The following is a 275,732-nucleotide window of genomic DNA, read 5'->3' as shown; positions in this document are numbered from 1 at the left end:
GGGACCCGAGGGCGCTGCTGGTCCCCGGCAGAGCCGTGTCAGTTTAACGAACTGAACAAACCCTCCTTTCAGCAGCCGGCCGGCCGGCTTTGGTGGCTCTTCTGCATCCCTCGGGGGGAGCAGCGCCGGGAAAGATGGGCGTTCCGCGGGATCGGAGCCTGAAGGGCAGCCGGCAGGGAGGTCTCCTTGCCCCCGCTCCCCGCAGAGGGCTTGCAGGTAGGCCTGGCTGCAGCTGCACGTGCGGCTGCTCTGTAATTAAAGAGCTGGGCACCATTAAAGAGCTTCAGGAAGATTATATGGTTTCAGATAAATAGGATTATGGATCCCTGTCCTCTCTGATCATTACTCTAACCAACACTCAAGAAAACCACTTATAATAATCCCGTTGAAGAAGCCCTGATGTTTTCTTAATCTGTCCCTATTTCCATGGCTCCACAGAGAACAGACTGGAGTCCCAGCTCCAAGGAGGGGCTTTCTTGGTCACAGGCATCTGGAGAAAAAAAACCAAAGATAGCAGAGCATCTCTCCTGGAGTAAACCTGGCCAGAAGTTGCCAGTGGTGATGGTCCTGGCAAAGAAGTGCTGATTTGAAGCTGGCTGGAGCCTGTGCTTGAACTGGACACAGGATTTTCATCCATCCAGGCTCTTGCTCCACATTCTCCATGGCTGTCAGAACTAACAGCACAACCCAAGGTGCTCCTTGGCTACTGGTTGCACAAGCAGCCACATCCTGCACACAAAAGCCTTTATACTTACACACACAATGAGCTCTTTCAGTTACATTTACTTTTACCTTATGTTTCAGTCAAGTGTAAAGAGCCTTTGGGTAAAAGGTCAGAGACATAAATTCAGCCAGGATGGAGTTGTGCTGAGAAAATAATGCTGTTCCTACTTCCTAAATTGTAAAGAAACCTCTTTGTTAATGTGGATGCCAGTGGGTTTAAAGGGGGAAACACAAAAACCTTTGCCACTCTAAGATGGGAAAAAGAAATCCGTCCAGACCCGTCAGCAAGAAGTAAACATGTCTCCAAGTAAGAGGGAAGATGCCTTTCCTTTAACATCCCAGTCAGCAGGGTTCTCAGCTGCAAGGAGTAGACAGACTGAATCCTGCCATAGCAATGGAGTGACAGTAAGGGCCACAGCAGGGGCAGCTTCCCCTCCTGCCACTAACCAAACATGGATATCACTACCTTAACTATAAAGACTCACTGGTGAAACCAAGAGCTTTGGGTTCAGTGCCTTGCCCAAGCTAACACAAGGAAGCCTCTTCTCAGGACACACACTGTATTTATCCTCAGGCCGAGAAAGCTCAGATGGTGTCAGCTACAGTTTGCACATCCTGGGTGGCAGTGTCATCAGAAAAGGTCAAGCAAAGTAAACCTCACTTGTTTGTCTGTGCTCTGAAGGGAAAATGCTTTGGCACAGTTAGATAGGAGCTTTGAAATCCATTCTGGAAATTAAAATAGCTCAGAAAAAAAGAAAAAATGAAATTGGCTGGTCTGAAACTCTGCTTCTACTCAGTGCTTTTAGTATTGAGTGTAACTGCCCAGATGCAGCTTCTCTGCCTATGACTTTGCAGGCAAGGAAGAACCATAACAAATATCCCCTTTTGATGTTGAACAGGAAATCTGCTCTGTCCCATCTTGGAGAGCTCTGATGGGAGCCCCCATCCCTAGCATTTGTGTAGAGCTTTGAAATGGACGCTTTGCTTATGTCAGGCATGAGTGCAGTTCACTAAAGGCAATGGAAATGTCATCTAGGTGGTCAGAGGGTGTTGCTACTGACCCTCTGGAGCCAAAAACGAGAGTTATTTCTGCAGGCAAGCAGTTTTGTGCTCCAGAAGAGACTTGGAGACAGGTAAATTGTTGATGGGTGAGGGAGGTGCCTGAGAAAAACTCAGATGTGCTGCTGCAACTGGCCATGGGTGCCTGCAGCAAAGAGGGAAAAGGACAGGCTGAGTGGCACTGCTGAAGCAGAGGCCTGGCGACTGCAGCGCTTGCAACACTTGAATGGTACATCATCCTTACTAGAGGATCTTTAAAACCAAGTTCTGCAGCCACCTCTTGGGACATAGATATAGCAGAGCAGGAAGCAACCTTGGGGCAGGGGCTAAATTACATGATCATTCAAATTCCTTCTCAGCCCAGTTTTCTCTGATTTTATACTTAGATTTATTTGCAATCTGATTACAGCAGGAGATTGAAATAGCAATCAAGTATGTTCAGGCTGAACAAGTCAAAATGACAACAGGTAAGTCTTCCTGGCCTCACAATATTTGGTACTGCAAATACACATGTGTGACCAAAAAAGCTAATTTTATCACTGCTGAGAAGTGAATCATCAGTCCATTTCTCATAAGAAAGGGATCCTGCTCTCCTGTGCTCCATCCTGCCTAGTCCTGCTTCCACGGCTTGCCTTTATGTCCATGGAGTGAGAACTGCAAGTCTCTCATCGTATCACTTTGCATTTGCTTTGCCTTCACCCTGCATTGTTGTGAGCAGGACACACAAGACAAGGTAAGCAGGCCCCGGGCTTGAACACGTGGACAGCAATCCAGGCCATTCGGCTACAAGCCAAGCTGAAGCTTTTGGTTCCCCCACCCAGGACTGTGCCAAGAGGTTTCACAGTCTCTTCAAGGATGAGTGTTTCTTGAGGAATGTAGGGTGAAATGACAGTGATTTTTGGTCTGCTGCATGCAGGCTGTGTTGTTACAGGAGGGGTCATCTGCGTAGTGTTTGCAGCCTGGACAGCTGGTATGGGAATGATTCATGCTGCTAGAACTGCTTTGCTTTGCAGGTCAGGCTGGCTCTTTAGGACCGCCACCAAAGACAAGCTTTTACTTCAAGTCTGTGAAAGATACCATTTGTCCTGTTTATTTTTCCAGTGTTGGTGTTCATATGGATAGAATATACAGTTTCTGCCACAGCCTGCCTTCCTAGTCATGAAGGTTTTCTGGAGTCATGCAGACTCCATACTTTGGCTCTTTGCAACAGTCTTGCCTCCATTTTGCTTTGTCTTTTCTATGGATTTGATTACTTCTCCATATATTGCTTTGATGTGGTTTTGCTCACTGTTTTGTGCACCACAGACAGAGGGAGCTGCATTATAGGCCCCCTCTGCTCCTGAAGGCCCACTGAGAACAAGGTGAGGATGGAAATGGAACTTTCAGCCTAGTTCAAAGAAGAGATACTACAGTCCTGAGACGGGCTCTTAGGAGTCAGGTTGTGTGTGATAGCACAAGTAGTTACATATCCAAGCCTCTGGCTGTGATTTCTTCATTTAGGTTTTTATGGGGACAGTTAAAAACTCAGGAAAAAGTCAAGATAGAAGGTGATACAGCAAAACAGTCTCTAGCAAAAGTAACTTTTGAGGAAGGACTTGCAACCACTGGAGCCTTTCTTTGCCTTCTGATCCACAGCCCTGCCTCATCCAGGAAATGTGTCTCCCTTTTGATTTCCTTCCAGCAGCTGGTTTAAACTCTCTCTTTCTTGCACACACACCTCTCTATCTAGCCAGCATCAGCTGCTTTCCATTTCCTTCTTCCTGCTGTGTGCACTCCCAGCCAGGTACCCAGCACACCTGTTCCCATCAGCAGCAAGCAGCAGTGGAACAGGAAGGGGAGCCAGTGCAGAGATCACACCCATTGCAGCTCCCTGCTAAAAACAGAGAAGGGGGTAATACCTATGAAAAAAGTGTTCATAGATCTGCTGCCACAACTGAAAGAGGGAATGAATTGTGTTCTGCATATTGCTTTGTGTGCAGCTGCACAGGACATCAAATTAAATGTCTGCCTGCAAGCAGACACACTTCTTTAATGACCACCAAATCCAGGTAGGTGTGAGCCATGCTGGAGCACTGCAGAGAAGTGCAGACACGTGTGTGTCATAAGGAAAAGTGCACTACAACTTGTGCTTTTTTTTCCCCATATTGCTTAGGAAGTAGAGGGGAAAGTGAAGAGCATATTAATTGCATGTTTGCATATGGCAAGGGTCCATGAATGCTGTGGTTTCAATGAGCACCCTAATGCTATGTGGGGAATGAAAGGGAAGCCACAGAGCTCAGCACTGCAATTATTATTCTTTCTGGGGTAAACTTGGGGCCCTTGTATAGATTTAAATCAGCCTTGCAAACAAGGAGCAAGTGACAGACAAGGAAGGAGGAAAGACCTAGGAAAAGGAAAGCCGTGAGTACAAGACACTGGACCCTAGGAACATCCCTTTATGGAACCCCTTTAGTCTCCTGGGAATGTGGCTGAGCTGCCTGTGGCTTTGTCTTTCTGCCAATATGACAGAAAGCAAAGCCCCCAAATAGTAAATGGGTACTGTAACAAAATATGAGAAATGAAAACTCACCAATTTGGAAGTAACTGATATAGGAGGAAAAATCTCTTTGTAATTCCTTCATTTCTTCGTGGCAAGCTAAGACTTCTTTTGCCTTGTCACACACAATCTCCCCTGCCTGCTCTATACATCAGAAAGAGCACAGGCTGGCATAGGCATGACAATAGGGGAATCAAACAACTTTCAGGCTGACTGGGTGCAGAGTAACTTCAATATCAGGGCATCTCCTTCCAGCAGTTTTTTAGCATTTGAAGACACTATGTGAATGGGAAGCTGCAGGACTGCAGAAAAGGGTGGCCACCTCTGCTTCCTATGCACTACTTTTTATTTATTAGGCTTTTAGCCTTCATGGTTGAAAGACGTGCTTGCAGAAGGGATCCAGGCAGACTTCACAGGGTTGGAGACAACCTGAAGAGTCATTTTTAGGGGAACGTATTGCCTCTTTTCTCCTAACCATTTCCTACAACTCAAATCTTTCCCTAGGGAGGATGACAAGCTGCACACTCTGAATTTTACCCCAAGAAGATACCCTGCATCAAGGAGTGGGAAGCAAGTGGCTTTTGTACAGGAGGCAGCTGAAGAGCTGCTGGAACAGGACTGGATGAGTCAGGGCAAGGGATGGCAACAACTCTGCTGTGACACACTGTATGTGCCATATAGAGTCAACTCCAAACTCCCAGTTACCCACATGAATGACTAGAGAGCAATCCATGCAGATTTGTGCCACTTGACCCTTCAAGCATGGTAGAGAAGTTGGACACTTGGATCTTGGCTACATCCAACAGAATCTGCCCTGGTTAGAACCAACTAGATACAGCACACGCAGGCTGGTCAGGAAAGTGGAAGGATGATGTTCCCTGTACTGCCAAGGGTTAAAAGCAAGGCCCAGATCCACAAGAAATCCTGTGAGGAGAAAAGCACAACCCAGCAATTCAGGCATGTCTCACCCCCGTTCAAATGACATTGTTTCAGTGCTGTCTGCCTCACCCCTCAGTGGTAATTACAGACTTTCACTACAGGGGAAAGAGAACACGGTGGAAGAAACCTTCATTACAGACATCTCCTAGAGAAAAGCAACCCCAGTGTAAAGTCTCAGGCACATAACCAGGATCAGCCACCAAAGCAAAACACATTTAGGACAAAAATAAAAGGGGGAGAAGTGTTAAGTGCTTTGGGAAGATCAGAAGCCCACCAGGTTGGCTGCTGTACAGTGCTGGGTGTAGGGAACACTTTGGAGGAACTGGAATGCTGCCCTGCTTTTAAGTGGTGTGGTTTGCATTTACATTCTTCCTTCCTTCCTCCTTCTCCGGGTGCTTGTTATCCCTGATGTCTGCATGTGTCCCTTTGTCACCCCTGGCAAACACCAGTGGGTTGGGAATGGATGGTTTTCCTAGGCTTCCTAGCTTGATGTTTGTCAAAGGGGCAGCATAAAGCTGTAGGTGTACTTGCCTGACCCCTCTCCCTTTTGTACACCTAGCTTAAGATATACACTCAAGAACAGGCTTTTTGTACTCAAAGCTGGGGGTTCTTCTTCTTCTTCTTCTTCTTACCTTGTGTATATTACAGGGGCCCAAGGTTTGAGTTTTGTTACAAAGGATGCAAGAGAGTTTTTCTTCCCAGTAGGTCATGCATCTGTTACAGCCCATGATCATTTCCTATTGCTGTGGTGCATCTGTCAGGCTTGGTGTTGACCTTCCCTCAGGTGGCTGACGCCTCTGGCAAAAAAAAATGGTCTCATTACTGCTGCTTTTCTTCCTCATTCCAACTTTCTGATGACAAGTGGCATAGGTCCAAGCTAAGTTGCTCTTTTTACCCCTGTGCATTCACATGTGTGAAACTGAGAACCACCGTCATGGCATGGTAAACTCAGTTTGTGGTAGAGGTCACTTCAGTGACAAAATTTTCCTGCAGAGCCCTTTTTTGTTGCTGGTGGTAACACCTTGTTCTTGAAGGATCTGGGGTTTGATGCTACATTAGAAAGATCCTTCAAACCAATAGGCCTTGTCCCCAGGCAGCTAACAGCAGGGATGGGAGAGGACCAGGACGAGAAAAACGTTCAATCAGAGTGCTATTAAGATGTGTCTAGGGAACTGGCTGAATTTTAATTGTTCTTTCCTACTCAGTGAGTGAGCACAGGAAAAGATTTACCTTCTGGCCTTTCCATTTGGGCATGTTGACATTTCCAGGCGGCACTTTCCTCTGATGGAGAGGTTTGACGTCAGGTGGGCTGATTAAAGCCTGCAGTGCCTCTGACTCATTTGGCTACGTCCTGTGCAAGGGGATTTGTAATGTGTCTCTTGTCTTTCTTTCACTCATTATGATTGGTTTTAAATAAATAAAGCTAAGCTCAATTCACAACTTCAGGGAAGATGCAACTCGGCTCAGGCTCAAATATGCATTGCCATGGCAACAGATGCTGTCAGGCACACACAGACGTGTCACTCTTGCCAGCAAACTCCCATGCCCTTCTTCCCTGCCCAAGCAGTGCATGGGGCTGGGGCGGGATGCTGGGGCAGGAAAGCCAGGTGAGGCTGGCACTGTCCATACCACTTGGGCATGCAGCTGTTCCTGGGAACTGGCCTCGCTGCTCTCCCAGCCTCAGGAGAGCTCACCTGGGCCAACCAACTGCCCTCCTGCAGAGCAAGAACTACTTTGGGGGAAGCCCTGGTGAATGAAGTTGCCCCTAGTGTGACTTTCTCAACTAACAAAAAGAAAGGGAGGGACTACCTACATCAAGAAGTCTCATACAGCTGCTGCCAAGTGTGGCATGCTGTTTATGCATGGATTGAGATCTGAAATAAAGAAATAAAAATTATCAGCTGCCTTCCATTAAGATCCACTGAGGAAATCCCTCATGATTGCTAGAGGGATGCCCAGCAAGGAAACAGAATTGGGGAGAGATGTGGTTTCTGCAGCTGACTGTGGGGTAGATAGCTTAGCCAAGGCAAGGCAAGGCAAGGCCAGGCAGTAGAGTCCCTGGGTCCTCTGTCCCAGAGTACCCGTGTCTCCTTGGCGTACTGAGCAGGTCCCTTTGGTATTGCCATTTCCTGTACAGCTTTTGATTCATCAAGAACTTTAGTATAGCAGCAGCCTAAAACATGAAACATGGCCAAAGGCAGTGTCACTAAGAAAGAGACTCTTTGAAGTGCTCAAGAACTCCCTGCCTGTGGCTCTGCACCTGTGCATCTCTAACATCCACTGATTACACAACCATCAAAGTTGGAAGAGACCTTTAAGATAACCAAGTCCTAATATCCACCCAGCAGTATCACGGTAACCCTTAAACCACTAAACCGCATCACCCAGCACAGATCCAGATGCCTCTTAAACACCTTCAGGGATGGTGATTTCACCACCTCACTGGGCAATCTGTTCCAACGTCTGACCCAGCTAACAATGAAAAATCTTTTTCTAATACTTAATCTGAATCTCCACTATCTCAGCTTAAGGCCATTTCCCCATGTTCTTTCATTGCAGGCATGGTAGAAGAAATCAGTCTCTCTACCTCGAAAGCACCTCAATGTCCTTTTTAAAGTGAGGGGCCCAAAACTGGATGCAGCACTTGAGGTGTGGCTTCACCAATACTGAGTACAGAGGGGAGATCACTGCCCTGGTCCTGCTGGCTACACTGTTCTTGATACAGGTCAGGATGTCATTGGTATTCTTGGCCACCTGGACACACACACACGGGATCATGTTCAGCCACTGCTGACCAGCACTCCCAGGTCCTTTTCTGCTGGGCAGTTTTCCAGCCACTCTTCTCCAAGCCTGTAGTGCTGCTTGGGGTTGTTGTGACCCAAGTGCAGGACCCAGCACTTTGCCTTATTGAACCTCATGCAGTTGTCCTCAGTCCATTGATTGAGCCTGTCCAGATCCCTCTGCAGAGACTTCCTACCCTCAAATCAGATCAGCACTCCTGCATAACTTAGTGTCATCTGCAAATTTACTGAGGGTGTCATCAATCCCAATGTCCAAGTCATCAATAAAGATATTAAACAGGACCAGTCCCAAAACTGAGCCCTGGGGAGCACTGCTAGCAACCAGCTGCCAAATGGATTTGGCATTCACCACAATTCTCTGTGTCTGGCCATGCAGCCAGTTTTTTACCCATTGAAGAGATCACCCATCCAAATCACAAGCAGCCAGTTTTTCTAGGAAAAGATGTACTAGAGAAATGAGACTTTCTGGTTTGTGTGGCAAACAGGGCTAACAGTGTTGCCAGATCTTCCTTTCTCTGAGTATCTCAGAACATTTCGCAGCTTTATCAAAGCCTGGGCACCTGAAGTCCTGGAAACATGGAAACTTCTTGCCTTCCTTGCTCTTAGGTGACTTCTGACAGTTGCAGGGAACTGGCTGAAAATGCGCCCTGCTGGCTCTGACATAGGCAGGTGAACCTATGAAACCATCATTTACTGGTTTTAATCCTATTATTTTTAGATCACCCCATTGAGTGAGTTCTGAATTACAGTTTTTGGTTTAGCTTGTGGGCAAGCACAATGCACACAGGAAAGTGGCCTGAGCTGCACCAAGAGGCAGCATATACCGTGTTGGACTTGTACAGGGGCAGGAAGCGGCACAAAACAATTGAGCCGAGAATCCAGTCTTCCCAAATAGATCTCTGCGGTGGGGGAATGCTTTCTAGCTTAATACTCATTTTGTAGGTTTTATGCTTTCCCATGTGAGGTGCCATGGTTTTTTTCTACCACAGATTATTTGAAATTAACCTTACCTCCTACAGTCACTGAGCCCTGCCACACTGGGGAAGTTAATATTATCAGAAGAGTTTGAACTTGTGAAATGTTTCTATGACTGCATAGATTGAGCCACATTACCATAACAAATCACTGAAATCTGAGAAATCTAATTTACAACACAAATTTCTTTTTTGTATGTGTGTCTTTCCCAACTCAAATTCAAGTCAGAGAGTGTCTGGAATGTGCAGTAACTCTGATCTAGCAGAACTGTGGGTGTCAGAAGGGTGAAAAACAATTGCATGAGGTCTCCAGGGCTGGTCTACAATAACTCCAAACCCTAAATTGCTTATCCCTTGAACGTGGTTTACAGCAGCAATGGATCCTGGCGGAGCTGTGTAACCAGAACTTTAAATAAAGGGGAGGCAGTAAGACCTCCTGAATCAGTGGCATCTGTTCTGGGAAGGGCTTGCCCAGAAACAGCCACAGCAAGAAGGTACTGAAACCCACTGTCTCCTCCTAGAAACAGAATTGAAGGTCACAAAGTAAAGACCCCTGCAACCAACACTGGCCTCTGATTAAAAATAAATCCTTTCATGCACAGACAGTGGTTTGAGAAAGGAAAATATTGAACTGCAGTGAAATCTTGGAGAGTTCATGGCCGGACACCTTGGAGCAGAAACACAAGTAGCATCAATTCAGGTAAAGCTCTATACCCCCAGCCACTGGCATCAATGTACAAGAGTACTCCTCTCAAATTTAACTTCTTTCACAATAAAACTGATTTTTATGGTGCTTTTATCTGGGATAGTGTGAAAGTAACTCAGGAACGACAGAGATGAAAGTATGCTTCGTGTCACCAAGCCACCTCTGAAGCCAGGAAAATAATGATTGGGAATTAGCATCATTATTTCCAAGTGTCTCTGCCAGAACAATAAACAAAACAAAGCACTGTGGTGTGGGCCTCCTACCCCCTTTATTGTACTCTCAGGACTAGCAGGCAGCAGAGATATTTGGGCACTTAGCGGGCTCACTTCTTCCTTTAAAATGCACTAAAGGAAGTACTGGTAAAATACATTATATGAATGGCCCATATAACTTGCTGATGTCACTTATAACTGAGAAGGAACTGCGAAGAAAGGAACTGATATTTATAGGGGTGAAAACATCCTTCTTTATTCTGAGGGCATGGCTTACAGTCCTATGAACCCTTTGCAGAATTCAGGTTTTCATAAAGCACCTGAAACAGGGGTTTTAAAATGGAGAACTGTTAAGAAACCTCAGCACCCTAAACTCCACATCAAACCAGAAATCTTCCTCATGAGCAAGTTAATATATAAATACACTTCACATCATATCTTTATTTCTGTGGAAGACCTATAAATTTCCAGGAAGTACCCAGTGCTTCCTGGCACGTACCAAGGGAGGCCGTGACCTGAGCAACAGCTGTAATAATCCCATCACAGACAGAATAATTTGCAGTATTCTACATAAGTTAATTCTGGTGCCAGCAAGTAGTTTTGCCTGGTCTTTTGCTGCCTGGTCAATCCCATGTAAGTCACTCTTCCCTCACTGCAGGCTGCCATCCTCTCCTTCTTGACCAGATACTCAGTGGATTATTTTTGTCTCAGATCACATAGTCCCAATGGTACAATTACACACTGACCTCAAAGACTTGCTTTTAAAATTACCCTTCTTTAGCAAACCCTCTGTCTAGTGGGTTGGGTGGTTTTCTTATTTTTTATTTTTATATCTAAATGGTTAAATAGTGGGTGTGGTTGGGGAGAGAGGAAAAGAAGAAAGAGAAGGAAGCAGACAGAGCAAACAGTAGGGGAGACAGTTGTGAGGGTCACAAGTGCACCCAGGAGGGGGACGTCCATGTACTCCAAAGAGAAGACACTTGGCTTCCTTTCTTTCCTCAGTAACATCTTCTCCTGGAAGGTCAGTTCTTCCTGTCAACAAACGTCATTTCACTACAGAGACAGTAACAGTCTCTCTTCCTCATAGCTACAGCTAAAGATTTATTCTTGGGAACCACTACCTAAACCAGAGACCAAACAAACCAGCAACTTTCAAATATGCCGTGAAACTTGGAACTTTCCTGTAAGTGCTCACAGATGTTAAACATTTTAAAAAGAGAAGAGACAGAAAAGCAACTCAGAAGGGCTCTGAAGGGCCTAGAGGAAAACAAGCCTAGGACAGGGGTAGACAATCTTAACTGTAGAGATGTGTTCACAGTGAAACCCATGTAGGACAGGTGTCATTTGTCCATGTTGCTATTCAGCTTACAGTTCCATCAAATTTTTGAAAGTCTTCATAGAATGCAAGAAATTTCTTCAGGAGAGATGAGTGTCTTCTTTGAGGATGACGAGCTGGAGGGAATAGGACAACAGTCTGTCCTTGCAAGAAAAAAAAAAGGGAAGCACCTCACAGGCTGACAGGAGAAACTTCAAATATGCTGCAACTTCTCACATCGAGGTTGCGCACACTACTTTTTGAGTTTGCTACACGACAGGACTTTCCCCTCCATACTATAAATAGCTTTAAAATTCATCTGAAATGGTTTTAAGGCTGATGGGAGCTGCAGTGAATTCACTCCAAGTGATAAAAGGAACTTTTGCTGGGCTGGTTGTGAAAGTTGGCCTTCTAATAGCCACCTGTCAGCTGGGCAGCAGCTGCTCTTCCATTGTGCTCATAATGGTCTCCTTCATCCTTCACATCTTCAGGCATGCATATCTATTCCACACAGTTCTGCATACCTTTTTTTCTGTAGCCTTTTCCTCACACTGGCTATGTCTCAGTCCTGACAGAATGAGCTCCCTTTGTGTCAAACCTCACCAACAAAAGGTCAAGAGTAGTACTTGAAGAAGAGGCCTGCAAACAATGTCCTGATGTATTTGAGAAGAAGGCAACTGTCACTCGGGTAACTCCTGCTCTGCATGGGAGTTTGACTGTGTAGGACAGATGTGAGCACCATCAGACTGGAAACAATCTTTGAACGTTTTGTATAGTCCATGTTACAGCTGTTTGGGAAAAGACAATCCTCTTCCTTTTGTTCTTCCCGCAGTTCCCCTTGTCCACAGCATCTTTTCCCCTTCTCCACTTATTACAACATTACAATGGGGTGTTGTCCCTGTGCTGTTGCACAGCTGGCTTCACCTACACCTGCAGTTACTGCATTTTATGGTGGGTGAACTGAACTTTGGTGTGGGGAGGGGTTTTCTGTCAATTTTGTGAAAAGCTTTTGAAGCCTGTGAAATTGAAATGTTCTTGATACCTTGCTGGAAGAGACAAGAAGCAGGTTAGCACAGCCTTGGCTGGGGCAGAAAGCAGTATCAGAGCTCCAGTTAAGTGATACCTATAAATACTGGCAAGGGACACAGTGAGGATGAACAGGCATCTGTGTACTCACCACTTCTCTCATTTGGGTTTGAAAAGCCAAATCCACCTACCAACATTTGCTGAATGGAGTTTGTTTCACGAATATCAGTCAGCAAGACATCAGTCAAAGGTATTCATCTATAAAATAAAGAAATTCAAATTCCAAACTCTGCCCTTTTAATGAGCTCTGGTAAATTTGCTCCCTTTTACAGTCCTGGGGTCAATCAATTAGCAACTGTCTAGGGGTGAAACTTAATTAAGCTCAGATAACACAACAGAGATTTCACCTCGTTGCCCTCCCTCTATACACATCCTCATTTACACATCTGGGTAAAAGCTTCACTGCAAAGCCTGGAGAGAGCAATTGCTTCAAGCAGAGTCTCTAAGAGCACATCTGAGCTCCCAAAAAGCATTGCAAACTCTTGCATCATGCAGAGGCAGGAGAAGGCAAAGCAGCTAGGAAACGAGAAGATCCACTCTGGCAAGCTGCTGCCACGGGGATAAGGTGTCACTGGGAACAACAGAAGGTGGTTTTACTGAGGAAACGTGGTGCCACGACTTATTAGTCTTTCAGCAGAAGCAAGAATCCTAGCACTGCTCTGATGGTGCTGCTCTTGCAGCAGGAGCGAGCCAGCCATTCAGGACTAGTCTGACAAATCTGGCTCCAGCTGCTCGACTTTATTAACGACAGAAGCCCTGGAGGGGTGGGATCCAGAGGCATCATAGCGATTTTTTTCCCCTTTCCTAAGCACAAAAGACAGAAGTGGAATGTAGCTGAGGAATGCTTTGCCCTTGGAAGGGATGTAATAAATCTCCTTGGATGTGATATTTGGTTTATTTTGTGAGAGTCATTCAAAAGGAAAATGCAGATTGTGGGGCTTAGCGCTCAGCCTATGCTGGCAAAGGATCCCCGACAAAGAATGTCCATTGGCAGGGAATTTCCTGACTTTGCAAGTGAGCAAACGCCTCTTTCTCAGTTACTCTAAAAGCTGTTTTGTTATTATAGAAAAGGTTCTATAAAGCAGACAATGATCAGTTCTACTCCAGATCCACCAGAAGAAGGACAAGTAATCATCAGCCTTATTTGCAGGGGGAAGGATTTGTGCTATGCTTGAGAAAGTGCTTTTTCTCCAGGACAGTCTCCTGGGCCGCAGGGGGCTGCTGGGGAGGCTGCGGCATCGCAATTGCTGGAAGCATTTAACGCCCACGTCATGCTCTGCTCCTGGGTGACTCCACCTTGGAGAGGGAGCGATAGCTACAGATATCTCTCAAAGTCCCTGCCAGCCCTCTGGTGATTATTACTGTATGATTCTTATTTAATAGCAGGAGTTGCCATCTTTGGGATAGGGGCTTAAGGAAGATTCTTCCTGTGCCTAAGGTCACTGGACCTAGGGATGCGTTAGCAGGCAGAGGTCAGGGAAGAAGAAAACAGAAGGGTACTGATGTGCAGATGGATTGGATTTACTGCAGCAGTATGGTAAAGAAAAAGCCCAAAGGTCACTAAGGACCCACCACAGAGCAGAATGACAGCAGGTTCACTGACAGTGGTGGGCAGGGAGGAGGGAATGGATTTATCCTGGGTTCTCAGGTCTACAAGAGAACTCCATGGGGAAGTCATGACAGAGGCCAGATAAATGGCTGTGAGCCACCTGGGAACCCTAAACCATGTTTAAAGGGGACCTGGAAGGGAAGGGAAGCAGACTGCATGGAGCCAACCAAAGCTTTCTGCAGCAGTTCTACCACTGAGAGAATCACCACAGTAGAAGGTAGAGGGGACAATCAGACATTAGGGGCATACAAGCTATTTTTCCATAGTAAATACTTAATTACTGCCACTGGTGGTAAAGTTGCAGTTGTGAAAAGCCCAAAGCCCTTCCACCTGCCTATTTGGATGGAAGTGGAGTAGCCTGAACAGGCAGAGCTACCATTAGAGCACCAGGACACCTGGAGAAAGGTGGGGGTGTGGTCCCTACACACACTAAGAGAACCCCAGAAACTGCCCAGGCTATGAGTGGTGGCATCACTGATGGAGACCACAGTTCAGAGGGGTAAGCCACACAAGCCTTTATCTATGGTGCTCTGCTCATCTTCCAGAATATAATCTTGCTCACTCCATCAGGTTACTAGAGATTCCCCTATCTCATCTCCTTGTGAGAAGAGATTAAGGATACCAGATGTTTGCTAATATTTTGATTTCCTAGAAGAGAACATGTTTGCAGTGCTCGGTGGAGGGATGAAGGCCTCTACAATAGATTGTAAGAGTCCTTCAGGTTGTTGCCCGCCATTGTCACCTGCTGGAAATTACATGTTTTCAGTGTCTCCTGTCTTGTCAGGGAACACAAATATCTTCTGTGCTACACCCTGTGTTTTCACATGGAGAGGAGGTGCCTGTGTGAAGCAAGTGACCTTATCAAGGAATTAGCACTCTTGAGTTACTACCAGGGCTGGACTGAGCACTTTGCTGCTGTTATCACTCCTATTGATTTTACATTTATAGAGAGCTGCAAATTTACACAGTGTTTAATAAACACAAAGTTTCCTGGACTGCAACTAGTACAGGAGAACTGGGAGGCATTAAAAAAAAAAAAAAAAAGGAAAACACAGCACAATTTTTAAAAAAACAGTTACATGACATTTCTATGTTATTTTTTCCACTACAGTCACAGGCTGAAGATTAAGGGAGCTGTTGCTATACTCCCATACAGCCACACACATATCAAGACATTGCAAGAGCAAACAGATCCAACATCTTGCCAGACAAAATGGCAATTTTGTACCTTTTATCCCACTGACATCATCCAAAGTTTTGGACAGAGAGGTCTAAATTGTGTTGGGTAAGAGTAAACCAGCAGAAGATCTTGGGTTCTACTCCTGCTGTGCCACTTAAAATTTCACCCAAGTTTTCCAAAGATGCAAGCATTTTCCTCCTGGAGGAGTGGGGCCATGAGTCTCAGACTGAGATAAAACATGGGTTGAAGAAGATCTTGGGTTCTACTCCTGCTGTGCCACTTAAAATTTCACCCAAGTTTTCCAAAGATGGAAGCATTTTCCTCCTGGAGGAGTGGAGCCATGAGTCTCAGACTGAGATACAACATGGGACATCACTGGACTGAGGTATTTGTAAGCAGGAAAGTGATAGTTGAATTAATTCCCTCAGGGCACAGCACCATTATCATCACAAACATTTTGACTGTGGACAAATTGTTTGTCAGCTTAAAAACTAAACAGTTTTGTCTTGTGGGTGTTTAAAAAATAGGTTTTTTTCTAAAGGAACCTCTGAGAGCAGAATTAACATCCCCATCACCTCCACTATATCTGAAAATATCACTTGGTGTGACACTTTCTGGCAGAGAGACTCAAAAAAAGGAAAAGGAATAGCAAACAACCACGGGGACAGAGAAACTGGAAGATGCAAGGGAAAAGTGGAAGTAATGCAGCTTTGACAAAAGGGAAAGGAGCACATACTGAATCCAGATAATCTCAGAGGAATTAGACAGGTAGGTTGAACAATTTCTAAGTGAAAGCAGTGGTTTAGGCTCCAGATCTGAGTCATCACATATTGGTGATCAAAGAGGACTAGACAACAGTCAGTTTAAGCCCAGTGTTTGGGAAGCACTCAGGTAAGTGGAAACAAATGCCTGAAGGTGATGTTTGAGGGGAAAAAAACCCCAAACTCAACAAAAAAACTCCCAGAACAAAAAAGGCTTTAAGTGCAGATATGACATGTGGTACAGCAGAAACTCTGGCAGGAAACCCTGCGAGATACACGCTCCCGCCAAGAATCTGGGTTGTCTGCTGCGAATTCTGTCTTCAGCCCCTCGCAAGGAGTTAAAGTTCTCTCTCCACTCTTCACTCACTGCTTTTGCTGCAGACCTGGCTGTGAATCAGGCACACCGTTCACACAGTTTACCTTGGCAGGATGTGAATGTCTACTGCGGGCTACAGGGTGTGGACAAGTGCGCCCAGGGCCTTTTCTGCACAGCTTCTCCATATTCTCTAGAGGCTGGCATGCATGAATGGCCCAGCCTTGGAAAATATTATCGTCTCCCAGAGAACGCTGGTTCTGAGCTGTACCCAAAGGAAGCCAGGCAGCACTCAGGGGAAAACTTAATAGGCAGCTGGGTGAAACTCCCTGGGTTTTACAGATGGAGGGAAGCAAAAACCTTTGCTTTTGAGAAGTTCACCTGAGAACATTCCCCTACATCTTAGTCTTGACACTGGGTTTTCAGCCAGGAAGCAGAAACCTCTGCTTTTGAGAAGTTCACCTGAGAACATTCCCCTACATCTTAGTCTTGACACTGGGCTTTCAGCCCAGGATGTGCCTGTGTGCCATACACAGTGCCACCTAACAGATTTTTGGAGTGCTGGACATGTGTGGATGTAACATTTATTTGTCTCCCTCTTCCACCAGGCTATCCCAAAATACTTGACCAGGTGTTAACACTGACACTCCAAGGTCCCAGCAGAATTTCCCCAAGTACTGCTTCTAGTGAGAAGGACCCACACGTCCAAACGAAGTTCTGCACCCACCTTTCCAGGTATCTTCTGAACCTCTCACACAGAGGCCAAAGGCAGTCTGTCCAGTTCTATGATCCCACAGGGAATTGCATATTGTTCTAAATATGAATTTTTCCTCTGTACATGACTACCTGTCTTAGGAAAACAATCACGAGGGCTAACCCGTGGTGGTTCTCCTGTGCACAATGTTACTGCAGAGGCCTTGCCAGTGCTCTTCACTGAACATTTCAACTTCAGTTTAACCCACCATTGCTCCATCAGTACGTCTTAATGCATCTGCCAGGCAGATGATCATGTGATTCAATTTGGAGTTTTTCTACTTGGGCCAATAGATATCAGAGTCTGTATATGAGCATATACAAGCTATTTTCAGATCATCTGTGACATGCAATTCCACCCACCAGGCTTGCAGAGATATATAAATCATGGAAGTGTCTAAAATAACAGGCACTGAGGAAACATCTGTCACCTTTTCAAGCTTGGGAGGGAGGAGGATGAAGCATTCAACTTCACAACTTACTGAATTTTCTTTTAGCTCTTAAGAAAGCAGAGAGCAGCATGTATTTCTGACACAGCCCAGATGCCCTGGCATCATTGACTTCACGCTGCGTGTGACCTGTGAGCGTAACAGAGGCAATACTGATACGCTCAGCAATTTGGGTGGCATTTGTGCCATCTCACCCTTATCCCTTATCATCAAAAGATATGGATTGCTTCAATTCTCTTTTGTTTCTGTGGGTTTTCCCCCCCCAAACTGACTGGTGGTTGGCCCTTTGCACTCGATCTCTTAATCAAAGGGAAACAGAACTTGCTGTGTTGGAATCTACTGACAGCTGTTCTAGAACTGAAACCCGCCACCGCCTGCGCTGGTGAAGCATGTGGGCCAGAGCCTCGCCTATCCCACAGATACTCCCCTTTCCACTCGAAAAATCAGGAAAAGCTGTGAAGTTGTTTATTTGACCTCTCTCTCGCTCCTCCTTTCTTTTGAAATGATCTGATCTTCTCTCTTGGACCTCAATCCCACTCACTCTTTGCTGCTCGTCTTAGTGGAGAAAACCGCAATGGAGCAGGGCAAGCAGACGGGAGCCATTCCCCGCGGCCCGGCGGGCGCCCCAGCCGCGGGGCCGCCCTCAGCCCCGCCCCGCCCCACGCTCGCTGACGAGGCGCCGTGAGGGCAGCGCGCGGCCGGCCCGCGGCGGCGCTGCCCCCTGGCGGCGGGCGGGCGGCACTGCCGTGTCCTGCTGTGTCCCTGTCCCGGTCCGTGTCCTCGTCCTCATCCTTATCCTTGACCGTGCCGTGTGCCTGTCCGTGCCCGTGTTTGTGTTAGTTCTTGCCTGTGCCAGTGCCCGCGCCTTTTCCAGGGCCGTGCCCTTGTCCGTGTCTGTGCGTGTGGCCTTGTTGGTGGCATGGCGCTGGCCGTGCTGTGCCCGCGGCTGCGCCCATGGCATTTTGGCCGTGGCCATGGCTACGTCCATGTCCCTGCCTGCGCCTGTGCTGTGCCCACGGCCAAGTGCCTTTTTGTCCACGGCCGTGCTCATTGCCATGGCCTTTTACTCTGTGATATGTCCTTCTCTTATGCTGTGGCTGTGGCTATGACCATGGCGATGACAAGTGTCCTTGTCCATAGCCTTGCTGCAGCCATGATTATGCCGTGGCTGTGGCTGTAGCTTTGTCCATGCCCTGCCCATGTCCTTGTCTGCGCCTGTAATGTGGCTGTGGCCGTGGCCTTGTCCGTGCCTTGTGGCCATGCTGTGTCCATGCCCGTGCCTACGCTGTAGCCATGGCCGTGCCGGTGTCCGCACCATGTGCACCATGAGTGCTGAGCCAAGCCTCGAAGCCGAGGTTGTTTTTGTAGATAAACCTACACAGCGGACCCACTGCCCAGGCCGTAAAAGGAGAGCTGAGTATTCCCTCCTCCGATGTATTTCCCCCAAGCCCCCCGCAGTTACCGGTGATTTTCCGGAAACTTTGCGCAATCTTTCCTGTAAAACCCGCTGGTCTTTAATGTCATTTTAGTCAGAAAAGAAACCCAAACAGCAAAGAACCCAAAGCGAAGCCCCGGAACGCTGGAGTGCCGCGGGTGCCCGACCCCGGGCGGTGACGCCGCGCTGGAGCAGGGGCACCGGGCGGGCCCGGGCAGCCGCGGCACGCGGAGCCGCGCGCACCCGGCACGGCCGCCAGAGGGCGCCGCCGCCGCGGCCACGGCGAGCCAGGGCGGGTCCGCGTGCGCCGCCGTGCGCGCTCCCGCGGGCCGCCGCGCGCGCTCCCGCGGGCCGCCGCGGCCGCCGGTGGAAAGCGCCGGGAAGAGCGGCTCTCCCGGATCGCTGCTTCGGGTGAGCTTCGCGCGGCGGAGCTGCAGAGCCGGCGTCAGGCCTGCCCAGCCCTTATCTCGAGCTGTCCATTCAGCAGAGAGGAGCTGCCTCCCCTCCATCCTTAAGCAAGGCCGTGGGAGAGAAGTCCTTGAATGGCTGCTCTGGCTAAGCCGCTTCTTCTTCAGCTCCAGCTCAAAACGTACTGGTTTCACTAAGCTGTCCAAGACGGAAGCTTTCCTTGAGGGATGCAGGACAGAGGCGTCACTAAAGCTGCCTCTTATAGGAGAGGTCATTGTGTAGGGGTTCCTGTACATCTTTGGATCATTGCACTGATAGAGGAGCAACAGCCTTGTCCAAATGCCAAAACAGGTCCAAGATAAACACGGAGGAAGATTTTCAAGGGGAGATGACAGAGAATGTAATTACCTGTCCAAGCCGACTATTTCCCTACTAAATAAAGCTGACTCTGTAACTTAGAAGAGCGGTTCAAACGGTAGAGTTGGTTTTCATTGGCAGCTTGGTCTCTAAGTGGAATGTTGTGAGCAGCATGACATTTCATGCCAACTGCAAACTTGCTGAGAGGCTGGGGAAATACCCAATACCTGAACCCCCAACAGCCACGGCTGTACTGTTGGGAGTTGCTAGCTGGCAGCTGGCTCCAGTCTGTCTCCATGGCCCTGGCAGCAAGGTGACCGTGCAGTGAGAAGTGCTACTGCTCACTGTACATCGGTATGTTGATGGTGTCATGTCATCTGTTCCCTGCAGGAGCCTGGATTTGCAGTGCAGAAGGATGGGATAAATAAGGAATTAATTCTTTCCACTTTTGCAGTCTTTTGACTTATGTTCTGAATTGCAGCAAACACTTACCTTTTGCCAAACCACCCAGTATTTAAAACAAAATTTTAAAAAAGCTAGAAAACTAAAGTTCAGAGTTGACCCAGGTTAGCTCCCCACCCTCATAAAAACTAGGATTTATAAAGCATTCTTAGTGCTTGGCTAAAGAGAAAATCCCATATTCAAGAAGTGATCAAAGTTGTATCAGAGGATAATTAGCAGAACATGGGAAGCTGCGCAGACATTAACGTTCATGGTGACAGCAGACGGCACTGACAAACATACATTTGACAAAGTGATGTAAAATGGTGGCAGATCACCTTAATCAGATGGATAGAAGAAGGAGCTGCATAAGGGCATCCTTACAGATTCTTCACACGTGCAAGAGCTGATTGCCAGTGCCATTGCTGTGTCAGTATCTTTAATGTTTTATCTTTGATGTTGGCTCAGCACACTCTAGGACCTGCAGTTTCTGCATAGAAGTAGCTCTTTAGGCTGCCTTGGGTTGCCAAGCTGTCTCCAGGTCATGCAGAGGAAAGAACATCCATAGAAAAAGAAGTGGAAATCAGTGGAAGATCTATAAAGTGATGCCAACTTATGAAAAATCTGCAAGAAACATGGTGAAACTGAACACACTGTGTATTGCATTTGGTAAGAAACTACACAGAAAATTGTCTGTATATAAGCTGGGAAATATAAAGAATTATAAAATGCATGTAAGGGCTGAGCTGTCTGCTCCAGAGAGAGCATGGGCTGATCTTTCCCAGCCACAAAGCACTGCAGAGACTGCATCAAAGTGCAGCAAGTGGAGCATCAGACATGGAAGACTTCAGTCTGAAGTCCAAATCATGAACACTAGAGCTGACAGTGATAGAAACAGGAAGCTGCTCAGGAACAGCTTATCCTGGAACAGTTCACCAAACATCCTATTCCTTTTAACAGATACTCCATGGGCAGTTTCTCAGTTGCAGTGCATTACTTATTTAGAGGGGGGAATATCTGGATAATTGGTAAGTTCTTCGGGAGATGGCAACTAAGTTCAAAAGATTATATCCTGAACAAAGACATAGATTCCAGTGAGCTTTTGGTGACTGCAGATTTTGATTTGGTTAAAAAGTAGAAAAGTAGTCAGAACCAGAGTCTGGAGAAATTTATCCCTGGAAGGCTGGTTGGGTGTGGTTTTTTTGTTGTTATTGGGTTTTTGTTTGTTTGGTTGGTTTTTTGTTTCTTTTTTTTTTTTTTTCCCACAACAGTACCCCATTACTATTTCTGATACTACAATCTACTTTTATAAGAAAATTCCCTCGAACAGCAGTCAGCCCTAATATATCCCTCTTCTTTTCCCATGTTCTTGGCCACATATTGCTTGCTGTGCTAAGTGCTAAATGGCTCTTGGAAAGTGCTAAGAGGGTGTTGTGAAAGGGCTAAGCCGAGTTTCACAAACAACTGCCTGTACAGAGAAATAGTCCTGTTGATAGGTGGTACCAGGAGCACCACCTGGTTGAAGACCCTTGTTTTGACAAGACTGGAGAACTGAACTTCGTGGTTGCCTTAAGATAATTTAAATAAGACTTTTTTATCTTGTGGAAGTGAAGGTTTCTTTGACCCTAACTGAAATGAAACCACTGAATGCTTTGTCAGAAATATTTGACAAGATCAGTATGTTCCTGCTAACTAGGTCAAGTTCATCCTCTCTGTCTGCTCCACCAGCAACCACCTCAGCCATCAGTCTTAGCACCTAGTAATTCTCAGAAGTGAAAAGCGGTTCCTGGAAGATGATGGAAAGGAAGGCCCTGATGTGAACTTGTCTTCTGAAGCCCCAGACAAAGTCAGGAAGAATCCCAAAGTATCCACACTGCAAAGAGGCACTGACTTGCCAATGCTTGTTCAAACATTTTCCAGCTAATCATCATTGTCTGGCCATTGGCAGAAAGAAAAAAAAAATGGACCGATGTGTTTTATTTTCTCCAACAAATGGCATCATGTTGGTCTCACCAATAAGCATTGCCCAGCGTATAATCTACAATCTACATATAGCATACAATTGTACAATCTACTTATGCAATCTACAAGCAGAGGAGGAGATCCACCATGCAAGAATCCCCTTAATGGCAAGAATGTTTCAAGAAAGGGGAGCAGATGGGGTCTGTTAAATGAAGCAGTTTCCCTGGTGAAGCATCTCAGTCTGAGGTTACAGCTTGTCTTCGTAAGTGTTGGAAGATGTGGGTCTTGCCCTGTGCACATGAACTGGGATCACAAGACACCCCTTTGCACTGTTAGTCACTGTCACTTGGGGCATCTCTGTGACACTGGGCTGTTGCACATGGATTTACTCCAGGGAGTGCTGACATGGACTGGCTTCCAGCCCGAGTAAGCAAACACTCTGTGACTAATCGGTAAAGTTACTTATTTTAACTCTAACCCAAAAGATTTACAAAAAACAACTCTTTCTTTACTTAGCGATTATATTGTTTATTTTATGGGATGCTTCAGATACTATAAATTTCTGTATAAAATAGATGTAGTGCCATGAACATTGAGGGGTGCCTTGATAATCATTCTAATTTTGTAATTAGGTTTTTGCTATTACTGCAGGTTAGCTGCTTGCTAGTACATTTAAATCAGTCCAATGAATTGGGTTTTTATCCTAACAACACATTTTGAAGGCACATGCTTCCCTTAAGTAGCATAGCATCTGTAACTGTTTTACTGAGCTATTTGGGTTTAGAAATGTGTTTATTATGAAAAATGCCACAGAGCCTGTTATGTCCTATGTAGTGTTTGCCATGTAAGCTATTTATAAGGCAAGCTATTTATAAGGAAAGTCATTCATAAAGAAAGTTAGTTAGATTTATTTATAAGGAAAAGCTAGGCTCATCTCATTTTATAGTTGGAGATGTTGTGGCACAGGGACAGGTGAAAAGTTTCCTCAGTGTCTTGCAGCAACTCCGATTAGTCTCAACTCCCCACTACCTGCCCATCTATCCCTCTACCTGCTCAGCCACAGTGCTCTTGTTCCTCTCCACCCCACTCCACAGCAAGCAGGATAGTTCGGTTTTCTCACATCCTTCCAGCTATGGTCTACTGCAGGAGACACAGCTTCCTCAGTAATGATGGATCTCCATGGATCTTCTTAACTTCCCAACTTTTATGAGAATCCTATGTCTCTTGATCGATTTTTAAGACCACTATATATCTGCTAATCCCATTTAATCCAAAAGAAAGGAGATATTAGTCACTAGATCTGGGCAGTGGGGGTTGGCAAACCCATATTTGTCACTTAGCATTTGCTAGGTAGGCTTTTCTTCTCCTGGTTGAGAAACAGGGTGAAAACTCAGTGGGTTTCAGAATTTTTCTGCTTTTTTTTTTTTTATTTTTTCCTCAATGAAATTCAAAGCTCTCGTATTTGAAGAAAGTGCAGCCAGCTCTAGAGGAAACTGAAAACATGGAGGAAAATATTGTCAATTTTTTCCCAATTTAATCACAACAGAGACTAGTAGATACTGAAACAAAAACTGTCCACATGGATACAGGCAGACAAGCAGGGACTGCTTCCACTGACAAGGACATAGGCACTTGATATTGCCTCCTGGAAGCCTCCCAGGATCTCCTCACCAGGATGTTTAGAAATGGCTCAATGGTAAAGGCCAGGGACATAATTCACGGCCTTTTACTGCCAGCTGCCACAGGTTTTCTCCGTAACTTGGTATGTAGGAGGAATTTGCTCTGTTTTCACTGTCAAATTAAATGTTGGCATCTGAGGGCTTTACAGCAAAATAAGTAATTTTGTCTTCATTTCTGGGATGGCATGATTCATCTGTGGCCTGAGCAGGTGCCTTGAGCTTGTTTCCATCTGCATCCTTCATTTGCTGCCCACTGTCAGGCCTGATCTTACCTACAGCATCCCTGGATGAAGTTGGCCACAGCATGGTGAAGGACACTGCACAGCCACCTCTGTAGCTCTATGACTTCATGCCCTTATGCCTAAATGGCAGGGGTTTTCAGAACTTCCTAGGGTCTCTGTTTTGAAGCAGAAACCTCTATTTGTTTTACTCCCAGCAGTCAGACAGAAGCCAGTGGTTATTGTATCGTTCTCTAGGCCTGCCCATATTAAACAAACCTCCTCAATCTTCCAAAGCCTCTTCTCAGGTTTGCTGCTGGGCTGTGAAACCTCCATTTGTGTCTGTCATTCTCCAGGACAGGAAGAGCAAAATGGTCACCTGCTGCAGTGTGCATCCAGCACCCTGCATTAGCTCAGCCGTTTTTTGGAACAGCATGATACTGTTGACTTCAGTTCATGGCTGACACCCCAAGCTGCTTTTCTGCAGTACTGCTGCCTGGCCACTTAGTCCCCATTTTCTCTTTGTGCTTTTGATTTCTTCTTCTTAAGTGTAGCACTTTGCACTTTTCTTTACTGTGTCGTTGATTTTCTCCAATTTAGCAACATCATTTTGAATTCTCAGTCCATCCGCCAAACTGTTTGCATCCTCTCCCAGCTAGATGATGTCTGCAGATTTTATGAGTACTCTTTATTCCCTCGTCACAGGTTGTTAATGAAAATACTGCATAAAATGGATTCCACACAGATGTTGGAAAGATCCCATTTGAAAATTCCTCTAAGTCTGACAGAGGACAATAGATAACTAGATTTTAAATCGATTTTTTTAACCAGTCAGGTGCCTCCCTTATGAAAATTTTCATCTAAACTGTATTTTCTTTGTTTCCTTCTGAGAATGTTGTGTGGAATGGTGTTCAAACTTTGTAAGAATCAAGATGAATGATAACTGTTACTTCCTCCTTACCTGCAAAGAAAGGTGTGTGGGGCCCATGCTGACCTAAGCAGAGAAAGGTATTTTTCTACAGGCTTGAACTGCTTTATCAGTTTCCAATCTTCAGTTCAATTGCTGCAATTTTGTGTGTAGCCACAGCCTGAGTAATTGTCTCCAGTATCTCTGTGATTAAAGCTCATTCAAAATTCCAGCAAGCTTCAATAAAACATTTTCCTCCCTTGCTACAACAATCATATAGTCAAAAATCAGTTTTGTTTTTTTTTTTTTATAATTCCAAATTCAGCAAGGGAGAAGTTGGCACTAACACACATGTAGCAGCAAAAAACGTCTTTGCAAAACCACAAAGAGGTAGGTAGATCCTTGAAGACATTTCCTACTTTGTAAAATCCACATTCAAGAAAGCATGCTGATGTGTGCTAATAGCTATGTATCCCCTCAGTCTAATGATTTTAATTTATGTACTGTTCTATACTACTATGAAGTTCCTGATGTAATCAGTATCATTGCAAGAAAGTAAAGCTGTTCTTGCAGATGAGTTACAAATACTCATTAGCCATCAGATGTTACATGAGACAAGCATTTGCTATATCCTCATTATATTATGCACTTTTTTGTACTGTTTTTTGGTCACTTCTGTGCTTAATAGCCTCCATCACTCCAGTATCTAGGCAACTTGATCCCACATACACGTGGGTTAAATAGTGGCCCACCTCTCAGAGATCAGAGACCCTTTTTTTTTAGTACTTTATCTGAAGGCATAAATGGTTATGATCTGAAGGAATGAATGGTTCTGATTCTGTAATATTGGAAGTGACTAATCCTGTGTTGTAAATGGGATAAAGGGAAATGGCATGTATTTTGAGAACAAACACTAATCATTGACACAGTAATTTGCATCCCTGGATGTTCTAATAATGACTAAGTATCACTTCCCCTTGTTTGCATAAGGAAGAGGAGGCAGAGAAATCCAGTGATTTGGCTAGTGCACCACCAGCAAGCCATTGGAAAGGAGAAGATCTGAACGCAGATCACTTCTCTTGCACTTTGTTTTTCTGTTTTCTGCTATGTGTTTGAAATACAGCATTGCAACTGGTGTGATCCCTTCAAGTGTTAAAATCTATGTAAGGGCTTCCCTAGTTCATGCCAGAAATAGTCAACAAGAGTTGGTCATGACTATGCTGGATTTGAGAGACATGAGGCACTTTGCTTTGCCTTCAGAAGAGCTGGTGTGGATGGGTGGCTTAGAATTCCTGACAATTTACATATATTAAGTGCCAGCAGCCTCAATCTGTGCTGTCTTGCTGATGGAATTAACAGATTTCTGCTGCCAAAGGAAACTTTCTGCTCTTCAGAGACTGATTGTAAAGGACCAAAGTATATTGAGCGACCCTTCTCCTTCATAACCAACTTACATGGATTTAAAAGGAGAGTACTCACTATGTGTGGATCCTAAGGGCATATTTGTACAGTGAGCAGCTGGGCACAAACATTTCTAGAAAGGCATCCCCCTGGAAGTCAGAACCACTGCATCAGAGGGATGGAGCATTGCAAGCTGAAAAGCAAATATGTTTAATGTCTTAATTTTTAGAAAAAAATTAAACATGTGAAGTACGATTTGCTTTGTACTAAGTAAAGGGAGTGCAAAATACCATCAGTAGGACTGGTGACAGCATTCTAAATTGTCTTTGAATTTCACACTGCCTGCACACCACAGGGCAAGGGTAAATAGCAGTTAATACACCCTTTACTTAGCTTCTTCTGACAAATACAAAGGGTAAAGCAGTTTCACACTGACATATGGTCAGATATAGGCAAGATGTACCTAGCAAAGGTAATCCCTCTTTATCATAACTATTTATTTTCATGTGGTTTGGGTCCAAAGATATGAGCAAAATCTGTAGAACTTACAGACTTCACCGTCCAAGAATACATCATCTTTAACAAGCACTTTTCCAGCACTTTTCTCCAGCTAAACATGGGGATTAGACTTTACTGAATACATGAGGGAAGAGTTATTTGGAACTGTGTAGGATTTAGTTACAAGAAGCAAAAGGCAGAAGAGCAGAATATCTAGCTACTTGATGTATCTCAGGCCAAAGAGAAGGACCAGAGCTGGTGAGGGCTAGGCTCTCCTGTCAGAGCGGCTGCACTGGCTCGCCTGTGGGCAATCATCTTCACAGAATCAGGAAGGTTGGAAGGGACCTCTGGAGGTGATCTAGTCCAACCTCCCTGCTCAAGCAGGGTACCCAAGAGTACTTTACTTAGAATGGTGTCTAGATGGCTTTTGAGTATCTCCAGGAAAGGAGACTCCACAACCTCTCTGGGCAACCTGTTACAATGCTTGGTCACACACATGGTAAAATTATTTCTCATGTTCATGGAACTTCTGTTTCAGTCTCTGCCCATTGTCTCTTGTTCTATTGCTCGGCAACACTGAGCAGAGCTTGGCTTCATCTTCTTGACACCCTCCCTTCAGATACTGATAGGCATTGATGAGGTCCCTTTCAGTTGTCTCTTCTTGAAGCTGAACAGGCCCAACTCTCTCAGTCTTTCCTTGTAAGAGAGAAACTCCAGTCCCTTAATCATCTTTGTTTCCCTCCTCTGGACCCACTCTAGGAGTTCCATGCTTCACTTGTACTGAGGAGCCCAGAACTGGACCCAGTGCTCCAGAGGAAGCCTCATCAGGGCTGGGTAGAGTAGGATCACCTCTCAGCCTGCTGGCAGTGCTCTTCCTGATGTGCCCCCAGATACCATTGGTCTTCTTGGTCACAAAGGCACTACTGGCTTATAGACAGATTGTTGTTCACCAGGACCCACAGTTCCTTCTCCACAGAGCAGTGTTCCAACAGGTCAGACCATGTCATCTTTCCAGCAGGTAATCTTCATGTGTTTCAGATTTGGTGGGAAAAAACCTTGGAAAAGCTCAACCAGTTATTAACCCTCAGCCTGATACCCACCTTACAGCTTTGCAGTACTTTCCTCCTTCTTTTTGACTTTGCCTTACAGCAGAAGTGCTGCTGGGGGTTGTGAGGTCTCTTGTGTGCAAATAAACCTGCTGTGCTGTGTGATTGGCATCCTTTGGGTGCCACTACAATAAAGATGAAGGAATATTTGTTTATATTTGAGTAGGAGATCAGAAACTTGCTGATTCTAGTGCCACAGCACTAGATAACGGGGAAGAGCTTTATCTTTTCTGCTGCTTTTTCCAGCTGTTTTATTTGTTTTTTTTTTTTTCCTCTCCTTCTACCATGTCTGGGAGATTTGCGACTCTTAGTTCTTCTTTCTGGTTTTGCCTTCCTGGTCTAATTTACCTTCTTTTACTCTCTTCCTATACACTTCACTTCTTCAGCTTTCCCTGTGGCTTGTTCTTCTTGATTTCTCATTTAAAGTCCTTCTTTTCAGGTTTGTCACCCTCACAGGCTATCTCAAGCCAGTCTTCCCAGAAACAGAGTGAGTTGGAGACTTTTGGGCTGGAGAGGGGCAATAGCAGGAAGAGAAATCTGGGAGCCAGGGAAGTTGCAAGAGAGCAAGGAAGAGCATAGAGGAAAAGGAAGAGAGGAAGGGGCACTCACTGGGATACAGGCAGCAAAAAGGAGAGGAAGGAAAAATGTCAAGAAAGGAGGAGGAGAAAGAGATGGGAAGTGCGTACACAAGAGCAAGGGGAAACAGAAGGATGTGAGAGAGGATGTGCATTAGGAGACAGGAGAGAAGGGAGGTTTCATGGAGGAGAGTAATTAAGTGTAGAAGTATTCTTGCACTTAGGGCTGAAAGGAAAGAGAGGGGGAAAAAAAGAAAGACCTTTAATATTATGAGGTCCAACCATCAATGTAGAATCACAACCATGTTCACCATTAGACCATGTCCTCAAGTGTTACATCCACATGTTTTTAGAACACTTCCAGAGATGGTGACTTCACCACTTGCCTGGGCAGTCTGTTCCAATGTTTTATAAGTCTTTTTGTCTTATATCCAATCCAAAACTTTTTGTCTCATATCCAATCTAAACCTTCCCTGGTGCAATTTGAGGCTATTTTCTCTTGTCCTATCACTTGTTACCTGGGAGAAAAGGCTGACCCTCGCCTCACTGTAACCTCCTTTTGGGTAGTTGTAGAGAGTGATAAAGCTACTCCTGAGCCTTGTCTTCTCCAGGCTAAAAACCCCCATCTCCCTTAGCTGTTCCTCATCAACTTGTGCTCCAGACACTTCACCAGCTCTGTTGTCCTTCTCTGGACTTGTTCCAGTGCCACAATGTCTTTCTTGTAGTGAGGGGCCCAGAACTGAACATAATATCAGACCCCTGAAGGAAGAAGCCTGTCAGGAATGACAGTGCCTCACCATGACATTTTCTGAGCCTCACTGTAGCTTGCAACCCTCACCTTGCTCTTCAGCACAGGAACTAACGCAACACCAACCACTCTCTTGGCTTTGGCCACTAGCTTGCCATACCCAAGAATTCTGCTCAGGCCTGTTTACCACCCCTTGGCCAAGCCCCACGAAGCCTAGACACAGAAAGCCCATACAAATTTGGACTTCAATATTTTCCTATACTCCTCCCACCAATTGCATAGAGGTTGCCAGAAGCACTGTTTGGACCAGGGGTTTCCCAGAGGATGAAGGCATAATGGATCTTCCCAAATTAAGAAGCCAGAGACACGGGGAGATGGTGCTCAGCACCATATGTGTCTTGTATCAAAGCTGCAAGGTACCCTCCCAGATCCAGATACCCAGAGACCTCCAAGCTCTGCCCTTGTGATACCCACCATACCCAAGAATCCTGGCAGCACCATGGAGGTGCCCTTGGGCAACTTCCCCTCCAGAAACTGAAGTTCTCTGGTCCCTTCTATATCATACAGTCCTGCATTCCAAACACTGATATTCCTTAAGCTAACTCCCCATCCAAATGGTTGTATCCTTAATATCAATACTGGCATATTGAGGCCAATGGACTCGGATCTGAAAGTCCCTGAATGTTGAGTGCCCCCTATGTGCCTCTCACTGAATAAATGCTCTGCAGTGAATCTGAGGCATTCTCTCATTGCCAAACTGAGATGTCTCACATCGTCCCAAATGGAGGCTTAAGGGACACTTCTGAATTGTGGCAGCCATTGAGATGTTTTTCTTGAAGCATCATCCATCTCCCTGGGACTGAGTAACCTCAGCTGGTCCCAAAAGAAGCATCTCAGTCCCCTTTTAATTGAGATGATCTGTCCCCACCTTAAAATGCAAAGGAATCTCAGCCTTCAAATTACTGTGGAGCACTCCAAAAGCAGGAGTACCATCCAGGCATCACCTCACTCCAGCCCACACACTGATGAGTTATCCTAGATCCTCATAGATTAAAGCATCACAGGACCTTTCTCACCCCACACCACTCCCTCAAAGTGATCCAACAGCATGCACTAAACTGTGGCAATGCAGAAAGAAGCTTTGGCAATGTGGAAAGTTTGCGTTGTGGAGGACTCCTTATTACTGTTCCGTTTCCTCTCCCAGGTGAAGATAAAGCCCATATCTGAATAATCCTAATGCTGCACACTCTCTGCTAAGCACAGGCATATCCCCCCTGCAGATGTTAATCCCAGGTTTGCGGGTGGCAGTAGCAGAAAGCCAGGTGCATGTTTTCTCTCTGCACACAGATTCAGACTGAGCTAAGGGTGGGAGTTTGTTAATGCTGATGCTGTGTATTAAGTTTCTAGGGGTGGAAATAGTCAATCTTTTCCTTAACTGTGCCAAAAAATGTGTACAGTGCCAAATCATTCTCATCTGAATCAGGTGTCGATGCTGCTGTACTGTGGTCAACATTGCACATCTGGGACAATCCTAGCTTGCAGTGGAAAATCCCCCCACTTCCCAGCATAAGGTGCCATACCTGTATCATTTCAAAGCATATCTATGGGGCAGCTGTATCTTGAGCCAGAGGGTGCAAAATTATGTTATTGTTTATCTGATTATGCCATTTTAGTCTCACCATTGAAACAAAGAAGAAGCCTCTAAATTTGTCAGTTGCATAGCAGAGAAGCAGGACAGACTGGCCTCAGGGGCAGATTCTGCACCAAGCAGTTTGCTCCCTCAACCAAAAGTGAGAGACACAATTAACTAACAAGCCAAAAATCAGGGGGAAAAAAATCTCTGCTTCTCCTGCAGCTGACTGATCGTGAAAGGAATCCATATCGATGACAGAAGGAGATAATCCACTGACAGCTGGTTATGCTAGTAAAGATAAATAAACACAAGCTATCTGATCCCCTCTAAGGACTCCATGGTAGAAGGGGACTAAGTTCCTATCACTTGGCATTTTACAAATAGCAGGAAAACATTTTTTTCTGGGGGATAATTAATTTCTTTCAGTTCTAGGTGAAAGTATAATTGCTGAAGGGTGTGGTGGATGGGGAATTGTTTTATGTATTTTGACATTTTCCTTGAATATTTCTCTAAATCTCTAGTAGAGGCATTTCTCCATGAGAGCATGTAGAGTTTGAGGTCTCTCATTTTATCCATCAAGGTTAATATCCAGACTTCTCATCTTTGCCAGGAGGCATTCCTGAAAGGATTTTAAACTTTTGAGTGAATTCCCCAGAAGTATCCATTGACATAATTACTCTCTGGCCCTCTAAATTCAGTTTTACTCATACTGAAGCTCTAGAAAGCTGCAAGTATCCCATGCAAGCAAGGGGAGACATGGTTCATGTGAAACTAGGGAGTTAAAAATATATTTTGCCAAGTCTCAATATTATATTTAGTAGTGCTGTCCTTGCCATGGTCTAAGGATAAAGAAGGGCAAGTTGTGAAGGTAATATATATATTATGAAATCTACCAGTGTTGCTGAAAAACACCAACAAGCTTCTAGGCACACAAGCCTTTCCTCAGGTCCAAACTGGAAGCTTCAAATTTCAGACAGATACTTGTAAATAGAGCTTCATTGTTGTGTAACATGCATTGCTTTGTCTCTGAAGTGCTGTGCATAGGACATTTCACCTTTAGATGTTCCCTCACAAATGAGGGATTTGCTGCTCTTCTAAGTTTATATGGTTCAGGGAGAAGGGTTTGGAAAGAGTGGTGACTTTTCAGCAAACCAGCCCCCTGCAGCTCCCCATAGCCATCCTTTTTCTCATGTGCACCTCAGCAGAGCCAGTGGTACTTCATACACATTCACCAGGTTGTTTACAGACAGATGTGCTCATGCCTGGAAATAAACCCTCAAGACTCTGATGCTTTCTGAATTCTTCCCTCTTCTTTCTCTTCCTCCTCCTCCTCTTCCTCCTCTATGTAGCAGTGGCCTCTAAGTGGAAGCTGCTATGTGGGTTGGCCCTCATCTCCACTTCTCCAGGGAAGAGGCTACCTGGGATGGAAGTGTCCTGGTGGATGGCTGCAAACCCACCACAGAGGCCCAGCAGAGCCACACCAGGCACCAGCACCACTGGGCAGTCCCCAGGCTGGCTCCTGCCTAGTGCTGGCTGCCTGGGAACAGTGGTGGAGATCAAGGATCAAGCTGTTTAAGTTTAGCAGGGACATGCAGTACATTTCCTCCACAGCTTTTAAACAGACCCCTTATGTGATTCCTCTCAGAGCAGTGTTTTTATTAAAAGATAAACTGTGTCTCGTTCAACAAATGTGGTATGAATGACAATGTAAGGCCTGTTTTCATTCTCAGGAGAAGAAAACCCGACCCACAGTACAAGTAGTTTCATTTATTCAAGAGCAAAGCCTATATACCATTGGCACTCATGAATACAGAAGCCTCTTGCACTGAATTTTTTTCTCCTTTACTGAAATATTACTGCTTCCTTTATTCCTGAACTCATAAAAGTGACAATACTGAAGGAGACCAAAGGTGGGTCATCTAGAGCAGGCTTTCTCTGAAAATGTCCCAGCCAAGATGTTTAAGGGTTGTAAGAAATGGGATGTATCCAGAAGGATCTTCCCCTGTGACCCTCTGGCAATCATTGGTAAAACTGCTTGCTGAGTCAGATGTTGCATCCTTCAGTAGATTTGTTTCATGCCTTTCTGAACACATTTATACTATCAGGGTCCATGAAATCTTGCACCAATGAGTTCCAAATGTGATTATGCATTGAGCAAAAAAGTATTGCTTTTTGTTTGTTTCAGACATTGTCTATTCATTTCACTCAGTAGTACTTACTCTTGCAACTTGATTGTGAATGATCCCGATTTTCCTTCTCCATGCTGCTCTCCCTTTAGCAGGCCTCTTATGTTCCCTCTTCAATTTCTGTTATTTCATCTGAAACGTCCTAGACCCCAGGTTGGTTTCTTTCCTCTTGGTGAAAGTTATTCCCTATCCCTTCTGTTGCCTTTTTAATTCTAGTGTATATTTTTGGAAACAATATGCTTCAGCTTGCACTAAGGGGGTGTGTGCATAATGGCTTCATAAATAGACAAAGTACAAACTCCTATTGAAATTTGTATACTTCAGATAACTTTCAACTCCTTGTTTAACTACCTAACTGATGGCAAGCACTGAGTGAATGTTTTCAGGAGCCCCACTGATATTACCAGTGACACTAAGGTGATCTGGAACTTTGCAATGTTTTCAAACTATCATAGGCTTTTATTCAAATTCCATATGGTGTTTTCAGGTCCACTGCAAGACAAACGAATTAAATTGTGTCATGTCATGATTGTCATGACCTGAAAATGTCATAATCATATGAACAAGATTATTCTGGGAGTTACTGAAAAACATCTGAAGGACAACATGGTTATCAGCCACAGCCAGCACAGGTTCATAAGGTGAAAGTTCTGCTTGTCAAATTTATCTTTCTTATAAAACAGGGAGACCCACCTTGTTGATCAGAGGAAGCCAATTGAAATAATCTTTTTGGATCTCAGTAAAATTTTTGATACTGTCTTTCATAGCATCCTTCAAATCCTTCAAATGTCCAGCCCACAGCTGGATAAACACATAATATGATGGGTAAGCAACTGGCTTGCAGGTTGGGCATGAAGGGTTATAGTGAATGGGACGACATCAGACTGGCAGCTGGTCACTAGTGGGGCTCTGCAGCGCTCCATCTTGGGGCCAGTGCTTATCAATCTTCATTAATCTTCTTTAATCTTCATTAAAGAATTGGATGCAGGACTCAAAGGCATACTAAGTTTGCCAGTGATACTAAAAATTGGGAGGAGCTGCTGACTCCCTGAAAGGCAGAGAGGGCCTGCAGAGAGACCTTGAGAAATCAGAGGGCTGGGCATTCACCAACCATATGAAGTTTAACAAGGGCAGGTGCCTGATTCTGCACCTGGGATGGGGCAACCCTGGATGTGTGGACAGACTGGGGAACAAGAGGCTGTACAGCAGTGCCACAGGAAAGGGACATGGGGGTCCTGGTTGACAGTGGATTATGAGTCAGCAGTGCCCTGGCAGCCAGGAAGGCCAAGCATGTCCTGGGGTGCATCAGGCCCAGCAGCACCAGCTGGGCAAGGGAAGGGATTGTCCCGCTCTGCTCTGCACTGGGGCAGCCTCAGTTTGAGTGCTGGGGGCAGTTTTGGGTGCCACAATATAAGAAAGGCATGAAACTATTATAGATTGTCCAAAAGAGGTCAATGAAGATGGTGAAGAGCCTGGAGAGGAAGCTGTATGAGAAACTGCTTAGGTCAGTTGTCTGTTCAGCCGGAAGAAGAGAAGCCAGGAGAAGAGAAGACTGAGGGGAGACCTTGTTGCAGTCTACAAATTCCTCATGAGGGTAAGAGGAGGGACAGACGTTGATCTCTTCCCTCTGGTGACCACTGACAGGACCCAAGGGAATGGCCTGAAGTTGTGTCAGGGGAAGGTTTAGATTGGATATTAGGAAAAGGTTCTTCACCCAGAGGGTGGTTGGGCATTGGAACAGGCTCCCCAGGGAAAAGGTGTCAGCACCAAGCCTGATAGAGTTCAAGAAGTGTTTGGACAATGTCCTCAGGCACATGGTGCGATTACAGGGGCTCTTCTGTGTAGGGCCAGGAATTGGACTCATTGATCCTTGTGGTCCCCTTCTAACCCAGGATGTTCTATGATTCTATGATTTCTACTTGATAGTCTAATAAGAGTTTTGAAAGAAACAGACTTTTCATTCTGTTCCTCCTAGTGAGAAAAAAACACATGTATGCTTATGTGTGCTCTTCAAATACAGAAGCAATGCCAAAGAGATTTGTGAATTTATTGACATTCTCTAACTGTCTTTTAGCTGAAAAGCACAATGTTGGTGTATCTTACCGTTATTAATCAATTTTGAACACAAAGAACACACAAACATGTTTAATTGCCCAATTCCCTAAGTCTTGAGTGATATATTTTGCAACTTGCCTATCACTCAAACAACAGAAGACTTGAGTGGAAGATATTAAAATCAATTACAAATAAAATATCTGTGAGGACCTCTCTCTACAAACATGTTTCTCTGAATTTATGATGTGGTAGTTGTATTGTAAGAGATGACTAGATAAAAAGGGCATTGTCTCACTGTGCAGATGCCTCCCCTGTCCATCAGGTTTATTGACTTTTTTTTGATCTTTACTTTTCCCCTTCTCACTGTGTTGAAAACCCAGCCACATTAAACTCCGGATTATCCCAGAAAGCAGCAAGATGAGATAACACAGTCAAAGCAGGAGCCCAGAAATAGCCAAGTAAGCTTGGAGAAGGAGGTATCATGCCATCAGGAAGGACTGGTGACTCCAGAGGCTGTGATGGCAGGGGCACCACAGCTCCTCAGAAGATGCAATGCTGTGTGGCACAGTGCTGTGTGAACAAGACCATGCTAATTCGGCATCAGTCATCTCAGGGGTATCTTTATCTATGATACACTTAATCCCAGATAATCTAGAGGTGACTAACACTATTTATTGTTAGGCCATGAAAACTCACTCTGAATACCTGTACTAGCACTGACCTTTCTGTCCACTGAGTCACTGTTAACTCTTATTCTTGCATGCAAAGCTAGGCACAGCTCTGCTCCTAGATCCCCCTTCCCCATCCCTTCATAACACTTGTTTCACAACTCATCTTCCCTTCCTTGTCCCTGTACCTATGCTGGGCTACTTTCCAGCAGGGTAAAGTCAAGGCAACCTGTACTAAATACACAAGATTCCAGTAGTTTAATACTTCTCAAAGCTTACGACTTTTTTATTGCTTTCAAACATTGATGCTCTTGCTACATTACTCTATAGGACAAGATGCTGCTCAGCTGGTAGTCCCAAACTGGTGGCTCAAATATATGTTTAATTAAATACTCAAGATAACTGAATTGCTTTTCAGATGTTCCATCCACTCAAACTCCAGGGTGTTTATGTATCTAGTGATATTGAAGGGTTTAGGGGACAAATTTACAGAAGTATTTTTGAAAACCACAATCAGTATTTATATTTGAAGTACTTAACATCCTGGAATTATCATCATCCTGTAGTTTTCCTTAGGTCCTCTGATTCCCTGCCTTTCCTCTTAGTGACCTTTTACATTATATGTTCCTTGGATTTTGGAGCAGACTTTGCTTTATGATGTCTCTCCTCAAGGTGCCAAAATGACCATTGACACCTAAAAGGACTAAAAAGACATTCTGTCCCGTCTACTGGTATTTTATTGTTTAAAGAAATTGACTTTTAATTTTTTTTTTTTTTTTTTTTTTTGTTGCTGTTTGTCACAATATCTGATTTCTGTGCATGTGGGAGGCTGTTGAGATGTCTATATGCCTGCAATACATCGGTAGCTGCTGTCTTGGTCTGTGGCTCATGCCCTTGGTTTACCACTCTGCATTTCTATTTGCTTATCAGGTTAGTGACACACTGAAATGCTTCATTACAAAAGTTGTCATTTCATTTCAGCAGTCCTTGAAAATATACTCGGTGGTTTCATTTCCATCCACAGTTTTCCAATTCTATATTTTTTCCCAAGTTCCTCAAAAATAGAAGTGGAAGAATTCTTGTGAAAGTATCTGGAAAAGAGCATTTTGATTGAGACTAGATATCCCTAATCACTAATGGTCCAAAAATTGCCAGCTGAAAAATTTAGTAGGGTGACCAACATTACAACAAATCAGCTTGAATTAGGGGGCATTATATTGTTTAACAAAAAGGACAATGAGTCAAAACCAGTTTCTTGTATCTGATAATGGAACTGCAGTTGCTCCTAGGATACTTCATACTGCTGGCTTAAAAATGAGGATCCTTTCCCTGGACCATTTGCATCTTGGCACACAATCTCTAGCTCATTGTGATTCTAAACAGTGTACAAGATCCAAAACCGTGCTTAGTCAGCCTGGCCAGCCACCTGAGAGCCATGAGCAATGTCCCCTTTATGACTGCTCACTTCTGCTTAAGGAGAAAGGAAAAAAAAAAAAAAAGGCAAGGAAACCCATTCCTCTTGACTCCCAGAGACAGTATCACTCCTCAGATCTTCCTTTAGTATGGAAGCAGCATCATCACCAGCCTCTCTGAAAGCAGATGCACATTCAGAAGAAGAAAGCAAGCATGGCTTGTGAAAGGTAAAATGCTCTCTGGTCTCCCCTAATTGCAGATCTGATACAGAAGTACTGGTTGAAATAGTGTTTTGCTGGAGGTCAGATTACATAAGGAGCTGACAACCTTCCTGACTTTACATATCAAAACCTTAACAAGACTGAAAGCCTGAGAGGGAAGCCAAGGAAGAAGAGCTCTGGGAGCTGCTTGCAGGTAAGAGACAGTGGTGAGTCCTTACAGGTCCCCCAGGCCAGGCTACCCCCTCTGAGCTATGGTCGTCTACTTTCTGTATTAAATAACCGATGCCTCTGGTAAGCAAAGCAGTAAGTGATCAGGGGAAGAGAATGCAGGACACAGTCTCCTTTCAAGGCTACTCTCAGAAGAGCTTGCATCTCCAGTGAAATCCCACTGCAGACACAATGGTGTGCTGTGCTGACAGGCCTTCCCTGGCTCAGCTGCTGAGGGCAGCCCAGAGAATATGAATTTTACAAAAGCAACAGGGCAGCCTGAATGTTGAATTACTTTTACCTGAATATAGATCCTGGACAATGCACTCCTATGGCTGTTTTTAGCTCACCCTAGCTGCCTCCCAGGCGGAGCATTCAGGTGAGTGAGATTTGCAGCTGCACCACTCCTGGCTGGACCAACTGACAGCTGACCAGTCAGAAAGTCACTTTGGGATGAGACAAGGTAAGCAGGGGTCTGCTTCATTGGCTGCTGTAAGCAATAACTCCTGTGTAAGGCAATAATCCACAGTCAAAGTCAGAGGCTGTTGTGTTAAGCAATGCAGTTTCCACTTAGGCTGATGTCCTTAATGGTGAGTGCCTCATGCTCATCATATTTTCAGGCTCTGGTCCCAACTGGTGGTCTAAACAGCCTGGTTAATTTTCCTTATTGTCTGGAAGTGAGCGATGCCCTATCCTTCCCTGACCTGGGAAGGGGAAGATATTTTCTTGCAGGAGGCACTCTTTGCCTGGATCGTGCTGGTGAGATAACCCTGTGCTCAAACACTGATGAGAAAGACAGATTCCCGACTGTTTCTTAGGCTGGGGTATGTCTTGCCTGAAATGGTCTTATAGCTTTCATTTTTAAGCTGCACAGGCTATCTTCCCTCTTAGTTGCAGCCATCTAGCATTCCTGCCAAAAGCACAGTGAAACACAGCAATAGGCAAGTAACTAACTCTTGGTTTAATTTTTAAGGTAGTTTTGTCTCTAAAAACCAGAGGAACAGAAAGTGCTACGTAACTACTCCACTGTCAACCTAATCTGTGACCTGTCATTGCACTTGCTGCTAATTCTTTTAACACAAATTGCTAGAAGACTGTTTATGCATGCTAACTAATATTTTCTCAGATTATGTTCTAAATATTCTCAACAAACAGCACTGCAAGATGGGCTGATTGTAGCAAAGTTAGCATGTTATGATGTAACTTTTTATTTTGAACACTTGGTACAACTGTTAGGAATTACTATTAATCTTGAGATGCCGTGCATTAATACTTTACATGGACTGTGCTTCTTTCTCTGAAATCCTCCCAAACTGGTGAAATAATATTCAATGAGAAATAAAATCTAGCAGCTGCTTACAAGTTCTCATCAAATCCTGTTGAGTTTTGTGCCTTTTCCACTAACTTTGATAAGGCTTTGTATTTGGCTTGTACTTCTAAGTGCTCTTAGGATAAAAACTAGGCAAAGGGGATTGGACGAGCATTCAGAGTGATGTGATCAAGCAGAAAGTGGAAAACCCAGACAAACTGAACTATGACTTGTGATAAGCAGCACAAACATCACATTCAGAGGCAGAGGTGTGTGGGTCAACTTTGTGCACAAAGACTCAACAAGCAAAGGAGGATTTTTTTCCCTTAAGCTTCTAGCAAGATTTCCTTTCACTGAAAGGAAATAATGGTAGATATCTCTGTATAGACCCAATGTACAAAACCAGTCAGTTTATTCAAACATTTAGCTGTGCATCTGATGATACCATTGCTTTCCATTTCGTACATGAAACCACTTCTCATGCTACTAGAAGGTGAATTCTTCATATACACAAATGGGGGCCCTTTCTGTTGACGTGGAAGTGAAGTTAAGTAGCACAGATGCAGGAACCACTTCTCTTCAGCATTGCAAGTCTGAACAAAGTGCACATGCCCGGTTTTCAAATGAAAGACTTTTTGCATGTCTGTGATAATCAAGGTCTGTGGCTTAAACTGCTGAATTCAGACTGATTGATGTGAAGTCCAACACGACCCAGCAATGTGTGCTCGCAGCACAGAAAGCCAACAGCATCCTAGGCTGCATCAAAAGCAGCATGGCAGCAAGGCGAGGGAGGGGATTCAGCCCTTCTGCTCTCATGGCACGTTATGAGAAACTGGAGTGATTTGTCCAGCTCTGTGGTCCCCAACAAAAGAGTGATGTGGATCTGCTGGAGAGAGACTGGAGGAGTGCAATGAAGATGATCAGAAGGCTGAAGTATTTTTCATGTGAAGACAGGCTGAGACGGTTGGGGCTGTTCAGCCTGAAGGACACCTTATAGCAGCCTTCCAATACCTAAAAGGAGTCTACAAGAAAGCTGGAGAAGCACTTCTGACGAGGGCATGTAGTGATAGAACAAGGGATAATGGATTTATTCTGAAAGAGGGTAGATTTTGATTAGATGTTAGAAAGAGATTCTTCACTGTGAGGATGGTGAGGCACTGAAACAGGTTGCTCAGAGAGGCTGCGGACAATCCCTGGAAGTGTTCAAGGCCAGGCTGGATGGGGCCCTGAGCAATCTGGTCTAGTGGAAGGTGTCCCTACCCATGGCAGGCAGGGTGGAACCAGACAACCTTTAAGATCCCTTTCAACCTGAATGATTCTATGATTCTATGAAAATGGTCTGAGCCACCTTGCCATGACCCAGAGATCACTGTGGGCAGTGTGTGAGATACTCATCATGGTCTGAGCTCTAATTCAAACCATGAAAAATTTCTGCGTGCATCTACAGTAAGAGCTGATGATTATTTTTCCTTTGAACTTTGTCCAAAGTTCATATTTAAAAAACAAACTTTAGGCTGTGTGTATTGACTTCTCAGCAAAATAAACATGCCGAATCTCTAATAACACTTAAATCACTCATTCTAGATTCTTTCAACTTGCTTGTTAACCAGAAAGATAAAAAACAGTAAAACAAACAGGCTTTACTCAGTTATTTATTTTTCTGGTGCCTCTATCAAAAAAATCTGAAGGACAAAAGCAACTCTGGTCTGATTGTTTTCAGAGTAAGCTGACTCCTTGCTTCAAACTAACTGAAGGTAAAATCAAAATCCAGGCTGTCTTGGCCTCTACAGCTTAAAGTGCTGGTAGTAAAAGTTTACATGGAGGAGGGAAAATCTGAGTATTAGAGCTGAGATTTTCAGGGGGGGTTTAAAAATTGGTTACGGATTTGAGATTGGAGGGCTAAGGAGGGAGGGGGCTGGGTAGCGCCCCAGCCACAGGAGAAATCACAGCAAACTACAAGCTGATCTGACAGTAACAGAGCTTAGCCCAAGCTCACTTGATCTATTCAAAGGCTGTAGAAATAAAGTAGAAAGAAGTATAAAAAGCAAATATATACTTATTAGAAATGTTGTAATATCTAATATCTCAGTTATACTAACCATAACACTTCTTGTTACAGTTGGAGATGTTGAAAGTTCTACTGTGATGGCTGCTAGATTTTTGGTAGTCTTGTGCACGTGACCTTACCTGATATCCCATGAACGGTGCACCTATCAGTAACAATTTGATGAGCACCCAGATCTAATTTCTGTGTTTTCCTTTTCTTAGTATTCTGTCAGCCCTACTGTTTAGCATCATACCTGGCTTGAAAAGAAAAGAAAAGAAAAGAAAAGAAAAGAAAAGAAAAGAAAAGAAAAGAAAAGAAAAGAAAAGAAAAGAAAAGAAAAGAGAAAAAAAAAGAAAAGGAAAAAATAAAAAGACAGGGTAGGAGAGATTGCCTCAAAAAGAAAAACCAAAACAATATGACATTAAAAAAAAATAAAGGCATTTTTAGATTACTCTATTTGCTTCATATATTTTCCTTTGTGTGCATTTAAGGTTTGTGTCTTTAAGGTCACATCCACAAACCCACAAGCTAGAAACTTCATTAAAAAAAAATAAGCCTGAATTTCTTGCATAATTGTATGAGTCCAGGAGCTACAGCTTTAAGAAGGGCACTAAATGCTGTAAAATTCACAATTAAATCACACAGAACTTCGCAGCCAATTGATGGAAAAGAAGTGGAAAATTAACAGTAATTAAATAAACAATGGCTTATAGATCTCTTTTTTACAGTTGAGAGAAAACCTCGCTGTAAGTTCTCATTCACGCTGAGCCCTCTAGAATCCTCCAGATGATAAAACTGTGCATTTCTGGCCAATTACGACTTGTCCCCGAGTTACTCATCATGACTGCTTTATGGATTTAGTTTCACAATATAATAAAGAGTTCATCGTGGCTTCCTGAAGCATTTGCAGAGATAACGCAAACACTTTTCTTCACAACTTGTGAGAATTTCGAAGGAATAAAGCGATATAAGAGGCTATTAAAAAAAAAAAAATCCGTTTTGCATTACATTAAATCCCGGTTTTTCGTGAGAGCTCATGGAAATCCCGTGGCGTCCAGAACATGTCCCACTGCTTTTAGCAATGGTACTGAAACAGATGCGAGGTTTTAAGTATTCCTGAGACTCTGGAGACTTTCGGAAGCCAGAGACGCACAGGGGCATGCCTGTAACTTAAACTAGTGTACTGCAGATAAGGAGTGACCCTGCAAGGGCTGGCTGCTGGCGTTCGGGCAGCCCCCAGCAGCTCATTGTGCGGTGGCAGGGAGGCGGCGGGACCGTGCTCCCCGAGCCGCCGGCACAGGCGGGCCCAGAACCGCCCGAGGTACGAGGGAGGGAGCGAGGAGCCCCCGAAGCCCAAGTCACGTATATTTGATTTCCACGCCAACGAGTGCCGCAGAAACGTTCTAATCCATGGCGTGTTAACTTCCCTGCTTTGAACCTGCCCATTAAAGTTTCTGACTCGCCACGGTTGCTTTTTGTTGGTTTCTTCTTCCTTTTTATTTTATTTTATTTTTCTTTCCCCTTTCTGGAGGGGAATTAGAAGAGGAATGGGGAGGGGAAAAAAAAAAAAAAAAAAAAAAAAGCAGAGAAGGCTGATGCGCCGCCGCTCGCACGAAAGCAAATGGCAGCATCGCCCGGCATTGGAGTAGTAAGTTAATAAATAAATAAGCCAAGCCCGCTGCGTGAACAGCGAGGTGGAGGAGGGAACACCCTCCCTTCCTACCCGGCCGCGCGGCGAGCGTGTGCGCTATTCCTTCGAATAACATGGCAGGGCCGGCGATGCGGAGAGGGAGGGAGCGAGAGAGGGCGGCCCTTGGCCCGGGAGAACGGGCCGTGGCGCATCCGCGCCTCATCCACGGGGATGAGGCCGCCGCGCTCCCGCGCTCCCTCCCGCCACCGCCGCCGCTTCCTGCGCGCGCCCCCCGCCCCCCTCCCGCGGCCCTGTTGCATCAACTTCCTGTGCGGAGCCCCTCGCGGCAGGGCCCCGCGCGCCGGCTCCTCCCGCCCGCGCGCGCCCCCCCCTCGCTCTCCGCTTCCTGCGCGCGGCCCCGCGCGCGCACCCGTGCGCCGCCCCCGCCGAGCCCCGCGCAGCCGGGCCGGCCGGGCGGGCGCGGGGAGGGAGGGAGGGAGGGAGGGGTGTGTGTCTGTGTGTCTGTGTGTGCGTGCGTGTGTGTGTCTGTTTGGGGGGGGTCCTCGGCTGACGCGCGGCCGCCCCCGCACTGTTCTCCCCAGACCCCGCGTCCTCACGGCCGCCCGGTGCTGGCAGTGTGGGGCGGTGCGGCCGCTCAGTGCCCCCCGCGGCCGCGGCCGGCGGCGCCGCTGCTCCGGCAGAGTTTGGTGCCCTACTTCACTCTACTTTAGTTTCACTCACTTTACATCCGGGCTTTTTCCCTAGGCAATGGGTGCCGCAGCACAGCCCGTTCCTTAGGCAAAGGGAAATAAATTCGCCGCACCGACACGTCAAGTAGTCCCCCCTCAGGAGAAGCCGCCGAGCCCGCCCTCCTGGTTCCCCCCCTTGCCCTGACCCGGGCCCGGCCGGCGGCGTCCCACCGTTGCAACAGGGAGTGGGGAGCGTGGGCGTGGGCCCGCCGGTCCCCGGTTCCCCGGTGGGTCTCCAGCGGCGGGCCGGGCCGGGCCGGGGCGGACGGGGGCGCGCGCGGCGGCGTGTCGGGAGCGCGCCGCAGGCAGGCAGGCAGGGAGGCCGGCGGCGGAGGGATCCCGGCGAGCGGTGTGCTGCGGCCGGGCCGGGTGAATGGGATTGAAGAAGAGTTCAGCTTCTCGGCTTGTTTTTGTGTTACAGTTTCTCTCCTCCTGCGCCTCTTCGGCTTCGTGCCGCCCTCCCCGCCCGCTCCCTCCTCCCCGCCGCAGGAGGAGCCCCCCGCGGAGAGGGGGAAGGAAAAGGACCCCACAGAGGCGAGAGCGAGCGAAGAGGAGGAGGAGAAGGGAGCAACCTACCATCTTCCACTCCCCGCTTAGCTTAAAGAAAGTGAGAGGAGAGAGAGAGAGGCGCCCAGAAGAGGGGGACAGGGAGGCCCAGAGGAGCGGCGGCGCCGGCACCCTCCCCCTATGAAGAAGAGTCCTCCCCCTCAGAGAGAGGTCCTGCCAGGGGGACCCCGGCCGGCCCGCAGCAGCACCGCCGCCGCCAGCAGGGTGTAGTATCCCACCTTTCGGATTCGCCTCCTCCTCCTCTTCCTCCCTGCCCCCCCCCCCCCCCGCCCCCCGGGCGCCGTCCCCCCCTCTCCCCCCCGCGCCCCCCGGGATGGCGCCGACGCTCCCCGCACTCTCCGGCCAACTTGGCGATGAGGAGCAGCAACTTCGCCGCGGCCCCCGGCCCCTCCCTCGGGGGGGTGGCGGGGAATAGCGGAGCGTCCCGGGGCGGCCCCCCGGCCTCCCCGGCAGAAGTTTGCGAGCGGGAGCGGGAGAGGTGGAGGAGGGTGACACTTGGGGTAAAAGGAGGAGGTGACACATTGGGGTTGGGGGGAGGAGCAGGGGAAGGAGATGACACATTGCACTGGGGATGGGGTGGGGGAGGGAGGCTTATCCCCTCCCCTCCGGTTTCCTTCAGGATGATTATTTCCAGGCCCTTTTCTCTCGGTCGGGTCCTTCGCCGCGATGCTGTCGGGGAAGTTTTATTATTATCTGGGAAATGATGCCGCTCACGGTGATGGATAATTCGTAGTAAATCCGCTGCTGCGGCTTTTCTTTTTTTTTTTTTTTTTTTTTTTTTTTTTTTTCCCTTTCTTTTTTTTTTTTTTTTTTTTTTTTTTTTTTTTTCGCTTCCCTCCTTCCTTTCATTCGTCTTTGTGGCCCGAGCAGCGCCGGGAAAATTCCGTTTCTTCAGCAACTTGTTATTCCGGAGCCGGGCCTGCTCCCCTCGCCCTGGGGCTGCCCTTCCCGCACAGGTACGGGGCCGGGGGTGCCCACGCCTGCCCCAGCACTGGGCACGGACACTTCTTTATTTTGGTTTCTTTCCCTCCCTCCTGCGCCCGTGTAGGTGGAGTGGGGCTCTATGTGGGACTCTGCCATTTGGTGTAGTCCTCTTATGCATGTTCCTTTCCTTTCTTCACTTGCCTTCCTGCAGGATTTTTTCTTTTTTTCTTTTTGTGGTGGTGTGTGTTTTGTTTTTTCCTATTCTTTATTATTCCATGCTTCACTGTCGGTAGAGCTTTCTTCTCAACCACCTCTGCAGTTTGGTGGGTGCTGATGGTTTAGTATGCTGAGGTTTTTTTGGTGAATCAGTATTTTATTAATGCATGGAGCGCTTCATTCAACTTCTTCTCAAGTGTCAAAAAATAAGGCTATGAACAGATGTGTTTCAATATGGAGAAATTTCCAAGTTCCTAATTCTTGGGGGTGGAGGAAAGAGTGCCATTGGAGAGTGGCTTTTGTTTTCGATTGGTGAACAAATGTCATCACATTTCAGTCACGTGCTGTAATATTCTTTGTTCAGCTATCAAACTATGATATCTGCTACACCTGTTCCCACTTTTTAATTGTAAGTAACGGTGATTGCCTGCAAATATTTTAATTGCAGATAGGAGCACTTTTTCCCTTTCTCTCCCCCTTCTATCCTCTTGGATATTTGGGCCCAAGCACTGAGCTTGACAATGAACTTTTGTTCACTGTGGAGACTGCATGTAAAAAGGTCCCACTGGGGGTAATAACGTGCGTGTCACGAGAAAGTTCTGTCCTATGATGTACGGTGGGTCTGAGCATGGAGAAATCAGGTGGGGATGTGCACTCTGTAATGGCAGGGCTTGAGGAGGCAGGCTTCTTTGGGCCAGGCAAATTTTCTTGTGCTGTTGCTTGTTATCAGGTTAAAGGATAGATACTCCTATACACCCATATGTGTAGATAGAAGCATCTTTTTTTGTTTAGCTGTAGGTTTTCAGGTATCAGAAATAAAATGGATTTTGGCTGTCTGTTTACTCTTTTTTTTTTTTTTTTATCTCCCTTCCCCCCCCCCCCCCGCCCCTTTTTCTCATTGTGCTCACTTCTAACAATGAAGACACCTGCTTAGTTTCAGTTTTGTAACTTGGCTTCCTCTGGCCTTCCTGTGATTTCCCAGAGTTAGCCGGTGATGCTAGACCTGCTACATAGCAGGGGAATTTCTAACTTTGATAAAGGGAGGCTTATTTTGAGGCTTCATTTGTGAAAAAAAATGACATGTGTTTCAATGCCTTGTTTAAAAAAAGCCCTTAAAATTCTAAAATTCATTACTTCTACCAGGTTAACATGTAACAGCAGAACTTTAATATTGAACTTGTTAGTTATTGTGTATAATACAACTTTATAGCTTTTAAATAGTGACATTAAATTACTACTGAGAACAGGATCTTAAAGAAATAAAAAAAATAGCATAACTACCCATATTGGTTAATTATCATATCTTAGGAGAAAGATCACAGTCTTTGGAAATTTTGTTTATATCTGTGCATGCTTCATGATAGCTAAATGAAACTTTCTTTGGGGGCATTTTTAATGTTGATTTCTAGAAAGGAATTCTGTAGCTCACTAAATGAAACTTTAAAACTGTATTTAAAAAAATAGATGATGAGATTCTCAAATGTTTTTAAAACTTTCAACTTCACTATGGTAGAGAGATTATTTTATGATAGTTATATCAGCTAGGGGTTTGAGCTGATACAGAGGGATTGTGGAGCAGTCTCTCTATCCGTTCATTTCAGGTTGTACAGTAGTGTGTATAGAGTATCTCTTCAAGGTCTTAAGAGACCCATTGTCTAGCAGAAGGTAGGTGCTTGCTCACTGGGAGCACTTGCCACCAGATGGATGTCAGCTATGTCATATCCCAAGATTTCAGCCTTAGTGACCTGAGCAACAAGAAATTTGGAGTGGATCCCATTATGGGTTTTGGTGATTTTTCATTTAACTAGCGAAGCTAACATGTTGTGTAATTCAAAATGTTATGTGGAGGAGTCTTTGTTATTAATAATTTTTTTGCCATTAGTGTTTTTAAGATTTTTACCTGAAAATTTTCAATCTTTACTCTCCTCTATGTGCATCCTAGTTTTGTTGATGGAAGCAGGCATTTGAAAGTTGTTTTCTTCCTTTAGGGAAAATATAAAAACTTTCTTTCAAAGAACTTAAAAAAAGTAAAAGTAGGAAATGAAAACTTAGGCTGTTTAGAAAAACGTGCTATTGTGTTTCCCAGGTTCAATAGTGAGATCTCCACTTTAGGTTTTGTAAAGCTATCTCTTCACTGTAGGCTACTCAGCTATTCAGCTTCAGGTGTGTTTCAAATATTGGTCCTAACTATTTCTTATTCCAACTTTACTTTTTTTTTAGAGATGAGGTTTTGTGTGTGCCTATTAAACTTCACTGTAAAAATTATGATTAAAAAAAATTAAAAGTATCTTGGTGTGGATCCTTACAAAGGACACAATTTTCATGGACTTCTTCTAGAAAATAAGATATATTTTATTGACTCCCTAAAAAGTTGTGTAATTCTGTGTGCAGTTGAAAAGCTTTGATAGTGAACCTGACTATCACTTGTGTTGTTCATGCAGTTTGTTTATAATGAATACATTGTAACTGTTCAGTTCCTTTATCCTTTTTCTCAGAGCCATGAAGAATTTTATTTGGTCAAATGAATTGATACTACTGGAAATTGTTTGCAATGGAGATTTCTCTTTTATTTTAGTCCAGTTTGAGGGAACCTGAATGGACTATCTTATTTCATGCGTTATTGGCATTTTTCACGGGTACCAGAAACTTGAGGTGAAAGTCATGTGAGAAACGTGTTGGTGACCCTAACCTTTTTACTGTTGTTTCGGGTTTGCTGGTTTTACTTGTTTAAAATATTAAATATAAGAAAGAACTTAATGGAGTGATAGAACTTTGCTTTTTGGAGGGCCATCTCACGGAGATGTGAGCTGTAAAGCATCTCCTTCAGGAGAGGCTTCTTGTGTAAAAGGGGCAGTGCTAAAAACCTATTATTAAGCTTCTAATAATATTTCTTCACTGTCCCCTTCACCCTTTATGCTCGCAACTGTGCAGTCACACGTGTAGCTATATACTAGAAGTGTAAGACTCTACAAAAGGCCTGGCTCCTGTATGTTCGTGAATCGCCCTTGTTCGATTACTCTGTGCCAGAAAGTAGCTCACATCCTGTTTCTGATGTGTTTTAACAGCACAAAGTCTTTTTAGGAACAAACCATATAGTGGAAAGGTGGGGCAGGACACAGAAGGGTTTTGAGATGTCTGCGGAATGCAAAGGCCTGGTACTTACTTCTGTACCCTGTAATTAGAGGGTACAGAAAGATAGTTTTTATAGGTATCTTACAGTAATATTTCATGTTCAGTATAGCACAAAGCTAGTGTCTGCCTTGTCCTGGTGGTGGAGACATGCATTATGCAGGCAAAAAAAAAAAAAAAAATTACATTTACTGCTGGGGTGGGGGGCAACTTGGTATTTTCTCATTTTCTTTTTATTTTTTGCCTTATGGCACATAGAGTCCCATTAAAAAACTAAAATGCAGCTGCTTTGTTTCTTTCATTAGTTTTTATTTATGGCTCCTGCACTTTACAGAGTTCCTCTCTGGATTGAAATTGTTCAAGTATGATTTAAAGTTTTTGATTCTGCTTTTGTTATGTCAAAACTTCACAAAAGTGAAGTGTAGATCATAGAAAGGCTGTAAAATATACAGAAACCTAAGGAGTTTTAAAAAAGTACTTAGTGCTGAGGAAAGATGCACTTACATTGTAATCAGACTTTGCAGTTAGAATCACCCGTCCCCAAAATAATTTTCTTAGCTGTAGAAAGTTCTAACAGGTCCCTTCCTTTAATCTTCCTTGCCTACTGTCCTAACAAAGCCCCAGCTTTGCCACAGAATCTTTTGTTTTAATACTTTGATCATTCCAGGTTTTTGAGGAAAAATGTGCTGCATGATACAGGCATATCTACAGCATTATTTTCTGGTGTATTGTTTACACCAGTTTAATATCTCTGTTGAAATTATCAAGTTCCCTGTGCCTTAAAAGCTCTTTGCTTAGATGGTTTGACCTATTATTTGTTCCCTCTTGCCTGAGATTTCTTGTTTGCTGTCATTACAAATGCTCACTCTTTTGATTAGAGCCTGTATGCTCAGAGCATGCTTTGAAAAACCGCACACTACAAAACAAACACGCTGCCTCCACCCCCCAGACCCCAGCCCAAGCCCAATATTTGTTGTTACTGGTGGGAATGCATCTAGAAGTGGTACAGGAGCAGTGAGGCTCTGCTTCCTGTGAGCTCTGTTCTAGGCCACATTCATACAGCTTCTATGCATTTTTAATGTCCGAGTTCTTAAAATGTGTTTTGTGTGCTTTGTGATTCTGCCCTTCTACCTGACAGTACTGCGCTTGTAGGACAAGAGACAAAGTTCACTTGGTACAGAAGTTGTGTCACCTGCCTCTGAAGTGAGGGACTCTACCTTTGCACGTGTAATTAAAAGTACGCTTTGAAAATGTAGCTGGTGTGTTTCTTAAATTGCAGTATGGACGTGTGAGCAGTTAAACCAAATGAGGGCAGATTTGAGCCTGTGACTCTAAGGTGGCCTGTGAGACAACTCTAGCAGAGCAGCCAAGCTTACGGGTGGTTCAGCTCCCTTGTTTCTCCGTATGAAATACAAGCTGTCAGTATGAAAGGGAGAAGGAACATTGATTCCTTCCCCTTTTCCACTTCAACCTTGCAGATCCAAGTTAACTGTATGGATCCCAAAGGCAGCATAGTTGCAAACAGTTAATTGAAGAGATCAAGTGGTATCCTATTGAAGCTTTAAATTGTTTTAACAAAACTTCTGAGTAATCGCAATAATTATTTTCTGATAAGCTGACTGATAGTAACTATGGCAACAGCTGTCTGGCCTACGGACAGCATTGCTGTATTGACAAAACCTTTAGATGCTCCTGAGGCCTCTTGCCTCTGTAGGGAAATGCATCAGGATGACTTTCAGGTGACTGAAGCATCACCATTTCTTTCTCTTGCAGTGGGATGCTGTCTTTCTCTTGGCCCAGCCTTTTCCTTTTGCATGGTCCTTTTTCTTTTGCATGTTTCTGCAGGTGCGGCCTGCTAGCCTGGAAATGCTGCAAAGACTGTCTCGTACTACAAGGACTAGGGAAGCATATAAGTTCTTAGATGGAATTTTATATGCATATTATGTTTTTTAATTGTTTTAATAATAATAATCCAGAGTTCAGGGAAGCGGGAGGGGGGAAAAAAAGGAGGACTTTTAAATTTTGTTCCCTGGTTGTTTCCTTCCTCGATTAAAACCTTCTTAGAACAGACTGGTAGGGGGAGCTGCCATTCCCTTTACTGAAGTACAGCGTATTCCTCTCTGAGGCCTACGCTGAGACACAGCTATTTAATTTTCAGCTAAGAGCCATTTCTTTTCAGAAGAGAGAGGCAAACCCCTGCTTCAGCACATTGTAGAAATGGAGGAGGAGAGCAATTTGTTTCCAGATAACTGAATTCTGGACAGGGAGCATATGCCCCTCACCAAACATCCTTTTCCTATTGCTATTTGGAAGAGTACTCTTTAATGTTATTAAATGTAGCAGTCTTGGGAGGGAAACCCCATGAATTCTTGTTGCACTTCGGTAAAAGATGTTGAAAAGCTACAGCAAACTGTGCATGTTTAAAAGTAGCCCAACTGCTGTTCTATGAGGACTCTTGGTTAGCTGATGTTTATTTCTGCAGAAATCTTTGGCCTCTTAACTACAACACATGAGAAATGGCTATCGATCCAGCTTACCTGACGTTTACCAGCAGCAGACTCCCTGTTCGGGGTGTGTGTGTTGTTTACAGGACTGTGGAAGTGTGCAATATGGCCTACATCTGGTCTCATCTTGAGTAGGAATGTGCTCGTGGAAACTACAGGCCCCAGTGTGCAGTGCTGTGTTTTTATTGCAATGGCTTGCCAGGATTGTGCTATCCTAAGGCATCCTGGGACCTGTAGTTTTCTTGAGCAGAAGTTGGGGATTTGGAGTGAAGAGCGCAAGATGCTATCATATTCTAGAAACGCAGTCCTCAATACCTTTTCCAGTTCTTGTTGGTCAGCTTAAGCCTGTGCAGCAGTCAGCTATTTTTGTTTACAAGTCAAAAATGGTTTATAGTTGCATAATATGTTTAGAGAAAATCAGTCCATGAAGGAAGTCTTCCAACTGCTTATGTGTTTTTGTACAAAGAATATATTAACTGTATTCACTTTATCTGTGATTGCAAGTATCTTATTTGATATTCTGGGGATTTTTAATCTTTCAGAGCAATGTTATGGATGGAAACATTTGGGAGAAGGGGATTTCTGTTACTGGCAGTATGGCAGCCCTGTTGTCCTTTCCCAGTTGCTGGAAGGACAGTGGGTCACAGTGGATTTCTTTTCACACAGTGAAAGAGAGTTTTAACAGCATTTTTAACTGATGATAACTCGTTTCTCTGCTGTGTTTCTTGAGAGTGAGTGATGATATAGCTGCCTTATGCATCAGAGCAGGGGACCCAATTTATGTTCATGCTGTGGGGGCTAGTGACTCCATTGCTGATTCCCAAGGGGACGCAGAGTCACAAACACAGGTACTGGCAGGTGCCACCAGAAGCAGAACACATCTGGCAGTTTTTGTCAGGTGTGTTTAGTGCTGATTGCTGTGCTTGAACTCATGTCAGACTCACATCAAAGAATGTGAAGTGTTTCTGAAGTAAGTATAGAGGAATAGTAACTTTTCAGAATACTTTATTTATATCTGTAGGAATTGTGTATTTTCACACAACACTCTCAGTCAGATTTGCCAAAGTTAAAATGGACCTTAAGTTGATTTTGGTTGTTCATCCAGCAACAAGTTTAATATTTGCTGTAATCTGGTGTGCCTTGATTTGGATAGTGAAGTTCATTTTCAATTGAGCAAACACTTAACCTTAACTGATCCCCGTCAATTCCTTTGTTCTTCGGTTTGTATGAGATGTTAATATAAAAAGGCTTGTATTTAAGTGTCAGACAATATCAAATACACTTTGTTTTTATGTTTTTGGAGAAATTAATTAGAGCTCCAGTCTTGCAAGAAGTCATGTTATTTAATAGTAAGTCCGGCAGAGGTTAGAGAGAATAGCTGAATGCCTGAAATCAGAATCTATATAAGTAGCAGCAGTGTTGCTGACACTGTTTAAAACTGATACAAAAAGGTGAAGAGATTAGTCTAAAACCTTACAGGTTCTGTAATTGTAAAAGACTTGATAAACAGTTATATAGTTTTCTTTTAGTGTTCCCAGCCCCTTGACAGCCCATGTGGAGCAAATTGCTGACAGGACAGGCACTTAGCTGAAATAGTTACTATTAGTATCTTGACATGATTAGAAAGGCTGACATTGTTCCTATGCAAGGATGAAATTCCCGTTCATTGGCTGATTAGTCCTATACAACAGGCAAGACGAGAAACCATGATAAATCCATATGTAGTGGAAAGATGACGTCTCTTGTCCTTCAAGGACGTTTTACCTTCTGTAGAGAGCCTGCAACAGTGCCCTTTGTAATGCTGCTGTATCAGGGTTTCCTAGATAAGGAAAGTGAGAAGTAGGGATGTACAAAAGGGTTTGATGCACAGTTGTAAAGAAAAACTTCTTTAAGTACTTCTTATCTCATAAGAACAAATCTGTCCTCATCTGTGAAGAAATTGTGGCCCTGCTCAAGCCAATGTGAAACTTCAGTTGAATTGAGAGTACCAGGATTTTTTCCTCCCAAAATGTAGTTTTAGGTGGATTTTGCAGGCCTGAAGCTCTGGACAAAATTTGAAGAATCTGGCACCTGTTTAAGAGGCTGCTGGTGATCCCTGGGGGATCTCACTTTGGGTACTTTGTCTCCTAGCGTCTTTGCTATGCCTTTAAAAAGTGGTTAATATTGAGCTCTTGTAATGCTTTGTAAGGACTTGGAATCTATTTATTCAGGGCTTTTACTTAATTTGTTAGCGCAACAAAATTTTGCATGAAAGTCAGAAATTAGTCCATGATGTGTCCAAGGAATACTTTCTATTCTATCCCTCTTGCTAGTGTGACATTGAGATATTTGGTCTGAAATTTGAATAACCTGACTTGTGATGGACTTAAAAAAAATTAAGCCAAAACAATTAAAAGCACAATAAAAATCCAACACCCTAACCTCACTTTTTCATAACTATAAAAGGACTACAGTGGCCTATATTACTAATAATTAAGGTTTTTTGTAATTTGCATCTAGCTGGAGCTCCAGATACCACTTCACTGATGCTTAGCTTGCAGTAATTGTCTCTGATAAGCATCTTCATCATGTAAATCTATTGTGTGTAGCATGAATTTGCTGTATTAAGGATGCTTTTTCAGTGACCCCAAATGGAAAGGATGTGGCTACCTGAGCTTCCCTTTTTACCCTTTCAGAGAGTACATTCTGGTCAGAAATAAATTGGGAAGCACTAGCCAGGTTTGTGCTGTTTCTGAATGCCAGGTACCTGCCCTTGAGTCAACTGCAGTTCTTCTCCCAAGGGGGAAACCCACCACACCATAGCTCTTATTTTGCCATCTTAGAGAATTGTGCTGAAGTCAGTGGATTTGTCACTATGAAATTTGTTTCAGAATCAGCCTTAGTTTCCACTTTCTACCTGCAATTTGGTGTATTTCACCTGCTCTACTTTCTTTTGAATGTCAGTCTCTGAAATAAACATGGAAATACCCTCCCTTCCCATAATTCTTATCCATGTGTGGCAGTTTCTTCTTGCCATAAGACTTAATGTCTTCTTCCACCTTACTTCTTGCAGGAATTACATTTGGATGCCTTGCTCTTGAGGAAGAACTTGTATAGTGTTTAGTGTAATGAAATGTTTTTTTTCTGTGGTGGACTGCTTTCTTTGCAGTCAGTCCAAACCTGGTAGTGTTGGCCAAGGAGATGCAGGCGCAGGGTTAGAGCTCTATTATGGTAACAGTATCTTCTCAGCTGCAGAGTCCATGAGTTGGGCGTAGGTCAGTGACACTGTGAATAGCTGCCTCAGGTTGTATTGCACTGACATTGTCATTGCTACACAATTGCGTGAGCAAAAATGCTGATTTTAGGTTTGCTCCTTCCTGAAGTAAGATAAAATTGTATGATTCCTCACCATTTGGTACCTTCTTTCTGGCTCCCTTTTGCTAACTTTATCTACACTTCTGTACTTATGATTGTTTTTGTTTAAAAATGCTGGTTTTTCCTTATATTAAATTTATTGTTAATATATTAGGTGATTTCATGATCATATATATAGATCATCTCACTCTAACTCACTTGAAAGCTTAAACTAAGGAAGGGCAGAAGTATCTGTTAAATCCCTTGTGTGTAGAAAGTTGTGTGTAGAAAGTACTATACATTAGACATGCCAGTACTTTTCTCTGAGGTAAACCAGAAGATCTTGCATAAATGGAGTTAAATACTATCTGCATATTTTTAAACATATTTTTCCATATTCCCACATATGCAGGATGCATTTTAATCCTCTACCTATGACACCTCTTTGGTATTCCAATAGGCAGCAAGACTCATATGGGTTTCTTGGGGATCAGAAGTTGCATTAGAAGGGGACTTAAAATTATACAGTAAAAGTTCTTGTATATTTCTAGTCCTCATGGCTTCCACCACCACCTCTTCTCCCCCCCACTGGATAATAACCAGAGTTTAAATTGATAGGAACTGTGATTTTTCTCAAAGACATTATAAAAAGGAAAAAAAACCCTAAAACCACAACAACCCTGTTCTTGAAATGGTAAGGAGAGGAATATGTAAGGACAAAGTAATGAGAGGAATGCATGAGAATTTGTGTGTATGTGCCTGTGTGTAGAGAGATGTGTTTAAACATCTTTTGTAGTACAACAATAGGATCATTAAAAATCTAGGCATTATTTTTTAAGCAAAACAATATGTTTAAAGAGTAACTTTGCAAAGCAGTCACCATAATGATGGGCACTGCAGTGATATCATAGTAGTGTGAGTGTTGCTCTTGATACAACCACATATCAGCATATACAAATGCATACTGGTATATGCAGTACTAGTTTAGTGCCCCTCACTCTTTTCTCTCATCTCAGTCTCTGCTGTTGTGATAAGTCTTCCTGCCACGGGGTGGTTTGCTCCATCTTCTAGGACAATGTTGGTGTAGGACTGTTGTATACATGGAATCAGTGGATCCCAGGAGAGCAGGAGAAAATTGTGATGATGTTGGTGTGAGGGGATGTGAAGGAGTGGCCCTCAGCAGCATGTTACTGCCTTCTCTGGGTGAAGCACTCGGGCCCCTTGGGAATAAAAATAATTGGCTGCCACAACAGCCTTCTTAAAACTGCCAATCCTTTTGTTCAGAAAGTGCAGCCATACCATGCTCCATGATACCTTTCACTCTCTGTCAGCATTGTGAAGGTTGAAACTTATATGCCTTTCAATTGTTTATAGTAGCCAATAAATTAGATAAACCTACAGTTTATTTTCCAACTTTAAGTAAACAATCAGTTAAAAATCTGTGGCAATCAGTGTGAGTAAAACTGTTTTGGACACTTAGTTTTCTTGTAGCTGAAGTCTACTTCCATTGTACAGCAGTCTTGCACTTTTCTTCCATTAAATGCTAATTGTATGCTTATGTGATTCCATATTAAATTGGCCCAGTGATTCAGTGTTATGTTTGTAACCTAGTGTGTAAATCTTTTAACGTGTATTGAATAATCATGGTTTTGTGAAGAAAGGAACCATGAAGTGCATGGTTACTTGAATTCTTCCTTTCAGATTAGTGACTACCATCAGTACTCCCACATGTGTGAATGTGACTACCCCACCTACAAATACCATTCTCCAGATGCTACAGTAGCCATTTGTTTTGAAAGAAGAAAAAAAAGTCTTTTAGGGGGTAAGGAGGGAGAATATAATAAAAGGGGAAGGAAAGACAGTATTTGAGATTGATACCTGTGTACTGGGAGCAGTGAGAATGCCAGCTGACTGATATGTAGGGGAAGGAAGATCAGAGCACATCAATGTAATAATTTTGGAGTGCTTCCTGTTGACTTGTTAATACAACATGAAATTTAGCCCAGGCAATCTGCTGTTGTGAATCAGCATAGTTTATTCATTGGAGTATAGGTGTGCTTGTTATTATTCAAGAATCTGCTCTCTTAAAAGATAACAGGTCAGTCTGCTAAGTAGCATTATTCCCATGTTTGGATTAGAAACTGAGGTAGCGAGAGAAATTGATTTATTCTGCATTGCAGTAATTTTATTGAAGACCTTAAACTAGGAAGGGAGGCCTTCCCTTGTGTGTTTAATCCAGAAAACCCTCGGCTTCATTCATATCCTTAATGTTGCTATATTGTAAACAAAAGTGAGCCTAAAATGGATACACTGATTAAGTATGGGTGGTGTACAAATAGGTAGTGTTGTCCCAATGGAGGTGAGATTCTTGTAAAACTGGTTGTACAAAATAAATAGGCTACTTTTTTTTTTTTTTTTCTTTATAAAGTGCTGGATGTATTTTTTAGGTTATCTTGGGTTGAAGGAAAAGTAAAGGCTTGAATGGGAATGGAAGACCTTCTGATACGTGGGGAGATAATGATAAATATGAATTTGAAATCCAGTAAAATCTGAGTTGCATGGGTAAGCATTGGTGAAAAGAAACAGTCCTAAGTTCTGCAGAATATGAAAAAAAGGGAAGAAAGATGGTGGTAGTAGTTGTTGCTGTTGAAATTTTTTTTGTCTTTAGGTCTCTTTCTAGCTTTCTAGCCTTCTAGCTCTGTTGCAATGTATCAATACAAGAAATTGCATGTTATCATGTAGGTATAATTGTTTCTAAAACATCTCCCGAATGTACTTTGTCTGTGTCCTGCGTATGAATGAGGTACCAGTAGCTTTACTGCATACCATCACTGTTTCTGTGCCATACTTCAAGTTTGGTACAAAGGATTTTACAGGTCTAGTTGGGTGGAATGGTTCAGTGCACAGCAAAAGTAACACTGAGTAATGAGTGTCGTCAGTGCTGAAGTCTTAACCGCTTGTTAAAACTATTTTGTGTACAGCTTATGTGTGCAGAATTCTTCAGTCCTCCCAAGTGAGTACTGCTCAGGGACAGATATCTTGTTCTTTTTACAAATGCTTCTTCCAAGTGAAAAATCAGCAGAGTTGGCAATACTCAAGTTTCTGCATCTGTCACACCTGGCTGGTCCAGTGTTGCTTCCACTATCTCTTAGTGCTGCATAATAAGGGACCTTTGTTCCAATGCAAACATGAAAAGTATGACTCCTTTTTTGTTATATGCCTCACTGTTTATTGTAAATGGCTCACTTAAAACTGTGAGTCTCATGCTTAGAACCCCATGTCTGTGACTACCCATGTTGTTAAGCTCTTGGGCTCTGGTGGGATGTTGAATCATGATCATTTAAATGCATATGTCTTGTTCTGGAGTATCTCCAGCCATAGCCCTTAGTGTCACTGCTGGTGATCTTCACTGGTGTCTTAGAGTATTTGTGGAGTACAGAAACTTTGGCATGTGCTCCTCTCATGTTTCATTAAGAGTTGTTCATGTTTTGAGACTGCTTCTGCATAAGCCTGGAGTTGTCTTTCATCAGTAAGCTGGGTTAGTACAGTGTCTTTACTGAACTATTTGTATGTTGTGACATCTCTACTCTGTAACTGTGGAGACAGCTTCAAGGCCAAACATGAGACAGCTTAAGTAACCACTACGTCTCATACTCCACAGTGTGACTTCTGTGAAGTAGAATTCTTGTTTTGGTCATGTCTTGATTTATAGATGGGCGTAATGAAATTTTGGAGAGTATCTTGTGTTAACAATTCAGTGATTGGTGTGCTTCTGTTCATGTGCAATCAGTCCTGCATACATCACCACTGCTTAATAAAATGTTTGTAAAATAAATTTCAGGGCAGGGTATATTGCCTTGGCATTAAAGGCCTGAGATCCAAAGAGACATTGTTGGCTGGCACTGCATTCCTCAGAGAGAAGACTTTCAATTCTTGTTCTTTGTATTGCAAAAGAAAGCAGTTTTGCTTTGTGTGGAAGTGTCATGGAAATGTAAAGTATGCAGTTCATGAAAACTGTATTGCACTGAGATCAGCCTTCATTATCACTAGGACAAAAGCTTGGAATTGCAGGCAAATGTGTATAAATCTGGAGATATCTGTACAGTTTTCCAGTTGGTCCTCCATCTCTGTGCAACCTAATGTATGAGAAGGGAGGAAGAGGAATCAAAATACCTTTACTTTGGAATGTATGGACTCAATGGAGTTTTCCTGTGTAGTAGTTGAAGAAGTATCATTAGATATGAGGGAAGAGCAGAAACTCACCTTGAACTTGAGAGCAAGAGGATAAGCATTTGTTTTTTATTGGGAGCAAAAAATGTGAATGAGATTTAAGAGGAACTGTTGGGAGTACGCTAGAAGTTACTCTTAATGAAACATGGAGCACTTGAGAAGAAAACTTTCCAACTTATATATCAGGAAGACAAACTATGCATGTCTGATGGATTTGCTGGTGGGATGGAGAAGAGAGAAATGCTGGCCCATGGATGATTAACGGAAGTACTGAAGCATGAATAAACTCAGTACACACGCATGATTATATCTTCCTGTGTTTCTCTCAGAGATACCAACAAATTCAACCTGAAACATTGAGCCTATGTCAGCATGGAGAGAGAAAACATATAGTAAATCAAAAGTTTCCAACTACAAACAAGAGTGCCAATTTCTTTGAATTGTTACTTTGTAGTGCTATTTGTTGCTGGTGTAGTTTGCACAAACATCTCTAGGATGATAAGGACATTGTGTTCCTGTTTTCTTTCAGCAAGACCAATTCCAATGCTATTACTGGTCTAGATGATACCTCCCCCTGCAAAATAAAATGAAAGAACCCCAAACCAATCTGTATGATTCTGTAAGGAGAGAGTTATTTGAATAACAAAATTATAATAGCCCTTATGTGAAATGAAGGGAAAAAAATAGCATTGCCTGAAATTCTTATTTTCTTGTCCTTTTATGTGACTTAAGGGATTTCTCATGTAAACTGCATCTTTCTCATATAAACTGGATTGTGGTCAGCTTTCTCAACAGTGTAGATGAGCAATAATCTCATTGAGGCAATATCTGTGAGTTCATGAAACTGCTCATAAAGCTGCTTCTGTTTTTTTTGCATGTTTTTATCCTTGATAGTTGCTTGTTCCTGGTGAAGATGATAAGCTTGTTGGGTATGTTCATCTTCTTTTTACTGCCTACAGCAATACTGGAAGGCTTTATATACTGGACACTTGCTTTTTTTCCCAGACCTGTTGTAATTTTGGGCTTTAGAAAATGAAACTTCTCTGTTTCCCACAGATTGAGACCTGCTTGTTTATCCTACATGGCTTTCAGTTTGGCTATCTTCAAAAGCTCATCTGTCAGAAGAGAAGGAAGCTGACAGTGATGAGAAGGCAGACATTCACCAAATTGTTTAGGCAGTGCTTTCTAGCAGGATTAGCAATACTTCTAGCAGAATTCTGTTCGATGTTTGTCCTGGGCCTCAGCTTGAGCTTATGCATTTTCTGTGACAGTAATACTTTTTCACCTAGACTTCCTTATTAAAACAGAGAGCATCCTGCACTCTTCCAGGGTCAGGCAGGACCTGAAACAAGTTGTTTTCTCGGAGAGGAGTCAGACATTCATCTACATGTTCGTTTTGAATCCATTGGTTCGGGAGATCTTCCCTGTGGTCAGCTGGGAGGATGCCAAATCGTTGCCAGTCTTAAATGGGTCTTGGCAGTTTTTGCAGCAAACGTCCATGGCTTATGTTTAGTGCTGCTTTCCAACTTTGAGTCTTTCTCAGTTAGGAGAGACTGCCTGAGTCTCCTTCCGTTGACACCCTAATTGGTGAGGAGCTTGGAGGAGAATTTTTCATCAATCTGGTGGGTTATATAAAACCAAAAAAACTCTATAGCCTTCAGTACTTGCTTATGGCTTTATTTCAGTGTTGCATTATGTTACACAAACCAGTTTGATTTCTGCTTCATAAGCTGCAATTTCTGCTTTTAACATTATGTGCTTGAATTATAGCCTGGTTTATTTACCAGAAAACCAATCTCCAAAACAAACCAAGACATATACCAGCATGGCTGCTCAGTGTGATTAAACATAGGAACTAACATACTCTGCTGGACCAAATGTCCATCTAATCCAGCATCTTGCCTTTATCAGTGCCTAGCAGCAGCAGCTGACTGAACAGTGTAGGAAATGGGTGCATTCTGTCAGCCGCTGAAATATTAACAGTAAGTTTCTGACAGTTGTTTAGCTGCTGTCTGAGATGGAAGCTACATTTGGGCTATTGCACTGTGAATAGCAACATCAAACTATTTATAGGTGAATTTGCTGCCTTTCTGAACTAATTTATAAATATCTGTGGCTTACATAGTGTTTCACAGCAGCAAGTTCTGTGCAGTTTACCTGCATTTTCTGTGTGTGAGATAGATTGGTGCAAGAAAAAAATAGTTTCATTTGTTTAAATATACTGTCTTTTAGTCATTCCTCTTAGTACCATTTCTATTTCTCCCTTTTTTGAAGTGGAGCAGCCAGAATGATGTGCAGTGTGCATCACAGCAGAATGTTCCCTGTTTCTTCTCTGTTCTGTTTCTAATACCTTCTGAGACTTTTCTTGGACTTTTTGCTGCTGAGAGTTAATTGTTTGCTTGCAGTAATCTTGAAGTCTTTTTTGTAAGTAGTCATGCCTAGTTTCATTTAATTGTTGTATATTTATAGCTAGATTGTTTTTTCCTCTGAGTATATTATTTTGCACTTCTTGACCTGGGACAACAAAATGACAAATGAAAACCAGTAATTTGGTATTATCAGATCCCCTGTAACTCTCTGAAGTTTACTCTAAATACAACTATCTGAAATGATGGAAAGCATCACAATGTGTGCAACCTTCCTATTTGCCAGATAAGTTAAAAGTATGTTCACAGGCTTAACCCCGATCCTTGTTGTGGTAACTTCCATGCTCTTTGACTGTTCAGTGTTTTCTTTCTTTTTATTTTATTTATTACTTTTGTGTAGGTCCTCTCATGGCTTTTACTCTATAAGGTAGAGTGAGGTATATAAATGGGTTTGCTTCCTTTTGTTTTTGTTGCAATATGGTGTATGAACACTTCAGTATTTGAGATGTAGGTCTTCCAGCATCTATTTTCATTTCCTTTGAAGTTGGATGTCCAAAAGCTTAATTTCATTAAGATTGCAATCTTTTATATGAATACTTGGCAGAGAGTGTTCCTTAGAAATGTGGGGTTTTGTTGTTGGGTTTTTTTTTTCCTTTGTGTGTGTGTGGTTTTGTTTTCTATATTTTGGGTTTTTGTTTAAATGGCCAGTGCTTTGTAATCTTAGTATCATGAATTATATCACCTTCAAAGGGTGACATAATTCATTCCTGCCTCTATAATTTGTTCCTACATCCTGCCTCATCCCAGCCTCTTTTCTTCAGTTTTCTCTTCCAGTTTGTGGAAGTCCTTGTCTTGCCTTTTTAACCAAATCTGTGATTTGGTGGCCAGCTGTGAGATTCTTTTTTAATAGATAGCAAGAATCCCCTGCTCATCTCATTTTGTTTCATTTTGTACATCTCATTTTGTACAATTTTAATTTTTTAAATTTGATAGTCTGTTTGAAACTCAAAACTTCTCACTCACCTAGCATTGATATCAATGAGTTTTAAGGCAGTTTGACTGTCAGGCAAATGGCAGCTGTTAACTTTCATAGGTTTACTCCTTGTCTATTCCTTAATTTGATTATGGGGGAAATTTGTATTAACTAGTTGAACTGTTAGGACACTGGGAACAACTACTTCTCACAGAATAAATACTGCTTGAAAGTAATGTCTCTTTTGATTATCATGCTTCTATATATATGAATTTACCTTTCTTTTGGTTCTGTAAGTATTGATTGAGTGTTAAATAATTGAACTCACACAACAGTGTGGGAGCGTTCATTCCTATATCTGGAGGGTAGGAAGAAGGGCTACAACAGACACTTATGTCCAGAAGACTCCTAGCCTAGAGGACAAGGAGACTGTACAGAGGACATCCAGACTGTAACTTGACAGAGGATATTCAAATAAACTAGTTCAGAACTTGGCAACACATGGTAATGCTGATTTACCCGCTGTAGGAATTGCATCCTTAACTTCAGCTTTGCTCAGTGTGCATGGATTATACAAATTTTCAGATATCTAGGTGGTTTAGGTTATTGTTGGGGGAATCAATCCTCCTTCAACTTCTTGCTATTTGTAATTGCCTTTAGTAATTTGAATTACAATTTCACATTATTGTATTCAGAAGCTCATAGCACTTTGTACTCTTGTGTGGGTGCATGCTTGTGATGCTTTGCAAGTTGTGGAAAAAATATTTTTTTAGTAGGTTAGTATTAAGCTGTTGTAGAATTTAAAGAGTCTCTAGTGTACTGTGTGACTGCAGCAGGAACCTTAATAATCACAAAAAGTTTAATTCATAAAATTGCTGTTACCTTGAATGCTTGAGTAAGAACTTTAAAGCAGATTTTTGAAAAGTAAAACTGGCAGTTTTTGATGCTCATGAATGAGAAAACTGAATATTGTGTTTTGGTTTAGTAGCTCATGAAGTTAAGCAGCTGAAGTTTGCTTTGGTTGTTGGTCTCTAATTGGACAAAGCATGGTTTTGTGTGTTAGTGAACAGACACTTCTAAAAACATACCAAGCCAAGAAATAAATACTTGCATTGTTGTAAATCAGGTATCATTATTTTGTATTTGGAAGATGAAACTCTTTAATAAAGTGACTTGACAGAGGCAAGTCAAATGAACTTCAGAAACTGGCAACACATGCTACTGCTGATCCCAGGGTCCTTTGGTGTGTTCATAAGCAACCATTCTTGTCCTCTTCAGAAAAAAAGTATTTCTTACCATTCTGCCCTCTTCCAGGACTGGAGCTTGTAAAGTGTATGAAAGGATGATGTACAAGCCTCTTCCCCCACAGAACTTGTGCCAGATGTTATGTGCTTGGTAACGCAACTTGAGAAAATAGAATGGGCTGAAATAATTTAAATTCCTACTGTTTCTCCAATAGATAATTTGAAAATATGCCATTTAGCGCAGGTTAAAATGACAAGAGGGACTATTACTCACTGGGAGTGACTTCTGAAACATTAAATACCTCTGGGTTTAGAATTCTTTAAAATGCTTGTGTTTGGCTTTGGGAACCTAAATATCTTCTGTCTGGGACAAGCATATATGTTTTTTTTTGCAGCAGAGGGGACTGAAAAGAGTGTGGAGGGTGGTACCATCCTTCTTTTCCTTCCTTCTGGGGCAGGTGTTTTTTGAATGACAAGGGACTGAAACAAAACTTGTAATTTAGTTGAGGTATATTGTGCAGAATAGAGAGAAGGAAACAGCTGCTAAGATCAGAAAATAAATCTGTATTGGAGAATAGAAAACAGGTCTTTCCAAGGTGTGTATATAAACTTGTTCTCACTTGTCCATCTTTTTTGTGTAGGCTGTTGTCTAATAGTTCATTAGGACTCTGTCATAAATGTTTTCTGATGTGTTGTCAGGGTTTCCATTGCAATGAACTAGTAATCACTGTTTAAATAATTATATATATATATATATATTTTAAAGTTGTATATACTCTGGAAACTCTACTTTTGCCTAGAAAAATCTTTTCTCTTTGAATTGAGTTGAACTGATCCCTGGAAGAAATAAACTGGTGATTTTTTTAGGTTTTGTGTTCATTTTTTTTTTTGAGTGTAGAATTACATTTTTTTAAGAAAAAAATGGAGTCAATTTTTGCCTCCAGTGCTTAAATCTTGGTGATTTTTAAAGGTTTTTTTTTTTGGTATGTGTTTATTTATTTAATGCAGTATTCTGATACATGTTTGACCTCCAGAAGGTTACTCCATTTTGCTTGGCTTGGTGAAGATGAATTTTGGGAGTTCATCTATACTTTAGTTGATGCTATTGTGTTTCTCCAGTAGTCTTGTGTCAGTCCCATGAGGCTGTATTGCATTGAGTAGTTCACCTGAGTGTCATCCAGGGTAAAGCAATGAGAAAATGTGGGTTTAACTCACCATTATTCCATCTTGCCTGAATGAGAAAGTTCATGACTTATAGAGACAAAATTTTTTGTCCTGAGCATGAGTGTTGCAAAGCTACAGGGTAGATTAGAAATCCTAAGAGCAGGAAATGCTGCATTAAGTAAGTAAATTGTTCAAAGTAGTTGTTAGAATAGGACTACCTTGGCAGAAGAATCAAGTTCTCTATAAAAACTTCTGAGGTACTTGGGCTACAGGTTAGTTACACCTTCATTTAATAGCTTTGTATGAAAATAAACAGGGAAAGAAGGAATTGGTGTTGAAAGAGAGGAATGTGTGAATATTCAACAGTGTTGGACTTGTGTATCTGTTGGGAGAAAGAAAGAATCCAGATATTCACGGTGCTCAGCAGGAAGCAGGGAAGAGGAGATTTTCTTCCTCTTAGAGGTGTGCTGTGAAAACAGTGATGCAGCCTGGCAGGCCAAGTCCTGTTGCATTCAAGGAACAAAAAACAACAGCTGACAATGGCTCAGAAGCTGCAGGGGAGCTGGTCTAGTAAAGAAGGAAAAAATTAGGGCCGAATCTTTCACAGTAAATTGTGATGCTGTCGTCTTTTTAAATACAGTCATTACAGCTGAAGGAAGCAGAGAGAAAAAGCTGATGCTGGAACAATCTGGTAGTTAAATCTAAGGGAAATGAGGAGAAGGGGTGGACTCCTGCTCATCTGCAGCAGCATTGCACACAGAGCTACCTGATTTAGGCCTAGCGACAGTGCGTTGGAGGCCTTGGGAAGGCAGATCGCTCCGGCAGCGTGTTTTGTCAGCGTGACGTGCTCGGCAGTGTGTACAGCCTGCATGCTGAACGCCAGTGGCTGCCTTTGACTTCGCTTCTCACAGTTCTAAGAATGTAATGAAATCCCTTCTCACTCACGCTTTTATTTTGGGATGGAGGGGGAGAGAAAGGCGCTTTCAATATTCTGCTATGTTCAGAGTTTGAAACAAGCATGTTTTACCTAATTCTGTTTACTGCCTTTTTATTTAGGCTGTGTGTGAAACACATTGATATCTTTACATGCTCTATCATAATTTATCAGTACGCAAAACTAAAAACTCATGGAAAACTTATTGATACTTATCTAATTAATCTCTACACAGGGAATACAGTAGTTATTGTTGGAGGGTCCCAAGCGTTTTTTTTTCTTTGGTTTTTTTTTTTTTTTTTTTTTTTTTCTTTCTTTCTTTGCTGGTCTTTGTGCTCAGGAGATCAGGAATGCCAAAATGACAGTATGGTTTAAAGAAATAATAGCTGATGAAAATGAAATAAGTTTGGCTAAAAAGTGAATTGAATGCAAATATAGAATGAGAATGGTTTTTGCTAAATGCAAGCAGGCTGTACTTAGAACAGATGTTGTAGTCAAAAGGAGAGAAAAATGTGATACCTGTCTGATAGCAGCAGAGGGTCCCAGCCACCTTTTCAGAGTTCAGAGCACCCGACAGAATCAATAGAAGTCTGAGACTGTTTTGCGTAGAACTTTGTCAAATTGAATTGCCAGTATTCGTTCTAGAAAAAAAAAATCACTTTTAGCAGGTGAGAAGCATTACCTTTTTCATCTTGTTTGTAAAATCTGAAGACAGATTAAGAAACAAATGATTGTTCTTTTGATACTTTTTTCGTGTGAACATCTGTTCACCAACAAATCACTTTCATATTGTCTCTTGGCAATAATTTAGAAGCCTAACGTATTAGAGCAAGTGATCTGTAGTGTTGTAAAGGCAAGAATTTATGTGTAGTTTCTCATTTTGAGCCATGTTGCTTCCTGTTAAAATGGAAGCTCCACATAAGATGAAATTAACGCCTATATTCTTATATGTGAAAAACACCAATCGCTTGGTTTTGAAAATTTTAAAAGTTTATTAGTAATAAAATAGTTATAAAAAATAGCAATAAAATTAGAGTAATAAAAATTTAGACAATGAAGATTAGGACACTACGAGACAATAAAAAGCAAAGAATTACAGACGTCCGGATGTTTTTGGGCACTAAGCTGCCAAAAACATGCCTTGCGAACAAAGGAATAACCCTTAAAAGCACTAGCCTGTTGCATATTCATATATCTCATACATGATGCATAAATTCCTTGCAAATTAAGAAGTTTTCTGGTTTTTGTCAACTTCTTCCCCTTAGTCCTGGTGATTCCATAAAGACTGAGAGAAGGTGGAAGAATGTTTGTCTTTTCCGATAAGGAGGCCATAACTCTTCAGGTTTCGTGTCACTGTTATCTCTGTGTGAAGAGTTTCTTCTTTATCTTATCCCTTTTCTTGAGCTAGTAAAAAAATATCTTACATCGCAGAGTTTCTATTTTAACATTGTTATAACCTAAAACTATATTTAACACACTACTTAAAAAGGATTAATACAGTGTTACAAAATAACCCTCCATAATACATATAGTATTCAATTTAATATTTGCGAAGAGCCAATCATAAAATATGCATTTTTCACATTATAAATATTCTATTATGTATTTTTCAGTATCATAAAGTGCAGAATACAAGAATGTATATTATCAGCTAATTTTCAAGTTTGTCTACTGTACCTTATATACATTAAATGGTTTCTTTTTAATGAATGTGATGAAATAATTAAATTGAGGAGTCCACTTTATTATAAGAACTTTGACAGACTAAGTGTGGGCCAGTACCTGTTGCAGTATACTGACAAAAAAGTTGACCACAGCAAAGTCAGAATAGGTTGGTTTAATCTTAGTATTTAAAGAACACCTATGCCATAATGAGGTTACACAGAAAATAATAGTGATTTCTATTCTGCCTGAGTAACAAGCAGAACAGAAAGAAGTCAGGACTGCCAAACTCAGATGCATCTTTACCCCTAGTTGTTCTGTAGGTCTTCCTGTTTCAAAATGAAAAGGATGTTCAAATGTGACTCTGTCACTGAAAATGTAACTCACAAGCCAAATTTCTGATCATGTGGGGAAAGTGAAAGGTCACTTCTTACTGATAATTTTAATTAAAAAGAATCAGCAAAGTGCTCAATCTTGTACCCAGTATAGCACACTGGAACTTGATAACTGCTGAAGGAAGGAAGGAAGGTCTCCCTTCTGCTGCCAGCACAGTGCTTCCACTGCTGAAGCTTGTGCATGACGTTCCCCTGACCAATCTGTGAATCACTTCAACTTTGTGTGGAATATGGAGTGGACAGTGGTCTCGCCCACCATTCCCCCCAGAAAAAGTGAGGACTGCTGGAGGTAGGACCTCTCAGCTGGAAGAGGACATGAAGGAGAGTTCCTTGGCCAGCTGGATTAGCTGACTCTAGGAGTGTTATTTAGCCTGCAGGTTAAATAATAAGAAAGAAACTGAAGGTAGAACTATAAACTTTGAGCAGAACTAGGCTTCACTTAGGTCTCTTGATATGCTGGTAGTCTAAACTTTCCTTGTGCATGCTTAGCAAACTGCATGTAGCTTTCATGAACACATTGAGACAAGGGTTTTACTGAAAATACAGCATCTGATTTTGAAAGAACTTTATAAATACAGAACTATAAAAGATTACCTGTTATTTTAAGGCACCCTGCCATATCACAATAGACCTGTATTTTTAAATGTTTGCATGTTATTACATGTGTACCTGCTTCTGTCTGATATTTGTGGAACAGTAACATCAGTACAAGCTTGTGTACCTAATCTCTCTAAATCTGTCACTGAAGATCTCACTGCTGCTCCTTGTGATTCTCAGCCAGTGATATTTTAAACAGAAAGCCCTTGTGATTGCAGGGCTTGTCTTTTTTTTCTTCATTGGAAATGCCTGTTAAATTTCTTTGTTCAACAAATTATCACATTTTGCTATTTTATTTCTTAATTTTAAAATACATTGTGGAATTGTATCTGTTTCCTGTCTGTCACATGCGAGTTGCCCTTCATCAAAGTGCATTTAACACAGATTTATTCACTTAACCAACACTCCCTTTAAGTAGTTTTCACTATACTTTGTAAACATGGAAATGCTGCATAGGTAATATTTACAAGGTAGAAGGAAATTCAGGGTCTCCAATTGAAGCCCTGCTGTTCTGAAATTTCTTTGGGAAGAAAGAAAGTCTAGACTCTTAGGACTCGTATAACTGTAATATGAAGTCTTCTGTAATGCAGAATTATCTTCTAGAATATGTGTTCTCACTTTAAATAAATTAGTTTATACATTCATGTTGGATAGTCCTTTAAAATATATAATCTTTCAGCTTGGTCCTCTTGGTTGTTTAGTCACAATGTTTTGCTTTTCATTTAAACGCTACATGTATGAAGACTTTAATTGATTTGCAGTCACTCTGTGCTAACATGAAACTAGAAGGCTTGCCTATACTTGCTTGTGTTTTGGACTTGCACTTTCACTGTTTCCTCTCTAAATTCTGGAAGAATTCTTTGAATCATATATACTTCATTTATCCTGCTTTCCCTCTCCGAGAGCAGAATCTCTTCTTTCCATCTCAACTGAGGAGATGTACGTGGTTTGCCGAATTTTATTCCTCATGTTTATAGTGTTTTCTCTTTTAACTTTTCTTTTTCCTTCACTTGTTTGGCATTTCCCCCTGCTGGCCGACTGCGGTAACAGCAGCTCTTTCCCCGTGGAAATGGAAGGCCGAGGCTATCCTTGAGTGTCACGGCTGTGTTGTTGAGGCATTGGCTGCTCTTCTGACATTTTTTTGGTGTCCTCTGAACGTCTCTGGCAGGTAGATAAAATTCAAAGAATAGTCTGTAAAAGCAGGATGTGCACATACCTGAGGATCTCTCCATTACAAGTGCAGTTGCACTTCCAGTGATAGTCAGAGGTACCTCTAATTTTGCATTTCATGCCTGCAGTCTTGCAACTCTACCCAGATCATCTCCTTTTGTACTCTGGACCTCATGCCAAAACTCTTAAGGCACTTCTACCTCACTAATATATCTTTCCCACGAGGCAGTTCTTTCCAAGATAAAGTGGGTTGCTAGGAGGGGAAAAAGTGTTTGCACTCAGTAAGAAATTTCTCTTCATGTTTAAAAGGATAAAACTAGGAATCAGAGATCCCTCCCTTCTTAATGGAATTTCAGGGGGAAAATTAGTTTAATAGGTACTGGGGTAGAGTTTTCTTAGTTTTTCTTGTTCCTTGCATCTTTGGTTGTTAAATCAATTATTAGGATTTATCGTGTGTGTTCTTACTAGAAAGTGTCTTTTCTCCTCCTCTCAACTCCCTCTCCTCCCCTTTTTCCAAAGTAGTCCTCTGTCTCTGAAGTATGAAAGGAAGGCAGGAACTTCTCAGGGACTGGAATGAGAAATTTGCAACACAGGTTAAGAACAATATAGGTTAATAAACTGATTTTGCTAGACATACTGTTAAAAAGCAAAACAAAACCAAAAAGCACAAACATTCAAATAACTTCCCTTTGCATTTCTTATAAATTTTGAGACCTAAATAGTGGGCTATAACAGCTAGGAAGGGACAGCTCCTTCTGTTTTTTGTTGACCTTCCATCTTATTTTCCTTCCCAGTGGTATATACTTTGTAAGTACTTGGAAATAATTCAAAAAGGCAAAAGTACCATTTTAAGACTTAACAGATTAACTGACATATTTCTGAAATTAAATTGTTAAACAATGTTTAAAAAAAAATCCCAAACAACCCAGGTTTCCAGCAACTTTATGGAATATCAAATAACTCAGCAAAACATTTTTAGAAACAAATGCAAAACTCTGCCTTCTGCTGATTTATACCTTCACATCATGTAAATATTTTAATTTTGCAAAAGATTCCTCAGCTCTCCACTTCAAATATGAAACTTTGCTGTTGCACTGTTAGTAAAAGATAAACTTACAGACCTTGTTAGTACTCTTGGTGTGTGTTTAGGTAAACAGTCCTTCTGAAAAGTAATTAACTGAAATAAAAATCCAGGTCATACAACTTTTTTTATATGAGCAAGAATTTAGCCACACTGCATATAAGATGATTTTGTGTGTACTTAGAACCTGGTGAAAAGTAACTCACTGGGCAAAGTGAGGCTTAGTGATTCTGCAATATACTAGAACTTCTGAATGCAACAGTGTTATAAAACATCCCTGTACACTGGTGTCTGGGTAGAAAGAGGAGAATTTTACTGATGGTAATTTTATGAATGTTAGCTTAAATGGGGAGCCCTTGATACCAAGTCAGAAAGAACATCTGCCAGACTCATTAATGATCATAGGTTAGAGAGGCTTCTCTGATTTAAGAAATAGGTTAAGACTGTGCAAAGAAGAGGGGTTTATGCACAGGTAAAAGTGGAGAGCAATATATCTTAAATCTGCACAAGTGACAGAGATGATTCTGAGATTTTAAAACATGTTTGTGCTAATTTTCTGCTAGACCAAATGTAGTTTAAAATTTTGCCAGAGAGTGTGATTTCATACTCCATCCCACCCCCAAGATGCTGGGAAAGACTGTGTTCAGGAAGAATTACTAATGCCCAATGGAGCTGTAGTCGTAGGACAAGAGCTAAGAGGGTAATTGTCAACTGTTTACATGTGTTTGGTGCCATGGCAAGTTTTGGTTGATATTTTAAGAGTCAACTTGTGAAGTGGTTTTATCTTTGCACTAGAGGTGGTCTTTTAAACTGAGTCTTCCAGCTCATTTTCTATGTGTTAAATATAGTACTGCTTCTGCAAAGACAAATGATGGTGTTGCACACTTCTATTTAAACTTAGTTTGATGGTTTTATAAAGTGTTTCAGGGAAGATGAAGCAATCTAACCCCAAGTGAAGTCAGCTTCAGGTGTCTTAAACTCCAAACTGCATTTACTTCATGGTGAATCATAGCAGCAGAAGAACTTTTAGAGAGAACTGAAGTTGTAGTTTGAATCCTATAAGTTGTTTGCATGCATAAGCAGAAAATCCAGGCTCCTTGACCAGTTTAGGGGGAGTTAATCTATCAGTAGTGTGTGGGGATAAGGAACGAGGAGGAGAGAGCAATTGTACAGATGGACAAACTGGAAGGCATGACTTCTACACTTCAGTCCAGTCTGAGTTATCTTGAGCAATCCTGTTGGTCCCTTTACCACCTGCCTGGCATGTGTTCCTGGGGCTGACTGGGAATTCTCCCAGCCGCAGCACAACAGGAAGATCAGATTCTGTGCATTGCCACAAAGGAGGTTTATTTTTGTCACAGAAGCAACAGCACCAGTGCTGCTAATAATGGTCATTGAAACATGAGCCTTATAATAATATAATATGAAATTGGTTATATACCCTGTCTGGCCTGTGTTTGGTCTTCTTAAGACTGCAGAAATCCTGTGAAGGAATATGAGTTGCTGATTTGAAAATCACAGTAAAGTATCTGCTATGACTTGTTTTCTTAGGAGATAGTGGTAGAGTGCTCTCTATATACAGGATGTCTTTCAAGTATGGGAGGGAGAGCTGTTGCTTTGAGGAGTTCACATCTGAAAACAAAAGTCCAGAGAAAAAATTCTGAATCCCTTCTGTGTGGTGTGTATTTTGTGCACACACACACAAGATTAATAATGCTTTACCCTCATATTGTAGAGCAATTCTCTGAAATGTGAAAAAGGTTCACAATTGCCTGTGCACAGCATATAGTCCTTTTTTTTTTCTGTGTACTGAATAAGACTGAGATCCTTTTGGCGAAAAGATACATAAGATAGATAATTAAACATTGTAACATGATATGAATGGATAGAGTTCCATGGTTTGACAGTAAACATTTGCTAGTTTCTAGAGTTAGGAGAAATGTAAAGAAAAAATTGTTGAACATGACATTTAATTCTTTCCAGTTTTTCCAAGTGAGTCTCTGGTTACAGTAGCATAAACTTTATTGTATAACTTGAAGGTAGTAATAAGTATATAATTGTTATAACCAGACATCTTAAAATACAGATAATTAGCATTTAAACAGTCTTAAGCCTTCAGGTGCAGTATGCTAAAATGTTTTCACCACCATGTATTTTTCTGATGTCTTCAGCTGCTACCAAGCCTTAAACATAGGAGTTTTAAGATCTTAGTTTTCATAACACTCCCATGAAATGAGTAACTTTTCTAATCATAGATCACATATATGTTTTGGAAAGAAGGCAGCGCTCTTAATTTGACTCCCAGACCAGGGGTTTAAAACCCATTCCCAAAATATTGCAGAATGTACTGTAATAATCTGAGAGTTAACCTTGCAGGCCCCTACCTTGGCCAGTTTACAGCATGTTTCTAGAGTCTTCAAAAGGCTCCCTCAGTAAATTGGATTGCTGAGATTTTGTGATACATTTCTGCTGAAGTTTTTGTTACAAATGCCTGTATAATGCTAAACTCTTCAGACTTCTCTATTGATATGAGTGATTGTGAGCTGTCTAATCTTAACTTTCTAATGTGTTTTGTAGTGAGAATGAGAGAGGCAGTGTGAGTTTCTATATGTGCTTTTGCTGTGAAGAAGAAATAATCTCATTTCATCTACAGAGCAGACTTTATCCCTTTTTCATTAATACTATTCTGTCTTGATTCCCAGCATCCACAAATACAGGCAGTTGTCAAGAACCAAAGTCACAGATATTGTAGGTAGTTTGCTGTTCTTACTTAAAAATGCTAAGAGCAGTTGAAAACTTATATCTGTTTAAGATATATATTTTCTAGCTGCTTGGGATTACTAGTCTTGGGTATTTGTTCTTCATTTCTCTGTCTCAATTCTCTATGCAAGAAAACTCTCCTGTATCAGGCACAAGTTTTTCTATGGCTCTCATTAATGCACTGCATATTAAGAAACCAATTTTTTATTTATCATAGGGCTTAGATGTTGAGGTTTAGAAAGCCATGCAAATCAAAAGTTCAGAATTGCAAGAAATTCAATTGTTATTTCATTCTTTGTGCTTGTCCTTTCTACTAAATGAGGCAGGGTTGTTAGTAAAAATAGTATACCTGCGTGAGGGCAGAATTTTGTGTTGCCAGAGGTTTGACATTCAAAGGTTAACCTGTTCTAAACACTAAAGAAAAAACCTGCAGTAAATTATCTACAGAAGAGGATGCAAATGTATTTCCATTCCCTATATAGGTCCTCTCTAAGTGACTTCTCCAAGGCAACACAGTGGTTCACTTGGATAGTCACGATTAAACTCCTTGTGTTCTAAACTTTTGTCCTTGGGAGCTCCTGGCTTCTGAGTCTGGGGTTGCAGCAAGGTTAAATGCAATCTGAAGGTTTGTAACTGTGCAGCTTTATTCTGCACAGTTCCATCTTGATGGAGCGAGGGTCCTGCTATGGAGGCGAGTCTCTACGTAGGGGGAAAATAGGAAGGAAGAAACAGCTGTTATTTTTAAGTGACAGCTTTCTTGTCAGGTTGTGTGTACTTGTGTTACAAGTAAATTGATATTTTTCTTTTTTAAAATAAAAATCATGCTTACTTATTCTAAGACTGCATTTGCAGATGTGTAGTACTGACTGTTTTGTTTAGCTTTCCAACGGCAGTAATCTAGAGCAGTGAGTTTTTTTAAATTATTATATTTTTATTAATAAGCATGGACAGATAATTGTAGTTGCTTGTTGAAGAGGGCACTTAGTACTTGCATGATGACTTCCTCTGTAGGTCTCTGGACCAATCAAGTGACTGATAGTGGGAGGTGGAGGTGACAAGTAGGATTTTAATACCAAATAGAAACTACTAGAGTTTGAGAATAATACCTGTCTCTTCACCACCCTCAAAAATGACAGTATTTAAAGTTCTGTAGCATCCAGAGCAAATGTGTTTACTTTGAATACAACCTCAAAACAGTCCGTACTTCCCAGCTCATAACCTGTCGTGGTAGCAGCTGGATGTTATGGAAACTTACCTGAAATTGCTCTAAAATTAAACATCATCGGTAATATTCTGTGGTTCAAAATGCACAATAACATTTGAGACTAGGAGACTGACAATACTGTCACTGCCAGCAGTAGGCTTCCTGTTTTCTTTTCTGTTCTCAGTGGCCATTAGCACCTGGTTCTGCTGGTTAGTAAATGGAAACCCTCCACTTGTGCTGGTCTCCAATGAGAGATGATCCTGACTTTCTACTGCTGTATCTTCTTATAAGCATGGGGCTTAAACTTCAGCTCTGTGATGACTTATGTGTGGATAGAAACATCTCCAAAGCTCATGTTAGCTGTGAAGTTAAAGCTTCAAATATGCTAATATTATAGTATTTTACTAGAAAACTGGGAGTATTTTGGAGCCTTTTTTTAGCATCAGGCAAAGTAATTGAGCGAATGAGTTATCATTTATATTGTAACTATCTTTTTAGAAATCTGACTCATGAGTTTTTTATGATTCATACGGTGATTTCACAGGTATTACCTTGCTGTACTACAGAATGTTCTACCCATGACCCAGGCAGTGTAATGGGCAGTGCCTCTTCTTGGCCTCCACCTTTTGTGTCCCCCCATATTGGCTTACACTGCTGTTTGTTTCAGTCCCTAGCAGTACTCTGGGATTTGAGCTCTTGTGACTGAGCTGACTTACCACCTGCTCTACCATCTTTGGGTGTTGGTGTAACCTCTAGCAGAAATGGTGGGCAAATGTCTAGGGTGGGTAACCTCGTCATATTTAGCTGTGGCAACTGACAGGACTTATGATATAGATCTTAATAAATGTAATGGAGAGAAGGTCTTTTCCCCCATGGGAGGGGGACACTGACCTTGCAAGGAACCAGAATTGCTGATTGCTTCTCTCCCTAGTGGCAGTAATAGTTTGTATTTTAATCCTGATTAAAATTGTAGGTCTTAGTTTTTCCTGCCACTTCAAACAGATTTTCTTTCAAAGTGGTGTTTTATAGTTAGCTTCAGCATTTAAAAAAAAATTACAGCTCCCCTGAAGAAAAACCAACCAAAAACCCCATTCTAAAGTCCCAACCCTTCCCTCTCCAACTTTTCAAATATTTGAATTTTTTTTTTTTGTTTCAAACTCTAGTTAAAAATATTTGTAATTATCTTTTTTGTTTTTGTTGTTGTTTTTCTTTTGTAGGAGGGGGTAGAGAGCTGAAAGGGATAACTTACTCAAAACTGGTAAGTACTTCTTCCTAAGGCTAAAACGGCTTACCTAAGAATAGATGATATGAAGAGCTGGCATCCATTCCTGGAAAACTTTGATGGTTGCTGAAACTGAAATTCTACCTATTCTTATATTCAAGAATTAAGTCTTAAAAAGTAAATGTTGCTGATGGAAGTTTTATAAATAAAATCTCTGTAAGGCTGAGATTTGGGCCGAAGGGTCTGTAAGTATAATGGACATTTAAATTCATCTACTCAAAATTAATATTTTTTTCTGTGTAATGTGAAAATCAAATTTATTTGAACGGGTTTTGGCTCAGAAAGACTTCTCTTTAAAATTCTGAGTTATTCAGAGTCCTTCCATACACACAGAAGGCATTCATGGCTTTGTGTGTGCCCTACCTTTGTTTATATAAATATATATGCCTTGTCAGCTGTGTTTCTAGTGTAGCTTCCAAAATAGCCATAGTTGAAATAGTATTGTGATATTTTAGAAATTCCCATGTAGATTATATTTAATTGAGATAACAGAAGTGTGAATCACTTATGTGATTATTGTTGTTTAAGGTTTCATTCAGTCTTTGAATATATAAAGAGTCTATATGCAGTGCATTGGGGCACTTACCTAAGTATGAAATTGTAAGTCTTGAAGCAACCACTTAAGAAATAAGTGATTATTGGTAATAAATGAATGCAAGCAAGAAATTGAATGGAGGACTGCTGCCTCCAATAGTTGAAATCCATCCAAAAATGCCTCATTTACCTCTTGCTCAATGCTCTTCCTGGCTGAGAAATGGAAGTATGTCTGGGTGTACAAGAGATGCATGTACTCCTGAATCCTGTGCCTTCCTTTTGGAAATCACCAATTCTGGTGTTGAGCAAGGCATTTGCTTGTTTTCCTTTAAAAATAATGAGATGAAGAATTTTTGCAGGCCAAGCCATTCATGCAGTTTCAGTTGTCTACAAGCTTTTTATTTGAAATAACTGCACTCCCATAAGAATAAAGTGGAAAATGCACCATGTTCTATGATCAATTCATAGATGGTTTTACACCTCTTTGAATGCATATTATAGGTAGTTTATAATGCTACTGAACTTAAGTTTTTTAATCTTCCCTTTAAATTCAGTCTAAAAGAAGAAAAGTTCAAAAATACCGAATGTTTGCACTAGTAAAATGTATAGCCACTTAAGTAATTTTTTTACCTCCACTCAAAGGAAGTATGAACAATATTTAACCAAATGTCCTGATAGATATTTATAGACATTATTCTATGTAAACTGGAAAAAAACAGTTTAGGTTTTTGCTGGATGTAAGGAATGATTGGTTTTTGTTTTTGTTTTTGTTTTTTTTTTTTGGTTTTTATTTTTGGTTCTTTTTTGTTTTTTAACTGTATTGGTTGTGTATAAGGTACTTTGGGGGAATTCTAGACAGGGATAACTGAATAGTTATTCCTGCTTGGGAAGGGAAGCTGCAAGTGTGTGTTCTAGAGAAAAACAGTTGTATGTATTTCATATTCAGAATTTGGCAACTTGACCAATCTTTTAAATGAAATATATTTTTTTCATGTTTATACTCCTATAAAGATAGCTAGGTTGAGCAACTACTTTTTTCTGCAAGGCAGTGTCACTTTTTCCTTGAACCTCTTAAAAATTAATTTTGAAAAATCTTGCTAGCTGTTAAAGGCATAGATGCAATTAGCTTGGATTAGTTTTTATGAACCATCAATACTGCAATTTCTATCTGTCAAATTAAGCTGTGCATTAATAGAAGTTGCTCAATCTTTATATGTTCTTTTACAGAAATACCTTGTCATATTTACCATGTACATGTATTGGACTTTACAGTAACATATATTTAAGTGATGGATATTTTTAACATTCTTTTGGATTTCTTTTACATTCAGTTGAAATAACTGTTTTGCTGTTTTGCACTCAACTTTGAAGTTAGCATGTAGCTACAGAGCTGTGTGAACTATTCATCATGTGTGCCTTCTGAGTTTTTGAAGACACACTGAGAAAGAAACTGACCATATCTGCCTGTCTTTACCCTGAAACTGAATTTTCAAGGGTCAAAAAGACTTCTGGCCTCTGCAGTGGGTTCCATTTTTCATTAACCAGTCTCCCACGTGGTTTTCTGAAGCATGGCTTCTTGTGAAACTGCAGTGGTGGGGACTCAAAGCATGCTGTAATTGTTCTTGTCAGTGAGTGGAAGTAATAATCCGTGATTCTGTTTTCTCATTACTGTTTGTGGTAATAGGACAGGGAACTATATGTAATTTCCATGTATCCCTTGATACAGATTACAATTTTATAGAGACTAGTGCTGCAAAGGCAGCTGTTTTCACTCATCTGTGTCACATGTGGGAGAGGCCCTTGCAGAAGGTCATTTCATGTGTTGGCTAGAAAGTTTGATCAGGCCTTTGTTATTTAAATAAGTAACTTTAAGCTAACAGCAGACAACACTGACAAAGAGTTTAAATGTAATGCTTTTTAACTCCCCTTTATAATCTACTCTTTTTGTAGCATATTTCTGTTTGAAAAGATAAATGATAAATAAAACAGAACACTCACCTTCAACCATTTTTTTAGGAGTTCACAAATTTGTCCACTACTTCAGTTTACTGTAGTGAGACAGTATTAAAATAAAATTCTTTAACTTAGAGGAATTACTCTCTTTTTGCAGCCTGCATGTCTAATCAAAGCTGTCAGGATCCTTTTGAAAACATTGTAGTCTCATTAGGAAGGCCTCTGAATTGGCAACAACACCTGTGCAATGAATGTGAGCAATTTTCAAATAATAAAAAAGTAGGAACTATTTTAACACAGCAACAATTCCTCAATTGTGGTGTCTGGATGGAAAAGTGACTGGAAAAATTGCTATATAATGTTTTCCAGTGACTTTCATGTGTTTGCATTTATAGATGTTTTTACACAGGTTCCCCTATGATGTGAGCACATGGGAATCTTAATCCTGTTTCAGAAGCTGATACTTTTAACATATTTCTGAAAAAAAAATCTCTTGTCCAGCATTCAGAGCTTTTAGAAGTATGTTTGATAATGCTTTTCTGTGTCAGAGATTGGTGGGATTAATTTGGTTGTAGTACAAGTGAAGATGCTAAACTTTATACTTATGATCTGCAAGTAGATTTCAAAGATTAAAAAGATTATAGAATTAATCTTTTTGAAATGTCTTGTACTGCTCAATATCACTCTTATGTTCCTTCAGAACAGATTTCAACTGAAGTTACTAACTTGGCACAAACTTTAGGCAGTGAGTTATTAATATATTAATGTTGTTCTGTTAAATAACATGCACACTGTCCCATCTAAGAACAGCTCTATATTATCATGAAAGTGTGTTATGCAGTGCATTCAATTTAACTATTTATTGTGGTTGTAGAATTTTATTCTCCGGAATAAGCTTTCATCGACACAGATTTTTAAAACATTCTCGGTAGTTAAATTTGCTAATTTAATATGCAACTGCAATAGGATATTGGTAGGAAACAGCTGCCTGCAAACTAAGATAAGGGATAAGTATGTCAACTTTTGGATATGTGGGAACAAATTTGGCTAAATGACTCCAAGGCGGGCATTTTGTAGAGCCTGCAGATTTCTTGTGTTCAAAAGACTGACTGTATTTAGGCATTTGAATATAGTTCACTATTGAATTCCTGTTGTGTTATAATCTCCTTTTTTCAAATGGACTCTTCTCCTTCACTAACCAAAATAAAACCTTTATTTTTCTATAGGACTGGTGTTAAAGAGGAAACCAGAAACTAAAGGCACTGGAATCAGCAAAGACACTTCTAGAGAAAGTGGAGAAGGTAGAGAATGGAGCTGCAGACTCTACAGGAGGCTCTGAAAGTGGAAATTCAGGTTCACCAGGTAATTTATATACTTTCTTGCTTTAAAGCAATAGCAGCATTAGTACTGCTGACAGTATTGCTACTAATGGGAGCATTAAGCAATAGCACTTCAACTATAGTAATAATTGTTTTATAAGCTTGAAACTACTTCAGAATTTTATACTCTGCATTTTGACCTGACCACCTGTTGTTTTTTAGCAAATGTGAAAAATCTACATATCAAACTGTGGGTGGGGATTTTTTTTTTTAGTATTTTGTAGCAGTAATAAAAACATTCTGAAAACTGTGTTCAGCTGCTTCTGTCTGGAAGGTTTTTCTGATGTTCTGAAGCCAACTTCAGTATTCAGTTGGCAATGGAGGAATATGGTGGAGAAATTTGAAGTGAAAGGTATATAGTGGTGCATAGTTTAATCTGATGCTCCTCTTCTGGAATGTCTTCTACTTCAGTAGCTTCTAAACTATATTTTTGATGACGAAAAAGTTGTAGTGCTTGGGTCTTTTTACTAGTACCCTGTTCAATTCTATATGGTAGTAGGGTTGCAGTTTGCCATTGTTTTACAATGCCAGTGAGGAATTATTACAACTAATGATGCTAAAACCTAATCTAGTAAATATAGGAGGACATATGCATATTAATTCTTGGAAGAAAATTATTACAGCCATAGACACAGACTAGCTGCAAATGTGAAATGTTAAATTTAACAAGACCTTTTCTAAACACAGATCTCCAAGTACTTCTGATGCTCTTCACATATCTGAAACTCATAACTGTTACACAGTGGATAAAAGAAATATGATAAGTAACATTGATCAGTGTAGTCCATCATATGAAATTTGGAAAATGTTTCAAAATTACTTGGTGACTTGTCTAAACTGTGATCTGGATGACTTGTTCAGTACTTGCTGCGATGCTGCACATATTGCAAGAACTCGAATGGGTGAATTAGTAAAATCAAGCTATGTCTGCTTTAACAAAATACAACTTACAGCAAGGGAGCAAAACCTGAAAAAGCTAAGGATAGATTTCCAGAACTATGGATGATGAGTATTTTGCTCTCCTCAGTAACTCCAAGGCCTTTGTATTCAAAACTTCAATGAAGTTTTGTTGTGGAGGTAAGGAAGTTCAGAAATTACCCATGGCATTTTGCTGCAGACATAGAAATATTTAAGGCCAGTAAGTAATTTTTTCAAGTATTAACTATTGTAAAGCAATCAAAATATTAATCATGCTTGTGTTTGTATGACAGTGTTTACCCCTTGTGTGCATCTTCATTCCCCTTTGTGCCCAAGTGAACCAAAAATTTTAAGACTGTGAATTCTGAATAACCTTTTGCATCTGTTCATAATGACACTGATGAACAGGGATGAAGACTGAGAAATGTCCAAAAAGACCTTTTTTAAACAGATTAAAGTTGGTGGGGTTTTGACTTTCTTTACTTTGCCCAGTTGCCATTAAAAGTGAACTTTGCACAAAAATCAGCTTTAATTAGATTTAGTTTTAGTTCATGAAACTAGAAAAACCATTATATCTGAAGGCGGTCTTTTTTAATTCAAGATGCTGTATATTTCTATAATCAAGGTTAAGAAAAAGTCTGTATGTTTACAGTGGAAAATAACACTTGCAACAAAATATTGGGTGCTTCAGTAAAGGTTTTGTGAACTGTTCTTGTGTGGTTATTGCTTGTCAGCATGCACACTGATAGAAATTAAACTGGTTTTGACACTAAAAAAAAATCTTCAAATTAAATACTTGAACTTTCTCATATAGCTCTGAATTTTGTACCTAAAGAGATATAATATGTTCCTTCTTTTCACTCAGGATTTATGAAGAATTGTCTCTCGTCATCTTTTACTTCTCTGGGGAGAAGTAAAAAGATTTTACTTTTTCTGAGGACTCTTTAACAAAGCTTGCCAACACTCACACAGTCCTGGTTTGTTGTCATGTTGGAAGTGGTGGACAGGTGTCTGTGATGAGCATAAGGAATTCAGCTCAGCTCTGTAGCCAAACCCTCCCAGCTTCCTGATGCAGTGTGTTGCCTGTGACTGCTTACATGGCTGTACAAGTGATGCTTAATATGATGTGGTTTTGTTTGTAGAATAGCTCCTTGGGTTTTGCCTCTTCCGTTTCACTTCCAGAACTCTGAAGCTTTCATAATGCTGCTTTTGCAAAGTGTATCTAAAACTACCAGTAAGAACTCAAAAAAGGTGTTTAGCCGTTCAGAAAAAGCTACTTTTTTGTCTACTTTCTATGATCAGAGAATCCACCATGAATGACACCTGACCAGATCACTTCTATATGAGTGCACAACTTGAATATTCAAATATCTTTCCTGTCAAAGCTATATTGCTTGTCCTGAGAAGGGATGCATCAAGTCTAAGTAGTTCATTCTGCTACTGTGTTGACTTAATTAAGATAAATTTGAAGCAGTTTACTCTTTGTAGTTTTGATCACAAGAGGTGCTAAAGGACTTATATTTAGCTATTCTTAAAGAAGGGTTGAGTTTCATGGATGATTCCTCAAGCTGATGTGTGGAAGGAACCGAAAGCATCCTTGTCCTTCTCTTATTTCATGGCAGAAAGATCAGTAGCTTTTAAAATATCTTAAATTTAGCTTATGTGTAAGAGGCATCTTTTTTCCTTAGGATTGTATGACGTAGTACTGTGTGATCCAAAAATGTAGCAATATTTTATGAAGAGTTTACAGTACTGACTATATTGTCTTATGACTGCATCTGCAGAAGCACTTTATATAAAAACTAACAGATTTGTTGCTTGTCAAGCTCCAATGTGGCAGGAAGCACCGAGGAAAAATAAGCTAAGTCTGTTCCTGTGATGCTGAATGGCAGCATGACGAAACAATAATATTCAGTGTAGATAAATGCCAAGTGATGCACTTTGGAAAAACAGGCCCAGTTTTACATCTGCAATAGCAGGCTGTGAACTGGCTGTTGGCAGTGTGGAAGGAGGTTTTGCAGTTCAGAGTACTTGAGTGTAGCACGTAGTTTTAAACTTTCTCTCCAGATGATAGAGACAAACTAGAGAATTATGGAAGAGTGCCAAGAGTGAACAAAGCAATGGAATGATTTGTGCATGAGGAGTTGTTCAGTCTGAAGAAGTGAAAACTGATGGGGGAATGTGGTGTGGAAAAAATGTAAGAACAAACTGCATAAAGAAGCAGCCATAGAATCATACAGTGTCTTAAGTTGGAAGGGATCTGTAAGGATCATCAAGTCTAGGTTCCAACTCCTCTTGACTCAAGTCAGCTCTGGTTTTCTGTAATCGTATTAGTCCTTCATGCCTGCATTGTAAGGAAACAGATTCAAAAGGAAAAGGAGGTCATCCTTTTACGCAAGAGAGCTGTAATTTAACTTGGGAACTTATGGTCACAGAATCTAGAATGTTTTCCTGGTTCAAAAAGTAATGAATGCAGATCAGTGAAAGAAATGTGTGTTAGTAGCTACTAAACCTAAGACATAATCTTTGAAAACATTAGAGATGTAAATTTCTACAAATTTACCAAAAAAGTTATTAGGAGTTTTTGCTTTACATTGTTTGTCTTCATTCTGGGCTCTGATTTCCTTGGTAACTTTTTCCTTGCTTAGTAATAGACAGCATTCTCCTGCAGCTGCCTGAAGGAAGTGAGAGAGGAAGAATAGTGAATGGTAACAATCTGTCTGTTTTCATTTGGCTGTGGAGGGCATCTCTTCTGCAGTGATCTCAATCTCTCTTTGAGGGAGAAAAGTGGCAAAGATACTTCTGAACATGGGTCTTCCATCTGGTACCAGCCAAGTCAACACACAGGCAGAGCTTTAGTACTTGAAACATTCTGCCCTTGAATATACAAACAGCTTTTGTGCCTGCAGCAGTTATCAGTAGTTTGTGTTTCTTGTGACGGCAAGCAAAGAGGCCAGCAGTTCTAGAGGAGACATAGCTATTAGATTATCTTACCCAGCTGGCTTAAATTGTCTTTAAAAAGCATCACTTGTTCAAGAGCTGTTTAGGAGGAGCAAAAGTGATGGCTTAATACAGTACTTTTACTGTATTAATAAGAATGGGTTTGGAAATGTTATAATACTGGAATCCAGGCTTTGCTATTGAAATGCTGTAAACAAAATACTTTGCTTTTACAATGGTTCTTAAAATATACTGAATTTTAAATTGTTCAAAATACTTGTAATGAAAATTTTCATTGTATTGTTGCATTTTTTTTCTTTCTAGAAATTGGTTGCCCAAATGAAGCAAGATCCACAGGTAACTATTTTTATATTGGATTATTTCCCTTAAAATTTTAGATATTTCTAGATCACCTTCTTCCTTGCTGACACAGTGTTTAGAAGAAAACTTGTTCATAAGTTTTTGAACAAAGACTGTTGGATTGTTAAAACCAAAATTCTTGCTATTATGGAGCTTTTTGCCTCATATATATTCTTAATAGTTTAAATCAAGTGACTTTTCTGGGCTATGGTGCAGTTCAGATGAGCAGTAAGTTTCTGATTCTATTGGAAGCTGCTCTCTATAAAAGCTGCCATAGTTCACAATAACTCCTTTCATTTTTGGAGTATCAGAAGGTTCACAGTACAAGAAGAGAGAGGATATTCTGTCCAAGAAATTTTGTCCAAACAATATAGCTTAAGGTTGTGTTCAGATTGCCTGTGTTGGGTGTCTTACTGGCCCTGTAGTCTCCATAGAATGGGAACTTGGCCTTGGGAAGTTTCAGAGCTTCTGAATTTGGATAACTGGACTCCCTGCATAGACAGCAGTTAAACACTCCTGGATGCTGGATGGGGAGTGCTCTGGAGCTCTCAAACCAGTGTGAAATGTTGAGTAGAGGGATAAAGGCTGCTCACTTGAGGCTTGCTGTTAAGAGCTCCCATCTCCATACAATAGTAAATGTCCTGTAATTTTCTGAATGTGCATTTTTTTCTGAGCTCAGTGAAGTGAGAAGATAGTTTTTAATAACATTCAGGTAGTTAAACTTCTGACAGGGAGGGTTAAGCAGGGTGTATTGGAAAATCTGGTCTTTTGAACATTGTTATTCTGATGGGATTTGGGTAAGATCTGCTGCTCAAATTCACTGGTCAGGTCTGCTAACAATTAGTCTGCAGGGCAGTTCGCTTTTGGTTCATACTTGCTGAAAGTGAGGTCATGCTGCAAACAGCCATGCAAAGTTCCTAGAGTTAGGAAAAGTAAATCTGGTCTCTGTTTCCAGTGCTCTTAATGCATTTTTATCCCAGATTATTAAGTAGAATCTAGAAGTAGGGAGGATGACTGGTCATTATCTGGTTTTGCTGGAATCAGAGACTATTTGCAAGCTGAGATAAAAATGCATTTCAAAATTGGAGGAATATAAAAATAGGGAATATGCATGAAGTTTCTGTGATGATGTTAGTCTTGTGTTTTAATATTTCTGATTAGCAGACTAAACTTGCATAATCTATTATGAAAACTTTACAACATAATTGAGAACAAAAAAAGTGAGAAAGGACAAAAATTAAGGAAAACCTGATTCCCTGTGACGTTTCTGCAGGGCTTCATAGGTTTTAGACTAAAGACAGATGTTTCTTTAATTTTTTTTTGTATTTCAATAGAAAAGAAAAAGTCCTGGTAAAAAATTGTTTTCTCTCTGCATCTTTCTAGTGTTTCTTATGGCTTTAAAATAAACTTTAAAAAGTACTACTGTAAGCAAAGTGCTAATATGAATGATGTGTCAAAGCAAATGTAATTCTCTTTAACGCAGTCTAAGGCATAAGCATACGTGGAAATAAGGACTTATGTATGTTTGCCTTCAATTGATATATGTGTCAATTAAGATTTAGTAGATATGCTTGATATTCTACGTAGTTAAGTGTAAATGTCTTTGGATAAATAGCATAGGTGAGAATGTTTTAGATAACATACCATAGCATACTGTTATATACAGTATGATACTGTTGTATTACATATTAACAAACATTTATTGTTTAATTTGTAAACTTGATGAAATGTACAAATGTGCTTTATAATGTGATAAGCACTAATGGATGTTTTAATGAAATCTTATTTTCAAACTGGGCTATCTCTCCGAGTGCTAGAAAGGTCCTCTGATTATTGTTGCACTCAGCGACTTAAATAAGGCTTTGTTGAGCCGTTTGAATTTTATTGGCTGTACATCCAGAGGTGCTGTATTTGTAATACACTATGCAAAAACAAAACAAACAAACAAAAAAACCCACCTTCCTGCTACTACTCTTTGTTAACAAACGGAATATCTTTCTCACAGATATTTTTTCTTTCTAATCAGAACGCTGATTTGAAGAAACAACTTCATGAACTTCAAGCCAAAATCACAGCTCTGAGTGAGAAACAGGTAGGGAAACAGAGATGTATTTTTAACACTGTGTTCTAAAGATGTCTCTTTTCCCAGCTTCCAAGAGAGCTGCTAAATCTTTAAGTGCAAAAATAAGCGTGGGCAACCAGACATTTTTGATTTTTGATTTCTCAATAAAGGATAGGATGAGTTATTGTGAGTCTATCAAACAAGAAACTAGTTTAATCAGTGGAAGTTATAGCAATTTTTCTTGTGTTGAAACTAACATTTTATATTAAGGGAGATAGAAAAATGGATTAATTTTGTCACTTTCTTTATTATTATCTTGAAACTTCTTCTAAACTCAACCATTCTGGTTTGGGCAAATCTTTAGATTTTGACTTAATAGGTCCACACTGTGTATATGGGTGAGTATGCTGGATTTTTTCTTAATGTCAAAACCAACTAAATGTATGTCAGTTATGGGTACTTAATAGACAATTTGAAAATCAGTTGGAATGCTTTTACCATGATAAATTACACCACAATTGTCTTATGCTTGCCATTTGGTAGGAATTCTGTTTGACAGCTCTAAAGTATGAGTAATAATTAAAACTGAATGTTTAATAGAAAGATTGTTGAACTTGAGCATGGGTCTTGTGAATAGCAAGAAGAAAAAGACGTAATATTGATATATCTACAAAATTTGTTCTCACTTTTTTTTTTTTTAACATAAAAGAGCAACACGTGTACAAGCCCCTCATACGCCACATCATCCTATCCCTAGTAAACTTACTTAAGCAGTCCCTTATTTTGTTGCTTAATATATTAATAATGGAACCAAATTAGATCAGTAGATTAGACCTTTGAAGAGGGAAAAATTTTAGAGCATTGGTAAAATGCATGAGTGTCACAACTAGATACCTCTATTTGTCTGTTACTAGCTGCATGTGTTCTGTTTTGAGTATTACTATCCCTAAAAAATAGCCAGACAGTGATTAACATTTATCTAGGAATTTTGTTTACTGAAAAAAATATAGTATGTTTTAATAGTGGAACAGTGAATCTAGGACAAAACATGTAAGGATAATAAGGAAAATGATTTTTTAATGAGAATAGTAGTTCAACAAAAACTGAGGTTTTGCTGATGTGATAGCATGCCTCTCTTGAAGATTTATTCTCTAAAACCAGCATGAGTCTCTGCATGTGGCTATGTCTCACAGCAAGCTGTTTCAAGATTCTCTGGTAAGCTCTGGATGTCCATGGTAATTTCAAAATGAGCTTGTTTTGATGCCATGAAGCAAATTGTATTGACTACCAGTTCACGTGATGAGCACAAACAGGCAGTGGGACACTGAGTGGAATGTAAGAAAGCAAGTACATCCTGCCATAACTTTTAAACTTGTATTTATAACTCTGTAAAGTTATGCTGCAGAATGGTCTATACTAACATGTATTTCAAATTACCCATCACTAGAAATGGACCTATATTTTTTCTATTGAACTCAAAGTGCTAAATTACACTTGTTCATGGGATGAACATGGGTTAAGTTTCCAAAAGGTGTTGAAAAATAAGTTTGAGTTTTCTTCTACCACACAGTGAATACAGTGTGTATGAACTCACAGTAGTTTGCTTCTTTGTATTTTTTGGGTTTGATTATCAGAACAACAGTGAACTTCCCCATGATTGTTGAAGATTAAATGTTTTGTTATCTCTACTACTGAACTGCAGAGCAGCCAGTGTTCCAGATGATAATGTTGTTAAAGTAGTATGACTGCTAAAGTGCAATGGTAATGGTAATATAAGTTCTGGGAAAAGAATCACAACTTCCCTGTGCAGAGAAGTGCTCACTCCCTCTTTATTTGCAAGAATCTGTTGTATATAAATCTGTGGCTTAGCAATACAGTTAAGCAGCACCTTAGAGACTACAACAAAGCCCTTCTTCTGTTTTCACTTTCACTTCTCTTCAGGAAAAATCATTATTATCAATTGCTTTATGGGTAGAATATGAATCAGCAATTTAATTTTCTCACAGCATGGAGAAATATTCCGTTTTGCACAGTAAATATAATGGTTTACATCATGCAGTGCTTGTGTTAAGAAGGGGCGCAACACGTGCAATCTGTACTCTTGTTTAGAGCCAAGTAGTTCTGGTGCCTGATATCCAATGAGTAAACTCTGAGGGCCCAACTCCACTGTGGACACTTACAGGATGCATAATGGTCACTGTTCAATAAGCTTTTAATGAAGTTTGAGAGACTAAAGTTCCAGCCTGTGTGGTGTCCCTACTTGGAGACGTGGAGCTGAGATGCTGGTGTTAGAGAGGCAGAATAATGAAATATTTTTGGCTTGTGAAATGTTATGTCACCCTAATGCATGCTTTTTCTTTGCTCTCTTATTTAATGAAGTTGGATGAAGACTTGTGCAAGAACCAAGTCAGCGGTAGCTTTAGCTAAAAGCTTTTAGTTGCTTTAGGACTTTCCTCTGTTTCTGAAGCATTGTGAGAGGAGTGCCGACACTTGCTGCCAGTCACTGCAGTGATTCATAGTGGCTTAGGTGTCTTGCTGAGCATTAGTAATGACAGTTCTGTTCAGAAGTTTGTGAAATTGAGGTGATCCAGCAAAGTACAAAAAGAAAGCAAGTAGTCTCTACAGTGTGTAGGCTTAAACCTAAAAAAATTTGTTAGCTGATGCAGGGTTGAACTGTTACAGCATAAGATATGTCATATATTCATATGTTTTTTGAAAATGTCAGAGGTGAAAATAAAGGCTTTGATTTGTTACATCTGAGAGGTGATGAAGCAATGTATGCTGAGTGTGTTAACACTTGAAAGGAAAACTGCAAAAAGAGAAAAAACTTACTTGAAAATGACTTGCATTTGAAGGGCTATAAGCTTGAATCCTTCAGACTAGTAGATTTCTCTCTGCTAGTCTCTTTGTATTATTTTCAGAGTTGTAAACTATGCTTACTTTTCTAATCTGTGGGCAATAAGTGAAATTCAGTTGAATAGTCTTGCTCCTCAGCTATAAATGTGAGAGCTGCAGTCTGGAAACTCTGAATGCATTTTTTTATAAATGGTTTCCTCTTTCTTTCCCGGCCCCCCTCTTCAGTAAAGAGAAGTCAAGAGTAACTTTTTTCAGAACAGTTGTAATTGCCAAATCTAAGGTTGAGTTGTAAATGTGAATTGATTCTGTTGCTTTGGAGGAGTGTTTTTTTCTATGTTTTCACATCTTTGGAAGAAATTCACAGGCAAAGTCTAGCACTTTTTCCTTCGCTTTTTATTCTATGATAGGTTCTTCTCTTGGCATTATGATTTGTAGAATTTTACCCACAATTACTTTGCACTACACAGCTTTTGTCTGGGTTAAATACACTCTTTACAATACAAAAATTTAAAGAATGTATTTTAAAATTTTTTCTGTGAGGAAGTTTTTAATGTATACTTCTTTTTTGTTTATTTTGGGGAGATGGGTTGGAAATTATTACCAGTGACACTGATGAAAGGCTGAGGTAGAGCAGGGCTAGCATAAAGGAGGAAGGGATGTAATCTTGAAGTAGTACCTTTTCTTCTGCCTACTTTCCTCTATAATTAATTTAAAAAACAAAGAGTATGCACTTACAGATATATCATAATTATGTATCATAATAGTACTTAATTTTGAAGACAAGGAAGAGGTCATGTGGGCAGCAAAAAAATGTATTTTTTTTAGCAATATCATGTCAGATATAGAGGAATTTCTAAATGTGTTCTTATCACAATCTCCTGGAAAAGTTAGAGCAGTACTCAGTCTTAAATGTGAAAGAAAACTAACACAAATAGTCTTTTGACTCTGTGATAAAAGGGTGCTGGTGGTAAGCAGGTACGAAAGAAATCAAATGTCTATTTCCCTTGTATTTGAAAATAAAATGCAAATATCTCTTCCTGTAGTTGCAGTGAAATTCATTGAATCTCTAAGAATAGTGTTGTGAAAACCAGACTTGTATTATAATGTATTTCCTCTTAATGTTGAAATAATAAAGTGGATCCCTCAGTTATTTTGATTTCTGTATATATGCAAGAAAAAGTAATCAAAAATAGTTATCAGCATATATATGCTTTATGGAGATACTTGTGGTTTTATTTTTTCACAGGGGAAAAACTTTAACATACTTTATTGTGAAGAGCAGTTGAAACTGTGGAATATAATTAGAAAAAATGCACACCATAAAAGCAAGTTTATTATTATGAATAGGCAAATCTAGTGAATTTTCCTTGTATTTACAGCTTACAGCAAATTGAGATAGATGAGGTTATTCTAAGTCCTGTATGTTCAGGGTGAGACTTCTTTTAACCTTGCTACTAAATAGCAAGTAATGAGAAAGGGTATTTGGGATAGATATAAAAAATGACAAAGTAATTTAATCATGGTTTTGTATAGTTGAATAAATGTAAACATGTGGTTTAGATTGACAAAGGAAGCTTGTTATTTAAGTTTCCAAAAATTGTCAGGAATAGCTTTTAAGCATTACTGTTGCTATATTTATTACAGGTACCATAACTTAGTAATGAAAAGGTTGGTAGTGTGCATAAGTTCATCCTATGAGACTGTTCTTGTTGAACAGTTGTCAGTCACAGTAAAGGTGAATTTTTATGGAGGCTTTTTGAGCACGTTATCAGAAAATTGTATCCAAAACATGTTCCATTGTGTTCTGTAAAGAGCAGCAGCAGTGTTTGGTGAGAGGAATGTAAGCTCAAGAAAGCTAGAGGGCAGGAGGGAAACTGGGTACAGTTAACAGGTAGGAAAGAGCACTTCATGCTTGTGCGTAAGAAGGTAGGCAAGGTATGCCTGTGTGTTGTAGATATACCAGATGAACACCATCACAACTTAGGACTAAAAATCTGGAAAGAAATAAAAAAGTCACTTTTTACTCCTGCCAGTTTTATCTGGAGTTTCTGATACTTCCTTTCTCCACGATTGATCGAGGGCATATTAAAATGCCAGTTATTTTGTCAGTAATGGATCAAGTCTGCAAATATGCCATATGAAAGTTTAATTACTAATAGCTAGAGGCAGGTGATGCCTAATTTCAGTTCGAGTTGTTTATCTGGAACTGAACATATAACTGTATTAAACACTGATCTTTTCTAAGTAAATGGTATGAATGATAAAAATATGCTAATTTGCATGTAACTACAAGAATGCATTTATACCAACTGTTTATAAAGAAGTTGTAAAATACATGAAAAAACCTGTTTGTATAATCCTTCTTAGCATGTTTGAAGTAGTCAGTCATTTTTTCCTGTCAGAAAGATACTGGTCTATCTGGACGTAAGGAGAAGTAAGTTAACTGCCTCAGTGAATTGTCAGATCCTTTTGAACCTGCTGATAGGTGTGAACAGCACCTGTTTAGAGGTGAATATTCAAAAAATCTGCATAAGCTTACTATTTTAATCTTTGGTATTTATTTAATTTGCATCCAAATATTGTGTGAAAATGTGAATATAATGACTTCTCATTAAGTTATCATCTTCCATATTCTCAAGATATACTGGCTGAAGCAAATTTTGGACATTGCACAGATGATTGTAGATAGGCAGAGTGGATGCATCTCTCCCTGCTGCCTCTTTTGTCCCAAATTCTCTTGCAAAACTGGTGTTATAGTCATTTGTATATGACTGAAATATTGCTAAGCTGTCTCAGACCTTTTATAAAGCTTAAATCATGATTAAACCCATACTGGCATGTAAACTTGGATTTCCCATTCTTCTCTTAATCTAACTCCACCTAGACCTCTCACTGTTGGTTTGTGAACTTAATTTTTGCATATCTAATGTACAATTAACACTGGAATAACTCAATTTAAGAAATGTAAGTGACCGTTTCCTGATGTCATTAAAAAGAAGAAAAACTCTCCACACCTCTCCCCTGCTACTCTTCCCTCAGCACTGATTTTCTGGCTCAACTTTTAATTTTTGAGTTCATGCTGTATTTAAGCCAGATTTGGAAGCAGCTGGAGAACTTTTTTAATTGAACCTAGTTGGATACATCTTTCATCTTCATATAAGCCAGGGCATAACTCCAAAATAGCCTGCTCTGCTTGAAAATCAACATTGTAGATAGAAAATGGGCAATTAAACTACAGTATTTCCTTGAAAATCCCCTACTGATGGAGAGAGTTGGTTCTTAGATGCTCCTGCATGTTTTGACTTGCCGGATAACCTCACACATCAGTAGTTATTTCAAAGCCTACTATTCCCTTTTCCCTTTTATACTTGAAGGGAAGACAAGTGAAGCATTAGATGATGATGGCTGGGATTTAGGCTGTTTTGTATAGCACCCTTAAATGCCTCTTAGTTGGATGCTGGGTAAAGGGATTAAATCTACTAATGAATTTTTATAAGTTAAACCAGATTTAAGTTAGTTCATTGTGCTCTGTTCTGCATGCCTCAGTGGAACAACCTCACAGCCACAGAATTTTGATTTATTGCAAGTTAGAAAAGGAATCAAATCCAGGGATCTGATTTTCAGAGCCTTATGTATGAATCTTTAGCTGCTATCGGAATTGTTTGGTCCCCAGCTTTTCTGAAGTGTGTTGAATTTTGGAAGGGAGAAGAGAGACAGTGTGTCCAGTGTTTAGAATACAGGCAAAAGCTTGTCCCTGCTGTTTGTTCTCTTCTGCCTGTACTGATTCGAAAAGAAGCCACTTCCTGAAATGTGGGGTTTTTTTGCACTATGAGTTACTGACTGTACTGCAGCCATGGGCTAAAATACTTTTATTACCAAATATTTTCTTCTTGGTTGGTACTACACCAAGAACAAGACTGACTCAGGTAAGCAGCGTTAGGTGGAGTTTTCCCACATATCGGTCATGTGTTACACCCTCATAAGGTACTGAGGAACCACTAAGTTCAACTCCTGCTGCATAGGTTCGAAAAGGACTGAGATGGATGTGATAATGTTGCATTGCTTCTATAATGCTAGTTTGGAATTATTTTCTGTTAATTGTACTGGCTTTTACAGGTGGACTAAGTATCCTTTGTAGTGGACAAATAAAGAGGAAATACACCTTTCTGGAAGTGATTTAGAGAGATGACATATCAGGGAAGTGTGAGTGGGCCAAATGAATGTACACTTCATAAAAAATTTTTTTATGGATTTTTTTCCTCTTTTTTTTTGTGGAGACTCTGATAGTCTTGAAGGGCTTAAAGGGTGAACATACCTAAAGTATTAAAAGGTAAGAATGCTCTTCACAGAGTTTCACAAAGTCTGTGCTTACTTTTCTATATTGGCACTGTTGGAGGCAGAGAATGCAGTCTTCATTCTTAGAAAATCTTGATGTTCACTGAAGTGATAAGCTGGTTCAGATTTCATTTCTTGTTCCTGGAATTAAGAGTGTTTTATTTTCTTCAAGTATGGGCCAAGTCAATGTGAATTCACCTATTTCTGGTCATTATACAGAGTCGCTTTCTTTCAGTATTCTATTCACGTCTGGGTTAACTTTTCAAATACTTGCTCTGATCTTCAGAAACTCCAGAAAGTGTATAGTTTCTTTAGAGCAACTTTTCCCCTCCTGTTAGATTGCAAGTTAGCAGAGACATCTGACATAGTGTCAGGGAAAATAAGTGGTAGCCAGATGAAATGTAAGTTTTCTTGGTGTGGTTTTGTTTTTTTTTTTAATTAGATCCATTATTCCTTGGGCTTCTTTATCTCCTCCTTTGTCCTAAGTTTGTCAAAATTGGTAGTGAAGTGCAAGAGGTCTTCTTCAACTTTCCTCACTAATAGTAATGTAATAGGTTAGTTTAGGCTATGGTGACTGCAGAATTCGATGGAAAATTTGCTGAAATGAAGTCCAAATGTGGGGGATCAGTAGAGTGGTGGAGACACCACCAGAAGGCAATTCAGACAAGGGAACCTAATTTTTACCATTCTGTGTTGGCATTATGAAGGCAACTCTCACTCTACCGACTATAAAAAACTACTAGGAAGATTAGGCTTCAGTTCATTACTTCTTTTTCCTACAGAGTTTATCTGATGTGTTCTATGAAAAAGAATTCTTGTTCTATTCTGTCTCTTTTTAATTTAAATTACTTCTTACAGTAGACTTTTAAAAGCTAGCAGGGAGAAAGCCCTCAAGTTCCTATGAGCATATCTTCTTTGTCCTGTGAACTTCCTCCAAAGTTAAGTGAGGTGAGTTAGAAACAGTTAAGAAGTTATAATTACTTTTTTCCCCCCCTGCCTTTTCTTTCTCAAAGTTTCCTCAGTAAAATGTTGGCAATGTGTCAGTAGTAAATGGCCATTAGTGTGTTAAAGAGTTGAACCCAGACTGCCCTGTGTAGCAAGGAGAAACGAGCTGTTTTTTTCCTTACTCAATGAGAAAAACCTCAGTGACTGTACGTACTGTTTGTAGAAGGCAGAACTTGTTTATCTTATTTTTCCTTTGAAAACAAAAAAATTACATCGGAACTATAAGACGTGATGCGAATTTTTGAGATGTATGCTTTAGAGCTGCCTGATGTTCTGCAGAACAGCAAGTGGCTACCCTTTTATTTTAGACTTCTGAAAATTTGAATACTTGGCAGTATTTAAGCCTGTGGAGTCTTGCTCCATATCCATTCACTCTCTTTATAAATTGCTTCATTTTCAGTCTCGTATGGCACTTTTTCAGAGCAGCGGTTGGTTCTTTAGAGTTGTGGCCAGCCCAGAGTGCTGTGGAAGTGTGTGATTGTCAGCAGCTTTCTAGCATCAAAAGCTCCGCACACACCTTTGGGCTAGTAATAAATGCTTCAGTAATCAAGTTGGACAAAATTAGGTTCTTGGGTTCTCCAACTCATTCTAAATTTTGTCATATATCTCAAGAAACAGATATATCCCATTCTCCAAGTAAATAATTTGGGGAAAGCAGTTTACAGCATCCCAGTACATTAAGCTCTTAACATTTGTCTGCTGTGACCTAAAGGTACTGATCTCTGTTCGAAATTTAGTTTATTAATAACTTAGTATATATATTTCCTTTAAATATTCACTTAGACATGATTATAACAAAATAGATTTGGATTTTATAGCAGTTACAAAGAACTGACAAAAGACTCAGTAATTTCGAATTAATTTTAAATGCTTTCACATAGTTGCATAGCTTTGTTTCTGACAATTTCAAGAATGAAATTTCTGCAAAGGTCTTAATTTTTGAGCAAAATGCAATTTATTTAAATGAGAAATGCAGATACTACAAATTCAGTTTTGATCTGTTAATAAAAAGATATTTTGGAGAGGGCTTTTAGTTATGAAATGTGGGAGTTATGGATTTGCAGATCAATCTGCGTTTTTGAATGTTCTCTACAATCTTTTGTTTAGAGCTATGTGCATCTCCTGCTAACAGGAGCATTGGGTCAGGCCTTCAGTGAATGTCAATTCAGATTTTAAAATCTAATAAATCCTATAGCTAGAGTTCAGTAAGCATTGATATGATGCCATTTTTAATCTTCAGCTTTTCATCTATTCGTCTTCTTAGACTAGCTATCTGAAGGTCTGAAGGCCTTTAAATCCCACTTATGTGGAGAGCTATTGAAAGAAAACTTCAAGAACTGACACTTAAAATGCAAATGTCTCTGGGTGCTGCAAGAAGTCAAGCAGTCTCACAATAGCAGACAAACAAAATGGTCTGTTGGGCAAACTAGCTTGCCAGCTGGATGGAGCTGCAAACATGATTTTTTTTTGGTGGTCCCCAAAGTTGTTAGTGTAATATTAGTCATAAACCCAGAGTACTTAGAAGAGAGGAAATAAATAGCCAAACATTGTTGGAAACAGCTGTACTGCCTGGGTGTACCTTACTGGTGCTCTACAATACATTTCCCTGGATAAACCAGGTAAAGACACAGCTGATGGTTTTGTCGTGTCTTTGTAGTAAATACCAAACACATTGTGTTTATTATATGACATAGGAAGGTGCACTATGGTAGTATAAAAATGTGTCAGGTTCTGTATCCCTAAACCTTCCCTTTTCTTTTAAGATTGCAGGCAATAATCAAAGTATTATGTAGGATGACCCTGCAGCAGTGGTGTGGCACTATATGGGACATTAATATAGTGTACCTGTTTAAGGTAAAATCACCTTGGACTGCAATGTGGCAGTGGTAAATTTAAGTCCATGTACTATATGCTGGAGATTATATTTGAATAGCAAGAGACAATTCTGGTCCTCATGCTCAAGAACAAAGTTTCTAATTTGAAATTCTGGATTTCTTTTTGAAAGCAGGTGTGCTTTCAAAGCACTGGCACTACTGCACAGTGCATATGAAGTAATCTAGGTAGCACTTTTTAGAAAGTAAAGGGTAAATAAAGAGGCTTTGCCCTTTCCTCTTTCTTTATCCTGCTTATCTTCTTTTAGTGTATTAAGTGATGTAAACACTTTATTCCATCATTTCATAATGGGTTTACATAATTTGCTTTTAGCTATGTGGAACTAAACTTGATGTACATCTGAGAATAATCTTTATGGGTTCCAAGTTATTCAAAAGTTGCTTGAATGAAAATCCTGATCATTTCAAGCTTTGCAGTGATAGAATCTCCTTCATCTTCATAGTTCACTTAATTATCTTGAATGGTATCAGTTTTGCTAGCTTTTAAATTTCCCTATTCAGAAAAGTGTTTTAAACACACTTTTAGCATTGGCATTTAGCAGATAGTTAGCTTCCCTTCTGACCTCTCCTGAGTTAGCAGGAGACCCACTTAACTGACACACATACAGTCATTTTGAGCCTTAGCTTTCAGAAATATTTTAGTGGGTCAGATGTCTCCAAAATTTCATTACATCTTTTATTTGCCTTTAAAATATTAATGATCAGCTCTTGTAAAATGCTGATTAGGACTAGAAAATGCTGAGACAAAAAGTTCATCTTAGTGCTTATGGTCCTAGAGATTTTTCTGTGTTTAGTTACATGTATGAACCCATATTACATAGTCTTAAGATCTTTTTAGTTTAAGTCCCTTCCTTGAAAAGGCAAGTTTTGACTTATTGATTACACAATGTCTCATAAACTTCTGTATGAGAGGAGAAATCGGTTGTTGATTTAAAATCTACCCCACTTTGAGGCATGTGGCAGTGATATTTTCTTGTTTGGGCATTTTCATTACAATTATATCCACAACCCATGGGATAGAGTGTCAGTGTTCTCTTTAATGGATTGGGATAGCCAGTAAATCTCAGAAAACAGATTCCTTACCCCCTCCCTCCCCACCTAATATTTTGAAAATTAATTGTATAAGTTTCTATAAGGTTACATTTTCTGCTAACAGTGTCTAATACCAACACCACATTCTAAGGCCATGCAGAAATGCCCAGGAAATAATCCTGGGCTCACCTGATAAATTCCACACTAAAACTTGGTAGCATTACTACTGTATCAGGCTGAAAGATGAACCGATTAGCTTGGACCAGAACAGGGGCAGGTGTGTTTGAACTGAAAGGTAAGGAAGGCAGGACTGCAGAGGCTCTGTTAGCAGCCAGCTCTGAGGACAAAATTTGCACTAAGCTTGGTGTTGCCACTGAGTCTTTTTTCTTATCAATGGGTTTGGGTATTGGGGTATGTGTACTTTGACTGGAAGGTTTTGTAGGAGCTCGGCCTATTCTCCTATTCTTTGTCTGCCTTACTGATGTTTGGTGGGCAGCCTTTGTATCTCTGGCTGTAGCTTCCTCTCCATTATTGAAGAAGTCATGATTGATGCCAAAAGTGAAAGTTTTGCCTCTGGTGCTTGGGTTTGGATTGTAAGAGCAGTTACACCCAAATGCACTCTCAGCTCTACAGAAGAGTTGCCATTCTGTTTGCCCGTCTAGTTTCTATTTGCTCCATGTTTCCCAGTGTCCATTTCAGTTTTCATACCTGCTTTTAAGGGAAGCTGTCCAGCTGTGCCACGTGTTTACGTCATTCCTGCTTGGACTATTCCTGTTCACTGGAGATGAAGCCCTTTTGCAGCCCACTTACTATTTCTGGAAGTCAGCAAAGAGGAGAGACTTTGGAGAGAGGGAGGGATGCATCACCTGAAAGGATGATGCAGCTTGTGCATATCCTGTTTGCACTGTTGTATGCTGTGGTGGTTTTACAACTGGGAAATGGCCCCAAAGACCTGTGCTTTCAGTGTGCAGAGAAAGATGTGAAGGATGATGACTAGCAAATGTAGTATCATAAGAAATAAAAATCGCTTACTATAAAGCTTCAGGTAATTTAATGCTTGTATTTAAACTGCTTTGGTAAAGAGTCCAATTAAGTTCTATAGAAAACAAAGTATCCTTAAATGTATCCTTTTTCCACAGTGCATTCTGTTGCCCTAAAATTCTGTCTGCCTTAAAAAGTGCTGACTGTTTTGAAATGTTTTATTTTGTAGGGCTGACTGCATTTCCATAAATCATTTAATTGATATGTGGCATATAAGGCACAGAAAGAGTTATTCTCTGTCTGTTGCCCATTATGGATCATAAATGTTTCTTTAAGAAGCTTTCGCACTTTTTATTTTTGTAACAGGCCTTGGGTAACTCAGACTAGAGAAGTACCTGTTTTTTTAAATAAATGCTTGACTTACACAGAAAATACCCCTCAGGCCTGCTTTTTAAAATTGTTATTTTCTTTGTCTTTTGCTAATGGTCCTTGAAAGACTGTAAGCAGGTTGCTGAGAAATATCTATTTAAGAACATCCTGTGGTTGGGCTGATGATAACACTTTGTATTGTCATTGTGTGGAATTACTGAAGCTCTGTGCAGGAATGAGGAAAGTCAGATTGCACTTCTTTATGTTCTTATGCACTTCTTATGAATGTCAGATTGCACTTTCTTCCTCTGGAGCCAATGGTTCCAGTGCTGTGCTTCCAAGGCATCAAATTCACTGTATTTCAGAGGCAAAACTGAGTTAGTATCTCATACCTTATAATTTTGTAGGTTGTGATTACATGGCCACTTTGATTATGTTTCAGATTGGACAGCTGCCATGAAAGCTGTGACCTGTCCTCCTGCCTGGTCTAGCTGCTGACTTCTGCCCCTCTCTTGTGCTGGAACTAGTGTTCATGTTGCAGTGCAGTGATCGAGTCAAAAAGCTGTCTGGCTGAAGATGATCTCTGAGTTGTGCCATTTTTGGAGCATATCCATTTTGCACACTTGGCTTGTGTGCAGCTGAATGAATGCAGCTTTTGGCATAAGGGAAGTGGCAGAAAGGAAGGACTGAAATGAAGGGTGAAACAGTTTTCATTTGACAGCTGTCTTTATCTTCAACCAAACAGCTGTGTAACCAGAGCTTTGAACCCAATCTGTGACTTGGTAGTCTCCCTTTTCCAGGGATGCAGATCCAATAAATGTACCTGCAGCTCCTAAATGGCAGAAAAGAAGGTAGGCTGTGCCTCTCTTGCTTCTCTCACTGGAATAACTGATCCACATAGTAGCCCTATGCATGAAGCAGGCACAACAATGGCAGTGCATTCAAATGACTGGAAGTAAAGTATAGAGGACAGAGATTGTTATAGATGCACATGGAAAATTTCTGTTGAAGCTTTGCATTTTGTCACAATTGATACTGTTTTCAGTATTACCTAACACTGTAAGTATGAAGATGAAGCACAAAAAGAAACCTAAAGTAGTTCTTGAGTTCTTCTTTGAAGAACTGAATTCCTGTATCTTGAGTTGTATATACGAAGAAGAGCTGAGAAGACTTTTTGGAAGCTGACAGCAGAGAGCAACCTGATTTCTTACAGCATTATGATTTTTGTTAAGGAAATTTCAAACTGAATTATTTGGAGACAGAACTTTTAAATTCTGCTTGAGAGCTTATGTTGCAAATCCTGAGGGTTTAGATAGATCATATGTAGTAGGTCCAAGCAGGAAGCAATGAGGTATCTGAAACCTTATGCAGTCAAAGTCCTTGTTTATTGCTTAATCTTCAGCTTTGAATAAAACAATTTATGGGCAACAGAAAATCAGACCTAAATGGTGGTCCACTGTGTCTATCCTCACTCCTGCTGCCCAGTTTTAAAGAGGAGAAAGCTGGTAAAATCTGCCTAGGAGGATGTGAGTTTTTTTATCAGTACTTTTGTTTTCAGTGGTCATACACAGCCGTAGCTACACTGAGAATTTGTCCTGTATTTGGAGCTTGGTTAAAAATTGTTGGGCTGTTTTTTATGTGTGAATTGGAATAGAAACAAGGATGTTCTTTTCCTTCTAAGTTCTTCGGCATTGATTCAGCTTAAATAACAGTAAAGCTATTTGTTTGGGACATCTGGGTCGTATTGGTTTTGCATGGCAAGGTTTTGGTAGCAGGGAGGCTACAGGGATGGTTTCTCTGAGCATCTGCTGGAAGCTTCCCCTACATCCACTGAAACTGTTCCAACCAGCTCCAAGATGGACCTGCCACTGGCTGAGGCTGAATCCATCAGCGATGGCAGTCATGCTTCTGGGTTAATACATTTAAGAAGAAAAAAATAAAGTAGTTGTGCAGAAGAAGATTGCAGCCAGAGAAGGGAGGAGTGAGAATGTGTGAGAGAAATAGCTTTGCAGGCACCAAGTCAGTATGAAGGAGGGGCAGAAGGTCCCCAGGTGCTGGAGTAAGCATTCCCTTGAAGTAGTTGGTGCAGAGCATGGTGAGTCGGCAGCCCATGGAGGTGTCCAGTGGAGCAGAGATACACCTGTGAGAAACCCACACGAGAGCAAGTGGAGGCCTGAAAGAAGGCTGTGACCCTGTGAGAAGCCCTTGCTGGACTCTGGAGAAGCCCTGTACACAGGCAGGACCTGTGTACCTGAGGAGAAGGGAGCACATGCTGGAGCAGTTTTGCTGTCAGGACTTGTGACCCCACAAGGGAAGCTATGCTGGAGCAGTGCATTCCTGAAGGATTGCACCCCATGAAAGGGTCCTATTCTGAGCAGTTTGTGATGCACTGTGGCCAATGGGAAGGAAAAGTTGGTGAAACTGTCTCCTATGGAAGGGACTGCACACTGGAGCAGGGGAAGGAGTCTTCCCCCTGCGGAGGAGACAACAGCAAAAACTACATGTGATGGACTAACCATAACCACCATTCCCATCTCCCTGCTCCTCAAGGCAGAAGGAGACAGAGAATCAGGAATAAAATTAAGTCCAGGAAGGGGTGTAGGGGGGGACAGTGTTTTTAAGCTTTGATTTTGCTTTTCATTATCTGATTTCATTGGTAGTAAATTATATTTAATTTATTTAAGTTGAGTCAATTTTACCAATTGACAATAACTGGTGTGTGATCTCTCCCTGTTCTTTTCTTGACCCATGACACTTTCTTTATATTTTCTCTCTCCCCTGTCCAGTTGACAAGGGGATTGACCAAACAGCTTTGGTGGGCACGTGGTGTACTGCCAAGGTCAAACCACCACAGGGGAGATGGCTTTAGTGTTTTTTTTTTTTAGTTTTTAAATTTAAGTAGTGATTGAGCTACTGAAGACAGATTTTCTGCACTCATGTTTCAAAGTGCAGCTGAGTTTAACAGAAAGCTAGAATTATGACTTATCAGAATCACTTTCAGAATTCAGAATTCTAGATGGTAACTTCAGTCCAATGTAGAGCATCATTTTAGGTTAATATGTTGCAGTTATTCTTAGGACACTTATCCCTTAATCATTAAAAAAAGTGCTCAAGAAATTAAAAGAATGCTAAAGCATAAGAATATGGGCATTTTGATTTAATTAAAATTTACCTTTTGGGGCAGGCACTTAGAAGAGGTTTTCTGATTTTTCCAAGCAGGGCAGCTTCTGAGTTTTCTGCTGCTCTGCCCCCCTGCAAATTCCACATCATAATTGCTTTAAATGGTAGCAGGGTGTGAGGTAAGGAGGAAAGACATCTGTGAAACTTCTAACATGCTGTGTGCTGATGCAGTCAGGATGTTCCTGGATAAACCAGCAGCCATGTCTGCAAGGAAAGAATTGAAAATGACAAAGACTAACATAATGGTGCTTAAAAACAGTCCAAAAACAGTCCTCCTTCCTACCCTACCAAGCTACCACAACCACTACAATGGAAAAAGAAATGTGAAGAAAATTTTCTTCCCAATGTCAAACAGTCTAGATATCACAAATTAGATAATCTCAAAGATGCTCACTATGTGGTGGTAGGCTTAGTTACATCCTTTGACCTGGGCTTATATTTGTTCTGTTTCACCTTCCTCAAATTGCACTGTTAATAGAGCACATAGTTTGACTCTGGAGATACAAACTCCTGTAGGATGCTTCTTGGAAGTGAGTTATGCCTCAGTGGTAGGAAATAAGATTGTTATGAGAAAAGAAAGTGAAAAAGATGGAGAAGTTCAGGCTTAGGGTATACTCAAGAGCATATAATGCAAGTTTTATTTTTCTAATGTTCATTCTAGGCTGATACCAAAATTGGTGTTTTGATGGGGGAAGTTGAAAACTGTAGGTAAAAGGGAGTTACAGAGGTCATCTAGTACAACCTCCTGCTCAAAGCACATATGTACTTCATGAATACAGAGTGATGCTGCTCTCCCAAAAGAATTGATTGACTAGGCTTGCATTATTTGAATGGAAGTATAAGTTGTTTTCCCATTTGTATTACTTAGTATCCCTGTCTGATCTCAGTGCATGTGCCATCAGTCTTAATACGTTCACTTGTATATTTGACAATTTATTTTCCTGGGATGGAAAGCCCCCTTCATTGCAGTGTTTTAGGAAGATGTTTTGAAAACACTGGTGTTTTTTTTTCTAAAACTTTTCCAGGGCATTAACACTGCTGCAGCTCTGCTGGGACTAACACCAAAATGAGGGGTGCTGTATGCAAATGTTTTTTGTTACTGTATTGTCTGTTAACTTAATGTGAAAGTAAGCAACCAATGCCTCTCTCCTGTGCATCCAACCTTTATTAAATGCAGTAGATCTGAACAGCTGCTATGACAAGGAGATAAATGTTTTCATTTGTCCATCTGCAAGGTCTTATTCCAGTCTGAAAAGAATCTTACTGAGTGTTCTTTTGTCAGTGTTTCAGATGGGATCTTTCTTACTCAAGTAGAATCTAGAGCTGCTGCTAAACTTGTATTCATTTGTTAAAATTAGTGTCGTTTTACAAGAACGTAAGGAGTGCAAAGCTTATTGCATTTCCTCCTGAGTGTCAGCTCAGTTTATTCTCTGTATACATGTAAAAGATAACTCTAGAGCCAGCTCTGTCCCTTACACAGTTAATTAACCCCCCTGCTGTGGGCCTAGATATGTGCTCTTGCTGTTCAGTGAGGTGTGTGAATTGACTGCAGATCACAGTGTCTTGTGCAGGCTGTACAGAGGGAGAGAGAGCCTCCAAGAAACACAGTGAAAGATGATGGGGTAGCATGTGGCTTTATAATCTGTCATGATGAATGCTAGTAAAGCTTGCAGAAATTGGGGATTTCGGGTAAAATAGATAACTATAGAAAGGCACAGCTTACCATTACTTTAAGAACAAACAATAATAGATGAAAAACTCAATAACTTAGAAATGTTCTTCAATATTTCAAGCATTTGAAAACTCTCTAGTAACTAATGATCTTATACAAGTAACTGTTAAAAGACTGACTTGTGCTCTTAAAATACAGATGCATGCCATCCTAGAAGAAGACAAGATGCAAACTCTGGAAAATCAGTAAAAACTATAGCAATGCTGCTTGAGTTTAATGAAATTTAATGAAAGAAATAAAATAATTCTTTTTGTGTGTACTTTTATTGCAGAATTAACCCAGTTAGTTCTCAGACATTTTCACAGTCCTATTTCTATACAAACTCCTATACAAATGCACATACCAAACTTTCACTGAATTTGTCATGCTTTGAAACTCAGCTGCTACAGCAGAGTCTCCATTAAATATTGGACAGTATTTTTTTTTACTCATCTTTTTAATCGACCACTTTTGAATAACATTGTCATTGTATTGTGATAGATTTTAATGGCTTTTTATAGTTTATTTCCATTGTGTATCTGGAAGGATAGGCAAGTTCTAAAACTGGGAAGGACATACCACTTACTGTATAAAATACAAAAGCAAGCTGTGCTAGGGCCTGAAATCCAATCAGCAAATAGTAAGTACTGTGTTACCTGTGAGAAGACAGTAACTGGGATATAGCAAGAGTATCCTGCTCACATCAGCTTGAATCTGCATGCCAGTCATACTAGCAAACTGCAGCATTGACATGCAAAGTGCTTAGCTCACCTTCAGGGATGTGGTGGTGTAGAAATTAAAGCCCTTCTTCTGTCCAGCTTGAATGGTGAGTTTTAGCCTGATTTCCACCAAACCCTTCCTTTTGGTCTCTGCTGTGTTGATAGTGGCACTATCTGCACATTCATGCTGGGCCAGCTGTGGCTGCTGATTGTTTTGGTTCCTGTGTGTGACATTGGCTATGGGGACTGTCCTGCTCTAACAGGGTTGGCCCTTACATGTAAACATTTATTCTGAGTCCTATTACTTTCTACACATATGCATGTTATGTGACATAATTTAATTCTTGACTAGGTTGCTCACTGGAAATGTGGATTCAAATGTGAATTTTGCTTAACTGTGAGCAGGCAGATGTCAGTCTGTATTTAAGGATGCACAATAAATAACAAGATCTGCAGTGTTTTCCTGTAACTTACATTCGTCTTCATCCCATCTGCGAATGCTTCCACGTTTTGCACAGTTGACTGAGAAGGAGTCAAAAGAGTTTTAGTAAAAAGAGGCAGGAGGTGCCTCCTCGTACTGTGAAAAAAGGCACATTGGCACACTGTGGCTGTGCAGAAAGGGCACATGGATGCTCTGTAATGTGGAAAACCTTCAGACCAGGGATAATCAAATTTGAAAGTTTGATTTCTAGTGCTGTTGAAGTGATAAAAATACAAAGGGCTTTCTGTTTAACTAGTGCCCCCTAAAAGGCTGGTTTAAAATTTAATTACACTTATGATATGCTGATTTGTGTTGTTCACCCTAAAGCATCCCAGCTGCTCAGAGGATGATTTTCAGTTGCTTGGAAGGAGGAAGGAACTGAGAGGGTACTCATGAAAGGAACGGGAGAACTACAGTTTTGGTCACTCTCATTATGAAGTTTAAAACTAAAAAAGAGGAGGAGAAAAAGCCATCTACCATCTGTATTTTCCCCTTACTATTTCACCATATTCTCTCTTCGCAGAACACATTTGCAGCACGTTCTGTTCAGTGAGTAGGTAAAAAAAAAATCAGTCTGGAAGTTAGGAACTGCTCTGAATTCTAATTCCTACTTTCCTGTCATTCACTGGATATACTTACAAAAGCCTTTTCCTTCTCTGTGCCAGATCCCTGATCAATTAAACATGGCTCAGAGTATTTCATCAAATGACTAAGTAGCTGAAGATACATTAATTTCTGTTTACAAACTACCTAGAGTATGCAAAGACCTACATTACTATTGAATATAAGTGATCTGATACTACACATACGGGCATGGACATGGAAGCACATTGCTGTCAATATAGCTACACATACAGCAATGTATAAATGCTATGTCTTCTAATTTCAAAAATCACATATTTTTAAAGATTATATTTTTAAAAAATCCTTTATATGTGGAAAAATTTTCAGATATATTCTGGTCTTCCAAGGGAAAATGCATGCAAGGCAATAAGAGCTTTTTCACTAGATAGTAATATTTGTGCAAGTGCATTACTTAAATAGGGAATTTAAGGAAGGGAAGAAAGAGAGAGCTTCTGCAGGACCCCTGCTCCTCTCCCAACAAAAGCAGTTAAAACCAATTCTAAGCTAATTATGAATTTAAACATTATAAGATGCCACATTTTAAAAGTACATACTTTGCAAACAAACGTTCATTAGTCTTAAACTGGGGGAATTGCAACTTGGTTGAAGCTCCTTGCAACAGTTCAAAGAAAGCTGATCAGAGACTAGCAAACTAGTTTTACTTTCTGCTGAATTTAAATAAGGCATAATCTAGATAGAAAAAATGTCTTGATGTAAGTATTTTTTGTGGAGATTTGGGTAGGATGTAATGTTTCTCAGCTTCCTGTCTTCAAGTATAATGCATTAAAAGTTGTCAGAATCAATCTATCCTTGAGCAGTTGATCCCAGATTTGAAATGGGTTTCAGTCAGTGCCATAGTGGTAAGTTTATGCTGGCCTGGACCTCAGTGCACAGTGAGAAAGCTTTGTTAATGTATGGCAAGGATGGAAACATGTTTAAAGCCGTTAGCAACAAACCCAAACTTGCCCAGTTCCCTTGATTTACTGCAAATTCAATTATTAAATGGCCTGATATAAATCATTAAATGCACATTTTATGGTTCTAAGAGAGATTAATTTTTCATTGTTTTCCTCACATGTGGCCACCTAATCTGCAATTTATACTTCTGAGGGCTAGGAAAATTATTAGAGGTATGTCCTTCAGGATGCTGAAGTGAAATGCTCACATCAGTAATCCTGTTTGGAATGTTTGCTTCTGGCATCATTGCTTTTAGATATAAATATTCATATTCGACCTGGAACAAAAAACTGCTGATTTTTGAAAGTGGGTAGTTTTCTTTTGAAATTAATATTTTGGCATTTTTTATTGTGTGTATTTAATACTATATCAAACCTGGGGAATTGAGGCAGTGTTTGTAGATGTATTCTCCTGAAACTTAGATAACTTGATAGATCCACACATGGAGAGGAGAGAGCTCATTCACAGCCATATGAAGAAGGCTGCAAATGAGGATAAGCAATACATTGTGGCATAGGCTTAGTTTGTCTTGTTCTGCGGTTTTCTTACTCACTTCAACTAATTCATTTAGAAGTAATTATGCTGGAAGTCACATAAAATGAAGATTTTTATTCCCTAGTGCATGAAATGAAAGCGCAAAAATTGTTCCACATGTAGAGTTGTAGAATGTAAAATTTCTACTTTGTAGAATTTATTTCTGTAGACTAACTTAAAAAAGACTTTCCAGATCAATTTGTTAATGTTTGTGTGGTCCTTTGAAGTATTAAATTGTCTCATATGCAATAGGGACAAAATACTATTATAAGCTACTTTGGTTGCTCATGCACATGGAAGGGCAAATTCTGTTATAATCTCATTGGTTTGGTATAATGCCATAGTGTCTGGACACTGTCTAGATGTGTGTAGGTGGAGAACCATCTGTGTAGAAGAGCCTACAAATATAAACACCTATTTAGGACAAGGTCTTAATGTTCAGTAGTTTCACATGTGAATCTGGAACATACTTTCATGCTTCATTTTGCTATAAAATGAAGCGTGGAAGGAAAGAAAATATAGTCTGATTGACTGCTAGTGATCTTCACTCTGATATATTTACTTAATCTTACTTAGAAAGTTTTGAGCTTCTTCAGGAAAGAAGTTGAGATTTTCATGTCCTTCACTGGTTCTTTGTTTATGGTTTGTCTATTTCTCTTTAATGATGGCTTTCCTTTGCTCTGGGAGAAGCTCTTAGAAGCTCTGAGAAGCTTCTAAATAAAATGGATTTTATTTATTTGCTTTGTGTTGGAAAGACACAAAAAGAATGAGTAGGTGGCAGCTCTGCAGGTAGGGCTCTGCCTTAAAGTAGCCAAGATATTTCTTGCAGGTTGCTGCCCTGTCAGTGGAGGGAAGGAACAGGTTGAATGCTGAGTGCCAGTTCAGTCCTGTATCATATCTCAAAATCAATGTAGTAAGTTGATGTTTACAATGACATCAGATTGTGAACAGGTGTGGTTCTGGAACAGAATTATCCTCTGTTCTATTGACTGATTTTTTTTTTTTTTTTTTTTTTAACTAAATTTAGAAAAAGTAGTAGGTTAATAGGTGCAGTGCTTGGAATGGCTAATTTGCACATCAATTTACACTGCTTGTTCAGGAAATTTCAGGTGTACTCGAGACCACTCATGAACATCAGAATAAAGATGGTACAGAAAAAGATACTAATTTTTTTTTTAATTGAAAACCTAACCTGTGTACCTGTTGATGCATATGATGGGAGTCTAAGTACACTATACATGTGTCACAATATTCACAGGAGAGTTAGATGCCATAAGCACAGTTCTTTTATGCATTCTCTCTCTTGCCCTTGTGTCATTGGTTACGACTGAATATTCACTTCTGATCAATTCTAAGGATACCTTTCTATACTACTTAGCTAATTTTACAGAAGGACAGGCTATTTTGTTGTTAAAAACAGTAGTCTTGATTTCAATTTATAAGGAGAAGTTCGGGATCAAAAAAAAGGTCTCAACAAATATTTTCCTGCCTTTTAATGCAGGTTGAGTAAATTAACAAAATTAAAAACATAGATCAAAGGTATTGAACAGTAACTTTAAAAGTTTGTTTGAATTTGTCTTGAAATGAAGCAGAAATTAATAAATTTATTGAATAAATTCTGTGTGGATGAATTCAGCAGTATTTAACAATAAAAGTTTGCAAAATTTTTATTTAACTTTTATAACTTGCAAAAAGTCTGATCTGCCAAATGGACCAGAATATTTATATTATACAATTAACTTATCAAAGAGTTTATCTTTGTGTATTGTTAATTATTTGGTACAATGTGTAGCATATTTCAGCACCTCCCCAGATTTTATTCTGATCAGTAAATACATTTTTCTGTTCACTTGAATTGGTAGAGAACCAAGAATCCCTAGGAAAACTTGTATTTTCTGAATATCACTAAGAAATAAAATAATTCAGCTCTAAGCTATAGATCTTGAAATGGATGCAGTCCAGAGGAGAACCCAGAAACATGCTCCAACCGAGGACAGCCTGAGCAAAGCAACCTTCCCTGCAGTCATTCTGAACAGTATTGATAGTTAACTCTTAAAGATGCCAAATAGAATAAAGGTGACAGTGTTCATAATGCTTTTAATCACTACACCAATGACAGAACTTTATAGTATTTAAAAATTATTATTGTTAATGATCATGTAAGGCATGAATTGTAGTGTATGTCTTTCATTAATGGAAAAATGCAGGCCTATAGTGGAAGTGGGTGTGTTCTTAAGCACTTTTACTGGTCCTGCTGTCAATTTTCCCCTATCCAAAAATGAGATTCAGACACTTTTGGAAAGGTGCTAGCTAGAAAATAGAGCCAGTTCTTGAAGTGCTCTTTGGGGTGAATACTTACTGAATTGTGAAAAATTGTCTTAAAATATTGGGAATGAAAAAAAAGTGTGTAGCTTAGTTATTTAGTCCATATGTAAAAGTGAAAGTAAAAGCAAAATCCTGGAAACACACCATTATCTACATCTCTAAGAGTAGTTAAACCAGGCAATTAATGCAATAACATTATTTGCAAAGTTTTTTTGCCAACTTTCCAGTTGTGTATCCTATTGTGTAAAAAAACCAGTAGTTTTAAATCAGCTTTATTGATTCTAATATGTGTGTTACAAACACAGGAAGTGCTGTCTAAACAAAACTGCTTTTAATACAGTTTTGGGTTTTTTTTTTAATTGTGGAACAAATTGTTAATCTTGCTTTTTGTGGGCCTTAGTTCTTTCTCAAATATACTTTATTTGCAGTCAGCCAGGGTTTGTCAATTTCATATTTAAGAGGAATAATGGAATAAATCTCCAAAGTTAGGACTTACCTCCATGAAGGTGCAGACTTTCAAGTATCTACTCACCTTGTGCAAATGGAAAATAGACTTTGTAGTCCTTTGGGCCATTGTGGAAAGTTTGTCTTTATTTAACTTTGAAATTATTTTCTAAAGATTACAGCAGGTGTAATGGAATATAAAACTATAGCCAGGCTCTATAGTTCTTTGGAAAACAATGTGGAGCATACATTTTGCAAAATTGTTCAGTGTTCAGTCTTTTATTGCACTGGTATGAATACAGGCCTGTTTGTTTTGAAACATTGGTAAAACGAGTTAATTAAACTGAGTAGTCCTTTTTAAAATTAGAATGTAAATAGTGAAAAATATCTGAGGTTTGGTATACAGATGATACAAGGAAAAAGAAATTAGTTCCTTTTATAATCTCTTGACTCTTTCCCATTTATTTAATGAGAACTTATTAATATGAATATGTTAAGAAACTATATTTTATTCTGCTTCTCCATGATATCTCCAGATCCATTTTCCAGTATTAGGCAGTTATTCACACAGTGTTTGTCAGATACCATGTTATCAGCTGAAAAATGGCCAGAATTATCTAATTTTTAAAAATCCAGATAGCAGTGAAGCTGATGTACATTTTCATAATTATTTCAGTGGGGCCAAATTTCATCTCTTGTCCTCTTTCTGTCTCTAATTCTTAGTTTTCTTTTTCTGCTACAGACAATAGTCTTCAGTTTCTACGTTATTTAGGTGTGCAATTTTTAGACTTTTTTTTCTTTAGCATATTCATTCCATTGGTTGTAGTCATCTAGGTCAGGTATAAATCTGGTGCTTGCTTTCTTAGCATCTTAAGACATGTTTTTTTTAAAAAAAATCCCTATGAGCAAGCCTTGTTTCATGCCTTGTCTTAACCAGTGCACTATCTTCAGCTCTGTTCTAGACATGTCTATTATGACAGAAGGAATAGAGACTTTTTTCACTTCCTAACATGTAGCTGTAAAAATAATGCTTCCTGCTTGCTGATTTAATTGTCACTCTTATTTTTGCATTCCCCCTACTGTTCACCACCCATATTTGCATCAGATTTGAGCTCTTTTCAGTACTTTCAAAGTTCTATATAATTCTGCCCTTCCTTACTTATGTTCCTCGATGAGTTTCCTGTCTCTCCCCCACTCGCTCCACTTCTTTAATGTTCCCACACATCCATCTGTCACTTCTTAGGCAGTTACTTCCATGTCATCTTCCATGTTACCATCTATTCATCCTGTGACCTCCCAGGACTCACCTGCAGAAGTGCTTAGATCGGCCACCTTCAAGTCCCATTTAACAGCACACTCCTGAGCTGCTTTTATGGAGCTGAGCTGGACTTTATTAAAAAAAAAATCTTTCCTGTTTATTATTCCTCCTTCTGTAACTTCTGTTGCTGCATCTATAAACTGTATGCTGCTCATATTACCAGCTCCCTTTACAGATACTGTCCCTAGACAGATACTGTTCTGCAAAAATGTCTAGAATCATTTTAGAGATTACCAGCAGCAGGTACATCTTGCAACATCTCAGTTAATCAAGTACTTCAAATGTCTTAGAAGTGATAGTGACCAAACTTGGGACTAACTGGTCTCAAGTTTTCATCTGCAGAAGATTAGAACATAGAAGTAGGAATGAGGATTATGAGATGGTTTCTGCTGGAGCCCAAGATGATAGAAAGTAACCAACCAGTATGTTGTTTGTGTTCCAGTGCTATACAATGGGTTTAAACAGGTATAACTACAGAATTTGTATTATACTTGCAAAGACTAGTAATGAGTTTCTGTGTAGTATCAGTAAGAACCTGGGCAGGAATAGGAATCTATACTTGTTAATACTGACAAAACTTGACAAACAAGTGAAAAGTTCTGCTCATTATTTCTTTATATTGATACTGCAGTCATTAAAGTCTTGGCAGCTACTGAAAATTTTAGTTCAGCATGATCTTCTTAAGATTGATGTAAGCATGCAGGTAGCTGAGTCTTGGGTTTTTTTTTTGTTGTTGTTTTTTTGTTTTGTTTTGGTTTTTTTTAATTGGTACAACACTGTTTTGTCTCTAGTTGTAGGATCCTGCCTGCAAAAGTCTGAAGCAAACAACTCTGTCCTGTGTTGCTCTAAAAGAAGGAAGATATAAGATTAACCCTGATCAATGTCTTTTTTCTGATGTCTTTTGCTGAGAGCATCTGCTTCCAGCTTTCTTGAAATTTAAATGGCAGAAGTTGCACTGTACATGTTTATTTCAGGATTTTAGAGGAAATGTGCAGTAGAAAATGTAGTCTTTAAATTGATCACACTGTAAATTCTGAAATAAAGAATGTTCAATAATACCTGTGTGTATTGAAACGAAATAACATGCCTTTACTGAAATAGCCACTAAACCAACTGGACTTTGAACTTTTTGGCCAAGGAATGTGTAGAAGAATTGTGACTGCATCCCCAATTACTTGGAGCATTATAATCATTAACAGCCTTTCAAGAAAGTTTTCACTTGTGTACTCTGTCTTAAAAATACAACTTATAAGAATATAGTCTGATATAGTGGTATCTGAACATACAGTTTTGTCAACAGGATGAGATAAAACTAATACTTGTCTGCCAAAGTAATTTTTCTATAGTCAAGAGAAAATACTTCTAAACACAGAAAGTAAGTGTTCAAGTGGAAACATTGTAAAGACTTCATGCAAGAAAATGTAAAACCAGAGATCATGTCTTATATTTTTTGTATTAGGAATTGTACTCTGAGAGCTACACTTTATATAATCACTCCAGAATGGTAATTATTATGAAGTATTTTAATGGTATTTCTGTGCTTAACAGAGAAATAAGTTGGTTTAGATTATAACTTTGATTTTTGTTTCATATGTAGTTTAAAAATGAGCTAGCAGACTTCCAAGTGTGCTTTTCAGTATGTTGGTATTTGAGGAAGTACCTCACTGAGTTGCATGGTTTGTGTTGCTTGCATGATATTGACACAGACTGGACCCTCTTGTGATTGTTGCTTCAGGCTTCAGTGTTCAGGCATGTATATATTATTTACTTGTGTCTTGTAGCACAGGCAGCTCAGTTGTTCCTCTGAAGATAGCTGAATTACAGTAGTAAACATTTAATTGATAGCAATCAACGTAACTGGGCAGGCCTAGTTAGTGTGTACACATTTACAAATCAGGTAAACAGTAACAGGTTAGCAGAGAATTGTGTTCATTGTGAATTATCTTAAAAGCAAATGTATTTGTGCTTGTCACACCTATTGCAGAGTGTGGAGAAAATATGCAGAAATCACTACATTGAGTTAGAAATTTAATGGAAGGGAGAAATGGAAGGAGAAAGCAGAATGATGAGAGACAGCTGCTGCTGCTGCTGCCCAGATTGGCAGCCTATTTATAGTCAGGCAGGCTGAGAGCTGGAGTGCTGTGCTGGGCTCTAACACATCCCAGACCAATGGGGATTGGTTGTATATAGATGTTCAGCGTTTTGTTTTTAAAGCAATGCATATTTTTCACATTCTAAAGAAATTAAATAAACGGACCATACTAATTTTCAGTGGTTTAAATAATTTTGGATGGTGTAGTACTTTCATATAAAGAAGCTCTCTTCAGCAGTTTGTTATTGAATTTTTGTATGAATTAAACCTGTTGGAGTAGTAGGGCTTGTTTACATGTCCTGAATGACATCTGAAATGACAACATTAGGGAAGATTGAACATCACGCAAATCTTGGCTGCATATGAAAATGGGTCTGTAACACTTCCCATCCTGTTTCATGTTTTGCTTTTTCCTTGTTTTTAATTGATATTTTAAACACATGCAGTGGCAATGCCTTAAAAGTATCTTTTTAAGCACCAGGGCAATTTCATTTATAAGTCACATGGGGGAACTATAATGGCAGGCATTCATTCCACTTGGAGGTGATTTCTACTTAGGTGTCTGCGTAACACACGAAGGCACAGAGCCCAAGTGACTTGTTTCACCACTCATGTGCAGAACTTTTACCAACCGATTTGATTTCATGTAAAGGTCATTCCTCTCCAGCCTCCCACCTAGCCAGCAGCCCCAGCTTCTTTACTCTGAAACTCTGGCAAGCTTCAGAAATCTTTTTAAAAACTCAGTTTTTTGCATTTGGGATTGTTTCACAATAAGATTATTCTAACCAGGCTGATATACAGCTAAACAGTTTGGAGTGTTGCATTTCATCTTGACCTGATCTGCTCTTTGGAGTAGTCCTGACAGGGAAACAGGTAAAATATTTTTATATATTGAAATAATGTAATTAGCTTTCCTGATTTCAAAATGTGCTATGAAACTGTAATTGATTTGGTAGCTTAACCCTTGAGAAAAATTAGACTTTCTGTCTTTTGAGGACAAATGGGAAACAAAAGGGTAGAAAGAGTCTTTTCATTACATAATGATGCCCATACTTAAATGGGCAATACATAATGATGCCCATACTTAAATGAATGCAAGATTTTCACCACACTACCTGGTGGCTATGAGTTCTAAAAGTTAATAAACAAAATTAGTTTATTTCCTATTTTCCAAAAATTATTTACATAAAATTTTTTCAACATTCCTTTGCCGTTCACTTTTTAAAAGGGCTAAGAGGACTTAGTTTTTTTCTGTAGCATTTATTCATTCAACTTTATCTGAATCAATTATGTAAGCGTAATTCATATGAAAAACTTTCTAAATCTTATTTATTTGTGTTGTCTGTTACTGAATCAATTGCACTTTGGTTGTTTTTGAGATCAGAATTAGGAGAATACATATTCAGGATCCTCGGCCTACTGCTAATTCATATAGTGCTGTATCATTTCTGCATTACATCTTTGCTTTTTTAGAAAATATTTTTTCACATTATGCAAAAACTGAGATTCCCAAAGAAACATTCCAGTTTTTCAATGTCAGATATATTTATTAATGGATTTTGCTATGTCATTGCTGACCAGCTTGTCTGAGCTAAGCAAAATGACTTACACTGAAGAAAAGATGGTTAAGCTGTACTTTCTAGGATTTCTTTTTCATCATCTGTTAATATAGTTATAATATTTATATTTTAGCCTGGTAGTGTATATAAAATGCCTGTTTCTGTCACTTTCTCAAGTCCTTCAAATTAAATTCCTTAATATTTTCATTGTATTTTATATATATTCTCAGTGGCTATTTCTCCTGTAATTTTATCATTTTGATTCCAACACCATCTCTTTGGCATCACCCTTATCATATCAATATATATGAGAGATAAAGTTACAGACATATATTAATCTTCTGTGAAGAAGATCTGTCACAAAGACATAGTTTTGATTTCTCTGCAAATTTTTGACCTTAGCCGTCCATTGATTCCTCAGCAGCCCATCAGGTTGGTGGCTTCCTGCTTTGATGTGTTTCGGGAATGCCTTGGTATTGCTGGTGTAGCTCTGCTATTTTCTGTTCACATTTCCTCTTGAGTCTCATTTCTATCTTTCATTTCATCTGTCATAAATGATGGCTCCTCCTACGGTTTGTGAGGGGTGAGTTTTCCCTTTGAAGGTTACGTGTTTGCCTCTAGTAACCGCTGCAATCTCACCAGTCGTGAAATGGGTTATTTTTCCTTCCTATTCTGTATGGGTTCTTTGCTTATTTTCTGGTTTCTATAAACCTTTTTTGCTTGGTAAAAGGCTTTCTGGTAAATCTTGGTGTTTGAATTTCCCCACTTTTATTTTAAGGCATTTTGACCCACATAAAGTTTTCTGAAGTTTTAAGCTGGCAGTTAGTGTTTGGAATTCCAGGTGTATAACACATGCCCTTTTCCAAAGGGATACTCTCTGGGGAGTGTTCACACACATTCGTGTGTATGTGTCTGCTTAGCTAGCTTGTGTGCTTGTAGGAGTTTCCAGGCACAACCAGAGAAAATTGGTGGTGCTTGTGAACTGAGCCAGGGGGTAGTTCTGGATTTTTTTCCTCCCCTTTTGAAATCTAAAGTAACACAATGCAGGCAGCTGTGCTGATGCTTTTAAGTTTTTGGCTTAGATTCAAAGGAAGTGCTTTCCATTAGAACATCCCCTGCCCGAAAGACAGATACCACAGTTGGAGCCAACATCTCCATTTTATGGCGTTCCCCAGCCAGGCTTTCTGCTTCCTTTCCTCTCCTCCGTGCTTCAGTGACCACCACCTTGTGTCATCTTTCTGCTACTGCACCGTCTTTCCTCGTTGGATTTTAATGTCCCTGGCAGGAATCTGTTCCAGCCCAGAAACAAAGACCAGACCAGCTCTGAGCAAGGACGTGTATTTTTCATTTCCATGTGCTCACATAAGTCAGATGCGTGTTGGAATATATTTCATTTCACTGCTCCTCCCTCAGCACACACAAAGAAGTGTTCCTTCTGTAATTATTTTAACAAACTTTTTGTTTGTGGTGGATGGAATAAACCAAAGTCGCAAAGAAAGTGCTGACCCAAAGCAAGGTCAGGTTTTGTTCCCAAAAATCAAAACAGATCTGTAAGATTGCAGCTGAGAAAAACTTCACTGGTTATTAGAAAAAAATGCTGTGCCCTAAAGGGAAATGAAGACAAATTAAGAGCACCAATGTCCTGCTAGGAAGTTATTTACCTTGAGCTAATATGGCATAGCATATACCATTTTCCTGTGGTGAATAATCAGGATAGCCAAAGGAGGCAATGGTAGTCTTTCTGCTTCTGTACCATAGAAATCCATGCAGGAAGGTATCCTCCTTGTGTAAGTCTGGAGCCAGCTTTGTCCTGCTTCGTGTTAAAACCAAAGCAAAAATGGTCCCAGGCTGGTACTTTGGTTGCTGTAATTCTGGCAAAGGTGGCATTGACACACTGGACAATTCTTTATTCTACACAGTTTTAAATAAAGGCCTCTCTGTATTTCTATATCTGAAGAAATAACATACATTCCTAGTTGTAATTAATTATTAGAAAAATGTAGGTAAGATAACGGCCTTGACACTGTAACAGGACCTGGCCAACCATGCTACAGAACTGGACACCCATTTCATTAATTACAGAAAAGAAGGTAATAAAATTCAAAAATATAATAGTAATAATAATACAATATTATAATGTAATAAAAATGTTAGCCCACAGTGCCAAATGTCTCATGTCATACTCCCGGAGAAAACTTGTTTTCACTGGCTCAGAGCCCCATCTGCTTTTATTGATTCTAGTGCCTTTAAAATTAGTCTTTTTATGCTTAGGCCTTGACACTGCATTTGGGGGACCTATACTTGATTTTTGTTTCTAAATTAATCTCTCTGTTTCAGTTTTCCCATATGTGAAGTTAAAGAATAATGAATACTTTACTCCCTACCAACATTACAAGGTTATTGTGAAGATTAACTATACTTGTAAACATTATATAAAGGCCTGAATATTGCCAGTAATATTACTGTGCTTTATTAAGTATTTGCCTGGTTCATCCTATAAATAAATGTGTACTGTTCAATGATGAGTAGTTAGCAGTTGATAATTAAAAAAAAAGCCAAGAAAAAAAGATTGTTCATTTAAATATCTCCTTTTATTTTAAAATGTACCTACTTAAAATTATTGCAAATCAATGTCATGCCCTGCTTCAATTTGAATAAATCTAATTTTAATAAAGATAATATTAAACAGTACAGGGTTGTTTCTGACATCCTAAAGAACTCAAATGAACTGCCTTATGAAAATGTGTTAAATTGAATTATGACAGTAGCAGTCCCTTCTACAGGTAAAGACCATATTTCCTCATTTATGTGTATTCAGTTGATTTTAGTGTATAATTGCTTCATAAAGAGCTGAAAAACAATAATGATGAAAATGTTTTCTATCTTAATCTATAAGTAAAAAGCAGCTGAAGAAAATCTTGAAGGACATGTTTACTAAAAACAGTTCAGTTTTGTCTTATCAGATGGTCCTTCTCTGTTTAATACATCTGTTTTAAATGCAAATCAATCCTTGATAAACTTCCATTCCCCTCAAATACACAACACATTCACTATATTTGTACTGATCTTCTTTAAAACATGTAGTGTTCTGGTACAATATTAATCTTCTTCTTGCCATAAATTATAGTCAGAGATTAAAACAATAATGTCTAATAACATGAAATAATAATTTTTGAACATAGTAGTGTATATGTGCATGATTTGAATAAATGCATGTTTAATTTTGTTTTTACTTTAAAATTATATTGATCTGAGTTAGGAAAAAATTACGTAAACATTTTAAGGACTATTTGTTGCCTTGTCTTACAGGTTCACTGCCAGTGCGAACCAGCTTTTTGTTACAAGGTTAAAAAGAAATACAAACTCAGAAAAGATTAAAACTCAGCTGTTTAAATTAAGATCTTTCTATTCAAAGGAAAAAATGAAAATCAAAGTTCACAAACTTTCATGTGCACTTTAATGAATAAAATATACCCTTAGATTTTAATTTAACTCATCTGATAGCGTACAGTACATACAAATCTTTGTGTCTAGGGGTCACAGAGGGCAACAGCATTGCCCAAGTCTCTCTTTGTCCACATGATCTGTTTTATTCATAACGTCACTACTTTATCCATCCAGTGTCACTGGATGTTCACTATCTGCATACCTGGAGAGAGAGGTATGTTAAAAGCAAAGGTCAACAGTATTGTGCTTTTTCTGCAACATTGTAGGTTGCTGTACCTCGTTACTATTCTGTTGGTTGGTAGATTACCTCCTTGCCTGCCCTGTGTCACATGTGTGTTTTATTCCAGCCACAGCAGAAACAGCAGAGCTGAAGAAATGAGTAGCAACTAGGCTGAACTTTTCAGTAATGTAGCAGTGTACAATAGCAGCATGCAACCACAGCTTTGCCATCAGCACCCAGAAGTGAATGTGTAATTCTCCGTACTGGAATTATGCTAACCTCATAGTTTACATTTTGCTGTTTGATTTTTCAAGAGGCTGATTGTACAGGGCATGACTTTTTTACTGAGAACTTCTGTCATTTCAACATGTTTGATAGGCTCTTCTGTTTTTTTTTATTGGATAGACTTAAATGGATAGTCTTTGGGGGAGTTGATATGAATTAGAATTTCACATTTTAGTCACAGCATGGCTTTGTCACACCTGTTTGTGCATACCCTGATTAATATTCAGCTGATGTCATTCTGATGTAACTTGATTTGAAGCCGAAGTCCTGAGCTCATCAGAAAGAGCTTCTAGTGGCAAATGAGAATGCTGACACTCCAGAAATGCTTTAGAAGGCTTTAAAAACATGTGAAGTGGCTTTTCTCTGTATATTCAAGAAGTTAAAGCAAAAGCCAACTATTTAAAATGAAAAATTGCTGGCCCTCAGACAATACAATGTGTCTGTCATAATGTGCTCACAAAGAAACCATATTAATTTTTAATCATCAAGGACATAGCTGATACCATGTGGAGAACTTCAAAACCAGGCATTTAAAAAATAATATTGTGTTGATGTATCAACGACAATACTTCAAACTTCAGAAAATGTTGATATTCACTGATAGGCCTAAGCTTTCAAAACATTATTCCCTCTAGGGGCTGACTTTCAAATAGGTAATACTGGCCTCTGTATATTTCTGGAAGTTTAATTTTGAATTATTGCTTACTTTCCCTGTTCTTTTGTAGCTTCTCTAACTTTGAACCTGTCACAGTGGAGATGTACTTTTGATACAGATACATTGTTCTGATAAGTCTTGTAACTTTCACCAGTGCCTTGCACTGAGCTATATTATTGTAATTTGTCATCTCCGTGAGAAGCAAACTGGACACCAGCAAGTTATTAGAGATGAAGAAAAGGAAAAGGTGTCCTGTTGTCATGCATTCAGTTGTTCTTACTGCCTTCCTATTGTCTACCTGGAGTTACACAGACCATCTGCATAAATACACACAAACATTCATTATCCTTGTTTGAGGAACTGCAGTCATTTCCGCTGCAACTGTGTCTTAGTGCAGTGTTTCAGAATCCAAAACATGCAATAAATGTACTATAAATTCTCAAAAGGCAACATTTGGATTTTTCCTAGTCCACATATGGGTTTGGGAATTCTCTAGCTGATTTAAGTGGATTCTGTTTATACTGTATGGAGTTCTCTTCAATGTGGAAAAAGGACTTGAAGAGGTACTTTTAGAAGAGGTTTAAAAAAAGTATTAATGGATATGATAGACATTTCAGAAGTTTAGTACAGATTGAGAAGGGACAGCAGCTGCTGCTCCTCAGCTTGAGTGGCAGAGAGGATTGTCATGCCCTGCTGGTCAGCAATCCTGTACAGACAGGTCTCATAGTTTTCTAGTACCTTCTTAAAGCTACTGCTTCTGCTTTGGCTTTCTGCTTTGGAAAGAAGGTTTTTGCAGGGGGAAACAGCAGTTAGTGGTGTGTGTTATATGAGAGTTCTCAGTAACTGTTACAGGCAAAATGCAAATAAGAAAACCCATTGGACTCATCTGACGGTGCTTATTTGCTGGAAGCTGTCATCTTCTGTAGCACTTTCCTCTCTGTAAGAAACAAGGAAAAAATATTTGTAGTCTTAAGGTGTAGTTATCCACAAATAACAACCTAATTTAAATTTTTTTCTGAGGCAACTGAGGGTAGAAAATGTTTTTAAGGAAAAAGGCTCTGAGACTTACTTGAATAGCTTTAAACAATTTAATACTTTGCATGTTGCAACACAGTTGTTTTCTGCTTATAGTTGGTAGAGTTTTGCAGACCAGAATTTCTGAGTTGTGATGTTCAAGAATTTCTAAGAGTTCTCTTCAGTACATTCTGTATGCAATTTTTCATTGCTTTGTATACAGTGTTTCTAGAAGAATGTAAAATAAAAATGGCAGAACTATTTGATACAGAAGTGAATAAATGAATCCAAAGAAGACTGAGGAATAATACTGACTTAATTGATTCTTTAAGTGAAGCAGATAGAATCTGTAGGTAACATGTAGCTTTTTCAGGTAGAGCTTCAAGACAATCCTCCCACTAAACTGAAACCTGACAGAAGCCCTTGTGTGTGATTCTTGGTAGAGTCTGGGTAGGAATATGCCTCCAGGGCATTGTTCACTCCAAGGGAGAAGATGTGGCAGTGACTGAATGAATGTAGAAGATGGATTTTTATAGTTTGTGTGCAGTGGAGCAGAGAGTGAAGGGGGAGTCCCGATAAGCCAGACTATATGGGAGTACTTCATATGTATGGTATCTGGTGATATTAAACATAAAATTTAAACAAACAGATGATGGTGCTTGTGCAGCATTCTCTCTCAGGAGAAATCCCTCTGCTTTATACTTCCTCTTCCCTTCTCATTCTATCCCTGTAAATTTTGGTTTCTTTTTCTACATTGAGGCAGAGGAGGGGAGATAAGAAGTGTCCTTGGCTTAGAAAGCTCTTGGAGAAAAGAGATGTATTTTTGTATTATCTTAAGCTGAAAGGGAAAATAAACGTCATCCGTCACTTTTTGGGCAAGTTCTACAACTACAAGGACAAGTGCAGCCAAGCATTGCTGGAATAATGTGGGTAGATGCCTAAGTGTGCAGAAAAGATGTGATTTTAGGCATTCTTTCTCTTCAGGACTTCCTTCAGGCAGATTTGGACTGATGGGACTCCAGGTGTTGTAAATACTTCTTTTGTGTTAGCTCTCTCTAAGTGTAGTGACCAGCATGTTCATCTGAGTCTGTGTGTGTAAGGTCTGTGTAATGATCTGTATGTATAAGCCAGGATGAAGCATTTGGTTCCACAGTGTGGAGCTCTGCTGCATTAGGCAATAGGAAAAAAAGTTTAGAAAAGTAAGAATGAAGTAGCTCTAGGAGCTAGACTGACTTTTCTTGTACAATGCATTTGGATTCAGTTCAGTAATGGTTATTCCTCACATTTCACATGCAAGTGGTGACAAATGACTTTGCTATCCTTTTAGGTTTGAGACTTACATACGGTGGTTTGAACTGCAGTTTTTGCTTTCTTAATCTCTCTATTAGTCTAGAGGAAGCAAAAGTAGGGAAGGATTGGTAAATTGCCATTGCTTTTCCATTTCTCCTAGGTGTAAAAAGTGAAGGCTAAAAACATATTTTGTACAGCTTTATTGCTGTATAGCTGAGGATGAATTGTGGAAAGTGAATTTACAGGAAGTAGATTCTTTCTCAAATTAAATGCATTCTTTTATTTAACTGTTGTGGTTAGTGTATTTTTACTGGTTTATTTTCCTTAAAAGTATTAGGTTCCAGGAAGACTTTAGACAAAGTTAATATTAATGAGTCATTTTAAAAGAAAAGTTTAATTATTAATAACACCTCAGAAATTCAGTAATGTACTGGAACAAAAACGGTAGCTTCCTGAAACAAGATTGTTGGAGTAAGGCTCTTCAATCAGTGATTTCCAACAGTATCCCGGAAAACAATTTAGTAGAGTGCTCTGTTCAACATCTGGCTTTCTCATTTTTAAAACCTCTGTTCTTTCTGTTTCCACACTTTTTAAAAAAGGTGCTTCTGTTTTATGTAGAGACACATTCATGTCAAAATGAAAGAGAAAGAATGGTTGCATTCCTGCTTGATTCTGTGTTCTGATAAGTTTTCTTAATCACTACATTGTTATTTTTAGCTAAATTCATCCTTGCACTTTCCTTATTTAAACTTCCTTTTCACAGGATTCTAATTTTATCTTGATTTTTTTTTTTGTAGCATATTCCTCCTTACACATTCAAACTTAAGTTGAAGGATAAAAAGGTTGATGTTTTCAATCTTTTTTGCATTCACCAATATCAGTTTAACTCCGCTCTTCCAACTTTTAAAGGCTTATTTCTGCTTATTAATGTAGACAGAAGACCTAGTTGGGATTAAAGTCTCTAGTATATGAAGCAATTGTACTGACAGTTGTGTTTTCCCCTGCAAACAGTGCAAAAACATCAGGAGAGAGGAAAAGAGAAGTTTTTTATAAGTGCTGGGATACATTTAACTGTTTTATTTATAAAGTTTGGGAGCAGCAGATTAATCTCAGAACTGTGGAGTTAAGAAAAATCAATTTTTGTTCTTTGCAATGCTGGAGTTTCTGCTGACCCGTCAGCCCCTTGGGCTCCTGCTCCCACATTGCCGCTGGGACAGAGGAGGGTGGTGCCTCAGCCTCCACACACAGCGACATATGGTGTGTGGGACATCATCAAAATACATGAGAAGCAAGTGAAATTTCCAACACCTGTCTTCTGTTGTGTGTCCATATAATTTCAGTTATGGTATTTTTGTCAATGATGATTTTTTTTTTTTAGAAAATATTCATGTGTATTTAATCTGACAGTTATTTATGAAAGAAAACGAAGAAAAAAATCCACCAACCAACCAACAACAGATTTTGCTACTGGCTATCATAATAAATATGATACTTTTTGTCCTTGTGCGAGTGGATTACAGGAAGGTTTGAAACAAGGGCCTTTCATTAGCTCTCAGCATGGCTCTGTCTTGACAGAGTTAATGGAATAGTGGGAGAAGTAACAAAAGCAATTTGTTGGTGCATTTGCCAAAAGTACAGCTATTTTTAAAGTAATGTTTGAATGTGCGTTGGATTTCCTAGAACCTCCTCCTATTTTAAGTAGAAGCACCAGATTAGAGCTGTGGTTTTATGCAGGACAGTCAAATATATGGATTTGACCTGCCAACTTAATGCTGACTGGGTGAGTCTTTTTTCCTTTGTATTGGGATTGTGTTTCGTGTCTGATATTGAAGAAATACCCTCATGAAATCTATGCTAATTCATTTATAAGGCAAAAAAACCCAAAAAATGGTCACCCTGACAGATTAAATGGTTTGTGTCCATGTTCAATAATATAATGTTAGAACTGAACAGAAACACAAATAACAGTGAGTGAGCATTCCTTGCCTTAGAGTTCACCACATGTTCCTTAAGGCCATGTATTTTGTAGAACAACCTTTTTCTCAACTTCTGCTTTGCGGCTTTGCATGTCGAAGGGATTTACCTAACTCAAGATCTAAAACATTAAAAATGTGTGATGCTGGAGAGGCCTGGAGTACCTGTTGGCACTGGCACACATCTCTGAGTGGTGCTTGTTAGAGTCCTGGCTGTCAGGCCAGCAGTAGAGGTGTCTGCTGCTTTTAAGTGTGAAACCTTTTGTGTGCATGGATGTGGCTGGGCAGATTGCTGTCAGGAGCATGTGGAAATTAGTATTTGTTATCAAGCATCCTGGCATACATCAGGCATCTATCCTCATACGTCATGCAGGTTAGAGCAGGGTGCCAATAATGCTGGGGTTGCAGGGTTGATCCCTGTATGGGCCCTTCGCTTAAGAATTGGACTCAATGATCCCTTTGAACTCGGAATATCAGCGATTTTGTAAATCATACTTTGGTATAACTCACAGAAATGCAAAGCCAGATTTCTTGTGATATTGATTTATTCACATTTCTTATATATGTGTGTGTGTTTGTTTTGGTTATGTTCTTCTTATTTGAAGACATGTGAAACTGGACTGGCCTTTGCTGTAAATTGGAGGAGCCTGAAAGCCTTTTGAACACCTGCTTGGCTGTACCTCCACTGGCCACGAGGGTGGATAAGTCTGAGAGTGGATGTAAAGTTCAGCTTTGGTTGTGCCTGGCAGTGAGCAGTGCCCAAGATCATGTGCCAGCTGTGCTACATCTAGAAGGGGGCCCTGTCTTGATGGGGTGCCTGGTGCTCCTCCCACTGGCTTCTTCCAGCTGCCATGAACCACTGGAGCAGTGCACAGCAGCTGGAATGGGATTGGCAATGGAAGTCTCAAAAGTCTTGTTCGCTCTTCTGTTAGAGCCTATGCAAACGCCATAATGTGGATTAGGAGTAAATAATGTCACACAAGAGATGTTTAGTGCTGACTGTGGAGTTAAATCGAGAACAGTTTTGTTAGGAGATGAGTGTGAATGAAAACTTTACAGCATAACAGCAGTACTTCGCTTTCACTGCAGACAGCGTTAGGTGTTGATTGAGATCGTAAAAAACTCGGGAAATTTAAGTTCAACAGTGGCGGTGTGCCTTTGACATTGCTGCAAATTTTCATCTCCGCTGGTGCCTGCTGAGTAGCCGAGGAAGGGAGGGAGGAAGGGAGGGAGGGAGGGAGGGAGGGAGGGAAGGAAGGAAGGAGGGCGGAGCGGCCGCGGCCGCCGTCCCCGCTAGATGGCGGCCGTGCCCTCCCGGCTCCGGCGCCCGCGGAGCCTCCGCCGGGGCCGGCCGGAACTTCTGCGGCCTCGGCGCTTGGGGTCAGGCAAGCGGCTGCGTGTGAGCGCCTGCAGCCAGCGCCTTTTTAATGACGTGTGTGACCAGTTGTAAGCTTCTGGTTTGTTACATTTAGAAAGTGAAGGTCGAAACTCCGTTGCGACTGGGATTTTCTTAGTATCTTCCAAGAAGAAGAAAGTTTTATACAACAGAATTAACAACTAGATGATTTGTTAGCCATTGTGGTCGATTGGCGTAGAAGAGATGACTCTTGTTTATTTTTGGGTTGTTTTAGTATGATTTGGTTTTTTTCAGTATCCTTTATTTTTAATTCTTTCTTAGGTAAATCTGTGGCAAACATCCTGGAGTGCAAATTCTTCGAGATGCATGGAGCAGCCACTAGTTTGAACACCATGAGTTTGTTTTCAGTGCTTGTTTTTACTGCCAGAATTTCATTATTCAGATTTCTTACTCTGAATATTATTCCGACCCTACTTAATTGAAAATTAATACAGAAACAATTGTAGAGGAAAGCTTTGGAGAACATATTTATTTTAGTGTGCACATACATTGTATAATTGAGTAGATTTCAGAAAAAGTACAAAAGCAGAAAACAATAGGCAGAAGTGTTTAGAGTACTCTAACTGATTTTTGAAGAAAGTACAGCAGCAAAAGTAGGTGTGTAAAGTAGTCTAAACTGTCTGGAATTCGTAAAGACAGGGCACATGCTGAGCAGTAGTTACTCAGTATGTTTGTGTTGTTGATGGTGCAAGAAATTATTTTTTAATTACAGTATTAGAAGAGTTGAATACCATCCTAGGTACAAATTCATTAGAGGGATTATTAATCAGTTATGCTGTTGTGCTTGCATGAAATTTATAGTTGAACAACCCAGTGCAATAGCAGATGCTGTGCAACTTGCAAACACCAACTTTAATCTGTGCAGTATCTCTGCAGAGTAGAATGTCATGCTTTGAAATGTGTGCAGTATGTGATTGGCATTACACTTTGTGAGAGGAACCCACTTGCCTGGTTATTTGTCCCAGTCTCTTGATACTTACACTGAATTATGATTAAAGCAACTTCAACTGTAGGACATCAAGCAGCTTCTTCACTGCAACACTACCAACCCTTACAACTTAAAGGTTGTAAGTTCCTTCCTACTTACTTCCAGTCCATTTTGCTCTTCCTGTTAAACTGTTAAAATTTTAGTAAGCATTAGCACTTTTCAAATTCTCTTTTTCATTATGCTATTCCTTGTCTTTTGCTTTCCATGTGAAACACAGGTAGCAGTTATATATGATGTGGGAGCACAGCCCCAGCTGTATATCTGAAGTTTAGGCAGTGTAGTCTGAGTTTAAGGCTAACCAAGCCTCTCCACGTCCTTAGTCACATTTCTGCATCCTAATATGGCATTTGCAGCTAATTCCCACTAGATGTGCAGAGTTGTCAGGTATTTTAATTTTTAGAATAGATGTGTCATTTCAGCCCTCATCTCTTCACCCTGTAGTACTGAGGCACTTGGGTCATTCTTCAGGAGCTCCTTGCAAATGCCTGAATCTCTCTTTCCTAAATGCTGTTAACATCACCGCGGTGTGTCTCCCTGGCTCCGCTTGCCATTGCACGAGTCGGGGAACACAGCAGAGCAGGCAGCTTTTCTTCAGCCTCAGCCTGCCGTGCCACGTGCCAGCCGTGCTGCTGTCAGCAACAGGGACAGCCCTTGGAGCCTCAGGCTGTCGTGTTTTAGGGACGTGGCTTTGAACGGGAAGGGTTGGGGTGGAAGAGGATTGCTGAGGATCAGGTGATGGGCAGGTGCTAACCTGGCTGTCTCAGAGCCCACCTTGGCCATGCTCTCTAGCTCCACGACCCCGGGGTCCTAGCTCGGGTGTTGAGCAGGCAGCAGCAGGCGGCTCGGCCAAGCCGTGTGAGGTGTGGTTGTTCTCAGCTGGCAGTGCCAGGCGCTCCTGAGTGATGAGGTGGCACTTGCAAGCCAGACTGGAGTCCTTCTGTAAATAGTACTGGGTAGCAGTGCTGCAGAGGGGAACGATTTATGAAGAGAGAGTGTCTGCAGTTTTAAATAAAGTGTTACAACAGCTGCACAGACTCAGATTTTAAGGTTCTGTGCTCCAGTTTTAAATGTTACAGTCCCTCTAATTTTGGATTATTTTGACTAGGCACAGCTGTTAAGCCTTTCTCTCTTCTCTTGCCTCTCCCCAGAGAACATAAGCCTCTAAAAGTCTATGGTTATCTGTTGTAATATGAGCCTTGCTGGCTGTCACATATTGAATTAATGTTATTAACTACCTGGTGATTAATTTGGAAGAGAGAATGAAGAGTAACTTGGAACAGGACAGTGAGTAAATAAAAAGACAATACCTTAACTTGTAGCAGAAGATTTTTGAAAATAATGTGCCTAAAAATACACATTTATTAAGAAATTCTTTAACTTGGTTTGTTTTGGGAACCATATCTATATATGTCACATTTGAAAGTCTTATAAAAAGCTTTTACATGTGTTTCTTCAGAAGGCATTTTACTCTTGTTGCCTAAACTGGCTGGCCTATTACAGTTGCATTCCCAGGATGTTGAGTTAATCAATGCCTTTGAGAAGTAAGATCACCTCACTTGTGTAACAACAGGCCAGTTAAATTACTAAGAGCACATATTAAATGTTTTTGTAGTTTTGTTAATGTTAACTAGAATAACTCACTGTTACTAATTTAATTTCCTAAAGTAAAATATCGGGTATTTTCTAAATCTGAATGTCTTTTGCAAAATGTCACAAAAAACAGATCAGGGTAAACAACAAAAACTTGAACCATATCACAAAATGCAAGTTATGGCATTAAACAAATCCTATAAAACATGGATTACAAATTTGCCAGTTCATAGTGAGTTAAGTAAATTGATAAAATCATGTTTTGGGGTCTGTTTTTTGCTTTTAATATCTGATGGTAATTTTCTAGCAGTCTAATTTTAATGAAAACATTTACTCATGTAAATGAGGGTTTCAGTTTGCTTGTGTTGACAATATTATTTATTTTCAAAGGAAAAATTCCTTCCTTCCTTTACCACCTACTTTCAGAAATCTTTTGGAATGTACCAAGGAAATGTCATCCTGCCTTTGACATTCATGTTTTGTTTGGGTTTTTTCTTTTATTTTAGTTTGTATGAAGTAATGTAAACTCTAGCTTAATTTGATCTGGCATCCCTGCAGTCGAACATTTGTAAGTATCTTGTATTGTGGCCCATCTGGGTTGTCATAGAAACCGGAGACCTCCATCCTCCTCATTGTTGTTGAAAATGGAATGCAAACAGGGCATCAAAGTGACATTTTTTGTAGTACAAGTGAGAGCCCTATAAGATCCAAACAGAAAGGGTTCTTACTGGACTTGTGCTCCTGTGGCCTGTTTTAGCAGTTGTTACAGTACACCCTATTTTCTCTTTAATATCTAGCAGCTGGGCAATAGAAAAAATGTGAGCATTGTGAAAAAGCCAAGCTTGTGTGGTTAATCTTGTCCACAGCTTTTTCCTCTCTTTCCGTGATGTATTTGTCTTGGACTGGACTGTTAACTAGTAAGGAGATCAGAGCATGTTACTGCAAATCATTTGCGCTGTGAGGGGCTGAAAGAACCAATTATGTAGCATGTCCATGTGGTTTAATGTTTCTCTGCAGTGATCTTCTATCCTCTGACAAGAAAAAACAGCCAAATACTTCTGGCAAATATGTTGAAAGTTTGCACTTGCAAAATAGTAGAAATGCCAAGTGATCATTCTTCAAATCTGTATGCATTTAACAGATATAATTGCAGAATCACACACGGCTTCCCTTCCCCCACGTACACTCCAGCTGTGTACTCAGCAGTTCTGCCGGCTTGCTGCTGAATGGTCCTGTCTCCTCCCCAGGACAAAGAACCTTTGAAATCGCTGCTGAATACTCACCAGTGCTGCCAATTGTACATGATTGTGGATTTCCAAAATAGGTTGAGAAATAATTTTCTAAATAGTGACTTGCTCATCGACTGAGAGACAGGCTCTGTCAGCACAAAGGGGGCACAGGAACAGTTTGGTTTTGTGTGTGGGAGAAAAATCTTAGTACAGTCTGTTCATGCTGAGCATGCTGTTGCTGGCCTGAAAGCAGCTGCCTCTATTGCCTCTGCTGCTGGTGCAGTTTCTCGAGCAATGTGGGTCACTGGGCAGGCTTTTGATCTTCTCTAAATTGATTAAGGAAATGAGATTCTGCCCCTGTGCAAAAGATGAATCCTCTAGTTTAGAGAGCTATGCAGTATGAGAATGTGTGCTGCAAGAGTTAAAAGCTTGGAGCAAAACCCCCTCTTTCGTCATTGCTCTGGTAAATTGGAAGAGGAAGATGAGAAATGTAGAGGCAGAGTGCTACAATCCTGCATTATTTGTCTAGCTCATAATAAATACATTCAAAATGCAGAGTAGGAAAAGGCCTCTGAATCGTTATTACTGTTTACATAGTGCTAGTATATGTTAAATATTTCAAAAGATCTTTGCAAACTTGGTTTTCGGCCTACAGAGCATTGCGTGCTAATCATACAAGCTAACAGCAAGGAAGCAAAATAGGAAAAAACATTAAGAATGTGGGTCTGTGGGGTTAAATCAAGCATGGTTTACTGCTCAGTTCTTGCTTATGTATATATGAAATATACATGAAATATGGACTTTTTTTTCAGTGAAAATACATTGAAAAAAAATCTCAAAATATTCCCTGCACTACTACTTGTGTCGCCTCAGATTTCCCTCTGGGCATAGGCCTGACATATCAGTGAGAAGGGACTTTAAAAGGGATTAGTATGACTGAAGTGTGCCCTTTTTTTCAAGTCATTCAGATAAAATGTAATGCTTTCTTCTACAAGCCCTCTGTGGCAGTGAGAAAGGACTAATTTTTGCTTGTCCAACTTCACTACGTTTCAATTCAGCTTTACATTGTCTGTGAATGCTCTTTGCTTGTGCAAACCTATTTTTTCTTACCCTTTTCTGTGTTTCCTGATTTTGTTTTTTAATGCTGTTATTTTGTTTTCTTCTGAGCTTCCTCACAATCAGTGACAGCTTGACTGTCATCCTGTGCAAACTGACAGACATCTTTTGGATTTACTGCAATTTTGATATAGAATCACAGAATAGCCTGAGTTGGAAGGAAGCCAGAAAGATCATCGAGTCCAGCTCCTAAGTGAATGGTCCATATGGAGATTGAACCTGTGACCTTAGCATTATTAGCACCATGGTCTGACCAACTGAGCACGAACATATTTATATGATCCTCCAAACAATTGCCATGAAAGTCCTACTGGGCTCATAATTAATACTGGCTATATAGTGCAAAGTCAAGTATTTCTAATTGCATGTTAATGGATCAGGGTTTTTTTTTGGTTGGTTGGTTTTTGTTTTTTTAATTCTACCACACCTATTACACATTGACATTCTTGTTACAATTGGTTGATATTTTCTCAACTTTTGGTCATGATGGTTTTTTTCAAAGTATAGGTAGGTCACTATTTACTTACATGCACTTGCATGTATTTAGTGATATAAAAGTATGCATAGATCTGTGTAGGATAGATCTTTTAAAAGCCTCTTTGCTTACGTCCTGTCTCAACTCCAGAGGAATTACAATAGAGGATGGTTTTACCAAAACAAACAATTATGCTCTATTTTCTTGAATATGTGCCCTGTTGTATTTGTTAGAAAACAAACCCTGAATTTTGTTTCCCCAAAGCAGCCCTGCATTTCAGCATCAACTTGGTTTATTCAGAGGTAGTATGAGGGAAAATGTTTTCTCAGTTGTTTCTTTCATCTAATAGCCCCTCAACCTCAGATCCCACAGAACCTGCTCTCTAATACTGAAGCTCCTTTTGGCTTCTCATTTTGTGGAGCTTATCTGAGAAAGAGCATTATGTGGGGGCTTATTTTTATGAACAGGAGTTTAAAAGGGTAAACACTACATGTATAAAACTTTAATTAAGCTCTTGTTGCAAAGACAGCGCAGCTTTATGGTAGTTTTCTGGGTTAGTAATAGAGCTTGAGATCCCAGTATGAGTAAAGCTACCAGACCTGAGGACACAAAGCAAGATGGCTTGCTTTAACAACCTGTGCTTCAGTTGCTAGGTTTCTGTAATCTTTCAGTCCTTTTCAACAGTGCAACATGTGATTCCTTTAAAAAAAATTCCATCTGTATGAAACCATGTGGAGACAAACTACTACTGTTTTGTGATTTACAGCTATTAGAGACAGATGTGATAGGTGTTTTTAGAGAAACCTGAGAGAGACCCAATGATGCTGTTTCTTAGAGGTCCATGGGTTTTGAGCTAACGCTTCCAAACAGATTCACAACTGAATTGTCATGCAAGAAATGCTGAGTGCATGTCAATGAAATAATACTTCTGAGTTTCATTAAGACTGTCTGATACCTCCTAGTGCAGGTTTAGCTCGTCAGAGCAGTTTGTAGAATGAAATGTGTTTGTCCAGTTATACATTGCATGTTCTCTGCAGTAAGTAGCAAGTCAAACATATGGTGTGAAAAAGATCTTGCACTTCATTATGTGATGAAAATATGTTTAATGCTTTTGTTTAATTAAAAAAAAAAAAAAAAAAAACAACTAATTTGCCTTTTAAATCTAATATGGGCCTGAAATGGCACAGAAGAAATCTTGGACTTCCCTAAAACCACATATATTATATTGTTGAGAATTGCATAAAGAGGAATTACAGGAGAGCTTACTTCCTCTTTCTAACCTCTTCATGCTGGGTTAAATGATCTATTCACCCACCTCAAATGCTCAAGAAATCTGCTTCGCTGACGTAATATATAAGGAAGGTATTGGATTATTTTTGAGAGGTCTTCTGTACAAAGAGAATAATAAGGCAGTGTAGAGCAAAATAATTCCTTTTGAAATCTTTTCTAAGAGGTGTTGGGAAAATAACAAACATTACCAAAAAGTTTGAAAGAGGTACATTTCTCAGGTGATTAGTTAAAAAAGTTTTCATCAGCTGCAATGTTGCATTCTTCAGAAGTGAGCATAGCCCACTTGTCAGAAAACAGTATTCCAGATGGGGTTAGCAGTGATGGCTGACTGCTCCAGGAAGTGGAAGCACTTCTGCAGTACTCTATTCTGAAAGCAGTTTCCAACACTAGATGCTTACAGCCTGGAATTTTGGAGATTTAAGTAATGATTCTAGCACATACTTCAAAAAATATGAGAGCACAAGTTACAGAGGTACTGGTTACAATTCACACATAAAAATCTTTTTTACAGAAGAGCTATGTGTGGCACAGAAATGTCGTTCTTCTTTCCTTCAGTGCTATCCTAGTCTGACAAATTTTAATCCTAGCTCAAATAAGATCTCATTGCATTATAGCATTGAAGCACTGTTGATAGATTTATTAGGTTAAGACTGATATTCAGTAGAGAAATTATATCCACCAGAATTAATCTTGCACTTTGTTGGTACCAAATGTATCCCAACAAGATCATTCATTACTCTTCCAAAAAATTGTTGTTAAAAAGATACTTGTGTTCACACTTTGAGCAAGTGTGTCTTAGAGGTAAGAACTAACTGTCCTCTGTCTATTCAGCTTTCCTGAAGCAAACTCAGTAGCCTGACAGTTTTAGATTCATTGTGATTGATCACATCCACAAATTCTGAATTTCCGTCATGATATTACAGGCTTAGATGGCACAAGTTAAATTGCATTAAAGACTGAATTGGCATCTTTAGACTAAATTTAAGAAAATTGGAGAAAGAAGGTCCAAAATCTATTATAGATGTAGAAGGTGAGTCTAATGGTCTTTAATGATCACCCTTGTAAACCAAGTCTCTTCAGGTTACTTTAGGTGGATTCAGTAGCAGTATTTACCTTCCTGTTATAAGAGAAGAACCACCTCTCTTCTCTTTGTACTGGGGGGGATTTTTGACAATGTGCACCAGAGCTCTGAAATAAAATTCCTGAACCATTCTGAACAAGGAGTGGAAGGGGCTGGATTCATTGTTTGGCTTTTAGCACAAGCAGATTTTGTTTCAGATACTTCAAACTTACCAAGTCTTAGAAAACAGCAGTCATTTTGAAATATACTTGAAGGTTGGGAAACCCACAGTATAAGAAAGTTATATTTATGGAGATACATGCATATGCAAGTATCAAAATATGTTAAAAAACAGGAGAGGCATGGGAAAGGATAGTGGAGCTAATAGCAAAAAGAGTTTTGCCATCACTCATTTATATAGACTAGTTCCATATACCACTTTATGTTGTGAAGTAATTTGAAACAGTTAAAAAATTCAAGGGGTTGTAAAATGTCATCCAAAAGTGCAGATTTTGTAATGTTTCATTTCTTTTTAAAATAATTTGGATTCTGTTCCAGATTGTTTACAATCCCTCCTTCCAAATTTGTTTCCCTTTTATCTGTGTAAGCACGTGCTGACACTGTTACTCAGTATACACAAATGCTAATCTACCTTCATGCACATGGAAAATAGCTTTCCTGGCATTGAGTTTAAAACTCTCACTGAATAATTATTAATCAAAGAATTCTGTCTTTTTAGAAAACCTTCATTTATGGTTTTCAGTGTGGTTTCAACAGTGGTCACTGTTGAGAAAGGTTATAGAGAAACATAATGCTGTTTGTAAGCAGTGTGGTCTTCAGAACATACAACAAACAACCCCGGATGCTGAAAGCACATTTAAAAAATATTTAAATTTCAAAAGTAATTTTCCTTCCCTGTACTCTGGTTGCATACACTAACGTGATCTAATTAGAATGTAGCGACAACTTCTTTTCTATTGCCCTGCATGCCTTAGTGCTCTAAATAAGTTTCTCTTGGCAGGTCTGTGCAGTGAGGTGAAAGTGTGATGACTGTTGGGTTCCCTATTGTGAATAATTCCCTAGATCTGCATTTGGCTTTCTGATAGATCATGTATCTCTGAAGTTCAAGGGGTAGAGTTGTGAGGGAAGTGGGTAAGGTGAGGCTGGTGTCCATGTGTGTATAATTCAGCTGAATCTGACTGCAGCTCAGTAACAGGGCGCCAGTGCAGCTTCTGTGAGGGCTGCCGAGCTGAACTGTTCCTTCAGTTACACGTGCTGCTCTTGCAAATGCTGCCGAGCCTTATCAAACACAGCCAGTTGGTGCTGCTGGTATGAAAGCACAGGGGAGCTCTCATGTGGAAGGTTAATGGAGTGTAATTAGAAAGAAGAATGAACTGCTCAACCACTCTATCTCACTCTACCTGCACTGAGAGTGACAAGTGCTCTGATCTTTTATAAACCCTAGAGCAGAGGTTTAACAGTTTAAAATTATGACAGTATAACTGTTGAACGAGCAGGCACACTGTGAAGAAGTAGTATGAACTTATGGGTAGGAATGTTTATGTTCCCTTACGTGGACTCTATTAGTACTTTTTTTCATGCAGGATATTGTCCATACTTATATAGCAGATCTCAAATTCATTCTCCTGTGAAGTATCCATTGATGTCAGAAAGATCTTTGTGTGCCATTTGTGCCTTTGTCATGTCTGCATATCACCTAACCATTACCTTGCAGGATGAAGTGATGGCACCATCCTAGGGCTCTGGTACCAAGGCATTAAGCTTTCATAGAGAAGAGTTCTGGTGGAAGCAAGAACAGTTACTGGGATTTATATTCCAGGAACTAAACAAAATTTGAGATTACATACATAAATTGAGACTGAATACTAGTGCCTGATCCTGTGAATTAATTTAGGTACTATGTATGTCTGTTGAAAACTATCATGTTCTTAAAATGTTTTTTTTTGTTTTTCATCTATAGCATGTAGTTGTGGGTTGTTTTTGTTTTTTCTTTTAATAGAATACAGATAAACTTTAATTATGAAACGGCAGCTAGGAAGTAGAGGGAAGACACCTCACATCAGTTCCAAAACACAAGGAAATTACTGATTTAACTTCCTGCATATTAGAGGCCATTATAATCTACCCCAGTAATCCTGTCTGATGTCTTTTGATTCAGGGAGAATTGGACAGTTTGGTTTGTATCAAGTGTACTAAATTTTTGTCTTCCACATCTTTGTTTTTCAGACAACAGGTGTTGGATTATGCTGCCAGATATTCTGAAGGCCCTTACAATGTCAGCAGGTTGATAAGGGGAAATTTGCCCAACTAGTCCTAAAAGGCAATCCACATTCTGCATTGCAGTGGAAGGGAAAAAAATCTCAGCAAGTCTGACCTGGAGAATTTTTTTTCCCATTCCAAATCTAAAAACAATAAAAATCTAAGTATGTAAGGAAGGCATACAATAAAAGGCAATCAAAGGAAGAATAAAAACTTGCTTTGTTTTGCCTCTTTTTCTCTACCTGTGGCCAGTATCTTGTGTTTCAGAAGAAGGTGACAAAAGAACCTTGAGTATATCTGGTTGTTTGTGCCTCTGGACATGTTCACGTTCTAAACAGTAAGGCTGTCTTTATGTGGAGTTTCAGTGCTGGAGAAGCATGATGGGAACAGTGATGGCATTTGCACTGTCCCTTATAATAGATGAGAATGAGCAGAAGCTTCCCAAGTCCAAGATCCCTCTCTTCCTTACATCTACTATACATCTGCTCCGAAACTCAGATAATAATTTCCTTTGGAAAGTTGTATACCCCTTTTCTAGAGACTTTAAACCATGGTAGGCCATTACCTCTCATATTAGCCTGGTCCAGCATTTAAATTAGTATTTGCATCTTATTTCAAGGTTGAATTTGTCTACCTTCAACTTGCAGATACAGAATTTTCATTTTACATTTCTCAGAGAAACTAAAAATTCTCCCATCACTGGATTTCTTTTCTGTGTATAAATATCCATACTCAGTGAGTAGTTGCCTCTCAATAAACTGGATATGCGGAGCCTCAGTAAGCTTCACGTTACGCAGTGTAGTTTGTTGAATCCTTGATTATGATTGTGGTCTCTTCCAGTACCTCTGCATCCCTCAAGAAAAAGGTAGCTTTCCATTTTTTTGGGAGAATGCCTGTTCTTGGGTGTTTTAATTTAAGATGGTGGTAGTTCAGCAAATCTTCAGTTGTTGAGTAGTTTTAGCCATACTTAGTGATGATAAACACAGTTCCTCTCCCCATGCCATTTAAATTGGGAGGGCGAGGAAGAACCATGGCTTTGTTTTTCAGAGAGTTTGCTTCAGAGAGTCCACAAACCTTGATACAATTGAAGGCCAGCAGTTTGGAACGTCTGCAGTGATTTCATTTGATGTCTTCTCTGTGAAGCAGGCGTTTTTCTTTGTTTTGATTGTCCTTGGTTAACTAAAGAGAATAGGACAGCAGGTATGTTTAGCTGAACAGAACTCCTCTCTTTGATATACTGTTCAAATTACTGGGAAGAGGAGAAAAATCTCTCATTTGAGTGAGGTGAAACTGTGACTTTTTGCTCTAATAATTCATTCTGCTTATGAAGTAGAGATCACCAGTGAATGTGATGTGATGTTATTAGTGATACATTTTAATTGAATTGGCACTAAACGGTACTTAATGGACAACAGGGAAATGCTGGTGTTAGTTTTTGACAATTGTAAAGCAACTGAGGAAAGGAAATATTAGATGCTGTTACCAAAATCAGAGTTATCAGTAGGGGGTTTTATGATAGAGTTTGAACATCCAGATCTTTCTGTTCACAAAAGAATGCATTTCTATTCTGTGGTTTAGTAAATCTAGTCATCTTGCTTGATATTTCTGATCATGCATGAGGCACATGAGTGTGAACTGTGTGTGTTTCCTTTCGTGAGGAAGAGAGGAGGTGTGATTCAGTCATGAGAATAGCTGTAGGATGCACAAGAACCCTACTGAAGCTGACTAAATTTTAGTCAAGGACTGTCATACTGTGCACATTAAAACCTGCAGTAGTATGTTGTAAAATTACTTTATGACTATCCTTTCCCTTTGAGTTATTCAAAATATGAGAAGTTACCAGATTAAAAAGTATATTTCTTTTTAGGTTGTTTGTTTCTAAAGCATGAAGTAAGTTCACTTATTTAAATTGTTCTACTTTGCTTGCTTAATGCAAACAAATTCAGTTTAAAGGATGTTGTGTTATGAGGTAAATCACAGGTAGGAGAAGAGAAGCAGTGGGACTGGCCTGGCAGAGGTGTTTAGCTTTAGTAAACAGCTACTGTGTATAGATGCAAACGGCTTTCCCATGGGGGTAGCTGCTTCTGTGTATTCTCCTGCGCAAGAATAACAATGCACAGTATTTTTTGTTCTGAGATTTTATATTGCAGGTTTCAGTCTATCACAGATTTTACAAGACCACATTACATGCTTCTAGTAAACTAGGTTCAGGTACATTGAAGTACAAGACTCTTGTTTCTGAAACTATGTCTAGATGGCTTTTTTATTTTTCCCTTAAGAATGTTTTTTTTTCACCGTGAAACAGACAAGTGGGGGTAGAACAATAAGATGGGCAAGATAAAATTAAAATGACCACTTTTTCCAGTGTAGTCAGCAGTTTAATTCTTTAATTTCTTCAGTGTTTGCATGTCGAGCTTGTCCCCATATCCTTTTACCACTTTGTACTTGGAAATATGTCTATAAAGGAGAAAAACCTAAAGCAAGACAAACTTTGTCAAACGGTGTCAAATTAAAAAAAAATTAAATTAATTCCTTTAATTTCATTTTTCCTTAATTACATTCAAAGTACTGTACTTAACTCTTTTTCCTGTTCTGTTTTGCCTGTTGTCACACACTTAATTCCCCATTCATTAATTGCTTCATTGTTTAATTATTGTTGCTGTTCTTGCAAATTTCTTTCTGTTAACATATGTGCTGGGATAAGAAGCTAGATATTACACTTAGTTAATATGGAAACTGCAGGAAAACATTGCATGTGTACTGCCTCTACTAGTTCATTCTCTGTGCTCTACTTTGTGCAAGAGTAAATATTCTAAAACAAGAAGACAGTGATGCATAAGGCATTTCATGGTAATGCATTCCCTTCCAGAAATTAATTGGACTTGGGGTGCTGCAAATGGTAAAAGACACAGTACTGAAAATAAAGCAATCAAGAAGTCACATAAAGCAGAATAGCACAACAGCTATTTTTGACAATTTAACTTATAATTCTGGCTGTGTTTTTAAATTAAAAAAAAAAAAAATAAAGCATTCTCCCCTGTTAAGAATGGAGGAATGAACATTATTTTCAGAACTGTCATAATCCTCTTCTGAATGATTTTTAATAGCTTTAAGTGGTGTTTATCATAAAGGAAATATTCAGTATCTCTTTCAAAATATGTATGTTCATGTCTGAACTGCGTGTTTGTTTCAGAATCACATCTATAGGAATTAATTTAAAATATAATTGTGATAAGTCCACCAGCATTTTTAATGACAAAAATACTTTTCACATCATGCCAATGCTATCTAATAATATTTATCTGACGTAACATTAAAGTAGATTTTTATGGAATTAAATTTTATATAAATTCCATTTTACACAAGGTATCAGATGCCATAATCAGAAATTGTATTAAAGATATTAAGACTACAAAGAAAAGTCATTAATTTGAAGGGTTCCAAAACTAGGTGGTTCATCTCTAGTGCTCATCAATATTCTAAATATAAGTTCATCCCACAGGCCCATCATGGCAAAGGCAGGAGAAGCATTTGGTTGCCCTCACATGCTCTGCAATCTCTTTTAGGTGTGCAAAAGTCCTTGTGTCTTTGTGCTGCTTTTAGCTGTGCTTTCTATGAGCAGAATGCAGCACTTGCTCTTTGGGACACTCACTGGAGTGTTGGCAATGCAGCCATTGACTGGGTAAGGTTAGATAGCCATGTATTTTAACTAAGGCTTTAAAGAAACACAGGTTTTTCAGCTATAAAAAAAAAAATAGGGCACATTTCAGTAATGATGCCCAGTAAGGCATTCGAGTATGAGGTGGAAGTGGCCTCCCAGTCCCACTGCTACATTTCTGTTTAGCATTCAAGCACCTCTGCCTCAGGGGGGAGCCTTTTCTGACTGAAAGATATAGGGGCCATTTTGATCACCTTTAAAAAGTAGGAAATTGTATCACTCTTTTTTCTGGAAATAAATTTCTTTCTAATTTAGTTGGCTTAGATTTAGTTGATAAAAAGATCTGGCTGTAAGTGAAGCACAGCCGCAAGTGCAGAATTCCATAAAAATACAGGATAACCACAGAAATAGCTGTAAATATTTCTATAGTCCTTAGATCATTCTTTCAATGGAATTTAATTCAAGCTGGTTTGTACAAAAGGATTTTTTTCATTACTGGTGTAGATTCTGTGTCATCACTTTTTATAATTGGATTTTACCATTTTAAATTTTAGATACCATCTTAAAGCAGTAAATGAGTGTACAATTACTCTCCTTGCTTGTAATCTTTCCATTCCCAAATTCCATTCCCAGAATGCACCCTCTTTGCAGGTTAAAGACTAATTGTACCAGATCTCTAAAATCTTTTCGCTTCTTTCTGCCATGGAAATTCTGGTATCTTTCTCTTTGGGTAGTGACTGAGAATAGGACTGACAAAGAGAGAGAAGGGAGGCTGGAAAGGAAGATTGCAGAGTAGTGAAATTCTCTCCATCTTCCCCACTTCCAAGTTGGAGCATACTTGAAATCACTACTTCCTCTTAACCATTTCACTCGCAGCAGCAGGCAGCTTTTATATCCCAGAGAACATCTTGATCATTGGAGGGCACCGGTAACCGACGATTCATAATAGCTGGCTTCCTGAGATTGGGAGAGGAGGAAAGCATGTCACTGGCAGGCAGCTGAGCAGCTAAAATCACATCAGCTTTGGTTTTGTGATATGAAATGTATGCATTGCAAGGTTATTTAGTATGCTAGTTTACTCTCTCATTTTAAAAATACCTTTATATTTTAATTTTTATTGATTTTTCAAGTTTAAAAACAGACCTTTCTTTAGGTATGGATGTTTTCCTGAATATATTTCCTGAAAGAAGAGGAAAATGTGTCACCAAATACAACAAGGGATCTAGTATTTAAAAGCGAGATGTACTCAGAGAACTGTGTTTTGCTTGATTGACTGATTAAAATGGAAATAACACTTAGCTAATAAGGATAAAAACCTTAAACCTACTTAAAGTTTGCTCCAAGTACTTTGCTTATCCTATAACAACATATTCATGGTAGTTTTTATATGAGCACAGAGATCTCTTTTGGCACAGATACGTCATCAAGAAGATCTATTTTCTGCTTAATCAAACCAAAAGAATCTTCCAATGCTGTGTTAGGATCTGGCCTGTGGCATAAATGAGAAAGTGGTATAGCAAAATGTCACGATATTGATTGCAATTATTAACTTTAAGGAAGGGTCATATAAGATGTCTCGGGCTCTGAACTCAGTGGTGTGAACGGTTCCTGATGAGATTAGCGATAAAGATGTCAAGACAGCAGGAGCTCTGAGATGATGTAGTGTGCTTATGGGGGCACTGTTCGACAAATGGGTTTGGAAGTAGTCTGATAGTAACCATTGCATAGGGCTGGCAGTTCCTTTTTGGGTAGAATACAGTTTGGAAGAATGGATGAGATTATTAAATTCTTTCGCATCATGGATGTAACGAGAGGATTGGCATTCAGTTTTGAGGAAGGTTCAATAAACTTGAAAGACAAATGCTTTTCATACATTCATATTATGGCAGGAAAAGAAACTATTCTAGCGACTAGAGCTTTAAGACATGCAGAAAACCCATGTTGTGTGCATGATGATGTGTTTGTGATTGAGTTAATTTAAAATGTTAAAGTAGTCAGTAAGAATTAAATATTCTTAAATATGAGTGGAAAAGAAAAATGGCAATGATTACATTTAAAGAATTAGGAATATTTTTTAAGAATTCTGTGGTACTTTTAGAACACCTGAATCTGACTGGCATTCAATCTCTAAGACATGCAGCTAGGACTTGATATCAGCCTTGGCAAATCTCAGTCATACAGATCGTACTTTCTGCAGCACAAACTGTCTTTAAAATTGATTAAGAACAGTCAAATAAATGAGGAACAATTTTAAAACACAGTGTTAATGAAGTTTGACAGTAAACAAGAGTTTCTTTTGTAGCACCCTCCCATTTAATTCCCTACAGAAGGAGGCTCTGCTAAGGTTGCTGCAGACAGGCACGTGCACTTCCAGCGGGATGCTGGAGGAGCCGTGCGCTGCGTGCGGAGTCAGAGCAGTGGCGTGGGCTGAGCCGTGCACAGGGAGACGCAGAGGGTAGCGCTGAAAACGGGAGATCTGCTCTGAGTTCCTGTGTAGGTGCAACCCTGAGAAACTCATCTGGTTTTGCTAATTCAGCTGTGGACTTTGAAATAGGTTGTTTGGAGCGTCTCTCTTGATAATTACGAACAAACAGATAATCTCAACAGTCTTGCAGATAGTAAAATGATTTCAGTAGTTTCAATGTGGTATTTTTTACTGACAGTTGGTAGAAGCAGCTTATTAAATTGCGTAAGAAATTGGCATGCAGTGCAAACTTCAGTTTTACTCTCTGAATCCTAAAAGCATTAGATGTTTCTTCCAATTTAATATCTGCATAACGGATATGGATGGCAGGATATGCTGCTGCCAGGCAGCTCTCAGCAGCCTCCAACAGGATAGCGTAGACTTCCAGAGCAACGGCGTTTTTCCACTCACGTTATCCATCTTGTGCCAAATATGCTCAGCGTCAGTTTTTGCACAAGGCACTAATACAAACTGTGCTTCGGTCCTGTTTTACCCCATCTCTGCAGGCCGTGGTTCAGGCCTGGGGGTGGAACAGGCAGTGTGTGAATGCCATGTGACTCACCTTGCTCCTGCTCCCGTGCTCGCCTTGCTGGCTCTTGTCCTGCTGTAGCAGTGTGGCAGAGGAGTCCTCAGCCTCTCCCCCTCTCTCTCTCTTTTTTTTTTTTTTTTTTTTTTCTTTATCCTTTCACTAATGTTCCTCCCATTGTAAAGAACAAGATGGAAATTCATCCTTGGGCCATTGCTGCTGATTTCCTCCAGTCAGGGAATCAGTAGAAGAGCATCATTATCCCTGAATTTTGTACTGGCAGCTGTGGAAGACAAAAACTCCCTTCCCGTTCATGCTGGGTAGGGTAATTCTTTAGCCTCCTGTGCAGGAGGAGTGTATGTGCAGTCCACTTTTTGGCAGGTATTTTATAAGTACATTGCATTGTTTCCTCTCCTACTTTGCTGCCTTCTCCTCTCCTCCCCCTTGGCTGTGTTTTCAGCTCTTGTATCTGCTTGCTGACACTGCACTTTGATTTGCATGTTAACATGGTTGATCTTTTCAGAAAGCAATTTTAAATGATTGTTCAGTTATTATGTATATGAGCAAGCTGATGGACACAGAACATTTAAAACTATGTGAAATATCTGAATTAGGGAAATGCCTTCTACACTACTATTATTTAATCCGTGTTTCAGAAGGGAGCAAACAGTTTACAGCTTTTAGGTTTTGACAGCTTTTAGCGCTTCACTGGATGCAGGGTAAAATAGTTCCTTTAGTAAAGGACTTTACTAACTCCCTGAATTTTCAGTGAGGTTGGGCCTGTGTTTCTCTTGTCAGAGCTGAGCAGGCATCTTCAGCCAGGGCTGTGGGTTTTGTAGAAGCCAGGCAGTCCTTCTTCTGTTACCTTCAAGTTGCTGAATTCAGTCGTTTGCTAAAAGGTCAATCATGTGAGCTCACACATTTCGACATTATGAAACAGGGACGTGGGGTTTGTTGCTTGTAGTTTTTATTTGGCTTTTTAAAGTTCCAATTTTCAAATCTGTCAAAACTTGCCCTTTTTGTTATTTTCTTCTGGGCTCAAGGTACACATTCACTGTGTGAGGCATTGTGCTGTATTAGCTCATCATAAACAAGATACTTAAAATCATAAGTCTACTGTATATCCATCAAATGAAGAAAACAGATTTTTTTTTTTTAGCTCAGAATTTCATAAACATGTGCGAATGAAATTTGAGGAAAAATATTCTTCCAGTTGTAGTAAATAGCTGGATTTTGGGTTTTTTTTCCCTTCATCTCTATGTTTAGTACTGTGTTGGAATACTAGTGCTTCAAACAACACAAAAAAACCCAAAGCATTTGGTATTGTCAAAATGGTTGTGTTATTTTAAACTTTATTTTCCATGTAAGTGCAACTTCAGCACCTGGCTCTGGTAGAGGTTTCCTGACCATTCCTGTTTCCACCAGAGCTTTCTTGGTTCAGCTTGTCCCATGCCTTTGACTTCATGGTCCTGTTCCTATGACTGCCTTGTTGTGTAATTTCTTGGGAGTGTGTATATGCTCTTGATCAAGGGGGCTTAGGTATATAGCTAAATCTTTTTAAAACTGTCCAAATTTGGGGGTGGTTAAAGTATAGGTACAAATGTCCATTTCTGGTCATGCCTGCAGAAGGTAAAAAAAGTCTCACAGCGTTTTCGCTGTTGTCTACACTAAAGTATAATATGAACATAAATTGTGAGCCCTTATTATCCATGCAGATAACATGTATCTTATGCTGCAAGTCACTTGATCTTAAATCCTGTTACTTTCTAAAGGTGCACAATGGCTACCAGGAGAAGAGACCTCTTTTAAAATAATTTCAAACTTTAATGGTAGCTAAAATGTAATCTGAAGCCCCTAAGCTGGAAGAAATAGATCTGTGCCATTTTCTTCCCATGTAGGTGCTCTCTGATTCTATTTGAGCTGACAATAATATTGAACAGAAGGATCATACATCAGTGCCCTTCCTGATCCCCCTTTGCACTCAAATTGACTGTCTCTTACTCAGTTTCAATGCCTGGTACAAAATGACATGCCTGTTGCCTTGAAGTCAGCTGGGAGGCTTCAACCCAAAGTTCTTTTTTGTCACTATTTAGGAGTGTGTGTCTTTGAAGGAGTCAAAGCATGTGGAATCATGTAAATATAGGTTTCTGAGGTTTTCCAGTGGTTTGTGAATAGGCTGAATTTTGGTCAGTAGGTTTCTACAAGAACAGTGAGGTCACCTTGCTGGGCTGTAATACTCCTCTGTAGCCAATTTTAGACTGTGTCTATTAGATAACACCAATACTTAAAATTTCAAAAAGAGAAGTCCCACTAAGCTTCTGAGCAGTTCCTTATTTACACTAAATTAATGTATCTTTAGGTGTTATTATTTTCTCTACTACGTGCAGCTAAATAACTGTCATCATTTCTGTTTATGATTTTGTTTATCTGGTAGAAAAGAGTGGTGGAACAGCTTCGAAAGAATTTGATAGTGAAGCAGGAACAGCCAGACAGTAAATTTCAAATACAGCCATTGGCACAGTCAGAAAACAAACTACAGACACCACAGCCACAACCACTACAACAGCTACAGCAACATCACCATCAACAGCAGCAACAGTCCACGGCACCCTCTCCAAACGTGATAGGATCACAGGTAAAAAGATACAATTCTTTTTCTTACTAAAGGTTAAGCTCAATGAAAATTAAAAAAAGGAAAAGTGCAGACAGAAAACTGCAAGCTTTCACTTATGCCTGCTAGTATACCAAATGAATTTCTTCTTCTATGAATATGCAGATATGGGTCTTTTGGGTTTTTTGGCAAAAATCTCCAATCTGAGTTTAAAAAACAATGTACTGTTTAAAAGTTCAATCATAACCCCACAGAAAAGAAGGGTGGCAGTGTATCACCTTTCTTAAAAATAAGTGAAAGTTTAGCAAATGAGCCTGTCTTTTCCCTAGGTGTATGAATGAGTCTGACCTAGTACGTCTCAAGAAACAGTAAATACTTTACACACTCTGTATGAGGTATATGATTAAAATCCTTTATTTTTAAATGACTAACCAAATGCCCTCTACAAATGTGAACAAAATGCAAGAAAACAGTTCCTTCTTCTTTCTGCTTGGTCCTTTTTAAACAGATGTAGGTCATACCAAATAATACTTACCTGAATTTTCAAGGATTTGTCTAAAAGCATATAGTGTTAATTGCAGAGTTCAAGTTTTAGAAAATAGGTCTTCCTTGAGAAGGTGAACTGAATTTCACTACAGTATAGGATTAGAGACATAATCCCAGAACTCAACAGAGAAAGTAGTTTGCTTAAGAGGGGAATTTCAAGTTTCTCCTGTTCAGATATTTGAATTCACAAAAGTGTGCTAATAAAACAGCTAGAAAATGCAGGGAGGTGTTCTGTAAAAAGAAGTGTATATGAAGTCTTTTCTTCTTCTTGATGCAGTCTCAAGAGCTCATGTTTATCTGGATAGGCAGATGACAGAATTCACCCATGAAGTTTGCTTTATGCAAATTGCAATGAATCACACCCACGGCTTTGACCAGTTGTGATTCTCATCTTCCCTTTTTCTGAAAGCAGAGAAGAGAGAAATGGTTGGGCTGTTAGTTCTCTTATTAACTCAGCAAGTTGGTTTGGATACGCTCTAAAATGCATTTGTGAAGCTTAGCTAATTGTATTTTTGAGAAAAATGCATTGAGGAAATGAAGCAAACCTAACTAAGGAAAATGCATTTTGAGCAGCAACATCAATATCAAAGCTAAAATGGAACAAGAAGCAGCTATTACTCTGTCCTAAAGTATTTATAGGCAAGCAATGGATCACTGTTGTATCAGTAATCTCTGTTTCTCAGTCAGGAAACATGAGAGCAGCAAACACAGTTTTGTGTGTTTCTCAGTATTCCAGGCTTTGAATTCACTCATTAACTTCCAGGTCATCTCCTAGGTTGTAAAAATTGAGGTTTTGTTCAAAGTTAAAGAGCCCTCTAGCGAAACAGTCAAAAAACTGCTACTCTCTTCTGACTACCATTGATACAGTAGTACTTGGAATGTAGTTACAAATTGGAAGGCAGTTTGTCCTGTCCCTTGGATAAATAAGCCAGCTTTTATCCTTAACACTTTTCTGGTTTTATTTATGTTGTTAAAATAGTGAAGTATCCTCACTTATTTCTGCACATTTTGTATCTAAGGTTTTGCCTCTGTCTTACTGTCTCCCAATCTCTTTCAGCAAAGAAAGGTGAAATACTTTGTCTCTCTATGAACAGTAGAGAGACTATGCCTGCTTTTGTAAATAACGTATTTTTCAAGGCTGTGTCACTACAGAGAATGTTTTCAGTGATTGTTTTCAGAGTAATCAAATTTAGGAATCCAGGTATATATGCCATAATTAACAGTGACACATGATATGTCCAGTAAGAAGGTCTTTTAAAATTTTCATAACAAGCCTGCTAAAAAGTCATATTATTGCAATATTATGTGCAATAATGCAGACTCACTATGAATGCAACTTCAGCATGAATTAATGTATTCACTACTTTTTAGAATAGGCGATCTAATTAATGCTTAGCAAAGTAACAGGGACATTCAAGCTCTATGATCTTCTGACTGAAGCTCTACTCTGAGCACTTGCAGAATTAGTAGAACCCCTTGGAAGAGTCAGGGTCTTGCATTATATGATTGATTACACTTTTCTTTAAAATGTTTATGGTTGTATGTAATGCTTGTGAAAATGATACCACATTACATCTCATTGGAAAAGCTTGAGTAATGTTACTGCATTATGGGAATGGAGCCTCTTGCTTTGGGGAAGGTGCAGCAGAGGTTGATAAGCTTGTTAGATCTCAGATAAAAAGTTAAGAAAACCATGTTGCAACAAGGACAATTTAATTATGTCTGCATTTTTCATAAATGTATAAAACTGAAGCATAAATTATCCTTTGATTTGGCATTATACAGTGAATTTTTTCACACTTGTTTATAATTAACAGTTAGGGGACATAGTTTAATTATTATGAAATTAGAGGTGTGAAGGTAAATTCTGTTTTTGTTTAAGGGAGCAGTATTGGTGAAAGTACTGAAGAATTCAACTGGAAATATATTGTTTTATTAGAAAAAAGATAAAGGTCTTGTATGATTAAAGTCAAGTAGTCTAAATCAGGTATGTTCAGAACACAAAGACTGCGTTATCCCTGGTTTTCCATTTTTTCCTCTGTAGAACACAGAGCTGACATCAGGAGCGAATGGTGGTTATTTAGTACTAAGAGCATTTGATCACGTGACTAAAGTTTTGAAGATGCAGTGCCATTGGTGCAATGGATTTTTTATACCAAAGTGAAAAGAAATAAGATCATTTGCCATTCTGTCGAGTGTCACGTGTCATGAGTTTTCTGTTTGCATCGTGTTCTGATTTTATATGGAGACCCTCACCTTGTTGCTTTTTGAATGAAATTTGTAAAGTCCATTTGCCTTAGCATCTTGGAAGACAGTATATTTTAAAACAAAACTGTGAAATGATAGTTGCTTCAACTTTGGAATTTTCGGCGTGATGTACTGAGGCATTTCAGATAAATGGTGTTACATGATTCAAAACCACTCTTTTTAAAACAGCCCAAGAGTAATCATGGTGTCAAATACACATTCCAAAACTAGCCCATTCCACAGAAGGTAAACTTAATTGCCTGCAGCTGGGCAGACTAACAGCCAGCTCTTAAAACTTCAGGACAACCCTACTGATACTCTTAGGAAAGAAAGTTCAGTGCAAGGTAACTGTAGCTGAGACTGGGATGCCCAAAATAAAAATTATATTTTTGTTTTTAAAAAAATCAACTTATGAATGTTTTTCCCCTTCTTCCTCTGATTGTGAGGATCACTGTAACTACAGTTTCCATTTGAAAATATGAGTTTTATTCAGTGAGAAGCTAGTTTGTTGCTATGTTTCATAAACCTCCACCTTAAATGTTTGATATTGACAGTGCATATTTGGAAGTAATATGAAACTAAAAGATCCAAAATGCATATGCCACTGCTAACACTTAATTGTAATTTTCTCAGGAATAGGTTTTGATTCAATCTGCAATGCTGCAGGTGATTAAAACAGACCAAACATGTGCCTCAAATGAGAATGCTTCTAGCTATCCAGTTTTCAGAGGCATAACATAATGTGCTTGTCTGAACAGCAGGTAGATAGGCTCAGAGCTGCCTTTTCTTTCTCATGCTGTCTATTGTTTCTGACTAACCAACCCACGTCCTGTCTGATACGGAGTGTCTCTGTCTCTTACAGTGTATTTTCTGTTTCCCTTAGAAAACTGTAACTACAGCTTCTATGATCACCACTAAGACACTACCTCTCGTCTTGAAAGCAGCAACTGCGACCATGCCTGCCTCTGTTGTGGGTCAGAGACCTACCATTGCCATGGTTACTGCTATCAACAACAATCAGAAAGCAGTCCTCAGCACTGATGCGCAGAATGCACCAGTCAACCTCCAGACAACAAATAAGGTCACTGGGCCAGGAGCTGAGGCAGTCCAAATAGTGACAAAAAACACAGTAACTTTGGTAAGCGTTTCATGTGTTTGCCCTGCAGATATGTGTGGGTTTGGTTAACAAGAGGGCTATTGGAAAAAAATAAACAGTCAGGGTTTCTCACAGAAATGAGGATAGTAGGGGCATGGTGTGAGTCTTCACTAGCTGACATTGCTAAAGCGATAGTCTATAAGAAAAACATCTTCTCTCCATGTGGGTTGTTATTACTGTTTTGCTTTATAGAATTAAATCAGTGCTGTCATCACCTCTGTGTAAAGTTTCCCCTGTTAGTAACCGTAGTCATGGAGCAGTAGTGATTGTTTTGCCCTTACTGAATCTGTATGGCTGTGCTCTGCAGAATTCCTACTCTTTTCTTAGGCAAAGAAGATGTCAGACTTTCTTCATTTGATCAATTTGAGTCTTCATCTTAGAGTTTTTTGAGTCAATCTCTTGTTCCCTTTGCATGACAAAGTCTCTGGTGTTAGATACATCCCTTGAGTTTGCCCACTACCATGTCTTCATTCAGCACATTTTCAAACACATAAACAGATGCTGTTTCTTTAAAAACATGTATTTTGGAAATACAAATTTTGTGCTTTAGCTACATCACACAGTCTTTTCCAGAATAGCAAGCCACCTAGAAATAAAAGAAGCACTGTTTCAGATCTGGATTATGTAGGCTTCTTGGTCTGGAAACCAGGCATTATGTAACAACATGACAGAGAAATTTTACTTCTGAAGTAAAGGCTATGGCTTTATTAAACATAAAGCTAATTTATCTATATTTATTAAAATACAGTTTAATGCAGATGGAAGTAATTTTGCTTTTTAATGAGGCATATGTTTGTGATCAGAATAGAGAAGACTGTGAGTGGAGTTTTTTCTACTGTTCCCTTTTCCTGTGTCATCCCTTGCACCACTGTCATCTCTTCTTTGTGTCTGTACTTAATTTCCTTGCTGAATAACTTTGATTTGAGAAGGTAATTCTATTTTAATACTAGTCTATGATTTATGTTTTTGTAGCAAATTTCATCAAAAATATCAGAATATTTTCCTGAGTACTAATTAATCAGTACAAGACCTTTTTGAAGAAAATTGCAATCTTATGTCGGTGGACAGAAGTATAGGAGGGCATGAAATAACATTGACATTAATTTCAGAGAATCTCCCCAGGTACTCATCGTAGCTGGTAGTGCTATTCAGTGATTAATCATGTGGCAGCTCCATGCAGCTGATTTCAGTTACGCTTTCAGGGAAGTACTTTGGTTTCCTTAAGATCAGATCTTAATTGTTTCAAATGAATAGCCTACTTTTGAAAATTTCAAGTTAGGTATTTAGAGCCCTCATAGTGTCATTAATATTGCTGAAAGAGTTGTAACTTCCAAATCTTTGCTATTTGCATGAGATGTTCTCTCATTCTTCTGTGTGTCATTCACTATAAAAAGACCATAGCTCATAGAGCTGGACCTCAAAATGTTACTATTTTCTGTCTGTTGTAATGCCATTTTTTAATGATTAAAACAAATACAAGTTATTATTATCATCAAATGAAATGGTTTTAGATTGCAGAGCACAATAGCTAGTACAGTTGAACTAAAAGGAAATATGCCTGCAATTTATGAAGTAAGGTGTGTAGGATCTAGAAAATAAGGTTTAGTTCTGTCTTTAATACATTTCTAATGAGGAACCTCTTGCTATGAAAAATTACTTACAGAGTGAAAACTGAGGACATCAGGTCTGAAAGTACATTCAGAATGTTGATTTTGGTGAAAAACTTCAAAGCTAAAGTTTCCTCTTACCTCTTACTGAGCTTTCTCATGTTCTTACAGCAGGTTCAGGCTACCCCTCAGCCCATAAAAGTGCCGCAGTTCATCCCTCCTCCCAGACTTACTCCTCGTCCAAATTTTCTTCCACAGGTGAGTATACAAAGAACAAACAATAGAAGGAGGAACTTAATTATAGCATAGATAGAAGAGACTTTTGATGAACATTGTATGGCGTTTACTGCTGATGTGCTGGAGAAGACAATTCATCCTCAACAGGTTTGCAGATGATAACAAATTTGAGGGTGCAGTCAATATTCTTCAAGGCAGTGCTGACATGCAGACAGCCCTAGACAGGATAAAGGAAGGGGCCAGCAGGAATTTCTTGAGCCTCAGCATGAGAAAAGGTGGTCTTCTACCTGGAATAGACTAACTCTCTGCACAGGTACAGGCTGGGGACTGACTGGCTGAGGAGCTGCATAGATTAAAAGGTCTTGGTTGACTGCAGCTAAATGAATGATGTGCTCTAACAGCAAAGAAACCTACCAGCATATTGACCTGTACCAGCAGGATTACAACCAGTAGATTCAGGAAAGAGATTATCCACCTTTCTTCAGCAATCATAAAACTGAGTCCAATAAACACTCTGCAGTTTTGGAATCCCTGGTTGATAAATTTGAATGGTGTATGGGAAGGAAGGCCACTAAGATAGCTTGGAGGTGCAGCAATATATAACCTGTAAGGAGAGGCCGAGGAATCTGGGCTTTTCAAATTTGAAGAAGAGGCTTTGGAGGCACCCTAACAGCAGTGTTTCTTCCAGTATCAGCAAGGAAATAAACAAGAAGCTGGAGACATAGGTCCTTGGCAGGACAATTAGAGGCAATGCTCATAAATTAGGACAGGGAAGTTTTAGACTGCATATAAGGAAACACTTCTCTCCTTGAGGACAGTTAGGAGCAGAAGAGGCTTGCCAGACATGTTGTGAAAGATTCATCCTTTTAAGTTTTACAAGACTTATCTGGACAAAGCCTTGAGCCAACAAATTTGTATTTAGTGATGGTCCTGCTCTGAGCAGGAGGTCAAATTAGAGACCTCCTCAGCCACCCTCCAGCCTGTAAGAGTTTGTAGTTACGAAATTTGCATATGATGGTTATATATAATCTTGTTTGCAATAAATGAAATGAACCCCTAGAATAGATGTCATCAAAATCAAAGCATCACCCAAGGCATTAAATTGCTCTAATTGTTGCTTGCTGCTCATGAGCGAAAAAAGAAAAAATGAGATGTCTCTAGATTATTCCCAAGTATTTCTGTATTTCAAGGGAGAGTGACCTCTGTTTTCAGCTGAGTAGTAAAACTTGCAGTTCACTCTTTTTTTCATGGTTTGGGGAGGACACAGATTGCTTCTTTATGTAAAAAAAAAAAAAATCTTAGATGAACTACTTAATTTGTATGAAATATGTGATGCTGTGAATAAAAGTAAATCTTTTGCAAAGTGAGAAAGGAAAGGCTGGTATCTGATTAAGATTTGGGTATGGTGAGATCTGTTGGAATGTGATCTAGTTTTTCATGGTAAAATGCTTTATGGAGTATTGCAGGTAGATATGACAATAAGAATCAAATAAGAAATAAAAAGCTTTATTTTTAAAGTGCTCTACTTCTGTACTCTGTAATGATATTTTAAGTCCATAGTTAAGTACAAACTTAACGGAGACACAAAATAAGCAAGTATTGGTGGTGGAGTTTTGGAAGATTCTTGTGGCTCTTTTCTTTCTTGTGAAAGAAGATAAATGGTTGCATTTACCTGTATGTTCAGCACTTTCAGTAAGGGATTGATAAATAATCTTGTCACTTTTTTTACTTATCAAGATTGCTTTTCCAGGTATCTAAATAATATATAGAGTTGACAGTTAACAGGTATTTGCTGAAAAAAAAATATTTGTTTCAGGGCACAGTCAACTGTTCATAACTTCTTGGAGGTTCATTACAAAGCCCTGAAACACTTTTAATATGAGTGCCTCAGCTGTGCCTGTAAATATCACATGGATTTTTTTGGCCTGTAAAACCAAGATGTTAATTTAGATACAGATAAGGCATTTGGCAATAAACATTCTGTATAAGTGTCTGTGCATCCAAATACCATTTCAGGGATGGTGACTATATATGCAAATGTTATGGATGGGTTTTATGTAAGTAGGCTTGAAAATGTGGTGCTTTTTTCTTTTAACATACTTAGGACAGTATGCTAAAAATTACGTTATCTAAAAAAAATCAAGCAGCCTCCTGCAGATTATACAGGATGAATTGAAAGACTTAGTAAAAAGTTGATCTGATATACAAATATCTGGAGTTTTTTTTTCTCTTATTTTGTTTTTGTAGGTTCGACCTAAACCAGTTGCCCAAAATAACATTCCTATTGCCCCTGCACCTCCTCCAATGCTTGCAGCTCCTCAGCTTATTCAGAGGCCTGTGATGTTGACAACAAAGTTCACACCCACCTCTTTACCCAACTCTCAGAACTCCATACATCCAGTTCGTGTAGTTAACGGGCAGACAGCAACCATAGCCAAAACTTTCCCTATGGCACAGCTCACCAGCATCGTGATAGCAGCACCGGGTACCAGGCTCGCTGGGCCTCAGACTGTACAGATCAGCAAACCAAACATTGAAAAACAGGTACAGATAAAGTGTCTACTAATGCAAGGTACTGGGTTTATTGCTTTACTGTGCAAGTTTGGAGAGGATGACAGCCAGGGAGATTTTTTCAGTGGATACTGGAGATATTCAGGTTCCAATGCCAGTGCAAATTATGGAATGACTTGCAGCTCTTGGGATAGATGTTACCATTTCCTTTAGTATGGGCCATTGGTATCTTTTCCTCCTGCTTCAGTATTTTTATGCTCCCTCTACTGTTTAACCGTCAGTAGTTCATAAGCAGGCTATGTTGTAGGGTTTGACTAGTATCTTGAAGAACAAGTACAAGCTGAAATCCATCTTCATATCGAGCCCTTTTGTTTTTCAAAGAGTGGTTATGTGAAAAGCAAAAATTGCACAAAATTGTAAGGATATTTAATCAGATAAATGTAGCCATTTCTTCCATGATCCCTTGATCTTGCAATCTTGTGATGGGAGGCAAAATAGTCTCACTTAGCTTCTGAAGTCTGATAGTTCCCTGTGTCTAAATTGGATTGAATGAGTGGAAAGGAGACTTTCAGAAGCAGAGAATTCTGTATGTTTAAAGTCTCTCTCCAGAAAAGACTTCTGTAAAATAAAAATTACTTAAGTCAGTGTGGATTGCTACTGAGAGTCCTCGCCAGTCTGTTCAAGTAAAGCAATATTCTGATTCACTTTTAACTCTTTTGTATATTGTATGTTAGTAATAGTGTAACATTGTATACTATATTGCATACTATAACACATAATATTTATGTAATTAATATAGATAATAGTAGTATATATGTCACTTATAACTCTTTCCTAGTCTAATGTGCCTTGAAGTTACCTTCTTTCTGCTTTTGAAATACTTATGCAGACTGAAAATCATGTACATGGAAGTTGTGTTCATGCTCAGTTCTGCTTGTGAAGTCGCAAGAGTAGGTTCTTGCATACCTCAGGGTCGTTGCACAGGTTACTCAGCAATGTGTATCCTTTCCATGGGAAGATGTACTTCTACAATATTTGACTTTTGATGCCTGTTCCTTTTTATGTCAGCTATATACATTTGCTCTTTGAATAATTACTGGCAAGTACAGAAAAACATAGAAGAATGGTGGTGGTTCAATAACACATGAATTTTTCTGTATAGTTTCTCCATATCATAAAGTGGAAAAGCTTGTCTGTAGCTCACCTTACTCAGTTTATAGCCTCAACATCCATGCTATAGGCTAAGGAATGCCATGCAGAAGATTTATGACTTAAGAAAAAGACTTCAGAAACCTCTAACATTGAGGGGTTCAGAGAGACAGTTTTTGAGCCATTCATAATGCTATAAAATACAAAGACTGAGGAGCGAGAAGTACAAAATGTATGTGCCATGCAGAATGGTTTTTAAGTGGAAGTCTTGATGGGATGAGTTTTCTTGAAGTGTCTGTTATTCCCATACGTTATGGTAATTTCTGTAACAAAGTTAACTCTTAAAATCACCGTTTTATCTTGTATGGCTGTGTGGGATAATGGATTGGTGAGAAGGCTGTTTTATTCTTTGTTAAATGAAAATACCTTATTAAACATTCCTCTCACATCAGATTCCTCAATTAAGTCTTTGTTAGTACACTGCCAGCTTTAAACATTTTCTCTCCTGTATCTGCGGAAGTATTTGTTTTGCTTTAATAGTCAAAGTAAAAAAGTCACTGAATGAGAGAAACACTGTTTTTGTGCAGACTATTAAACCACATGTGGAAACAGAAGAGAAGCAAACAGAAAGTCGTACAGTTACTCCACCTGCTGCACCGAAGCCAAAACGAGAAGAAAATCCACAGGTATCAGAACATACCCAGAACTTTCTTTGAAGAAAAAAAAAGGACACTGTCCTTCAGAAAATATTTTTTCCCTCTGTTCCCTCAAGACTTCTTAACTTTAACATTCCATACATTCCTGTTGGACAGCAGTAGGTGATAAGGCTACAGAATAAAAATAATAGATAGATGTAGTGCATTGCATTTTTCAATTCTGGAATGCATTTGGCTTCTAAGCCTTTTGTAAGTTAGAAGATTGTCATTTCTCTGTGATACTTCCTTCAAACAGGGGTTTAGATTACAGAATTGATTTCCACTCCTTTGAGGTTTTAGACTCTGGAGTTACGCTCAAAGCTGAAGAAATGTCTGTTTTCCTTTATAAAACATTTCTACTCTAGTGAGCAGGAAGGAAAGAGTCACGTATATCCACATTCTTCTTGTGTTTTAGTCCATTTTAGTTTGGGGTGAAAGAGAGGACAGAATGACTATTTCTTGAAGCCTTTCTGCCATGAAGAGCTTTGGAACTGATTGCAGCTAAATGCTCTGCTATGTTTGTTTCCATAGATGGATTCAAATTGACTGTTGTGTGAGCTCTAACTGTTGTCAGTTAGACAACAAAATTCTGATTCTTACGTGTCTCTGTGTTTCCTGCATTAAAATTAGAATCCTCTAAGAAACCCATAGCCCTTAGCAAATAGCAAATCTAAGCTAGAGTTGGCTCCTTGTAGATCACACTAGATGGAGAATGATCTTAAACTAGCAATATTTTTCTGGCAATTGAACTGTGTTGGTATTTTCTAATAGTCAGTTCAGTGCTAGAATGGAAGTAAAGAAACTGCTCTCTTGTTCCCAGTTCTGCCAACTCTGTGATCATGAGCAATGGGCATTTCCCAGTATCTCAGTCTACGTTCCCATCTAGAAAATGGGTCTCTTGTCTGTCCTTTTCCAAGAAGTTTGACATACATGAATGAAAAGTGACTTATATGACTTATAAGATATACTTATATGACTTATATGATATACATGACTTATAGAAGCAAAGTATCACTAAAAATTTTTCTGGTGCTTAGTTACTGGTCAGCTGCCTTTAAAGGGCCTAAATGACTCATCCTAACAATTGTACTTTTCATGATCTTTTTTCTTCTCCCTCACAGAAACTTGCCTTCATGGTTTCTCTGGGACTAGTTACTCATGACCATCTGGAAGGTAGGAAAAATGTCTTAGGTTGGTTGTTCAGCTCCTGGTTTCATGGTCATTCTGAATTGGAAGTAGAATTCCAAAATATTTCTTGTATTAAATGCAGTACTTTCTTGTACCATAGTACCTTTGGGATGTCTGTACTCTTGATCTAACTTAGTTTGTTGTGCATATGTTTTTGTTCTTCTTATGACATTGAAACAAAGCAGTTATTTATGCAATGGAGAGCAGAGGTTGGGAAGAAAGTGTATGCTCTGATGGTAGAAATCTGGTAGAAATACCACTGCCTTCTGGACAACCCCTCTATCTGCAAAGATACACCATGGATAATTTTACTGTAACCCATGTCTAGATTTTTCATTTATTTTATGATTTCATGGGACTGTAATTTGTAATGAATGAGTTAATGGATTAGAATTTGATTTATAATTTAAACTCCTAATCCTGTACATTGAAGGACAGCCTATAATTTCAATCACCTGCATATTTCTGTACTGTATTTTTAAGTATCAGCAAGGTTACCAGAGGCATTTTTTTTTTAGATCCCAGTTATACTGACCATGATTTTTAAGTGTCTTAGTTGTGGATTACTTGGTGAGAAGGCGGCAATGATTTAATTAGTTACTTGAGCACTGTATTTGTATACCTTGTCAGCTGTTAGTTTTCAAACCTTCAGAAGTTAAAAGTATAACATGGTTGCCTATACCAGGCATGACTGGTGTTCTGTAGAAATCTTGGCAGCTCTTCTCACATGCAAACTGAATTCTGTGAACATTATAATTTCTGAGATCCATTGTTTTCTAACCTGAATGCTTTGTTTTACAAGAAATCCAAAGTAAGCGACAAGAGAGGAAAAGAAGAACAACAGCAAATCCAGTGTACAGTGGAGCCGTTTTTGAGCCTGAGGTATTAATTTTTTGCTGGAGGAAGCTGATATTTTCATTCCGATCTTGAGTGTCTTTCTAACGTCTTGGTACCTTGTAAGCTTTCTCAGTTCTAACTAGAAAGGCAGGCTATCATTTATAGTTCAAAAAGCCATTGCAATGACATGACCCTCAGATTTTTAAATAGTAAATACGCTGGGGTGTTTCTAGTACTTATATCTTTTTCTGCCTTCTCCTATATGAAGCTGGCATCAAATGGCAATGTGTGTTGGTCTGCTTGTGTATCAGGCTGAAGCAGTTCAGATGTCAGAAGCAGTGTAAAAAAGCTCACCTTTCTGAAGATGTGCTTCAGAAAACACAAAAGCCAGTAATCTCATTTAGTACTTATTGTGCTGTTCCTCAGCTACTGCATATAGTTATTGCCAGAAATGTTCCCCAACAGAAATTGTTCCATTCTTCCCTGCAGCGCAAGAAGAGTACAGTGACGTACCTGAACAGCACAATGCATCCTGGGACACGTAAAAGAGGTGAGGTATACCCAGACCTGTCTCCCTGCCCAGTGCTTCTTCCTCCACATTGCATTTGTAGTCCCATGTCAGTTTGAAGAGCAAGACAAGAAGGACTCTACAGTACTTCATTTATCCAGTAAATTTCCATGGAGGGCAAAGACCATGACTTCTAGAGATTAGCATAACAAGATCTATTAGGCAGCTCAGTGTTTAATTTCAGTTTCACTCTCAAAAAAACCCAAACGAAAACCACCCAGTTCACTAGATATTCACTAGAAATGTGGGATGTTTGAATATCATTTAGTGATATGAAGCTGCTGTTAAGATCCTCTTGCTAATGACTAGATTGTATTCTTACCGTCAAGAAGAAAGTGGTTATGGAAGAAGCATCTGTGCCCTGAGTAGGAGAGGAAACTTAGTGTGACAAAAGCCTTGTTTCGTACTGGGAATAGGGATGGGTCCTTCAAAAGATCTTACCCTGAATGAGAAAAGCTATCTTGCTCATACTAAGCACTTTAACTGCAACCAGAGTGCCACTTGTCCTAAAATGAGATGGTCTTTCATATAGGCATGCAGTATTATTCAGAAGAAATCCTTCTGTAGAACAGTTAAAATTTTAAGACTTAGTTTATGGTGAAACAGATGAAACAGAACAGCATGGGAGAGACTGTGATGCCATTATTTGTGCATGGCATCAACCACACCTACTTGACAATGTTTACCTGATTTTTTATGATTTTCTGCAGGCCTTAAAGATTCATAATACCGTCTCTATCCTAAGTTTTCTGTCTAAAAAAGTAATAAATCAGATTTTAAAAAAAATTAAACCAGTCTCTCACCTAGCACTGACCAGTTCCGTTATCTTTTGTGGGTTTTGGCTGCAAGATGAAATATTAATTTGACATATTCTCTTCTTAATCCATGTTTTCAGTCCAGCAGACAATGTGGCAAAGCTGACACTTCTGCAGCTATGCTGTTTTTAAATAAAAGACGTGTCTCTACTGTTATCCCCTAAAAACATTAAAAGTATTTTTAAAAATTATATTATGTAGATTTTAAATAGAGAGTTTTTGCATTTACTCTGTGGATAAGTAAATGTTCCTTCTTCTAGTAATGATTTCTTTGTTTTATTTTAGACCTTATAGTGAACAATTACTGTATCAATGAAAATGATTGCATGCATTTGTACTTGATACTCTCTTAGCCTGTTTTTGCAACTGACTATTACACTTTCTGGTTTTTTCATCACACCTTATTGTGAGCCTTTACGTTGCATCAGCACCAAATTAGTAGCACATGTTTTCAATTGACAAAAGATTTGGAAGTATACATTTGTTTTGTAATTTAATATAGTAATATATTGAGTGAAAAGCTTTTGTAAGCATTTGCCCTTGAGAGCTTTAGTTTAATTATAGATGGTGCTGAGCATGTCAGAAATTTCACCCATGGACATCACTAGCAGAAATTCATTTCCAAGGACATACTGAGTTCTGGAACATATCCAGACCTTAAATACAAGGTTTAGCATGTTAATAGGTATAGACTGACAATCTGTAAACATAAGATCTGGGGAATTATTCCTAGATCCTAACTCCTTTATGTTTACGTATCTATAAATTACATTGGAGAAGGAAGGTAGAAATGATGGTTGCATACTGGGTTTTTTTGCTGTCTTGCTTTGCATTTGTAATTTTATAAGAATTGTTATGAAGCCATTTTGCACATCTGCTATTCAAAGGAGTATCTAGGAATTGTCCATAATCAAACATACTTGGCTGAGAAAGTCTAAGAAAGAACACAGAATTTGGAGTAGGTTATAGCAGAAGACTAGTGATAGGTTAAAGGTGATAGTAGTTATGGGTCAGAAAACAAGACCTGTTCTTAGGTAGCTTAATTTTAAAAATGTACCAGTAGGGTAGAAAGTGCTGATCTGTGAATTGACAGGTTTAAAAAATGGGGAAGAAAAGTAGAGGGGTGGTGAGTGTTGGCCTCTGATAAAGGGCTTAACCTCTGTGTAGATTTATGCTGGCACTTAGAAAGATAGGGAAGTGTGGGATAACAGCAGAAATGATTTAATAGTAGTTATTGTAGCTTCTGTGGAGCTTTGATGCCAACATTTTTCCCCTAAAAACCAAACAGCCTCATTTTTAGGAGTAGCAACTGTCCCCATGCTGCTTTTGTGGGAATAATTCTTTGACCCTCTACAGAGCTTATTTCTATTTCCTTCTGAAATACATCTTTTAAATGTTCTTTCCTTGCAAAATTCTACTTAAATATTTCTAAAAAATGTTTAAATCTTTGCTTCTGTCCTTCCACTTGTGACTTTTATATTAACTTCCTCTCTGTGCTACATCATTTCCTTTTTCACGCTAGCCAATGAGGACCACTGGCCAAAGGTATGTAAGATCATTTTTCCTTTCTTTTTTTTTTTTTGTTTTCGTTTGTGTTCCCTGTTGTTTATATGTAGGTCGTCCACCTAAATACAACACGGTGTTGGGGTTTGGGGCTTTGACCCCCACGTCCCCTCTCTCCAGTTATCCTGACTCCCCTGAAAATGAAAAGACAGAGACCACATTTACTTTTCCCGCAGCTGTTCAGCCTGTGTCCCTGCCTAGCCCCAGCTCCACAGACGTAAGTAACTCTTGGGGAGGGGGTTACTTTTAGAAAGTTACGCAAAACAGGCACGAGGAAAATCATGGCAGGTTTTGTTTCTTTAATCTCGCTCATCATTTGTCCTGATTCAGTGCAGTGAAACAGTCCAGCATTTTTTTAACACCCTTCCTTTTTTCCTCCTGCACCTGTGTTGTTATCCTGTAGAGATTTTATTTATAACTCCTTCAGTGGATTGAAACATTGGGAGGCACCAGGCATGCTAGATGAGCTCATTTCCTTTGTGTAGTTTCTGAGATCTTGTCTGACTGAATTGAATCTGTCATCCATGGAAAAGGGCCAGGGGTTGTGTGGGGTGGGTGGGGAAGAGGAGAATGAAAAGTATTAGTTACAGGCCGTAATAATAAAAAGTTGTGTTTCTATAATGAGAGAAGGTTGGAAACTGCTTCATCATACAGAACAGCCAGGAGCAGCATTTGTGGCACTGATTTGGCAGAAAGTGTGTAGGGAATTTTCAGTGGGGGTAAAACAGTCCTCAGGAGCTGGAGTGTACTTTCATTTAAGAGCTTGCTTTTAAAAGACTGGTATTTACAGGGCACACCTTAAAAATCAAAAGGTGATTGGTTTTTTCTTCATACTGGTGTTACACTCTCCTTCTGCAGTTCTTCTTTTAGAAAAGAGTCATATATACTTGAGGCCCAACTATCTGAAATGGCTTTTAAGGAAAAGCTGGGTTGTTCTATTTTCATCTGTATAGTTGCACCACTGTAAGAACATGGACTGAGAGACCAACTCTACTGACCATGTAGAACAGGGAATAGAGGCCAGTTCCTTGCCTCTGAACTGTACTTGTTCTGCAGAGGTAAAAGGAATAGGAGTAGTGCAAGTGTGTCTGAAGCACTAAAATAAATAGATGCAATTCTGATACCCAGGGAATACACATGTGGAATTACAAAGTTATCTTTTACATAGTCATTTTTTAGAGAAGGATAGCACATGACTGTAAAAACCCTTTCCTGACAGCCAAACAAATGGGACTGTGGAATAGCCCCTCATGGATACGATGGGACAGCTCCATCTCTGGGCACTTTTAAAAACAAGAAATACAGATGACTAGCAAATGTGCTGAAGAGCACATAGTTTACATTGGCCCAAGAGAAGGACTGGATAACGTGGTGGGGGTCTTTTCCATCTCTCATGTATATGTATACTGCTCAGTCTTTTCCTACTGTGTAAGAGCTCTCAAGAGAGTATGATGAGTTGTTGCCTTCTTTTCTGCAATGCCTATGAAAATTGCAAATCAGGCCAAGCGCTTGGCATGAGGCACAGTGGACCAGAACAGCCTTCTTGAATTTCTCCTGAAATGTTATTCTCTGAATGACAGGGAGAAATTTTGATGGAACGATGAAGCAGAAACTTAAGATGGGATTGGTGATAAGGATGGAGGGGTAGAAACTAGGTCTAGAACCTGGGAAAAGGAAGGAAATTATGCAGTAGGCAGGATTGAGCAAAACCTCTTTTTTTTTCTCTCCCTTTTTTCCCCCTTTTCCTATTAGGCAATTGTTTTGCCAAATGGTTATGTGAGCCACTTATGAGACACTTGGTTGTGTGTGGTTCTCCCTCATGCAGTAGTGGCAAATTCACCTGGAAGATAGCAATTGCCTTTGAAAGTCAATTACTCAGCAGTAAGAATTGTGCAAGAATCTGTTTTTTAGTGATGATTCAAGAGTTTGGTCACAAAATGCCTTTTTATTAGTGAGCACTTATATCAGAACAGCGTTTCAATTGAGAGAAGCATTGTAGAACGTTCAGATTGCAAAGTTAAGCCCATAAAAGTTAGAATATGCCAGAATCAGTATTGCTTCTGATAATTTAATTCACTTACATCATACACTATGATCATCTTTATTTATATGATCATGAACAATTCCTGTTTAGTTTTCCCATGTTATTCCACTGAAATGTACATGTAAGTATAGATATTACAAACTGAAGCACACAAGCTGCTTTTGTTACTGTATTATTCGGTTCAGTTGCCTAAAGCCAGGTCCCACTGCTCTAGACGCTTTATCAAAATAAATAAAACTATTAGCTGTCCAGAAAGCTTAAATTTATTTTCCTGGTCCCTTGTGAAGAGGAAGTAGAGCAGAAAGTGACGCTAAATCACCTTTTATGGTACCTGTTCTGAAATTATTCTTCGGTCACTTCAGGCTGTAGCATGTCTGAGCAGCCTCAATGAGCTCTGCCCTAGCCTACGTTGGCTGGCTGTAGCCTACACAAAGCTGCTTCAGAAGCTGAGGTTAGTGGGTGCACGTCACAACACCAATACCAGCCCCCCTTTGTGCATATATTTATTAACTGCCCATAAGACCTGGGGCAATTCTTTGGAATCAAGCACTGGCTGGGATTTTGGTAAGGACAGTTGTTAACTCTGGAATTGCTCTGAATTTTCTGTAGGACTGTGAATTCTGTGCATGTGTGTTGGCATCTCTGTGCATTCAGCTGCACTGTGTACTGGTCACCTGTATCACTACAGGTTTTGCAGCACTCAGTTGAATTTGGGGTACTCTGGGTCTAAATTTCTAAATGTCTCCCCCTCAAGAAGAAACTGCATATGTGTCTCTTTTGTAGGGCTCTTTCTGCAGTATATGAGACATAACAGGTTTGGTTTTCAGCACACCAATATTTTGCACTTTGTTACCAAGAGCCATTGTGTAGTCTGTGGCAACTTACACATCTTAAGATACATAATTCTCTAGAATAGAATTTTTTTTTTTCTAAAATGAGGGAATTCCCCTCTTAAACTTCTCCTTATCTTGAAGAGTATTTTAGTTTAGCTTATATGATATCTCTTGCCTGCGGACTTTTCCTTGTACTCAGAGAATGCATGATAGAGGGAAAGAAGTTCTTCCCAGCCTGGTTATAACACAACACTTCACAAGAAGCATGAAATGTCACTCATTTAAATCTGCATTTAACACTGAGGAACTCTTTAGTGTTAAAGGTGAAGTAATACCATAACTCAGCTCTCAATGATCCCTGGGAGTTATGGATCCAAAACATGGCACTGAAAATTCACTGAAGATTGATCCTTTACAAAACATGAAATCAGTGTTAACTTTGGGAATTAAGAAGAGCTTTCAGGGCCTCATCAGCAATAGAGCTGGGAAGTAGAAACCTGAGCAGATTGCTCATGTGTCATTCTTCTTACATGTGTATTATATCATCCATAGTGGAGATTACTGTAATTTTCCTTGTCTGGTACCTTAATGTGTGAGTGCATGGTCAAATCTGCTGTCCCTCCAAATTGATAGAAATTGTTTGCATGTGTGAAGAGATGATCTGCACCAAAATAAAACCTTGCATAGGCTGGTATTTCATACAGGAGAGTGTGTACCCACAGTTCTGCTCCTCACACGCATCTTATCGTTGCAGTCTTGCAGATCTGGGCTGTGTGTGAAACCTCATTGTAAGTCAGTGACAAGGGTGTACTTCAGACACCAGATGGGGCCTTGAACATGTGGAGTTGCCAGGAGAGCCCAGTGATCAGAGAGGGTGGGGTGCCCCTTGATTCCTCTGTGAACACCGAGCCACCTTTTTATCATACCTCTTTGTTCAGATATCTGAAAGTCAAATCAAAACAGGAGGAGAGAGAGAGACAGAAGAAATAGAAACAAAAATCAGACCTACCTTTTTGGGATGTTAATGGCAATAGAAAAGAACTCTCTCTCATGGAAATGCAATAGTAACTAAACCTAGTTGTTTTAAAAGACACGGACAGTCATTTTTTCAATTCTTTCTTTAAAAAAAAATGTTAGAAAATCTCTCTTGGTACTCTTTCATCCTGGCTCTCAGTCTGTGTTAGTGGTGAAACAATCCACTCTCTATATAGAATGAGAAAGTTTTGAGTCGCAGCTGTTTTGGTGCAACTTGAGGTAGCCTAAGCGAAGTAAAAAGAATTGTCTCAGAACATAATTAATTCTATTCTTTTTCATTTAGAAGCATAACACCTTTTCCTTACAGTTTCATTTTTAAAGGTGACCTAAATATTTAACTGTGTTCTTTTAAGTCACTCAGTTGGGGTTTGTTACATACTATTACTGGCAAGAGACAGCCTAATCAGCATTCCTGGAGTGGAGTTGGGCTTAAATCCAAAAATCAGGAGGGTTAAGAAAGTGGGTAGCTCATCACTTCAGGCAAATAAAAAGATCAGGGTAAAGAGGGAATCTTAAAGAAGAAACACTATGGTGTAGCAGTTGTTAAGAGAAGCTATAGTAATAGGTGTTTGCTGTACCATTTTGCCTTGGGAGGACAGAGAGAATGTTTGGGAGGATAGATGTCAGTGTTTCTGACATCTGGCATGGTTTTCCTGTTTCAGTCTAAAAAGGGCTTAACCTTTTGGAATGACCTTAAAAGTAGTTGGTGCTGTAAACCTTGAATTCAACTAAGATGTAGATATCAAAGGTCAAAGTTCACTTTTTGCCTTCTCTCTCTTGCTTTCTCTCACCCAAACCCTTTCCCCTCAATTTTGTAGGGTGATATCCATGAGGATTTTTGCAGCGTTTGCAGAAAAAGTGGGCAGTTGCTGATGTGTGACACATGTTCACGTGTTTATCACCTGGACTGTCTGGACCCGCCTCTGAAAACCATTCCTAAGGGCATGTGGATCTGTCCCAAATGTCAAGACCAGGTATTGTTAGTAGACAGGGAGTTATGTACAATGCATGTGAAGATGTTTTGGTGTTAAAGAAAATAACCAGATTGCTTGGGTTACTTAGACCAAGATAGCCTGACACTGAACAAATCTATTTCATGTGCAATAAGGCTTGTGTGAATTTCATTGAATTATTACCTCTGTTGGAATGTGTGCTAATACAAAACTGTCAGGTCTTGCTTCCAAATTTGGGGTCTTTATTTGTCACCCTTATGTTTTTACTCTTTTTCTGGATCACAGTATGCAGACTTTTGGGAAAGATTATCTACAACCCATAGAAATTCTGCTGTTCATCTTAAGCTCATTGTTTCTTCAAAAGTTATTAGTAAAATCTTCTGGACAAATAAATAAAACATTTGCACAAGCCCACTGCAATAGATAGAGCAAATATAAGCCCCTACTTGCTTATATGAATCAAACATCAGAAACTTGAGTGATCTCTTTAGTAGTATCATCCAGCATCAGTATAGTGAGTATAGGTGAACAGTTTCCTTCCTGATCACTCTCTGAAAATGTACAGTTGAAGTGAGCAGGTTATATTTTAATATTTTGTTTATAAGTGCACTGAGATTGCATGCAAGATGAAGTAAACTGTTGTATTCCTAACTCTTCCATGGAACTCTAGAAATTGCAAAGTGTTGCTGATAATAGGCAGTCTGAAGCTGTGTCCTGTCTAACACAGGATGTTGCTTGGTCAGCCACATGGCCTTTGGTGCACCAGGTGGTAGTGTAAGAAACAGTGTGATGTGCTGCTCAGAAGAATGAAAATGCAAAACTCAATTGACTTGGTCAGTAGTTGCCAGAGAGGAGGGAGTATTTGACTTGGGTACTCCTGCTCTTACCTACTCTAACCTTATCCCTCCTCTTCATGTTTCTGTGATAGCTTCCAACAAAATTAAGGAGGAAATCTGAGTAACTTCACTGTAAACTGACCAAGTCCTCTGTCTTCTGAGACACCTCTCTGATAACGTACTAAAAATATGTGTCTTTCCTCTTAAAGTTTGTTAGGAAGCAAAATGTAGGAAGGATCTGAAAGACATAAATGGTGCTTACCCTTCTAAAGAGAGTTTGACAAGTCTATTAAGATGATTCTGATAAGAAGGGGTGATGGGACAGTTTCATGTTTTACTAGCCATAAGTGTGATGTTTGAAAGTCTGGTGCATGAAAACTTCTTTCCCAGAACAACTAAGATCAGCAATTTGACTGAATCATCAAGTAATGTTTATGTCCCCTGGCAAGTTTTGAGTTCAGATATACTATCCTTTCATTCCTCTTTTAAGTCGTTCAGTATCATTAGCAGACTTTATTTGTGGCTATGGAGGGAATTTAGGAGAATGCTGACATTTGTAAGAAATAGGCTTGCTTTGTGGGAGCCACAATACAGTTGTGAATAATTCCCTCTGTTAAATCTCAGATCAGGTCTGTGAAGCTTCTTGTTAACAGGGCTGAGACTAATGATAGCCATGAAAGAAAATCCTCAATCTTTCCCTCTTTCTCTCTCCTTTTTGCTTTCTCTGAGGTAGGTTTTTTACCAGCTAAATCTCTATGAAAATTTTCTTTCAGATGCTAAAGAAGGAAGAAGCAATCCCATGGCCAGGAACTTTAGCAATTGTTCATTCATATATTGCATATAAAGCAGGTAAGAAAATTATGAACACTTTTCTTTCACTTTTAATAATGGAAGATGTTATTTTTGGAGTGGGATAGAATGGTACCTTCCTTTACAAAAGGAAATTTTGTCATACAAAAGGAAATAACCTTAATCACTAATGAAGTGAAAATAGCAGTCTGAATATTTCTTAAGCCTGTCACGCTTGTGTATGTAGGTAAAATTTTGGGAGTGATTCAGTGCACAAGTTGTTAAGCATTGGTTTAAACATGTTTTTCCTCTTTACATGAAGCAGCTTAGACCTTCTATCCACTATTGTAAGAGAAATATTTAAAATATTCTGTTTAATACTCTGTTTTGCAGCAAAAGAAGAGGAAAAACAGAAACTACTTAAATGGAGTTCAGATTTAAAACAGGAAAGAGAACAACTAGAGCAGAAGGTCAAACAGCTCAGCAATTCTATAACAGTGAGTATTGTCCTCCTGAATAACCCTTGACCTGTGCCACAATGCAGGGAGAAAACTATTATAGAGCAACTCCATCTACTAGACCTGTCTGTCATCCACTAGATTTATTTAGAATTGAGTGAGTGCTTTCCTTTGCTTTTTAGGACTTTGGGGAGCAGGAATGAAGTAAAGGCAACATATGCTTACATTGAGTCTCTTATACATGATCCATGCTGAACATGTAGGTAGATGTATGGTGATGTATAATATCAGCAGGTGACAAAAATGACCCAGAGTGGTTTTGTCTGTGGGCAGTAGATTGAGTCCAACTCTCTAGCTGGCTCACTTAAACAAGAATGGTTGGGCCTCTGTGTGTAGTGATTGTTACAGCCTTGGTGCACTCTCCAGACCTTTCTGATGCAAAAGCAACCATTTACTCAGGGCTGACTCTCAGGACCTTGATGTGTAGCCTGGGCAGTCAGCAGCTGGACACTGCACATGCCTCTGCATGGTATTAACCAGACAATGTCATACTTCAAACCAGAAACCTTCGTTTCCACCTTAGTTTATTGCAGTAATTGGAGCATACATATTGATTAGTCACTCTTTTCACCTTAATGTGCAGATTAATCTCTTGAGATGCCAATATAATGTTTGGCCCCTTCTTGGTGCACCCCTAGTCAGTATCACATAATGAAAATAAAGCATAATCTTCTGTGTCACAACATCTGTAAGCCTGGATTCATAATTGCAGACTTTTTAGATACAGATGCACTTTCCAGGCTGCCTGTCTTTGCCTATTAGAGCAAAAGTGTCCTGTTTTTACAGACCCCTCAGTGCTGTCAATACAAATAAAATGATTGTGAGGGGCTGGCTAGCAGTCCTGGGGACTGTCACATTCTGGTTAGCAATAGCTGAGTGTAACCTGAGCAGCACTAGACAACTGACACTGTTTCTCAGTGATGTAGCCAGGCAATTGCAAGGCCTTAACATGAGGGATTGGAAGTGGGCAAGGAGAATGTTCATACTTACATTGGACCTGTCCAAAACAGGCATATTAGGTCTAGATGCTTTAGGGTTATTATGATGCCATGAGCTGCATGTGAAAACAGTAAAGCTAAAACCAACAGTGTCTGGAGTTCAACATGGATAAAAGATTTTAAAAATATAGGAAGGTTACCATCTTCATGTAAAAACCTGAATGAAACAGACATAGCTACTGTTTCCTCGTTTTTGTGAGTTTCAAATATACATATAAGCAGTTTTTCACTTTTGAAACATCATTTGTGGGCTTTTTTTAAAGTTACCTTGCCCTGGCACTTAGCTGATGAGCTACCACTTCTAAGAGAATGAAGTGGCCACAAAATAAGATTTTCAAGTGAAGAAGACTTTGGTTTCCTTTTCAAGTGCCCTTTTACTTATTGAGAGAAGGAAGTGATGTTCCTGCTAAAATGTATGTGAAAGCAAAGGCTGTATCCCGTTAATGGTTTGCACACACACTGTCAGCAGTCAGCTGCAATGGGATGCCTGAGCTTGCAGATCTGAGTTAAAGAAATTTCAGTAATGCAATACTAACAGAAAGAATTGTAAGAACACTTGGAAGTTTTCCTTCAAAAGAAACACAAAAGGATGGAGCTGTCTGTGTTCGTTTGCACACCTTTGAATGAAAGGGAGCCATACCAGGTGACAGCTATGTCTTGGCAATTTATTTCCTCAGCCTGCAAATATGAATTCTCCTCTGAACACAGCCTAGAGACACTTTTCTTCTAGGCTGGAAAAGTGAAGTTGCAGCTGCAGTCTTTTCTGGGTACTTACATTTAGATCTGTGAACATCATATTCCTTCTCTTGCCTTCTTTCATTCATAAGCTCAAACTTATTGCTGATTTTCTGCTTTGCTGTAGAAATGCATGGAAATGAAGAATACCATCCTTGCAAAACAGAAGGAGATGCACAGCTCCTTGGAGAAGGTAAAACAGCTGATCCGCCTCATCCAAGGCATCGACCTTTCAAAACCCATAAACTCTGAGGTCAATTCAGTAGCCATCTCCAACGGCATGGACTCCACTAACAATACTAATGCTGCCACCTCCACCTTAGCCCCCTCCCCTTCCCAGAGCTGCATGGTGAACTGTAACAAGGGCGATGAGACTAAATAACACAGTGAAGTTAAGAAGGAGCCAAGGGAGGTGGCGGCGAGGAGAAAGAGCAAAATAAAGAAACTCTAGAAAAGCAAAACTGGATTTCTTCTGGAAAGTGCAGAATTCTTTAGTTCTTTGGTTCCAGAGAGAGCGTGAAGATGCTTGTGCCAGGCGGCACCGGAGTTTGCCAATTGATCCTTCTTATTCTGTGTGTACATGCGAAGTTTGGATCATGTTACATGAATAGTGCCAGCTGGGGGTTCTTTGCCAGCACCATGCCAAGTGAAATAATATATTTACTCTCTCTATATTTTACACCAGTGTGTGCCTGCAGCAGCCTCCACAGCCACTATAGGTTTGTTTTATTTTTGTTTGGGGTGAGGAGCAGGGATAAGGGAGGAGAGCAGGTTTCAAGTTCCTATTTGCAGAACAGTTTGTTTAGCTAGGGGAAAACAAAAACAAGTCCAAAGAGCCTATGGGCTTTTCCTGTTTCTAAACTCTCAGTACTATTAAACCAAAAAAACCAGAAATATAAATTATCAAATCCCAGTGCCCAGAAGGGACAAGTCTATCAAATAAGCAGTATTTACTATTGTTTAGACAGGAGATGTACAAAAGGAAAGGAGATGGACTTTTCACTGAGTAACCAGCACACAGAATCATAGGATATGCTGAGTTTGAAGGGACCCATCAGGATCACCAAGTCCAACTCCTGGCCCTATAGGACACCCCAAGAATCACACCATGTGCCTGAGAGCCTATGGGTCCTCACATTCATCCAGAAAGTCTGTTTTGGGAATAGAAAAAGAGAGGGCCAGAAGCCAGGGTCAGCTTGGAGCATTGGATAGAGGTGTCCCAAGAGAAAATGTGCATCAATTACTTGAAAATGAGATTCCATCCCTTTTCTGTATTTAAAAACAACACAGGTATCCTGAACAAAGTAGCACATAACCCAGATGTGTGAACTCAACAGAGAAATGTCCTTTTCTTTCACTTCCTTTCTCTACTTTTGGTAACAAGAACTAAATAAGGAATAGAAAAGCTGTTTTTCAGGCTGACAGTCTAATTAAAGAGGTAGATGGGACCTTGCATGGTATAGATTAGAAGTAATAGTGTCAGTGAGATACAGTGAGTCTTTGTGAGTCCTTGTGTCATCGTTTTGGGCACTGTTTTTTTATGCAAGGGCAAAATCTTTGTATCTGGGGGAAAAAAAACCAACTTTTTTAAATTAAAAAGGAAAATAAAAGATATTGAGGTCTTCCTAGTGTTACTTAAAATAAGATCAAGGTAAGAAACATTGTAAAAAAATTACAAAAGTGCTATTTGTTTCCTAAACAAGTGATTTCTATTAAAAAGGTGTCAGAACTGGAGAAAATGCTGTGTACTTAGAATTTTTTAACACAGACTTTGCTTATTTTTGATGACATTCTGCTGTGTTTGTGTTCTAAAATCTAATGGGACAGTTTCCATAGGTTCTACCGTACATCTACTGGCTAAAGTCTAAAGAGAATCAAATCCTACAGTGCTGGATCTCACCCCACCTGGAGGATCTCCCAGGCTTGTCTCTGCTGTAACCATCTCTCTCCCATTCTTCCATGTGTTTGTAACCCAGAGAAAAGCAGTTGGCAGTGTGCTTGTGTAAGGCTTTAAGAGTTCTGTGATACAGACTGATTCGAGCTTGAGAATCAGAGACAGTGAGTTGGACTGAAATCACCCTCCCTTATCTCCTCTTGTTCAAGAAGTTCATCTCTAATGTATAATCTTTTCACTCTGGACAGCAGAGCTTGCTTGTGCTTCCTGATTGTGGGGTCTTGCTCAGTTTAGGGTGCTGATTCACATAGTGTTGTGTCCCAGAGCTGTCTGGTTTCACTACTGCATATACATGTTTGGGCAAAGCCCACTTCCCCTGGAAGTACCAGGAAAGCTCCTTTTACTTCCTTACTTCCCGTGGGAGCAGAGTGAGCCACTGCACACACAAGGTGAGGCAGTGTCCCCAGTGTGGTGGCCTTGAGAGCATGTGTTGGGTGGTGAGGCAGACCTGCTCAGCTGTTCATAGTGAAGATAGAAAAGCTCTGCATTTCAGGGATGCATTTCTGAGAAAGTGAGTACTCCAGACATGACATAGCCCGAGAGAGTTTCTTTGCTGCCCCAACCAAGTGGGCTTCTGTGGGGTTCTTGGAGCTGTTTTATTCCCTCTCCTTTAGGTTGCCCTTGTGCCCTTTAAGGACTTCTATTCCTTCTGTAGGAGTGTGCAGTTTTCAGCTCTGGGCTCAGAACTGATATCCTGAGTTCTCACATTTGTCTAAGTTGGGAAAGTGACTCTTACACGCACTTCTGAGCTGAAGCAGTGATAGCCCTGACTCTGTCTTTTGATGTTTGAGTTCTGTTCTGGAACTAGCAGAGCTGGAAGGATAAGTTAGCAGAAGTGGCAGGGAGACAAGAGCTGGGCAGATGCTGTCAAAATGAATCATACTAAAAACGTCCCTTCCATCAATCCAGTTACCAATGGGGTCATTACCATTGGGCAGCACTAGGCCAGCAACCCACAGCATTTAAACAAAGGACTGTCTGTTTCAAGGGTTGAAGAGAAAAAACAAACTGAACATGAGCCTTCTATAGAATATGAGCCATCAGCTAACAGCCAGATATTCAAGGGAAGCTGCCTTTTGGAACATGTTGGTCTTCAGCTGAAGACTTGGGTGATTCTTAACAGCATCTTCTGAAGCATTGAGCATTCCTGGTAAGAGATTGTGTCCATGGACAGGTGTGCTGAGTCTTTGTGGTTCTCATGTTCTTTATTTCTGTGTTACCCTGAGCTCTCTTGGAAGCACTGCACTATTTGGAGGTAGGAGGCTGTGCCTGGAGACTCAATAGTCCTTCTGTTGTCTTTGCTGATTCAGGAGAGGATGGAAATGAAATTCACTAGTAGCCATACTTAAATTTGCACACACTTAATCAGCCAGAAGATGTTAAAACATCTGCTTGTCTCCAGAACCCAAGTAGATAAGTACAGATTTTATATCCCTTTTGTTACAGCATTTGTGTTCCAGACTGTAAAAGGATGCCTTTAGTTAATCATTACTTGGCAGAAAAGTTATCTTAGACTTTTTGATGCTGCTTAGGTAGGTTTCTTTCTCTCTCACTGATCCTGTTGGATGTTTTTTCTCCTGGCTCTGCAACAGTATCGGCCAATAGGCAAGGAGCATTCCTAGGGCTGCACTGACTCTGGCAATGATGCTGCTCTGTAGACACAGTAAATTTGGGTTATCTCTACCCAATTACCAACAATAGGGTGGAAGGGGAATTGGTGTTTGCTAAATACAGAGGAAAATGGTTTATTTCCTAGCTGCTGTAAGAGGTTCCAATCAAGGGAGAAATTTAAACTCTGACAGCTTAAAGATCAAGCTTTTCTTTTGGGTTCATATTGGTTTGGGGTTTTTTTCTCATGTAATATTTGAGATAGAATGAGTTTGTACTGAAACTTCTGCTCTTTGTGATGCTGACTGTGGTTTTGTTTTTTCCAAACCACCATCAAGATATTAACTAATTCTTATGTCATTGCTTGTCATTGGTGGGGAACAAGTGGCTCTGTTATAAGGGAAGAAATGAGACCACAAAGGAATATCATATCAAAGATGGTCCTTGCTCTCAGCCCAGTGCTACAGGCTTTAAGAAGTCACCCTGCTCCTTTGCTCAGAAATAGAGCAAACATTGCAGAAGTTTCTTTTTCCCTTCTCCGTCTGTTCTTTAAACTGCTGGAAAGGTGTGTTGTCGTCAGAGTGGGAAAGTGAGCCTGTGACCTGGCTAGAAGAATTAGCATCATCATTGGTGTTTTCATTGTCTTTGTTTAGAGCCAGCAGTGGGTTTAGTGCTGTACAAAACATGGAGGAAGCAATACTTCTAGGGATGATTGGAAGGTAGGGTGAGTAGCATGGCTGGTTCTTCCAAGATGTCATTACCCAGGAGTTACCATGTTGGTAGGATAAACTAATGTTCTGTATGAGCAAAACAGAGTTTTGTTCTATGTTGCAAGTAGGTTTCTGTCAGTGGGGATATGAATTAAAAACCTGGAAATTAAAGAGGTGATAATTTTATGGGCAGATCTATTGGTTTTATTGTTGGCAGAAAAAATAATATTGCATTTTATCTTTGCTAGACTTAAGAAAGCGAATCTGTGTTCCAAATGTCTAGAAATGTGAAACCTAATTCGGACCTCCTTGGCTTCAAATCATCTTCCCTGCACTGTTGCAGAGACAGCCCTGAAAAGCAGCATGGTCAGCATTCAGGAGAACCTGGAGTGAAACCTCCCTCCTAGCCCTGCCATGCTGTGGCAGCCCACAGTACAGGAAATAAACTCTAAAATTTCTTTCTCATGTGGATACAGCAGAAAACATTTGTGAATTTGCAGTGCACCTGTTTCTCTCTTTGCCTCAGTTGGGTTGCACCCCACCCTCTTTGATTCTGAAGCACTAAAGATGAATACATGCTTTTAATGAAATGCGTTTTTAAAATAGCATATTAAGGTGTTAGACCAAAATTCACTCTTACTGAGGGCCTCTCTCAGTGAGCTGCTCAGATAACCACCAAAATACCGGCATTACACTTCCTTGCAGACACGCCCCTTTGGGCAGGGTTCCTTGTGTCTTTTTAGAATCATTTTGACCCTTCTTCACCTCCTGTTGTCCTCCCTTGGAATTCTGGATATCCAAGGCAAGTTAAACTTTGCTGGATTACTCCAAAGAGTTTTCTGACGAGTATGTAGGAGTCAGGAACCTGGAGAAAGAGGAAGATGTGTTGTTGTGCAGCTAATTCATTTGGCGCTTCGGCTTGCCTGGCCAACAAACTACCTCAGCAAAGTCCATTCCCAAGCACTATGGATTCTGTAATTTCCTGCATTCAGAAGACAAAAGGTCCAAAGAAGACTCCAGAAGCCAGCTAGGTACTGGTCTCTGAGGATGTGTGAGCAAACTTTGCAGTGACATGCTGCTGGATCCTTGTTTTCAGTGGTCAGACATGGACCAGGGAATGACCCAAAAATCAGATGGGATCAGGAAAAGTGAGAGCTGCAGATGTCTTGTCTCCAGGTTATTGCTCTCTTACTCAGATCCTTCTTTAAGCCTCAGTCCTGTTCGTAACCCCTACAGAATGGAATGTAATACTTGAAAAGTATTGAAAAGTACTATGAGTCTTTCTATCCTTTACCCTTAGCTCCCATTTCCCTCCTGTTTCTCTCTTACCTGGGACAAGAACTTTCTGCATCATTGTGTCCTGTATAGGCTGAGCACATAGTTGATCAACTTGCCAATAAAGAAAATTATTTATACCATGCACTGGTAAGCTTGGTAATTAAAGACCCATGAAAAGACAAACACCTCTCCCAGAGGTTAATTTAATTGTGGGCTCGTATCAGAAAACGAACAGCTTAGCTGTGTGTCTGTCTGTATCCCTGTCAGTATTGCTAAAATACTTGAGTAGTGAACAGGAAAGAGGCTTGCCAAGAGCACGGGTGCTGTGGAAATCACTGTGCTGTGCAAGTCCCTGGAGTGTATCTCATGAGAATAGCCAGGCCAGGGCTTCCTATCTCCCTGGGCCAGAGGTAGATGCTGAAAGGCACAAATTAAAGGACACTTCTCTTTTGAGAAGTGGTACAGGGCTGGAGATGGAAAGGAGGAGAGAAAAAGCAGGAGCAGCAAAGGAAACAAAGATTACGTGGGGTAAAGCAGAACAGAGAGAAAAAATATGGAAAGACATCAGGTGAGAAAGTGAGGGTAGGAAAAATCCAGGAGTGAAACAGATCTCCCTTCTGAGTAGATAGGTATTCCTGTAGTTACAGGGTTTGAAAGTTCAGTGGAAAGAGTAGAACAGAACCACTGTTTTATCCTACCTCAATTTCTGACATGGGTTGGTCTGTATTCCAAAAGGAGCACATGTGGTGGGAGAAAAGAGCTGCTTAGATGCAGATTGAAAAGGAAGTAGGCACTAAGTCATCCCTAGCTCTGCTTCTACTGCTGAGTGATTCCACCCTGATGAGAACCTTAGCTGACTTCTAAGCTATAACATGGGGATAAGGCAGATCAAGCAGACCGTGAGGCAGCTAGAGCCTACGCTAATCTGGATTTATTAATTAAATATTTTCTTGGCTATAAACATTCCCAAAACTAGCTAGAGGTTCAGCTCTGCTGGTGTTGTTGCACCTTCCTAGTTCAAGTGATACAATGAGCCCAGCTGAAACCAGCATCAGCTCCCAGAGGTTCTGGGTTCTGTGTGAGTGAAGGAGATGATATGGAGTAGGATGTGTGATTCAGGTATTTTTCAGCCACCTCCTGGAGTATCTGTGGAAGATTCCTGCTCTCTGGGCTGTCATATATGGCAGTTCTGTGCCAAAATCCCTCTGTGTGACCGATTCCTCCCTGTTTTCTCAGGATCTGGTTTCTTTAGGGACACATGGAAAGGGGCATTTCACCAGTACAGCTGAACAAGGGACATGTGTTAAGTTTGATGTAACCTGTGAGGAGCTGAGGGCCTGCCTCTTGGCTACATTAAGCAGCCAGACCGTGGGGCACCCTCCTGGGAAAACAGTTGTCCCAGCTCTCCTGTGTAACCAGAGATAAGCTCTGTGCCTGTTCTTCACTCTCTGGTATCCAAGCAGATGTCAAAGGCTTCAGATAGAGAAACTCAGCCCAGTCCTTAGTTCTAGAAAGGAAGAAGCACTTAAGGACTTGCTTACTATCAGGAGTGCCTGGGGAACTCAAAAGCCTTGAAAGCGTGGCTCTGTCTGTCCCTGGTAGAGAGCTGGCACAGAGGGCAGCAACAGCAATGAGCAGTATCGATCAGCTCAGCACCACCTTTTGCATCTTTTTTCTTTTTCCTAAATTTACACTGGCAAAAGTAAACCTCAACCAATCCCCGCCCTTTTGTCACCAGCCTTCTTACATCTGTTATGTTGGAAAACGAAGTATTGTTGCCTTTGTGCTTCAAGAACACTTTTCTCAGTGAGCAACCAGAACTTAGTAAGCCTTGGGGGTATAGCTCAGGTGGGGAAGGGAGGCAGTGTCACAGGGCAGCTCCCGGGCTGTGTTCTGCGACCACCCTTGATTTTGGATCCCCAGCACTGAGGTTTGATACTGCAGCAGCACTGGGTACATGCTGTGCACATGTAAGGGCAAGGATTCCCCTGGCTTGTTATTCAGATATTGGTGTCTCAGGTGGGGCCAGAATTTCTGGGGTAGGAAAAGAGATTGCTTTGTGCCTCATGTTCCCCTCTGTAAGGCAGGTACTGGCAGCTCTGACTCTGGAACAGCAGATTTCCATGGCTGCAGGCACTGGGGCAGGCACTGTTGAAAGAAGCCCCATGCTGGGTGCGGTGGGAGGCTGCATGTTTCTGCTTGTTCTGGGCTGATGTGTAATTTCTAATCAGAGTCTTATGTTTCTTTACTTAAATTATCACTGACATCAAAACAGTGATTGACTTTGGAGCTGGGCAGTGTCTTACCTGTCTGCTCTCCCTTCCAGAAGGTGTGTTATCTCTGAGTTGCTCCTGATGTCACATGTGACAGGCAGCCAAGACCCACCTTAAGGAAGGTTTTTGCTGCTGCATAAGCCTCTGAAACTCGGGCAGATTCCTGGCAGTCCCACACAAGCAGAGCCAGCAGCAGTCATGTCCCACAAGCTGCTTCACTCCAATTACAGCTGCAGGGTCCCCCCAGGTGCCATCTTACATGGTTAGAGGTGTTTTGACTTCCTCTCACAGCCCCACAGAAGCAAAGCATGTGTTCCAAACTCCACTGAGCAAAGATTTAGCAAGGTAACAGCACGAAGCTGGGGAGCCTGCTAGTGCCAAGCTGTCCAGGCTCCTGTGAAGGAAGGAAACAACTTTGCTGTGTCAACAGCAGTGGACACAGGTGGTGGTGAGCTGCTGCCACCTGCAAGGTCCGGTGTGGCACTGGGGTGGCTGCTATGCTGAGTTTTCTTTAGGGAGCTGACTGGCTCTACTCTGCAAACACCCCCCATGTCTGCAGCTGAGGGCAGGAGGATTGTGAAGGCAGCTCTGCTTGTTGAGGAGAAAATACTCAGGCTTCAATCATGTTCCTATGATCACAGCAGCACCATCTCTGTAGATTTATTGATGCCACCACCCCACCTGTGTGCCATGCTTCATCCCATTCCCCCATGCCCACCTGGTGTTTCACCAAGACTGAGCTGTGAAGTGGGAGTCCTGGCATGTGCCCGGAGCAGGAGCTCACCCTGAAGGGCTCTGTGTCTGAGCCTGGTCCTTCCCCCAGTCTGTCTGATTTCTCCAGGGGATTTTGGTGACCAGCCCCCAGTTCTGGCAGTGCTGTCCCTGTAGCCACGGGCCTGGTGCTGCACGGGGTGACAGCAGCTTCTCTCCCAGTTGGGTTTCTAATGGCAAAGCCAGGGGCTCTGTCCTTCATGAGCCAGTGGCACCTGTGCTGTCCCATTCCCCACCAATCTCCCTTCCTTGCAGGCCCTGGTGTAAAATGCCCTTTCTGACTGGTACTGCTCTGTTGTCACAGAATCATACCATGAGAACACCCACTTGTGAACTGGTTTGGGTTTTTTAAATATCTCTATTTTTTTTAGCCTGATGCTCATAGTGATCTGCAGTATCTGCTGCCTTCAAGTTCCTTGTGGTTTCAGTTTTGGTACAAATGTGTTTAGATTTTAGCAAATTAAAGTTGGGGGGAGGGGGTACAGAGCATCTGATCAATTTGTATTTATTTATTTTAACATTTTACTAAATAAAACACGGTAAAATATCTTGTCTCCTTAGCTGTATGTACCAGGAGGGGACAGTGGGTCCCACAGGCACAGGGGTTGTAGTAGTGCCCATAGCAAGTCCCCAGCCCCAGGAGGGGGTGTCTGAGCATGGCTCTGTGCGAGGGCTGTGTAACGCCCTGGCTCATTTTCTTGGCAGGGAGAAGGGCACTATGTTAGGAGAAATGAATTTTAGCTCCAAAAGGGGCTGTGCTCAGTTCAGACAATCTCCCTGGCTCTGACTCTCTGGGTGCCTCCCAGCTGATGCTGCCCGGCAGAGGGCACATGGAGACCAGCCCAAGCTGGGCTTACTTCCAGGTACCTCCACCCTTGCAGGAACATTTTGGGCTAAAACTGTCTGGGCTAAGAAGGATTATCTGAAAATTATGGTGTACAGCCCTCCTACTACAGGCATACCAGTGCACCTTCCAAAACAACCACAGAGCCTCCTCTCTCTATCGAGGAATCATCTGGAAGAGGCCTGCTCCCTCTCAGCCCTGCTCCACCATGGCTCTAGCAGTGTCTAGATCTGATCTAACCCTCTGATCTTGCTTAGTACAGCAGCAGCACAGTATCAGTGAGCTTGGGCTGTATTAAACAAAAGCTGCCTGCTAGGACTGGTAAGGTGGAGCTGCCCTTGGCTTCACAGTGATGAGCATTGTCTTCACAGCCCTTTCCCAAATAAAGCCTCAACACTTACTCCTGGCAAACCATCCTCGTCCTCCCCCCTGCAGATGCAAGGCTTGTGTCTCGTGGGGCCTCAGTGCTGGCTTTTATTCCCAAGAGTCTCTTAAAGTCAAGGCTCTCAAGGACAGGCTGCAGCACTGCCACATGAAACCACATCTTCTACTTGGGTGTGATTAAACTGACTCTGTGCCTAAGCAGTGATGCCCCAGGCTCCAGCTCAGGGGTGCTGGCTGTGCAGGCAAGCTGCCTGGGTCCCACTGCAACACAGGAACCATCAGCCTTCAGCCCACCTCAGTCAGCACCACCAGCCCTTTCAGAGCCGGCAGGGCACCTGTGTGCCTTGGGCTTACTCCTCCATTGCTCTCCTCCTGCTGCCTTCCCTCCAGGGGACACGTGCAGTTTCACAGCAGAAAAAAAATAATAACCAGGCAGTTTTAACAAGAATGTGAAAAAGAATAAAAAAGCTTTAATTTAAAAATTAAATTAAAAAGAGAGAATAAGCAAGAGGCGCTTTTGCCCTTCCCATACCCTGCACTTTCTATGGTTCCTCTTAGCCGCTCCCACCATGGACGGAAATCCTCACCCTGTACAGAGCTGGCCCTTGCAGCCCAGAGCGAAGCTAAGAGAACAGTGGAGACTGCAGCAGCAACTGGCCTGGAGAGCCTCCAGGGCCACCAGCAAAATCATCTGAGAAGAATAAAAGATTAAAAATAAAACCCAGAAACCCTAATTACTGAATTCTTATGAGAAAAGTCTTAAATAATTTAAATAGTGTGAGGAAAGCAATGCATCCTCTGTGCTCCAGTGTGTGATAGCAGTAGAACAGTGTCCAGTCAAGCTGCTCCCAGCATGGGGTTCCTGCAACAGTGTTCAGCTATGGTCTTGTCCAATGTCAGCCATGTCCCTGATTGCTGATGGCAACAACTGTGCTGCTGAGAGCTGGGGAGGAGCAGGGTGGTCCTCACCGGGAACTTCTCCCAGCTTGTGCTGGCCCATGAAGCTGCTGTTTTGTCCATGGGAATGGTTGGCAGCCGTGCCCCGTGGGGCAATACCAGCACAGGACAGGGTCTGTCAGCAGCATGGCTACTCCATGGGAGGTGAAGGTCCATCCTGGGAGCTCACTGCTGGTGAGAGCAGACACCCCGTCCTGGTCTGGGAGCTCATCCTGCTCTGGGTGACACCCACACCACCTGTATGGGGCCAGCTCCACTGGAGACTGCATCCATACAGATAGGGAATAATAATATTTCCCCCTATTAACCAGCCAGCCTTGATCTGGGTTTGAACCAAGGCTCCAACTATTTGCAGTACTCCCTGGCCACTCCTCCCAGGGTGCTGGGAGACTTCCTCTGAGCCTGCTCCACAAAGGACATAAAGGATTGCTCTACAACCTCATCTCCAACTCACCAAAGCCCCTGAGGGCTGTGTGGACTGAGCCCTGGGGCCATTGAGCAGAGGCAGAACAGGGTACTGTACAGCTCCCAGATCTCTGGAGGAGCCAGGCCTCAAGGTGAGGTGAGCTAAAAAAGACTGGGAAGCCACATTGGCTAAAAGAAGGAAGGGAGGAGACCCCACCCCTGGCCCCTGGCATGGGGAAGTTCCCCTGTAACACAGGTAACACAGGAAGGCTGGAGCAGCTTGACCTGCAGGCACTGCCTGTTCTTGCAGCTGATGTCTTCCATCTTATCTACAGGCATCCCTTTGGTGGGCTGGAGAGGCTGTGCTGCCGACTCCGTTCCCTCGGGCTGGGCTGCGGCGGTGGGGAGAGGCAGAGGGAGGCCCTGTGCCCTCCCTTCTCCAGTGTGCTGCTTGTACCCCGCAGCCACTGTCCCCAGGTGTCACAGGCTTCTCTCGGCAGTGAGGTATTTGAGTGCAGCAGCCCCGTATCGCCGTGACAGGTCCTGGTGAAACTCCTCCCGCAGTGTCTGGAGGCAGCCCCGGTACCCTGCGCTCAGGCGGAACTTGGAGATGTCGAAGCTGGGAGCGTGGGGCATGTGGATCATGAAGGCATTGGGCAGGACCAGCAGCTCATACTCCTGGGGATAGAGCAGCAGCCCTTACCATCATCGGCTTGGCAGTACCAATGTCACTGCCCAGCCACAGGCCCCCAACACCCAGCGGTGCCAGGAGCCCCTCACCCACCTGTGCATCCAGCTCCATGATGTGGGAGACTTTGTTCCAGCCGAAGCCGACAAACCTCTGGTCATACTTGGGGCAGTCTCGCCTCACTACAACGTAAGGCTCAAAGTCTGGCTGCCATGCCACGCGATAGGGCACGGTGGCCGTCCGCCATTTGGCGTAGTCCGTTGGGGCGTGGCCTTTTGGCCACACGTGGTACCTACAGGGAGAGATGGAAATGAGAGACTGAGACAGTAGAGGATGCAGGGGGTCTGCTACTCCCCTCTGAGACAGGGGGTGCACAGCCCCAAGCCACAAGGGTACACAGCTGACTTCTGCTTGGATGGTGGGACAGTGCTCGTCCCTACCTGAAGGTGTAGAGGGAGCCCATGTCCAGCATGGAGAGCAGCTCTGCTTTGGATTTGGGAAAGGTTAGACGGTAGTGCAGGGTCTCAAATGCTGGCACGATGAGAGCTGCCTTCCTCTGGGGCAGCTCCAGCTGTTGGATGGAGTTCCTGTGGTAATAGGAAGGGTGTGAGGTCTCCCTGACTGTGAGGCATGGCCACAGCCTCCTTCCTCAGCCCCTCCAGCCTGTCCACTACTCCACACGGGTATTAATGCGTTTTGAGAATTTGCAGTGGTACCACGCAGGGATAGGAGGAGCAGGGGAACCCTCACAGCCACAGCTCCTTCCACATCTGCTGGTGTCTGACAAAAGTAAAGGCAGGACCCCAAGGCTGAACACAAAGGAAACAGCTTCTGCATATTGAGAACTGCTACCCAGGGCATTTCCTGAAAACTCTGGTGCTTGGGGAACCCAGCGGGCTGAGCAAGAGCCAGCTGGAAAAAGCCTTACCTGAGGTAATCGTAGAGGCCATACATGGGCAGGAAGTCGATGTCCGTCAGGAAGACGTACGGCGTCTGCGTGTTGGCCAAGGCCACGTTGCGCAGGAGGTTGATGGGGTAGAACTGCCCCTCCTTGTAGACAATGTGGTAGGCGACGTTGCGGCGGGCGCTCAGCACCTCTGAGGCCTGGGCGTAGCGCAGGAACTGCTGCGCCTCGGCATCCGACATGTACAGCGCCAGGCTGATGGGGCCTGCCCAGTGCTTGCAGATGGCCTCCAGCATCTGTAACCTGGAGCAGAGGGCACAGCCTGAGCAGCAGACCTGCCCTGCGGCAGCTTCTGAACCAAATCCAGAACTGGGCGCCTCCAGAGAGCCGCAGGCCAGTTCAGGAAGGTGCAGGAAGAACTGATGCTCCCAGCTTGGGGTGTTGTTTCTCACTGCCACATGCTGGCGTGAGAACGATGAAATGAGATTCCCTGGTAGCTCCAAAGCTGTAGAGCCTGCCCAGAGGAGTGGAGGTGGATTCCAACCTCCCACCAGTCCTACTAGCAAGTACCTGTCCATGGAGAGCTGGGCCACGAGGGTGACATCGGTGGGGTTGGGAAGGGGCAGGAACTCATACTGCAGGAAGAACAGGTGGATGCGGTGCTGCATGAGGTGCTGCTGGCGGAAGTCATAGCAGGGATCATCCTCATCCAACTCCTCCAATGCCTGCTGCAACTGCAACACCATGAAGGTGAGGGAGAGTAGGAGCCCCAGGGGAGGTCTCTGCCCACCCAAAGCTCTGGGGCTGGGGGCAGACTCGCAATCAGCCCTACCTGGTCCCTGGGTGGGCTGGGAAGACTGGCACAGCCAAAAAGCTCCCTGCGCAGCAGGTTCCCATCATACTCCAAGAAGGTCAGGTAGAGGTTACGGAAGAACTCCACATGCTTGTTTTTCACCCGCAACTTCTTGGGCGAGTTCCAGTGGATCACCTGAGCAGTAGTATGTCACCCCATGTAAGGGAAGTCAGCAGCACCAGGCTCCCCAAACCCTCAGACTCCATGCTGACTCCCGTGGACTTCCAGTGCCTGCATGGTCCTTCAGGCCCTCCCCAGTCTCAAAAGCGGCAACCCCACCTACCTTGAGATCTGAGAGCTCAGTGTAGCACTGCTCCGAGCGGGTGTGATCAGAGAGCTGCACATTCCAGAAGCAGGGAAGCCGGTACACCAAGGATGGGTCCTGCTTGATCACCGCATTGAAGATATCCTAGGAGAGAGAAAGGTGAGTGCATGGGTGGCGAGGAAGATCCCCTGTGTGTGCAGTGCTATGGGAATGCAGAAGGACCAACCTGTCTCAGAGGACGGACAGTTACCTGATCAGCCAGCGAGGTGGAGAGCATGCTCATGAGCTCCCGCTCTGCTGTCAGCCGCCACATCTGCTCCCAGCCCAGGCGACGCAGGCGGTCCAGCAGGAGCAGGATCACCCCTGAGTGCCAGGGGAGAGGGCACTGGGTCACTGAGAGAGCACCCAGACACTACAGAGCTGAGGCACAGCTGCTTGCATGCCTTCACCCCTGGGACATGCCACTTCTCTGTGCCTACCCACAACCCTGGGATGCTGTAGCAGTCCTCTTGTACCCACCACTTTCCTACCTTACCTCAGCCTCTCCCAGTCTCCCTGTGCCAAGTACCACCTCAGCTGCATGTGCCATGAGGCTGCATCTGCCACCCTGGCAGCCCACACTCACCTGTGTTGAAGCCACGTCCCAGGGCTGGCCATGGTTTGTGGTTTTTCCACAGGTTGCCTAAGTACCAGTCACTTTGGTTCTCCACCAGCCCAATCACCTGCTTTTCTGAGAAAACAGAGGGACATGGGTGCAGCTCATCTTGCTGCTGGTTCAGAGGGCCCAAGCAAAACCACTCTGCTGATGCTGTGGCAGGCAGGCACTGCCACCCTGAGCCCAACATCCAAGGCCCTGCCCGGGCCCCAGGGGCACCCTGTCCTCACCAGAAAACTTTCCGAAGACAGCCCAGAGCTCTGCAATGTCGGTAGCAAAGGTGATGTCCGTGTCCAAGACAATGACCTTGGAGAGGTTGGATGGTAGTGCCTTGGTAAGTGTCAGCTTCATCAGCCCATAGATGCCAGAGTAGTGCTTGTTGGGGATCCATGATACCTCTGGCTGCAAGGCAACACACCTCAGGGCTGGGCATGGCCATGCCCCTTCCCCTGCCCAGGCAGGACGGCTGCGTGTCCCAGAACCCCATGCAGAGGAGGCCAAGGGCACGCAGAGCTCTGGAGCCAGCTGAGCCTGAAGCATTTCCTCCAGCCACCAGAACCCCCACCTGGACCTTAGTATCTCACTGGGGCACTCAGTTCTGCCACAGAGGCACTGCTACTGCAAGGCACCTCCCCACCCCACCTTGTGCTCCCCTCTCAGCAGCACTAGCAACAAGCCCAGAAAGAGGAGGGAGTGAGCCAGGCATCAGCAAGTAAAAATCAATCACCCTCCATCCACTCATCCCTCCTCTAAGCATTATCTTGGGACAGGGTAAAGGGAGGGCAAGCACCTGCCTTCAAGTCATCAGCATTGTAGAAGCTGACGTGGACGGAAGGCACCATCCAGGACTGGAAGAGCGTCTGGAGGATCTGGTGGGCCACCGAATCCGTGATGAAGTGAAAGTGTAGGGGATTTTTCCTGCCAAGGGCAAGCACAGCAACATTCAGCATCACAGCAGAATGAAAAGGACATAGTTCGCCATCCCACTCATGGAACAGACATCAGCTGAGGGGGCAAATGGAAAAAAAAACCCTCTGGGGGAAACAAATTCCACTCTGTCCCTCTAAACAGCGGCACAAGGGGTAGGGAGAGGTCCTAGAGCCCCTCTTCTGCAGCACTGCCCCGCTGCAGCCTGCAGCAGCTCATCTGAGAACCCCAACTAGCAGGCTTCTGGCACAACAATGTCCCCATTACCTGTGGAAGAGGATGGATTTCACCAGGGTGACCACGTCCCGGCTCGCGTTGTGCCCAGCACACACAATCGCGACGTGAAGGAGCTGCCCAAAGACAAATGTGCCTTTTTGAGACTGGACACCCCCTCCTTGCAGGGGCTGTCAGCTCCTGCCTGGGACCACACTACAGGAAGAAGCTTCAAAACCCAACCTTTCCCATGCAGAAGGAGCCCCAAAGAGAGATGGGAGTTCCCTAACTCAGAAGCAGGGAGCAGGAGTCTTGCTGCCACTCCTCCTGTCTGGTCTCCTTCTCTGGAGAAGGAAAATACCCTCACCCTCCGACCACCATGGAGAGCCAGGATGAGGCCCCAGCGTGGCCAGAGCACAGGGAGAGCAGTGCCAGGTGAGTTGCTCATATATTCATTCTTCACAGGGTCCCAGCCTCCCACGCAACATTCCCTATCCACAATGCCACTGTGCTGGTGCCATCACCCACCTCACACTTGTGCACTGTCCGCTGCTTGGGGCAAGCTGTGTGGTTGCTCTTCTCACCCCCAGGGGGGTCTCTGTCCTCGGCAGAAGCCCCCCACTGCGGGCTGCCATGGCTGCCCTCCACCTGGGCCTGGCCAAGCTGCAGCCGGAGCTGCTGATTCTCCTCCTCCACCCTGCGCACACGTGAGGCCAGCGCCTCCCGCTCCACATCCTGGCTCGGCTGCTCGCCCAGACAGGGTGGCAGCAGGAGGAAGCGGCCATCTGTGGAAGAGATAGGGGCATGCCAAGGCTATGGCAAGGCCAGGAGAGCCCAGGTGTGAATGCTGGGGCAGACCCACAACTGAGAGGTCCCAGCACGCCTCACAAGGGCCCAGCCAACATCTCAGCTCTGTTCTGCTGATCTCCAGAGATGTCCCTGGAGATGTCCTGAAGTCAGATACACCTTTAGTGACTTGCATAGCCAGAGCACTGCCCGCCCTCTATTGTGGACTGACCCTTGATCTGAGGAGGATGAGAAGGACTCACTCACATTCGAGGCTTCCCACAAAGAGATAGAGCCAGGAGAGGAGAATGGCCAGGGTCACTGTGGCGAGCAGCAACTTCAGCTTCATGCGCCAGGAGCGCAACATGATGTGCTGGCAGGACATGGGCAACAAGGATCAGGTGGGCAACCCGAGTCCGGTTGGCCCTGGCATCCTAGAGCCTGTGAGGGACAGGGGAAAAGAGAGAGATCTCACCACTAGCCCTCACCCAGGTGTGCCAAAATCTCCCCAGCAGGACATCCTCCATCACCTGCTCCCTCCAAAACAGTACCTGGGCAACTGAAGCAGCAAAACAGACACCCACTGCCTCTCCAGACAGCACACTCCTCCCCATGATGGAACATTTACCCCCCCAAGACTTGTCCCACCATCCGGACTGGACTGCAGAGCCTGGGGGGGGGGGGGGGATCTCAAACATGGAGAGGAATGGGGATAGGAAGGAGGCTTCCAAGAGATTTTACCCCAGCTTTGTGCCTTGCTCCCTGCCATCCCACAGGCCTAGGGCTCACAGAGGAGGGGAGAGGTAATAATGCTAAGAGGCCCTCCCGAGCTGTGCGGCGGGTCCCGCAGCCTGCCCGTGGGAGGGGCGAGGTCTCTCCCCCGGCGCCTCGGCCGGAGCGCGGCCCACGCAGGGCCTGGGGGCTCGGGAAACTCCCGCATTCAAGCGCCGCCGCCCGCACACTTCGATGGGAAAACCCCAAACACTTCGGTGAAAGTCGCTCCCCGGCCGCACTAGAGCACCGGGCGGCCGGGGCAGCCTCCTGACCCCGCCGCGGCTCTGCCACCCGTGTTACATGAAAGCCGGCGCTTTCATTCCTCTGCGCCGGCGGGACGCTCCCCCGACGGGCAGAACCCTGCTGCCGCCCGGGACCCCGCGGGGCCAGGAGCCCGGGGAGGCAAAAACCTCGCGGGGAAGGAGACCCCTGCCCCCCGCCGCAGCCTGCCCTCGCTCTTGCACCCCTGCCCGCGGCTCCGCGCCCTCGGCGCAGCAACATCTGGACAACAAAAGCTACCCTCGGGCTGAATGGGCCGGATTAGGGTCTGCTCCCCCTGCACACACCCCGCTGGAGCCCATTGATGTGCAGATGCCCGTGGGGCCGCGGGGGCTGGAGCCTAGGAGAACACATACCGCCGCCGCCGGCCCTCCCCGCGGCCCCTGGGGCCGGGTGCAAGCTCCAGCCCGCTGGAGGAATTGCAGACGGATAGCCCCATCCACTCTCAATGAAGGATACCCAGGCTCCAGAAGGGCTGGGGCATGGCCAGCCCGAGGGAGCATGGCCACGCCAGCCCACTGGAGATACAGCTGAGCTCCCGTGGCAGTAGGCACGGCCCCAGAGAGCTGCACCCCTTTTCCTGGCAGAGAAGGTGTCTACTGGCATCACAGCTCCCTGCAAGCCAGGCCCGGGCTTGACCTGCTTTTGTGCTCTACAGAGCAGGCCAAGCACAGGCATGGCAGGGAACGGGGAGCTGACACATGGAACACACCAGGCCCAGACACCCCTTCTCCCTGCCACAGCCACGGGCCATGCTGGACATAGCGAGATCTGCACGTGCTGCTGCCAGCCTGTCTCCCACATGCCGAGGTTCACACAAAGTTGGAGGGCTGTTCAGGCCAGGCTGGAGGGGAATGGAAGGGGGGCATGGTGAGGAAAGGCCAAGGAAGTCAGCAGCACCCAGGGGAGGCTGAGGGGCAGGGAAGCAACTTTAGCACAAACAAAGGAGAGAGAAGGTGATGGCACACAGCAGCACCCGTCCTACTCCCACTTGCCCCCATGGCCCCTCATTGCAGGAAAGGTACTCCGTTGTCGCCGGCCTGCATGGGAACACAGTACTAGGATGGCAATTCTGTGGGACCAGATGGGACCAGCAGGAACTCAGTTTTCACAGCCTCTCCCAGAGGCACTCAAGGATCCATCCATCCCCACCTCATAACACCCCCACTCCTCCGGCCACCCCTTGTCCTGCTCCTCACCTGGCTGCTTGCCTTCCCCCCAGGCGCTGATTTCCTTACCTGCCTCTCGCCTCCTCCTTCCCTGGCGCCTCCCAAGCCGGCTGGCAGCCCACTGCTACTGCTCCCTCCCAGGGCTGCCGTTCCCTGTCCTCCCTTTACTCCTCCCTTCTAGATCTGACACTTTCCCCCTCCTCCCCGCTCTCAAACCCAAGCTCCCCCCGCACACCCCGCCAGCCCCCCCTTTCAGAGGAAGAAAGAACAAACAAAACAAGAGATTAAATTTGCTTTCTACGCGAGAGCCCCCAGCACCAGGGGGCCAGGGGCGCAGAGTTGCCCAAAGTAAATTGGGAGGAATCCATCCTCCTTCCAGCTCCCTTCTTACTCCCAGGCCTCAATATCCCTCCTTCACAGTGAAAAAAGGAAGCATCAGGATTATCTACCCCCTTCCTAGCACCTGCTTCCTCCTTTATTGTGGCAGGTGGAGAAGACTTTGTCCTCACTGAGAGATCTTTGGGGCCCTTGGGATGGCAGCAGAGCCCACCTGTTCTCCCCATGACTGGGAAAGAGCGGCTCCACGGCCTACTCAGGATGTAAATATGGTGAGGGTGGGATGCAGACCTTGCTGCTACCCAGAGAAGAGATATTGGCCACCATCAGAGTAACTGCCCATCAACTTAGCAGAGTGCAAGCCCCAGCGTGGATCTGAAAGGGAAGGAACTGTTCCCCTGCTGTCTCATCCTTGCTCTGGCTCAGAAAAGCAGGGTTCACTGAAAGGGTGCAGTGTACAACCAGACCTGCCCAGCGTACCAGGAGTGAGCAGGATGGTGGAAGGCGGAGCAGGAGGCCGGGGCTGGGAATGCTAACTATGCAGAGAGAGGCTCTACCTGCAGCTCCCCCCGTCCCCACCGCGCCGGCCCCGGGGCTGGAGCAGAAGAAGCCCTTGCCGGGGGTGGCCAGTACCGCGGGCGTGTGGAGGGGGCCGGGTGCGGTGAGAGAAGGCCAGGAGCGGCAGCAGGCAGAGGACTGGGATGCGGAGCGCCTGCACAGCACTGCGATGCAATGTAAATTGCCCCCACCCCAGAGCCCTGCGTGAGGTGAGGCGAGGCGCGGCGCGCCCTGGCCTGCCCGCGCAGCCACAGCAGCACCCAGATGGCTGCCCTGGGAGGCACGCTTACCTCCCGGCTCGGGCAGCTCCTGCTTGCCCTTGCAGAGCCCCGGTACAACAGGCAGCGGCTCCTCAGCAGCGCCCTTCAGCCCAGCCCTGCCCCGGCAGGGAGAGGAAACGCCCGGGGCTGCCCTGCTGCTCCTCTGAGCCAGCGGCTCCCTAGGGCAGGGGCCCTTCCTTCCCTTTGCTCCCCCAGCCGCCCCGGGCACTTGTTCAGCTCCCGGAACCGTCCTGCCCCTGCCCCACGGTATCCATCATGTGCTCCAGCTGAGGCGGTGGCACGCAGGGCTTACCCGGGCTTTGGGAGCAGTCCAGACCTCCTGCAGCCCACTGCCAACAGCACCGCTTCAGCAGAGGAAACCGCCTCGTGCTCCAGCTGACCTCCACAGCCTCTCCACACGCTTGTCCTGGCCACCATACCTTGCTTGCTCCCAGCACCAAGAGCGAGTGCTTTGAGACCCAGCCAGGCCCTCTCCAGCCAGGGCAGGAACAGGTAGGCTGCTGGGGAGCACAGGCACAGCAGGGGCATTTTTGGGGTGTTCACAGGGGTGAAGATGACAAACCAGAAGGCAGCTACACAGCTTCTCCTCCTCAGTGAAACATTAGAGGCACAGCAAGCGGAGGGCAAGGCTGGAAGCAGCTCCTTGGCAAGGGGCACAGCAGGTACCAGCAGCCATGGCACAGCACGTAAAGCTCCCGGCTCTACCCGTCCCTGCAGTCACGGCATGGGGCCTCTCCACCCTCCCTCCTCAGTCTCCTTGCTCACCAGACAAGCGCAGCCAGCAGTAAGACGAGAGGTTTCCCAATACTGCCGGCTTCCAACCCCAGCGCGGGTGCAGGGCAGAAGTGCTGTTCACAGCAGGTTATCCTCCCTCCCCCACATTCTTCCCAGGAGCAAGCACCTCCTGCTTCAGCAGGGATCAGGGGATACAGCCACTGGGAAAAAGGCACTCCTGTCCCCTCTCTAGCTGGAAGAAGCTGACCAGGGTGGATACCAGGGAAGGGGCAGGCAGGACCCAGGGACACCTGGGACATGTCTCATGCCTGGGACACCCTGCCTCCTGTGACAACAGGGCAATGGCCAGGGGACAGGGAATGTCATGCCAGCAGAGCTGGGCAGCTGCACAAACACCAATGCATGCTCACACCAACCTCTGAGGCGTGGGCAGGAGCCCAAAGCTGGCTGTATGCCGGCCACCCTTCCACGCACAAGCAACCTTCATTCCTGGGAAAGTACAGCCACTTTGCTTGCCCCAGGCTCCCCCCTGAGAGCTGCCTATGTGCTGGCACTCTACTCTTCCAAGATCCACTCTTTTGCAGGAAATTCCCTTTTCTTTGTAGGCCCCATCACTCAGCCTGAATGGCCTTTACTCTCTACGGCTCAGTAATAATCAGGTGAGCAGTTAATGTTTAGGGAGAGCTGGCAGTGGAAATTTTGCCATCACATTACCATGTTTTCTCCAGCCCTGAAAACACAGAGGGGAGCAGCTCTGTTTTCCCTCAACATCACATTTGGCTTCATGGCTCATGATAGGGTGGGTGTCTCAGCCTGTTGTCTCTTCTAGAGCTAATGTGAATCTGCAGAGGGACAGTGAGGCACAACTACACTGTCTGTGGGTACCAAGCCAGAGGACTGAAGAGGCATAGGGACAGTCCCAGGCTTGCTTCCCCCTCTAGTGCCTCCACCGTAGGCATTACAAGTGAAGAGGTAGCCTGGCTGTTCCCAGTAAAGAGCTGCAGGGCAGCCAGGAGAGGAGTGATTTCATGGAGCTATGGTGCCTGTTGTCTTACCTAGGTGGAGGTGACACAAACTGCAAATTCTTCTCCCAGGTCTCATTTCTGGAAGAGTGACAGTTTAGCTGACCTGCTTAGACTGCCTCAGTAGAAGCCCAACACAACAGCTTCCCAGATTTGCAGAAGGTGAGAAAGGGCCCAAAAGCTGCGACAAGAGTTGCACAGCCAGACCGGCAACTCAGAAAAGGCACCACATTTTGAAGAGAGGCAACCGGGGACAATCACTTTTGCTCTTACAAAGAGGGAGGGGACAGGCTGGTTCCTCATTCAGCAGATCACCTTTAAAGTATGTATTGCAGCACCCATCTGACAAAGTGCCTTATGATTCAGGGTCACCTCCCTGTCCTGCTCCCCATGCCTGAAATGCTGCTGCTTGAGGGGGGCTGTGCCATCTGGCAGATACCACACAGGCAGTGCAGAGCAGGGTAGCTGCAGGAATTTACAGAGGCGGAATGGAATTTGGCCAGGAGAGCAAGATTAAAACCCCATGCTCCGGATTACCATGCCGTCCCTCTCTCCCCAGTCTTATGATAAGCAAACCCTAAGTGAGAGTTTCACCTTTGTATTTCCCTGGAAAGAGCAACCTCTGGCAAAAGAGTCACCTTGTTCTAGAGGTGGGATTCAGCAGCACTCACAGAGTTGGATACCAACACATTCTATAAAAGGAGGAAGCATCCTTGTCTCTCCACTGCTCCCAGACACCACCAAGCTGCTGAGAAAATCCTGGAAAGGATCCTCCTGGAACAACAGACAGCTGTGCCTCAGGTACAGCTCAGTCTCAAACATCAAGCTCTTCTCAGGCCCATAAGATTACCACACACACAATTCTGCCGCTCTGAGTTCAGTTTTTTATTCTGCAGAGGTCACACTGAAAAGCCATCTTCTTCTCTGGCAGAACCACAGCACTTGGGGAAGAGGAGCTAAAAGTCTCTGAAGGGTGTTGAAGCTCCAAGCTTGGCTGAAGCAGAGACTCTTGTCACCATACTGTTTCCTTGTTTCCAGAGGAAACCCAGCAAGCTCAGGCTGGGACTGACAACTGACAGGAATGCCTTGCTGCTTACCTCTTCATGTCTGAAACCCAGGAATGTGTTAGGGAAGCAGCTCCTCTTGGCGGGGACTTTGATCACAAGGCCCTGCTAGACACAGTCTGCTTTTGCAGGTCAGTCTCCCTGCCTGCACCCAGACACTGGGTTCAGCTGCCTGGCAGAGCGTCAGCCACAGAGGGCATGCAGGGCACACGTGGGGAGAGCAGTGCCACAGCAGAATGTGCAAGCTGGGCAGCTGCATTTTGCCACAACTCTCAGGCAAATAAAGGGGGCCCACCCAGACAGCAACACAGTCCCCAAGTGCTCTCATTCCTCTTAAGCCCAAGAAGAAGCTGAAAGGACCCCAAGAAACTCCCAGAGGAGGTGTTCAATACACTGCTTCTAGCTTTACCTCCCTGGACTACAAGTCATTTGATGCTAAGAGGATACTCAGCAGGTGAAATATCAACACTGGCCTTTTTCTGGGCCTGGTGAAGCTCAAGCCTGAGGACAGACACAGGGCCCACAGAGTCCTGAATCAAATCTCCACATGCCTTCCTGGCCAGCACAGCTTGGCACAGGAGGGACCAGACCTAGGCACTGTGCAGGAGGACCCCAACTGCCTCTTGAAACAGGAGCAGCAACAGGGGCTGATCTCCAGCTCCCTTCCTCTCTGATGGGATTAGGTTTCTACTATCTGCATTTTTGCTTATGTCTGTGCTGCAGCTAATGGCCAGCTCTGAATCCATTAAGTTCACCGTGTCCTGGTCTCCGGATGTGCTATGGGCATCAATACCTGTTCACCTTGCCAGTTCGTGACACTTTCACTGCTGCGGGCTTGCAACAGTTCCTGGGGTCAGAGCTGAGTAGGGTCAGCAGCCAGGAACTCCAGCTTTTCTCCAAGTCAGCCTCCAGCATGTCCTCCACCAGTTCCAGCTCTGCCATCAGCACAGCTGGAACACCCAGCAGGCAAAATGCCAATACAGCAAGGGGTGGGAGTTTCATCCTGTGTGGTCCTGATACCCCAAGTTTCCAGCTAGCAGTGCCCATGGGTAGGGACTAACCCCACATCCCCCTGCTCCCTTGAAATGCTCTTGAACATCCTGCACGAGGTGGTGCTCCCTGGTGGGACAAGGGAAGACCATATCCCAGCACAACAGGCCAGACTTAGCCCCTACACGTGCTTGTCGAGTCTGCACCATCTCAGGCAAAATTAATTAGGTTAATTACACCAAAAAAAGGAGACAAAGGGACTCCAACAACCCCATATTGGCACTCTACCTGGAAAAGCTCACAAGAGGTACAACACCATCCACCTCTGGGGAGGTGCCAGGGGCACGGCTGTGAGCCAGGTTGTAAGGTGCCTGCTGTTCATTGTTACCAGCAGAACTGGTAAGTGTTTTTGGCTGAATAGTTATTGATTGAAAACTGCAGCTTCCAGACAGCTCAGAGCTATTTGCTCCTTCATTACAAGTTTTGGACAAGAACAAAATGCTTTGTTTTCCAAGCAAAAAAGTCTCATTTTGCATTGTTTTGTTTGTAATTGAGCTGCATTGCATTTAAAAGAAAAGATAAAGGGTCTCTCAAATTTGTCTGTGTTGAGTTTTTCTCCCTCCAGCTTTTCATTTTGGGCACTAAATCAAGCAATTAATTATTTGTCTAGCTCTGGTCTCCAGACAAGCTGAGAGCATCATGAGCCAAAAGGCTGGAGCAGCTCTGCCCAAGCAGCAATGCTGAGGAGGGTGTTGATTTTTTTTTTTTTTTTTTTTTTTTTTTTTTTTTTTTTTTTTTTTTTTGTGCTGCAGGCTCCTTTCAGGCCTTAGCTTGAGTTCCCTCGGGGTTAGCAAACATTCCCTGGGGAGAGGAGAGCAGGGCCCTGTGCAAGGAATGGCCGGTACCTCACCACAAGGGATCCACCCGTCCAGTGGGCAGCAGTTCAGGACACACAAGGTCACTAGCAGTGCTTGGAGGACATGCGAGGAGCAGGGCTTCCCATGCCAACTGCCCTGCACAGAATCATGGGATAGCCTGAGTTGGAAGGGACCCACAAGGATCATCAAATCCAACTCCCAGCTCAGCACAGGACAACCTCAGAAATCGCACCATGTGCCTGAGACCATTGTCCAAATGCTTCCTGAACTCTGTCAGGCTTGGTGCTGCGACCACTTCTCTGGGGAGCCTATTCTAGTGCCCAGCCACCCTCTGGATTTTTCCTAATGACCAACCTAATCCTCTGCTGATACAGCTTCATGTCATCGGCTCGTGACACCACGGTCCCTCACTAGTCCTGCTAGTATCAGTCACTGGAGCAACTCTTCCAAATTCCATCTCTCACAATGCCAAACTCTAGCCCAGCAGCCAGGCACACACAAGGCACTGACCAACAAGGAAAGGCAATCTCTCTCTTCTGCGTGAAAAGCAGCTGAGCTCATGGATGCAGTCCGGTACCTCTTCCACAGGGACTAGCTCAAACTGGGAGCTGTGCTCAAGCAGCCACTCCTACATCTTCCCTGTCCAGAGCTATTCCTGGTACCAATGCCCTCAGTGCCCAAGTGAGGCTGAAAGCAGAGCTCATCCACACAGGAATGGAACAACTGCACTATAAATAGCAAACCAGAATGAGGCAGGCTCTAAAAAACCCAAGCAGCAATAGTGCCATCCACTCAGGGTGCCCTGGGTATTTTGTATGACCAGAAGTGATTCTGAGCTACAGAGAAACCTGCACGTTGCCAAGAGGCTCTGACAACACTGGAGAAAAAAACTGTTGTCCAGGCTAAGACACAAAATTTACCTGCAAAAAAAAACCCCATATAGGGCATCTTGCAAACTGGAAATGAGGTAGCGACTGACGAAAGCCAAAAAGCAGGGGAAGTGGATCCCAGAGGGGAGGCAGTTCCCAAAGCCAGGTAGTGGAAAGGAGAATACTCCCAACATCCAAACCCATTAGCAGCCCTCCTCCCTTCCTGCTACTCCTTGTGTTCCTGTCCAAGGGGCTTCTCACACTGCTGAGCTAAACTGTGAACTTGCACACCAAAGGACAAAGGCAGGGAAGAAACAGCATAGCTCAACTCAACCAAGCAGCACATGAGTGGCTGAGGACAAAAGCTCATGTCTTCTGCAATCCACAGAAGTGCAACCTCTGTGCAGTGCCCAGTCTGCACCAGTCTGCCTCCATCTGGATCCACAAATACTCCACTTTCTCCTTCTCATTGACACCGTATGTCCTATAAAGGGATCTCAGCCTCCCCAGATGAGGATACAACCAGCCTCATGCAGCACTGCCAGGCACCAGCCTCCCACTCTTGTGAGGGAGCACTGCTCTTTCAGCAGTGCTGCAGCATTTGGGCATACGCTGGGAATAAGAGCACAGAAGAGACTCTTGGGAAATCAAGAGAGGGGTGTATGCACAGGGAAGGCACACACCTGAACCAAATCACCCAGCAAGTAAACACACAAGCACACACACAAAGGGAAGCATTTGCTTCCTCTGACAGAAAGGTTATTTTGTCAGAATAAGAAGATGGCACTCAAAAAAAAAAAAAAAAAAAAAAAAAGGAAAACTACCAAACCCCTGCTTTATTGCTCCTGGAGCACCAAAACAAGACAGGACACAAAAAGCCAAGATAGCCAGTGCTGACTACAAACCCAATGTGAGAATTCTGTAAGCCCACAACTCTCTTTGCTTCTCCCCCGTGGCTCTCCTGTCACCCCTCGCCCTTCCTCCTCAGCGCAGCAAGCAGGAAGAGAGGTAGAGGTCTCAAGTTTGGCCAAGTTTCCACTCAGGGAACAGAAGCTTGATAACAGGCTGGACAGGATGTGAGCACCCATTGAGGAAGAGGATTAGTAACCCCTTAATCTGCACATTTTGGAGTCTAAGCACTTTGCTCTGCTCTTTAATTAAACTATGGAGTGCAAAGATTGCCAGAAGGTAGAGAACAAGGAGGAAGAAGGAAAGGAAAGAAGAGACTGTGGCTTAAAGGCTGTTCCTTGCAGCTTAAATGCAAGGGGAGGGTGTTACTAGCAGGGATGTATTTCACCTCAAGTGCTTTATTCTGGGGCTGTTGAGCATCCTATTGCCTTCCCTGATCCAATCTATGTGAAGGTCAGGGGCAGGACGAAGGGGAAACTGCGTGATGGCCTGGGGATGACAAAGGAGGGAGCAAGGAGATCTATCAGACTGGACAAAGCTTTACCTGTGGCAGCTTTTTCTGGCTGGCCATGACTCCCCTCCCAAGTCTCCTGCCTCCTGGTAAACAGTATAAGCGCCAGAGCACGTTTGTCTCCACACACCTGTCTGCACAAAAGGGCCTTGTTCCAGCACTTATCTGGCTCCATGGTGGGGAGGGGCCAGTGCCTCACTGCCCTGGCACCCAGGCAGGATGTTCAGCTCCATGTCGGGCTTCTTTGAATCTACCTGGCAGGGGAAAATTTCCTGACACAGGTAAAAAGGGAAACCTTTTAGCACAGCCCAAGACAAACAAAGCAGTTCAAATAATGCCCTGCTTCCCTCAAGCTATGCTCAGGCACACGTGCCCGTGCAGAGTAGGCAGCAAGCCTGAGGCTCCAGAAGCTATCTGAGCAGTGAGGATAGGAGCCCCACAGCACAGCATGGGGAGAAAGACAGCTAGTGCTAGAGCTGGGAATAGAAGAGCAAAGGAATGGCCTCACCTCCTGAAATGCTCTGCCACCAGCTCTGCCCCACCAGACCAAGGCAGGGGGTGTGTGTGGGCAGGGGCAGCCTGTCACTCCAGCGTTCCTCTCTTCCCTCACTCCTATTCTTTGGAATTCCTCTCCTCTGTTTGCTTTGTTTCAGACCTCAATGAACAGGAAGAAAAGGGAAGGAGCCTTGACAAATCCGATCAAGGCATAGACATTACTGAGGCTCCCTCCTGCTGGCATGCCAAGCCCTACACTAATGAGGGGCAGGGGAAGAGAGGTGGCCACTGAGAACTGTGGCCCCAAAGAAACACTTGATGTAACAGACAGAGGGAAAAAAAGCTGCTAGGACAGAACAATGCCAGCACAAGCTCCCAGCCTTCAGAAGGGGGTCTTCCCATTTTCCCTGGCCCAGAGAACTTGTTGCAGCTCCTCAGTCCATGTCCAAGTGACTTACTGCACACTATGCAAGAAATAAGCAATAGACCATAGTATTGTTTGGGGAGAAGGATCCAGACATGCACACTCAGGAGAACAGCCACAAAGATGGGATCACACTTTATTCAAAGGATTGCTGTGGATAATCTGGTCCTTCCCTCCAGAAAACTGGGCTATGGGGGCTTGCAAGTGTCAGTGTTGTCTCCAGAGCCTCCCACAGGTCCCAAATACCCACAGAGCCAAGCCCTTCTGCTATGCAATTATCCCCTGTATACCGACTTAGAAGCACTAAAACAGCAAGGGAGCAACCACATGAAAACCATCTACTTAACATACATGATGACTAACCTTTGAAGGCTGCCAATGTTGCAGGAGTCGCTAGGAACAGCTGGAGAAGTCAGCACGGCCTGGTGGCGCCTGTGAGGACCCCCTTCTAACCAAAGATTCTCAGCTTGAAGGGCAGATAAGACATCTCAGCTGTACTTGAGAGTTTTGGAGCATGCTGTCACCTGAAACCCAAAAGACAGTCACGTGAAGAGCTACTGCATAACGGAGCTCTAAGGACAGGCCCCTGCACATCCAAGAGTCACAGATAAGAGCACCCAACACCTTGGTCCTGTCCCTATCCTCTAATCTGCCACAAAGCATGGCTCAGTGTCACCCAAGGCTACTCAGACAGCCCAGGGGAGAATGACTACCTGCATGCTGTATAATCCCAGTTCCAGTTCACTGCACTGTCCTTTGCAAGTTCCCCACCCATGCAAGGAGGACTGTACACATGTCCCCGAAATTGCTGGCAAAGCCACAGCCACCATGTTCCATCGCAACACAAGTGAGTCCTCACACCAATCCTTCAGCAGCATCAGAAGCTGGGGGAGGGATGCAAGTTTTCTGGCACCCTCCCAAACATGATAGCAGCAGCAAGTGTCTAACTCGTGAGGCAATAAAGGGATTAACTATCTTGTCCAGTAACCTGAGCCCCCATGACATGCTTTGGGCAGCCCCATAATGGCAGTTAAGAGAGTCTATCCAAATAGATGCACACAGGGAGAGAGAAGGAGTAAAGGCAGAAGAGAGAGAAAGCAGGCAAAAAACATCACACATGCAACTTGTGTTGAAGAGAGCACAGCAGTCTGCACATGTTACTCCTCCTCAGAGGAAATCCTCTTCCTCTGCTGGGATCTTTCCAGTGCACCCCTCTCCTCCAACTGCCACAGAGTTGGGCACGCACATTCCACAACTGCAGGATGAAATGGATAAGCCCTTCTACCAGGAGCCTAGAGGATTCTTAGCTCCTTATCAGGAGAAAGCCCAAAACATAAAAACAGACCTACTAATATGCTGAGGCAAAAGAATTGGAGAAGAACTGGGAATTTTGTTTTAAAGACCCTCAATCCACACATCATTCCTCTGAGACGCAGCAGGAGCAGGACCTTAAAAGCAGGTAAAAACCTAGTAAAAGCATGGGTCTGGTCTGTCCCACCTGTTTTAAAAGGCCAAACAGAGAAACAAGTGTGCAGTGTGCTGTATTCCTGCACCCCTCTAGCCACAGCAAACCCCAGGCCAGCCTGGCACAGCACAATATGACAGAAGGGAGGTGACATCAATCCCAACAAGGGCTGGAAAAAAAAATAGTAACAACAGCTGCAACCTGAACAGTGAAATCCAGCAGTTCTAAGAGTGAAGTACAGCACTGCAGTGCTCAGCAAAACCCTTCTTCAGCAACAAGGCCCAACAAAACTTCTGCTTTTTGAGTCTCCCTCAGATTCTGGCTACAAGGTGGCAGCCAGTGAGAGAGGACATGTATGGACCCTACAGCACATGTCAGTAAACAGATACCTGTCTTCTCCATCATCCCCACTCTGCTTGTCCTGATCGATCAGCTCCCACCTCAAACCAAAGGGGTCTACGAGGGGAAACTCAGGAGATGGATACTTCTGGAGCAGTAGGAACAGGTTATGAACCAGAGTGCCAAACCCTTCTGGCATACAGCCCACAGCCCTCGCCCAGGTGCTACCAGAGCTTTATATTTCCGGTTCAGCAGGTAAGAGCCAAGTCCCTCCACCTGGGCTAGGAAGCAGAAGCTGCTGGCAACAACACTGAGTACTTTCAACAGCAAAGAGTTCGAAAAGCAAAGTCCCTTCAGCAGAGATAATACCGAGTGGGGAGACCCAGATATGTGCCTGTTACACAGCAGCACTGTCCACTGGGATCCACCACAGCATCTCGGACAGCAGAGTTCCCATTCGGACATGGCAGGAGCCTCATCTCCAGGATGGAACCCACATCATATGGCCGCAACCCAGCCACCAGCAGTTATTTACACAGCACCACACACAGGACCTGCAAGATCTGCAGCGTGCTGGGACTGATCTCAAGGTCTGCTGCCTTCTCCAGGTGGGGTCAGGGGAGCTTAGGGTAATGCTGGGGGAAAGAAAGGTCAGAAATCACAAGCAGTTACTCTCTCCCTCAGTGCCCAGTTGCAGTGCCCTCTCCCTCAGGGCCCAGTTGTATCTCTCCCTTGGATTGTTTCCATCAACTCAGGCCATCAGAGAACTACGTGTCCAAAAGTTTTTTCCAACTGCATCACATGGTTATTAAAAGACATGGCCTCTCCCTTTCAGCCTTTGGCACAGGCAGATTTGAGTATTACAGGAGAGACTACACATTGCTAATGAATCAGGGAAGGCAGTTATCTGAGTAACAATCTGTGGCTCTAAATGGATTTCTGGAAAAGGCATCTGGAGGCAGGAGGCAGTCAGTATCTCGCAGCAGGGCTCTGCACACATTGCCAGACATGTTGTTCCTCCTGGGAAGCCAAAAAGAGTCTTTCTCCAGAGATGCCAAGTCTGAGCTAAGCTGGGAAGGGCAGGGGCACCCTGACAGAGAACAGCAACAAAATGCCTCCAAGTCAAAACACACATTAAAAGGCCCCTTAAGCTTGTTTGACCTGCATTTCCCTTTCCGTCAGACTACTGCTTCAAGTAACAGACTTGTCAGCAATACTTCAGGAACTTAGGTACTACACCACCAGCTTCCCCTGCCAGCTGTTACCTTTCCAGACCCCAGGAGGGCTTTCCAAGATCAGAAGTACAAGCTGCCACCACCAGCATTGCCATGCTCAGAGCATGGTGTGCTTCATTGCCCTTGTTTCCTCATTTGGACAGAGATTTGGAGCTCTCCTGAAAGGTGTTGGCCTCCAGTGGGATATCATGAGTGAACAAGGCCTTCCAGTCTAGGCAGGGTTCATGTAACAGAGACTAAAATACTCCCTGGACATGCCTCCATCTACAGGTTATTTGGAGCAAGTCATAATTTATCCCTAGCTATCCCAAAGTATTGGCTGAGCTTATCCAGAAGTAAAGAAAATACATAGCCAGACCAAGGTGTGAGAGCTGAAAAGGGCAGGAAGGCATGCCCTAAAGAGACAGGGCCAGAAAGGCCATCTCATTCTTCATCACAAGTGCTCACTTTCAACCACAGCCAAAAAGATTCACATCCCTGACCTCATACTGCCAGGCAGCTTCCCTTCTGGTAGGGGAAGGTCAGCAGGAAGATAAGGTTGGGGAGAATATCCACTTCCCACCTCAACTACCCATCTCCCAAGAATCAATATTCTGAGTGTATCCTCCCACATCCTGCTCCCCAGCTCCAACCCTGGCAGGTACTGTACAAAAATCCCAGCACTCTGAAAGACATGTTTTGAGGCTTACTTAGGATGAACTGCCTTATACCCGCGGCAGTGCTGTGCCTGGAGTCAGGCTTCCCAGAAATGGCATGGTCTCATGGATCTGAGCAAAGAGCAAGACACTGGCAGCCAAGCAAGCTGGACTTCAGCACTGTACCCATAGATGGGCTGGCAGAACATTTGCTTTTTTTTTTGGTTTGCTTCTTTTCTTACCGTTAGTGCTGAGCCTGCACCCCTCATCATCAGAGCCTTGGAACTATTTGGCCTCAGCTACTGCCAGTGGATTTCCAGTAAGCACAAGTCCTCAGCACCCAGACTGGCAGTAAGCACTAAGGAAAGAGTTGCTCCTAGATCATTCTGGGCACAGTCAAGAGAGAAACTTGTCCCTCAACCCAGCCTTTCACCTCCTGCCACCACACTCACCATGGGCACCATAAGCCAAGGCAATTTAAGTTTTGCCCAGTCCCATGGACTTGCTGCTGCTCTAAGAAGTCACCTGGTGCTCCCTTGCAACATACTTACCATAAAAAGGCAGCATGATACTATTCAAACTGTCCTCCAAACTCAATTGCTGCAAGCAGGAGATGAACAAAAGGGAACATGACAGTTGGAGGGACAGAGTTTGGGGGCAAGGGGTGAAGAGAAAGCATCTGCCAAAATGCTCCTTACTCAGGGACAGAATCTAGCTGTGCTGTTCAGAGTAGCCCAAGGACTTTGTGCATCAAGCTTCACCTCTGGCTGAAGACAAGGTGTCTTTGGCAGTCTCCTAGGCAGCCAGCTCTCAGATTGCTGTCTGGCAGAGCTAGAGCATCTCCTTGAAGGAGAGCAGCTCTGGCAGTCTGCACTGGATATGCCCCTAGAGTCACCAGCAGCACACACCTACCCCAGTAAGCTGTGCTGGAAACCTCTGTCACAGGCTTCCGGTGCTGTCTCACCTGCCTTTGCACTTACAGTAGCAGCCCAGCCACCGTGAAATTCAGAGAAACTCGCAGGTAGCACTGCATGTGAATAGAAAGTTGGGTCTATTCCATGTGATTCTAACTAAAAATGTTTGTTTAGCGCCAGACTGCTTGCCAGCGGTGTCTCGTGCCCTTTTTGAACTCAGCCTGCTGGAAAACAAACCCTCGGGGGAAGAGGAGAGATCAGGAAGGATAAAGTGCCTGCCCATGCAACTGTAATTCCCGCCGAGGAAGCCGCAGGCACACACTGTGCCCATTGTGCGGAGGTAACCGGACAGGAGGAAGGAGGGGCGGCTCGGCCCAGCTCTGTGCGCACCCGAGAGGCCACGAAGCGCCTCCTAGCTCACGGGCACCGCCGATCTTTGCCCCGGGCAGCGTGCGGAGCCAGGCCCGGCTGCGGGCAGGGACGCTGGCCGGCAGCCTCGGCTGAGCGGGAGGCAGAGCCGGGGCAGGGCAGGGCACGGCACGGCGGGAGGAAGGTCGCGGGACCGGGCACAGGCTGGAGCCACTTCTGCAACAGGCTGCAGCCAGGCGGGCCCCGCTCCTCCTCCCGCCTGCCAACGGGGACAGCCGCGCTAGTGCGGCAAACTGAGCGCAGCGGAGCCAGCGCGAGTCCCGCGTGGGCTCCAGGAGAGCCCCCACTGCACGGCCCGACCGCCGCCCTTCTGCTCCCCGCTCCGCTTCCCGCGGGCCCGGGCGGGGACAGACACTGTCATGCACGGACGCGAGGATGAAAGCCCCGTCCCCGAGGCCCCCCAACCTTTCCGTGCCCCCAGGGCAGCACCTCCCCTGCTCCGCACGCAGCGAGTGGGCACGGGCCGTTCAGCCCCGAGCGGAGCGGGGCTGTCCCTGCCTCCTCGGTCACACCTCACCTTTCCCCACGCAGAGCCCTCGCCAGGTGCAGAGCGAGGTTCCCCACTGCCGGGCAAGTAGCGACCCGGTGCCCATGGCAGCCCCCGGCTGGGACGGGGGTTGCCGCACGCCGCTCCCCGGCGGGTGACGAAGGGGCACGCACCGCTCCCGGTGCCCGCTCTCATTCCCCAGCACCACCGGGAACTTTTTACCGGTGCCGCAGCCAGCCCCGGCAGCTGCCCCGAGCAGCCCCCGACGGACGGCCGGTACCCCGCACGCCGCCCGCAGCCGTGCCGCGGAGCGCCAGACCCACGCGTGGGCAGACCCCCGCCCGCCGCAATGCTCGAGGAACGACTCCTTCCCGCGGCCCCCCAAAACTGACCGCACCCCGGCTCCTCACCCAGCGGCAACTGCGTCCCCGTTCGGGACACCCCCAGCCCGTCCTTACCTGCCCGGCTACCGCCGCCGCTCCTTCAAACCCCCGCCCCGCCGCCCATCGCCCGCTCGGCGCTCGGCCCCGCTCGGCTGGTCGGGGCGGGGCGCGGCGGGGGCGGCCCCGGAAGCAGCGCGGCGGCGGCACCATGGCGGCGGCAGCGGCCTCGGCCCGTGCCCGCGGAGCCGGCCCGGTGTGGCGGCTGCGCCTGCTGTGCCAGCGCTACCAGGAGTACGTGAGGCGGCACCCGGCCGCCACGGCCCAGCTGGAGGGCACCGTGCGGGGGCTGTCCTACCTGCTGCCAGGTGCGGGAGCGGGGAGGCGGGCGAACCTTCCTCCCTCCGGCCGGGGTCTGTGGGCCGGGGGGGGTGCGGGCACCGGGACCCAGGGGGGAGTGGGGGCTCCCCCGGCTCCGTGCGCTCGCTGTAGCCGCTCTCTTCCCTTCGCAGGTCGCTTCTCGGACTCGCACGCGCTGTCGGAGTTGGGTAGGTGGGCAGCGGGTCGGGGCCGGTGCTGTGCCCTTGCCCGGTGCATGCGGGTCTTGCTCCCCGAGCCCTGCTTTTGTCCACGCATTCCCGGGCAGCTCCTGGGAGGAGTCTGCACATCTTGCTGCCCTTCTTCCCTCATCCCCTGTCCGGGACAGAGACAGCAGGACCTATGTGGCTTACTTTCTGTGCATCCATTCTGCACTGTTCTCTTACTTTTCTAGTGTACTCTGCCTCCAACCTCCTAGTGCTGTTAAACGACTGGATTCTCCGAAAGGACCTGCAGGAAAGCCTGCCAGTGGTAAGGCTGGAGCGTGTGGGAGGAGGATTTGGGACACATGCTTTCTTCCTTGCAGGAGCTTTCAGGGAGTGTCTGTAGAAGCTTAACAGGTCTTTGCTGTGGCCTCTCTTTGTGGTCAGGTATGGAGAAGCCAGAGGCAACCTTTGAATGCAAGTAAAATAGCAGCGCTGTCCCTTAGCTCCTGGTTTGGAGGCGTGGCCAGAGCACTCCCTGGGCCACAGAAATCAGGCCCTGACTTGCACCAGAAGCTCCACAGGCTTTTTTGAGAAGCTCAGAACTTGAGCTAGGTAGAGGTGTTGATGAATAAACCATTGCTGTTTACACAGCAGTGGCTCTGGAGCACTGAAGCTCTTGATACCATCTGTCAGACTCTTCCTTTGCATAGTGTATTGAGTAAAACAAATGTAAGCGCCTTGGTACTACGTCTATCTTGCATGAGCCCCAGGCCGGCTCCCAGCATTGTTAAACCCTTTGGGGAATGGGGAAGAAGTTGTTTTTCTCCAGACAAGGCTCTTCTATTACAAACCTGCCCAGTGTGTGGGTTGGGTGTCGGCAGTTCCCCGAATGGAGCATCAGGCGTGTAACAAACAGAAATGCACAAGATTTGCTTCCCTGGTTAAAATTGAATAGAATTTCACTTGTATTGTCTTTATTCTCAATGGATCAAACCCTGTGGTTGACAGCAGTAGTAAGTTCCCACGTGGATAGCAGAGACCTAGACTGGAAGAGAACCCACTGTCTTGGGGTTCATGCCTGAAATCTAGTCTGATGCTGTGTTCAGCCAACATTTGCTCTGTTGTAGCTGTGGACTCTGGGTTCCCTTCCCTCTACTCCAAGTACACTCCCTCATCAGCTCTGTCCAGAGAGGAGGTTGTCTTGTGTCTCAGCTCCGGGATGAGGAGGAGGGGAGGGTTTTGCTGTGGAGCTCAGGCACAGTGCCACAACCCAGGAGGCTATCCTGCTGTGTCAGTTAGGGTAGAGGCAATATAAAACACAGATGTGATGTTCTCCCTGTTTTTGGAGTAGAAACTCCATGTGATACTGTGATGTCTCAGTCTGCCCCTGCTTAGAGGTGGGCTTGTGTGTAGGCTCCAGCCGCAGTGAAGACACTGCTTTTTGTTTCTGGAGCTGTGACTTCCAAGGCCATCTGGTGCTTATTTCTGAGGGTCCCACCAGACTGGGCTGTGTTTCTGCCATCTTTAACTCCCGAGCAGAACCTGCATCCTGTCCCCCTCCTCCCCTCTGTGTTTTGCAGTCGCTGCCCCAGCAGAAGCTGCTGACCTGGCTGAGTGTACTAGAATGCGTGGAGGTCTTTGCAGAGATGGGGACAGCCAGGGTGTGGGGGGAGATGGGCCGGTGGACCATCATTGTCCTCATCCAGCTGTCTAAGTAAGTGCTGCGGGCAGAGGGGAAGGGGCAGTGTGTGCTCGGAATGGGGACCTGGAGGGCACTCCAAAAAATCCCACACAGGACTGAGCTGCCAGTCCCTTAGGCTGGGGGGATTTGGAGCTTCACGGTGCACTGGACTCTGTGCCACAGAAGGGAGCACTTACACCTCTCACCTTGCCAGTTGCTCTGAGGAGACCCGAGTGTTTCCCTCTTCTGTAGAAGCCATCTCTCCAGTGTAACGGGAACCCAGCTCCATAGTCTGGTATTGAAGACTTCCACATGTCTGTTCACAGAGCCATCCTTCGTCTCCTGCTCCTGCTGTGGTACAAAGCTGGCATCCAGATGTCTCCTCCCATTGTGCCACTGAACAGGGAGAAGCAACAGCCTCTCCACCCTCAAGGTGAGCCCGTGGTGTTGTCATCATTGGCTTGGTGCCTTGCTGAGCCACATGTCTTGTCCTGCTAGAATTACTCATCAGAGCAGTGGCTTGTGCAGCACATGGAGCCATAAGGTGTCTTTACTCAAGGCTGAGCTGTGTTCAACTTTACACCCTTTGCAGGGGATGAGTTAGCTTGGTGGCAGGGTTGTCCTACTATCTGGAAGGAAGGGATAGAAAAGTCCAAGCTGGGAATTTCTGGCTGAACCATGAGTCAGGCTGCACGTGCCCTGGTCTAGTGATGAGGAAAGAGGCCCTAGACCTGGGCAATTGTCAGGCAGATTTACCTTTTTACCCTACTGCCTACTGTTAGTCCCCGCAGAATGGTTCAGTTTGCACTAAATCAGCCTTTCAATCTGCTCTTCTTGGTGGCAACCCTGGGGTGTGAAGTGTATTGCTTTGAAGCCTGACCCCTGTGGCTGTTTCCTTCTGCAGGCATGGAAGACAACTCCTCAGGGAAGGATCAGACCTATGTTGGCAGGCGTTCCAGCCGTGTTGTGCGCTCTCTACAGAGCAGTAAGTAACTGAACCTAAGTTTTTCAGCCTGAGCTGTTCCTGCTCTGTGCCTTCATAGATGACATGGGTGAGAGCAGTAAAGGGTATTGGAACATATATTGCCACTGACTGGGCCCACTGTGGATAGGTAGGGGTATCAAAGCAACCAGAGATGTACTGCAAGGCTAGCACTAAATTGTGTTTTCCCAAATGAGCCATGCAACAGAGACAGCTCTTCATCATGGTTATGCTTTGAGGAGCATGGATCTTACAAGTACCCTCTTCAAGCTTTCCTCTTTCACACCTTCACAGTGCAAGAAAGCAGGGAAACATGATAGGAAGGTGTCCTGGTTTGGGCTGGGATAGAATTATTTTTCTTTCTGGTAGCTGGTACAGTGCTGAGTTTTGGGTTTAGTATGAGAATAATTTGATAACATTATTACAGCTAATAGTGTAGGTTGTTGAGAAGTAGTGGTTACTCTGAGTCAAGGACTTTTCAGTTTCCTGGGTTCTGCTAGTGAGGAGATGTGCAAAAAGCTGGGAGGGAGCGTGGCCAGGATGGGTGACCTGAACTGGCCAAAGGGATCTTCCATACCATGGAACGTCATGCCCACTGTATAAACTGTGGGAGTTGGCTGGGAGGGGCCAGTCGCTGTTTGGGAATGAGATGGCATCAGTCTGAGGATGGTGAGTGGTTGTACATCACTTGTGTTTCTTGGGTTTTGTTATCCTCCTTTTCATTACTGTTATTATTGTTACTATTTTTGTTGTTTTACTTTATTTCAATTATTAAACTGTTCTATGTTAATGCAGGAGTTTTACCTTTTTCTGATTCTTCTCCCCATCCAACCGAGGGCAGGGGTGAAGGGCTCCAGGGCCAGGTGGAGTGAGCTAGCAGTCATGTGATACGCAGTTTCCAGCTGGGACAAAGCTTTTATTTGTGTTAGTAACCAGACCTGCTTGTTTCAGCCCCGTCCCTGCAGTCGCGGCACTGGGGGTCCCCCCAGCAGAGGGAGGAATCGCAGAATCGAAGAGCGGAGGAGATGAACCAGCTTCCCACTCCTCTGGGTCTCCAAGAAACCATCGCAGAATCCGTCTACATTACCCGCCCCCTGCTCCACCGTATCCTGCCCTTCTCCGTGCGGGCTCCCAGAGCTCGTGGGTGCCAGCAGAGGGTGCTGCGGGCTCGGCCCGGGTGCAGGGCAGTGCCTCGCCGGCTCTGCTCCCTGCGCGGCTGTGCTTGGGCACTGGACTCGGACCTCTTCCCGTTCTTACGCTTCGGTGGCTGGCCTCAGCCACTAGAGCTGTGGGTGCAAGTCCTCCAGCCCTTTTCCCCGGGGCTCCCAGCCCTGCCTTAGGTGTATTCACCTGCGCTTGGCAGAGCTTTGTGGGTACGCAAGGGGTCACTTCCTGCGTGCCTCTTGGAATCTCTCATCTTTTCATTCCTTGACTGTGTGTTCCTAGTTCTGAGTTTAGGAGTGTGGGGCCAGAGATCATGGAAGCCTTGGCTCCTCTCGGCAGTCCTGGACATCTCCAGGTCAGTCTGATGAAGAGTGTTTCTGGTGCTTGGTTTGGTGGTGGCTGGGCATCACACTTTCCCATTCCCCAGTCCTGGGCAGACCCTACTGAGAGAAATATGCACCTGGAGTGGTCTTTAGCTTGGAGATTGACACATCTTCTACAACACTTACAGTGCTCTCTCTTCTAAGCTGGTGTAGGCTGCTCTGCATGGAGCTGAGAGTGGAGGGCTTTAGAAACCCGCTTTCTTTTCCCTGCTGGCTGCTTTTGCTGTGACTTAGCTCTCTGCCCTCCTCCTTCCAGTCTGAGTTTGCTGAGTGATCTGAAAGACCTGAACAGGCGAGAGCGGGCGGAGCTGAGACGACGAACCATCCTACTGCTGTACTACCTGCTGAGATCTCCTTTCTATGACCGATACTCAGAGTAAGACGCCCTTGCTGGGCTTTTGCTGAAAATTTCCCTTTTAACTGAAATAGCGTCAGGGGACCGGGTGAGTAGATCTGAAGATGTGTGGGTGCCTGTGACCAGGTTAATCTTTGTATAACAGCTGCCATTGCTGTTTGTGTGTTCAACAGCTGGGGCAAAAGATGTCCAGCTGGACTTGTTCATATTCTCTCCCTTTCTAGGGGCAGGATCCTCCTCCTCCTGCGCTTGTTGGCTGATTATGTGCCTGGAGTTGGCTTCATCACACGTAAGCAGGTCCCACTGTTATATCCCCATTTCTGTCTGGTGAAGAAAAATGAGGGCAGTTAGGAACATTTGTCAATTGGTTTCCAATCTGGGGAAGGAATTGGGAAGTCCCTAGAGAGGTTAGCACTAGAGCACCCTGTGTTGATGCTTGTGTAATTTTTAGATACTGAAGGAAAAGATAATTGCTTCCTGGCTTGATGACAGTAGTAAACCTCTGTGTGCCCTGAGGCTGCAGACCTAGGTGTCTGCCACCTAGGCCTGTTCTCCTGGGCTTCCTTTCTGCATCCCAGCTGGTACACCAGGGTCCCAGCTTTGCAGCCCTGTTCTGAACACTTTTCCTTGATCCCTAGTCTGCAGTGTGAGCATGAGGGGTAAATGGGAGCCTGGAAGCATTGAACCAGGCAGAAACTGATTGTAAATCAAAGGGCTAAATCAGGTCTGTGTTCTAGTTCTTCACCAGAGGATCTCTTTATTATAGGCCAGTATTTCATTTCCCTCCGCTCTTCCCCTGATGATGTTTAATCCTTTTGTGGAGTGATTCATGGCAGTGATGTGACATTACATCAGCCTGGCATCATGGGATTGACCTTTCTTTGAGGAGGTCACAAAGCTGGCTAGCACAGGAGCCACTTCCTCCAGTTAGTGATTTCAGAGAGGCTTTGGAGCCTGCATTAAGCTCTGTGCAATATAAGCATTTTCACTCTACAGCAGATGCTTCTATGTTTGCACCTGCTCACCATTGCTGTGTTATCTTCCTTCTTCCCTGTCACAGCAGTGTTCTCCTGACTCTCTGCATGTGGGTTTTCCCCTTGCACATTGTACCCTTTCCCACTGCAGTTTGAACATGTCAGCTGTGAGGGAGTGGTTGGTGTCCCACACCATGGCCATGCTGACAAATGTTTCACACCCCTCTTGGTCCTGCTCTGATCTCTAGCACCACACTGCAGTGTTGCCTTACGTCTTGGCAGAAGTAACTGTTCTATTCTTGGGTTCATCTGAGTTGTGTAAGTGGAGATTTGGGGTTGTTTGGATCATAATGAGAAGTGGGGGATATACCCCATAGACACACAACTTGAAATTGTTGCCTTTCTCCATGTGTGATCCCTCTGTTCTCTTGTTTCAGGGCCACTGATGGATTACTTGCCTGCTTGGCAGAAAATCTATTTCTATAACTGGGGCTGATAAGAAAAGAAGATGATTACTCACTGCTCAAATCATGGCTGGACATTCCTAAGGAGGGCAAGCAGGCCGGGGGAAGGATGTTGATAACGTCTAATTTTCAGTTAAATCATAAATGCGAAGTTCCTGTTCTGCAGAGCAGGGAGAGGGTTGTAGGCAATTTTTTAAACAGATTTAGGCGTGAATGATGGACACTAAATGTGTAGAGAGACCCTGGCCACCGATTTCTCTGGACCATTCTGTGGCTGCAGTGATGGTGATGGGGCAACTTCTTTTTAGAAGCACTTCATTTTTTCTTCTTTTGTACAGCTGTGCTATAATAAAGCCAGGCAGCGTAGTGGTTTTTTGGAGAGCACTGTCTCACATGTCAAGGTGCCGAGGTTGACCCACAACCTGCTCGTGTTGGCCATGCCTGGCCCATCTGCTTGGAGCGGATATGTCTCTCAAATAAACTGACTGAATGGAGAGAACTGAGCTGAAGAGCCTCTGCCTCTTTGCATGGGATCCCTTGTATCTGATTGCCAGCAGGTCTCTCTTTGCCAGAAAGAGCAGCTTTTGCAGTTGTCTACCCTGGGATACTCTGTCCTGTAGAAGCCTTTTGCTCTGGCCTGTGTCAGTGAGGGTGCACGTGTTGCTCAGCTGATGACTGTAGCCTCTGTAATTCCCAGTGCCTCAGTCCCCACAGTCCTGGGATTCCCCTGGGGGTACACAGAGCTGCAGTGTGCAGGCTGCTTTCCTAGCACCTAATGTGTGTTAAAAGGGTTTGCAGAATGGCTGCCAGCTAGTGCTTGGGGGCTTGGCCAAAGGCAGAGCAGAAGTGATTAATTCAGCAAATCTGCTGTGCCACATTTAATAAAGGGCCCAGGACAGGCCTGTGTCTCTTCTAACGGGGGAACAGTTGAGGGACCAGTCTGCACAGTGAGCTTCTATGGAGGGTTAGTCAGCTGGTGGCACTGGACTGCCCCACAGGCAGCTGTCTGGGTAGTAAGTGTGCCCCAAGTGAGTATCAGGAACATTCCTACCTGAACCATCCCTGAGGGATTCTCAGACTGCAGCCATCACAGCCTTCTTGCCTCAGCACCCAGCATTGCAAATGTAGTCCCACACACTTCAGCATCTTCCCTCATGGGCCACCACAGCTGGGGACAACAGGACTTTGCCAGTGTGAGGGGCCTGTGTTGCCACCTCAGCTGGCAAGGCCCTGCAACATAGTAACTAACAGCAGTGCAGAAAAGCTGTGACCAAGGAACTATGCTCCTTTGCTCAGTCTTTTAGCAGAGGAAGATGCTAAAGTGTTGTCTCCTGGGACAGACAAGGGTTTGCTTTTGGAGGATTTGAGAGGAAGGCACAAGCAGGTGCTGAGGGACAGGGACAGCCCTGGAGCTCTGACTATATGGAGGGACATGCACTAGCACAATAAGGGCTCAACAGCTGGCAGGGCCCAGGCAGAGGCAGCCCAGGACCTGAAGGGGACAAGGTAGGAAGGGACAGCAGCAGCACCTGGGAGGGGCCATGTCCCCTGCCCCACCCAGCAGGTGTCCTGGGCAACCAGGGTGGCTCCTCTGTGACCTTGCTGCGGAACCAGCGGAACCGGTCAGTGTGCACCATGCTGTGCTGCCTGCTGCTCCTCGCCCTGCTGCTGGGGGCTGCCCTCCCACAGCCAGTGCACCAGAGGTGATGGCACTTCCCTGCTTCTCCTCCTCCCTGCCCCGGTACCTGCAGGTAGCCCAGGGCCCCTGACATGGGCTGGGACTTGTGGCACCAGGCCTCAAGAGCTGGCCAGACTGGGTGGAAGATGCAGCACATGTGCCAGCAGCTCTTTGTGCCAGCCTGGGTAAGTGCTGTAGGACCTTGGCTCATTCCTGGCCCTTGTTTTCCTCTGTAGGGACAGCTACTCAGTTCCTGAGGATTTCTCTGCTCCCCTGGAGCTTCCACAGAAGCACTTCGGCCTGGTGGATGGTACAGTGCTCTCCTTGCCCCTCTGAACCCGCTTTCCATGCACTCACCCCTCCAGGTGGGTGGTTGTCCCAGAGCTGAGCCCAGCCTCTGCTGCACCCGCAGATTACGGCATCAAACCCAAGCAGCCTGGCTTCAGAACGCAGGCAGCCCCGGAGCGGCCGGCAGAGCTGCGCAGAGCTCGCAAAAGCAAGCGCGACGGGCTGGACCTGCTGGAGTACTACGACGATGGGCGCCTGTGAGCCAGCATGCCCCCGTGCCCGCCACAACCCAGCAGGTGAGGGCTAGAGCAACAGCTGCCAGAAGTCCCTTTGGATCATATGATCTCTGGCCTCCCAGGATTGCATCCAGAGCTCTTGGACCAATACTGAGAAGCTCCAGTTCCTCTTGGTGTCCCAAAGAAAAGAAGAAGCCAGGGCCCAAACTCCTCGTAGTGGGAAACAAACATCACAGTAGCTCTGCTCCAGGAACCATCATATTTAATAGTTGTTGCCATCACAGCAGATCCAGCTGAAGCACAGAGATCACTGGCTGCAGGGATCGGGACCAGGAGAACTCTTCAACCTCCCTGGTGGTTCACATGGCTCCCTGCGGCCTTTAGCCCTTCCTTGCCCCACTTCAGCAGACACCCAGCTTTGTGCAGGGGCTGAGCCCCACTGAGCTGGGGTGCCCCAGCCCTGCCTCCACCACCTGCAGCTTGGGGGAGAGGGGAAAGGGGCAGAGAAAGGCTTCCCTCCCGAGGGTATAATTACTGCAGGGAGGTAAGAGGGGAATTTTTCTCTCTCCCCAGGGCATGGATACAAGGTGGAAGGGGTGGGGATGGGGACAGAGGCAGGGGAAAGCTGTCTCATCTCATTCTGGATGTGGCAGAGGAGATACTGGGGCTTCCTCTGCCACCCCTGCCCAGCAGCCATCTCCCCAGGGCCTAGCAGGGAGGTGATCCCATCTCCCAGGCAGGAGCCAGCATGTGGGTCTTGTTTTCTGTAGGTGCTGTGTCATCATACTGCAAGAGACTGACTCTGCCCCTGCAATTAAAAGTCACCCCAGAGGGATGTGACAGGAAGCTGTGCCATGGTCACAAGGAGGAGATGCTGTCACTCCAGCCTGCAGCTGGAAAGGGCATGAGCACACTACTTCCCCCCATCAACTGCTCACAAGCAGGGACCCAGCGGGTGCTTCTCCAATAGAATAAACTAAGAGTATTTTGTACAATAAACACAATTTGTCCAGCCCTCCCCCCTCCCGTCCCCCCCCCAGCCCGAGGAAGGGGAGTCACGAAAAGAGGCGGCGCTCCGTGCCCCGGGGAGCCCTGCCCTGGGCCCGCTCCTTCTCCAGGCTCAAAGCAGCTCTTGTCCATGCACGACACGGGGAAGGGGCGAGACTGCAGCCCTGGCTATGCAGGAGGTGCCTGTGCCAGCCCCTACTCCAGGTAGATGTCCTCTGTGGGGCACGTGTACTCCACATACTCCTTGTAGAATTGCTGAAAAGCCCTCCTGCAACACAGCACCAGGCAAAGCTTAGCAGCAGCTTCCCCACAAGGCAATTCTAGATCCTTGTTTCCATCCTAACCCTCACTCCTTAGCCTGTGGCCTGTTTGACCCCCAGCCCCTGACCTCTTCTGCATTAGCCCCAGAGCTGCCATCAGAGCCACAGGGTTTCCATCCTTGCTCTGACTCCCTGCACAGTGCATGACTTTCAGCCACCTGCCTGCAAAGCCTTGCACTGGGACTTGTTCCAGTACTGTCAGGAATATGATGCCCACAGCCCTGTCAGCCCTGACTCTCAAGCCAAGCATCTCACTTAAGGAAGAGGTGCCAGCCTGGGGCCAGGTCCAAGTCCCACATGTAGGGGGAGATGGCAGGATTCAGCCTGGCTGTCTTGTTCCTCGTGCCCTTTATGAGCCAGCCTTCTTTGCCCAGCCAGGACTCACCCTACAGACTCCGCCAGTGGCTTTGTGGACTCCTCCGAGACGAAGACATGGCAGGCAAATCTGTGGTCAGCAGGGTGCTTGGTGATGAACCCAAAATATCTGAGGGCAGAGAAAGTGGATGTGACTGGACCAGCAGACCAGCAGGTATAGGTACCCAAGCATCTCTGAGGTGTACCCACCCTTAAGCATAGGGATTTGGGACCTGAAACCCCTCCAAAAAAACCTGGTGGCCACCCCAGGGTCATGCCACAGCTCATGTCCAGAGCTGCAGCACTGGGCTCACAGGGAGCCCTCCAAACCAGGGCTCTGGGAAACCTCTTCTTTCCTTCCTAGCCCCAGTCATGCTACCCGCAGGGAGCAGGAAGGCAGCAAAGCCTCGCTGCTGAGTTACTGGTGAGAGTTGCACTACACTTCCTTGCTACTCACTTGTTGTTCTTTGGATGGTACCCACAAAAGGAAATGTTCTTCAGCTGGAAAAAATGGCTACACTTGTTTACCTGGGGGAGAGAGAGAGGGGAACTGTCAGAGCTTTTCTCCCCACACCCTGCAGTGCAGCTGGTCTCTGGCCACTGGAAATATGCATTTGGAGACTGAGGAGTGAAATTAATTGGAGACTAATCCTGAGCTGCTATCAGCAGCAGTTTCAGGATTGTTCCAAGCACTTGAACAAAGGGAGCTTTTCCAGGCAGCCCTGCTGGCTCTCACCTCAACTGCCTTTACCGCCAGTAGCTCCTGCAGGATTTCCCTGGAGGCCCTGAGTCAGACTGTACTCAGGCTAGAGTCAATGCTGCTGTTCACCAGCACACACAGCCCTCCTTCTCCACTAAAAAGGCTCCCAGAAACACTAGTACATACAAGATGAATGGATAACTTAGAACTAAACAAGTCAATTCAAGCCTGGGTGTCAAAGGCTCCCAGACAGAAATGAAAACTTATTATACAAGTCTAAAGTGCAGCTAAATTGATGGCATCCTCTAGATATAGGCAAGATTTGTAGAAACCTCACCCCAGCTCTATCACAGCACTCAGAGCCATGAGCTACTCCTATCCCTCAGCTGGAAGGGAGGTTTCCCAACAGCTTGCTGCAAAGCCTTCACTTTCCTCTACTCAGCATCCCAATGTGCTTTACTAGGCTACTTATGCAGAATGCTAATCAGCAAGCAGCCTGCCCTTGCCAGATAAAGAGATTACAGGGCAGATCTGGAGGACACCACTCAAAATAGCAGCAGAAAGGTTTAGAAGCAGCTGACAGATTACCGGGTTTAGCTCAGCTCGCAGCATCCCAGTGCAGTGACATGCCTGGCAGCTGTGAGAGCATCAGCTGGCAGTACTGCCAGAGCTGGGGCCTTGTAAGGCATGGAGGACCTCGACTGTGGGCCTAAAAGGCTGCTGATGGTGTTTCTCACACCCTCAGACATGGGGTGGAGACCCTTAATTTTCATATACAATTATGGCCTGTAGCACACAGGGCATGAGCCAGTTCAGAGCAGCAATCAGGGAAGGGATGAGATGAGCAGGGAGTGGGGCACTACCTTGCTGTGTTCCTTGGAGTCGTCAGCCTTCACAGCAATCTTGACCCCGCGCACACTGATCTCCAGGACGCAGCTGGAGGGTGGGTTAAAGTGCACAGTGAGGCGGCGCGTGGTGGCAATCTACAGGAGAGAGAGACAAAGCCGTGGGACTCGTGAGCAGTGATGATGACTCCCCACTGAGGCTCTGCCCTGCTGCCAGATGGAGCAGGCACTCCTGTTCCCTGGGATGGACTGGGACACTACCTTCTGCATGGCCGCACAGAGCACATCATTGCCCTTGTGGTAGGGAACCTGCACAGAGCCAAGGAACTTCACCCGAAACTGGTCCACCCAGTCACTGCTCTTGGCCAGAGCTGGAAGAGAGAGCACATGTCAGGGATCATCTCTGATGATCAGCTATGTGGGCTGAGCTCCACTCCCCTCTCCACCTTCCCACCCCTATGCTTTTCCCTGCCCAGGAAAAGCTTCCCTCAACACCAGTTACCAACTACCAACATCACAGCAGAACCTGCTCATCGCTCCCTGCTGGATGCCCAGTTTGGTCCTCCCTCCCCACCCCCTGCTCAGCACCAGACTGCTCAGCATCAGGGAGGATGTGGTACAAGCTGGGGACATCAGCAGGCAGCACACAGAGGTTTGATACCTGTTACATGGTCTGGGTCCTTGGTGACTTCAATAGCATAGTAGGCAGGGAAGATGCCCCGATCTCCTGTGCGCATGTTGTAGGCCTCATACCAATAATCTTCTGCCTGCACCTCCACCAGCAAAGGATCATCCACCTCCAGCTCCAGCTCGTCCGCGTGGCGAGGCACAAACCTGGGCAGAGAGGCACTAGCAGTGGGCTGGCTAGCAGAGCTGGTGGCCTCACTGGCACACTGCTGGGGCACCCACCACCAACCCAGGCAGTGCCCTGGTAGCCATGGGGACCTGACACACTAAATAAAGCACTGGAGGAGGTTTGGGCTCAACAGGAGAAGCATGCTGGCACCCAATGCAAGGGTATCCCCTATTGCACCACCCAAGCTGCTCCTCAGAGGCCCTGACTGCCCTTGGAGGTCTTGCCCATGCAGCAGCCTGGGCAAATGCTGCTCCTGGGCAGGGCATGAGCTACAGACTACAGGTTTGTTCCCCAGGGCTTCCCACACCGGAAACACTGGAGTTTGTGCTAGCCCCTCCTTGGTGAGAGTGCAGCACCAGCTTTCCCCTGATAGAAGCTGGGGACACTGCCCATGCCTGCAAGCTCACCTAAAGACAGCACGGTGAGTCTGCTCCTGCTCCTCCCCGTTGATCATGCAAGAGAACAACCCAAAGGACTCGGCACCTGGCGACAAAGGCAGAGGAGGACATGTCAGCATTGAGGGATCAGCATCACAGCCAAGAGAAGGACATGGGCCAAGCCATCTGCTAAGGCTCCTGCAGGATGGCTCATCCAAGACAAAGCCACGTGACACCACAGTAAGAGAGACATGGCTGGAGCCGCTGCGCTGGTGCCCATCAGTCCCTGCTGGGAACAAGACCTCCCTGCACCAACACAAACAGCTGTGACACAGGCATGGGACCAGCCACACCGTGGGAAACCCTGCCTGCTGGAGCATGCCAGCAGTGCTCTTCTGGGCTTGGAGAGGAGTGTGGCATGCCAGGAATATGATGGCCCCCTGTGACATCACTCAGCCTCCCCCTCAGCATGGCCATATCTTGGGCATGCCTCAATGCAGCCTCAAACACCTACTGCCACCCCCATCTGACACTCACACAGTTTTTTTCCAAGCCCCACCATGCCTCCTGGACCACCGGGTACAAAGCCACAGGCTGCAGCAAGCAGAACTGGGGCTAATGTCTGCTGGTGGCTTCCTGTCTCCTGAGCATGTACCAGAGACAGGCAGCCACCAGCCCATCTCCCCCCAGTACCCTGCACTCACTGGAGGAGCGTGCCCGACCACTCATGAAGACATTGAGGAACTTCTTGGAGAAGTGGATGTCTGCCTCGGGGGTGGAGTCCTCAGAGAGGCAGACTGAGTCACGCTTCAGCGCATCCTCCTCATACTCCTCGCCAATGGCCGACTCATAGGGTGAAGAGATGCAATTGTCGTAGACTGTGGCCGAGTCGCTCTCATCACTGTAGCCTGAGTAGCACTGCTTGAGGCTGACCAGCTCCAGCTGCACGTTCTCATCCACCACCAGTGTGTATTTGACAGAGTCATAGGAGAGGGCACTGGTGTCCGAACTCACAGAGGCTCTCTGAAGGTTGTGCCCTGGCCGGGAGCCACCACTCCCGCCACCACAGGAGGCCCTGGGCAGGTTTGTCTTGTCAGGGGAGGACATGTAGTCCAGCACCTCGTCCTCCTCGCTGATGGAGGGGTTGGTTTTCCCTGCCAGGGCCGAATAGCCGGAGGTGTCAATGTCAGAGCTGATGGACATGCGGTTCTCACTGGACTGAGACAGGAACGGCTTGTCAGTCTCCAGGGGGTCTGAGTTCTTCTGCACGGGTGTCAGGTAGATCTCCTCTGTGGCCTCCAGCCTCACATCCGTCTGGTAGCGGATGCGGTCCCGGTGGGCCTCAGGGCCCCTCGTTACTACCACGACGCTGGCACCATGTGGTGGGGCCCGGCTGGTGGCCTGCTGCTTCTCGGGCGGCCGGGACGAGGCAACGCAGGCTGGGGCCATCTGTGTGGCTGCTGTGCGCCGGCATGGGCTCTCTGTGGATGTGCCCCGGTCTTTGGTGGAGGTTGTGCTGTTTTGGTGATTGACCTCATCACTCAGGCAAACGTGGTCATGGGGAGGGGTCTGCTCACCTGTAGGGAGAGGAGACCAGCATAGACAGCCACAGAGAGGGGATGCTCCCTGACAGGGAAGGTGTCCAGGGACTCACAGAATCATAGAATCATTTAACTTGAAAAAGACCTCTAATATTCTCAAGTCCAAGCATTAACACTGTCAAGTCCACCACTAAATCATGTCTCTAAGCACCACATCTACACACTTTTCCTTACTTCCAGGGACAGTGATTCCAGCACTTCCCTGCTCCAATGCTTGATCAACATTTCAATGAAGAATTTTTTTCTAATATGCAACCTAGACCTTCCCTGGTGCAAGACTTGAGGCTATTTCCTCTTATCCTACTGCGTGCTACTTGGGAGAAGAGAGCAACTCGCAGGTCACTAACCATCTCCTTTCAGGTCACTGTAGAGAGCAAGACAGATGTGCACCCTGCATCCATGTGGTATGTTTTCCCCAACCTCCTGCTCCAGCACCACTTGCCTCAGGCTCCTGAGCACCATGAAAGGGTACAAGGAGCTGACCCTGGCCAAAAGCCTGAGAACTCACCCGTTTTCAGAGGGGACGACGACCGGGACACCCGCTCCTGCCAACTGTGCTTTTTCCCCAGAGAGTTGTTATTCAGAGTGTCCTGAGGAGAAGAACAAAGCTGCCTTATAGCCCAAACAGTAAACAGCATGTGGCACAGCAACACCCATTCCTCCCTGGGTCCACAGCACCCTGCTCAGCTGGGCATGCTGGGGCATGTGATGCTCGGGGAGACCACCAGCCCCACATCTCACCATGCTGCTGCTGCAAGAGCTGGCATGATGGCTGAAGCATGGTAGGCAAGGAGCCAGCTGGGCTGCATTCCTCCACCAGAGGAAACTCGGCTGCAGAAGCCCACAGCTGGACAGTCCCAAGACAAAAAATTCAAGACCTGAGCCTGCCTGCATGCTTTGCTCCCATTCTGACAGCCCTGCCTACCTTCAAACCACCCAGCTTAATGAAATAGGGGAAATCCCAAGGACCAGGTGTTGTGCTGCTGCTCAGCTAGAAGGCAGCTTAGCTACTGGATAGATTAATGTCTGCCTCTGGAGACATCCCTATTGGGTGTATACAGGGGCATACACAGACAGTGAGCATGTATACAAATCTATACACACACACACACACATATACAGTTCACTATCAGATGTCAATCCCGAGCAGCTGGAGAGGAGAGGCAGGATCAGGCCATCCATGCTGCCCATGCCTGGGTGAGTTTCTGTGGGTGCTGAGCTCTGCCTGCCCAGCCCTGGGTGGCTGGCCATGCATGGGCACAAGGGAACACGTGCTCAGCCTTGCTGCAACATCCAGGGAGCAAAGGGCACCAAGTCCCCTCTAATGAGGGCCCTCCTGCAGATGGGGGACAAGTCCACAGGGTGCAGAGGCAGGGGTCAAGTCCTCCCTGCCTGGTGCAGTGCCAGCCCTCATCCACTTCTCCATCCCCAGGTCCTCCCTGGCTGCATGCTCCCAGCCCCTCCTATGGGACACTGAATGTTTCTGCCCCAGCTGCAGCATTTTGCACTGTTAGGTCTTAAGTACCAAAGCACCACTGGGACTCCCTGGATTTTCTCACGGCCTTATCACCAACCCGCAGCTGTTCCCAGCAGCACAGGAGCTGCCCCGTCCTTACTTTGCTTCCCCACTGACATGAAGGAAGCCTTTGCCCCAAAATTCCATCATGTCACACACTGCTGAACCATGCCTGCCAGGTCCCTGCCTCCATGTGGGGAGGGAGAGACCCCCTTCACAGAACTTTGGCAACCTCCCACCATGGCCTCCATGAGTCCCGCCTGTGCCAAGGCAAATAACAGCACGTCCCTGCTAGCCTTTCCCAGGGACACGATGGGCCGGGATGTGGGCCAGGCAAGCTGTCACAACAACGGCCTCTGCGTGCAGAGTGCCACGGGGCCAGCACACACAAGTCAGCCTGGACTGGGACAGGAGGCAGCAATGCAGCAGGCACGACCCACTGAGCCCACCCATCCCCACAGGCCAGAGCACTCAGGGTTCTGTAATGCCCCGCCAGGGTGGAGAGGCATTCACAAAGTCTTAGAGGATGAACCCAGCCAGTCACAACAGCTATTTCTTGCCCTCTGGGAAGCTGGGGATGTTCCTCTCACCATGTCCAGGCCACCTGCGTGGGATGATGATCATAGAATGCCCAGCAGCAACTGAGACATCACCAGACTGGATCCTGGCCCCACAAGAGCAGAGGGTGGGATGATACTTTGCTTTGTGAACACCCTGTTTGGCAGAGTGCCTGGTGCCCCAACTGGGCATTCAAGAGAGGATGCATGGCCATGATCCCTCTTCTGACTACTTGTATAAGGGAGGTCAAGGGGATGCAGTGTCTCACACAAGTGGAGACAGATTTCAGGCTGGTCCCCAAGGGATAGCCTGCACCTGTCGTCTCCTCAGGGCACCACATGTAGACAGGGAGAAAGTGCCTCTGGCTAGAGGTAGGCATCCAGAACAAGAACCCCAAGCACCTTACAGCCAGCCTCTCACTAGATCCTACCAAAAGCACTATCCTACCTGGCCAGCCATGCCACAGTCCTGTGCCACCATCCCCGCTGGCTCGGGGCTCCCATTGCCAGCTGCAGCAAAGAAGCAAAGACACCTCTCCCATTTCCCATGTCTTCAGCTCAGCTGTGCCCACGCCTCCCAGTGAGCTCCACAGCCTCCACCATCTCCTTGCAAGGGGACCATCAGCTTCCCCTCCCCAGCCTACCATCTCTGCAACCCCCCCCACCCCCATCTCTCTCCAGATGCCTGCTCCCACCCCTGGACACTGGTTGGGACCGAGTGTCTGGTAGAGGGCCCTGCTGTTCCCCACCTCCCCCAGCTGGATGTGGCTGCCACATACCACTTGCTCCTCGGGGTCCCTGCACAGGGTGGGACAAGGCTGCTGCTGTCCCCTTGTCCATTATGCTCAGTTGAGCTCCCCCCCACCTCTCCAGCCCTGCTGCCTTTGTCCCCGGTGCCAGCTGCCTGCGGGCGCCTATCCTTGGCTCCGTGCCTTCCTCCTCCTCCTCCCACCCATGGCCTCAGGCAGAGAGCTGGCATCAGCTGCCGGTGCTGGGCTGGTGACACCCAGCTCTGACTACTCCCCATCTGTCACCCACGGGGACACCTGCCTCTCACTTCACGCTCCTCGGCTGAACGTCACCGCGACGAAAATCCTCCTACTTGGCAGAAGGCAGAGCTGAATGGAGGAGGGTGGCAAAAATAGCCCTGCACGTCGTGCACTTTGCGTGGGCTTGTGAAGTTTGCAGAAGCGGCAGCGCAAAGGGACTCCAGCCGCTGCCTCGTGGGTCAGCATGCAGGGCACCAAAACATCATCCACCCCAGGGGTGACAGTAATACCATGGCTGTGTGGGGCAGGCAGTCTTGGCTAAAACCATCCAAAATCTTTACAAAATCTGAGTGTGAGCGAGACAACAGTACCCCCTTGTTCTCATGACCACCATTTTGGGCGTTGCTTTTCTGTCTTTCAAATTTTGTAGGGTGTTCTGACATTAATGCTTTTCTTGCCAGGCATCACCGCTCAGAAGCTGAGGCCGCCAGATCCCCACTGCCAGGTATGGGGCACCTGGTGTCACCAACCAGCCCTAGAGCTGGTGCTGCCCCAACCCGGGGCAGCTGGAGCCCAGCCAGCTGTTCGGGCCGGGCCTGGGCTCGCCAGTCCGTGGTACCCGGTCCCGCGATGGCTCGTTCACGCGTTCAGTATCCATGCCTCGTTTGCTCCCCATCCCACGGGAGCCCTTCGCAGCCTGCCCCTGCCGCACGGCTCTCTGCCAGGCCACCCGGACCCTGCTGGGGCACATCTCAGTTCCGACACGATTCCTGGCATGTTCCCTCTCCACCTCGGCAGCAGAGATGAAAGAAGGACCCACCCGGCGCCTAAGCCCCCGCAAAGAAGCCCCGCCGAGCGCAGTATAGGGATGCTCGGCAGTGCGCAGGGGCGCCCTGGCAGGCGGGGACCCCCGGGCCCGCAGATCGCTCCCTCCGGCTCGGCCTGCGCCGCGCCCGGCCCGAGGTAACGCGAGCGGCCGTGAGAAGGGACCCCCGCATGGCAGGGGCGGCTGCCGCGCCGAGCACCGCGGGCAGCAGAGCCGAGCCCCGCCGCCCCTCCAGCCCAGCCCCACCATCCCCTTCTATTCCCTCCCCCTCCCTCCATCCGCCCGAGACAAAAGCCCCGACAGACGGCGGGAGCATCCTTCCTCCTCCTCCTCCTCCTCCGCACCACCCAATCGCCCCGAGCCCCCCATCCCGCCTCACCTGGCTGCGAGGCACCTGCGGGAAGAGGTTGAGGGTTGTGGGTCGCTTCGGCCTGTAGACTTCGGTGGTCCCGGCCGGGGGGTCTTTCTGCAGCGGCTCGGGCGCCGTCTGCTCTTCGGCCGGCGTGTCCCCCGCCGCGTCGATGAGGTCGAGCTGGAGCATCTCGGCCTGCAGCCGGCTGGCCTCCCCGCCGCCCGCCGCCCGGGCCGCGCCGCCCGCCCGGCTCACATGGCCCTGCCGGGATTAGTGCCCGTGATCAGGCCACCGGGCGGGCGGGACGGGCCGCCGCGCCTCCCGCCGGGGCCGGGCAGGGGGGCCGGTGCCTCCGCATCGGCACCCGCGGCCGCTGCCTTTTAAAGGGGCAGCGATGTTATTCCCGGAGCCGGGAAGCCCCGCGCCCCCTCCCCGCCTCCCCAGGCAGGTGTGGGCAGCATCCTTCCTCCCTTACTGATGGGGCTCCCCGGGCACCTTATCCCCGGCAGGTGTCTGTCTGTAGGTACATGCAGCCGTCACATTCACTACGAAGCACACAAACGTGCACACCCTGGTTTCATCTCGACATAACAAGGTAATTTTTTACAGTGAGAACAACTATTCTGCAGAACAACCTCCCCAGGGAAATGGTAGAGTCCTCATCGCAGGAGATTTTCAAGACGCCACTAGAGAGTGTGACAGATCGTCTCACCCAGACTCCCTTTCCCACACAGGGTTTGGCCAGATGATCCTTTAAGGTCCTTTCCAGCCTGGGCTGCCCTATGATTCTTCCTTCCAAGGCAGACCGTGCCCTTTCTTGGTTCCTGTCCTGGCAGGTGGGACTCATACAAGCATGTCATCAGTTTGATCAGACTTGGTCTACTCCCTGCCTGGAGCAGGTCACTTGGGGTCTTGTCCATCACACCCAACCATCCTTGTTCAGGTGGAACAAGGAGAACCCACGACCATGCTGGCTCCACGTACTGCATTACTACTACTACTTTTTCTCTCTATGGGGGTTGAAATTTTAACTGCACACCTCTGAAAGGAGTCGGGCTCCTCCTTCCCTGTAATGCCCACTTTAACCAGCAGCTCCTTGAGGACAAGCTTTCTCTGCCCACTCCTTGCATGCATTTGCATATATCAGACCTGAGGCCATATAGGAGGGATGCCCAGCACTGGCTCTTCAGTCACCTGCAGGTGGTGGCTGTGCACTGGCTGGAGGCAGCTCCACTATTTCCCCTGTACCCTTTTGGAACAGGGTGGCCACTGTGGCCTGTGGGGACTCTGAGGAACAGGTGTCCCATCCCACCACCCTGGCTGGGCCCAAGTGCTGAGCCACCACACTCCTTGTAGCTGTGCTGCTGGGCAAAAAGGCACCAGTGTGTGCTTAAAGGTTCGTGGGTGCCTTCCCAAGGCCCTCTCCTTGCATTAACTGGAGCTTGCACATGCAGAAGTTGCTGCAGCCAGCAATAAAGGCAGCAACTTGGCATCCCCGAGTTGAATTGCCTGTGTTATCAGCTGTTCGTGGTGACTGCAAGCTCCTCAGCAGGCAGAGGTGGGGAAGGGCAGGTTTTTGCAGCTGAATACTCTCCATCTCCAGCTGCATGGAGGATGCCCCTTGAGTCATGAGAGAAAAAACAGCCCCAGCAGTTCTGGCAGTCACTCCAAGAGCTCTTGTTGCTACCAGCTCCTGAACTGTCAGACAAAAGCCAGCACAGGCAGGGCTCTGTCTGCTGCAGGCACAGTACAAACCCTCTCATGGGAATCGTTTCCCCCAGTGTCCTTGCTGAAGTCCTGCAGTGGGCAAGCAACTGGAGAAGCACTGCCACCAATACTTGTCCTCTTGAGGCTTTAAACATTTAAATCCCTTGTTTTGAGCATTAGCCTTCATGCTACAAGTTCTGCAGTTCTGTCTGTGACAAATCACAAGGATTTTAACACGGAAACTGAGGCATGGGAAAAAAACTGGAGGGAAATGCCAACTGAATAGATTATACCTAGCCAAAGTGGGTGTTCTGGAGTCAGCTGGTGACATTCAACCTAGACTGCTAATAATGCTGCTTCCATAATCCTGTAGCTGTAGCAATCACTTGGAAAACTCACTGAGGTAAAAATCCCGGAAGGATGCAGAAAAGCAAATCACTGTCATTCTGAAGAAAAGGGCACCCTAGCAGGGGTGCAGCATTCCAGGTTCAAAAACTAGGAGAAAACTACAGCCACTGCAGGTATTATTTATGGCCTGTAGCTCAACAAAGTGATTTTGAAACCACACAGAAATCAATCACCTTACCATGTGAGTGAGACCTGCAGTGATCTGCAAAGCAAGGGCAGGGACTAGACATTGGGAAGCCTTTCTAACTGCAAGGATACTGCCACACCAGAACAGGATGCCTGGAGAGCCCTCTAGGAACAAGTTAATGTCACCTAAGGTCAGCTTGAGCATGCTCATGTCTCAGCACAGACGCAACGGTGAGGTGACTTCCCAAAGTCCCTTCACTCTATGGGAGAGATTAGGGTGCGTGGGAGAGCAGTACCAGTGCCCAAATCTTGTGGCAGGATAAACACAAGGTGCACACCTCCTCCCCAGTGCAGTCACGGGGACATTCGTGCTTCCTTACAGACCTGTCCCTGGGACCGATGTGATGCTGGTGTGCTCCTGCTGATCCTACCTCCCACCTGCATGGTGCCGTCACAATGGCAGAAAGTCCCAGTGTCCAGCAACTGGTCTCTCTCTGACAGTCCCAATGTTGTGATCATGGTTCCAGGGGACTGGAGCAGAATGAACCTGCTGCAATTGAGAGGTATTGGGATCACTGGTTTAAGCTGGGGAATCCCATGTGTGGGGGATGCTGCCCACCTGAGGAAGCTGCTTACTTCCTTAGCAAAGGTAACAACAGGAGTAGGGTGATAGACAAGATATTGCTTGAGTGATGCAAGTCTCTTCCCTGCTCCCCCACTCTCTCAGCCTTCACTGTCAGAGGAGTGGCAAAACCGTCAGCTGGGAAAAGCATTTTGTGAGTGCAGGGAAGCGAGGGGGACTGGCTGAGCAGAAGGCACAACTGTGCCCCTTCTCTCCACCACCGACTGGCTTCAAAGCACCAGAAGAAGCCTCTCTGCCCCCAGCCTGGCACGGCCACAGGTGGCCATGGACCACAGAGGCAGCTTCATGGGACAGCCTGTGAAAAGCTGCATGGAGTAAGCAGCCACCTTGCTGCCCTATCCTTTGCTCCCAGCCCACACATCCAGTTCCCCATCAGTCCCTGGTTTGCAGGCTCATGGCAGCTGCTTCCCTCTTTGCAGTGGGTCCCACTGGCCTTCTGGGAGCAGCTGCCAGCAGCAGCACACTTGGATCAGTGGCGCTGAACATCAAGAAAAAGCCCCTGGCATTTCCAGCAATATTATTATGCTAAAAAACCTGTTTCTTTCCTCCACATATCTGTATCTTTGTGGCTGTTTCAGACCTTTTCATGCAGACCCATGAAGGCTCAGCACAGCTCTTCATTGGCTCTTTTCCCTTTGGGCGCTTGTTCTCATGCTCTTGGTATTTCCAAGAGAGGTATTTCTTTTTTTAAATTTTTTTTTTTCATTCCTGCATTAACTGTTTTCCACAGTTCCTGGAAAACAGATGAGGCACTAAACTTCTATTAACCTCTGCCTGGCTGTTTGCTGGGATCCATCTTGCTGAAACCAGAGTTTGTCACCCTGGATTTCCAAGCCACTAAAATAAGGCCAAACCCCAAGTCTCAGTAGAGACTTGCTTTTGTTGCAACTATCTCTCTCAACATATCTGACTGATGCCATTGGCGAGGTGGAGGTTGTGTCCCTCACCCCTTCCCAGCTGGCCTCCTGCCTTACCACTCAACAGCCCCAAACACACGTCTGCTCCTCCTATGAGCCCTCTCCTCAGCCGATCTCACTTCTCATTTCATTCATTGGGGACTACTTGCTGAAATTAAGGCTCTTTTCAACCACACGTGGTATTGTTCCTCATTTTTAGAACACGGTTCTAAGAGGTGTGGTCCTTGTCAGTGGATAGTTCCCTCCTGCACAAACATCAGTCTACACCTCCTTGCAGTTTCTGTGTGTCTGAGCCACTGTTTCTGAAGAGCTGCTAAAATAACCCATAATGAGGTCATATTTTTTTTTCTGGGACCAAAAAAATCCCCAAAACCCATCTCTGTTTGGGTGTTGACCTCCACACCAGCTGCCTGTTACTGCCACAGCTTTCGTCATCAACCAGCTCTGCCCAGACCGCCCCACCTCATCAAAGTCACAGATTGTCCCCATCCAGCAGTCACCTTTGCAGCCCTCAGGCAGGATTTGTGCCCCTTGTTCCTTGTCAGTGCTTTCCTGCTCACTGTTGGGTTACTGTGCCTGCCCACCTCTCCAGAGACTCGCTGCTGGGCAGCTGGATGACTCCCTTGTCTCAAAGTACTCCCCAGTTCCTGTTTCCCCCTTGCCCGTGGCTCTCTGCTCTGGTGTGACTCAGTGAGCAGCAGTTTGCTTTCACCTCACATTGCTCCACTCCAGGCTTTCACCAGCTGCCTGGCCCTGCAGGGGTGACCAGGGTCAACCCTTCAACCTCCGCACCACAGCTGCTCTGTGGCACTGGGTGCTTGCCACGGGCAGGGCCCCCTCACGCCCTGGTCCCAGCGTCCCCCACGGTGCAGTTAGCCAGCTGATGCTGACTGCTGGCCATTCCTGATCTGCCTGCCCCTGCGCCGCACGCAGACCCGGCCACGCTGCTCCCTCTGGGCCTGACTGCTTCCATCAGGCAGATCCTGCAACCTTGTCACCCCAAGCTCACTCTGGATGGCCATCAGCTTGGAAAGCTCCCTGGCTCTCGCCTTCAACATTTGGGATTGAAAAGCCCCTCTCACAGCCATTGTTGTCACCGCTTTCGGTTCTGCTCCTCAGGCAATCCTCTGTGTCCCATATAAACCATTTGGATGTATTTTTAGCAGGCATTTTTTCTGAGCATGATAAGCTTCCTCCTTTTCTGTGTTTATGAATAACTCATTGCTTCCCCTACGGCAGCCTCGCATCCCCCTCCCACTCCAGCAGACTTGCAGTGCACCCGGACATTTGTGTAAAGTAGCTCTGAGCTGTCCCCAGGGAAGGCATGGAGCTCGCTCCCAGAGCCTGAGCAAACCCTCTACTGAGGGTCAGGTCTCTGTGCTGCAGCACAGGGATGCACAAACCCCTGAGTAAACTGTTTCAAATGGGCAGAAGAGACTGGTTTTCCTCTCCCTCAAGGAAGGGCTGCAGCACTTGAGATGCAAGTCCCCCCTGCCCCTTCCCCTCCCTGCCAAACTCCAGCCAAGGGCTGTCAATCTGTAGAGAAAAAAAAAATCCTGCCCTGAGCCCAGTGGTGCTATCAGCAGTGGGGAACTGGGATAGGTAATGGAAAAAATGCAGCAACAAACCCACAGGCTCTGTCTGCCTCACCTATTGCAGGCAGAATCTTCCCAATGCCAGGCCCTCGCTGTGGCTGAGCCCTCATGGATGCCCAGCACTGGGTTTGCCCTTGGTTTTCCCTGCAGCATTATCCCTCCTCCCATCAGCATACATAGCTCACGAGCCCAGACTGTCCCAGGGAAGTCTGGCCATAACGTCCTGTAGCAGGAGGAGGCTGCAGTTGGAGCAGAGATACCAAGCAGCAGCCCCATATCTGGGAACAGACAAATTTTTGCCGGGAAGGTCATGAATTAGACCAAGGAGCACAGCAAGACACCTTCACCTCCCAAGGATGAGGTCTGCCTGTACTGTCCTGCCTGCAGTGAGGAATTCCAAACGACACAAATTCACTTTCTAATTTTAAATCTGCGACAAATTCTTGTGCCTTTCCTGTCCTCGCTGGGTCTTATCTGTTTTGCAGAGGAAGTATTTCCTCTGAGGGACAGAATGATTCTCAAACTACTTGGCTGCTCCTCCAGCATTTGCATCCTTTAGCATGAAACACATTGACAAAAGGCAGAAACTCTGTGTTCAGAGGTATTAGTTCTTAGCTTAAATAAGTAAGTTTTAAGTAGAATGAGTTAGAATGGGTTCACAGGGTTATAATACTGTGTGATCTAGTATGTTGTCTGCTCAGCTTTACTTGCCTAGCATCAGTAGCTGGATCTGCTGCAGCCTTGGGACAGAAGCTGTGAGTTTACACCTAGAGATGTTTTTGGCTGGAATTGAGTTAATTCTCCTAGTAATTTTCCTGGTAGCTGGTGTTTTGTCTTTCTTATGAAAGGAGCATTGACAACACACTGATGCTGCTGTGGTTATTGCTGAATAAAAAGCCTAGGGCTTTTTATTTCCCCATGCTCTGCCAGCAAGCAGGTGCACCAGAAGTACAAACCAGAAGACAAGGAGACTCCAGCTGTCAGCAGAAGCTGTGACTCCACAAGATAAGAACAGTGTATGGCCTGCCTGCACAGACACAGAGAAAGACCCCAGACCAAAAATCACCACTGGACCAAGAGGTGCATGGAGAGTGTCTGAGGGGTGGGTGCATGAGTTGTATTGGTATAATTGCCCAGGGCTTTCTTTGTTCAGGGTCCCTCTCCACAGGCACCCAGCTTGAGCTGACCTGGTGCTGTACCACTAAACTATTTATTTTTATAAAATCTGAGCCAGAGGCTTTGCTACAGGAAACCTAGGGTTGAGCCTGAAGGAGGGGGAGTCAGCCTTAGAGTGAGTGTGTGTTTGAGTGAGGGGTTGAAAAGGGCACCTGTCAGCTTACTGGAGCTCCCTGCTACAAAGAGACTCTGCTCCCAGCAGTTAAAGGTCTCAGGTGGTGTGTATGTGATTCCTTGAGTGGTGTGAGAAGGCTCAGGCTGTGGCTTTTCCTTTAACACCCTGCATATTCCCAAAGCCAATGTAATTATCAGTTTATCTCCACATTTCTGCCCCCATGTCCTTCTAGGGAAGTCCAAACAGTGGTGTGAACACATCAGGTTCTTGACAGCCTGCTCTAAGATGGATGTGACACCCAGCTGCGGCACCTGCACAGGCTTCCCAGCTCCCATCTTTATTCCACCTGATGCCTGCTGGCATCAGAGCTACCTCCTTCATGCCTGTTTCAGGAGTCTCCAGGTCTCCAGCCTCCTAAAGACCTGTGAACAGCTCTTGCTAAAGCTAGCTAGCAAGCCTGAGAGAACACCTCCTGTGAACAGAGGACAGCTCTCACCATGCCAGCCCAGCGGCATCCCCAGGTCCAGGGATGCATTGGGGACAGGAGGCACAGCCCAGGTGGGACCTTTGGTGCCACCTTGCAAATGTCCTTGATTCCTGAGAATGCTTGTCAGGTGCCAGATGCTTGCTGGTCATCCTGCTCAAATGGGGGCATGCCCCCATTTGTACCCAAATCCTTGGGGTCATCCCTGAGGAACAAACTCCAACCCCTATAGCACAGTGGGAACCAAAATGCACCAGCTTTGAGATTGAGTCCCTTGAGTTTGGCTGGTGCAGAAAGGACTTGCACTGTGCTGGAGTGAGGAGAGGGCACTGCCAAGCAGAGGGGATTGGGGCCATGGCAGTGGGTTCCTTGAGAAAGCATCATTCATCTGGGGATCTGGTGGTCCCACATGTGGGCTGATGGTCCTGCCAGCCCCAGTGGCACATTCTGCCCATTCCTATCCCTCTCCCCATTCCCATCACACTTACCCGGGTGGCCAGGCTCTCCTTGCAGTGCAGGCTGATTCCACACTCATCAGTGATCTCAGAGAGATCTTCATCCTCAAATTCCTCAAGGCTGATGTCATGGGTGAGCCTGGAGGGAGTGGAGATGGCCTGGTCATCCACTGCCCCAGCGGTGGACAGGAGGGTGCAGGGTGCCGTGGTGCCTGTGGGTTGGGAGCAGCACTGACACCCCAGGAGAGGCTCTCCCAGTCTCTACTAGGAAGAAAGACTGGAAGGCAGCTTCTTCCTAGAGGGGATAGGTCTTTCCCCATCGAATGGCTGGGCTTGGCATGGTCCATGGCTGTTGGGAGGCAGGAGGAGTGTGTCCCAAAGCAGTCCCTGCCTGACCAAAGATGGCAGGGACAATGGAGATTGAGAGAACATGTAACAGACAGTACAGCCAGCCCCATCACAGGAGGTCTGTTCTGCTCACACCATCCCAGGGAGCCTCTGGGATTGTCCCAGCTGGGCACAGACACCCAACAGGGCAAAGGCCAGGGTTACAGGAAGTGGAAAGGCTGTGCCCAGGGCACAGTTGGAGGATGGACCTGCTGGGACAGGTGACCACATCAAGACCCACAGAACTTGTAAGCACAGCAAACCTCTCAGCCATGGCGCAACCAGCCCCTGAGCTGCAGCTGGGAGGGATGTCCCAGCCCAGCTGCCTGCAGTAAGAGAGGGCAGCGGTTTCCCTCTGCACCAAAATCACTCCCCAGGGTGACTGTGAGCACCCCTGTGAACATCGATGCTGCTGAGCTGGTCTGCATGGCCTCAGGGGTCCCTTAGATCTATCAGCCCCCAGCCACACAGACTCATTACACCCCTTCAAAACAAGAGAGATCCTTTTAGCAGCTGATGAGCCCTGGGGGAGTGGTGAGGTGCTCCTGGCTTCTGAGCATTACAACATTTCAACATAGTGGTACCTTAATCTGGCTCTTCTCACTTATTCGTTACCACAGGGGTAAATAAAAGAGCTCAAATCAAAAGTCCTTGGCCAACCTACTCAGACCCCTGAGTTTTGTCTGGAGTGGCCATGAACACTTCTTTGCTTGCCACCATTTCCCCTTGCTCCCAGCTCCTCTGGCTGGGAGACACTTGGGTGAAAGGGCTATGCCAAGTCCATCACCCCTCTCTGGATTGGTCCCCAGCACTGCAGTGAGAAAGGAATGAGAATGGTGTTTTTGACCTGCAGAGCTCCCACTCTCACTTTAAGCATTGCTTGCACGTCCTGGGGCTCCCCGCTGCAGTGGCACCAACCCAGTAGCATGGAGGGGTAACATCTCCCCTGCCCCAGCTCCTGGAGAGGGAAAAGAGTGGCAGAAGCCCATGGGTGAAGCAGCATCTTCCCTCTATGTTTCTAAGGACCCCACTAGTAGCGGTCTCCTGGGGTGAAGACAACTGGGAACAATCACACCCATGGAGGCAGCCCCGCCAAGACACAACAGGAATGCAAGGACACAGCCTTCAGCACAGGGGACTGGACTCCCCTTTGCCTATCTCCTCCTGCTGCCTATGGAAGGGAGGCAACGCGGAGCAGGAGGCTCATGATGAGCCTTCAAAGCACAAATTGATTTCTTCTCTGGTTACACAGGTCGCCAGGGTGGGACATCATCCGTTGCTAATGCTCGGGGCCTCCACCCGCCATGCTGTGGGAGCGCAGTGAGCACTGCGGGGTCCTGGTGAGAGGCACAACACTGCCGAGGGGCTGCCAGGGGCTCCCTGGCTCTGCAGGAGCAGCCTGACAGGATGGCGGTGCCCCCCACTCCGGATGGGGACAGGCAGCCCTGTCCACGCTCTCAGGGATGGGGAGATGCTGAGCGGGTTCCCCAGCCCTGGCCCTGCCTGCCGATGCTGGGGCGCAGCAGGAGACCGGACACCTTCTGCCACTCTGGTGCCTGGCTGTCACGCAGCTCCCTGCGCAGCCAGGAAAACTTTGGGCTCAACTGCGTGCCAAGTTTGCTCCTGTCCTGTGGCCATCACAGGGTGATGTGCCCAGGAGCAAGGGCCAGCCCCTCATTCCCCTGCATGCCCGCGGGACAGTCCCCCCTTCCCTAGGCCCAGCCGATCCCCTACCATTTCTCCCACTGATCTTCCAGCCAGCTCTCCTCCTCGGTGCTTGACTCCATTTTCAAGGGCAGCTGCATTGAGGAGGACCCCCCTTCACTGGGGGACACACTCCCACACCAAAAAACACCCCCAGACCTGCTGCGAGGAGTGGTGAGGGAGATGACAGCTCAGCCCGGGGTGCCCACTGCCTCTCTGCCTGCCCCGTCGCAGTCTGTGGCTGCCGGCTGTATCCTCACTGCGCAACCTGGGGAAGCTCATTAAAAATAGATGGAATCAGCTGTCTTGGAGGGGAAAAAAAAAAAAAAAAAAAAAAAAAAAAAAAAAAAAAAAAAACACCTCCCCAGCTGAGCCAGCGCCAAGTCTCTGCACTCTGCTGGGGATGCTGACTGCCTCTGCCTGCCAGCCAGCCAGCCTGGCTCCTGGTCTTGCTCCAGCACTCGGCTCCTCAGCACCCACAGTGGGCACAGGGGATCTGCTAACCCCATCATGGAAACTCTCAGCACCCGGCCTCCTCCGGCCCTTGCAGCATTGCTGTCCCCCACAGCAGGGAGACACAGACAGGAGCATTTGCCCAGCTTCTCACCAGGTGGAGCGAGGCCCGACACTGATGCAAAGGCCAGAGTGTTTCCAGCACAGTGGGACTGGCGTCACGGCCAGCTGCACTTCCAAGCCGAGGGGAGCGCCTTTGCCAAGGGACAAGCCCAGCCAGTGCAGAGCAGTGCTAGCAGCACTGCCCCTTCCCTGTCTGCCCAAACCTAACGCCCAGACCCACTCCTGCCTCAGGCAGGATCATTCCTGTGCTTCCCCAACTTCTAACCCACGCTGAGGGCCAGAGAAATACCTGCTGATCTGCTCTGCCAGCTCCCACCCCTCTTCTGCTGGAGAAGGAAATAGGGGTCTTTCCCAGGAGGGGCTATCATGTGTTGCTGACAAACTGTTGGTACAGCAGCCTCAGATAATCCTCCACCACCCCCGTGCTTCTCAGACCCACTCACTCCTTGCCCCATCAAGATGAAGACAAAGTAGCTTTAGAACAGGCACCCACCATGACTCAGAGATGGGGACAGGGCATCCCCCTCCCCACGAGCTGCACCCATTCTGATACACAGTAGGGTGGCACCCCCACTGCCACCCATCACAGCACTTCTCTCTTGCCCCTCACTGACACCCACTCCAGGAGCTTCAAGGTGCATCTCCCATCCCCTGCTTTGCTCCTGGACAGGTTAAAGTGAGTGATGTCACAGAAGCCCAGCTCAGGGCCTGGACTGCCCTGCTGAGCTAACCTGTTGCAAGCTGTCTTCCCACCAATGCCACACCACTGGTGAATGCCACTCGTGATACTGCGGTCATTGTCACTCAGCCTCACAAGAACAGCATCCAGGACTCCATCTTCACTATTAGCTCTGCCTGAGGCACCTCATCTGCTTGAAACCTCAATTAATGCAAGGAATAAAGAAATCTCTATCTCTGTATTACTCGTGCCCTTTGCTCCTCTCACATGGATGCTCCAGGACTTTTTAGGAAACACAAGGAAGGCTCTCCATTACCCACCTCTGCTCCCTGTGCTGGAAACACCCCTTCCTTCCTCCCTTGCTTCTCAAAGAGGCTAAAAATACCAGCAAAATGAAATGGCTCTGACTCCTCTCAGCTCCATCACTGGCAGTGACAGTCTGAGCACGACCTACACGTGTTATTTTGGCCAACTTCCCTTGCCAATGGCCATGGCATCACAGGTATATGGGAGTCTGTCTCCATTTGTAAGGGTGGGAGAACCCTGTCCTTGCGGGTTATGAGTGCTTTCCTGAAGGATGTGCCGAGAGGCACCTGAAGGTGGGCAGCCCTGCTGTATGCATGAGAGTTGATCAACTTGGGATTCTCAGGAACTATGAGCAAGAGTACACACGTGGGTGCATGAACAGAGGCAGATGTTACCTGCCCATGGCAGGAGCAGCTTGATCACAGTCCTAAGAACAGCCTTAAAATCAGTCCTGTCTGCTGTGCCTCTCTTGACCCCATCCCCTGTCAGCCCACTGCCACTGCAGAGGATTTTCCATGCAGGGCAAACCCAGGGCAAAAAAAAAATGATGTGATGAAGCTGGGCGCTCCAACAGGCCCAGCTGCCCGAGCCATGCTCTGATAGTCTGCTGTTAGGTGCTGTGTGCAAGTCCTGTAACCAGCACAGCTGGAAAAAATAATACTAACCTACATTTGGCTGGCCCCTGCCTTTTTCTTCCATCTCAATGGCCACGGAGACTGCTTTATTCAAACCGATGAGAAGGCGCCTCTCTCCCTCCATCAGAGGAAGACAACCCTTTCGTCTCCCCGCACAAGAAGACCCATTCTGACGCCCAGCTCATTCACTGCCTCCAAACAGGTTTGCTGACAGCTCCAGATGAGCACGACAGACACATAAAACAAACCACAGAACTAAACTGATTTTTGCCTCAGCCTGAAGGTGCGTCTTTGAACTTCCCGACAAGACTGAGAGAACTGCTTCCCCCTCCAAAGGCCTGTGATTTCTGACAGGGCTCCCTGAGTAGTAGAATAGTTTCCCCTCTCTCCTGACCTATGGAAATAACTCCCTAAGGGTTTCTTTCCCTAGGTGCCTTCCTGCCCAGTAGGTAGGTGGATGCCCTTTGCTTTTATCAAGGAAAGCTGAAGAAGATGGAGGAGATCAGTCAGTGACTCCTCCCAGGTTCCATCTACATTAGAGCCACAGTCCTGGGGGCAGTGGGGCAGGCAACACTGAGCTCTGCATCGTTTCACCCCAGTTGTGCCAGTTCTCCCTGTCCCTCTAATGCTGGGTAGAGGGACGCGTAACCCAAGAGGCTCCAGAGAGCCCCTCACAGGAAAGCCTCCCACAAAGCACTGCCAAAGCTTCTTAGCAGGGCAAGGAGCTGCAACACCATGTCCCAGAGAAAGATGTTAAGGAGCTCCAGTGAACATAGACTGCACTGCAAGGCTTTGGGAAGCTTAAGGGGGGATGAATGAGAATGATTTTTTAATTGCTGTCTCCTAAAATGCTGTTATTCTTGTTGTGATGAACAGACACCTCTGGAGGACCTCGTGGCTAAAGGAGAGATTACCTCACCATCCTTTTCCTCCCACTTCTTCTCAGACAACACCAGACCATCACTGCCGGGTCACTATGCCTGGTCTCTTCAGAGCTTCAGTCTGCTTGCTGGCCAGGACCAAGCCCTCTCTCAGTTCAAGCCAAGCGATCACCTAATGCTTGGGCTGGCATGTCACCACTCGGAGCTGGGAGTGCAGGTGCATGTACCAAAGGGCAGAAATCTGAAACACCTCATCCTGCAGGCAGCAGGCAGGGGCAGAGGGCAGGGCTCACCTCACTGCCAGCCATGCTCTGAGCCTTCACTCTGAACTGCACTCATTGCTGCTAGGTCCAGCTCATCTGCGGGGGACGGCCACTCGCTGAGCCCTGCAGCACGGGTGCAGGACCGGGGACATGCACAAGCCAGGCTGTGACACATAACCCAGCTTGTAAGTGTTTCACAAGCATGGCTCCTTCTCGCACGACACTCCCCGCCACAACATCGCCTCTGATCTGCCAGACCCTGCCCCAGGCTCAGACACATCACTGCATTTACTTCCACTTACACCCTGAGCTTGGTGCCTGGGGAAAATTTTGCACTCCTGCCTTGATTCCTCAGTTTTCCACCCAGCTGCACTGCCTCCTTCATGAGGTCAGTTTTTCCCGGGAGCAGGCTGGCAGCACACGGGGCTCCTTTTCCAAAGATCTGAGGCACAGCCAGAAGCAGCAGCTCGTTCTCCCTCCGAGGGCATGGCTGTTTGCTGGGGAGCAGGAGGGTGCCCAGGGGACAGCCACTACCTCCAGGACAGCAGGTGGTAGGCCCAGAGCTGCTCGGCAGCTCAGCCTCCAGCCCCTGGCTCGGTGGCCAAGCCCCATCTCCATGGTGGATGATTCCAGAGGCAGCGTTTAATCGCTGGCTTTGCAGGGTACACCAGCCATGTTGCAACAGCTCCCAGCAGCTCTCACAGGCAGCGCTGCAATAGGAGGCAGCTGCCAAAGACCCGGAGCCACCAGCAATGGGGGTCCAGAAACAGAGCCCTTCAAATATTCATTGCCTGAGCACTACCTTTGCTCAACTGCACCCATCTGTTTCCTCTCAGGGCCCCACGGGTTCCCCAGCCTCAGGGGCTGGGCCTGACAGAGGAGGGCATGATCTTAGCTGTGGTCCCAAGTGTGGACCATCCCCTCCTTTCCACCCAAAATCTCAGCGTGCAAGGCAGCTGGTACCATTCCCCTCTTTTCAGGCAGCTCCCCCCAGCACCCCTGCGTGGCAGAAGGGAAGCAGAGAGCAATGGCTGACGAGGGCACAGCTGCCAGGAGCAGCGAGCCTCCTCTCATGGCAAGTGTACACCGCACCTGCAGGCAGGGGCAGGGCTCCTCCCTTACCCACCCAGCCCATCCCTGTCCCAGAGCTACCCTTAGCAGGCATCAGAGGCTCCAAAACCCACAGGCATCCCTGGCCTGGCCCACGCCATCGGAAGTCCCTGTGACAAGCCTCATTGGGTTTCAGTGGAGACACAGCCCCCTGCATCCCAAATCGATGGGAGCACTTGGTATTGCTAAGAGGATCAATTCTGGCACTCTCCCACCGTCTCACTTGGGGTTCCTGTTTCACAGGGGCAGGAAGGAAGCAGAAGCACCTGGGATTTCTAGGAAAGGGCTGGAAAAAGGCTTTTCTTGGGGAGGGGAGAGAGATGAAGCTTTTTTCTTCCATGAGGAAGAGGTGTTGGAAGATGAGACAGGTAAGGAGGCGGGAATGGGGCGCGAGGGGGACATGAGGCCAAGCAGGGGGCTGGGAAGCTGCAGCAGTATATGTGCGGGGTGAGGGCCAACATGGCTTGGGTGGGCAGGCTAAGCAGCAATGGGGGGGCTGGAGCGATGTCTGCTGTGGGGGTTCAGCGGTGGCTGGGGCGGGGGGCAGAGGGGATGGCTGGGGCGGGGGGCCGAGGGCTGCGCGCCGAGGGGGCAGAAGAGCTGGAGGAGGCGGGGGCCGGCGCGGCCGTACGGGCGGGGGCTGCAGCAGATGGGGAGCGTTGCCCCGGGCAGGGGGCAGGGGCAGCCCCGAGAGGGTTCCGCGGGGGGACGGCGGCCGGTACCTGAAATTGGGGGGCGAGGCGAGGTGCAGCCCCAGGAAGGGTGAGGAGGCGGGCGGGGATGCAGCTCCTTTCTCTCGCTCCGCCATTCCGTGGCTCTCTCCATGCAGGCGGAGGGCGGGCGGGAGGGAGGGAGGCAGGGAAGGAGGGATGAAGGGAGGGGGATGCTGGCGGTGCCGGCTGGGAGGGACATACCTGCCGCCGGGGCGGGGGGAGCGGGGGCGCGGCCCGGAGGCTCCATCCCGCGGCTCCCGGCGGCAGCTGCAGGACAGGCATGGCACAGATGGAAGCGTCACCTCGCACCCCGAACCCGTCCGCTCCGCCCGGGCCTCGGGGAACGCCGGCCCCGGCGGGACAGATGTATCCGCAGCTGGACCGGCCCCCAGCTGTGTCCGCAGCTGGAGGCTGCACCCTCAGGGGCAGGTGCGGGGGACGGCCGGGGTCTCCAAAGGCCGGGAGGAGCAACCCCAGGAGCGGGGCCGGCTGGCCAGGCAGGAGGCCAGGACGAGGGGCTGGACACAGGGGGCCACTTGCAGGGGTCTCTTCGGCAGCGGGGAGGTGCCTGGAGGCAGCAGGAGCAGCAGGAACAACCACGCTGCGCTTTGGCACCCATGGTATGTGTGCCACACCTGGCAACAGGTCTGGCAGCCCCAGTACAAACCCTGTCCCTGCACCAGGGTTGCAAGCACTACAAAGGGAGTTTAAAAAGCAGCATACACACACCTTCCACAGGGACAAAGCAGGGGAAAAATGCATCTCAACGTTTCAGGTCTCTCCTCAGAAAGGGCAAACCCATTTTTGTATCTAGCTATGTTCCAAGAAGCATTTTATCTTGGGTAGGTACTCATTGCTGCTACTCTTCCTTACCAGCCTGAGCAGGTTTCTCTTCCCTGCCTTTCCTCTCCATGCTTTGCAAGCTCAGAAAACTGCACAGGCTGTGCTGTGGACAGAAGTGGACAGCGTCAGTTTTGTAGATCTCAAGGCTACTTCTGTACCTGAACAAGAGAACTTTCCTTATTCCCTGCATGCCCACTGTGCTGCCAGTCCCTGTCTGTAACAGTCCTGGACGGCATGAGTGGCACTTTAGCAGTTCAAACATCCGGTCCCATCAGTGTTTCTCACACGGCAGAGCTGACTGCCATTGAGGCAATGTATTAATTCTTGGCCAAGACCCAGGACGTCAGCTGCTCCTCCAGACAACAGCAAGCAGAGCCCTCCAAGGCATACAGTCCTGCTCTCTCTCAGGAGTCTTGGTCTCCTACCAGACAAACTGGAAAGAGATGTTACTCCTGGACTAGAGTGGAGACAAGCACACACCCCTGGGGTCACCATGTGCAGGTAACCCTGGGGCAGCCTCCTGAGGGTGATCTAAGTGTCCCCTTTGCTGTTTGGATGCACAGACTGAACTGTATTACATGCAGGACCCAAGAGACTCACCAGCATTCATTCCAGGAGCTTTGGGGGAGCTTTGATGTGGCTCCATCTCAAAGCATAAACCTCATCTACCAAAATGTGATTTCTCTGCAGCATGGCTGTTATTTGGCCTCTGACCTGGGGCATAAGGTGAGGATGCTGCCTTGTCCCACAGCCAGATCACCACCACTGCAGCTCACCTTCTGCTTGAATGCCAAGCACCAAAAGCTCACCCCTTAGGGACATGACCTTTAGTCAGGTCACCAGCCCTGGCTCAGGCTGGCCTGGCAGGAGACCCAAATTGACTTCCTACCTGCACTACTGTCAGTCAGGTCTGTTCCTTAGATGCACAGTAGACCCCAGGGCCCCTGGGAGAGTGCAGGCACACCTGCTGAAAATTAGGAGACAGCACTTCCATCCTAGCCAGCATTTCTGCTCACAAGGCATCTGCTGATTTTTCTCCTTCAAATGGTTCAAACTGAACCATCAGGTTCAGTTCAGACCAACTCAACCTTAAAGGAAACCTGAGGAGCAGTAAGTTTTCCTGCTTCTCTTCCCCAGCTGAACCACCTGATCTCCACCCAGATGCAGCTGTGATACCAGACTACTCTCTTTTCATCAGCCATCCTTCTTACTGCTCTTTCCCCCTCTGCCTCAATGGCCACATTTCCAGCTCCATTTCTTCATATCCAGGTGTGTTTTCTATTTTCATTAGCCAAGGGTCTATCACTGACAGGAGACCCGAGTTGAACAATTGTTCACAGCTCTGTAGGACTTCTCTACTCCAGTATCCACGCTCAGTTGAAAGGAGCCTTCATGCCACCCTGGGGAGCATCCCAAAGCCACTGCTCTCAGAGCATCAAAAGGCAACTGCTCCCTCTGCCCAAGCAAAGAGCCCACACTAGCCCATGTTGGGGGTGCCTGTCAGGTCAGGCATTGCCAGCTTGCCCTGAGACACAGAAAACAGGAAACAGAAACCACCAAACTGGAATCCATTTAATGCTACTTTCTTTACAACAGCCTCCAGCAGTCCTCTACTACTTCTGAAACAAAGATGGTATATTTACTAATGGTTACTTGATGGCTTTTTCTTTTCCCACAAACTGGCCAAATCTTTTTGAACTCAAACTGTTAGCACCCACAACTGAGGAAGAACTTGTCACAAAGCTAAGCAAAGCTTAGACTTGTTCAATCTGCTATCTTGTACTTTAACCAAGCACGCCCAATTCCAAGTATCAATGAAAACAATGAACAGTCATTCCCTACTTGTCACACAGTTTTACCCACCTTTATTATTTCAGTTGGGAACAGATGCCAGAGTGGATGAATCCCAGCCTACTTACATGGTTTCTTGAAAGAAGCTTTTCCCTTACCTTTCTTTGACTGGCCTGATGCGTGTGTCATTCCCAGTGCCACTACCTGAGCTGCAGCTCTTCCAAATACTACCATCCATATCCCAGGTACTGACAGAAATCTTGCAAATGTGATCTCCTTTGCCTCCACAAAGCCTTCTAGATCACTGAGGAGATGTGGCCTCCCCTCCCTTTGACTCTTTACCCCCACAGATCCAGCCCCAAAAATTCCGTTTACCAAGTGAAATAATTTGGATGACAGCAAAAAGAGGGTTAAAGACATTTATAAAAAGTTTTATTTACAGACCATTGCCTAAGCATGAAACTCTCCAAATGACAGAAGTCACAATTTCTGTAACCTATGTGTACAAAGTGCACGTCTTTCCCCTTTCTTCTCTCTGCAGCAGCAGATGGAGGTAGGGGAGTATCTCTTTTTCTTTATACCTTTCTACCCCCAAAACACTGGGAGTAACAGCTGGGTCAGACTGAAGGGGACAAGACCTGTTGATAACTGGGCTATCCACCAGGCAGACTACGAATCATAGTTTAGAAGAAAGTAAGGTTAAGAAAAGCAACTCTTTGTTTACTTGTTCAGTCTGCCCAGTGGATTCTCTGCAGAACAAGAACATAAGATCAAAGCCCCAGGGAATGGGAAAGAAAGGTTATTCAGCTATTCATTAAATTTATTCACAGACTCAATTCAACCACTTCAGGTTTCTCAGGTACATTTGACTCAGTTTCTATTCGCAACCCTGTTGCTCTGGGTTCAAACACAGGCTCCAAAACTGAATCTGATTATCCCAGTGGGAGACAACTCCTATACTCCCCAAGCAGTTAGTTGCATAAGCTCACATACAGCCCCACACTATCTGTGTCAGGCAGGGATGAAAGGTTTTGGACAGCAAATGAAAACAGTGCCAACAGCAGCCCATTGCACGGGACGAGCTACTCAATCTGATTCCTCTTGGAAACAGCCTCAAGAGAGAATCTCCTGCAGTACCACCCTCCCTTGCACTCTCTGGTGGCAGGCAGAGGCGCTCTGCCAGCACTGTGCTGACCTGACAAGTAACAGGACCCAGCAAGGAGTGTATGGTTAAGAGCCAGGAAAGCTACACAATCACCTCGCTAGGCTACAAAGCACCAGCGTGAATGCGAGTGGCAAGGAGGAGCAGTGGCAGGTACAGGAGTTTACTGTGTGGAAATTCAACACACAGATGCCAATACAGAAAAGCGAACAGAATGGACACTGGACTCCGAACTCGAGGAAGACTCACTTCAAGGAGCTGATGTGTAATACATCCTCTATCAGTATGAGGCACTGCACAGGCTACACACCAGACACAGGCTCCATTTGAGAGCTCTCATTCAGAGAAGGAAATGCTGCAGAGTGCTGGGCCTAGGTGTAGCTTCCTTATTACTTGGATCACATCTGTTCTGAGACACTGCTTTGCTCATATCAAGGCATGATCTTATTCTCTGAAGAATTCCTCTTTCTCAGAGTGACAGAATCAACTAGATTGAAAAAGACCATTGAGATCATTGAGTCCAACCTATATGACCTAATATCAATATGTCAACTAGACCATGGCACTAAGTGCCACATCCAGTCTTTTCTTAAACACCTCTGGGATGGTGACTCCACCACGTCCCTGGGCAGCTCGTTCCAATGCCCAACCATTCTTTCTGTGAAGAATTTTTTCTTAATGTTCAGCCTTAACTCCCCCCAGTGCAGCTTAAGACTGTGTCTTCCTGTCCTGTCACTGCTTGCCTGGGAGAAGAGACCAACCCCCTCCTGGCTACAACCTCCTTCCAGGGAGTTGTACAGAGTTCCTCTTCCCCAGATGTCAAACAGCTCTGAAACCACCCAATCCAGGTAATAGCACTACGACTCACCTTGCAGTGGCAAGGTTCTTTTGCAGGGAAAGTTTTAAGTGCCTTTCAAGTGTATCTGTTCTTGTGCTACAGTTGACCTTTATTTTGTTTCCATACCACATAAGCATTACCTTGATTTACCCGAAGCATTTCCTTCTTCCTCAGCCTAGCCTAATGCAAGAAATACTGAGTTTTCCCTGTTCTCTCGTAGGATGGGTACTCTATTTTTGACATTGTAGCAGCTTCCTTCTTATATCCTACTCTAATTTGAATTAATCAGCATACATCACTACCAAGTACTATTGCTGAGAAAGGATGCTCACTATTTCTGAGATGTGCAGATGCCGATTCCTACATCAATGCATCAACTCGTGCGCACTGAGCCATTGTTAGAAAAGAAAGATACACCTGGGAGTGAGCAAGTTGACAGAGTGTTCTTGCCCACTTTAATGTGGGCAGATTTTGGGCATGGCTGAGAAGAGATGTATTTAGCTCTCTGGAGACCAGAAAGCCAAATATTCCCAAGCACAAGTAATGCAGTGCCCTTCTGTGGCAGCCACTGGAATTACAGAGTTATATGAGACCCTGGATTTTCTGTTGCAGATCCCAAGTTCCAGTCCCTCTGTGACAGCAGTTCCTACTCTTCTGGTCACCTCTTCAGCACTCTCTCTCTTCACTTGCAAGGTACTTGTCTCTGGCTGTAGGAGAAAGTAAAAGAGAGAATTTGGCCTTGACCTCCCTTGTCATTCTGAAAAGTTGGCAGAACACGTGACCAGCTCCTTGGCTCCTGGGATCTGGAGCATTGCAGGCAGATGACTGGACCTGCTTGCTCTCCTGCTCTAGCCCATACCCTCACCAGATGGGAAAACCTGGCTGTGAGCCCACTCTCTGGAAGGAGAAGCAGCCTCACAAGAGCAAATGCACCAACAACTGTGCTCCATGACAGCTCCAGCAGCAGGGCACCGCTCTCCACCGGACAACAGAGCTAACAGCGTGTTACACAAAATCCAAACAACCGGCAGGCAGACCACTGCCATATTTCTGGGCTATTGGAATTACACTTAGGAGCCTTACATGTCCCTCCACAAGGAAGTCCATTTTGTTCATTAAAATGGTGGAAGCAAAGATTGAGCCTTGTTAGCTTCCAGAACCAGGTAGTTTAAGCCAGATCACACTAGGAAGTACTCACAATCACAAACTCTTCCCAGAGATCTCTGAAGTGGGGAGACCTGTCACTTTGGCTCGTTTATACAGTTCTTCAGAGCATGGCTCTTCTGCTCCCTCATGTTTGCGTTTTGGAGAAGCCTGGTCTGCTTGAGACAGCCTCACTGCTGTAGAAGGAAGAAGAGTCACTGCAATGGTTCTCCTGTGTTTAGATGGCCTCACAAGTACACCCAGGCCTAACCTGCCACAGAGCTGGGAGAAAGAAGACTGCACAAGCACAAAGGCATTTGGTCACGCCTCTCTGAAAACTTTTACCAAAAACTCTTTGTTAAAAGCAGAATTAAGTCATCCCGAACAAACACAAAAGTATTCTCCTTTGACAGAGGACAGTTTAATTATACCTGATTAACCCTATAGCGATCTGCACTTTTCCTTTAAGTGGTTGCATATGATCCCATACAGGCAACAAAAGATTCACATTAATGAACTCTTATTCTTCAGCCGTTTTAGACATGAAGGCTCACTGGGGACTTCTGAAGAAGGTGTAAAGGAATGTAAATGTTTTCCTAGCCTCTTAAACACAGCCTCTTCTTATTAGAAAAGGATCTTCTCCTGCCTATAACCTTTAATGTCACATGAAAATCAAAAGCACACAAATAGATCCAACTCACCTGTACTGGTGCTGCAGCCCTGCCCTGAAGCCGAGTCTGTGACCGGGCCACTGAGATCTTCCACACAAGGGACGGATGCCAGTAAACCTAGAGAACGGCAAGAGGATCTTAGTTAAGAAACAAAACACACCTGGGCTAGGAGAAGCTTTTCACAGAAATACCTTAGTGATCACCAACCAGCACATCCATATCCCAAAGCAGGAAGAGTTCAGAGCTGCACTGACCTAGTGATGACTACAGACACACACCATGATCCAGTTGTGCATTTATTTAGAATACACTGCTAAGTTTTCTTACAAAGTGAAGAATGGACCATTGGTGTATAGATGATGCCATGTTATCAGCAGCTCTCAGACCTAAACACTCCACTCTTAACTGTCTGAGAACATAATGGAGCTCTCCCTGGAAACCAATTGAGCAGATTTGGCAGGCACTGCTTCCTCTTGCAAGGACAGGCCAGAGAGACAAGTAATACATATTTTAAATCATGACCTTTCCTCCCAGCATTTTATCTCCTATTAAAGACACAAACTTTTGCAATTGCTGGTACTTACAGAGGCCCCTATAGCGTGACAGCTGCTGGTAGATCTGCTTCATGCGCTCGATGTTCAGTCGGCTGGTCTCTGCGTGGTTCACCATGGGTTTGGGGTAGTCCACCCCAATGATGCACTTGGCTGCCTTCTGCACAGACTCTGGGGCATTCCATGGTTCGTAGATATATCGTGAAGGGAAACCCTTTAATTTGGGCAGATACCTCCTGCAACACAAGTAAAAAGCAGCATAACACACAAAGCACACAGAGAGTGTTGTGCACCTGTGAGCCACTGATTGACTTCAGCTTACAGATGCAGAAACAAAGATCAGCTCCAGTTAACATCACTTACTTCACGTAGTCACCACTGGGGTCTGTGCGACGTCCGAAGCCCACAGGACAGTAACAGTGGAAGAACTGCTGGAAGAATGCGCTGCACGAGAGCCACATCCAGCTGCCCGCATTCACGCTGAAATCTGCATCCAGCAACAGTTCATCAAACACCTGCAGCAAGTGGAGGAAAAGGCACTGAGACCTTCCCTGGGGAGGACTTTGTGGCAGTAGGACCCAAGATGCTATTTCAAATGGCAGGCACTGAGCTATGAGAACAGAGCAGTAGCACAGAACTGATCTGCTGGCTGAAGTCAGTTGGCTGGTCAATGCATCTCACTTCCTGACACTTTCACTTAGAGAGGCATGGTCAGCTCACAGCTGATAAAGTGCTGGCTTATCTCTCATGCAGCTACAGACTAAATCACTACCTAGTGCTGCAGCAAGCTCTGGGTATTGATCCTAGCCTGGCAGGCATAATGAGTGTAAAGCACCAACCTTGGGAAGGAGATGATGCTGCACACAAAAACGTGCACCAAAGCAAGAAGAAAGAACCCGTCTGAAGGTCACAGAGCACACTACCACTGAGAGGCAGAAAGGTTTCAGCAGTAACTCACTCACATCCATGCGCAGATGCTGCACTTTAGCAGCACTTTGAATTATACTCTTTGTCAGCTTTGTGACTAGATGCCCCTGCCTCCACTCTTTGTGTAGGGCAGTATGTACACTGGGTAGGTTCAAGCTGTCTGTCCTTTCAGATGGCCCAAGAGGAGGGTCTTTTACCTCTTTCCTTGAGAGACTCTAGACTCAGATTTCACAGTCATGGAGCGCTCCCTGACCGGCACGGTGATGGATTTTATAATGAGGAAAAAGGTCAGGTTAAGAAGTGACATTAAACTTGCAAAGAAAACAGATGGACTGAGAGAATTTTTACAACCCCCCGCCCCCCCAAAAAACCTAAAAGGCCCCCAAAACCCTAGTCTGTATTTACCAGTGGGTCCCAAACACATTTAGTTATGGTTACTTGAGGCTTGTGACAGTCGGAGCCTTGAGGCAGAAGGCAGAAAGAAGTCAGGCTGTTGGCTGGCCAAAAGCCTGCTAGCAAATCCTCTCTTCCATGCACCTTTTACACATGAAGCAAAAGCCATACCTGTGTGCCCATCCTTGCAGCAAATGCCAGAGAGACTATGTTTTCCTTATGGCCTCCTGCAAATATCTGAAAATGCCAGGACTCACCCTGACTCCTGACTCCCAGCTGATCCAGAGGTCACCCCTGGTCAGGAAGCAGGCCACTGCATGTCTGGCCAGATGGTGGATCCACCCTTCTTGTCTCAGTTGGGTCATGATTGCATCAATCCAAGGGAAGCCTGTCTTGCCCTCTGCCCACTTTGCCAAGGCTTCAGGGTTCCTGTCCCAGGGGATTTGTATGCAGATGGGATTCCCCTCCATGCGATCAAACTTTGGGTTGTTGGTGGCTGCTGTGTAGAAGAACTCTCGCCACAGAAGCTGTCCGTACAGAGAGAGGGGGGGTGTGCTGTTCCGCTTCACCTGTGGAGGGGACACGGGTGCTCACAAGCACAGAAGGACTGGCTTCATGAAGCTGAGCTGTGAGGCACCCAAGCACTTACATACATTTCCCAAGTCAGCTACTGACCACTGCCATAAAGGAGCTCAATGCTGGAGCTCACCCCTTATCAGAAAGCCCAGATGGTAAAGTCAGAGCACTGACAGAGGTCACTCAGTACAATGAGAAGTGACTGGAACAATGTAAAACTAACAGTAAATGGCTCTACATGGCTCAGTCCAAACTGAAGAATAAGGTACCACTAGATTCACAGCCTGTGTGAGTACATACAGTAGAATTACTTTCTTACCCAAAAGCCTCCTCTTTAGTAGCAATGAGCTCAGTCCAACAATTAAACGCTAGGGAGGCAACTTATCTTTTGCACCAATTCTGGCACACTGTCTGGCAACCAGCATCATGCTATATATGCTCAAACCCCACCTGCCCTCCAGGTGAACATTTTGCCTTACCTTCTTATACAGCTCCCAGAGACGATAGTAAAACAAGCGGCAGGACAAGCAGCCAAAACGCAGGTAGGGACTGAGTCCTGTAGGGCTGGCCAGCAATGAATTGGCATTCATCCTTGGTCTTTCATAATTTGCAACCCATGCCTAGACAGAGTCAGGAGAAATGAGCCAAAAACCCCTTGTATTTGTGGGACACTGCTAAAGGCAAGCCTCTGTGCAGGTGGTGAGGCCACTCACATCTGACAGCACAGTCTCTTCCATTTACTTCCAACCACTGCTGGCAGAGATGTCCAGCAAGCAATCCCAATCCCATGCCCCATTCAAGAAATGCAAAACCTTTGCTCCAGGGTTTAAGCCAGTCAGTTATTTTGCCCAAGAGGATTAATTTGCTTTGCATACAGGAGCTAACAACCTGGAGGGTTCCTAGGGATACAAGCTAACACAACTGTTTATGTCCAGGTATGTCTATCTCATTTCACACACTGAACAAGTAAACCGGGGAAATTCAGACCCTTTTGTGGAGCATTATGTTGATAATTTATTCCCTCTTCAGCACAAGTATTTATGCTTTGATTTCCACAACTGACATCAACCCACCCAGCTTGATGGATTAAAGAAGTACAAAATGGTTAAAACTGAATCATGCTTTGGCAGCTGGGTCACTTTGAAATTGTTTGCCTTGTGCACAATAATCAAGAACACCAGCCCCATTGAAAAAAAATCTAAATATTGCAACAAGGGGCTCAAGGAATGCCAGCCAGTGAGACACTCTATTAAGAAGCTGATGCACAAGGGGAAGGCATTCTTTTATACGCATGTACTTGCACTAATACCTAAGGTAAAGATAAAAAGAGATGGTGTGCAGCAGGGACTGAACAACTTAACAGAAGAATTTCCAAGTTTGCACTCCTCTAAAGGAAACTGAGAAGTAGAAACAAGGAAAAGAGTCCAATGTGCTTCAAAGAGAAGCATAAATAACATACTGCTCTAAATTTTTGGACCCGAGGAAGCCCATGAGCTCCCTGCTCTACACAAATCCTAAGATCACAGGAGTACACCAACAATAGTATACACTCCTTTCCAAAGGTGAATGCTATGACCACTGCTAGGAAGAGCAGGGAATGGGCTAATAGGCAACACTACATTTTTCATTTGGAGGCATAGTTTGCAGACACTATTTAAATAAGGGGTTACCTTTCTTTCCAAGTGTTTATCCAGCCGTGCCAAAGCTTCTGTCTCCCCTCCCTGCCAAACTGCAGGGGCAAGACCATCTGTAGGAAAGCCTGAGAGAAAGAAATTTGTAAGATTTGAAGCTATGCCTAGACAAAGGGCATAGATACAGGATTATGCACTAACAACAGCAAGACAGTACATATTACAGCTGCCTAACGTGGCTTACTTGCTGCTCTAATCCTTGTACAGCAGGCAAATCACGTAGGATATAGGGAGAACCTGCTCATGACACTGCACTTCAAGGGCCTCTCCCTGCAATGCTACAGGAAGCCTTATGGTGATTTTCCCCATTGCTCACAGCCAGCGCTCTCTCTGGTGTGTCAGCACTACCCACAGGGCTCTGCTCCAAAGGCCAGAGCAGCTGGCAATGAAACATCTGCTTCACAGCTCTGCCTTACAAAACACCTTGCCATTGACATCAGCAGCTCACTAGATAGCCCAGCTACTCCTGGTGTGGCTCCTATTCTGCTGAGGCTGGTGCTGGGGAAGGCACTGGATTAGTGCAAAAGAACCACTGCAAAGGGGGAAGCAATAATGCAGTGCCCTGGGCAGAAAAAGGAGCCTCCCCTGGCAGCAAGCAGAGCAATGTAAGGATACAGATAATCTCACATTTGGCCAGATAATAAAGAAAGTAGATCCATGCAGGACTGCAGCCCTTAGGATACTCCTGTTGTGAAGCCCCATGCTTTTACATGACTGTTGAAACTGTGCCTTAAGGTATCAGGAGATACTTCCTATAAAGCTGGTATGGAGCCTCCAGTCACAGACACAGACAGTAAGTACTCTGCATTAGTCCTTTCTTCCCTTGCATTTAGATTCACTTCCCTGATGTAGGTCTTGCATTCCTCATGCCTCAGCTATTCATTCTCCTTCTTCAAGTCTTACAGGACTGTAAGGCACAGCAGGATGAGTGAAAGAAATTTTTGTAATATCTTTTGTCTTGCTAAGTTCCCAAATTGGTGCCACTTGGCAATGACGGAATGAAATTATCTAAGCCTGGTACACAGTTAGTTTACCTCTTCAGGTCTGTTACACAACATGCCTGAGACTGCAGTAGGAGGAAAGCAGCTGGTGAGGACATGAGATCCTAGTACAGAGGTTACATGCTCAGTATAGCAGAGAACACAATGACAGATGTAGAGCACTTCAGAGCAGTGCTAAAGGGGATGCTGGGCATCCACAGCAGTGCAAGGGACGCCAGTGTGTTATCACAAGGTCTGGCACTTGCTGAAAAAACTAGACTGTGCTATGGCTAGAGGCAGCCCATGTCAGGTGAGAACATGTGCCAGCCACGGGAAACAGTTCCACTAGATCCTATTTCAGCTGGTAGTAGTCCTTGCCTTCACTCTTGACACATACCCAGCTCTTCCAGGGATGGGACCCCATAGACATCGTCATGGTTTTCCTGGATGTCCACTTTACATGTTTCCATCTGCTGACTTATTACAGTGCTCACTGGCTTCTTTGGGAGCTCCATACGGCTAATGATGGCCTGGAAGCGCTTGTAGGTGAGGGGTGGCTTGTGGCCATTCAGCTCAATTATTCTGGAGATAAAATAAACAAGGTGAAACAACACAGCCTCACTACCACAGACAACACAAGGAAATGACATCCAAACTGGACCCTGCTATCTCTGCTCAGGATAGCCTTTCACTCTGGATTCAGAAATCCTTATAGAGTTACATTTCATTTGATGCATCCCTCAAAGGGATATTAAAATCAACCAAACAAAATTCTAAAATACATCAGAAGACAAAACATCATATACTTCCTCATCTCCATAGGGAAAAAAAAAAAACCCTCAAAACAGCTCCAGCTGAATCAAGCTGAGCATCACATCTCTCTCCTGGAGCTCCTCACCAGACCCCTGTATGAAATATGTGATTACTGCCTTTCTGTCTCCCTAAGGTGGCAAATCCTAGACCTGCATCTGGTTCCCCTGACATCTTGTGATATCCTAATCTGATTGACCGTACTTCCTTCATGTCTGACAGAGAAGACTCAGCCTGTTAGTGACCCCTCCTCCACCTGTCTTGGTTGAGACAAATCCCAGTTTGCATCATTCCTCTCTCCCTGTGATTAGAGAGATCACTATCCTCCTCCATGCCATAAGGTCACGAGCAGCCCTGTCTCATGGTATTGGCCCGTGTCAGATCACACTGTAGAAAAAGACAGTCAAGGTTCCCCATTCCTCTACTTCACCGAGCATCCACAGCCTGCTGGGGCCACACAGTCTTGTTTTTCCTGTGACAGAGAGCTTTGAGAAGCCCCCATGCCAAGGTAAACTTCTCCAGGCTGAAAAATGTCATTTTAACCCTTCTCCTGTAGGAGTGGAAGGAGTTAACAACAAAGCCGACAGCACAGGGATCGCCAGCATTACATAAAGCTGAGACAGGCAACCCCAGAGCTCACACAGGAGCTGCAGCACAGCAGCCTTCCCCACCCATTACAATCAACAGCTTATGCAAGGGGCCGGTCTTAAAGCCGAGTGTTCCGGCGGGCGCCATGTGCCGCCCCTTCCCCCGGGGCCGCACGTGTGGCGGGGCGGAGCGACACGCCGGCGCCGGGCGCTCCCGCACGTGTGCTCCGCGGTGACCCGGCTTCCCCGCCGCACCGGCAGCGGCCCCAAGCCCTCCCACACACCCCGGCCGAGGGAAGCGGAGCCTTTCCTACGGGCAGCACGGCTGAACAGATTGAAAATGAAACCTCCTGCAGTTTCCTCCCGGTTTTCTGCTTTTAAGTTGTAAACACTGGGAGATAACGACATCAACGAACAGGGCAAGGAGGGAGGGAAGGCCATCGGGATGTGCACAGACTGCAAAGTACTGTACATTTTTAGTGCCAGGCTAAAACAGACGTGGCCACGGTGTGGGCAGAGCACTCTGACATAGACATAGCCACAGAGGCAGACATATTTGCATTTGCCTTACAGCCAACACGTTCTGTCCCGCATCACCACACCTGAGCACATCTCCTCTGCTTTCCTGCATGCACTTTTTTGCTATCTGTCTCCATGTTCCACCCCAGAGATGGAAAGAAATGACAGCTCTCATGAATACTACTCACCACACTCTTCTCTGTGGCTGCTTTGTGAGTCCCTAAACAAGACCAGCCAAAGATCCCCAGAAAATCAGTGTTTCCATTGGATGAGAAGTGAGGCATTTCCAGCTACAGCACTCTAGAGAGGCTCACTTGTTTCCATAGAAATTCAGAGCTCAGAAGAGAAAATGTGACAAAGCTGCACCGTGTTTGTCCCGAGGTGCTTGTGATGGAGGCAGGGAAGCTTCTTCCACACTGCCTCTTTTCTCAGTCCTGCTAAAGCTGCCGTTCAGTCTGAGATCCACACTATTGTACACGATCCAAGGCTAAAGCTTCTGTGGACAGCTAGCTACATGAAGCAAATCACTGTGACTAGCAGATGGATGCTAGTGTCTGTACTTGATATCCTCAAGGATGTGAATATGAGTGAAGTTACCTAGTGCCACTCCTGAATTCCTAAAGAGTTATTGGATCTGGGACACAAATATTTTAAGATAGGACTAGGACAAGTTGCACATTTCACAGCACCTGACACTGGCATTATGCACTAAATCTGGACCTTTCACAATACTGCCAGGAAAAGAAGTATTGAATATTGGATATTGCACAATATGGGATATTCTACTACACTTACTGGGTATTGTATGCAGCCTTCTGTACAAAAAATTGTACAGGAAACTCCCCAAGCAGGAGTCCTTTCCTTCCTCATACTGACCTAATCCAGGCCATACACTTTCAGAAGACTTTCAATGACAAAAAAAAGGAGGTCCCTCCCCAGGATTTAATACCCCCACTTACCCATCTCCCCCAGCCCAATTTGCCATATGCAGCAGTTGTTCTAGTTTTCTTGAAGTGGAACAGAGAATCACTGTATTCATTGCACAGAACCTAACCTTAGTGAGCATACCCAAAACTGGCTGTGCTACCAAACTAGCAATATGCTGCCCAGCACTATCTGACAGTAGTACCTTGATGCCAGAAGTTATGAAGGTCTATTTGACCATCAGTCACACTTCACCTCAGGAGAGTAGGCAACCCAAACCTGACCAAACAATTCCAACATTGCTATGGTTATAAGGTATCCTACAGTCAGTCACCTGTGACAGCAGAGTGTCTGCAGACTCAAACTCACGCCCTCACAGGTGTCAGCTTCTGAATCATCTCCATAGCAGTGGAGCTTAGGAAATGGGCTAATGGGCTTAGGAAAGCTGCTGGCCTCAAACACCTGACACCTCAGCTCACTTGCAAATGACAAGGCTGGGTTCTAGCAAGGGACTGAATGTGCTCCCCCGCTTCCTTGCGGGAGGAAGAGCTGGCTGCCAGCACTCAGGCCGCCCAAAGCACCCCAGCACCAATTCACATGGTCTGTTTTGTTAGCCTTGCCAGCTTATGCAATTGCTCTGATCCAAATTCCCACTCCAGAGAGCTCATGGAGGGCTCTGTCTACATAGAACAAAGGGCATTTCTACAGATTTGGAGAGGAGATGGAGAGATAACCAACTGATCTGTCCATCCAACAGATGCTGAACAAAGAACAAGCAATTCACCTTCCCCAGAAACACATACTGAGAAAATGAGAGATGAAGAAGTGACTTGATGACAGGTTGGGTATTGGCAGTGGGGGAAAACACCTGACACCAGAGCACCATGCAGGACAGGAGAGGATAACAAGATGTGGCAGGCAGAAGTTTGAGTAAACCTTCTTAGAAATAACCCACCTTTTTGACATAGTGTACTGAACTGCAGAAGCACCAAGGCATACATGCTTCCCCATGCTTGGTTCCTTTAAGTTAGCACGTGCTTCTATGAGAACATATTCTACTGTCATTTCAGCCTTAGGCTAGAGTATTTGAGGAAAAGGTGATTCTGATGCATGCTACAAACACACAAGATCACAGTGTTCTTTTCTGACCTAAACCACTCCCGCTGAACAACCCAGCCTGCCTGGGATTACAGAACCCACAGTGCTGACCAGAAGTAAACACGCTACAAAGGATTTAGATCCTAAGGGGGAGAAAACAGGCAGATCCAGGGAAGAGACAAAACAACCTGTCATCTAGAAGTTGTCAGACAGAATAACTGTCAAGTAAAGGCTTATGAGCAGGCTAAGCTGATACCCAAGAGATTATCTTTTCTGTGTGACTTCTACAATCTGAACATTGCTTATCTTGACTGGGAATTCCCAGATTTTCTTAGGAGTATTTACCAGCACTGATATTCACTTTCTACACCCCTCTCCTTGTTCTGGGAAAGAGGAGGTGAAAGATGCTCTCATAATCACACAGCTATGGTGGCAATGCCAACAAGGGGCACATTGTAATCTTCCTACTGGGTAAAGCTGGTCAAATTCACAAGTTAACTGAACAGGCTCTTGGCAAATGTTTAAAAGAAGCTGGTGAAGGTGGTACCAGGAATACACTGCAGGGGACAAGAGAAGTGTTGGATTCATTTATGTAGGAGTGAAAGATTAGTCTAAATTGTTTGAAACCAGGCTGACAATCTTGTCAGAAACCTGATTAAAGAAAGATGAGAAGAAGGATGCCACCACCAGGTATTATTACCACCTGCTAAGTATGCAGGAAAAACATTAGGGTGAGCAAGGGACAACACATACCAAGAATTAGAAGCTGAAGGGAGAGATAGTCTGAGACTTCCAGGAGAAATACAGTATCAAAAACTTATTACCACCTGCTGAGAAATCTCAGAGATGCAAAGAACCAAGAAATGTCAGACTAACTGGAGACTTCAAGTACATCCACACAGACTGGGTATCTATCACACCCCATCACCTGCCAAAACCCAGTTTTCTAGTTGCCATAAATGACTGCTCCATGAAACAAGAAATCAAGAACTCACAAGAAGTGTTAATTCATGATTTAGTCTTAGACAGTGCTAAGGTATAGCTGAAAATGTTAGTTATCACTTGCCTGCTCTAACTGTGACTTTAGCATGCATCAATTTAGCACCCTTCCAGAAGCAACAATATCATACAGATGTGAAAAACTATTTCAGAAAAATCACAAGAGTCAAAACAATTAAAGAATAGCATCAGCTAAGACAGAGGCAGAATCTTTTGTAAAAATGAAGACAAAGACAGAAACCCACCAAATTTTTGTAGGTTAAATTAAAAACCACAGCCTTCTTGCATCTCCTAATCAAAATGAAAGATTGAGAAACCTTTTAAAAAAGTGTAAGTAATAAAAAAACCCAACCAAAACCATCCTGTTTACAGACACTCCAAGATATTTATAGGCCCAAGAGGTGATCAACTCATTAAAGAAAGGAGACTGTAAGACCACAAGAAAATCCCAGCATATATTTTTGCAGGCATATTCACTATGGAGGTATCTAGGGAGGTTATGACTTGGTTTTTTTAAAGAAAATGTTATCAGATGCTGTGACAGATTGGGAGACCAGGAAGAAGTGCCACAAAACAATGCTATGCTTGAAAAGCTTGCCAGGGCCACCAAATATTCACCCAGAAATTGTAAAGGACGTCATGAAATACACAAGCTAATAGCTGCTTGCTGCATGTAATATAAAACTGTCCAAATACTATGGGGAAAAAAGGAAAGTAAATACCAGTCCAGATTTTAAAAGCATTTCAGGGGCATCAGAGGGACAAATGAATAGACTGATATGAACATTAGGCTGATGGATAGAAAACACTAATGGAAACAGTGAATGCATGGATATATGCAATATATTGGAAGGTTAATTTGGCCTTGGTAAAAGGAAGTTGTGCCTGAAAATCTATTAGAGACATCTGAGCCTGGGGCAAGGGAGATTTAGTTGATATATCCTATGTGAATTTTGAGAAGCCATCTGACTAGATCCCTCACTGAAAAAATTTAAAGAAACCACAATAATTTGCAGTAAAGGGAAAGGTCCATGCAGACAAAATTCTTTGATTTACAGAATTAGAGAAGAAATCTATTTTTCCAACAGGAAGAGAAATCCTATACAGAGCTGAGCTACAGCTTTTGCTGCTCAATATTTTTTACAAAATATCTGTGAAGGGACAAAAAAGAGTATGATGATAAAGTTTACTGACGTAGTAAGCTATCTGGGATAGCTGAAGATAAAAGGCAATTAAAAAATTTCCCTATATACCACATAACCAGCTGCCAAAAATATCAGATGAAATTGCAGTGCTGGTCATGTTGTTTCTCCATATGCAATCTTAAAGTTATTTATACAGTAGCAGCCTCTCAAATAGCTATGACCATTCTGGAAGGAAGCCCTGAGACATCAGTTTAATGTTTAGCAGCACTCAGAAAAAAACCAGAAATAATGCTACTGTTAGGAAAAGACAGGACACATTATAGCACTCTAAAAATCCATGTTGCTTCTACATTTCACGCACTCGTCATTTTCACCACTGCTCTCCACCTCTAGAAATACCTGGAAATATAAAGAAAGGTAATAAACCAAGAGATTTAGAACAGATTCCACCTGAAACTCTCCGCTTTGGAAAATACATAGGTGACATGAAGAAGAATGTGATGGCTATTGACATTGGAGGGTGAGGATGTAATAAACATGGTCTTCTAATGCAGAATTAGAAAGCAGCACCTGTTCAGGAGACAGGTTCAAGTATCCTCCTCGCTCCAGAGACAAGCATTTCCACACATGTGCTAACTGCAAAGCTCCCTCACACAGGAAATTACAGATGTTAAAGATTTATAGGAGAAAATCCACATTCAGCATTACTAGCACAAGCGTTACTGGCACATTACTCACATCAGAAAGAAAAGGGAAAAAAAAAGGGGAAAAATAAAAAAAAGCAAGCAACCTGTAAGAATAGTACTAAAACACTATACTGATTTTGAAGTCGAGCATACCTGAGAATCTTAGCTGAAAGACTGTCACCATAATTTAAAATCACATGTATATAGAGGGATTATACATATAAGTAAATATATAAAAACTCAACATCAAAACAACAAACACAGCAAACACTCAAAGACAAAGCATTCAGGTTTTAGAAAAAGGAAAGTTTGTTCCAATCTACCTTGTTTTACTTCTTCCAGCTGTCCTGACACATCCATCAATTAAAAGCTCTGCTTTCATAACCTGTTTGAGACAACAGCTCAACTACCTTTACTACAATGAAGCAAAAAAAAAAAAAAAAAACAACAAAAAAAGGCAGTCCATACATTGAGGACATGCTCAAGGAGAGCAATCAATAGGACACAGCTGAGCAAATTAAATTACACTCAAGTACAGAGTTTAATAAGCTTGAGGCAACACCTTTCTGTACATTCACGTCACTGTCAGCACTTGGACGTGTTCTAATCAAAAGTGGAGTGTGCCAAGTAATCCTTATAGGCTTGCTCAGGATGACAGTGATCAGTGTAATGGAAGAGACTGAAGTCTGAAGACACAACAATCCCAGCCTAGCCCTGACAGCACCTCTGCCCTTTCTCTCCCCTACCTGTCCAGGTCATAGAGGGTGTGGGAGTTCTCTATCACCACCTCCACACCAGCCTCCTTGGCCAGTTTGATGATAGCTGCATCCCTCTCCTTTCCAAACGGCTCCGAGTCATATTCAAAGGTGAGACGAGTGACTCCCCATTCCTGCAAGAAAAACAATACACCCAGCTGTCAAACAGAAGACTATTTCTAACCAGCACAATTACAGATGAAGATTTCAGAATTCCTGAGCAGTTTAAAGTTCTGGAAGCTTTGAGAATGTTCCTGTGAGGAACAGCAATCTGAATTTGAGATAAGCAAAGAAGCAACAATTTCATCAGCTCTAGCAAACATCAGATCTGCTATGCAAATTTGTAGATGTCAGGTTTAAAACACATCAGAGGTGGTTCAGTTCTTGTCTATTACTGTTCTTAGATTTCAGCTCAGTTCCTGAGCCTATCAATAACACGTTTTGTTGCACATGCTGTCCTGAGGTAACCTTACCATTCTCTTCCAGCATTTGCAAAAAAAGCATTTCAGAAAACTCTTTCAACAGAAGTTCTGCTCAACCCTTCGTGTTTTTATGTGGCAGCATTAAGTAAAACCAATACAGTCTAAATTTTTCCTGGTATCTCTTTAAAGACATCACACAATAGGAAACCAATGTCCATCCCAAACAGAAATAAACAGGAAATTGCAGGACATAGGACAGCAACTGAGTGAACCTTTCTGGTGTACACAGCAGAGTATGATACTGCAATTCAGATTTAAAGTCCTGCCTTTTTGGAGTTATTTTAGAATTGTAGAATTATAGAATGGTTGGAGCTGGAAGGAACCTTAAAGATCACTTAGTTCCAACCCCCCTAGTCAAGCCATGCACTTATTCTCATCTTCATACCTTTAATAGATCCCTTACAAATTACATGGCATAGGTCTTATGAAAGAGCACTCAGCCTCTTCCAGGCTTTTCTAGAGCACAGATTGTTCTCAATGTCTGTGGCCTAGTTTTCCTAAGAAAATGATTCCTATGAGAAGAGGTTTAATGGTTTCCACAGTGACCCTCCCAAGACATCCATCAAGCAGAGCAGCAGCCCACAGATTTGTTTAGCAAACACAACCAAAAATCTACAGACATTTAAAAAACACCCTTGCACAACTAAGAACCATATTCTCCAAGTGAGACAGTCTAAATCACCCCTGTATATACAGAAGACTTTTCTACCTGCAAAACAGAAGCAAAGCACAAAGAACAAATGTGGTTAGTTCCCTGAAGATCATTAAAAATAATGCCAAAGATGGGGAAGGGGATTTTGAAGCAGAAAACAACTGTACAATCCACCTACATGTCTGAACTTGCAGACTCAGCCCTAAACTTAATTTTAGGAAGGACAGAGTTATGTACCAATGAATGTATATCTTAAAGATATCCTCCACCCATTTTTTAAAGTAAGAACATGACAGCATCCATAACTCAGAGCAGGGATCAGACAGACATTCCAGGCCCTGCCCTGCTCCTATTTAACAGCTACATTTTAAACTTTTCTTTCTTCTATAAGAAAGCCAGAAGCAACTGGAAGGCTTGGAGAAGATGGATTTGGTCTCAAAGGAATACACATTACTACCTTGAAAGAATGGAATGGAATAAAAACCCGTTAGGCTTACAGGGATTTTAGGTAAGCAGCCAACACTTTAAATTCAGCTATTTCCTACAGTTTTGAGAAGGCCACTGCTCTATGTGATGCAGTAGTACACAGAAAGCAGAGCACAACCAACCAGAAAATCTGTTACCTGTATGACAGTAAATTGCTACAGATATACAAAAGAAAGGCCATGACTGATGACCTGCCTCTTAGTATCTAACCTAGAGCAAAGAAAAACTGTAGGGGAAAAAGCACCAAAGGGATTGTGACAACACTTCAGTGAACAGTGCACTTTTATAGAGGAGGTAAAACTACAAATGTTTATTCAGAAGAAGTGAGACAAAAAACTTCTGCAAAGGTTAACACATTGCTAACAAGTACACTTGTCATGGTATCCATGCACAACAGTGCCTGTTAATGACAACATAGCTCAGCTACTGGCAGAGAGAGCAGAAATTACATTAGGCCTAAGTATTGCAGTAGTAAATGTGACATAACTCTCCTCTTCACAAAAACCTGACAGCAAGGTACAAGCTGCTGCTAATTCTGTGTTCAGTGCAGCAGCTCTGGAGAGGCCTCAATCTCTACCAAAGCCATACATTTACCATGTCACAGCATCAACTTCCCTCTACTTTTTTCAGCTCTGTTACAGCACATCTGAGATATTCATCAGCTCACCTGCCCAGACAAAACAGACTGTAGCAAAAAGCAGTTCTGGCTGATTACACAATCAATCTCTTCCAACTTCAGACTCTGCCAACTAGTTTTTGTCCTTTAACCAAATCAGCATTTTTCTCTGATATATTTTTAATTATCCTGTGAATACCCTAAACTGAAGAGGGCATGAACTATTATTAGCTGGAACTTACTTGTAGATCAAAAGATAAAAATAATCCAGACTCTGAAAAGGCTAAAAGCAGCACATAGTTTGTGTCGTGTTAAGATGCAAAAATCAAAATAAGTATCCGTACCCCTTCTCATCTGCACAGTCCAGTTCCTCCCCAGTACTAACTGCCCTCCTCCAGAAAATACACATCAGAACCATTTACAGAAGGAGGGTACATATTCAAGTTCACCTCTCCTTCTGTGGCAGCTGGTCTATAGGATTTGGGGGACACTAGTTCTGTCAACCATACGTAAGGCACAGCCCACATAACACCCCCAACTCATATGACTATTAAGCGCCACTTTTTTTTCATTTCGTTTTGTAACACTATCAAATACATTGTCAAAAATCTTCAAAGACATTGGGACATCTTAGAGCAGGATGGAGAAGAATGACACTGTATGAGAAGCCCTGATATTCAAGGAGATGCTCTTGTTAGCCCTGACATTGGCAGCACTGACATACCACTTTAAAAATGTACCCCACTAATCCATTATTGATCACCAAGGTAACTGCATATTCCACATCCTAAACAGTACATCAGCAGGAAGCTTGCACCCAAGCTATATCCTGCTGCTGAGATGTTTAAACTGCAGTCTTGAACAGAAAAAGAAAATGAAGGTCAGCTAACATAAAAGCTCCTGAATTTTGAAATTTTAACACAAAATCCCACTTGCAATTCACATACAGATCAGTGTACTTCCTTCTGTTGTCTGTAAAGCAGTCTTCTAAAGTAAAAACTGCAATAAGCAAATAGCCACTAGGGAAGAAATTCTCAACAAAGAAAGGTCTGTGTGTCACAGTGCAGCCCTGTGAGAGGTGACTTAGAGGAACAAAGTTCAAGACCACCATCCAAAAAGAGAAGCTTCAGCACCCTGATAGTAGGTTACACCCTACAACTACATTTCTTTGCAAGTCTGAGTTCAGGTGCAGATCTGGCTCCCAAGGTGGTCCTTATAGATAGTAGTTAGTTAGTTGTAGTTAAGGAGGAAAGTTTGTTATAGTGAAGAAGTAGTTATAGTTAAAGAGATGCCGAGGGAATCACCAATCATTAGGGAGTGAAAGCAAGTTTAGCACCAGGTCACCAATTTTTCTTCATTATGCTCCAAAAAAATTTTTCTCTTACTTTAAAGAGTCTTGGGAAGACATCTGTTGGCTGCCCTCGCACGACAAACAAGCGAGAGTTCAGTTTCCTTAAACTGTTGTCCAGATCTTCCAGGGACTGGAGAAGAAATCTGCAGAGAAGGAACAACAGCAGTTAGTGTCAGTCAGATGGGTTACAGCTAAAAGGCAAATGAGAATTTGCATGGAACTCCAGCAAACCTGTATCACCAAAGGAAATTGGAAGTTTGGACAAGAACCAGAAAACAAGAATTCATATTTATTTCTGATCTAACAACTTTTACGAGATTGCAGCACCAGACAGCTTCCATTCACTCACATGTAACTTGTGCTTGTCCAGATCCAAGAGCCTCCCAGGATGTTCTTCTTACTGCAACCCACTTCCCACGTTCTCCCTCAGAGGTGGGATAACACCCTTGTCAATTCTTCTCTCCACATTACATGGAGAAAGCATAAATCATGTAATTCCCTACTGTGCATTTTTTCACAGGTTTTGGGACAAAAAGGGATTTTGCATGTGAAGCAGAAAAATTTTGATGCATTACTCCAAGGAAAGCAATGAAATACTGCAAGAACTGTGCAGATTTTACAGTTCTAGCTATAAATACACCATGTCACAGCAGAGAAATGTACTCTCCTAGCTCATCAGTATTACAAGACTGAGCACCAAGATCTCCTGAGGCAAGAATCATCTGTACATTGAATAATTGCAAAGAGAACTGCAATTCACCTTGCACCATGAAGGCACAGAGATGAGATCATACCAAGACATTCACCTATTTCCTCTCACCCCAAAACTCTAAAAAGCCATGTAAGTGCTTTCTGCATTTAACGGTATGTCTTACTAATCCCCCACTAAGCTATAAAACACCAAATGTATAATATTTGCTTTCCCAGTCACACATCACCCCATCTACATAGTAACTTCACTTTGTTTTATTTAACTCTGCAAAAGACACCAGCTCTAAAACATCAGTGTCCCCTCAGCACCTGGCACTGCTGGCAAACACACAACCCTTTGTAGGTGAGCCTGCCAACCCTTACCTTTCCCTCCATCCTCCATGCCCACTCTGCAGTGTGATCTGCCAGATCACACTGCCTCAACTCCCTAAAGGCCACCCACAGCTAAGGAAAGCCAAGCTACTGCAACTGCACTGCAAAGTGGCAACTTCTCTCTCCTCAGCTCCACTGCCCATAACCTGAACTGTGAGCTTCCAGATAGAACAAGTTTGCTCTGCACTTCTGGAGGGAGAAAAAGGTACAGGGTTCAAAGAAGGGCACTCTATCACAAGGGAGAACACCCAGAACCAGGTCCAGGTAACCTAAACAAACCACTCCCTGAGCCCCAGCCCACTTTCCATTTATTAAGTATGAGCATCAACTACTCAATACATTTGTGAGAACTAGGTAAAACATAAGCATTTGCCTTTGAAGAACAGAACTCTGAATACAAGTATTTGGATTTTAAAAATTAGCAAAACAAAACCAAGGCTCACGATGGGAATGAATGGAACTTTGGCCAACGTAACTTGCTAATATGCTTTTTGCCTAACAGCCAGTAGTGCTCATTTCTGACATCTGCAGTAGTTCCACACCTCCAGAAAATATGATTTTTAAAAACTTTGCTTGCTCATCTATTCCAGGATTACAACATAAAGAGGACTCCTAACTGTTTCCCTCCCTTCGCAATGTTGGTGGAAACAAACAAGGATTAAACAGATCAGGAATTAATCTGTTGTGGCACCACTTTGGTTCTTGCAAATGAGGACAGTCACCAACAACAGCAGCACGTGAAAGGCATTTCTGTCTGCTGCTGCCTGCAGAAAGTCTGGTCGACGGAAAGATCAATTTGGATTCCTATAACAGAATTCACAATTTTCTGCCCTTTGAATGACTACACTGAGGTAACTTCTGCACATTTACAATTCTTAAGCCATCCTCTGCTTTGGGATTCTAGAAACAAATAGATATGACCCATACAATCCCATTCCTTGAAGTGAAGCCAAGGTGCACAGCAGAAGCAATCAATTACAACTACAGTTACCCTAGTGCACAGCCACGTGACATTTCCAAGAGCTCTCAAAGCATCTTTACCCAGGTGGTTGTCTGTCGACTTCCTCTGAGGGGGTAGTGGGAGATCTGCTTCACTTATGCGCAGGGGAGTCTTACCCGGGAGAATCCCTATCTGGATTGGGCTTCCAAATGTTTAGGCTGCTGAGACCTGACACAACAGCATTATGTAATGTTGGCTACAGGTACGTGAGGTCTTGATCTTTGCACAGACATGACCCATGCTATACATTTTTCCATTTGCAGAAATGAGGAAAAGCCCGTTCAGCTTCATCTCTAGTTTCTTAGCAGCAGCCGATGTGTATTTCCCTAAAAGATCTGAGCGATGGGAGGAACGGAGCTGCGTGCGCACATGCCTAGGCGCGCCCGGCAGCCCAAGGGCAGAGGGGAGGCGTGGTGCAGCCACGAAGCTGAAGATTCTTTTCCCTCGTCTCTAAATTCAGGGAAAAGGGTTTCCCAAAGCTAAGTATCCATCGGTTGCTGCTCTCATACACTCGCCCCACTGTACAGTCTAATGACATTACATAAAGCTGAAGGCATCCTCCCACACAGTCAGGCAGCACCGCTGAGAAAACCGCGGCGAGGCCAAGCGGACAAGGCACAGCCGCTCTCCGGCGGGAGGGCCGGGGGGAGCAGTAAGTGAGCCCGACACGGAAGCGTGTGCGGCCCGACTGACACGGCCCACACCGCGTCCAGAGCGCTCCGGTGCCGCGGGAGCCTCCTCGTCCCGCACGGTCCCACCCGCGGCCCGCAGGCCCGGTGCCACTCACCGCCAGCGGTTGATGCCCACGGCGGAGGAGGCGGCGAACCAGGGATCCAGGATATAGATGCAGCGGAGGGACGTGGCGTCCCGCAGCGCTTCCTGCAGCGCCGGGTTGTCGTGGAGCCGCAGCCCGCGGCGGAACCAGTGCACAGAGCGGCACAGGGCCGGCGCCGGGCCCAGCGCGGCCGCCGCCGCCATCGCCGCCGCCCGAGCCGCGGTGCCCGCCCCGCCCCGCCCCGCCGCGTGATTGGCGCGCGCGGTGGCAGCCAATCGGCGGGGCGGGGCGGGCGGCGCGCCGGGGGCGCTGTGCTGCCCTCCAGCGGCCGAGGCCGCAGCTGTCGCCCGAAACCGCCCCGGAAATGGGAAATGTCGCTGCCACCCCCAGAGAGCGACCCCCGAATTTAGTCAGCAGGGTTGGTCTTACAGGTCAACGTTGAAAATCCCCATTCCAATTAAAAAAAAAAAAAAATGTTCAAAGACCCTAAATGGCATCGAAAAGGTACCTGTGACCACGAACCCTGGAGCAGGAGCCCCTTCCACGCCCCCCCCCCCCCCCCAATTCAGCAGGAACATATTCTGGGCAGAAATGGAGTGTTCTTCGGTAGGTGTGGTCAGACATCACTCACGGGACATGGTACATCATGTAGGATCGATGGAGCAGGGTATGAAGCAATGGCATGGACTGCCCAGGATCACTACCAGAGTAACTTGACATTTAAAAGGGCCAGGGATTTAGAAAGCTGGTGCAACGTCACAGCTCACCACAGGATGTTTGTTGCTGCTGACCTCAGGAATCAGAAATCGCAGCATAGACATATTCTATTGCATAGAACCAGATTGGAGGGGTGAGGTGGGTTGGGCAGAGATTTTTGCAGATCTGTTCAGCAGCAAGTTCCAAGCAAAGGGATTGATGCAGTTGAGCAAAACTCATTGCATTGAATGATTTGCTGAGATGGCCATGGGGTATTTCAAAGGAACAAATCAAAACACAAACTGTAAACGCTAGAGGAGCTACAAAGTTAACATGGAACAAACCCCCTGAAACAAGGGAATGGGTAACAACGCCATTTACACTACAAACCTACCCCCTACAAAGAGGGTAAGGAGAAGTGTTGCAAACCCTGGGTGAACTGGGATCCCCACCCTACAGCAGCAAGTGTTTCAGAGTAACTTTTCCCTTCCTGCCTGTCACTGAGTGACACAGAGGCCAAGTTCACTCCGTGAGAAAGGCCACTGGAATGAGCATGCTCTCCCTCACTGGATACAGTGCAGAGAGAATGAGAAGCTTAATTCCTGACTCTTAGCATGCTTCCTCAAATTAAGAAACCAGGTGTAAAGCAACACAGGAAAAAACCTCAGAAGGATGTGATACTGACTCTGAAAGACATTTTGGAGGCAGTGCTGTTGCTTAGACTTGTACATAGCCAGAAGGGAGAGAATTTACATCCTCTGCACTGAATGGGGCAACAGGAAGAACAGATGTTGCAAAAACCTTATACAGCAGAACAGTTTACTGAAGTCTAACCCAAACAGTCTGGCTACTTGCCTCTTCCTTACCTGCAGGTTCAGGATTTTATAACTCCAGATTGCATTCATTCAGTTAATTTTAGATCCCTAACTACACAAAGCTCCCATTCCAGTCTTTGTCTGATATGAGCCCAACTCCCCCCCCCCCCATGCAAATTTCCCAGATTAGGTAAATAACAACATCAATTTTAAAAAACAATCACAAAAAACCCAACCCAGTTGATCTCTACAACACATGCTCTCCCCAACTCTGACACGGGGTGAGATAAAACATGATCCAGTCAGGTCTTTGGCTCTGGTTCCTGACACAGTTCCCCATACACTTTGCAGGTGCATTTCTTCCTGCTCCTTGCTCTTCTTCTCCCCAGGAGGAAAGGAGCACCAAAGGTTATCCCCCCCAGGCCCAAAAATAGAGGTGCAGGAGCCACCTACACACCAGTGTCATTTCTTTCACCGCTTTTGACATTAGGATCCTCTTGCACCTTTCTCATTTCCAGCCCTTTCACCCATGTGTAGGCAAAGGAGCCCCCCAGAACCATCAAGTTACTCGTCCACCACAAGAAGCTCTTTGTCTCCTCAAAGTAGATAACAGCCAACACTGTTTGCGCACAGGCCTTGGCTGTCCCAGACACGTTGTGGGTGAGTGGGCTAGTGAACTTAATCTGAAGTCCAGTCACATACCCAATGGCAAAGCCAAACACTCCCCCCAGGGTCATCATGCCCCAAAAACTGGGGCTCCCCAGCTTGTCAAAGTGGTAGAGGGTGCGGAACTCGCCCAGCAGCACCATGAGGGGGAAGAACAGGACGCAAGCGTTGATGTTGTTGTAGAAGGTCAGGCGCCAGATGCTACCATCCACCACAGGCAGCACTTTCTTGGTATAGATGGCATTGAGAGAGACACAAAGGCTTGCTAAGATCCCAAAGAATATACCTGTCCATGACAGAGTACCCTCTGCTCCTTCCTGGTCAACACCCAGCCAGAAGCCACCTGCAACCAAACAAATCAGGCATCATCTGAACTGCTGAAAGGCTCAAAACAGTCAAAAATTCATCATTTACTTTATGGTGAACAACAACAAAGACAGGTTTAAGGGCTACCCCGTTTTATTATGTGAACCCACAAAATGCCACGACTGGGAAGACTTATTTTACGAGTGCAGGAAATTTACTGTGCAGGTAGTTCAACCGCAGAGGACTAATTCCCACACTGAGCAGGCGGCAGTTCAGAAACTACCATTCCAGCTAGTCTCTGCATATAGGTAATTTTCAGGAGACCATTTTGTTTTTAATTGAAAACACTGGAAATTGACATATGGGTAGAAAAAATATTCTTCAAATATTTTTTGAAGATATTCTTTAAAGTTTGAAAAAACCCAACTTTATAGACTTTTTTCTGCTGTTAACAGCAAGGAAAATATAGGCCAGAGAATAAGATGGAAAGATAGTAAAAACATGGATGTAATATTAAGCATGACAAAAAAAAAAAAAAATCAAAAGGCAGAAACTGTGTGCAGCATCTTCATGTTAAACTTTGATAGGCAAAGCACTGTCTAACCACCTCCAAAACAGGAGTTACAGGCTTTGCATCTCCAGGGCAGAGAGGGAGACCTCTCCCCGTCCAGCTCATACGCAAAACATAAAAGGGAGATGAGCTACTGAAGGAGCACTGCACCACATTTTCATTAGCTGCTTCTTGTTGGAGGCTGTCTGGCAAGTTGCCTGCAAAGCACCTAACAGGCTTGAAACTAAGCCCAGATACAAATGGGTTCCATGCACCAACAGGAGAGGCTTTGTGTCAGGCCACAGAGGCTGCTCAGCTCTGCTGCTACAGGCACACAGGCGATGCTCTCACGGCGAAAGGAGATGGAGCCAGGAGGACAGACTCTGAACCTTGGAGAAATCCTGCCAGGCACCACACTCCTGGGCAGTGCCTGAACAAAAGATTAGCTGAAGGCAATTGCTTACATCACTTGTAGAAAATACAGTAGCTCTGTTCCTGTTCACCTCTTCCATGGAGATGAGATTCTCTTATTTTCATCTGATTCCTTCTGGCCATCTAACACTAAGTGAATGCATGCACACCTGGAACCAGACTGAAATCAACAGTTCACCATTCTTGGCATCTAAATGGCCCTTCAGTGGAAGGTAGCTTTTGGGATTATTTTGTCTTTGGAATGGACAACTTATAAGCATTCCTGTTAAGCCACTCAATGCCTTGCCCTACATCCTAACCAGGCAACCAGATCTTCTGGTGGTGTTTTACGCTTGGCTTGATCAGCTAACCCTTTATCACATGCATTCAGCCTACTGTAAAAGCTAATTGGCTGGTTCTATTGTATGGTCCCGGTGGACCTGACATAAATGTTATTGTTACAGAAGTTAATAATCAACAAGAACTTGGGAACAGGGAGAGAGCCACCTGCTATTTTATGACCCGCACAGGGGGAAGAAACAAAAAGGTAAGGTAAGTTAAACTTCATTAGAGGGTAGAGAAGTTTTAGTGCTCGAAGGCAAAAGGGAGCTGTGTCAAATGAGAGCAATTTCTTCTCTGAATGAGTCACCTACATCCTCCAGACATACAAATTTGGTTGCCATAGACAGAGCAAGGCACGAGCCCGGAGCTACCCCACATCACCAGGGAGCTGCCATGCAGGTGGGGATGACTTCCCAAGGGAAAGGTACCCCACCACCGTCTCTCCGGGGCTGGCTGTCGGATGGGAGCAGCCCTTCCTGCTCCCCCTCACCTATGATAACTCCGCAGGCCAGAAGGGCATAGAGGGAGGTGGTCTGCTTGAGGAGGAGGTAGGAGAGCAGCACGTTGAATACGGTGGTGAGGGAGCGCCCCACGTTGTAGAAGGCCACGCCGACATGCTTGAGGCAGAGGTTGTTGGAGGTGACCATGCCGATGAAGACGGCGGAGAGGGGCAGGACGCTGCGGGACACCTTGGGGTCGAGGCGGAGGGTGGGCAGGCCGGCGCAGGGGGGCCCGCAGGCCGCCCCCAGGCTGAGGCCCAGGCAGAGGGTGGCCGTGAGGGCGCACTGGAAGAAGGTGACGAAGAGAGGGGCGTCGAGGCGCAGCGAGGGGCTGTCCAGCAGGTACTTGTTGAGGAAGACCATGGCGATGGAGGTGAACCAGTAGAGGCAGACCACCACGGCGATGCGCAGCGCCCGCAGCAGGAAGGGCGCCCGCCGGCCCCCGCCGCCCTCCGCCGGCAGCAGCGGGTCAGCGCCGCCGCCGCCCAGCGCCATCCGCAGGATCCCCGTCCGCGTCAGCTGCGCTCTGCTCATGGCGGGCCGGGCCGCCAGCGACGGCCGCCGGCCCCCGCCTCCTCCCGCCGCCTGCCCCGCTCACCCGCCTGCGCCGCCGGCCCCGCGCGTCCCGGAGCGCCGCGGCCCCGCCCGCCGTGCTTTATTCACGCCCCGCGGGCGCCGCTCGGCACCGCCCCGGCCGCGGCGCCATGTCGGGGGAAGGGCCGGCCCGGCCCCGCCGCCCGCTCCGCCCCGGGGCAGCGCGGCTGTTGCGAATATGAAATTTATTTAAAAATTCTTAAGAAAGGATGCTCTTTAATATTTGAACTTTTTATACTTCCAGGTCGAATCAACAAAGAAAGGAGATTTAATCCGTGGAACACAGAACGGCGAACATGCAAGCTCTAAGTGATGCCCGGGTGTCAAAAAGAAATTACTTGTCGGTAGAATAGCCTTGTTAAGGTTTAGGTCTCGACACGTTTCAACGACCTCTGACCCAAGTGGAAGTTAGCAAAGCTTGGGGGACAAGCTGACAGGGCACACAAAGAATGTAGAATTCACAGGTCCTAAGGACATTTGGCAGGACCCCTAAGATAAGGAAGAAACTAATAAAGACAACTCAGCAACGGTACTGTGATCAGCTCTGACTGGGTAAAAGGTAATTCCAACAGGGGGAGATTATAACCACCAACTCACTGACCACCAGCTCAGAAAACCCACTGACCCAAAAGAAGAGAAAGACTGAGCATGTGGACTAATAACCACGAGAATTGAGAAAATCATCAGTCAATAGAAGATAGAATATTAATCAACAAAAAATCTAGGTAACTTGTAGCCAATGAATTAGCTTTGTTCTATAGCAAACAATGCCTTTGTTTGCAAAAATGTGCGAATAGTGAAAAGTTTTGCTAGCTGTCGCACTGGCCTTGTGGATTTGCCACCGCTTTCCGTGAAGAACTGTAAATAAATCAAATACCTCAACTCTGTGTGTGGATTGGTGTCCTTCATACCAATTTGGGACAACAGGGGCAGACAGCAACTGGGGCAGTTTAACGAGGACCTGAGGATGGTCCTTGGGCACCCTCCACAGCCAGGAGGAAGGGCCTTGCTGTGGGACTGCTGGGGAGGGGCTGCCATGCTCATGGATGCTAATGGTGACCAGCACTGTAATCGCTGGGCAGTGGGTGGCAGGAGGGGACTGGTAGTGGTCTTTGTGTCAGGAACAACACTGCTTTACTGGCTTGTGTCAGCATCCTTCATGTGCTGGTTGGAGCAAGTGGGGTCTACGTGTTGGACATGCAGTGGTTTGCTAGCATGAATTTTGCCCACATCCCATCAAAAGCACAATGTCCTCTGCTGCCTAAACCTTCTGTACAGAAAACAGGTTTGCATTTTTGTGGAGGTAAATAAAACCTTCCCAATACAACCTAAATGAAGCAGGCATGGTGACATGCACAAGCAAGGGCAGCACAGGCAAGAGTCAGCTGCCTAGTTCCCATTCCTGCATCAATAATTTTGATATCTTACCAGGAGAATGTCTCTGCCAATGCCATTTACCTCTCCAATACTGAGGTACAGCCTGTGCTGACTTGTGCACTACCCTGCTACATTGCAAGCGATACAGGGGCTAACTGCTTTCAATGTAGCCTGGGTGTTAGGATAGGCTGCACACATTCTCATGCTAACTCAGTTATCCCACAGTCCCACATCATCATTCCAGGTATAAAACACCCATCTGCCCATAATCACATGCCAAAACATCCCACGTTCTCTTAATGGTGCTTTATAACAAAGAAGCCTTTCAATAACAAACTCTAGCATGTTGTGAATTTAAACTGCTGGACAGGATGAAATATATTAAAATTAATGCCAGATTCCATGTGGTGAGGGAGGCAGCAGTGAGCTCTGTCAAACATTGGTCAGTGTGACCCTTGCTTCTTTCAGCTGAGACTGCTGCAAAGTGTCTGGTTTGCAATGTTCTGGGGCCCAGCAATTTGCACAGGGCATAATTAAGAGGATTTTGGAAGCAAAGCCAACAGCATTAATTGGCCCCCATAGCAATCTTTGCTGCTCTTAGAGTTGGGAAGGACAGAAGCATAGTAGGGGTTTTGGGGAGAAAAGTACTTAATTAGGCCAGTTGATGTGGCTGGGAAATGTTTCAGGCATAACATGCTTTTCTCAAAGCTCTGAAGTCACTTGATTTTTTTTTCTCCCAGGTGCATTAGTGGGTTTAGTAAATGATGCTGTCCTTCCTCACAACCCTTGCCTTCTAAGCAGCATCTGGGCTCTGATGGGAATCATGTTCCCTCTGGACAAAGAAAGCTGGTGCTGGTGTGCTTGCTTTCAATTGACCGAGTGCCCTGAAGGGTAAGGGAGTGTTCAGGGTTGTGTTCTGAGCAACATCTCTCAGCACTGCACCTTGTGATAGTTGCCTGGTAGAGCCCTTATAACCCCAAGTGAATTTAGCCTGCTCACCTCACCCACCTCCCCACCCTGCCTGCACAGCTGGGAGAGCCACTCCATGCATGGTACTTGCCCAAGCTCACGTGGGGTGTGACATCCCTTGGATGCAGGCCTGCAGCTTCTGCCATGGAAAGAGCAGATTGTTACTCTGCAGAGGGGCTGGCATTAAGGCAGGGAAAGCTGTTATTGAAATTGTTATTGTTATTGTTATTGTTATTGAAATGACCGGTAGCTGTTCCCTGTAGCTCAGCCATGCTTTGATCCTGCTGCTAGAAGGCAGCTAGCATTTACTCATTACTTCATATCCTGTGTTCCTTCCATCCACCTTCTTCCAGTGCCTGGCCCAGCACTTCTCTCATAAGTGTTGTCAGTCAAGAAAAAAAAGAAAGCAGTCTGTGTGTGGGGCACTCGGTCGGTTCCATTGGTCCTCATGGCCTGTTATACATACCTGTGGCTTCAGCATCACATAATTTGGCTTGAATTTCAAGGAATCTGGCCTCTCCTACCAGTAATGTTGCAAGAATGACAGGCCTCCGGCAGATTTGGAGTCAGATGTAATTTTTTTTCCTTCTCTGTGCCACTTGCTAGCATTGTTCAAAGTGCCTTCTCTAAACTAAACACGGGAGTTGGAGAAGGCAAAAACCCCCTCCCACTGCATCTTGTTGACTCATTCAGTGCACATAAGATTGCTTTGGCCTGCAGAAGTTTGAAATATCCCAATCAATAAAATCCTTGTTGCTTCTCCTGGGTGATTATCCTACAGCCCTATCACACATGTATGGCACGTCTGCATGGAAAAATCAACCAGAATAACTCTCTCACCTCTGCCAATATAAGTCCCTGGTGCTGACAGTCTATTCCAAAATAAAAGTGTTTTGTCCTTGAATAATGGTAGTTCTGTGATAGTTGTGCTGGTCAGTCTCCCTAGGCAGAACTTGTCTACAGCATGGCAATGGTTTGACAAGTGCTTTGAATAAAGGCTTTCCTAGGCACAAAAACTGACCAGCAGAATTACTCTGCCTTAGCCTTGCCTGCCTACCTGCTTCACAAGGGTGCTTTGCTTTGGTGGGAAGGTGGTTTAAAGCTGTAGGTTTAGAAATTTCAGAGTAAAGGTAGTAATAAGTAGGTTTAGACAATGTAGCCTGGCCTCTTGCACAACATCAGTCTTAGGTTTCCCTGAATTAAAGCTTACTTGAATTAAACTTGATTTTCTATGAGGAAAAAAAAATCAATTTTGATTAAAAATAATTTCAGAGACTGAATTCAATAGAACACAAGCAATGTTATTCTGATGGCTGGTTCTTTCCCACTAAATAATGCACACTCCTTTTCATGCTTGGCACTGCCTGGTTCAATGGATCTTGTTGCAGCTTTGCTGACTCTTTTACAAACAAGCAGTTACAGGCAGATGAAGCTACCTTTTAGCCTTGTTTTTGGAGAAGAGAAATAATTTTAACTTCATTATAGAACATGTTTATTATGCTACAGCAGCAAAGATTCACTTCTGTATGCAGATGAAACCTCAATATTTTCCTGCCCTGCTGCCTGGTTGTGTATTAACATGGTAGCACATATTGTGAGGAGCCAGCACAGGATTATTCCTGGCTTAGGAGCGTGCTGCTCCGTGCTGCCTGAGTGCTTACAAAATAAGCAATTATCACTAACAGAAGTCTGAGGCTGGAAAATAAGCAGCTTTGACAGGTTCTTTGTGTAGGGAAATCTGGCTGGTAGTGTCCTTGCTCCCATGTCTTGTGAAGTGCCTGCACTGCTGGTGTCTGGCACACCTGATGCCCTTCCTGCTGCTGGTGTGCACACACATACATACACTCCTGCATCTTATTTACTTCTTTCCTATGTGATCAGAAAACCTTTTTAACTATGAGAGGTGCTGCTCCTCTGAGGGGAGAGCTCTCCCCTTCCCACTAAAGTCAGGTGACCTACTTGAAAGCATGGAAATCAGCTGATAGCCAGCAGCCTGGCTTATAAAACAGCAGTAGGCTTTGGGGTGTATGTCAAACCTGGTGGTGAGACAACACAGATTGCATTTCCTGGCCACACAAGAGATCTGGACATATTGACCAGTGTGTTATTGTAGGACTAGGCCCTCTGTCAGTCATGTAGAAGAGCAAACAATGCAGCAGAAAACATTGCCAGTTTTGTTTCTGGGTTTGAGGTTAGAAACAGGACTCATTCCACTACCTAGAATAGGACATGGGAAGAAATCCACTCAGCAGAGAAGTCATTCCAGTATATTTAAGAATTTATTGTTCCTTACAACCATAGGTATCTGATTTCCAGTTAATACATCCTTGATGCTGACATTTATAAAGTATGGAGCTTACAAGTTAAGATATCAATCTAGATTCATACATGTATCAAAACACACATATATAAAGCATATATTTATATCTGTAAATATGCATACGTGTGTGAGTATGCTCAGACTATGTACAGGTGGTGTGGTGCCACAATGGTGTCCAAGCAGGGACCAACAACCCAGGAGGGTTCATCTGTGACAGGAGTATTACTTTATTGTGACAGCGGTATTACTTTACTGGATCTACTGGTGACTCCTCTGGTTTGCTGTGTATCTCATTAAAATTAGTTTGAGGTTTCAAGTTTGAACTGCAGATATTGCCTGGTAACAAGAGGTCTCAGCTGTCATACAGTTATTCAGTATTTGCTGATAATCAACACAGGAAAAGAAGGCCAATGCAAAATCTAAGATTTATCAGATCAGATTAGCTGAATCAGGTCTCTGTCTGCTAGGGTAGTAAACATGAATCAGAAGAGACAATTGAGTAATCTCTTAGTATTGTCCTCAAACAACACCTGCTTTTAGCACCGGTGTTTCCCATTACAATACAGCTTCTTTCCAGACTCTCCCGGTAACTGTAGGAGGAATGGCCTTGGCAGAGTTTTACTGCTGTAGCCCTCCTGCTGCTGTAGCAGAATAATAGATGTTGCTGCAGTTTCATTGTGCAAAAACATTGAACTCCAGGGGAGTCCAGTGCAGAGGAGGCTTGGTGTCACTGCGGAATTGGAACAGTTTTGATCTAGGTGGATTTTTTTAGCTGTGGTTCTGTGCCAGCTTTCTTGGCCCAGACAGCTGCTGCGAAGATGCTTTGGTGCCTCCCCCACATGCTGTCCTCCAGCAGCCTGGTGACAGTAGCTGGAAAGTGCTTGGATCCAGCTGCACGCAGCTCAGACACCTTCCTGGACCCTAGAACATGGGGCACTCACACAGAATCCGCTGGAGCTCAGCCCAGAAGGGGCAATCTCCCAGCTGGATCCAAACTAGCTTTGAAGCTGGATCAAAACCAGCACTGCCTGGGCTCTTCCATCTCTGGACATCTGGTGCCAGGTCTCTGGAGCAGTCATGCTGACTCAGCTCTGTAGAGAGGCAACAGGACCTCTACAGGGGCTCTACCACATCAAAGCAGCCCTGAGCTTTGCAAATCTGAGCTGTTTTTGGAAGCAGTGCAGGTGTCCCATCAGCCAATAAAATTGCCCACACCTCAGACTCTCTGCATCTGGGGCATGCTGTATCCCCAGCCGGGATAGTCTCACTGTGCATAAGTGGAAGTGCATCAGAAAGAGTTAATGAAGGTTTCTTCTGGTTGTCTTGTCCCCTCCTGGCTTCCTCAGAATTTTGAAATGGTGGGTACCTGCTTTGACCATGGGCAGAGACTGGAGATAAAGGTAGCAAGTTCCTTCCGCCCCAAATTACAACATCACCATTTGGCAAATATCTGAGCTTCGATCCTTCCCCTTTCCTGCTTCCCTGGCGTGAAAGCCAAGCTCTATTTGAAACAGTCACACCGAAGTCCCGACTGCGCATCTGTATCAGCGGTGCTGGGGGAATGATCTGGATTACAAGGAGCAGCTGTGGCAGAAGTGACACTAGAGGGCAGGGCTGGCACACGGTTGGAGCCTTCCCAGGCAGGGGTGGGACAAGCCTGGGGCTGGACTGGGGTGCAGGTGCAGACTGCTTTCTGGGGTGCATGGGGATGCTAAGGCATGGGCCACGTCTCCAGCTGCCCATGCTAACTTCTGTCACAACCCAAGAACGGTATGGAATCAAGCCTTAAAGGCCCAGGTGACAAATTAGAAATCACAGCATTACACAAACCAGCACGGATTAAATACATTGCCCAGTTCCTGAATGTTTCCCAGCCACCCCCCACTATCCACCTCATCCCTGTGGGCTGCAGCAGCCTCTGCTTTCCACTCATGCCAGGCAGGAGCTGGCTGGGACCTGACTGCCTGCGCAGCAGAAATGACTACAAGGCAGGGTGAAAACTGGCAACCCACAGCAAAAAAAACGTGAAGAAGATGCTCCTTTGGCCCTCTGTCTCTGAAGAAGAGGGGATAATGTTGAGGGAAGGTGGACAGCATCCCAGGGTGACCCCCGATTCGAAAGGGTGCCTGGGGATGGCTCTGCTTGCCATGGCTCGGGAGCAGCCTGGCTGCAGTGATGCTGAGCTCTCTGCCTACAGCTGGAAATGCCCCCGCTGCCAAGGCCAGGTCAGGTGAGGGAGTAGTAGCCCAGCCCCTTAGGAGCAGGGCAGGCAGGTAGTGGGCTGTGATTTATGAGGCAAACGCTTGGAAACTCTCCAAACCCAGTGCTTAAGTGCTACTGAATGGCAGCATTAATTACTATTAAAAACATACATTTATATCTCTCTCACCTGCTTTAAATCCTGTGAAATTAGATATCCTACCCAACCCTTCCAGCCTTCGTGGCAGCTCAGGGTGTTTTATAGCCCTATAAAGCCCCACAGTACCTGCTGTCTACATGGGCTCTTATTTACGAGGCCTTTAACAGTCTTCCTGGCTGCACCATCTGAGCTCCCTGATCATTTCATTTCCATGTGCCTTGGAGGGAGTGGTCCCTTCAGCCACCCCAACAGCCATTCCTCCCCACAGGGACTGGCTGATTCACAGACCCAGGTACCTGGGGTGGGAGTGAGGCTGTGCTGGGGCATCCTGATGAACCCATTACCTGCATTTGGGCCAGCTTCCCTGGTTTTATGCAAAAAAAGGGATTCAGTGAGACAAGTGCCTCATGACAATGTTGTGAATGTCCTTGTTTGTGTGTCTTTTACAGCAAAGTCATGCCAGGCATCACCAAAAGCCACCCAGAACCTCCCAGGGCTGGGCTAAAACCCCAGATTTACTGAGGATAAAGACAATAGTTTATATACATAAAAAGAAAATATAATTTCCATATATTATCCTTTCTTTTGAATGCAAGCTATGTAGAAGTATCTTAAAATAGCCAGCTTTCTCTAATGGACTGCAGCCATTTTGCAACTCATCCTATTTCAGATGCCTTGATAGTGTGTTTAAAAATGTAGTGTGCCTTTGGACTGAGATGTGAACCCCATTCTGCTGGGGGTCCTGGGACCTGTCCCCAGGTCATGGAGAACAGGGTGGGGTGGAGTCAGGATCTGCATTCTTCTCCAGGTCTCTCCTACATAATATCCCCACTTGCCTCCCCAGCACTTCTGGGTTGTCAGGTCTGCTGGAGACCAGATGATGCTCTGGGGAACTGGCCAAATTTGTGTGCCTGTATCAGCCTGCTGAGGAGGAAGTGATAGATATCTCTGCCTCCTGACTCCTAGGCTGAGCATGCTAATTTATAGATTGTATCTGTCACTCCTGATAAATGATGTCTTACTTCCCTAATGCCACCTTCAAATTGAGTTTTTAAGGCTAGGTCAGGTGGAGAAGCCAAAGGGTGACTCTGCTTTTGCTCTGCTCTGACTTCGTTCTCTGCAGTTGGGCTGAAGTTGGCTTTTCAGGTAAGATGTGCATCTGTTGTGGCATCTGCTTTGCTGGCCAATTGGGCAGAGTGCCTGCCCCTAACTGGGCTCTGAAAACTGCCTGGCTGCCTCAGGTGTTTGGTTTGTTCTGATGTATTTTTAAGGAGGGCCAGCCGAGGCATCTCCCTCCTCATCCTACTCCATCCAGCTTTCTTCCCAATCTCTTGCAGCACTGCTGAGCTGGCTGAGATGGTGGAGGTGGACCCAAGGCTTTGCTAAAGAGGGTGTCAGAGCCTGAGCTTCTTCAGGAGCACAAGGCATTAACAGGAAGCTCCCAGCACTGGCTCCTGCCCACACTTGAAGCTAACAGTGTGCCCGTGCCACTCTTTAGGGAAGAGTGGCATTTTCCTTTCTCTGCACATTTCAGGTGGGACCTGTTGAGCATTAATTTCTTAAGGGGTTGTGTTTGAATGAGCACAAGCAAAGCTTGGGTGAGCATCCTTCTCTAGCAGCAAAGAGGACTGTTTTCTGGAGCACAGCCAATAGCTTAGAGCTGTACATACGTGAGCAGCTTTGTTCCTCCTCCAGGGAGCTGACTAACAAAGTTAAGAGTTGGCCAAGCAGGCCAGGATTAAGCATATCATTGCTCTAACCCTCCTGGGGTTAAAGTGGTTAAAGGCACGTGAGTAAGACCTGTTTGTCTTGTCATTATTAAGCTCTGAATATTTTCTTTTCCCCCGAGAACAGAATTTTTTGAAGCTATCCCTTTATGCCCTTTATGCCTGAATGTCACAGCAGTAATACAAAATAAATCAGCCCAGTGAATACATTCCACAGGTGATGAAAGAACAAACCAGTAATGTCTCACAGAGGCACAGTAACCTTCTCCCAAGGCTAACTCTGAACCTGGTAAACCATCATCCAAACTACACCACAGCCCTTGCTCAATTTCTAGCAGCCACAGCAGTCAAAATTTCCCTGCATAAGAATTACAGCCATTTGAGATCGCAAATCCTGCATCACAGTGGAAACTAAAAATGATGGAGCTGGGAACAATAAATGGAATTTGAGCTTCCAATTAAAGAAACACAGAGAAGATGGCTGTGATTTGATTCAGATTTGATTCAATCCAAGTTTCTCCCTTTCAAGGTTTGTTTTTTTTTCCTCCAGCTGCTGCAGACTCTCCCATCCACTGCAATTCAAGCTGCAGAATAAACCTTGCTGTTGAATTTAGGTCAAGCTTGGCTGGGAATACACTGGGCCTTGGCTATTATTAAATGAATATGTATAGCATGAACGCCATGCTGCAAATGCAGGAGTGGATGCTTTAAAGCCAGCACCCAGTTCTGTTGCACCTGAAGGACCTGTGAACAATTAGGGAGGACAGGAGCTGGCATGGGGCACAGGGGATCATATTGGAACTGTGTCTTCTAAAACTAATAAGTTGAAATCCTCAACCTCCCTGTAGCTTGGGATTTTGGTACTGAGGAGGCACTACCCCAAGTCAGTAAAAAGTCCTGGTCAGAGGTACCCAGGGCAGAGTAGAGGCTGACAGCTAAGTTCTCTCCAGCTGCCTGCTCCCCTGCTGTTCCAGTTGGCTGCACAGCAGAATTTTCATGACATTATATTGGTGCTTTTTAACCTCTGGCTCCTGTTGACATGGTATTGAACATTCTCACATCCAGAATATTAATAAGAAGATTGAAAGACCCACAGGAGTCCAGCACTCATGAATGGATGGGAGGAAATGGGGCAAGGAACCCTGACCTCCCAAACTTCTTGGAGCAGCAGGAAAGCAAGTGAGGGCCTCCCACAGGCAGGAGCTGCGTCTGGATGTCCAACTGTGTTTAATGCATTCTTTGCCTCCATCTTTAACACAGATAAAGGGTCGAAGGGGGTCTCAGAGCCCTGAGCTGGAGGACCATGATTTGAGAATGATCATCTCCCAGTTGATCCTGAAATTGTGCAGGATCTGCTGCTCCAGCTGGATCCCTACAAATCTATGGGGCCTGATGGGATTCATCCAAGAAGCCTCAATGAGCTGCTGATGCCATCACAAAACCTCTCAATGTTTTTTGAGTAGTCTTGGGAATCCAGAGAGGTCTGAGCTGACTGGGAGCTGGCAAATGTTATCCTGATTTTCAAGAAGAGCAAGAAGAAGAACTCCAGAAATTACAGGCCTGTCAATCTCACATCAGGGCCTGGTAAAGTTATGGAGAAGATTATTCTGGAAGATACTGAAAGACAACTGAATGACAACGCAGTCAGTGGCCACAGCCAGAGGGCTTCATCAGAGGAAAGTCCTGCTTATCAAAGCTGATTTCCTTTTATGACAAGGAAACCCACCTGGCTGATCAAGGGAAGCCAGTTGATGTAATCTTTTTGGATTTCAGTAAAGCTGAGCCCTGTGTGCAGTTTTGGGTGCCACAATATAAGAAAGACATGAAACTATTAGAAAGTGTCCAAAGGAGTACCACAAGGAAGTTGAAGAGCCTGGAGGGGAAGCTGTATGAAGAGTGGCTGAAGTCAGTTGTTCAGCCTGGAGAAGAGGAAACTGAAGGGACACCTCATTGCAGTCTGCAACTTCTTCATGAGGGGAAGAGGAGGGGCA

General features: G+C 44.2%; 7 protein-coding genes across 18 annotated transcripts; 3 read left to right on the top strand and 4 right to left on the bottom strand.

Annotated features, from left to right (window-relative positions):
• Positions 1-43,025: 43,025 nt before the first annotated feature.
• PHF21A (PHD finger protein 21A) lies at positions 43,026-167,478 on the top strand. Of its 7 annotated transcripts, XM_053980896.1 has the most exons (21): positions 43,026-43,146; positions 43,286-43,496; positions 43,691-44,040; positions 44,707-44,792; positions 74,940-74,980; positions 78,718-78,853; positions 83,053-83,085; positions 85,115-85,180; positions 142,976-143,176; positions 146,829-147,083; positions 148,880-148,966; positions 151,193-151,489; positions 153,193-153,291; positions 154,422-154,473; positions 155,291-155,370; positions 155,815-155,875; positions 158,325-158,488; positions 163,002-163,157; positions 164,746-164,821; positions 165,155-165,258; positions 167,140-167,478. In XM_053980896.1, exons 6-21 carry the CDS (start codon positions 78,800-78,802, stop codon positions 167,392-167,394), a joined length of 2,040 nt encoding a protein of 679 aa, XP_053836871.1. In that variant the 5' UTR covers positions 43,026-43,146; positions 43,286-43,496; positions 43,691-44,040; positions 44,707-44,792; positions 74,940-74,980; positions 78,718-78,799; the 3' UTR covers positions 167,395-167,478. The 7 variants fall into 7 exon arrangements, with proteins under 7 accessions (XP_053836871.1, XP_053836873.1, XP_053836876.1 ...); XM_053980898.1 differs by lacking the exon at positions 44,707-44,792 and having other exon boundaries at positions 148,883-148,966; XM_053980901.1 differs by lacking the exons at positions 44,707-44,792; positions 158,325-158,488 and adding an exon at positions 158,231-158,253 and having other exon boundaries at positions 148,883-148,966.
• Positions 167,479-177,284: 9,806 nt separating this feature from the next.
• LARGE2 (LARGE xylosyl- and glucuronyltransferase 2) lies at positions 177,285-201,165 on the bottom strand. Of its 4 annotated transcripts, none has more exons than XM_053979381.1 (16): positions 201,024-201,165; positions 195,145-195,305; positions 183,755-183,928; positions 183,230-183,486; positions 182,756-182,838; positions 182,352-182,479; positions 181,792-181,959; positions 181,532-181,636; positions 181,157-181,269; positions 180,925-181,050; positions 180,621-180,776; positions 180,359-180,522; positions 179,813-180,091; positions 179,325-179,471; positions 178,981-179,176; positions 177,285-178,874 (listed from the first exon to the last, which is right to left on the bottom strand). In XM_053979381.1, exons 3-16 carry the CDS (start codon positions 183,870-183,872, stop codon positions 178,677-178,679), a joined length of 2,238 nt encoding a protein of 745 aa, XP_053835356.1. In that variant the 5' UTR covers positions 183,873-183,928; positions 195,145-195,305; positions 201,024-201,165; the 3' UTR covers positions 177,285-178,676. The 4 variants fall into 4 exon arrangements, with proteins under 4 accessions (XP_053835356.1, XP_053835358.1, XP_053835357.1 ...); XM_053979383.1 differs by lacking the exon at positions 201,024-201,165 and adding an exon at positions 200,316-200,848; XM_053979382.1 differs by lacking the exon at positions 201,024-201,165 and adding an exon at positions 200,744-200,835.
• Positions 200,876-207,695, top strand: PEX16 (peroxisomal biogenesis factor 16). The gene is made up of 11 exons (XM_053979387.1): positions 200,876-201,033; positions 201,178-201,213; positions 201,438-201,514; positions 202,770-202,903; positions 203,197-203,303; positions 203,775-203,855; positions 204,804-204,956; positions 205,299-205,371; positions 205,656-205,775; positions 205,979-206,043; positions 207,166-207,695. The coding sequence occupies exons 1-11, from the start codon at positions 200,877-200,879 to the stop codon at positions 207,222-207,224; spliced, it is 1,062 nt and encodes a 353-aa protein (XP_053835362.1). The 5' UTR covers position 200,876; the 3' UTR covers positions 207,225-207,695.
• A 1,090-nt stretch (positions 207,696-208,785) lies between these two features.
• On the top strand, positions 208,786-210,393 carry FREY1 (Frey regulator of sperm-oocyte fusion 1). The gene is made up of 4 exons (XM_053979388.1): positions 208,786-208,895; positions 209,107-209,180; positions 209,283-209,454; positions 210,165-210,393. The coding sequence occupies exons 1-3, from the start codon at positions 208,828-208,830 to the stop codon at positions 209,417-209,419; spliced, it is 279 nt and encodes a 92-aa protein (XP_053835363.1). The 5' UTR covers positions 208,786-208,827; the 3' UTR covers positions 209,420-209,454; positions 210,165-210,393.
• MAPK8IP1 (mitogen-activated protein kinase 8 interacting protein 1) lies at positions 209,640-234,696 on the bottom strand. Of its 2 annotated transcripts, none has more exons than XM_053979385.1 (12): positions 234,585-234,696; positions 227,355-227,460; positions 219,723-219,956; positions 215,964-216,045; positions 214,559-215,431; positions 213,885-213,960; positions 213,283-213,455; positions 212,883-212,992; positions 212,640-212,759; positions 211,534-211,604; positions 211,108-211,206; positions 209,640-210,670 (listed from the first exon to the last, which is right to left on the bottom strand). In XM_053979385.1, the coding sequence occupies exons 1-12, from the start codon at positions 234,668-234,670 to the stop codon at positions 210,598-210,600; spliced, it is 2,103 nt and encodes a 700-aa protein (XP_053835360.1). In that variant the 5' UTR covers positions 234,671-234,696; the 3' UTR covers positions 209,640-210,597. The 2 variants fall into 2 exon arrangements, with proteins under 2 accessions (XP_053835360.1, XP_053835361.1); XM_053979386.1 differs by lacking the exon at positions 234,585-234,696 and adding an exon at positions 229,443-229,619.
• A 2,918-nt stretch (positions 234,697-237,614) lies between these two features.
• On the bottom strand, positions 237,615-260,325 carry CRY2 (cryptochrome circadian regulator 2). Of its 2 annotated transcripts, none has more exons than XM_053980210.1 (12): positions 260,122-260,325; positions 257,286-257,394; positions 253,656-253,798; positions 246,539-246,723; positions 245,141-245,229; positions 243,950-244,090; positions 243,152-243,463; positions 241,938-242,089; positions 241,608-241,810; positions 241,054-241,140; positions 240,408-240,549; positions 237,615-239,916 (listed from the first exon to the last, which is right to left on the bottom strand). In XM_053980210.1, the coding sequence occupies exons 1-11, from the start codon at positions 260,310-260,312 to the stop codon at positions 240,410-240,412; spliced, it is 1,752 nt and encodes a 583-aa protein (XP_053836185.1). In that variant the 5' UTR covers positions 260,313-260,325; the 3' UTR covers positions 237,615-239,916; positions 240,408-240,409. The 2 variants fall into 2 exon arrangements, with proteins under 2 accessions (XP_053836185.1, XP_053836186.1); XM_053980211.1 differs by having other exon boundaries at positions 240,408-240,546.
• A 1,282-nt stretch (positions 260,326-261,607) lies between these two features.
• Positions 261,608-264,966, bottom strand: SLC35C1 (solute carrier family 35 member C1). The gene is made up of 2 exons (XM_053981540.1): positions 264,386-264,966; positions 261,608-262,629 (listed from the first exon to the last, which is right to left on the bottom strand). The coding sequence occupies exons 1-2, from the start codon at positions 264,927-264,929 to the stop codon at positions 262,070-262,072; spliced, it is 1,104 nt and encodes a 367-aa protein (XP_053837515.1). The 5' UTR covers positions 264,930-264,966; the 3' UTR covers positions 261,608-262,069.
• Positions 264,967-275,732: the final 10,766 nt, after the last annotated feature.

Source organism: Vidua macroura, chromosome 6 (genome assembly GCF_024509145.1).
Source record: "Vidua macroura isolate BioBank_ID:100142 chromosome 6, ASM2450914v1, whole genome shotgun sequence".
Lineage (NCBI taxonomy): Eukaryota > Metazoa > Chordata > Aves > Passeriformes > Viduidae > Vidua > Vidua macroura.
The sequence above is the reverse complement of the archived record's forward strand: the minus strand, read 5'-3'. Positions and strand labels throughout refer to the sequence as shown.

Excerpts from the sequence above, each read along its gene's own strand:
- MAPK8IP1 (XM_053979385.1), bottom strand. The coding sequence starts at position 234,670 with ATGGCGGAGCGAGAGAAAGGAGCTGCATCCCCGCCCGCCTCCTCACCC. Across the intron at positions 216,046-219,722 it reads CGCAGGTGCCTCGCAGCCAG|GACACTCTGAATAACAACTC; the intron begins GTGAGGCGGGAT and ends TCTTCTCCTCAG. Across the intron at positions 213,456-213,884 it reads ACTCACCGTGCTGTCTTTAG|GTTTGTGCCTCGCCACGCGG; the intron begins GTGAGCTTGCAG and ends CTCTCTGCCCAG.
- SLC35C1 (XM_053981540.1), bottom strand. The coding sequence starts at position 264,929 with ATGAGCAGAGCGCAGCTGACGCGGACGGGGATCCTGCGGATGGCGCTG. Across the intron at positions 262,630-264,385 it reads GGCCTGCGGAGTTATCATAG|GTGGCTTCTGGCTGGGTGTT; the intron begins GTGAGGGGGAGC and ends GTTTGGTTGCAG.
- CRY2 (XM_053980210.1), bottom strand. The coding sequence starts at position 260,312 with ATGGCGGCGGCGGCCGCGCTGGGCCCGGCGCCGGCCCTGTGCCGCTCT. Across the intron at positions 245,230-246,538 it reads CCCATCCCTGGAAGAGCTGG|GCTTTCCTACAGATGGTCTT; the intron begins GTATGTGTCAAG and ends TCTTTCTCTCAG. Across the intron at positions 242,090-243,151 it reads GCTGGGAGTCAGGAGTCAGG|GTGTTTGATGAACTGTTGCT; the intron begins GTGAGTCCTGGC and ends CACTTGCTGCAG.
- FREY1 (XM_053979388.1), top strand. The coding sequence starts at position 208,828 with ATGCTGTGCTGCCTGCTGCTCCTCGCCCTGCTGCTGGGGGCTGCCCTC. Across the intron at positions 208,896-209,106 it reads CCACAGCCAGTGCACCAGAG|GGACAGCTACTCAGTTCCTG; the intron begins GTGATGGCACTT and ends TTTCCTCTGTAG. Across the intron at positions 209,181-209,282 it reads GCACTTCGGCCTGGTGGATG|ATTACGGCATCAAACCCAAG; the intron begins GTACAGTGCTCT and ends CTGCACCCGCAG.
- PEX16 (XM_053979387.1), top strand. The coding sequence starts at position 200,877 with ATGGCGGCGGCAGCGGCCTCGGCCCGTGCCCGCGGAGCCGGCCCGGTG. Across the intron at positions 201,214-201,437 it reads GCACGCGCTGTCGGAGTTGG|TGTACTCTGCCTCCAACCTC; the intron begins GTAGGTGGGCAG and ends TTACTTTTCTAG. Across the intron at positions 201,515-202,769 it reads TGCAGGAAAGCCTGCCAGTG|TCGCTGCCCCAGCAGAAGCT; the intron begins GTAAGGCTGGAG and ends TGTGTTTTGCAG.
- PHF21A (XM_053980895.1), top strand. The coding sequence starts at position 78,800 with ATGGAGCTGCAGACTCTACAGGAGGCTCTGAAAGTGGAAATTCAGGTT. Across the intron at positions 85,181-142,975 it reads CAGCTCTGAGTGAGAAACAG|AAAAGAGTGGTGGAACAGCT; the intron begins GTAGGGAAACAG and ends TTTATCTGGTAG. Across the intron at positions 155,876-158,324 it reads TCCTGGGACACGTAAAAGAG|GTCGTCCACCTAAATACAAC; the intron begins GTGAGGTATACC and ends GTTTATATGTAG.
- LARGE2 (XM_053979381.1), bottom strand. The coding sequence starts at position 183,872 with ATGTCCTGCCAGCACATCATGTTGCGCTCCTGGCGCATGAAGCTGAAG. Across the intron at positions 182,839-183,229 it reads GGACAGTGCACAAGTGTGAG|CTCCTTCACGTCGCGATTGT; the intron begins GTGGGTGATGGC and ends GTCTTTGGGCAG. Across the intron at positions 181,270-181,531 it reads GGGACGTGGCTTCAACACAG|GGGTGATCCTGCTCCTGCTG; the intron begins GTGAGTGTGGGC and ends CCTGGCACTCAG.